At 41.3% G+C, this 244030-nt stretch overlaps 2 protein-coding genes and 2 long non-coding RNA genes across 35 annotated transcripts; 2 read left to right on the top strand and 2 right to left on the bottom strand.

The window, feature by feature from the left end:
* The first annotated feature begins 8559 nt into the window (after nucleotides 1-8559).
* On the top strand, nucleotides 8560-199504 carry Dlg1 (discs large MAGUK scaffold protein 1). 31 transcript variants are annotated; one of them, NM_012788.2, is made up of 27 exons: nucleotides 8560-8978; nucleotides 9433-9484; nucleotides 10166-10297; nucleotides 22767-22933; nucleotides 71470-71634; nucleotides 98947-99045; nucleotides 109246-109299; nucleotides 118786-118836; nucleotides 121224-121348; nucleotides 123066-123235; nucleotides 124962-125098; nucleotides 128190-128334; nucleotides 137024-137144; nucleotides 144360-144516; nucleotides 153132-153234; nucleotides 160877-160991; nucleotides 162722-162898; nucleotides 168471-168540; nucleotides 173456-173489; nucleotides 180375-180416; nucleotides 181216-181236; nucleotides 182678-182728; nucleotides 183594-183695; nucleotides 184020-184192; nucleotides 189935-190044; nucleotides 194631-194722; nucleotides 197868-199504. In NM_012788.2, exons 2-27 carry the CDS (start codon nucleotides 9466-9468, stop codon nucleotides 197972-197974), a joined length of 2739 nt encoding a protein of 912 aa, NP_036920.2. In that variant the 5' UTR covers nucleotides 8560-8978; nucleotides 9433-9465; the 3' UTR covers nucleotides 197975-199504. The 31 variants fall into 31 exon arrangements, 27 of the variants coding, with proteins under 27 accessions (NP_036920.2, NP_001380663.1, XP_038943945.1 ...); XM_039088017.2 differs by lacking the exon at nucleotides 173456-173489 and adding an exon at nucleotides 172686-172785 and having other exon boundaries at nucleotides 8841-8978; nucleotides 181201-181236; nucleotides 197868-199502; XM_063270299.1 differs by lacking the exons at nucleotides 98947-99045; nucleotides 173456-173489 and adding an exon at nucleotides 172686-172785 and having other exon boundaries at nucleotides 8841-8978; nucleotides 181201-181236; nucleotides 197868-199502.
* On the bottom strand, nucleotides 87854-172643 carry LOC134481091 (uncharacterized). Its single transcript, XR_010056311.1, has 3 exons — nucleotides 171295-172643; nucleotides 101656-101730; nucleotides 87854-90775 (listed from the first exon to the last, which is right to left on the bottom strand). It is a non-coding gene; the product is annotated as an uncharacterized LOC134481091 (long non-coding RNA).
* Nucleotides 199505-205086: 5582 nt separating the features above from the next.
* Nucleotides 205087-226937, top strand: Meltf (melanotransferrin). The gene is given in 16 exon segments (NM_001105872.2): nucleotides 205087-205253; nucleotides 206470-206624; nucleotides 208553-208652; nucleotides 210396-210578; nucleotides 211552-211708; nucleotides 212827-212894; nucleotides 215393-215580; nucleotides 216155-216335; nucleotides 216914-217065; nucleotides 218588-218684; nucleotides 219484-219678; nucleotides 220371-220527; nucleotides 220624-220691; nucleotides 222384-222571; nucleotides 224251-224449; nucleotides 224994-226937. Coding segments are annotated over 16 exon segments (2217 nt in total). The 5' UTR covers nucleotides 205087-205204; the 3' UTR covers nucleotides 225074-226937.
* On the bottom strand, nucleotides 214409-220374 carry LOC120095672 (uncharacterized). 2 transcript variants are annotated; one of them, XR_010056157.1, is made up of 4 exons: nucleotides 216928-220374; nucleotides 216142-216204; nucleotides 215386-215659; nucleotides 214409-214745 (listed from the first exon to the last, which is right to left on the bottom strand). It is a non-coding gene; the product is annotated as an uncharacterized LOC120095672 (long non-coding RNA). The 2 variants fall into 2 exon arrangements; XR_005491387.2 differs by having other exon boundaries at nucleotides 214409-215659.
* Nucleotides 226938-244030: the final 17093 nt, after the last annotated feature.

The raw sequence follows: 244030 nt of genomic DNA, 5'->3' as shown, positions 1-244030 counted from the left end.
TTTTTTTTTTTAATATTTATTTGATTTATTTCAGTACACTGTAGCTGTCTTCAGACACACCAGAAGAACACATCAGATTCCATTATAGATGGTTGTGAACCACCATGTGGTTGCTGGGAATTGAACTCAGGACCTCAGGAAGAGCAGTTGGTACTCTTAACCGCTGAGCCATCTCTCCAGCCCCCCCCCCCCAGGAAAGTCCTTTGTAATTGTGTGTGATGCTGGCTGGGAGCTCTCCCGGATTTATGTGGCCTGTCTGTCAAACAGAGCATGCTACCAGCTGCTCTCTGAGGGCTCCATCAAGTTGAACATCTCCTGTGTCTAGGGAACCTCTCAACAGGATGCCTGTCAGGGGAAAAGAAGAAGAAAGATGTTATAAAGGACGGGTTTCTTTTTACCTTTTTTTTTGGGTTCTTTTTTTCGGAGCTGGGGACCGAACCCAGGGCCTTGCGCTTCCTAGGTAAGCGCTCTACCACTGAGCTAAATCCCCAGCCCCTTCTTTTTACCTTTAAAACATGTGTAGAGGTTCTTTGGCTGTAAGTATGCCTGTTTACCATCTTGTGTCGGGTGCCCACAGAGCCCAGAAGAGATTGCTGGATCCCTGGAACTGGAGTTGCAATTGTGGAGTCCCCATGTGGACGCTGGGAATTGAACCTGGGCCCTCAGAAGAGCACTCAGTGCCCTTAGTGCATTGAACCATTTATCAAGACCAAAGATATTTTAATGATACACCTTTGCATTGGGGAAAAAAGCAACCAAACAATCAAACACCCAAGCCCTAACTCATTTCGTCATAGTCTATAACCTGGTTTATATCTTTGTTCCTATTTCCTGTTCCATTAAAATTGTCTCCATGGTTGAGATAGTTCATAAATGTTGAGATATATTATAAACATACAACAGGTTCGCCTGTTACCTGTTTTTGTTTTTTTGTTTTGTTGGGCTTTTTGTTTTTGTTTTTGAGAAGGGTCTCATCGTGTAGGCCAGATTGGCCTCAAACTCAGAAAGATCTGCTGCTTCTGCCTCTGTCTCTGCCTCTGCCTCTGCCTCTGCCCCTGCCCCTGCCCCTGCCTCTGCCTCTCTGCCCCTGCCTCTGCCCCTCTGCCCCTGCCTCTGCCTCTCTGCCCCTGCCTCTGCCTCTCTGTCTCTGCCTCTGCCCCTGCCCCTGCCTCTCTGCCTCGTGCTGTGTGTTTTATTTTACCTAAGTCTCTTAGCCTCTTTCTATTTTCTCTACCTCTTTTAGTTTCTGTCTTTCTATCCATCTCTGTTCCTCTTTAGATTTTGTATACTAGCTATACTATAGATAGGAGTATCTATAGATACACTTTTTGATTTTGCTTTTAACTTACAGAGAGGTCAAATAGAGGCGAGGAAATGTAGACTAACCGGCTAGCTATGCTGTCCTAGGGTAACCTTTCGTCCTTAGTGCTCTCCTCTGTAACGCGGGAGAGTACAACAGAAAGTTAAGTCTACTTCCTAACACAATATAGAGTGCTGTCCGGGTATAAGGGATACAGATTAATATAGAGTCCAAGGGCATACCATTGTATGTAGAAGCTTGGTGAGCCTCCATTTGAAAAGCTTGACTTCAGAGCCTGAGCACCCATTGAAGAGGGACAGTTGTCCACACTCTAAAGGGAATTTAAAATAGTTTCACTGTGTAGTTTTTATTCTGATAATTCTGTAGTTATTGATACAATCTAGGATCACCTCCGAAATGATTCTCAGCAAGGGATTGCGGTTATCAGGTAGCCCTGTGGTAACATCTGTGAGAGATTGTCTGTTGTTCATCGTTGTGGGAAGACCCAGCTCACCCTGGGTGGTACCTTGCCGGTCCGGGATCTCTGGTTTCTTAAGGGTAGAGAGGGGGCCGAGTGCTAACAAAAGTAATAAGCAGGTGCTCATTCTCTGCTCTTGACTGGATGCGACTAGATTCCTTCAAGCTCCTGCCTTGACTGGATGTGACTAGCTCTTTCAAGGTCCTGCCTTGACTTCTCTGAAATTGTAAACCCGGTAATTAGTCCTCATGGGATCTAAGTTTTTTTTTTTTCTTCTTCTTCTTTTTGTCAGGCTATTTTCTCACAGGGAAAAAAAAAGTGAAATCAGAACATTATTCATGAGAGTGACGCCAGAGTTGGCATCATCTGAACTGGGTAGACTGGATTTTTGAGGTAGAGAACATGGTTCTAATAGCATTTTGGTACTCAGCTGGGACTGAAGTTGCAATGGCTCAGAGCTGTAGCCGCAGACGGTCAGTCCTCTGTCCTGCCTGCAACTTTTTATCAAGGAAGCCCTGCTGAATGCATTCAGCATCTTGCTCATGAGAAAGTCCGTGGAATTTCGGAGCGTTAGACCAACCACATTAAGGAAGAACTTGCAGTATCAGTACAGCTCAGCCACTGTTTAAACTTCTGCTCCCCGGGCAGGGAGACTGAGCCTGCCGAAGGCTGAAGGCAAGCTCTGGATGCTCTTTCTTTCCCCAGTGAAATGGCCTTAGACCGAATAATTTTTTTTTCCTCCTGAAATAAGGTTTCACAGGTGCAACTGCTCTGGTTACACTCTTTTTCCTAGACCTTAGTTTTTAAAAATCACTCTAAATGTGTGCTGCCAAGATACGCCTCCCTGGCCTCAGACAGTCCTACTGTCTGCTGAGATGAGACTATGCTCTACCCTCGGTTGTTCTATATTGTATAAAACACTTTCTTTTTTTAAAGGCCATGCCATGAGTCACCCTACGAGACTCCATTTTTTGTTGTTTTTTAAAAAAAAAATTTTTTTAGGGCTGGAGAGATGGCTCAGTGGTTAAGAGCACTGACTGCTCTTCCAAAGGTCCTGAGTTCAATTCCCAGCAACCACATGGTGGCTCACAACCATCTGTAATGAGATCCGATGCCCTCTTCTGGTGTATAAAGGACAGTGTGGTCTTATACATTAAATAAATAAATCTTTAAAAAAAATTTTTTTTTTTTAAAGATTTATTATATATAAGCACGCTGTACTGTCTTCAGATACATCAGAAGAGGGCATCAGATCCCGTTACAGATGGTTGTGAGCCACCATGTGGTTGCTGGGATTTGAACTCAGGACCTCTGGAAGAGCAGTCAGTGCTCTTAACCACTGAGTCATCTCTCCAGCCCCCTTAAAACATTTTTATTTTTTTAGACAGGGTCTCGATGTTCAGCCCTCGCTGGTCTCGCACCTGCCTCTGCCTCTGCTTGATGGGCTGTGACAGTTGTGCACCGTTGTGCCCAGCTCCATTTTGAATAGAAGGATCACGGAAGCTCTTGTGTGGAACTGCACCATTTGTCACCACCACCCATCCATCACAAACTGTTAAGTGACTTCTTCCTTAGAGTAGAGAACCAGCCTATAAGTTTGATTGGGATAGTCTGAGACTGGAGGTTCCTATGGGCATATTAAAACTTTACCAGGGAAACCGGGCTCAAGAACTTATCAGACATGCCAGACCACGGAAAGGTTTGACTTCCCCACCTTCACCAATAAAGCCTAACCCTTTAATGGCATGGCTCCACAGTAACCTGATACCTGGTGTGTGTGTGTGTGTGTGTGTGTGTGTGTGTGTGTGTGTCAGGGGTGGGGGTGAAAAAGGAGGAAGGATGAGGAGCAAGGGCTCCTTGGCTTCTGGAGCTTTGGCTCAGTTCAGTTTTCTGCTGCCTGTGCAGACTCCTGGACTTCTTGCCAGTCCATCTGTTTGCCCTTTTGGACCTGAATTTTTGATTTCCTGCTCCTGACTTTTCCTAGTGATTGAACTCTTGCAGCACTGCTCCCAACCCTGATCCCCAAGGCTCCCTCCTGGAGCCCGTCAGTTCATTATCTTATCAATGCCGACTCTACCCCAGCCCACTTCTGATCTGAAACCTCCTAATCTCAGCTGTAGCCTCTTTGGCTTGTATCCATTCTGTAATCTCCATATATGCATACAGAGAGATTTACTGTGTGCCAGGAGATATGAAAGTATTAGTAACTACAACTGGAATAAAAGAAGCTACAACATCGCTTTAGCCAGCTGCTCTTAAATGACAACCGGCTGCCATTGAAACAGCAGGACTTTGTGAATTTATTATTATTCAATAAATTCTGACACTATGGAAAGACAAAGACACGTCCGCTTATGTTTCTGGCATAGTGTGCTCGAGACACTATCTGTGGCCACTTTCCCTGTCTCTCTTACAATGCAAGCTGACATAGCCTTTTTGACAGCATCACATCCTTCTCTTTTTGCGTTGTCTTGGCACAGCCAGTATACAGCTACTCTGCCGGCCTGAGAGCTAACACTGCCGTAGAGTCTGGCAGGATCTGTACAGCTTTGCTGAAGACAGGTTGGGGCTTGGGGGGGGGGCAGGAAGGAAAAGTTAGATGCAGAGCTGCAAAGGTAGCCTGGGCTGGGAAAGAAGGTTTGAACCTGAAAGTCAATGTTCCTTGAGATCAAATCTCTGACATATCAGTATCAGAATGGGAAGTTTGGTCTGTCTTTGTGGTCTTTTGACTCCTAAGGCTTTTAAACTATACAACAGAAAAGTTAACTTGAAAATTTTGTGGGCAGATTCAACCTCTGTTTTCTTCTTTTATTTAAGATTTGTGGGTATGCACATGTGCATGTATATTTTTAATGAGGAGGTTGGAGAAGTCATGAGGTTATATATGGGGCCATATGCATTTAAGTGCAAAATGTAGGGCAGAGTTTGTGAAAATAAAAGCTAATTGGAAAGTATGGACATCACTGCTTTGAATGCTCTGATATGAGTCAGCTCCTACCAGGTTCCTGATACCTTTCCCTCAGGTCATGCTCTTGAATACCTGCTTTTGGAAGGAGATATTAAGTCAGCCCTTATAAATGGGATTTCTGCCCTCATTAAAGAGGTCTTAGGGAGCCTGTTTGTCTCCCTTTCCATGAAGGTGCAGAAAAAAGGACACCATTTAGAGCAGCAATTCTCAACCTGTGGATCTCCTAAGACCATCAGGAAATGCAGATGTTTGCATTACAATTCATAACAGTGGCACAATTACAGTTATGAAGTAGCAATGAAAATGATTTTACGCTTAGGGTCACCACAACATGAGAAACTATATTAAAGGGTTGCAGCGTTAGGAAGGCTGAGAGCCACTGATGTGGAGGAATTGGTTGTCACTACTTGTAGACTCCCCCAGTGCTGTGATAAAACTCTTGTTCATAAATCGGCTAGTTTTAAGTAACCGGAATGCACCAAAACAATGTTTCTTCTGCAACTAGGACATGAGAAATACTGTGGTTCCTCCTAGCCCTCTTGGACCATTTGTCCCGGGGAAAGTCAGTCTCTGTGTCATGAAGATACTCAAGCAGTGAGTTAGAGAGGTTTCACTGTGAAAAACGGAGGCCTCCTGCCAACAGCCATGTGAATTACCCATGCTGAAAGAGCCTCACGACAGTGTATGGTGGTGTACACTTGTAATCCCAGTGCTTGGGAGGTGAAAACCCAAAGCATTTCAACAAGTTGGAAGCCAGCCTGACCTCCACAGAAAGTCCCAAGCCAGCCAGGGTTATGTCCTGAGAACCTTTCCTCAACCCTGACAGCTTCCCAGAACCTCCTTGGCCTCAATTAAAGCCTTCAAATGATTGCAATTTCTTAAAATCCTAAACCAGAGCCACCAACTAAGGGACCCCTAAATTCCTGTCCCACTTTTAAATTCCCAAGCATCAAGGAACTTGTTATATAGCACTAAGTAGCTAACATAGAGGGACAGAAATGAAGTAAAAGTCCCCTCACATTCTAGCTGGATCTGTCCTAGCCTTTCAAGGAAGAACAAGTGCTAGGTTCATTTATACACTGCTGAAAAACTGCAGGATTAGGATGACATTAGGAGGACCAACACACTTTTCGATTGTAATCTTCAAGGTCCCCTGGCAAGAGCTCCCTGAACCTCATCCATTTGCTATGGGGCTCCTCGAGAGCACAGTTTGGATCTTGCTACTATTTCTACCCCTATTCCCTTTCCTAGCAATTTAACAATATGAACAGAGTGGAAGCAAGGGAGAGGACAACCTTCCCTCCAACCCTGAGTTCCAAGAAACTTTATTCTTTTTTTTTTTTTTTTTTTATTAACTTGAGTATTTCTTATATACATTTCAAGTGTTATTCCCTTTCCCGGTTTCCGGGCAAACATCCCCCTCCACCCTCCCCTTCCTTATGGGTGTTCCCCTCCCAACCCTCCCCCCATTGCCGCCCTCCCCCCATAGTCTAGTTCACTGGGGGTTCAGTCTTAGCAGGACCCAGGGCTTCCCCTTCCACTGGTGCTCTTACTAGGATATTCATTGCTACCTATGGGGTCAGAGTCCAGGGTCAGTCCATGTATAGTATTTAGGTAGTGGCTTAGTCCCTGGAAGCTCTGGTTGCTTGACATTGTTGTACTAAGAAACTTTATTCTTAAAAGGGTTCCATGCAGACCAGAGAGACAGTGGTTAAGAATGCTTCCTTATTGGAGTCATTGCCTCGGCAGCGTGCCAGGGAAGTCTTGACAATGACACAACGCCAATAGACATTTTCACTGTTAAATAACCTCCACTTATCTAGTAAGATCCCTTTCTTTCAGGAGCCATCCCTGTTTGCTCTCCTCTATGCAGGGTGGCTGTTACCACTGATCAAGATCCCAGTATGCCTAATGCAACGACCCAAAAAGTGTGCTGCCAACATGCTTGTTCAGACTCAGGGAGGAACGAGCCCAGGATTAGAGCTAGGAGAGCTGCGCTGTGCGCTCTGGCCATGGATCCGCTTAGATGACTTAGGGAACCTTTTCTTTCCCTTTCTGGACCTGGTTCTCCACCTCAAATTGAAAGTAGGTATACGTGAGCTCTAAAGTCCTAAGGTTCTCGAAAGTCAGGATTCTAAGGTACAATCCAAAAGTGAAACCCAGTCATTAGCATACCTGAGTTATGTGGTTACCGTGCAAGGTTCCACCTCTGACTTTTCCATTGTCAAGGACACAGGAAAGGCCTGTCAGGTTTATTGCAAAACAAAACAAAACAACAACAAAAAAACCCCAAACAACTCCCCCATAGTTTACTGATTGATGGATTGATTTTAAATGTGTATAGTGCATGGCGGTGGGGGGGGGGTCCCTCTCGCCTTCGACCATGTGGATCCCAGGAATGGAATTCAGGGCATCCAGCTCGGAGGCAAGAACCAAGTGAACCATCTCCAAGCTGGATCCAAGCGGATCCAGCCTTAAGGTTTGACACATATGGGTCTCTGCCTTTCTGGTTCTGCCTCAGTAACTTCTGACGACTTTGGAAAAATTTTCCTGGGCTATGGAGCAGAGAAGTTCCTATTGCTTAAAAGCCGCTCAGTGAGCTGGGCAGTGACTCGGAGAACTGTCCCCTTCCTCAAGCTGCAGCCTCAACTCTAGAGCAAGGGTCCCTTGGGACTGTTTGCTCTGCTTTGAGGAGCTTGAAATTTAAACTAGCTGTGAGGGCTGGCAGTAGTTCAGTCTCTGAGGTAGCTACAGGTGAGAGGCTTTTTTTGTTTGTCTTTTACCTAAGACAGGGTTTCTTCTCTGTCTAGCCCTGGCTGTCCTGGAACTCACTGTAACCCAGGTTGGCCTGGAACTCAAAAAGATTAGGTTGCCTTAGCATCCTGGGATTAAAGTCCTGTGCTACCACCACCAGGTAGACAGGTGAGTTTCTTAAAGGGTCCTCCATAAGATGGGTAACTCTTGGGAGCATCACTGGGCAGGGACACATTCATGAACGCACAGATGAATGCAGGCATAAATGAATGAAAAATTTCATCATTAAACGGCTCATATTAGGAGTTAACCACTTACACCTAAAAGTCCCCTGAAACCCTCAAACGTTTACCAAACTAATCAGTCTCCGTTTTACATCCGGTCCTTAATGAAACTCCTCAAACCTTTTTGGACAAACGAATACTTTAAAAACCAGTCAAAAGTGGAAGACCCAGATTACCCCTTCCCCTCCGAAGTCCCTTCTTTCTCCGCCCCTTAACGTGGGTGACCGGCGCAGCCTGCACAAACTCCTTTTTCCCTGTTGGGGATCCACCCCGGGCGTGCCAGGTACTCTTCCAGCCTTGAAGTTGGCCAGCACGTGTTCAGTGAGGTTAAGGGGTGTCTGGAGCTTGTTTCTTGGATCTGGCGCAGGTGAGGTCACTTCTCTGTTTCAGTCTCCATCATCTCGAGTCCAGCGCGCTAGTTCAGAACTGCAGGCCACCCTGGGCTAGGGCGACGGGCAGGCTAGCTGTCCCAAAAACACTTCGGACCACCTGTAGAGCGCGTGCCAACTCCTTTGTCCTTAGAGCCACTTCGACTGGAGCGCCTCTCAGCAAGGCGCTTCCCTCTGGATGCTGAAGGGTCCCTCCTTCCACTACTCCAACCCCCTCCCAGCCCTCCTCCCTTTGCCAACCCCTAGGTAGCAGCGCCCGGAGCCCCGGGCTCCGAGCGAGCCGCCTCCTCACTTCTCATTGGCTGAGGGCGTCGGGAAAGCAGTCACGTGGGCGCGCGGCAGGCCAGCTCCAGGGCCGCCATCTTGGCGGAAAGTTTAGGGGGAGAGCGACTGGGGGCGCGGAAGGAGGCGAGGTTCCGGGGGTGGGGCGGCCCGGAGGCGAGCGGGCGAGCGGGGCCGCGAGCGGCGGCGAGAGGGCAGGCGGCGGCGGCCGAGGCGGAGAGAGCGGCGCGGGGGTGCGGCCGCCGAGAGGAGCTCCTCCCCCGTCCCCTCACCCCCTCAGCTGAGCTCGAGTCGGGGCGGGGCGGGGTACGTGGAGCGGGGCCGGGCGGGGAGCTGCTCCGAGTCTGGCCGGAGCGCACCCGGGGCGCCCGCGTTCGCCGCTCGCGGGAACTTTGCGGCGGAGCCGCAGGTGTGGAGGCCGCGGAGGGGTGCATGAGCGGCGCGAGGGCGGCGCACAGAGCGGCGGCTGTCCGGTCCGGCCCCTGCTGGAGTCGCCGCCGGGAGGAGGCGAGCGAGGAGCCAGGCAAGCGAGAGGAGGGGGCCGGAGCGGGCCGGGGGAGCAACCCGGCGCTTGGCTGGGCGCTGCGCGGCTGGACACGGGCCGGCGGGCGGCAGCAGGTGGGGAGCGTGGCAAGCACGCCGCGGCGGCGGCCCGGCTGCTCCTCTTCAGGTGCTCTTTGCGGAGGGGGAAGCTCTGGAGGAACATTCCGAAGCGGGCTTGGGTCCGATCTTAATCTGTAGGGGGCATAGCGACCCCCGAGAACCGGCTTTCTGCCTTGGCTGACACTGCTGGGGGGGTTGAGGCTCCTGCTTTTCACTTGGGAAAACTTTGAAAGGTGGGCAGTTCCTCCAAGGTTGGAGTTTTTCCTAGTTGAGAGTTTGGGACGGGGGTGGGGGGTTTGGGGGGGAACGAATGGATCCACGGTTCAGTTCTTTGCCTTAGTTCAAGTTTTTCTTCCTGTTTTGTGTTTGTAAAGGTGTGTGTGCCTTCTTCCTGCTTCTGGGAAAAAATGCCGGTCCGGAAGCAAGGTGAGAATTTATTTTGGAACTGTTTTGTGGCTGTCACTGGCTGTAACATACATCAGTGTTGTGGTTACTGTTTTTAAAAGGATTGTGTGACTTTGATGAATCAGCAGGCTCTCGCCTTTATTCCTTACGGTATCTAAGCTCCACATCATTTCAGAGGGTGGAAACACCTAGTTCGCTGCACACACCTTCTCCACATCTGTAGTGATTACTGAAGCAATCAATCAGCCCCCTGCCATGTCTTTTTAAAAACTTCGTTGCTTCAGTATTTCACTTTTCATTCATAGCACCACTATTTTGTGAACAACTGAGAGTAGCTAAGAACCGATGTTTAAAAACTTAAAATTTGGTTATAGGACCAAGTTGGAGATAACTTGTTCTTGTCTATTAGGCATTCTAAAACCAAGTTGTTACCAGTTTAATTAGATGGTCTTTAAGTATTGGAGGCTGTCAGTCCACAGCCACTACTTTCTCCTTCCTCTAGTGTGATATAAAGCCTTTAAAGTATTTTCGTCTTAGCAGGGAATGGAATATGGTTGTAGCGCTGACCCCACTTGACTTGGAGGCTCTGGGGAACTCTTTAGATGTCTTGTAGACGTAGCATGTAGCACTTTCTTGTAAGTATGCATGCAGACACAGACCCTAAATATATACATGAAATTTTCACCGTACTTGTCTTTTCAGATACCCAGAGAGCATTGCATCTGTTGGAAGAATATCGGTCGAAACTAAGCCAAACCGAAGACAGACAGCTCAGGAGTTCCATAGAGCGGGTTATTAGCATATTTCAGAGCAACCTCTTTCAGGCTTTAATAGGTGAGAATTAAAACTGTTTTACTTGTGACCACTGTACTAATGCATGGTGCTTCTCTGTCATGTGAAACTTAGAATGACAATGTGCTTGGCTCTCCGGGGACGGCCATTAACTTGGAACATCTCTACTGTGCTTATGTTTTGCAGTAGGCCACTGTTGCTTCTAAAGGTATTTAATTACCAGAAAAAACTTACTGGTATGGTTATTTCTGTGCCCTCTGAGAATACCGTTTCAAGTTTTAGAGTTACCTATTGAAAGATGGACAAGTTGTAGAAATGTTTTAGGAACATCAATGGTTCCTGAACTATTGTTGGTGTTTCTGTAGTTGACTTGTATTTCTCTGGAATCCTTGAAGATATTTGAAGGGTTCTGCTGTGTTCGAGAGCAGTCATCTCTTTGATATACACCTCTGTTAAATTTGACATTCCTATAGTATGAGTTTTAGACCTGGAGAATGATCTCAGAGGTGATGTCTAATAATTATCTTATTCTACAGATAGCATTGTAACAGTCTTATTCTTACCTACCTGTATCTTAAATATGAGATAGTTCGTTGTTTTAAAGAGTTGGACAAGTAGTCCAAAGTCCTGACTAGTTCCTGACACGGTTAGTGATTAAATATCAGAGAGCCCATTCATCCAGTTTAGGCTGGTTAGTAACTGTAGACTGTGGGCGAGTAAGTGAAGAGTGGGCTTTTAAGACTTTTAAAGACAGCAGGTTCTTTTAAAAATGAAATTTCTGTTTTTCTCACCTGACTACTGAACCAGGTGGTTTATTGCCTCCAGGTTCAATAGTAAGATTAAAAAAAATTAAGTAAGGACTGTCTAACACGTTCAAATAAGACCTATGCTTTCTCTCATTATGTCCATTTTCTCAGTAACTTCCCAGCGGATAGGCCTCACACACGTGTGTGCTGATAGATTGATTACTGGTGTGATTTGAACACTGTTGTCAATGTGTGCCTTGTCAGATAACTTATTGCTCTATTGATGCTCTTTAGCCTTGTACAGGCTTGGTAGACCTTATAACTTTTTAGAGTTTAGTGTTACTACAGACTTAAAGACATGCATTAAGGGTGGGGAGAGGGTGAACTGCCAGTGTCACCCACCCATCCTCAGAGATTATCAGCATTTTCACAATGTGAGAGGACACATTTGCACTTGTTTTCCAGGCCATGACCTTTAAGGTCCCAATAGGTCATCACCTTGGTTCCTTGGAGGAAAAACCCAGCCAATGAGGAAGAGAAAAACAATATTTTAGTTATGTAGTTTTCTAGATAACATTAAACCTAGAAATTTTTATTTAATAGAGACACATTAGGGAAAACCCTAGCATGACTTGTATGTCCTCATCTGCATACACATGTGCATATGGACTGCAGTCTGACTGTAAGGGAAAGCTGTAACCTGAGAAAACTAAATAGACTCGACCCTTACCATGTTATGGTTGGACTTGCTCTGCTTTGAGGCCGTTGTTGCATAGTCCTCTGGCCTGTTTTGAATATTTATTCATATGCATAGTTAAATTTTGATAATCTATTTAAGTTTGTACTAGAGAATTTTATCTGTCTTTATAATATTGTTAGTTACGGACTTTGTTATTTGGGCTTACTCGTTTAATATTAAAGTTAAGCGGTATCGGACTTAGTGGAGTAGAAGTCACTGGACGTTAAGCATGTCGGAATAGACAGGGTTGGTTTGGGCATTATTACTAAGTGGACACTGCTGCACTAATGCAGTCATTCTTGGTACGTATTATTATTTTAGCACATGAAGCTGAGGCAGGAGGATCACGAATTCCAGTCCAACATGGCTAAATAGTGGGCATAAGAGGAGTCTGAGCTACATTGACCTTGTCTCAAAATAAAACAGAGCAACACCACAAAATATTTCTCTAGTTTGCTTCTCATTCTGAAACTTTAAGATCTTGTTCTTTACACTTTAAATAGCTTTTCAGTGTGCTATTTAGCTGGTAAACCATCCTGTGTTAAAAACCAGTCCATTCTGTCCATGTTTATACTGAGAAATGGTGGACAGGGTGCTCTTCCTTCAGTGGTAGCATGTGAATGAACATCCAGATTTAAAGGAGACATTTGTCTCAATGACCAGAGCTGACAAAAAGCCATCTGGCAGTTATCGACAGTCGTTTGGAACTCAGTTTTCTTAGGTTTTAGTGAATTACCAGTTTGTAGGGTTTTTTTGTTTTGTTTTTGTTTTTTTGGGGGGTGGAGCAGGGAGGCATGTTATACACTGAGTGTAATTTCATTATTATTATTTGTTGATTTTGAAATAAGTTAGTATTGACTATTTTCATGAGATAAAAGTTTATATGAGTCTGTAGGGTTTGGTGTTATGGAAATGTTAAGTCTTTCCCCCCAGTTGGTATATGCATTGGCTTTTTGATACTTTGGGGTTATTTGAAAGGACAGGCTACATTGTATCTGTTCTGTAATACTGCTTAAAATTTTATTTTTATTATATTGAGAGAGAGAATGTGTATGTATGTGCACTTATGTGTATAAGCACACATGTGATGCTTGTGTTGACTAGAGAACAACTTTTAGGAGTTCATTTTCTCCTCCCATCACGGATGATCTGGGAATTGAACTCAGATCATCAGAGTTGGTGTCAAGTGCTTTTATGTCCTGAACTATCTCACTGGACCCTGTTTTAAAATTTTAAAAAGTGTCTGGATGTGGGCAGTATCTTACAAATGCTATCCCCATTCCCTGCCCCGCTTTCTCTTCTGTGTAGCCGGCAGCTAGGCTCCTGAGTGCTGCAGTTCAGATGTGAGCAATCACATCTGTTTATGTATGCTGTTGTGAATTGGTTGTTTGGTTGTGGGTTTAAAGTCTGTTTGTGTTATTATTATTATTTTATTATTATTATGATTATTATTATTATTTCTTCTGCTGGCACATGAAATAGTGATGCAGCTTATAATCGACAATATTTACAATTTAATAAGATGTAGAAAATGTTCTGGTACTTGAGTAGTAATATTGAATAATAATTCAAAACTTTGAAAATTCTTGAAAAGCAGTCAAATTTGAGTTTCAGCTAAGTTTTTACTTTCTTTTTTTCTTTTCTTTTCTTTTTCTTTTTCTTTTTTTTTTTTTTAAGACAAGGTCTCACTATGAAACTTTGACTGGCCTGGTACTCCAAAATATAGACCAGGCTGGCCACAAACTCTACCTGTCTCCTAGGTGGGATTAAAGGTATGTGCTAACATGCCTGGCTTCAGCTAAGTGTTTTCTTTAGAATAAATATTTAAAATTACATCAACAAAACACATTATTTGCACATTTGTTTAGAATTTAGTCTGAAACATATCTGGTGATGGTTTTTGTATAAATAGAAAGTAGTATTCTTTTGTCATTCATTCAGAACGTCTATGAAAATGTAACACGTTTTCTATTCCCATATCCAATATTACATTTGAAAGCTTGGGGATAGATAGACTCAACATAATTTGATTGTATCAGAACCCAGATACTCAGATTTTAGGGTGACTGGGATTCAGAGTGACCCTGGGAGTCTGGAGATTTCCTACCAAGTCTACCCCTGTAGCTGTTTCTTAGCACATGGCTTTCTTTGTAGTCAGGATTCTGATTTCAAGATCTGTCTTTAAGTCCGTGGGTAAATGTAGTCATGTGGTTTGCATGTTTCTGTTTTATTGGTATGCTTTTTTATTATCTGCAATAAATAGCAGGCTTTAATTTTATTTAAGGGAAGGCATTAAGAGATTAAACAATGCTGAATAAGCACTCTACCTTTGGGCTACAGTGCCATTTTTTTATTTTTTAATTATTTTTATTTTTAAAATATCTACAGTTTATACCCCCCACCCCACCCCTCAACTTCTCCTGGAGTATCCCAACTTCATGTTTTTTTTTTTTTTTTTTTTTTTTTTTGTTTTGTTTTTTAATTTCACTGAGTCTAATTAGTACTGCTTATATGTATGGGCAGCTTGCCATTGGCCACACACATGAAGAGAATGATTCTCCCCTAGCAGCCTTTTCAGCAGGTTGTGGGGTCTTGAACCCCTCAGCCATCCATACTGGGATTCGTACTGCTTGCTCTTGTGCAGGCAGTCTCAGGTGCTAAGGGTTCATGTGCACTGGCCAGTTCAAAGCCAGCGTCTCACATTGCTCACCCTCCTCCTTTCTACCCCGTCTCTGCCGAGTTCCTTGAGCCTTGGTGGGAGGACCTGCTTATAGTGATCTCTGAGCGTTCATACTTACCAGAGCACTTGGATCAGGGGACCTCTGCATTAACTACTGCCCACTGTAAAAAGAAACCTCAGGCCAAGGTTAGGAGCTACACAGATCGGGGCCAGGGTAACCATGTGGAGAGGCTATAGTGAACCTTATTTATAAGTTAGATTTTAATGTGTATATTTGAGATTTACAAAATGATGTCATGAGATATAGGGATCAATAGTAAAGTACGACATAGTGAAGCAGTTAACGTGTCATCTTGCATACGAAGGACATACTTTTCATTCTTCCTTAAGCATTCCACACCAAGGTGAAGCCAGGCAGTGTTTGTATGTGTCCAGCTTATTTTAGTTAGCACAGTGTCTCTAGGTCGTTCATGTTGTGATAGATGAAACTTAAAGAATGAATTTGTATGTGTGAATGTATATGTGTGTGCACACCCAGTACATCTTTAAAGCTTCTGGAACATTACAAAGATTTAAATTGTTTTCCTGTCTTATGAACTATGAGTATGCTGCCGTGGACATGGGCACATAGATATCTTTACAGGATGGTGATTTTTATCTCCTTTGGTTGTATCTGTTCCCAGGACATCCTGGGGCTCCTGGGTTGTCTGGTAGTTCTATTACTAATTTCTTCACAGATCTTGTTCCCACCAGTAGGGTAGCATGCTTTTCTCTTTATTCTTGTCACTGTTTGCTACCTCTTGTGTTTGTGATGGTGGACATCTGTGTAAGTGTGAGCTGTTATCTCACGATAGCTTTAGTGATTTTGACCTTCTTTCTTCCTTCCTCTTCATCATTTTTATGTCTATGGAGGAAAAAAGTATGTTTAGGTTCTCTGTTTCTTTTTTTTTTTTTTTTTTTTGGAGCTGAGGACCGAACCCAGGGCCTTGCGCTTGCTAGGCAAGCGCTCTACCACTGAGCTAAATTCCCAACCCCCTCTGTTTCTTTTTAATTGAAGCTTTGTTTGTTTTTTCCTAGCAAGGACTTCATATAACCCATGACAACTGTATTGCTGAGGGTCATGTAAAGTGATAATGGCTGCATTTCATTTAGTCCTCGGTCCTATGAGGTATATTTAACACTGAGATGGCCAAACCACTTTACAGATTAGAAGTTTGAGGCACTAAGAAATAACTAGTTTTACCCATGAACCTTCTGATACTAACTTGTGTAGTGTAAAATTGAATTCTAATTTGAATCCAGAACTTCTACTTCTTTAATTACAATATCCTTATCATTATATTACATTAAATGTAATAAGCATAATAGCAAGTTTAAGACATGCTGGCCTGTAGGGTTGGTGGTTTTTAATTTATTTTTAAGGTATTATTTTCAAGGAAAATGTTTATAGTAAATTGATTTTATAATCAGGATTTGAGAGCTTACACTCTGTAGGTAAGATGTTAAAATTGTGTTTTTTCTTACTGTAACAGAAGTTACATTTCAACCTGTTACTAACTTGTATTTTTAAGTGTGTCTGGAAGTTGAACAGGGAAACGTAAGAGATGGATTAGACTGGAATTCACAGAATTTCTCTTGACTTTGCATGTACTGGTTTTGATTCAATTGAGTTGTTTATTTGCTTACCCCAGTTGAGCTGTAAAAGTGTCTGACTATTTCTAAGCTATTTCTTCTCTGTAAGATGACCGTCTTTCCTCCGTGTAGGACGGAGATGGGAACTGGGCATTCCGTCATCGCATCTGTCTAGGGCCCTTCTCTCTTGACTTTATGATATCCGTCTCTCTCTCTCTGTGCTAAGTAAACAGTTTTACTTCTGAGCCATGGCACTTTTAAAACTTTATTTTTAAATTTTCTTTTATAAACAGTGTCTTGCTATGTTGCCCAGGATGGACCCTGAGCTTGCCTTGCAGCCCAGGCAGACCCTGAGCCTGAAGTCTTTCTGTGTCCCAAGAAGCTCCAACATTGACATTTTTTTAATAATGTTATCTCCTTTAAAAAAGATTATTTTTATTTTGTAAGTTAATAGTGTTTTGCCTGCATGTATGCATGTGTACTACATGTTTACAGTGCCCATGGAGACCAGAGGAAGGCATCAGATCCCCTTGAACTAGATTTACAGACACTTGGAGCTGCCATATTGGGTCCTCTGGAAGAGCAGCCAGTGCTCCTAACTGCTGGGCCGTCTCTCCAGCTCCTCTCTTATGCTGTTATATAATGTTTTTCATTTGGGGTTTCTCTGATGTTTGCAATTACATTCAGATTTTGTATTCTTGGGTTAGGATTCTGTATACCCAGAAGTATGCAGCATCATCTTCCCTTCCTTGGTAACATTAATTTTGATCACCTGATTATATGTTGTCTTATTTCTCTTCTTTCTAGTAGCTTTTCCTTTAAAAGCATATGTGAACCGTTTACATATGTTACTCTTGAGTAAAATCATAAATGATTCTTGTTTGAAGTAATTGTTACTGTGCTTGTTGAAAAGTGATAGTTACCTAATAGCAACTTCCTTGTGTTTCCCAGTTAACTCTTGGTATTTTATTATAGTCAGAAGCCCTCTCTGTTCATCTGCTGTGCACTTTGCAGAAGTCTTGTTTCTTTCAGTGGTTTTCATTTTTACCATCCTAATGCTTTTGATGTGTAGATGGTCTCAGGTTTAGCTCAGGGGTGCCCTTCTCAAGCTGACTCTGTGTCTTTATGATGTGTCTCATTTCTTTAGCACTTCAGGTCCACCTTATGAGTAACAGCCATATACCTTTAAAAGGAATATTCATGTTTGCCAAGTGATGTTTGAAGAATGGAGATAACTTATTTTTATGTACTACATCAACACCTACTGAGTTTCCAGTGTGCGAAATATAAATTGGTCGTAATCTTGAAATTATGTTAGGTATTTCTTTGGGCATCCAAGAGGCTTTTACGGTGTGCTCTGATTTAGAAGTGTGCTGAGTATCTTTACGGTGTGCTCTGAGTATCTCTGATTTAGAAGTATGCTGAGTGTCTCTGATTTAGAAGTATGCTGAGGGTCTCTGATTTAGAAGTATGCTGAGGGTCTCTGATTTAGAAGTGTGCTGAGTGTCTTTGGCTCTGTCAGATGAGCTGATAGATGATTTCCTTCTGCAATGGCAGCTTGTATTCCACTGCCGTCCTGCTCTCTAGATGTATTCCCTGTAGCCCTCCAAGATGGAGTCTGTCCTAAGGATAGTACATGTTCTACCTAAAACATTTAACGTTAGACAAGTATAGTTTTTGTAAAATACAAGTAAATGTTATTCTCTGTATTTGTAGAGATACTTTGATTTTTGTAAAGCATCTTAAACAGAACATTAAAGCTGCTTGCTGTGTGAGAACTGATTAAGGTTGGCACGTAAGGACAGGCTGGAGATATCAGGCGCTCAAGTACCTGTACCTCCGTCCTCAGGGGGGGTGGGTTTGCATTCATGGGTACACATTTACATTCTGATGCACACACTCAAACATGCACAGGCACGCACACACAGAAATAACCCAAGTAAATCTTGAAAAGATATAAATTTATTATATAAGGTGAAAAATGTATCTAGTTAATAAACCATGACTATACTTTTTTTTTCCTCTAGTGGCATAACGTTTCAGTTACTTTAGTTGAACACCAGATGAAGTAATTGACTTGTTTAGAACACTCTGCATAGTGAGGCACAGCAGGAAGTGGGTGTGTGTGTGTGCACACACACACATGTGCGGCACACACACACACACACACACACACACCAACCACACGCTAAACCACTAAACCTCGGGCTTTGTATGTGCTAGGTAAGCACTCTATCTCTGATGTTATACCCTACACTTAACCCTCACCCTTCAGTTTTCTCATTCTTTCAAAGACATTTTTGATGTTGGGTTTTAAAATATATCTATTGTTACTAATTTTTATTAGTTTTTACGTGTATGGGTGTTTGTCTTCATGTGTATACACCATAAGCATACCTGGTACCCACAGAGTCCACAGAGGGCATCAGAGCCCTTGGCGATGGAATTACAGATGGTTGTTTGGTTTAGCCCTGCGACCCTCCACCCTTAACCAGGGTGTGAACATGGTAGTTTACCAGTGACTATGTTGTTAAGATAGTCACTTCCCTTTCCCAGCACTTCTACGATCATTAGCTCCTTGAGGTGGACCATGAGTCCCTTCCTTTTCTGTGACTGTTTACTGGCTTGCTGTGTATAAGCCCTGTGTGTGCACCGGCAGCTACCTGTTAGGAGTTCACGTGTACCACAGCCATGCCATGCCCATAAGGTAGCATTTCAGAGCCTCCCTTCTTGTGATCAAGCTGTCAACATTCTTCATCCTAAAACTCTTCTGTTTTTATTTACTTATTGCTTTGTGGGAAAGTATACATAGTATAAAATTTAGCATCTTAATTTTTAATTATTTTCAACTCAAGCTGGAATTCCTTTTTTGAGCAGTAATTATGTCTCCATTAACAAGCAAACAAACAAAACCCCTCATAGCCAGCACCTCATGCCTGTTTTACAAGGCTCCTCACCTCTACTCCTAGTGAGCATTTCACTTTTTGCCTCTGAATTTGGTGTTTTGGATACTTCATACAGATGGAATGAATATCATATTTGTCCTTTTATGTCTGGCTTATTTCATTTAAAGATATTTTCAAGATTTATCCTTCCATATAAAATATATTAAGGCCTTATTCCCTTTAAAGGATAGATTATATTTCTTCGTACATACATATTGTACTTGATTTATTCACTCAGTCTTGAGGGATAGTGTATCTTCACCTTTCAGCCCTTACACCTTAGTCATCAGTAGTATACATGTCTGTCAGTCTGGTTCAGTCTTTTTTTTTTTTTTTTTTGTATGTATATGAGGGAGCGGGATTGCTGGACCACAGGGTAATCCTGGGTTTTAGTATTTTTAGAAGCGACCCTTCCATTTTCAGTAGCAGTTTCTACCATTTACATGTTTGTTCATGAGTAGTGAAGAAGGGGTCTACTTTCTTCATATCCTGTTAATACTTGCTTTTTATTTTTTGTTTTGTTTATAATAGACACTCTAAGTGGTTTTAACTCAGCTCATTTTGTATTAATCCTGATACAACTAAAACAGGATTGGTATTTTATTCTTCAGCTGTAGGAGTTTAAATAGAACAAATTAGGAAGAGCTGTTTGAGGGGCTAGGGCAGTGGCTCAGCGGTTGAGAGAAGTAGCCACTCTTTAGAGGACCCAGGCTCAATCTCCACCACCCACAACAGATGAGAACTCCAGACCCAGGAGGTCTGACCTCTCTTCTTGCCTCCAAGGGCACTGCATGCTTATGCACAGAGACTTGCAGGCAAATGCACCACACACAGAATTTTAAAGAAAAGACAGTCTTACTAACTAGTTAGTATATATTAAATATTCCACATGTTACTTCTATTACAGATATTCCTTAGTATGTTCTGGAAGGCAGTTCATATTTCCCTACCTTTTTGCATTGCTGCTTATATCTGCCTACCCCACCCTACATCACTAGTGATTCATCGGTAATTCACTAGTAATTCACTAGTGACTCACTGGTAATCCAGACTCGAGCTCTGCAGTTGGTTCTCTCCTCAGTTCTTTTGTACAAAATTCAGAGTAGTCTGTAAGTCATTTCTTCTCCTACTTGTGAGCTGGCTTTCTAAGAACATGAGGTGTCCAGTTTGGGTGTTGTTTAATGGTTTGCTTTAGGGTGTTTTTTGACTTTTATTTGCTGCTGTATTTCCTGTGAACTAGAATTAGTTCTGAAGACTTGATGGAGGTTGAAGCTAAGTAATTTTGGTGAGGATGCCTGATGGGAGAGACAGTGATTTTGAGTCTTGGCTTCATGATGGCTGTGTCAGCTTTGTGCAGTGATTTCGGGTCCATAACATTCTCTCATATCCAGTTTTCTTAGGTAATATTCTTTAAAAAACAGACAGTGTCTTCATTTTATGTGTAAGAATTTTTTATCAGCATCTGCGTATTTGCCCGAGGTCTGAAGAAGCCAGAAGGAGGGCAGTGGATGCTGGACCCCTGCGACTGAGCTTGAGGGTGGTCACAGGGCACCACGTGGGTACTGGGAACCAAACCCCAGTCCTCTGCAAGAGCCAGCCTAGCCATTGAGCCAGCTCTCCACCAGTGATAACTTTTTTTTTTTTTTTTTTTTTTTTGGTTCTATTTTTCGGAGCTGGGGACCGAACCCAGGGCCTTGCGCTTCCTAGGCAAGCGCTCTACCACTGAGCTAAATCCCCAACCCCCACCAGTGATAACTTTAACAGCTCCTCAGATGGGTGGATTTCATCGTCAGTGTATAAACATTAGTTTTTAATTAGTACTTTACTTGTTTTTTGTTTTTTGTTTTTTTTTAAGTTCTGCTGGTTAAAACTGCAAACAGAACTACTTTGTCCCTACTGTCTTGTGAATGTGGGGTTTCAAAAATATTTTATTACATTTCACTTATTATAATTGTGTATGGGTATGCAAGTGCCACAGTTTGAATGTGGAAACCTTAGGACAACTTGTAGGAGTCAGTTCTTTCCACTATGTGCGTCCTAGGGATTGGCCTCAGGTTTGGTGACAAGCACCGTTACCTGCTGAGCTCTCTCCTTGGCTCAATGAAGTACGGTTTTAAGGAGCATAAATGATACTTTTAAAATAGTAAGAAACAAGAAATAAAAGTTACTCGAAATGCTATTTATAGTTATTCGTGATTTATTCAGGATAATGCCCATATTGGCTGTTAAACAGTTCCCTCTCCCTAACAAATTCTAAATTATGCCGGTAGGGGCCTCCCAGTGTGAAGTCTAATCATGGGGTAATTGTCACTCAGTGTTACTGAGCTGTGTGACTAGCCACTGCTAATGCTGTTAGTACAGTAAAGTCCTGAACTCCAGCTGGGGGCAAAGTAATTTTATCTTTTAAATTATGCTGTGCTAGTCTGAATAAATGGTTTCTTTCATACTTTTTATCAACTTTTAAGTGATTGTTTCTCATTTCCTCTTAGATTTGCAGACTACAGAGTTGGAAATGTTCTAGTTCTTTGGTTTTAAAAATGTGTTTCACTTTGGTTAGGACAGTTAAAACTATATGAGGATTTAATTCTCAGTCTGAATAGAGATAACAAAGATGTAAAATATCGATAATGATTCATTTGAACAATTTATAATAATGATATTAACCACTATTTATTAAGAGTATATTAGGGGTTGGGGATTTAGCTCAGTGGTAGAGCGCTTGCCTAGGAAGCACAAGGCCCTGGGTTCGGTCCCCAGTTCCGAAAAAAAGAACCAAAAGAAGAGTATATTATATGCTGGCATGCTAGGTATTTTATTATGCTCAGTTCTTACACAGTTCACAATAAACATTATCAGAGAGTAATTTTTTGTAGTTAATTGATAAGAGGATTTTGACACAGCACTTTTTAAAAAATATTTGTTTGAAAATTTTACACATTTACACATTTATAGTGTATTTTGATCATATTTACCCTATGATTTCCCATTTAGTTCCCCTAGACTCTTCTCTCATATCTACTTTCCACCTTCATTTCAAGTACAGTTTTTAATGACCTTCTGAGTCTAATTAGGGCTACCCTTAAGTGCATGGGCATGGGCCATCTACTGGAGGGAACATGGGTAACCTACCAATCTAAGAAAAATGCCACTGTCCCTTCCACCATTTAACCCCTCCCCGGTCCATGGCACCTTAACTGTTTAGATATTTTTGAACATGTGCATTGTGTGTAGGCTTATGTGGAGGTGCCTTCAGAGACCACGAGAGGGCATTGGGTACCCTGGGGCTGAAGTTTCAGGCAGTGGTGCCCTCCCTTGCATGGATGCCGGGAACCCAACTGAAGTCCTTTGTAAGAGCACTGGGCAGTCTTAACTGAGCCATCTCTCAAAATAAGCAACTTTTGAAGTATAAAGTTTCTAAGACTTTATATGGTTCCTTGTAGGTTGTGATGCAGTTGTGGCATAATGAAGTGAGGAAAAACCTGTTAAAGTTAAAAGTACGCTGTTGAACCGTAGTTGGTGGCACACGCCTTTGATTCCAGCACTTGACAGGTATAGGCTGGCGCTTCTCTGTGAGTTTGAAACTAGCCTGGATTACACAGTGTTACAGGGCAGCCAGGGCTGTTACACAGAGAAACCCTGTCTTGAGGGGAAAAGAAGTGTGTGGTAGAACTGGACTTATTTTCCTAATAGTCAAAAGTGGCCTTCAAATTATGCTGTTTTAACATTGCATAGTTTTTCATGCTTTTGAAATTGTTTTCTTCATCTCTAGACATTCAAGAATTTTATGAAGTGACCTTACTTGATAATCCAAAATGTGTGGATCATTCAAAGCAGTGTGAACCGGTCCAACCCGGGAATCCTTGGGAGAGTGGCAGCCTTTCAAGTGCTGCTGTGACTTCAGAGAGCCTGCCCGGCGGCCTTAGCCCTCCAGTAGAGGTGAGAGAGTTCCCATAAAGTGACCACCTTCCTTTTTAAGATGGGTCTTACTTTGAAAATAATAATGAGGTAGAGGATAGAATTGAAATATTTTTAAAAAGTCAAGAATCTTGGTTCTGTCTTGAAATTTTTAACCTGTTGGAGGTCTGAAATACTTGTTTTAGGATATTGGTGTCTTGATAGTAGACCTAAAAAGCTCCATTTGTATAATTATTAACATGGCCACTGTAGTTTGAAAGATGACTTTGCTTGGTGTTCTTGACTAAAGAAAGACTATAATTGTGGCTCTGAGACCTTACTTACGTTAAGAATTCTCTGTTGATTGACTTGAAGAACCGGTTGCATTAGAACTCATTGACGACTAGCAGTCCTTCCAGCCAGCATTAGCTTTTACAGTTTTCTAGTTAAAACTGCTAACTTCTTTGAGTTTTAACGCTGTTTGGTAATGGGTGGTGTCTTTTTCGGCTGTGCTATATTGTTGCTAGTAGAGTTGGAGATGGTGTGTCATTTTGTAGTGAGGGTTTTGCCTGAGAAGCATTAGTCATTTAAAAGTGGTTGTCTCTGAATTTGATTCTAGCCCCTCTGTTAGCACTAGACTGTGCCTGGAAAATTGAATCAGCTTCTGTTTGATGAGTAATAGGAGAGAAGGGGGGAGCTGTGTAGCACATGGGAATGAAGAGTCCCAAGTTTTCACTTTCTTTTTTATTTAATATGTTGTTTCATAACTAGCATTTTAGAGTGGTATGATTGAGCACATATAATCCCTCTCCTACATTTTAAAGCTGAAAAATAAAAAAGAAAGAAATCTAAAAGAAAATGATTGACCCAGCTTAAGGCTAGCTAGTTTTCACAAGTCTATCTTTGGATATCAAACCTTTTAACATTGAATTTATAGTTCTCTTAGTAACCCTGATAGAATCTTATACAATTCTCTGTGTATGTATTCTTATTTCTTTTTTTCTCTCTCTTTTTAAAAATTACTTTTTTCTTGGATACTTTGTTTTACCATCCTCTTTAGTTGATACATTGTTTGCTATAATGAGAGTTCATCCTGTGGTCTATTTCAAAAGCAGTTTAAAAATGTCTGTAGTTACTGTTACTGCTTCCAAACTAAGTTGTCTGGCATGCGCCAGGCTCTGAATCAACCCTTACCCCAGAAGTGGAGAGGACTGGAGGGCTCGCTTGTCACAAGTGGTCCTTATAAAAGAAGCCTTATGGCAAAGTTTAGGTCTGCCCTCTACCTGTGAGAGTGAAGCAAGATGTCCCTTACCAGAGCTCATGCCTAGACTCTAGGCTTCCTAGACTCTAGAATGTGAGGCATATACTTCTCTTTTATATAAATTATTCTCATGATAAACCTAGACAGAGCTTTCTAGATTAATTATTTTATATGTATGTGCATTTGCCTTTATGTTTGTATGTGAGCCACATACATGCCTAGTTTAGTGTCTGAGCTGGTCAGATGAGAACATACAGTTCCCTGGGGGTTGAGATACAGACAGTAATAAGTCATCTTGTGGTTGCTGGGAATTGAACCCAGGTCCTCTGCAAGAGCAGTAAGTGCTCTTAATTACTGAGCCAATTCTCCAAACCCTAGTTACAGTTTGCCTATTTATTGTCTTAGACATAGATTAAAAGGTTTGTGTTTTGTTTTTGTTTTTTTTTTTTTCTTTTTCTTTTTTTTCTTTTTTTCGGAGCTGGGGACCGAACCCAGGGCCTTGCGCTTGCTAGGCAAGCACTTTACCACTGAGCTAAATCCCCAACCCCAAAAGGTTTGTGTTTTGAAAAAAAAAAGTCTCAAAGGTTAAAGAGCATTGAGTTCATGTTTCCTACTATTTTTTCTATTGTATGCTAATGAATCATTGTGTGTATCACACACATGCCTTGTGCCTGAGGAGGTCAGAAAGGTTTGGAACTGGAGTTACGGGTAGTTGTGAGTCACCATGTTGGTGCTGGGAACTGAGCTCCAGTCCTGTAAGAACAGTAAACACTCCTAATCACAAAGCCATCTCACCAGCCCCCCTTTATAGATTACTTTAAAATAGTGGATTCAGTACAATCAGTGGGAATGACTACTTATTAAGTTAAAAAAATGAACTTTTATCTCCATATAGATTGTCTCCATATAGATTTCTGTAAAGAAAGATCAACAGTGTTGTCTTTGTCAGGGTTGTTATTGCTATGATGAAACACCATGACCAAAAACCAAGTTGGGGAGGAAAGGGTTTATTTGGCTTACACTTCCATATTGTTTTATTACCAAAGGAAGTCAGGACAGGAACTCAAGCAGGGCAGGAACCTGGAGGGAGGTGCCATGGAGGGACACTGCTTACTGGCTTGCTTCCCATGGGCTTGCTCGGCCTGCTTTCTTATAGAAACCAGGACCACTAGCTTAGGGGTGGCACCATCCACAGTGGGCTGGGCCATCCCCCATCAATCACTGTTCAAGAAAATACTCTACAACTGGATGGTAGGGAGGCGTTTTCTCAGTTGAGGTTTGCTTCTTTCCGCTAACTCTGGTTTGTGTGTGGTTACTCCACACACAAACTAACCAGACTAACCAGACTAACCAGACTAACCAGAACAAATGTGCTGAGTTCCATCAACATGGAAGGGACAGTAGAAATTAGAGCTTAGTACTTAGTAATGAAGGTAACTTCATGGCATACACGAGGCCTCTTAGGTTTGATTACCAACATGGAGGGGGAAAGAATACATTTCTATTTTTACAAATAAGTGAAATACTGATATCTAGAATGCTATACAACCCTAGTTTCTTTGCCATTTCTTCACTGTCTAGACATGCTGACGGCTCAAGCGAACGAAGAGTGAGAACATTTAAATAAAAAAATGTCAGATGTGATCAGTTTGGAAAATGTATGAGAATAGGATCACGTGGTGTTCCCTGTGGCAAATGCTCAAGCAGTGTTTAAAATCCATGCTCATTCATGGTGGACTCTAAGGGAGCATCGGGGTACATCCATCAACTCCTAGATTATTTTTTAATGGGGAAAATGTATATGCCAGACATGTGACGTTGACTTTTAGGAACTACTGTTTCTGTAGCAAATAACTTGACAGATGTTAGTCTGAAGATGTACATGGTTTAAAACATACTGACAGACAATTATGAGCACTGGAAATGTTTGGAGATTTAATTATTTTGGGGAGTATTTCAGTAGAAAATGCATTCCCTTATTATCCATTCTTGCTGTGTTTGGATAGGACACTTGGCTAGGTGATGATTAACTTGATCTCTTGTTTCAGTCGTGTTTTTGTTTGAAAAGACTTTGGAGCACACTAACCCAATTTCAAACAAATGCAAAAAGACACTTCTGTTAAACTACAAATTGAGTGATAACCCGGAAATCATAAGGTTAGTTTGCTTTATACAAGACTTGACGTATTGTACTTGTACACCAACTCTTGGGTAGGCCATCTTTCTTTCTTTCTTTTTTTTTTTTTTTTTTTTGACAAAAATGTCATACAACATGGGCTTGCCTCCTTTACTTAATGTTTGTTTTTGCAAAAAGTATTTGACATTGATAAGTTTCTGCAAGTACTTGTCTGTTTTCTCTAAATCTTTGCAGTTTAAGGCATCTGTCCAGTTTTCTTTGTTATATTTATTTACAGTTGATAACAGATGTAAATCTTGCCGAATTCTTTTTCTTTAGCCTTCTGACTTTGTTACTTTTTTTTTCTAATGTAGTAAAATTAAATTCAATATAGTTTATTTTTTAAGTGATGTCTTATTTTCTTAGTGGCTTTTTTATGTCACCTTTTATTTTGAACACAGCCTAGTGGGATGTTTGCATAATCTTTATAAACTTTTGGAGGCAAGGCTCTCTCACCTTACCCCACCCCTGCCCACCCCAGTGTTAATGGTCAGTTGGGGTGGTTTGCCTGTGTGTTCTAGGCAGTTCTCTGTTGGCCTGCATTGCCCGCCTCCCCCCTTTCCTTTGTTGTATTTTTATTCAGTTTTTTTAAAGAGGCATTTTGTTTTAATAAAAGTAGTTCTGTTGAGTTACTTTGAGAAGAGTATATGATTGTAAAGAAAGGAAGGTGAAGTAGGAGACATTGCCTAATTTACTGAGCTATGATTACAGAAAGAATCTACTGTTCTGTTCTAGTGTCTCGTTTTAAGTGGCTGGAAGAACCAATGGCTGGTTGAAAATGAGACCATAAGAACAGACTTTTCTATGCCTTTAGGATAAAAGGAACCTTTTTTTCTGTTTTGAGTTTCAAGACAGGGTTTCTCTATGTAGCTCTGACTGTTTCTGTAGGCCAGGTTAGCCTCAAACTAAGAGATCTGTGTCTTCCTCTGGAGTGCTGGGGTTGAAGGCGGCATGAGACATTATCTCTGGCTAAAGGAAACCTTTTCTAAGGTTATGAAACAAAGAAGCAACCACAGTGGAGGTTCAGGCTCAGGATGATAAGTAAACTGGGGAACTTAAATTCTGTTAAAAAAATAAACTGAGGGCTGGAGAGATGGCTCAGTGGTTAAGAACACCCGACTGTTCTTCCAGAGGTCATGAGTTCAATTCCCAGCAACCACATGGTGGCTCATAACCATCTGTAAAGAGATCCGATGCCCTCTTCTGGTGTATCTGAAGACAGTTACAGTGTACTTATATATAATAAATAAAATAAATCTTTAAAAAAAAATAAACTGAGAAAGAAGTCGAGGGCTGGCTGAATAGCTAGCTCAGTGCTAGTGTATATGAGGCCTTGGGTTCCATCCTTAGTCTGACTTTAAAGTTGGGGGACGGTGCCTTAGTGGTTAGTACCTTTGTGGTAAGTATGAAGCCTGATGTCTGATCTCTAAAGATCAAGGATGGTGACTGTAGGATTTTTTTGTGGTCTTCACCTTTGGTTGGATTTTTATTATAGAACTTTCTTGTATCTTTGCTGAGTGTGGTGTACTTGCCTCTGATCCCAGTGTTCTGGACGTTAAGGCAGGAGTATTTTGTGTTTGAGGCCAACCTGGGCTATAGAGTGGGTGAGCCCACCTCCCAAAACAACAACAGCATCAGCACCAGCATCCAGCTAACCAACGAATCAATGAAAGAGAACAATTTTTTTTTCTTTTTTTCAGAGCTGGGGACTGAACTCAGGGCCTTGCGCTTGCTAGGCAAGCGCTCTACCACTGAGCTAAATCCCCAACCCCGAGAACAATTTTCACATAGCGCATAGGACTAGCTTTCTTTATTTGTAAGTATTTCAGCTCAAGAAACACAGAATACTGTCAGCAGTCAATATGGATGTGACCAAAGATGTGAGTGAACAGCTTGTAGGAAATACAGAGCGGTAAACCTGACATGAACTTTAGTGCAAACTAAACTGACAAGGAGTGGTTTCAAGTAACTAGTTCACTAAGGCCAGTGAGTAAACAGACACTTATGTGGTCGGCAGAGGAGAGTACACTTGCTCGATAATTTTGAGACAACAATATACAGTCCTGTGGCCAGTATGTGCTACAGATTTATTTTCTCATAAAATAATTAAAGAAGCGCTCATTGGAGTATTCTGTGTAATATTAATAAATACAAGAGAGGAGGCAGCCTGAATGCAAGGAGCTGGGTTAAAAGCATCCTGTGTGGGGCTGGGGATTTAGCTCAGTGGTAGAGTGCTTACCTAGGAAGCGCAAGGCCCTGGGTTCGGTCCCCAGCTCCGAAAAAAAGAACCAAAAAAAAAAAAAAAAGAAAAAAAAAGCATCCTGTGTCAGTGACACAGATAAAGGCGGCTTCTCAGAACTAACATGGTAGAGAGAGAGAGAACTGGCTTGCACAGTCATCCACTGATTGGACATGTGTGCTGCGGCATTGTGCTCAGGTTTGCATGCATATACATGCACACACAAGATAAAATAAAAAATTTAAAGTAAAACACTTTACTGTAGCTATTTTAAGCTAAAAATTTTTAAGCTAAAATATATTCAGCTAAAATAAACAAATATAAATTCTGTATGTCTACTATAGCTGTTTTTCAACTTGATTTTACTTACTGTATTTTGACTTTATGATGGTGTGAAAGTGGTAGAATTCAGTAGAAACCACATTTTGAATTTTGATCTTTTCCAGTACCCACACAATGGCTCATCACTATCAGGGACTCCATTTCCAGGGGCTCTGACACCACTGAGCTGTAGCTCTGCCCCCAAGACTTACCTCTGGATGCTAGGCAGTGGCAGCATACCACCCCTGCTGCTCAGCCATGTGGTCACTCACTGCATTTTCAGTGTTACTGTGTTTTCAGTTTACCAGACATTATTCCGTCGTCAGAGTGTCTCTGTTCAGAGAATGAGGCAGGTTTGATTCCATCAGGTGTGAAGACGACTGAGGTTTATTGTGTGAGAGAGTACATACTAGTCCTCTTCAGTACTGCTGCTCTGTGGTTCTGTTCCGTCTCCTCAGAGGTCGTCCTAGCAGTGTAATTACCTGACTGAGTGCTGTGGGAAGCTAATCTCTTCCATCTTACTTTTTTTAAACCAGCCTTTTTGGGGGCAGAACAGTCACAAACACATAGGAGAAAGCTGCTCCATGCATAGGGGGTGCAGAGATTGTGCTGATTGATTGACGTTAGCTTTCCTGTCATTAATGAGGTTAACAAGTGACAAGAACATTTACATGTCAGATCTTCTTTTTAAATCTCGGGTGTATGTATTTGTTTAGCCTGCATGCATGTATATGCACAACATTTATGCTTGATGCCCACAGAGGTCGGGAGGTACCAGACTCCTGGAAGTGAAGTTACTGATTGCTGGCAGTGAGCCACTATGTAGGTTACTGGGACTCGGAACTGGGTCCTCTGCAAGAGTGGCACATGCTCGAAACTGCTGAGATAACTCTTAAGCCCTAGTTGTTCATTTTGATTGACAAGATTTCTATCTGTGTCTAGTTCCCTTGTCAAATACATATATTGAAAATACTTTCTCAAATTCTTAGACTTGTCTGTTGTTGTGTTTTTTTTTTTTTTTTTTTTTTTTTTTGTTTTTTTTTTTTTGGAGACATTGCTGAGCTCTCTATGTAGACCAGGCTGCTCTTGAACTCACAAAGATTGTCTGTCTCTGCCTCTTGGCCCTGAGATTAAAGGTATATGTTACCATGCCCAGCACTTCTGTTTTTTAATGTTCAGGGTTTAATATAGCCCAATTTATGATTAATGCAAAGTGTTTTCTGGTTTCAAGATCACTCAAGAGTTTCTGCTGTATATATATTATATATATATAACATATATATAATATATATACATATATGTGTGTATATATATATACATACACACACACACACACACACACACACACACACACATATTGCTTTTCAAGACATAGTTTCTCTGTGTAGCCCTGGTTATCCTGGAACTCACTCTGTAGACCAGGCTAGTCTTATACTCACAGAGATCCTCCGCCTCCTGGGTTCCAGGATTAAAAGCTTACACAACCACCATCTGGCCTGTGCAGTTGTTGTTATTGTTGTTATCAGACACTTTTATTTTGGTTTTCATGCTTATATGATCCATATTGCAATTTTCAGAATGGTACAAAATTTTGTGCAATCCTTCAAATTATAGTTGCAACATATGTACCTTGATGGGTCAGTTCAAAACCTTTAATGTGAAATTTTGACCCATTTCTTGGTACAAACTAATGTCTGTGTGCCGATAGATAGCTCTTAGTACTGTTTTCTTCTTGAAAGGTAGAGTCAGCCAGATAACCAAGTTTGCTACTTGGTGACTTTTTTTTGGGTCCCATATTTTATAATTAATTTGGGCCCTTTTTATGTCTCTTTAAAATTTTGTTTTGGAAAAGCCTTAATAGCCACAGAAAAATTAGCTCATGCTCATGTGTGCATGCGTGCATGTGTGTACACACAAAGTGAATCCTATGTATATGTGTATGCACACTTAGGATTCATTGAGTTTGAGTAAGTAGGCTTATAGTTTTTACTCACATTGGAAATTTTCATCTGCTGACAGGGATCTAGTAACATAACTACTACATAATCCTAACTACTCTTGTCAGAGACAAGAATGTTACAAGCGCAGAGGCTGGAGACACGATGGCTCAGTGGTTAAGAACACTGACTGCTCTTCTTAGAGGACCTAGGTTCAATCCCCCAGCACACATGTGACAGCTGACAACTGTCTGTAACTCCAGTCTCAGGAATCTTAATTCTCTGACACACACACACAGGTGGGACACAGCTAAGAAACCAATACGAACCCATACACTAAGATAGATAGGGAGGGAGGGAGGGGGAGAGAGAGAGAGAGAGAGAGAGAGAGAGAGAGAGAGAGAGACACGAACCCATACACTAAGGTAGGTAAGTAGGTAGGTAGATCGATAGATCGATCAATCAATTGATAGATAAAGTGGACAGACAGACAGACAGACAGACAGATAGATAAAGTGTTAGGGCTTGACTGGTCTACAGAGTATTCAGAGCCACTATGGACAGTTTAGTGAGACCTGGTCTCAAAACCTAGAAATGAGGACTGGAGCGCGTGAGGGAGTGTGAGTGTGTGTGAGTGTGTGTGTGTGTGTGTGTGTGTGTGTGTGTGTGTGTGTACATATATCTATATCTACCTATCTACCTATCTACCTATCTACCTATCTCTCTCTCTCTCTCTCTCTCTCTCTCACACACACACACACACACACACGGGGAGAGGGATTCTAATTACATATAAATCAGTTTGAGTAGATTCATCTCCTCAGCTCTCCAGTGTTTTGATTCCTTACCCCCCCCCCCCCATCATTTTGGACAGTTTCTATGTCTTAAAGTTTATCAAATGTAATATCACTAATTCTGTTCAGAAAAGTTTTCAATTCAGATATTTTAATGATCTCTAGAAGTTCAATTTGGTTCTTTTTTTTTTTAATTTTATTTTCCACATCTTATAATATGGTCATTTTTTTTTGTTGTTGTTGTTGTTTTTGTTTTTTCTACATGAACATTTTGGAGCAGAACCATTAAATTGGTTCTTTTAAAATGCGTTTATATATTAGTTTTGTCATTTCTGACTCTTGTAAGACTCTTCTTTCCTTTTCCTGCTTTTTACCTTTGCCTGCTTATTTTAATAAGTTTGACAGACATTTGTGAATTTTAACCCTTTGTAAGTATAGATTATTTTACTCCTTGAAGTATTCTTGAGCTTTGCCTTGATACATAGTGAATTTACTGGGGAAAAAAATTAAATCTGTTATACTTTTAAGCTTCTTTTCCCTTGAATACTGGAGAACCTTTAGTGTAAGGCTAATTTTGTCCCCAGATTGTGGCCATTCTCTTAGTCCTGGCTGGTATTCTGCCTATTAGGAATTGTTCTATTCTTGGTACTGTGTGAATTCTGGGGACTTACACTCTACCTCCTGGCTCTTAGCCTCAAATTTATGTCTCTGCTGATCAAAATGATCAGAGCTAAGGACTTGAGGGGAGCCCTGCCCATCTTTGGAGCTCTTCGTGTGCGGTTCTGTTTCTTCTGCTTACTAATACCATGAATTTTGAACACCTTGGTCATACTGAGTTTTCGTTCAGGTCTCCTCACATATTACTGGTCTGAGTTTAGTTTTTCTCTTTCTTTGCTGTTGCCTCAAAACTTTGGCTGGACAATTACAGGGCTCATCTTGTTTTCCTCATAGTGGTTCATTGCTCTAAACTGCCTCTCTCAGTACTTGAAAATTATTCCTTTATATTTGTCCAGAGCTGTTGTGTTAGTTGTTCAAGGTGGGTCATTTTGTTCCCTATTATTGGTCATAGTTAAAAGCAGTTGCTTATATAGGATCCACTGGTACTTTGAAGGGGTGCTGAGAATCTCATATGTGTAAATGTTAGATGAGGTTATTATTATCCCCAGATGCTTATATTTAGGTCTTTTTTAAAGTTGTTCATATTACAGGGTAGCTTCTAAATCATTTCAAAGAGCAAATGACATAGAAAGGAACACATTGATTTAAAATGCCCCAGTCAGTGCCGTTTGGGTGTTGATAGGTGGAGTAAATACAGAATTTAATCATATTAAATGATCATTCCTGAGTTTGATATGCTACATTCACACTTTGTTGAAAGATAAATAAGTACATTAAAAAGTTAATACCGTTAACTGATTACATCATAGATACTGCAAATATTCAACTACTATCCAAATAGGGATAATAGGTGTACTTAAAATGGGTACTAGTAGGAAATTGGATAAATGGTCAGGTGACATTTTAATTAAAAAAAAAAAAGCAACATCTCATGAAACCTAGATTCTATAAAATTGCTGTTTAAAGTCAAGGTGTTTGTGTGTGTGTGTGTGTGTGTGTGTGTGTGTGTGTGTGTGTGTAGATGCATGTGTTGGAGGAATGTGTGCAGGAACACATGAACTTGTGTGTCGAGGCCAGAGAACAATCTTTGGTATAGTTACTCACTAGCTGTATACCTTTGTTTTTGAGACAGGGTCTTTCATTGGCCTGGAATGTGCTGATGTAGGCTAAGCTAGCTGGCCAGCCATCCAGCCCCAGAGATCTACCTTGTCTCTGCTTCCCCAGCCCTGGAGCTTCAAAGATGAGCTGCACACCTGGCAGCTCATAATTAAATGTGTGTTCCAAGCATTAAACTTAGGTCCTTATGCTTACAACGCAAGCACTTCATCAACTGAGCCATCTTTCCAGCCCAAATTTGATTATTCATGAGTGGTTTAGTTATATGGATGACTCTAATGTCTAAGATGAAAATAAAGATTCCAACTAAAATTATTTCCTAAAATGTGATTGTTGTTAAATATATATCAAGCTGACTCGAATTTAAGCTTGGCTTTTTGGCTATTCTATATCATATAAGTTTAGTTGGCAAAGGTATTTCAGAGGTTTTCTTGGGGAAATGAGCTCTCATTTTCAAAATCAATTCAGATTTTCAGTTTTGTAATTGTCTCCAATTAGAAAGGGTATTCAGGGTTGGGGATTTAGCTCAGTGGTAGAGCACTTGCCTAGCAAGCGCAAGGCCCTGGGTTCAGTCCCCAGCTCCGAAAAAAAGAAAAGAAAGAAGAAAGAAAGAGAGAGAGAGAGAGAGAGAGAGAGAGAGAGAGAGAGAGGAAGAAAGGGTATTCAGTCATCAACACATACTGAGGGTTGCTTAAACTGTGGGCACGATATCGAATCCATAGGTGATGAGGATGGAATAGTAGGTACAGGAACATTCTTGCATTTTTGCCCTGGTTGGAACTTAGAGTCTATTGAGTATAAAAATTATGGCAGAAGTAAGGGAAGGACTTTTTTTTTTTTTTTTTTTTTTTTTTTGGTTCTTTTTTCCGGAGCTGGGGACCGAACCCAGGGCCTTGCGCTTCCTGGGCAAGCGCTCTACCACTGAGCTAAATCCCCAACCCCAGGGAAGGACTCTTAGTACCACTGTGTGTTTTATAAAAAGGAAAACTGAGTTGCCCCCCAACCCCCACCTGGAAAGAAAAGGACTGGTTATATAGCTCATTAATGGGTTCAACCACATTTCTGATTGGCTATAGGGATTGTCTCACATCTGCTGTAAGGAGGTCTGCCACACTGAGGAAGATCTTCCCTTTCTGGGCAGGACTATTCCTGGTATCTTAAAGTTTCATGAGAGAAATTTCAGAACACTAAGAAAGAAACCAGTAAATTCTTCTCAAAATACAATGCCCTGTCAGTACTTGAATATTGCCTTCATTGTTTTAAAACAATCATTTTGCTTTAGAAAATGATAAATTTATTGAAGGGACCAAAATTGCAGACAGTGCTCTTCCTTGCTGTGTGCTCTCCTAGGGGAGTCAAATGCTTATGAAAGGGAAAAGCACATGGCTTCTCTGTGCCCTTCTCTTCTCTGTGAGCCTCTCCAGCTCTGTGCTTAATGATCTTGAGGGACAGACACCATTTAAAAAGTTAGGTGAATTCTAGGTTAAAAAAATGCTTACTGAGGAGTTTGAAATTACAGTTGTAACTGCCTCTCTGTAGTGCTCCCTCCCTCTACCTGAGGTACAAGGAATTGGGTGAAGTGGATTTAGTAATACAATAAAGTGACAATGTCTTCCCTGATAAAATGTTATTTATTTTGGTAAAGAGAGAAAGTGGAAGTTTTAATGATACTTTACATGATTGCTTTGTTCTTCCCGCTCCCCTTCTCAAAAATAACACTTGGAATATTCCATTCATTACTGCCGAGAAAGTCATCACTTCACGGCTGCAGCTGCTGAGACGGCTTGGTGGGAGAAATGTTTGCTTGCATTTTTCTAGAGATTCTTTATTAATTTTTGGCTGTTCTTTGAATATCCAAACTGTAGCAAACAAGGAGAAACAGATTTAAATTTGTGTGGGGGAAACCTTCTTGTGGGGCATTTTATCAGATGACTCCCTGGCAACGTACCCTGAAGAGAGGGATTAATGAGGTAGCGTCTGAAGCAGCAGTGGGCTCTCACGGAATCAACCCGCCAAGTTCCACAGTGTTCTGTTGGATAATTTCAAGTTCTTCAGACACAGATTACATAAAGAAGATTGTAGGGCACGTGATGCATTCTGGCTTCTTATATTTCAGATAGTAGAAAAATTGCTAGCTCTAAGAATGGATCCTGGTGAGATCTTGGCACAGTCATAACTTTTCATCTATGATTTTATCTAACAACTTTATTTAAAGTTTTGTTGTCGTTGTTGAAATAGGCATTTTGACTAGTTCTGCTTAGTGTATAAACTATTGTAATGGTAGAATAATGGATTGCCTGTGCATTGTAACCACAAAGGTAAGATATGGTATGATTTTCTGTGTTCATTTTTTAAGATAACCATTGTTAGATGTTTGAAAACAGATCTTGAATCTATGTAATGCATAGTTAGCAAAGGCAATACTTTGAAATGTATTTCAAGTAGATTAAAAATAGTGTGTTAAAGGGATTATTTTTTCCTCTGAGATTTACAGGCAGCTTCCCCCCAGCACAGATCTGGAAAGCCTTGATGTGCTCAGCTCTCAGGTCCTGAGCTCTCCTCTTCCACTTGGGCATGTCATGTTAGCTGCAAGGGGTAGTTCATTTTGCAAACAGTTTCTGAACTCTGTTTTAGACAGTCGGGTTCTTGATGTGTTGCTGGGTAGAGCTGGGTCTGGACTGCGGACCCTGACGTGCTCAGGCACTTCCTGAAGCTTTAAGGCTGCTCTGCTTCTGTCCCGGTGCAGCACATCTCACTCCGTGTCCAAGCAGGCTGCTTGGGTTATACATTCAGTGCTTACATTTAAACTTTAGGTTTGGGTTTTCGAGACAGGAAGTACCCATTTTGGTTTTTGTTTCTACATGTTAATGTCATATAGTGATTTTTAAATATAATTGTTGAGACTTTAAGATTATGATAAGTGATAAAAGAATAAGTATTTCTGAAAGCAAGATATTACTACTTCTGTGTAATGAATTAGTTCTCAGAAGAAAAGTGTTCGGAAATGATGGCATCTTGGTGTTTGTTTCTGTTTTTGTTGCATACAGAGCTTTGGTTCAGGTAACGCCCGCGGTCAGACGCCAGTGCGCCCATGAGACGGCCTGTCCTCCACTGCCGTGCAGGACTTTGATTTGTTTGTGTTTTCCTTTTTTTTTATATATCTGTGTTTGGCTTTCTCTTGTGAATTACCTTGTGTAGTTTCATTTAGTTTAATTTTTTGCTTCCAATATTATAGCAAAGTTATTTGATATCTCTCTTTAGTCTTAATTTGACAAAATTAGATTTATTTTTGCATTCAGCTTTTTTAAACAGAAGAGAACGGTTTTTATTGCTTAAAAACTGTTGGATATAATCATTCACCTTAAAATATTTATAAGTTATTATGTAACCATGAAAACAAAAATAGGAAAATATGTAGGTTGGAAAAACATTTGTAGTTTTGAAAATGCTAAATTAGAATTATTCTATGATTAGAAATAAACCCTTTGAACATTTTTAATCAGTTGCTATAGCAAGATGAGCAAAATTTTTTCCTCCTCCACTAAAGACTTTGTGCATGCTCCCTTCCCCTTTTTGTTTTCCTTTCTAGGGTCCTTTCAGATTTTTGGGGAGTGTTATGGTGTATAAAATCTGACAGTGTAGTTGCTATAATTCTATCGTGTTAATACTAAATACCTCAAGTAAAATTTTTTTCGTCACCCGCCTCTCCTTTCTCCCACTTGTGTAGGCACAGTGAACTAGGTAGGCATGTTGCATCATTGCTACCATGGATACCCTTAAGAACAGGCATGTGGGCTGAGCTAGAGCAATGATGAGCTTTTTATCCCCCCATAACTATAATAACTATATGCTCTTCACAATGAAGACTGTTATTTTAAATCCTTTCAAATGACTAGGTTGTGAGATGGGATGACTAAATGTTCACTTATTGAACTGCTAAGTCTTGGCCTCCATCTACAGCAGTATAATTGGCATTTACTAATTTAAGACAGTCATAAATAGCCCTACATTCCTCTTCTGATTAATACAGTCCTTAAAAGGAACTGAGCAGGGAATTAGACCCAGGACCATGAATATGTCAGGCAAGTGTTCACCTCTGAGCTACATACCCAACCCTGATTAATCCATTTGAAACAGAAATGTAGTAGGTTTGAAAGCATGCTTCTGCCTTGAATTAAAAAAAAAAAAGTCATTTTGGGTTTAAACACTTTTCAGGGGAAAAGAGCACTTATAGCGTTTCTGGTTATTTTTACTTACCATAATATAGATTATATGTTATTTAATCAGCATGGGTACAATATTTTCTTGTGTGTCTCTCATATTATGTCTTTGAAAACAGTTTAGTTTTCTCTTTTGAGAGTTTTTAGCTTCTTAACTAGTGATTTTATAAACATATCAGTGTGGAGGTAGTATTTGGGACTAGGCTGAGAGCTATAGTTTTACCAGGTTCATTATCACTGTAGGGAAGTTGTTACCGCACTAGTCTAAGGAGTACTTTGGAAATCTTGCTAAATAGCTTTTTTGTTTATAGTAGCAGTAAAATGCCGTGTGTAAACTGCGGCTCAAGGTGTCTGCCTTCTTTATTATGGAGGTTTTACCTGATCAGTAACTGGGAGGGAAGAAGAGAGGGGAGCTAACAGGTACAATGCAGTATGAGAATTCCTTGTAAGACCATATCTTTTTCCACCTTTGGTTACAGTAATTTTTGATCATGTAATTAGAAAAGCTCTTCTCTGTGTCTTCCTAGGATCATTTAATAGACGGGTAGATGGCAGAGAGTAGAAGTGGAAAAAAGAGAAACGTTGTATCTAAGTCTTTAACACTGGGAAGGAGAAACTCAGCTCTCCAGCTCAAGAGTTGTTCACACTCAGTGCCGTTGCATATATATGCGAGTGTGTGTGTGTGTGATGTGCACACACAGTGCCCAAGTAGGCCAAAAGAGGGTATGGGATACTGTAGAACTGGAATTACAGACACTTGTTAATAATGGAGGTGCTGGGAATCGAACCTAGATTCCCTGGAAGCTCAGTCAGTACTCTTAACTGCTGAACCATCTCCAGTCTCAGTTGTAGTCTCAGCTCTATCTAGTAGCTCATGTTAGGTGCTGTAAGGACAGTTTTGATGTTTGTTTGTTTGTTTGTTGGGTTGGTTGGTTTAATTCCCAATTAAAGAATAGGCAATACTTTTGCTTTAAGAACTACACTACATGTTTCCATTACTCTCTGTTAAAAGGGCTTTTTCCAGTTCTTCTAAGGTGTTTCTTTCATCTTTGGGGTATATGTCATAGCGGTTTCCAACTCGTGACCTCAGAGCTTACCCTTCCAATTCGTTTGTGGATGGCTGCATCAGACCTCTACTACTTAGTTCTGCTGCTACTGTAAGATTGTACCCCCTTCCTCTCGCACATAGTAGACCACATGTGCACTTATGTTCTTTAGTACTGTTGTGTTCAAAGTATCCTGAAAGCAATGTTTTGTTTTCCATGGTATATCTGCTTGCCCAGGTGTTCAATCTATAATAGGTACTCAGTAAATATTTGTTATGGGTGTAGCTTTGGTCCAGATTACCCAAACTTGAGGCCTAAAAGATCACTTTACTTTGTAATGCACTTACAGCTATTTCAGAAAACTGTCCTATATTTTATTGGGGCTGGCGAAGTAGCTTAGTGGTAAGAACTCTGGCTGTTCTTGCAAGGATCTGGCTTCAGTTCCCAGCACCCATATGGTGCTCACAGTGGAATATAACTGCGGTTCTGGGAGAGCCAATAACCTTTGTTGGCTTCAGTGGACACCGAGCACACAAGTAGGATATAGTCTTACTTGCAGGCAAAACCGTCACACATATAAGCTACACTATTAAAAATGAATTATCATTCTGTATCCTTTTTATAATAAATTCAGAAGGATCCAGAAAGTAGGTTTTCCTGTTGTTTCTACTTGTTTTTGTCTTTTTTTTTAAAAACATAATTTATTTTCATTTTATGTTCATTGATGTTTTGTCTGTATGTATGTCTGTATGAGGGTGTCTGATACCCTGAAAATGGAATTAGAGACAGGTGTAAGCTGCCATATGGGTGCTGGGAATTGAACCCGAGTCCTCTAGAAGAGCAGCCAGTGCTTTTAACTGCTGAGCCATCTCTTCAGCCCCATTCCTTGTTGACTGGCTGACTGACTGACTGACTGACTGATTGATTGATTGATTGATTGATTGATTGATACTCCAGCTGATGCCCCTCCCTCCTGGTCACCCTCACAGAGTCTCTTTTCCCATTCCCCTTCCGCTCTCCCCTGAGAGTGTGGGACTCCTTGGCTATCCCCTACTCTGGCTCGTCAAGACTCCGCAGTGTTAGGCACATCTTCTCTGCCTGAGGCCAGTCAGGTAGCCCCAGCTCCAGTTGTTGTGGGGTCCACATGGAGACTGAGCTGCACATCTGCTTTCTTACTGGGCTACTCCTTACTTAAATGCTGGAACAATCCATCGAATCTGTGGAGTTTGTATTTGTTTCTGGAATATACTAGAGTTGGGAAACAATCTTTTAGTGCTTTCTGTCTCTGAACTGCATGCAGAATGTCAGCAGCTTTACCATTGTCCAGTAGAATTTCATGCAGTGATGGAACCACTCTGAGAATGGCACTGTTGTTTCTACTAGCACTTGAAATGTAGTTGGTTTTTACAAAGAAACACAGTTTTTAATCTAATTAATATTGGCCTGTAACTCAGCTGATATTCTTTCACTTCTGCTCCTGTCCTTTTTTTAAACATAACTTTTGAGGAATAAGCTCAATCCAAGCAAGCAAACAACAACATGCTTGTAATCCCAGCTCCTGAGTGGTAGAGGCAGGAGAATTCCGAGTTCTAGGATAGGCTGGGCGGTTTGGCAAGACTTTGTCTATGTAAAAATACAGAATCAAAACTCACTAAGTAACTTCAATAACCAGCATGGCGCTTCTCTATTGGCCCAGCCTTCAGGAAGCAGAGGCAGGAGGAAGATCACTGCATTCAAGGTTACCCTACTTTATTAGCTGTAGGCCAGCCAGGACTGGAGTGAGACCCACCCACCTTGCTATCATCCTCATAGTGTATAGCGCTGTCTCATTTTTATTCCTTCTCTCTCTACTAGGGGAAACTGGCTCTTTAGTTGTTGTTTTTGTATGTATATGCGTGTATATGTGTACACATATGTTGAGGCCTAGATTTCACAGAACCTAATCCTCTTTTAGCCAAAACCCAAGGAGTATTCTTGTTTCTGCCTCCCAAGTGCTGGGGTTACAGGAGCACACTGCCTTGCCTGGCTTTTTCCTTTGGTGCTGGGGATCAGGCTCAGAAACTTTTTATTTGTTCTCTTTTTTCAGGACTCAATACAAGTAAAAAGAATGTTTTTATTTTTCTCTTATACAATTGAGAGTGTATTTTACATTTATGTGACTTTTCACCCTTTGCTGATTTTACTTAGAAACTTTTCCTTAATAACTAAAAAAAAAAAATAAATTTGACTGTGTGTATGTGACTATATTTAAGCAAAAATGGAATTTAGATCCATACCTATTTTGGGAAAAATTCTAGATCTTTAAAAGATTGAATGATAATGCCACCCTCCAAATTCAGGTAAAACTTTGTGCATGTAATGTGTAGATGTTGAGAAATGATTATGTCCTGAGTGTTTTGGCCTGAGAGATTGGTACCGCGGTGAAAAGGCTCGAGGTTGAAGAAGCCCAGTGAGCCAGAGAGGAATAGCTAGTGTTCTGAAGGGTGCCTTCTGCCCTGCCCCTAGATGCCTGTCTAGAAGGTGTTCTGGTGCTTACACTCCAACATCCATACACATAGGAAATGCATTTCAGTTCTTTACTAATTACCTAGGCTGTGGAATTACGGTCTAGCAACACAGATGAGCTGAAATAATTGCAAATAATATTCTCAGTGAACTGAATGATTCTTAGTTTCACTGTTAAACCAGGGCTTCAGTAAGCAACTCTGTTATTTTGTATTTATGAAGGCCTTGTCTGTATATGTGGCATTGCTAGTTGAGAGGAAAATGTAACTTAATTTTGGTACCTATTGTTAAGTAACTCCATAGGAACTGTGCCATTTTGCATCCTTATTAGCAGTGTATGAGAAAATATTTTTCTGCAAATTAGCAAAAGAATGAGTTTTCAGATTTTTACTTCTTTGCATTGTTACATAAGTTAAGTTTAAACAAGGTTTATTATACTGTATTATTTGCAGGAGTGGGTTTTTTTTTTCCTAGTTCGTAAGAACTTTCTCCTTTAATTAGAGAGTAACCTTTGTCCCATGTCAGCTGCCAGTCTCCACCCCTCACAATGTGTCGTGCATCTTTACTCACAGTCTTACTCTTTACCCTCCCCTTTCAGTAAAATATCTTTTTTTTTTTTCTTCTTTTCTTTTTTTCAGAGCTGGGGACTGAACCCAGGGCCTTGGGCTTGCTAGGCAAGCGCTCTACCACTGAGCTAAATCCCCAACCCCAAAATATCTTTTCTAAATTATTACCTATTTGTTCTTGTCATTTCTTTAAAAGTCCCAAATGAACTGAATTTGCACCTAGTAAATTCCCATGTTGGGTCTATTTCTAGGAGTCTGTCTGTTTCACTGGTCTGTTTATGAACCAGCTTGATAGTGTTTTACTGATTGAAGTTTTATATATGGTCTTATTGCTTCGGAGTGTTTTAGAGCCCTGCTTACTTAAATCTTACTTATTCTTTGTTTCAGAAAGGGTCTCGTATAGCATGGACTGACCTTGCATGCATATACCTCAAGTTCTGGGTGTCCATGTACTATTAGCCCTAGATTCATTTATTTTTCTGTCCAAAATTTGGACTCAACTTACTTATTAATTCATTAAGCATTTTGCTGTTGAAGGGCCCTCAAAAAAAATAGCCTGACGTCCTTGGGAATGTTCTTGCCTAATCAGAGAGGCAGGAGACCTAGGTAAATTCATCTCTTCTACATTTTTCCAAATACTAATATGAATTAGCTAGAAGATTCTATAGGGCCAGTGAGATGACTCAGCAGGTAAAAGTGCTTGTCATGCAAACCTGACCACCTGAATTTGATCTCCAGAACCCACAGTAGAAAGAGGGAACTAATTCTGAAAGTCATTCTTAATCTCCATGTGTATGCAGTGGTATGTGTATACACACACACACACACACACACACACACACACACACACACACACACACACACACACACACACACACACACACACACACGAAGTGAAACATTTTTAAAACAAAGCATTGTGGTTTTCCGGTTTTGAGAAGCTGGTGGTGATGATTGTAACTGGAGTCCTTGGGGGTCGCTTTTGTTAGAGGACACAGTATGTGAGAGGAGTAAGGACATATCTCACCTGTTTGCTCCCAAGTTGTTTTTACCCTGCATCATGATTTTACTAATTAACTAGGTCCAAATCTATTCTTTGACTAAAACAAATTTTTTAATTTAATTTAATTTGTTCGTTTGTTTTTGAGGCAGGTTCTCAGCCGTGTAGTTCTGGCTGGTCTGGAACTCACTGTACAAAACAGCTGGCCTCCACTAACTCACAGAGAACCCCCTGCCTCTGCCTCTGTACTATTGGGATTAGAAGTGTGTGCCAGTGCACCCAGCCTCACGTCCTTTCCTCCTGGTGCTTACTCTGCTGGTGTCAGATGAGTGCTGATCAGGGTGCTGTGCTGCTGAGCTGTGTCACACCCAGCAGTTGTATTGGGAATTCTGATAAGAGGTTGAAGGCAAGTGTTCTGTAAGCAGTTGGTATCTTTGTTGTGGCTGAGGGAATGGAGATGGGTGAGAATGGGATATTTGTGTTTAATGCACTTTGAAAATTCTTTTTTTTTTTTTTTTTTTGGAGCTGGGGACTGAACCCAGGGTCTTGCGCTTGCTAAGCAAGCGCTCTACCACTGAGCTAAATCCCCAACCCCCATTTTGAAAATTCTTAACATCATTGAATGTTTTACTGTAGCATTTAAAATGATTTTATTGTTTGGATGTTTTATAATTTATTTAATCAATATTTTTGTTTTTATTTTTCTTAAAATGATAAGCTTGTTGCTAAATGTGAGCATAATCAAGATCCTATCAGTGAGGAATTTCTAATGTAAATAATAACATTTTTATTGTGTTGGTAAATGCTACTATTATCCCAAAGTTAAATTACCTTTAGACTGTCTTTTCAATTGAACACCATAATGTATATTGAATGTGTTTCCACTAAATTGTTGATATTTGGAAGGACTCATTATTATTCCTTATTTGAAACACAGTGGTTAGGTTGTTTTGAACGTTCCAGTTTTTGTTATTTGGTTTTGGGTTTTAGTGACAGGGTCTCACTATTTAGCCCTGGCCTAGAACTTACTAAGTAGACCTGAATGGCTTACAGAGATCTGCCTGCCTCTATGTTAATCTGGGATTAAAGATGTGTACTACCAAGTCCAATGGTATATGGTATTTCTTATTTAACCTTTTTCTTAATTTTTAATGTCTGCTCGGATGGGTCCGTCTTTGGGATCTTCTGAATCTACATTCAAATACTGCCTTTATTGTCTGGTCAGCTTTTGTAATGAATCCCAAACGAATAAGCCAAGCTTCCTTTTTCTTATTCTGCCACTCTCACTTTTCAAATTCGTTTTAGCCTTTGAGTGTCTGTTTTTGCTTAAGTTACTAAACAGATACTGTGCCGATTAGGTGGACAAAGGTCCACCTACAAGGTCTAGGCGAGGAAAGCTCAGGCTCTGAGACTGTTGAAGTTCAGTCCAGAACCGATCGAGGGGCCAGTTGCTCAGTATTCCTTTTGGGTTTCAGTTTTTCTGCTTTACAACCTCTTCAAGATTATTGTGAACGATGATTGGCTCATGGTAATGCTACTTTTAAGAAATAGAAAATGTGCAGCCTCCTGGCTGGACAGAATAGTCTTTTCTGAATAATTCCTTTTATAATTTCTGTCCCTTGCTATTTAAATGGCTGGGGTGGTGGGTGATTTTTAATCACCATCAGAACAAGTTAGAACTCAGAATAATGACAGATAAAGGACATGAGACTCGAAGTTGCTTCCACTCATGCCTGTTGGTGCTCTCTCGGCTCTTTGTCACTTTGATTCTGTATCTTAGAGCCCCCTAAGCCTGGCTGTCTGTGGCAGTTCCAGATCTGCAACTGCTAAAGGGTTAGGGTTAGGACAGAGTCCTTCTTCCGGGGGTGAGCATGCAAGACTCCACTGTGGCTAGAAAAGATGTACCTTCATGCTGGGATGACTGGTCGTCGTCCCAGGGTGTACTCAGGGACTTATAAATTATACTATCATTTTTATTTTTGTTTTACCTGCTTGAAGATTATGAATACCCACTTTGATTTATATGGACAAAGTCTTCATATATACACTAGGGCATTTTACTTGTAATAGGTTGTATTAAAATTGCATTTCAGCCAGAAGCTTTGAAAGAGTTGTGAACTCGAGTTCAGATTGTTTTCAAAGTTAAAATGAATAGAAGTGCTGCCCTCTACTGTTAGCTAATACTTTACCTGCCACACAGAAATGTTCATGAGTTTTTTAGTATTTGTTATTAGATTGCATTTTGATGATATAAAATGTTGTGAGAATTTGATTATTTTATTACAGTTAAGTAATATTGGTTTCCATGAAGTGTTTGTTCTCATATTGGCCTTTGGAAAAGCTTTGGTCCTAAAGCAAGCTTTTGCTTAGTTATAGCTTTGCATTTCATGTGGTGACCTTTAACTAGTTCTTGCATTGATCTGCTTGTGTGTCTCAAAGCTTGCAACTGATAACTTATTAGTAACTCATACATGAAGATTTTTTAAAAATAGTTATTGTTTCAGTTTGTCTTCTGGCATTTAAAGTTTCAGAACTTTCATGTTTCAAAATTTCATATTTTGAATATTTAGTATTAAGTAAAGATGTAGATCTTTAAGATCTAATAGGAAAGAATTCTTTAAAAATTATGTTGAGTACAGTTTAACCTCTGATGAAAAGGTTAGGGGTAATTTTAAAGTTGCTTCTCGCTTTGTTTTATGGAGTGCCTTCTACATATAAATCTTTAAAATGTATAAAAAATAAACTATTAAGTCCTATACTATCTATAAAATAAATATGGGAGACAAAGACTGGCGAACTGAGCAGTAGGTCAGATCAGGCTACCCCAGCTGTTAGTGTCGAGGTCGTTGCCAAGAATTCTCCCAGGTTGACAGGCTGGGTGCTGAGGTTGACTGGCAGTCTTTGTCATGATCATGGAGCTGCTGAAGTGTGTCTTGACAGAAAAATGAGGCCGTATGCATTTAATCTATTTTGATTTGGATCTGGATTTAGTTTTTGTACACGAGTTCTTCATATATCCTAGATAATAATCCTTTATTAGATGTGTCATTTGCAAATACTTTGTCCTGTTCTTTTCATTTTAAAGATTTATTTATTTATTATATATGAGTACACTGTAGCTGTCTTCAGACACACCAGAAGAGGGCATCAGACTTCAGTACAGGTGGCTGTGAGCCACCATGTGGTTGCTGGCATTTGAACTCGGGACCTCTGGAAGAGCAGTTAGTTTCCCTTACCACTGAGCCATCTCTCCAGCCTTCTTCTGTTCTTTTTATTGTCTTGGAAGCAGGGTCGCTTCCGATGGTCTGTAACTCACTATGTAGGCCAAGGTGACCTAGAACTCAAAGAGATCAGCCTGCCTCTGCCTCCTTAGTGCTGGGAGTAAAGGTGTGTGCCTCTGTGCTCACCTTTCCCCTTCTGCCCCCCCAATATGCTTTTTGCAATGTTGACAGTATCTTGATGCATGAATTAACATTTTCCTGAGAACCAATTTGTCTGTTTTTCTTTTGTTGACTGTATTCTTGTTGTCACATCTAAGGAGCTTGACAGGTTCTCAGCATTTTATAGTTTAGGTTTATATCTGGCCCTTTGTTATTTGTGTGGTCAATTTTTTACATGGTATTAGGTAAAGGTCCAACTTCATTTTGTTACAGATGCAAGTATAGTTTTTCTGTTACTGCAAGTTGACTGCCTTTTCTAATGGGATGATTTTGACACATTTGTAAAACATTATTTGACTATCTCTTTAAGGTGTTAAGGTGGGCTTTTTATATTACACTTAGATACCTGTCTTTAGTATCCTGCTTTGAGTACTGTAAAGTTTTGAAACCAGGTAGTTATTCTCACTGTCTCTTTCTGACTCTCTCTCTTTGTTCCCCCACCCCGTGTGTGTGTGTGTGTGTGTGTGTGTGTGTGTGTGTGTGTGGGGTGTGTGTGTGTGTGTGTGTGTGTGTGTGTGTGTGTGTTTTTCTCTGTCTCCTTGTCTCTCTGTGTGTCTTTCTGTCTCTATCTGTATGTTTCTCTCTCTCTCTCTCTCTCTCTCTCTCTCTCTCTCTCTCTCTCTCTCTCTCTCTGTGTGTGTGTGTGTGTGTGTGATTCTCTGTCTCTGTGTGTATGTCGTAGATGTGTGTAGGTGCATGTTCATGTGTACGTACATGTGTGTGGAGGCCAGAGGCTGACATTAGGAGTCTTTATCATTTACTCTTCTCCTTATCTTTTGATTAGGGTCTCAATGAATCCAGATTCAAGAATTGGCTCACTGGCTGGCCAGTGAGCTCTGGGATCTGCCTGCCTCGCTAGCCCTTGCTGGGATTTAGATGCTAGTGGCCAGACCTCACTATTATGTGGGTGCCAGGGATCTGAGCTCATTCAGGTCCTCATGGATGTGAGGCAGACACTTTACTGACTCTCCATTTCCCTAGCTCCTTAGCTGTGATCATTTGAATTAAAAGGTCCCTTATTTTGGAGGTGTGGCCTCTGCCACTGAGGGTGGACTCCCCCTTGGTCAAGTTTGCTCTCTGCTTTCTGCTTGCATTTGAGGATGCTCCCGGTACCATGTCTGCTTCCTCCTGCTTTGCTCCCTACCATGCTGAACTCACCTTCTGGAACCTTAAGCTAAAACAAACTCTTCCTTAACTTGCTTTAATCATGGTGTTTATCAAAGAAACAAAAATAATGAAGAAAAATTTAAACTTTCCTTTTAATAATTGTTTAGGATCCCTTGAGATTTTATATGAATTTTAGGGTGGGTTTTAATATTATACTGAAAAAAGGCACTGACATTTTGATAGAGTTTGCTTTGTATATGTAGATTGGCTTAGAAAGTATTGACATCTGAGCAGTATTAAGTCTTTTCACAGAATGGGAGGTTTGTTAAGTTTTTGGTCATGCCATAGTTTCTGTAGATAAGTGTTGTTTTCACTGGGATTCAAAGCCACCTGTTACTCAGAAACACTTGAGGTAGGAAAACTGCATGTATTGAATTTGGATAGACTTTCTTCTTATTCCTCAAACAATACAGTATTACTTGAAGGTATTATTAATCATGGGAGATGTATATACTGTATCATTTTATAAAAGGAACTTTAGGACACTCATTTGAGGGGGCAAGGAAGCCTTGTAATCAGTTACTCCAGACTCCAAGGAAAAGAGTTTTTTAAGGGTTTTGACATCAATATTCATCAATGGTCTTTTGAATTACATCAGATTTTTGTTTTATTAATGGGTAATGCATATGGAAGTACTCTCCTTCCTAATATTTTGGAAATATTGGAGGTAGGTCACTGGGGTTTTTCATTGTTTGTTTTTACTGGTTTAATGGGGTTAAGTTTTTTTTTTTTCCCCCTTTATGGTTTAGACTTAAAAAAAAAAAAAACCTCCACACGTCTCTCTCCCTCCTTCCTCCTTCTCTTTTCCTTTCTCCCTCTCCCCCTCTTCCATCTCCTCCCCTGTCCTCCCCTCTCCCTCTTTGTCTCTTTCTCTCTCTAGGATCGACTGTGTATCCCTTGCAGGCTTGGAACTCACAGTGCAGACTAGGCTGGCCTATACTCACATCTGTCACACATCTGTCTGCCCCTGCCTCTTCCTCCTGAGTGCAGGGGAACTATTTCCTTCTTTACCTTCAGCCTGGTTGTTTCACTCACAGGGAGTATGACTTTCTAGCTATTATTGTAGAACTGTCTGTTTTGCAGTTCTACCAGTGTTTGATCCTTACAGTTTGATACTGTGTTCATAAATGTTTACAATTATATCTTCCTGTATTGAAACTGCATTAACATGGAATATCCCTTTGTCTCAAACCTTTTTAAAAATAGATTATTTAATCTTATTTTATGTGCATTGTTTTTTGTTTTTGTTTTTGTTTTTTTTTTTTCCTGTCTGTGTGAGGGTGTCTGATACTGTAGTTAGAGATAATTGTGAGCTGCCATGTAGGTGCCGGAGATTGAACCTGGGTCCCTAAATAATCCAGCGCTCTTAATCCAGCGCTCTTAATCCAGTACTCTTAATTGTTGAGCCATATTTTCAGCCCCTTGTCTCAAAATTTATTGATTTGAAGCCTTCTGTTTTCTTTCTTTGACTGACATTCTGCAGTGCATGGTGCCACATGCCTTTAATTCCAGGACAGCATTGGAAGGCCAGCTAAGGCTAAATAGAAGAGCCTTGTCTGAAGAAACAAAGGTGGCACACACCTTTGATCCCAGCACTCGGGGCAGGACAGGCAGATCTCTGATTTCTAGGACAGCCAGGGCTAGGAAAAGCAATATATCTATATCTATATCTATCTATATTTTCTATCTATCTATATCTAATCTATATATCTATATCTATCTATATATCTAATCTATATATCTATATCTATATATCTATATCTATATATCTATATCTAATCTCTATCTATCTATCTATCTATCTATCTATCTATCTATCTATCTATCTATCTATCAGAGAGACATCCCTGTTCTCTTTTTGGTACTATTTGTGTCTAATAGCAATTTTCATTCTTTACTTTCAGCATGTCTTTGTTTTGAAAGTTGGTCTGTTTTAGACAGATACTTAAAGAATGCTATGTTTTAAAAAATGTTCTTTAGTCACTATTTTTGTTGTTACTGTAGAATAAAAATTTATATTTATATTTACTAGTTCTGAAGGATCTTCTCCCACTTTGTGATTTATTTCTTGGGTATTTTATGGCTGTTTTCTTCATTTCCTGCACTTCTCTCTTCTGTGTTTGATTGATTTTTGTATAGAATATTTAAATTTTCTTCTTGGCCCCCTTTAATGTTTGTTCCATATCTATTTTCTTTTTGGTTGCCATGAGAATTAAAGTTTACTATTTAGAATTTAGACTGACTTAACCCTCAGTAGCACACAGCAGTTGCTTTTTGACAGCTTTTTCCCATCCCCTTTTGTTTCAGTATCCAGATAATAGCTTCATGGTTAATATGTCCCAAAGCATAAATTAACTAAACAGCTTCCTTAAATGTAATGGTCTTTAAATTTTTTAGGAGAAATTTATAAGGTCATAAACCAAAGTAAAAACCTGTAATACAGGGTAAACAGCTCTTATCCGAAGATCTGAATTTCTCTGTAATACAAAAACTTGGGGGGCTGGGGATTTAGCTCAGTGGTAGAGCGCTTGCCTAGGAAGCGCAAGGCCCTGGGTTCGGTCCCCAGCTCCGAAAAAAAGAACCAAAAAAAAAAACAAAAAAAAAAAAAACAAAAAACTTGGAGCCCCGAAATGACCCCGCCTGTAGGAAATTCCACACTTGACACTTATGTGATAGGTTACAGTCATAATGCTGGTGTATTAAACATGTAGACATTTCCCTTTAGGTCATGTGTATTTATTGAAACATAGATGAATTTTGTGTTGTGTGGATGCACATATACATACATCCTACTAATACCTCCAACTTTCAGCATAAAAAATACCCTTTCCCAACTTAAAACTTTGGATCCCCAGTTTAGTCTGTCCATTCTTCTCTGAAAACCATCATAGCTCTATTTCTTTAAAGATTTCTCTACACAGCTTGTCACCGCTTTCATGCCTCAGAATAACTCTTAAGTTCTCTTTAATCCATCCTTAACACTCCTTTTAAACTGTTCCATTAAATTGCTGACAGTTTCCCTCTTGTCAGAGCTAATGATCACTTCTCCTAGTCTCCAACCTTTTAGTAGTCGTTTCTAGAATCCATCTCACTGTCGTTCTTCAGTTCTTGGTGTCCGTTAATGTGCTGTTGTGATATTTAGCTTTGCCATTTCACCAGTTTTTCTGAATTTTCTTTTGCCTTGACTATAATTTGGTAATGACTTTGCTCTTGTTTTATTTTTTTTAATTACTAATAGCAGTTTTGACTATCCCTTTGATTTAACCATTGTCTGTATAATGAAGTGACCCCAGTCTGTATTTCTGAGGATCTTTTCTAGATATGATATACAGCATCTTAGTTTGGGATTCTTCCTCCTGGAGGTAAGTTCTTCCTCTGACAAATTCTCCCTCTTAGTTGCCCCCAGTGCTTCAGGAGATTCCTGGGAAATTCTAATTTCTTGGAGTCATTGTTTGAATAGTCTGATAACCAAAGACAGAGGCACACAAGTCTCTTTGCCATGTATTCATTTCTGCCGGCCACCCAGTCACAAGTTTAATTTGTGTTCTATGAGCAGTGAGTTCCAGTTTTTTTATCTTTCTCATGTTATATATTAGTCATTCTACTAGGCGGGTAGCAGCACCTCATTTCAGTGTTAAGAAGCCCTTACAGTGTACAGGGTTGAACAGCTTACTTTTCTCTTTTTCGCTTGTTTGATACATTTGTATTGTTTTTATATATACTTAATGAATTATAATAGTTCTTTGTACACTTTGATCATTAGTTTTTTATCAGATAATTTTCTAGTATTTGCTTCTAATTTGTTTTTTATTTTATTCTGTATTATTTTTTACAGAGAAGTATAATATTAATGAAATATATCTTAACAGTTTTTCATTCATGAATCATGTTTTAGTGGTATATCTAAAAAGAATTATTGTTGATATTAGGGTCACTTTGGTGTCATTTAAAAATTGCAGTGTTGTACAGTTATCTGTTAAAAGACATTTAAAAATCAAGAATAATAATTTTACTATTCACTCAAATATTGCCACTTGGGTGATCTTTTAGCCCTTATATTATAGATTATCTGAAATTTTCTTTTATTAAAGAGGCTTCCTCTCCCCAGGTTGGTTTTTTTTTTTCCCCCATCTTTATTAACTTGAGTATTTCTTATTTACATTTCGATTGTTATTCCCCTTCCCGGTTTCCAGGCCAACATCCCCCTAACCCCTCCCCCTCCCCTTCTCTATGGGTGTTCCCCTCCCCATCCTCTCCCCATTACCACCCTCCCCCCAACAAACACGTTCACTGGGGGTTCAGTCTTGGCAGGACCAAGGGCTTCCCCTTCCACTGGTGCCCTTACTAGGCTATTCATTGCTACCTATGAGGTTGGAGTCCAGGGTCAGTCCATGTAAAGTCTTTGGGTAGTGGCTTAGTCCCCGGAAGCTCTGGTTGGTTGGCATTGTTGTTCATATGGGGTCTCAAGCCCCTTCAAGCTCTTTCAGTCCTTTCTAAGATTCCTTCAATGGGGGTCCTGTTCTCAGTTCAGTGGTTTAATGATGGCATTCGCCTATGTATTTGCTGTATTCTGGGTGTGTCTCTCAGGAGAGATCTACATCTGGTTCCTGTCAGCCTGCACTTCTTTGCTTCATCCATCTTATCTAGTTTGGTGACTGTATATGTATGGGCCACATGTGGGGGCAGGCTCTGAATGGGTGTTCCTTCTGCCTCTGTTCTAAACTTTGCCTTCCTATTCCCTCCCAAGGGTATTCTTGTTCCCCTTTTAAAGAAGGAGTGAAGCATTTGCATTTTGGTCATCCTTCTTGAGTTTCATGTGTTCTGTGCATCTAGGGTAATTCAAGCATTTGGGCTAATAGTCACTTATCAATGAGTGCATACCATGTGTGTTTTTCTGTGATTGGGTTACCTCACTCAGGATGATATTTTCCAGTTCCAACCATTTGCCTACGAATTTCATAAAGTCGTTGTTTTTGATAGCTGAGTAATATTCCATTGTGTAGATGTGCCACATTTTCTGTATCCATTCCTCTGTTGAAGGGCATCTGGGTTCTTTCCAGCTTCTGGCTATTATAAATAAGGCTGCAATGAACATAGTGGAGCACGTGTCTTTTTTATATGTTGGGGCATCTTTTGGGTATATGCCCAAGAGAGGTATAGCTACGTCCCCCAGTTTGTTTTAATGGAACACTTTCACTATATAGATAAGACTGACTTCAGCATCCTGTGTGAGGAATGTCTGGCTTTTAATCACATGGAGTTTTACTGACTGTTTCAAAACCTTTGTTAACTATCACTTGGCAGTTTTGAATCTGTACCTATGGAGGACGAATTTACCCCCTGAAACTGGATCAGTTTTCTGCTCCTTTGCTTGTAGTTTTTCACTGACTATCATAGGAAAAAAGCCCTTTCCCATAGTTGTGGTGGATATGTTCAAGGATTCCATTTAAGGTCACAATTAAGAGATTGCCTTGAATCTTGGATAAGACTTGGACTTTGGACTTCCTTTAAAAGATTTATTTTCATGTGTACGTGTGAGTGCCTACATGCCTGGTTCTTGTGAAGGCCAGAAGAGAGGGTATGGATCCCCTGAGCTGGAATTACAGGCAGTTGTGCGCTTCCTCATGTGGGTACTGGGAATCAAACTCAGGTCCTCTGCAAGAGCAGTAAGTGTCTAACTATGGACACTCCCACTCCTGGCCCTTTGTGGAAGGGGTGTGGGAAAGTCTGGGGTTTAGATTTATTGCAGTTTGCATTGTGAGATGGCCATTAGCCGTGGACACAAGGGTGAAAGTGTTTTGGCTCAAAGGTGTTACATTTGGATGTCCAGCTGACAAAGGGTAGCGTTCTGATGGTTTATCTTGTCAATTTCAGATTTAGATCACCATGGTAACATGTCTCCAGACATGCTTATGGGGGACTATTTAGCTTGGGTTAATTGAGGTAGGAAACTTTATCCTAAACATGGTGGTACAATTTATTGCTTGTCCTGGGATTCCATACTGAGTTAACAGGAAACACTGGAAACCCATAAACTCTTAAGCTACTTTTGTCTAGCATTTCATCACAGTAACAGACAGGTAATAGTCTCTGTTGTTAATTCTTCGTGAAATTTAAAAGAAATGGCAGTGTTTCTCTAATTTCATTAACCATTTGAATCCCAGATGAGAATCTTTAGGAGTTTCTGCCCAGGATAATTCCTAATTGTTGAAGTTAGCAGTGGCTGTTCATTACTGTTGCATATTTGAGCTGTCACCATGGAAGTCACCAGTTCTGTTAGGATAGCTCTCACTTGTTGAAGTTAAGTTTACATCAATAAGATGGTTAAATAAATCATTATATATATATATATATATATATATATATATATATATATAGCAATTAGAAGAATAATGCTATATCATAGTAGGTATTTTAGTCTTGGATTTGGACAAATGTGAAAATTCAATTCATTTATTATTTTTTAAATGTTTACTTTTATTTCATGTATATATTTTGTCAGCATCGTGTGTGTGCGCGCGCGCATGCACACATGTGCAGTTCCTGCAGAGGCTAGAAGACAGTAGCAGGTTCCCTTGAACTGTAGTTGCAGATAGTTGTGAGCCACATAGGGGTTTGGGGAATAGAACTCAGCTCCTCTACAAGAACATCCGGTGCTGTCTTTCCAGGCCCAAATTAATTTATTCATTAACATTCAAGTTTCTGCTCTAAGTGTAGTGATTTAATCTAAATGTTGTGCTTTATACAAATTATATTTCTCTTAATTTTGTGACATAATACCGGGAAAACAACAATTTAAAATATAATCTTGGGGCTGGGGATTTAGCTCAGTGGTAGAGCGCTTACCTAGGAAGCGCAAGGCCCTGGGTTCGGTCCCCAGCTCCGAAAAAAAGAACCAAAAAAAAAAAAAAAAAATATATATATATATATATATATATATATATATATATATATATATATATATATATATAATCTTAAAAGGCTGCCTTATGCCCTCAAATTGTCATTCGGGCAACAAGAAAGGATAGTTAAATACTTTAGATTTCAAAATTGACTTAACTATCTAACCATTATTTGCATTTATTAGCCATTGAAAATGAAATCTAGAGTCAGACAGAACTCCCCTTTGTTGCAGGATATTTGATCACACTGTGAACCCCGAGATTGTGTTATTTACTGAAAAAAACTATTTCTAGTTGTGGTGTGGCTCAGCTCCTAGCATACCTTAATCCCAAACAATGACAGTAAAGTTTGTAGAAGGAAGTTCCCATGTTTGAAAGTAATGTCTAATTGAATGGCAAAGTGATGAAGCAGAGAAATACTGACAGAATAGGATGTGCCTAACTCTGGATGGGGGGGGGCAACACAAGAGGAAGCAGTACAGGGGGTGGGGGCGGAGACAGTTTTACTTGGAGAGATTTACAGAGACAGGTTGAAGAGAGAACAAGCCAAAGAATGAGAAGGAGCTGGAATAGTAGAACAGATTGGCAGAGTTAGTTTGAGGCCAAGTAGAACAGTTCATTCAGAGGCTGAGAGAAGCTAGATTGAACCAGTCAGCCTGGAGAGGGGTTTGGGCCAGAACAGCTGAGTTGAACCAGCCAGCCAGAGTTCAGAAAGAACCAGAAAGGGTGAGCTTACTCAGCAGCAAGTCTCAAGGGCTGAAATATTTCTGAGACTTATAAGAGCTTATATTTATAAGCTTTTGTGGAGGCTAGAAGCTTCCAGAAGTAGGCCTAAGGTAGCAGACAGAGGCAGTAAGCCTCTGAGATGACAGTTGCTACAGGAGAATAAAAGTTAATTTTACACCCCTTTTCTCTAATTATGATACTATGGATACATTAAATTTAATTAAATTAATTAAAATCTAGATATTGTGTGCCTTATTTATTAAATGAAAAACACGTAAAGGTTTTTAACCTGACCTTTGAGATATTTGGATTATATGAGCTAAATACAATGTTAAGTGAGGTTTTACAGGAAAATAAGCCATTGCACTTAGGCAAATATAAAATGAATATGGACCACAGATTACATTCCATTTATCTAGTAATGAGAGAACCAGCCTACAAAACCTTTGTTAACTTTGGTACTTTTAGTCATAAAATTGTTGAATTAGAAAAGAAATAAGTTAATGAGAAATGAGTCCAAGGTTATGGACTTTTAGTTATCATTCCATAGTGTCTGGGTTTGGTGTCTGTAGGTGGAATGGATCACTAGGTAGGGCAGTTTCTGATGGCCTTTCCTTCAGTCTCTGCTCTATTCAGTCCCTATATTTTCTTTAGACAAAAACAATTCTGGGTAAAATTTTTGAGATGGTTGGGTGGCCCCATGTATCTGTGCCTATCCACTGGATATGATCTCTACAGGTTCTATCTCCCCTGTGTTGGATTTTTTAGTTAATGTCATCCCCTTTGGGTCCTTGGAACCTCTTGCTTCCCTGGCATCCAGGACTTCCTAGTGGCTAACCCAGTTACCCATGCCTCACTGCTATACATTCAATTTCCCGATCCTCTGAATTTCTGTTTCATCCCACACCTGATCCTGCTCCCCTTTTATCCTACCCCTACTCTCACTCTCCCAGATCCCTCCTTCCCTCTACTTCCCTTAACTATTTCGTTCCTCCTTCTAAGTAGGATTGAAGCATCCACACTTTGGTCTTCCTTCTTCTTGAGCTTCATATGGTCTGTGAATTGTATCCTGGATAATCTGAGCTTTTGGGCTAATATCCACTTATCAGTGGATATTATGCTGCATACTATGCAGCATACTGTGTGTGTTCTTTTGTGACTGGGTTACCTCACTCAGGATGATATTTTCTAGTTCCATCCATTTGCCTAAGAATTTCATGAAGTCATTCTTTTTAATAGCTGAGTGGTACTCCATTGTATAAATGTACCACATTTTCTGTATCCATTTGTGTGTTGAGGGACATCTGGGTTCTTCCCAGTTTCTGGCTATTATAAATAAGGCTGCTATGAACATAGTGGAGCATGTTTCTTTGTTGTATGTTGGAGCATCTCTTGGGTATATGCCCAGGAGTGGTATAGCTTAGTCCTCAGGTAGTACTATGCCCAATTTTCTGAGGAACCTCCAGACTGATTTCCAGAGTGGTTGTACCAGCTTGCAATCCCACCATCAATGGAGGAGTGTTCCACTTTGTCCACATCCTTGCCAGCATCTGCTGTCATCTGAGTTTTGATCTTAGCCATTCTGGTGTTATGTTCAATTTGTGAGAACCTTAAGAGACCACCAGAAATCACAACACTGATGCAAACACACAAGAGCCTCTATTCGAGTCTGAACTTGGGACACAACTTTCCCTGCTCAGGTTTATATATGGGAAGTGCACAAGCTGGGACTTTCGAGCCTTGGCATTACCTTATTGGGTGAGGGGTTAAGGAATGCTGTCCTTCAAACTGATAACACTTGTTCAGACTGCAAGGAGGGACAATAAAGTGGAAAAGGACCTTTCTGGCCTGAGAAGAAATGACTCATTTTGTGCATTTTTGCGAGCTGATCACAGCTGCCTGGGAATGCTTGGTTGTCTCTTTCCCATACACAGCTCAAGAGTGTGTGTGGGGTGTGTGTGTGTGTGTGTGTGTGTGTGTGTGTGTGTGTGTGTGTGTGTTTGGGGAGGGGTGCTTTTCACTTGAAGGGCATTAATTTTCTGTTTCCTTCAAAGACAGGAGACATCTGCACTAGGGGGAGTGCTAGCTGTTTAACTCAGCGCTGGGACTATCATGGAAGAGAGTGTTATAGTTGGTGCCAGGGGCTAGTGCAAGGCTGTCTTTTGGTCTCTGCGCTGGCTGGCGTGCGGTGGAATCTCAGGATCGTTTTGATTTGCATTTCCCTGATGACTTTTAACATGAAGGGGTAGTGTAATTTGTCAAAGGCTTTTCAGCATCTAATGAGATGATCATGTGGCTTTTTTATTTTTGTTTGTTTATATAGTGGATTACGTTGATGGATTTCCATATATTGAACCATCCCTGAATCCCTAGGATAAAGCCTACTTCATCATAATGGATGACCGTTTTGATGTCTACTTGGATTCAGATTTCGAGAATTTTATTGAGTATTTTTGTATTGATATTCATAAGGGAAATTGGTCTGAAGTTCTCTTTCTTTGTTGGGTCTTTGTGTGGTTTAGGTATCGACGTAACTGTGGCTTCATAGAATGAGTTAGGTAGTGGTCCTTCTGCTTCTCTTTTGTGGAATAGATTGAATGAAACGTATTGCTATGAGGTTTTCTATGAAGGTCTGATGGAATTCCGCACTAAACCCATCTTTTGGTTGGGAGAATTAATGACTGCTTCTGTTTCTTTAGGGGTTATGAGACTGTTTAGATGGTTTATCTGATCAGGTTTATCTGATCCTGATTTAACTTTGGTACCAGCTATCTGTCTAGAAAATTGTCCATTTCACCCAGTTTTTCCAGTTTTGTTGAGTATAGGCTTTTGTAGTGAGATCTGATGATTTTTTGAATTTCCTCAGTTTCCCTTTTCATTTCTGATTTTGTTGGTTTGGGTACTATCTTTGTGCCCTCTGGTTAGTCTCGCTAAGGGTTTATCTGTCTTGTTGATTTTTCTCAAAGAACCAGCTCCTGGCTTTGTTGATTCTTTGTATTTGTGTTTGTAATTCTTTGTTGACTCTTCGTTTCTCTTTGGTTGATTTCAGCCCTGAGTTTGATAGTTTACTGCTCTCTACTCCTCTTGGGTGTATATGCTTCTTTTTGCTCTAGAGCTTTCAGACGAACTGTTAAGCTGCTAGTGTATGCTTTCTCCAATTTCTTTATGGAGGCACTTACAACTGTGACTTTTCCTCTTAGCATTGCTTTCATTGTGTCCCATAAGTTTGGGTATATTGTGCCTTCATTTTTGTTAAATTCTAAAAAGTCTTTAATTTCTTTCTTAATTACTTCCCTGACCAAGTTATCATTGAATAAAGCATTATTCAACTTCTATGTGTATGTGGGATTTCTGTTGTTTTGTTATTGAAGACCAGCCTTAGTCCATGGTGGTCTGATAGGGTGCATGGGATTATTTCAATCTTCTTGTATTGGTTGAGGCTTTTTTTGTGTCCAATTATATGTTCAATTTTGGAGAAGGTACCATGAGGTGCTGAGAAGAAAGCTTTTTTTTTTTTTTTTCTTTTTAGGGTGAAATGTTCTGTGTATTTCTAAATCCATTTGGTTCATAAGTTCTGTAGTTTTGCTGTGTCTCTGTTTATTTTCTGTTTCCATGATCTGTCCATTGGTTGGAGTGGGTGTTGAAGTCTCCCACTAATATTATGTGAGGTTCAATGTGTGCTTTGAGCTTTAGTGATGTTTCTTTTACAAATGTGGGTGCCCATGCATTTGGGGCATAGATACTCAGGATTGAAAGTTTATCTTGGAAGATTTTTTTTTCCTTTGATGTGTATGAAGTGTCCTTATCTTTTTTGATAACTTTTGGTTGAAAGTTAATTTTATTCGATATTAGAATGGCTATGCCAGCTTGTTTCTTGGGGCCATTTGCTTGGAAAGTTTTTTTCCAACCTTTTACTCCCAGGTAGTGTCTGTCTTTGTCACTGAGGTGTGTTCCCCGCATGAACAAAATACTGGGTCCTCTTTATGTGTTCAGTCTGTTAGTCTGTGTCTTTGTATTGGGGAATTGAGCCAACCCATTGTTCTTAAAAGATGTTAGGGACCAATGGCTGTTATTTTCGTTGTTAGAGGTGGAATTATGTCTGTGTGACTCCTTGGGTTTGTTGTGAGATTAATTTCTTGCTTTTTCTTGGGTGTAGTTTCCCTCCTTGTGGTGGAGTTTTTTCATGTATTATCCTTTGTAGGGCTGGATTTGTGGAAAGATATTCTTTAAATTTGGTTTTGTCATGGAATAATCTTGGTTTCTCTATCTATGGTAACTTTTGACCTTTTCCTTTCCCTTAGCAATTTAATATTCTATTTTTGTTCTGTGCACTTGGTATTTTGATTATTATTTGACGAGAGGAATTTCTTTTCTGGTCCCATCTATTTGGCTTTCTGTAGGATTCTTGTATGTTTATGGTCATCTCTTTCTTTAGGTTAGGGACATTTTCTTCTATAATTTTGTTGAAGTGTTTATTGGCCCTTTGAGTTGGGAATCTTCACTTTCTTTTATACCTATTATTCTCAGATTTGGTCTTTTCATTGTGTCCTGGATTTCCTGGATGTTTTGTGTTAGGAGATTTTTGCATTTTGTATTTTCTTTGACTGTTATGTTGATGTTTTCTATGGTATCTTCTACACCTGAGATTCTCTCTTCTATTTCTTGTATTCTGTTGGTCATGCTTGCATCTGTGATTCCTGATCTCTTTCCTAGGTTTTCCATCTCCAGGTTTGTCTCCCTTTGTGATTTCTGTATTGTTTCTATTTCCATTTTTAGATCCTAGACAGTTGTTCAGTTCCTTCACCTGTTTGATTGTGTTTTCCTGTATTAAGGGATTTATGTGTTTCCTCTTTAAGGGCTTCTACTCATTTACCTGTGTTGTCCCGTATTTCTTTAAGGGAGTTATTTTGACCTTTTTTTTTTTTTTTTTTTTCTGGAGCTGGGGACCGAACCCAGGGCCTTGTGTTTGCTAGGCAAGCGCTCTACCACTGAGCTAAATCCCCAGCCCCTGTTTTGACCTTCTTAAAGTCCTCTATCATCATCGTGAGATGGGATTTTAGATCTGAATCTTGCTTTTCAGTTGTGTTAGGGTATCCAGGGCATGCTATGGTGGGAGAGCAGGGTTCTGATGGTGCCAAGTAGCATTGGTTTCTGTTGCTTATGTTCTTGTGCTTGCCTTTTGCCATCTGGTATCTCTGGTGTTAGCAGTCTTTGCTGTCTCTGACTGGAGCCTGTTCCTACTGTGATACTGTGATCCTGATTCTGTCAAAACTCTTGGAGGACCTGCTGTCTCTGTGATCTTGGATGTGTTACAAGTCCTGGGGGATACACTGCCTCTGGGTATGGGTGGAGTGGGTGGAGATCCAGAGCCCAGGGCTGCTCCTGGTCTCCAATGCATGCTGAAAGGAATGTGTGCCTCTGGCTGGGCAGGAGTGCCTGTGTCCCCTGGGTCCTGGAGGGTTTCAGTTAGGCCAGGTATTGTGGGAGGGGTATTGGGGTCTCACCTGTGATCCTGGATTTGTTGTAAGTCCTGGAGAACAGGCTGCCTCTGGGTGTGGGTTGGTTGGGGAGGGTGGAGCATAGGCTGCTTCCCTGGCAGGCACATACTATGTGCCTCTGGCTGTGCAGGAGTGCCTGCATCCCCTGGGTCTGGGGTCGGGGGTGGGGGCTGGGGGAGAGGTGTCCCCAGTTAGACCAGGTATTGGGATGGAGTTAGGGTCTCACCTGTGATCCTAGATCTGTTGGAAGTCCTGGAGGACAGGCTGCCTCTGGGTGTCTTGGGTTGTTTTTAAGAAAAGAAAAAGACGGGGTTGGGGATTTAGCTCAGTGGTAGAGCGCTTACCTAGGAAGCGCAAGGCCCTGGGTTCGGTCCCCAGCTCCGAAAAAAAAGAACCAAAAAAAAAAAAAAAAGAAAAGAAAAAGACTATGAAGTCAGGAAGGAGGTGAAGGGTGGATGTGGGATGAGCTAGGGATAAGAGTTAGGAGTGTTACATGAAAGTAAATTGTATACATGTGTGAAATTCTCAAATACGTAATAAAATATTATGAACTTTAAAAAAAACAAGCTCAGAAGGACCTGAGTCCTGACATAAGATTGACCTCTGACTTTCACATATATTTGTACACACAAGAACATGCACACACACATACACATTTGATTATACATACTCCCAGCTGCAAAAATGCCCCGAAACCAGGAAGCTAGTTCTTTCATAATTTTAGAAAGTGATAGGCTAACTCAATTCCTTCTGTCAGTAATAATCATTAGAAGTGCTTTAGGATGGTTATTAGCCAAACATATTTTTGTATTAAATTAGAATTTATGTGCTATATTTATATAACGTTCCCTCTTCACCCATGTATCCCACTCCACAAATTCATGGTCCCTTTTTTAATTATTTTATTTGTGTGTGTGTGTGTGTGTGTGTGTGTGTGTGTGTGTGTGTGTGTGTGTGTGTGTTTGTGTTTGTGTTTGTGTTTGTGTTTATAAAACTGCTGGGCCCATTTAGTGTTGTTCATACTGTGTTTTTAGAGCTGACAACTTGCTATTGGATAGCCATTTAGGGTCTTATCCCTTGAAAAGACTAGTTCTCATTCTATCACAACTCATTAATTGCCAGTGGTTCTTCATCTAGGGCTGAGACCTTATGAAATTTCCCTCATCCATCCATGTTGGGATGTCAGCTGGTGTTGTGGGTATTCAGGTCTTTTTAGGCAGTCATGTTGAGATTTAAATGACTCCCATAGTCTGTCTCCCTCTCTTTTGAATGTTCCTGTGCTTTTAATGTCAGGATCAAGAACTTGTCATTTTGTTCTTTCTCTTTTCTCCACCTCCTCCTCCTTTTCCTCTTCTTCCTCCTCTTCTTCCTCCTCTTCCTCTCCTCCTCCTCCTCTTCCTCCTCCTCCTCTTCCTCCTTTTCCTCTTCCTCCTCCTCTTCCTCTTCCTCTTCTTCCTCCCCTTCCTCCTCACCTCCTCATCATTGTATGTGTACATGTTGCAAGTTGAATGAATGCCAAGGTCACAGACAAGTTTAGCAGTCAATTATTTTGCTACCATGAGATCCATGGATCTGGGGAAATTTTATTTCTCTATGGTATTTGTGTATAACAATCAGTTTAGTGACATTTGTCCTAATTACTGACTTTTCAGGACTAGGGATCAGGCCCAGGGCCTCATACATGCTAAGCAAGTGCTCCGTCCTTGAGCCACACTCCCAGCAGACCCTGAATTTGTGTTTGTGTATTCAAAATGTTTTATCTCATTGAACTTTTTTATTGTTCACCATTAAATTTATTATTCTGCTTAGTTATGCCATATAATTGATTTTTGTTGTTCTTGCTTGAATAATCTAGAGAGAAGAAAACAAGTGACTAAGGTATTTTCATTAAAGCTCTATTTTAAACCACACAAGCTGTTTAGTAGTATAATAAGAGAGTATTATATGCAAGAATCTTAGAGCTTATTTCTTACAAAATGTGCATTTTCTTGCAATATTTTGCTCTTGCCCTAAATTTGCAGCATGCATTTGAACACAGCAGCTCTTACTATTGCACCTCCCCTATGGAGGACTGTAGCGGGTGGAGCATGTGGTGGCTCCCATGCTTGATTAAACTTAATCTAAGGACCTTGCCAAAGACATGCTGCAATCTGGGAATTTGATTGTAATTTATTGAAGTAGCCTTTTTTACATTAACGAAAAGCCATCTTTTGGGATCTTAATCACAATGATAGCATGCAGATCTGATCTATGAGGTGGAGGTGGAAACAACTGAAGAATGTAACATGTAAAACAAATCTTTTGGAGAGATTGCTTTGGTTTATATGTTCAAGGCATGTTGGCAGCATTGGCCCAGAACTTGTTCTAGAATTTCAGTCTGAGTTGATTGAAGTGCTTAGCATCAGGCAGTGTAGAGTAACACACACTAGCAGTGCACTGCCCGTAATGTTTGCACAAACAGAAGGTGAGTTTGCACACTACTTTGTAAAGATAAATAATTATAATTCAGGTAAGATGACTAAGTGACTTTAATTTGTGTCAGGAAATTCTTTGCCACTTTGTGTGTTTGACGCTAGAGTTGTTCTGAGCACAGACAAGATATAAGAAAAGTCTGCTGTTTATTTTATTTAGATTAATTATTATATTGTGGGCTGGAGAGATGATTCTGTGGTTAAGAGACCTGCTCTTCCAGAGGTCCAAGGTCAATTCCCAGCACCCACATGACAGTTCACAAGCATCTCTATAACTCTAGTCCCAGGGGACACAGCATCATCTAATAGACTGTGGGCACCAAGCATATGGGGTGCACAGACATACATGCTGAGAGAACACTCATACTCACAAAACAAACAAACAAATAAATTAATATTAAAGAAAGATTAACTTTTATTTTTATTTATGTATATGCCATATGTGTAGCTGCCTTCAGAGGCCAAAAGACCGCATTAAGTCCCCTGGAGCTGAAGTTGCAGGTGCTTGTGAGTCTCCCTGTGTATTTGCTGGGAAATAAATGTGGCCGTACAGAGCAGCAAATATTTTCAACAGCCGAGCCAACTCTCTAGCCCCAAGCTCTCGTTTTCATGAGAGCTTTGTGTGACATGCCATTATTCTCTGTTGATACAGGATTATTCGCTTCATGTTTATGTTCTCCTCCTGTGGAAAATTAAATACATAGGAAACTCTTACTTATATATGGGTCTGGGAATATCTTCTGATAACATTTTGATACACTCAGTGGCTGTTGGTTTAGTATTTAAACTAATATTATAGGCTTTTTAAAGTTCAGAATCAAGTTAATCTTGTTACATAGAGGGAAAAAAGCTTGCATCTAAAACAACGAAGGCATGCTCCTTTTCCATCTGTAAATCAGTGTTATGTTACTTTAGTCATGGTTCAAACTTTGGCCATAAAAAAAAAATCTTTACATAGAACAACATTCTCAACCTGTAGGTCACAATCCCCCGAGGGTACAATGACCCTTTCACAAGGGTTCCCTAAGACCACTGGGAAAAAATGTAGATATTTACGTTATGACTCATAACTGCAAAATTACAGTTATGAAGTAGCAACGAAAATAATTCTGTGGTTGGGGGGGTCAGAAAAACATGAGGAACTGTATTAAAGGGTCACAGCATCAGGAAGGGTAAGAAACACTGAGATAGAGCATTATTAAACGGCATAAGGAAGTGATGTGTTGGGGTTGGGCAGACGGCTCAGCAGCTAAGAGCACTTGTTCTTGTAGAAAGCAACTGGGTTTGGTTCCAGTACCTACATGATGTCCTCCTCTGTAACTCCAGTTCCAAAGGATCTGACCCTCTCCTAACCTTCACACATGCTAGGGACAAAAGAGGCACAAATACAAACATGAGCTCAAAACACTTGTACTCATAAAAAAATTAAAGTGATGTATTTACATAAATCTGCAATTAAAAATGTTATGTGATTTAAAACCAGTTGAAAACAGGAAGAGCTTTCTAACATATTTCTGGATATAATATAAATACAAAGAGATAAATATAAAGAAATACTTAATTTCTTAACTTGTATATGTTGATCTAGTATATGTGTTAATCTACATGTCATGGTGAGAGGACAGTTTGCAGGAGTCAGTTCTCCTATTTTGTGAGTTTTAGGGTCTCAGGTCACCAGGTTCTGAGCAATCTTGCTTACCCCAGAAATAATTTTAAATAATTTTTCTTTAGTTTTTGAAGAACTGTGAAGCTTTCCAGTTTATGATATGAGTATATCTTAAATTGGTAGTAGAAATGGCTAATAAGGAAGCGTTTTATTAATGTGTTTGTTTTGGTTGGGCGTTTAATTGTGAGCCAGCAGAAAGTCCCTTTGTTGGCTTGGAGCACTCAGGCTACATTTATGTTTCTCTGGGTTTTAGGCTTTTCTTCAAGTGTTGTGTACAATGGGATGTTTGTAGGGGGGTTGTTAATTATTGAAAGTATTGTTTTTCAATGTAAAAAGTTAATCAGTAGAAATAGTTCCTTCTTAAAATTTAAGCTGATTATATGTTGTGGGTTGTATAAAGTGTCTCTACAAGGCTGTCCTCGTCAGATGGATCATTCTAAGCGGTTTAGAAGAGGAATTCCACAGTTAGTCCATTATTCTCTGTGAGTGCTGAATCCCTCTTCAAAACCTCATCACTTTTATCCATTCTGTGGTAGGCACAGAATGCCATTTAGGATTCTTGGTGGCCCTCTAGCGGGAAAGTGAAGAAAATATTGTATTAAAAATGTCTTATGGGCATGTATAATAAAGACACTTTGAAAGGGCATCTGAGTTATACTTGAATAATAAAAAATACTTCAATAATGTTGGAAGTGAAAAAGAATGTAGGTTGACTAGTATCATCACGTGAGAGGCTTAACTTTATCGTTAGCATTTTTAAAGACTGCTTTCCCAGAGTGTTGGAATAGTAAACTATATGTTGACAAGAGACTATATACAGACTACAAATACACGAATTACATTTTTCACTGATGTGTTCGTATAAGTTCAGAACTTATTATTTAAAGCTTTGTGGTAAAAGAAATTCAGGTAAAATGTTAAGTGTACAAGCACCCTACTTTTTAGAGGTGAATAGTCCTATAAATTTTGCTGACCAGAGACAGCCTGAAAGAATAATAGAAAGTAAATCTTTTCTCCCAGCATATAAGTATAATACTTAAACTGTAATGTACTTTTAAAATTCCACTTTATTTTTCCCAAATGGTTTTTCTTCTGCCCTTTCTTTGGAAGCTAGTTCCTTACATGGGCTTTGGTAGAGGCCGTGGCGCGCAGTGGCGGGAGCAGCAGCTCTAAATCACAGTGGGGTGTTTGGTTGTTCCAGGCTTCCTGAGATCAATTCCTGCCCACCCTGCTCGTACAGTAATGTAGTTTGACATAGAGCTTGGGAAGCACAGAACTGTCCAATCAGTTGTCCCTGACAGCATCAGCCTCCACTGTGTACAAAATGACCAGTTTCATCTTTGGTCATGTACCATGCACCGCTCATGCCTCTAATTGGCTTGAGTGCCTGCCCTGATTTCCCTCAGTGATGGACTGTGGTGTGGAGGTGTAACCAAATTCCTCCTACACCAAAGCTGGTTTAGGTCAGTTTTCTCATAGCAGCTAAAAGCAGACTAGGCAGACATCACAGCTTAAGATTCCCTTAGGAAGTTAGCTGTGTGAGTACTTCACAATCATACAGCAAGTTTTCTGGAGTATATTCTTAATAACAAAAATACTTTAAAAGGTATCTTTATATTTCAGCTGTAACCATGGTGCTTAGTTATGGTTATAAATGGATTAGTAGGTATTTTATACATATTAATAGTATAGCTTTGCAGTAAATATGTGATTTTCAAAAACCATTCATGGCACTGGAGAGATGGCTCAGTGGGTAAAGCACCTGCTGTGCAAGCAGAAGGACTGGAGTTCAGATCCCTGCGCTGAGGTGAAAAACTGGGCGCTGTCGTGTGCAGGTATCTGTGATCTCAGCGGCTGCAGAGGTGGAGACAAGAGTCGCTGGTCCTTGCTGGCTGCCAGCCTAGCTCTGGGTTCAGTTGGAGCCCTGTGGCAAGAGAGTAAGGTGGAGAGTGACAGAGTAGGAGATTGGATGCTCTCCCTTGGCCTTTGTGCGTGTGTGTGCGCGCGCGCGCGCGCACACACACACACACACACACACGCACACACACACACACACGAAGAGCTATTGTTCCTGTAGCTCAGTGACTCCTTCCTTGTCTTCTTCATAGCCTTAAATACTCCGATGGGGCTTTGGATGTTTGGTTTTTTTTTTTTTTTTTTCTCAATTAAAGGTCATTAGGTGGAGTAGGTCCCTATCTCATATAGTTGCCTGGACTACTCCTTCCTCCTTGGAAGGAAAACAAAAACCTCACAGTATAGATTCGAACAGTCTGGCTGATTGACTTTGTTAGCTCACTCAAGCTTAAGGCTGAGTTTACAAATAATTAAATACTAATATAACAGCAGCCTTTTCAAAGACAGTCACGTAAGAGTGTGTAATTCTTTGATATACACCTCCAATAACAACATGGACATTGCACAACTACTGACCAGAACATGAATAAATGCTCTATCATTAATTTGATTATATAATTTGAGACTTTCAAGTTTTCACATGTCAACACTAAATTTTACTCAAATTCAAAGAAAGGTGAGTGAATAATTAAGGACAAAAAAGAAATGCAGCATTTTCATCCATATAGTTATTAAGTAAGGATTGTATCATGGAGTATTTTGTGATATATAGTAGGCACATCCATCATAAGAGCACATGGCAGTATCTTCGTTTATACTGTCAGCTGCTGACTATTCAAAGGTAAATGAAAGGAAGTAGAGGCAACTATGAAAACTGTTGCTACGCCGTGTCACTAGGAAAGGGAAAGTGCCCTGCAGTCTAGACTGAGAGTCTCACCAGGTGGATTTACCCTTGTAGAGAATACATTCTGTGCACAGAAGGTCCTGTAACTTCTGTCATTTATTCTAGAATGTTTTCATTGTGCACAGAAAGGTTTCATAGACACTAGCAGTTGATTCCTGTCCCCTGTCCTGGGCAAATGTCTATTTTCTGGATATATGGGTTTGCCTATTGTGAACATTTCTTATAAATGCAGTTTTATAACATGTAGACTTACTCTTAATATAGGGGTTTTGTTTTTTGTTGTTGTTGTTGTTGTGTGTGTGTGTGTGTTTTTTGTTTTTGTTATCAGTTGACACAAGGTCATATGGGAAGAGAGAGTGTCAGTTGAGGAATTGGCTATCAGATTGGCCTGTAGGCAAGTCTGTGGTGACATTTTCTTGATTAATGATTGATATGGGTGAAGGGACTCTGGCCAGCTGGAGCATGGTGAGCATGGACTAAGGTCAGAAGAGGGTGTCAGATCCCATGGTGACAGAGTTTCAGATGTTTGTGAGAAGCTTTGCTTGTGATACTGATACTGGAGCTAAACTCTAGTCCACACGATTGTCCAGCAAGCACTCTTAACCACTAAACCATCTCTACAGCTCCAGTTCCTTTTCTGAGTCTCCAGCTCAGGCTCCTGGGATTACAGGTGTGCACCGACACTCTCAGTTTACACAGTGCTGGGGATTGAACCTTACTTCATGAAGGCAGGAGGCTAGGGAAGGATGTTACTAATTGACCTACATCCCCAACCCACTTTTTGTGAATATCTCTATATTGACATTTAGAATCAGGAGGTATGAGTTACTTTCCTTCATTCCGATGTTCAAAGATTTGTTTTGGCTATTCTTGGTCCCTTGCAATTTCATATGACATTAAGATCTGCTTGAAAATTTGGAAGTGGGGGTAGGGAGCAAGGTGAGATATTTATGGCTATATGGGTCATGTTTAGAGGGAGGTAAACAACTCGTATGTATTGAAATCTTCTCAGAGAAAGAAACATTTAGGCATTTCTCCTGTCACTCCTATGTGTATCATGCTAGCAAATAAGCAAATAATGATGAAGTGTAGGTTTTATATGTGTTGTGAAAAGATTAGCTCGTCATCACTTCTCAGACCTTTTTCAGGAGTGTTTTGTTTCAAGCATTAATAATCAAGAGGAACTAATATCACAGAAAGAAATAACTAGATATTTGTGTCTCGTGATAAAAGAATACACCATTAGGTGGCTTAGTGGTTAAGAGGACCTAGGTTGGGTTCCTAGCACCCACATGGCAGCTGACAGCAGTCCAGAGGATCCATTTCCTTCCTCTGGCCCTGAGGGAACTACAAACATGATAAATTCAGGCAACTCACACTTAATACATATAAATGAAAAATAAACAAATCTTAAAAATGAATAATTAAAAAACGATCAAGCGAAAAGATATACATTAAAATGTAGCTAGAAAACAGTATTTAAAGTGATTTATCTGCGCCCCACCCCCCCCAATCTGAGGACTGAACCCAGGGCCTTGCGCTTGCTAGGCAAGCGCTCTACCACTGAGCTAAATCCCCAACCTATCTGACCTTTCAGAATGAACTAATTTATTTGTTATTGTTAATTCCTTTAATCTACATTCATGGGCATGAATACACACATCTATATACTTATTCTATATTTTTTTTTGCTTTAAAATGTTCAAGCTGTGTATTTATTTATAGTTTTACTTATGTACCTATATGACTTTTTTTTTTTTCCCCAGAGCTGGGGACCGAACCCAGGGTCTTGCGCTTGCTAGGCAAGCGCTCTACTGCTGAGCTAAATCCCCAACCCTCCTATATGACTTTTTTATCTTCAGATTTCCTATTTTTTAACCTAATTTAAGTTATATAGAATTCCCTATGATGAGTTTACTTAATTCTTTTGGCAGGGGCAGGGAGAATCTATTAACAGGTACTTTCAAAAAAATGTTTTTTTAAAACTACCCTAAAATCAGGGTCCTTGTGGATATATCTCTCCTAAAAGTACAGTTATGGAGTGCCTTTAAAGTTGCAAATATGGCTTCTTCTTTGTATTGTATCAGTCATGAGTATTTAGATTTTACTTCCTCTCAACTGAGTTATGTATCTACATACATACTACAAAAGAACATTCTCTGATGAGTATGTGTATGCTAATAAGGACTTAACATTGTGGTTTATTGATAATAGTATTAGGTTCTTCCCTAGAGACTGTGGCCTGGACACCTGTATGAGGCATAGGTTCCATCTTGTAAAGCAAACTTTAAGTCCAGTGAGGAGCAGTTGGTTACTGTCGATGACAGCAGTCATACCTCTGTTGGACTGGGGGCATATCTTGCTAGGCCAGTATTTATGTTCTGTATTGACACTGTTTCTTTTTGTTGTTGCTCTGCTCTGTTTTTACACTGAAAATGATACTGGCTAACATAAAGACATTTTCATACAGGTATATCATGTTCTTGGAGTGCATTTCTCCTATACAGCAACATCCTTCCCTATACTTCCCCTCTCCACACTGTCACCTTTGTTTCCTACTTCCATACCATGTTTACATAGTATTTACATGAAGTCTGAAACCCACAAATGACATAAAACATGCACCGTTTATGCTTCTGAGGCTGACTCTATTCACCTAATGATTATCTCCAGGTGCATTCATTTTTCTGTAAACAGAACTTCCCTTTATAACACGAGTTCTCGGTGTGCGTGTGCGCATGCACTGCTTTTGGCCATTCCTCTGAGAATGGACATTTAAGTTGGAGATCTTTTTAAAGCTGTTGTAAAGTGCTTCTCTCTCTCTCTCTCTCTCTCTCTCTCTCTCTCTCTCTCTCTCTCTCTCCCTCCCTCCCTCCCTCCCTCCCTCCCTCTCTCTCTCTCTCTCTCTCTCTCTCTCTCTCTCTCTCTCTCTTTCTCTCTGTATGTCTAGGGTGAGAAATACAAATTTAGTTTCATTCTTCTGCAAGTGTATCCTTGATAGTGTTCCTCAGGCTGATGTCCAGAAGTGGAATTACTAGGCAGAGAAACATTTTCAGAGCTTTTGAATCATTGCCAGACTGCCGTCCAGAAAGGCTCATAGTATAACCTGATGAAGTTTTCATGCTGAGTCTCATGCTAACTCCTTTCTGCTTATTAAGCACGTACTTATTTGTGTTTGCTCCCTGTTCTTCTCAAATAGTTTTAAGAGTGACCAGTTTGAGAATTGTTCTTTTTCTTTTCCTGTTATAACTGATTTTTTTTCTTGTTATGTTTATTTTTGAGTAATCTGAGAGTCTTTTATTTTGTATTGACTTGTTGTAGAGAACAGACATAGCTTGGGTTGAAAAATGCACCATGTTTCTTTTCCAGTTTCTATTACTATAATTTATTTTTTTTATGGTGTGAAGTAAATTTGTTTTTGAAGGTTAGTCTTTTAAAAATACATTACATAGGGCTGGGTGTGACCAACACACCTTTAATACTAGCACTGGGGTCAGATGGATCTCTGTGTCTCTGTGAGTTGAAGGCCAGCTTGGTCTGTGTAGTGAGTTCTAGGACAGCCAGGGGTACAGAGTGAGACCCCCATCTCAAACAAATAAAGATTGCGTAGAAAAGAGGTGTGTTGTGTGTGTGTGTGTATGTGTGTTTGTGTGTACACATGAGTGCGCGTGTGCACATGCGCGCACACACGGGCATGTATGTGTCCAACCAGGTGCACACAAGTGATTAAGATTACTTTGTTTGGTAAAGGAAAATGTTATTTTCTGCTGGTCTAATGTTTAGTTCCAAATTGAAATGGCTGACTGGTTTATTTTCTTTTATATGCAAGTTAACTGGACAAGGAACCAGACCAATTTAGTTAAATAAGCAGATTTTCATGCTGACTTCATTCAAACAGCTTCCTTTTAGCACTGGATAAGAAAGAAACGGGCAAATTAATATTTAGGTTTCTATTGTAATTTTTCAAAAAACCTTTATCACAACTTTAAAATGGAATCTTGTTTTTCTCAAATGTTATGTATTAAGCGATACTAAATACTTTTACATTGTAATTACTTTTATATTTAATATTTGAATAGTTATAAAAACCATTTTTAAGTTACATTCCTTTAGTTTTGGGGTTTCTTCATATTTAATAGTTTTCTTCACAGAAATACCGGTATCAGGACGAAGAGGTGCTGCCTTCAGAGCGGATTTCCCCGCAAGTCCCAAATGAGGTGCTGGGTCCGGAGCTGGTTCACGTCTCGGAGAAGAGCCTGTCAGAGATTGAGAATGTCCACGGGTTTGTCTCTCACTCTCATATCTCACCCATAAAGGTAGGGTATAACCGTTTGTTATTTCTCTTACCGCTGTGGTTTTCATGCTGCTTTTGTTCAAGTTCACATCAATTCCCCACTCTGGTTGGTTTTAGTTTTTATAATTTCAAAGAATTTCATGCTGTTCATTGGTATTTCAAATTCATTTTTAAAAACTTGATTAACATCTGTGAACTCTCGCATGTGAATTTTCTTGGTTGTGTCTTTTCATAAACAGTCACAATCCTGTTTTGATGTTTACCTTTTCTCAAAGTTCTACATATTTAGACTTAAAATAAATGTTTTGTGTATTTTGAACATTAATTTGCACTTTTCTGCAACATATTTCTATAATTTATTACTTGATTTCACAATCTAGATTTTTTTGTTTTATAGGCATTCAGAATTTTTCTCTCCCTTAATTGGTATTGAATTATTTTCAGGTTATTGCTAGATAAAAGCAGAGACAACCTAAATACTTGCCCTCTTGATTAATGATGCCAAAATACTTTATAATATTTGTATAATCTTCACTTTCAAAAGCAAGATTCAAGACTTTAATTGGTCTGTATTCTCATAAATACATGGTGTTCTTAATTTTCTCTTGATTTTGAAATGGTATCTCATTGTGACTTGAATGTACATGTCCCATTTATCACTGGGCCGGGATAGACTTACTCATCAGCCAGGCGTCATGGTGTGTGACTTGCCTACATAGGGTTTTTGCTTGTTTTTTTTTTTTTTTTTCCCCTATGGATCATAATTTGGACCAGATAGGTTTTTGTTTGTTTATTTGTTTTTTGTTGTTGTTGTTTTCTGCTCCCTGACCCCCAATTCTGGTAGCAACCCTTTGTTTATTCCAAGTATTTGTTTAAAGACCATTTATTTTCTTTTTTCTGTAATACAAACTGACTTGGGATCTTGAGGAGTCCTATCTCAGCCCTCTGAGTGCTACTAGGGTTATAGGTCTCCTCCTTCCAGCTTGTGTATATGGTGTTCACACTGACTGGGTTTCCTGTTGAAGCATCCCTGCATCTCTAGGATGACAGCTATGGTAGTGGATGCATGTGTGTGCTCCCTTTTGGTTTTACTGGTGTGAGATTGGTTTCCTGTGTTCTCATGGGTATAACTAACCTCCTTGGGTCGGAGTTTCCTTCTACCTTCTGTAGGATTGGATTTGTAGATACATATTTAAATTTGACTTTATTAAAACTTTTTATTCATTCATTTTGAGTTTCACACCATGTGCCTCAGTCCTGCTCATCTCCCTGTCCCCTCATATCCGCTCTTTGCCCTTGCAACCTCCTCCCAAAATAAAACAAACAACAACAACAACAAAACCCAACTCATAGAAAACATCTCATTGTGGCAGCTGTAGTATGTATCACAGTGTGTCCCACAGTGCATACCTGTCCACAGATCTTCATTTACAAATGTTCATTGCAGTGAGTCATTGATCTCATTTGAGATCCCTGGCATCTGTGACACCATCAATATTGGATCCTCATTGAGACTCCCGGTTACCCTGTTGTTGCCCTGTGCCATGGAGATCCTGAAGCTTTGGAACAGTGGGACTGACCTTTTCATGTGTCCCAACCATTAATAGATGATAGAGATTTTGGGGAGGACCAATTCAGGCCCTAGATCTGGGCCTGGGCCATAGCTGCTGGTCAGCCTGACAACTCTCCCTTATCAGCATCACCAAGGAGAGCTCTCCAGCACTGCTCCAACTAGACCACCGAATGCCGAATGGCAGGAGGCAAGGTCAGATCTCCTGCTCCCAGGCCCTCAGGCCAGCTCACCCACACCTCCAGAGTCAGCTCTACTGTATTGCCTAGGCAGTTCCCCCTCTTCTGAGTGCTACAGCCAGTGAGAGGGCAGGGCAAACTTTCTCCCTCTCATGACTTCAGGGTTAGCTCTTCCAATTACTGCTGTTGTTGAAGAGAGGAAGGGACGATCACACCCCCCACCCCCCACCTATGCCACCTTACAGTGGAAAAGTGGTGGGGCCAGCTCTCCCAAGTCTCACCCTCAGAGCTGGCTCAGCTGTGCTCTGGCTCACCAGAGTCAACTCTGCTGTGCTGTACAGCCAGGATGCAGGGCCCAGCCTCCTGATTCCTGCAAGGTCCTCCTTAACTCATGGTCCTGTGGGCAACTTTTCTGATTGTTGGAGGTGTTAAGAGGTGGGAGCATCACTTCTGCGCGTGTGCCACCCCACAGAGGAGTGACAGGGTCAGCTCTCCCACACTCATGCCCTCATGTTCTCTATTGGTAATATGAGTCAGGGACATTAACACCGACCCCTGCATCTGTATGTAGCCATGGACTCAGTGGTGGCTTGGGCTAGGGCCTTACCATGGCCCAAAATGGCAGGGCTGGCCACTCATTACAGGCTACTCCTCTGCAGCTTTGGGGCTCCAGTTTCCTCTCTCCATAACGCTCCAGGCACTCCACTTCACTTTCTCTCTTGTCTGACCACCACATAGGTATGGCATTCCCCTGAGCTGACTGACCACTGTGCTGTGCACTAGAGGGCTGTTCTGGGTGGCATGTCGGTCCCAGTTCCCTGTCTTCCTCCTCCTGCATGATGCTGTCTAGATTTGATTTGATTTTTATGAGTCCTAGGCATAAGACAGCTTTGTCCACCAAGTCAGGCATCAAGCTAGGATGAACAGTGGACGGCACCTGCTCTGCCCCTGACTGATACCCATTGCCAAGGATGGAATATCTTTTTTCGTTTTCTCCATCTGTGGTGATTGAGAATTTTGCTCAGTATAGCAGTCTGGGCTGGCATATGTGATCTTTTAGAGTCTGTAGCACATCTGCCCAGGCCCTTCTGGCATTTAGAGTCTCCATTGAGAAGTCAGGAATAATTCTGATAGATGTGCCTTTATTTGTTACTTGCTCTTTTTCCCTTGCAGCTTTTAACATTATTTCTTTGCTCTGTATTTTAGTGTCTTGATTATTATGTGGCAGGGAACTTTATATTCTCCAATCTCTTAGGATCCTGTACATTTCTTAAACCTTTATAGGCATCTTCTTATTTACGTTAGGAAAATTTTCTTCTGTGATTTTTGTTGGAAATATATTCTGGGTCTTTGACCTGGAATTCTTGTATTCCTATTATTTTTAGGCTTGGTCTTTTCATAGTGTAAAAGATTTCCTGAATGTTTTGTGTCAGGAATTTTTTAGATTTAACATTTTCTTTGACTGATATATTTATTTCTTCTATTGTATCTTCGACGACTGAGATTCTCTCTTTTATCTATTCTGTAGTTCCTGTTCCCTCACCTAGATTTTTTTTTTTTTTTGATTTCCAGAATTCCCTCACTTTGTGTTCTCATTCTGTTTTCCATTTTCATCTTTAACAGTTCCATCATTCCCTTCAACTGTTTGTTTTATCCTGGCTTTCTTGCTCACCCTCCCCTTTAAAGAAGAATTTGTTCATTGCCTTTTTAAAACCCACATCATCTTCATAAAGTTGGTTTTAAAGTCTTTTTCTTGTCTTTTAGCTATATTGGAATATTTGTGACCTGACATGGTGGGATAACTGGGCCCTGGTGATGACATATTGTCTTGGCTGTTGTCAGTTGTTTTCTTAACACTGGTTTGAAGTGATTTTAGGTCTAGGAATCAATTTCTGAGTTTGTCTTTGCTGGGTAGATGTTTTGTTCCTTGGCTTCCATTCCTCTTTGGTCTCCTGGCTGGTGTGGCCTGATAGCTGGCAGGAAGTGTCTGCCCAAGTTGCATTCGGGGACACAATGAGGAAGGAGGAGGGGGCATTGGGGATAGCACCAAGGGAAGGGGCACCAAGAGAGTGGGGAAGTCCACAGCTGGGTACCCTATCTTCTGGTAGCCTCTGGTCAGGTAGGGGTTCTTTCTGCTTCCTTTTTTTTATTAGGGTGAATAATGATGTACTGAAAAATCTTTGTAAATAAAGATGTATGGGGCCATTTCTTTAAGGTAGATTCCCAGAGGTCAGATTAGTGAGTAAAAATTATAATAATATTTTAATAAGCTCTCGATATTTGACAGAGTGTGTTCTGATATAATTGCAACTTAAAAATAGTTTGGAGGATTTCTTCTGCTTTTCCTTTCTATATGGATTATTGTGGTGGTTATCTTATGAAGTACTTGTCTGAGGGATGAAATAGAGTAAAAGTAGATAAAAATATTAAGTAAAATTATTTGAGTTCCTTCAGCTTTTCATTAGAAAGTAAAAATTTATAAAACTTAAAATTGATAGTTTCTAAAGGGATAAATGTTATAAGGAACTTAGCAGTGAAGTATAACTTATATAAAATATCATGTTTAATTGAGATTAACAACCTCTTTAAAAGAAAGAAGCCAATGCAGGGACCTTTTCTATCTTTACAGTATTGTGGTTTGTAATGAACGAAAACATTTAAGGAATTTGTACCACCCAGAATGGGTTTATTATTTGACAGTATCACACAGCTATATATTGCATTTTGATTACTCCTAACCCCTAACCCTTGTTGGCACCTCTCTCCTCTTTAAGTCCCTTTCCCATGTTTGTATCTTTTTATTTTGTTTTTTTTTTTGACCTACCATGGGTTTAGAATTATTCAGTGGAACGAAGCAGGATTACTAGTGGGTACACAAGTGAAGACAGCGATTTCTGTCCTCCAATTTATCAGTAGCTAATTAATTAGTTCATCAGGTACGGACAGACCTCAATGATTCCCTCCCCCATCCTTGGTTGGTTATTGACAAGTCCACTCTTATCTGGGCCCAGTGCAGATAACCACAGCATCTGTGAGTTCCTGTTTGCAATAGCTGGGCCCTGTCTAAGAGACAGCATTTTTACAACCCTTTTCCCTATCTTCTGGCCTTTACTTTGTTTCCATGCCCTTTGCTTTAGTATTCCTTGAACTTTGGATGGGGGTTATAAGGGCCTTCTTTAGAGCCACCAAGATGACTCAGTGGGTAAAGGTGCTGTTGCCAAGCCTTGTGACCCAAATTTGATACCTGGAACCAATTTCTGTAAGTTTCCCTCTGAGCTCCACATATGCACCATGACACACATATACACAATAAAAATGCAATAATAAAAAAGAATGAAAAACAGACATCCTGTTGAGGGCTGACCACACAAGTATTCCTTGTTTTCAGCACTGTAAGCAGCCAAGAGTCTTGCATTCACCACTGTTCATTGCTAAGAGAAGCTTCTCTGATTGAAGGTAATAGCATTTATCTATGGTTATAAAAATGTATATAGAAGATAGTTTGACACTATGTCAGTGTAGGTAAACAAAAGACCTATGCCTTTGTAGCCAGGGGTTATTGTCCAGAATTACATTCTGAGTTATGAATTCCCTCTTTTGGAGCAGGTCTCATCCAATTACAGAATAGTTGGGTCACCCCACCCCAAACAGTCATCTGCTACTGGCTCAGTCGTGGGCAGATCTTACCCTGCAGGATGGTTTATTTAGTTCACACGTAAGTCCAGGGTTAGCTGGGTGGTAGTGGCAGATGACTTTAGTCCCAGCACTTAGGACTGAGAGGTGGGTACGAATTTAAAAACCTGGAGAGGATACTTTCTGGCTAGTAGTGTTGGGGAAAGTCTCAATAAAGAATTTAGTAATAGAATGCTGAGAAAACAATCCCGGTATGAATTAAAAGGACATAGTGGATAAATTCAGGGATTAACCATAGTATCAAAACTCTTTTTTTTTTTTTTTTTTTTTTTTTTTTTTTGCTTCTTTTTTTCTGGAGCTGGGGACCGAACCCAGGGCCTTGTGCTTCCTAGGTAAGCGCTCTACCACTGAGCTAAATCCCCAGCCCCAGTATCAAAACTCTTAAAACGGGGTTGGGGATTTAGCTCAGTGGTAGAGCGCTTGAGGCCCTGGGTTCGGTCCCCAGCTCTAGGGAAAAAACAAAACAACAACAACAACAAAATTCTTAAAACAATGAGTTAAGATCTAAGAAAAGTAGTCAGAAAGTAAAATAAACACAAATTCAGCCTTAAAATTGGTCCAATGTTAGGTGAAATGACAAAGGCGGGCACTTGCCATATACATGGGAAATTGTAATGACATGGGTAAACAAAATGATTCATATGATTTTCTTTAATGGTGGGGAAAGTGTCATTTAAACTTGTATGAGCAATGCAAGTATTCGTAGAAGAAACTTGAAGAGAAGATGAAGAAGGGTGACCCTAAACCAGTTCACTCCTACCTGCATACATCTTACACAGCAGTCGTGAGGATATTGCAAAGGAAGTCACAGTCACACACTTCCTTCTTTTACTGAATGCTATAGGAATATACTTTCTGTTTCAAATAAGTAATACACAATTTGAAATTGGCTCATTTTTATAACTATAGAACATAGACATTGGACTTTTCATTTTAAATGTATGTGTTCTTATGTCAGGTTATGCATGCACACACACAGGCACACACCACACACGCACACACACACACACACACACACACACACAGAGAGACAGAGACAGACTGACGCTTACGCACATGCTCACACACACACACAGCCAGGGATCTCCAGGAGCTGGAGTTATGGTAATGGTAAAATACCAGATGTGAGCACCAGGACTCTAATTTGGATTCTCTGAAAGAATAGAACATGCTCCTAAACTGAGCCATTCCTTCAGACCAAGAATTTTTCATATTTTCCACTTCTTGTTGGGGTGGCATTAAACTAAGACCATAGAATTTGTATACAGTTTGGCCACTAGATGGTGCCCACACAGAATGGATTTACATACATGAGAGTGGTGTGTGTGTGTGTGTGTGTGTGTGTGTGTGTGTGTGTCTGTGTCTGTCTGTCTGTCTGTCTGCTCACTTTTCTAAATAAATAGCATTCTTTGTTCACTAAAATTACTTAATATGTGGTATTGTAATTATACTTAAAAGGCTTCTGGGTTTATTTGTAAGTTTGGAAATATGTTTGCAAATAATCAAGGACTTATTATCTGTATAATTTTGAACTATCTTTACTTCTTGTTAAATGTTCTGTATTATAAAACGTCTATTACACTCCCAAGCTTATGATGTTCAAGTATTGCATAATGACCATTAAATATATACTTTGCTGGGTGTAGTGGTGCACACCTTTAATCCCAACACTTTAATTCTAGGGACAGAGGAAGGCAGCTCTTTATGAGTTCAAGGTCTTCCAGGAGTTCCAGTTCAGCTAGGGGTACATAGTGAAACATTGATTCAATATGTGTGTCTGTGCACATGCACATACATGTGCATACATGCATATTGTATTAGTCTAGTTTCTCTAGAGAAGCAGAACTGCTAGAATGAATAGATGTATTTATATGTTATATAACATATATCTTACATAGAAGTCTTACATTATATATCTATCTCAATAGACAGATATCTTACAAAGCTATGGTCCAGCTGTTCTAACAATAGCTGTTTCCTGACAAAAGTCCAAGAATCCAATAGTTGTTCAGTCCATATGGCTCACCATCTCAGCTTGTCTTGAGTGCATATCAGAATCCTGAAGAAGTAGGCCCTTCAGTGAAGGAATGAACTTGACAGTTAGAAGCGAGAGCAAGCAGACAGAGAGCAAAACCTTACTTCTTCCATGTCCTTTATATAGGCTGCTATCACAGAAGATGGGTCTTCCTACTTCAAATGACTTAGTCAAGAAGATTTTCTTGCACTTGTGCCCAGCAGTTTAGGCTTTCGTCAATCCCAGATATAGTTAAGTTGACTGCCAAGAGTAGCCATCACATGTATGTGTATGTGTACTTTGCTTCACTAAATTAAGCTTTCTCTAGTTGTTGAGTTTAGAATGCTAGTGTGGAATTCTAGTGGAGAGATTGCTCAGTAATTAGGAGCACTTGGTGCTTTTCCAGAGAAATTGTGTTTGGTTCCCAGTATCCACATTAGGTGATACAACCACCTGTAATTTCAGTTCTAGTGGACCCAAAGCCCTCTATTCTGGCCTCCATAGGCACCAGCACACATGTGACAGACTAGAGTCACAAAAACATATGAATAAATAATTTTAAAGGAAAAGTGAAACTGTGTAAAATGTTAATTTCTGTAAATCCTAAGAGGTTAAGAGCAGTTATTTTTGTGGGTTGTTTTAGATAGCATATTACTTTTACTCATGATTCCAAGCAAGCTTTCCAGATTTTTCTATAATGAACTTAATTTGTTGTAGTGGGGTTAATCTCTCAGCTTTGTTGTAGAGTGAGGCTCCTGTAAAGCAAATGCATCCCTCGACCCAGCTGTGGTCTGACAGTCACAGTGTTTGGTGTTGCACTGATCTGTGTGCATGCACCGTCCTGCAGTCAGTGACCCGTCCTGCAGTCAGTGACCCATCTAGAGCCTAGAATTCTGTTCTTTGGATAACAAGAAATTTGTTTTTGTAGAGCAGCTTTTTGAGAATTAGGAAGTTGTATAGTAAATAGATTGAATGGGGATTTTTTATATTATAACATATTTAGTTGGGCTTTGGAGAAACTTGGAATGGAGTGGTCTCTCCACTTTGAATTGTACCCAAGCTCTGTGACTTTCTAGGATGAGTCTGTGTACACTGAAGGATTATTCTTGTGTCTGTATTGATACTGTTTGCAATTTGAGGGAGGAGGCTTTGCATTTAGTATTTGTCTTCAGTGTCCTTGTCATAATCCATAATATCAAGGCCTGTATCGAAACTAGAGTGTTTTGTTTTGGAATCAAAACAAACACACACATTTTGGAATCAAACTAATGACTATAATCTCTATATGGACTGTATTAATGAGTTCGTTATTAACTTCCTGGACCATAATATCACTTTGTTTTTTAGGAGGTCTTATTTGTTTCTTCAAAGAAGATTCTTAGATCTATATCACCTATTAATGTTTTCATATATTCCTTTATTGAACATTAGTAGAATAATCTCTTTAGAACCACAGTTTGCAAGCTAGTTTCCTAGTCCTTGAAAATAAACACCGACCTTTGCTCTAATCTCCCTCTGGGATGGTGTCTTATCCCTGAGAATGGATTCCACATGGGTCTCTGCTCTTTAGGGAATGTCTTAGGTAAGGTTTCAATGAGATAGTATAGACATCTTTTCATCTTGAGTCAGATTTGCAGTGGACTCAAGGTGTGGCCTGTAATACCGTGTCTAGTAGGTTACCTTTCACTCCTGCCTGGAAGTACAGACATAAGAGATTTCTGTCCACATCTCAAAAATGCTGTGACTGGGCCTGGAGTGTATAATGTATTCATACAGGACGAAGAATTGTTTCCATTATTATCAAGTAGCACTTTTGTTCATGTATACGTTGTCAACGGACATATATTGTAACATATACTAATACAGCATAGCATGGCTTGTACCTCAGAATCTGCTTCTTAAACTTGAGGGTGTTAAGAGTTACTTAGGGGGCTTTTTAACCAGCACTCCATGGGGGCTAGAGAGGTGTCTCAGTGGTTAGGAGCATGTGCTATTCCTCCAGAGGATCTGAGCTGAGGAGTTCAGGCATCCATAACAGACAGTTTCCAAGCACCTGCAGCTACAGCTCCCAGGAACTGATACTCTGATGCCCTCTTCTGGCCTTCCTTGTCACTTGCGTACGTGTGGCTTATACACACACACACTGAAGCATTTAGAGATTTTATATTAAACATCAGGCAATCCTAAGATTAACTACTATGATAAAAAAAATACAGGAAAAATATTGATTTTTTTTTTTGAAAATGCTCATTAATTTAGAAATCAAGCAGCATTACTTCATGAGCAGAGTAGTATTTATACAGTGTTTTATGGGGAAAAAGGGAATCATTGGTGTTCTTTTGTATATTTTAAACTCATAATCTTGTAACTTTAATGATTATTATATACTAGAAGGACAGTGCTGATTACTTCTTAACAGTTCTTTTTAATATAAAAGTTACAGTGGCCATTTATGTACTTTTCCGATTAATCTGTTCTAGATTCAGTAATTAAAGCATTAGAAATTAATACATGATTAATTTAAATGATTAGATTAAAATGATTTTGCTATATTATAAACATATTAGATCCTCAGAATTCCACACATGGTATCTTAAAAACAATTTGAAAACCAGTGCTAAATAATGTAAGATTCATTCTTACATTTGTGAATTCTTACATTCTTACATTCTTACATTTACAAAATTTGTGAATAGCAGATATTCTTTTAATGAAATTACTTTAACAATCAGAGCTGTTAGCAAAAGAAACCTTTTATTTAAAATTCAGTTCATATTTATTATTTATGTAAGCAGTGAAGATGCCATTGGGTTTTACTCTATGCCGATTGAAACTTAGTAACCCGGGCTTTCTCCACCCAATGCGTTAAAGCAGTCATCCCCAAAGGGTCCTGGTAGCCCAGTGTTTATAACATCCTTCTTTACCTGCTAATCGACCTCACTTCCTGGATTTCAGTCCGGGTCTAGTTCTCAGCTAACAAAAGAACAGCTTTTGGTTCCTGCAGACGCTGGTGAAAAAATAATCACGAGAGAGAAATCCACCTTATGTCGTCTTTTTCTGTCTGCAAAAATAAACTCAGCCACTATACAGCTAACAGGTACAGAAGGAAGATACAGGCTCGGTCATAGGAAGAAACTGCAGAGAAAATGAGCATCATTTCTCAAGGTTTTTATTTCCCTGATCTACAAGTGATGCTGCTGTAATTCTAGCTGCAGTTCTCACCGATCATTCACCACTCAGCAGCTGGTAGAGAAGTCAGACTGCCTGGCAACCACCTGCAGGGCTGCAGAGATGAATTACATTTTCGGAAACAACACACTTCTGTACTCTCGCGCCAGTCGAGGAGGCAATGCTAGCTCTAGCCATGGCTCAGTAGGCCCTAAGCAGAAGCACTGGGCAAAGAAGGGCTCGTCAGACGAGCTGCAGGCTGAGCCAGAGCCTTCACGCTGGCAGCAGATAGTTGCATTCTTCACTCGAAGACACAGCTTTATTGACTGCATCTCGGTAGCCACCAGCTCCACCCAGGTAACATGACACTTGTTGAAATTATTTTCAGTATATTTATATTCATATTTGCTTTGCTACGATGTCCTAATGCAGATTTACTTTTAAAAATGAGTCTACTGTATTGTTATCTTGGCACTTAAATCTTACGTTTTAGTCCATCTATGCAGGTCTCTAGCACAGAAGGGAAATGGAAAACATTTTCCCTTACGTTATGTAATACTAAACAAAACAGTCTCCTATTCTACTAAATGGCTTCTCTAGAAATGTAAAGTCATTAACATGTGAGTTAAATCCAAGTTAATGCTCATCTTATTTTTAGATGGTGTTAAATGCTGTGAAGAATGATGTTTGACCAAAAGAAAATTACCTATTTAGCTTTTGTATGCTCGTAGATAATCTTAGGGAGGCATAGTAAGAAATAAAAGGTAGCTTAAATATTTTCATTTGTAATGTTTTGAGAAGATTAAATGTAATACAGTTAGCTAATATATATTTATCTTAGTTATATTAAATGTATTTATTCAAGAAATTAATGAGTCTATTTAACAAAAATATATTGCCTGAGAATAATCTGAAATTAGTAAACTTGTAGAATTGCATAGTCATGGAATATTTTTAACACATTCAAATTTTAAAGATGCTTGCAAAAATGAAAAGTCCCATAAAATCCCTGATTTAAGGGGAAATGAATATTGAATATAGGAGACAAAATAAACAGTTGAACAAAATGCTTGTGATTTGGTATAAAAGAAGACAAAAGGAAGTATTAATATTTTAAAATAATATTTTAGCAGCTAGTCAATCAACTAATGAAAATAAAAGGGTAAAAAATAATCTAAGAACAGATTGAGGATGGTTTTTCCTTTGGTATCAGTAATTCTTAATATGTGTACAGATGCATAGATGAGCTTTTGGGCCTATAAAAAATAAATTTTCTTTAAAGATTATTTCTTCCTTCATTAGAACCATCACAGTAAATATAAATATAGCCTCCAACCTGATTATTTGTTTTGGTTACTTGGTAGTAAAATATCAACTTCTAAATTCAGAAATTCTACCTATTTCTTATATGCTTAAGATGAAATTACATATGTAGGCACCAGGGCTCCTTCCAACCAGAACTTACTGAAAGGCAATTGACTCTTAAATTGAATACTGACTGCTATAAGCATTTTTTTTCCTGCTTCTGATCATAAAAGGATGAAAAGAGTAAAGGTTAGTGCTACTAGTTATTACAGATTACTATGGAATAATATTTTCATAACAGTAAAAAGATACCTTAATCTTTATGGTTTTATAAGTAAGCTACTGTATGCATACGTATATACATATTGATATATTTGATGTTTATTTTATGGACATCCACATGAAAAGACCAATAAATAGTTCATTCATACAACTATTGATAGCATAGAATTAGAACACAGGAACCTATCCACTAGAATTGTTGTTGTAACCCCTGTTACACCATTGACTATTGTTCCTCTCCCCCAGAGTTGACCCCTGTCGTGTCTACATGCTGGAGAAAGACATGGTTCCTCTGAACTGATGCTTCTCTTGGCCTTTTCATTACCTTAGTGTTTTGTCTCTGGAAGTAGAGAGTCCTATGTCAGAGGAAAAACTTATGTTTTTCCTGGAGTAATCACATTTCACTTTTCTTTTCATAAACTTTTCTAACTGATGAGTTGTATAATTTATATGTTCAAGTTGTTAATTAAAACTTATTGGAGTGGGCTTTATATGATAAAACATAGCGGTACTGAGAAAGAACTCAAGACATGATTGTGCCTTATTTAACACTGGAGTACATTTTTATAATAACTCAGGCGTGGCAGTTTTATTTTGTAGCACCAAAGGAATTTGCATGTTGCTGTAGGGAGCAAAGTAGATGAATGAACTTTCATAATTTGTCGAGCATATCCTATGTACTTATTATGAATATATTTTATAAATAACAGGATCTCCTGTTTTGATGTTATCTGAAATGAACTTTTTAAAGATTTCATAGGAAGATTTAACTTTTAGTCTAAATTTCCTTTATACTTTACCAAATTGGGGGTTGTTACTAAATTAAATTTTAATTACTATCTCAAATAACTACTCTGATTCCCAGACACATCCTGCTACAAGTGAAAAGGAATTCTACTTACAGATTCTTTTTAAGTGCTTGTCTTTTAGAAGATTACTATCTCAAATAACTACTCTGATTCCCAGACACATCCTGCTACAAGTGAAAAGGAATTCTACTTACAGATTCTTTTTAAGTGCTTGTCTTTTAGAAGATTTATGTTCAAAACTAAGATTGTGTGCCAAGTTCCATGGAATATCTGCAGCTTTTAGGAGGTCATCATAGTCTGAATGCGAAGGAAACCAAATTATTATGAAGATCTACAGGATACCAAGTACCTGGGCGCTCAGTAAATGTTTGTGGAATTAACGTCTGTTTTAGTTCCCTGGAAAGTTATTCTTAATATACCACAGTCTTCATGAAGAACTGTCTGTAGTCTTTCATAGTACCTCATTTCTTCGTCTTGCCTTTTCTTCTCCTGTCCTCCTGATTTCCTTACCTATTCACCCATTACCAATAGTGATAAGAATGTTAACATTCTATTTTGATTCATTTAGTTTTGCCTCAGAAGTTTACATTGTGAGTTGAGAAAGGGAACTTTTAAATTATTATTAAGATATATTTGTCATGAATTGGTTTACCTTGCTATAACTTTTTTCTTCAGAGACTTCATACTGCAACTAGTCTTTATTTTAAATAGATTATGTGTGTGTGTGTGTGTGTGCGCGCGCGCGCGCACACGCACGCACGCACTTTAAACTTTATAAGCAGTATCAAACATTCCTTTCCTTTGTTTCCTCACCGCATCATTCTTCCTGTCTCTGTAGGTAGTCACCATGGCACCAAGAGAACAGTTGATGTCATTACTAGTTTGTGGGTGACTATACTTCATTTTCCTTCTTTGTTCATGACCATAAAAACTGCTTTTGGGGCCAGGCCAGTGTTGGCTCACATCTTTAATCCCAGTTCTCATGAGGCTGAGGCAAACAGATCTCTTGAGTTCAAGGCCAGCCTAGTCTACAAAGAGTGAGTTCCAGATCAGCCAACGCTACACAGAGAAACCCTGTCTTGAAAAGCCAAACCAAAACAAGAAACCTGTGTATTGTAATCTCAATCATTCATCTTCTAAAAACATCCACCAGGAAGACCCAGGCATCATCAGTCAATATTTAATTTTTCTCCTTTTCTGGGCGTCTGCATCTGGGACTTGCAGAGTATTTGAGCACCGACTTGATGTCTTTGCTCTGCCCACTGTTTGTATAATCATTCTTAGTGACTTTCAGTATCTTATATATATAAGATAATCTACCTAAAATCTTGACTTTTCTGCCTTTGATACTTTACCCATAGGGATCTTGGGTTTTCTGTCACTTGAACAATCCACTCAAATAATTGTGTTCAAGACTTTTCGACACCACTCACCATATCACTTAGACCTCGGATGCAGGCGTTTCCCGTGACTGACACTTTTCTCCTCAGCTCACTCGTTCAGTACTTTCACTACAATGAGTTTTCATCCTAAGATCCCAGGGACCAATGATTTTCTACTGCCTGTTGCCACTCATAACATCTCTCATTGCCTTGCTCAAACTTTTCCATAATCCCAGCTCTCTTCCACTTCCCACCACTTGACCGGAAGCATCTGTGCTTTAACTGCAGCTTTGCCTTCTTCGCCAGCTCTGGAAGCTGCCCATTAAGCCCGCAGTATCCGCCTCCTGCGTCATTCTGAGTTGATAATCTTCCTCTGTGTTAAGCGAATGTCTGTTCCTAAAGCTCACCCTTGTCTCCTGTTCGATTATTCAAGGCCTCATCAGATACCTTTTTTTCTTCACTGTCATTTTCCTTTTCCTGTCTATTAGCTAATTTCCGTGAGCTGACACACCTCTCACTACGTAAACAACTGAAACCTCCCTGTGCATTATCACATCCACTGGCTGGCTGTTCTCTTCACATGACCTCCTAGGTGGATGATGTAACACAGCTGATGATGGCTTGAAGGTTTTCACCTCTGACCCCTGGATGCTCCCGACATTCTCCTGGCTTCATTTCCCTTGCAGCGCTTTCCTTTTTCTTCGTGCTGCCAGGTACAGTGTCGGATTCTTGTCCAGTCCAGCCTTGTGCCGTCATCAAGATTTCTGTCTTCAGCTCAGAGCTAATTCCTCTACACAAGGCTTTGTAACCATAGTTTCCTATTTATCCAGTATTTCCACTTACGTTAAGCATAAAAGATAATTTAATCATTTTTTCATCATCATTATTATTGACTTTGTTTTCATTTAAATTTTTCATTTGTTCATTTTCTTCTTTGTTATTATTGTTGTGGTCTTTGATGGAGAGAAAGTACACATTCTTGCCCGTACTAATAAGTGTGCTCTGTCACTGAGTTACATACACGGCAGCCCCATGAGAGGTTAACCTATTTCCTGTTGTTTTGTATGCTGAGAATCTAAAGACAACCTGTGGAATTGCCTGCTTTACTTTTGCTCCACTTCCAAGACAAGAGCGAATCCTGTTGGCTTTTGGTTTAGGTTAGGTTTCTCACTCTGCTCCCTTCCCTGCCACCTATCAGGGTAATACCTTTCCTGTAGACCTCAATCCCATTTTACTGTTAGAATTCTCTTCAGTCTTCACATACAGACTGATTTTTGTTGTTATAATTTTATTTACACTTAAGGCTTTAAATATTTATTTTTCAGTGTGTGTGTGTGTGTGTGTGTGTGTGTGTGTGTGTGTGTGTGTGTGTGTGTGCGCATGTGTATGTGTGCATCTGAATGAGTACAGGTGCAGTTCAGAGTGTGTTCTGTTACTAGCCTGGCAGTTCCCTGGAGGTAGGATTCTCTATTTACCGTCATGCTAATCCTCAGCTTCCATAACATTATTGGCAACGTAACAAATACAGTAACAAAAAAATTACTCAATGAGGGGAGAAACAGGCAAATCAACCTGTACTCAGAAGAGCTAGTGCAGATTTTTACCTGTCTTATTTCTGTCTTAATCTCTCCACTTAGTATTGATCTGATCCTCTGCCTGATAACTCCTTTCTTACTTGTCCCGCTAGAGAGGAAGAAATCCCCAGGGAGAAAATGTTTTGGTTTTCTCACAGTCGGGGTGTCTATGTAACTCTCATAGGCTTTAGATGGAGAGAGGGTACTATTAATAACTAAAGTGGGACAACCAGTATAAATACGCATTTCCTAGGCAAATGGGCATGTGCTTGCCTATTTATATCCAATTATCTTCTGACTTACATCTAGACCACTGGTGTCAGTGTTCCTACCAAGACATCTTCATCTTGGAGTATCCTAGAGTTCAACCTCGTTATCCATCCATTTTCATAAAGCTGGTCCAGATAAGAAGGAAGGAAGAGTCTTTATCTTTGGGGGGTAGTTTATATTTAGTAATGCAGTTCCTTCGCACCAAACTGGAATGTATATCAAATAAACAGGCAGCCTTTTAAAACTGTGGCAGCAGTGCCGAGTCTGATCAAGAGTAGGGCAGTTTCCAAGATAAAAGGGTAGAATTAGTCTGTTTACCTGGTTATAAAACACTACTGTGGGCAAGAATATTTATTTCTTAGTTCCTTATCCAAGGCCATGAGCTTTGTAAGATTAATATCGTGACTCATCTTTGAAAATGTTCACCCTTTCACAGGAGTGCTACTGAGGGACATATGTTCTACTTCTATTTGTCTTACTCTTTTTACAGCACACCTATCTGTGTTTAGTATTTAGGAACCAATTATTGGTGCAGCAGGAGACTTTGGAAATCACAGCTACTACACAAAAGTATGTGTTTACAGCATCGAAGTTTTTACAGAATACATCATTGACCGTATAACCCAGCAGTGATAATCATTAGAATCTCTTCAAATTAATTGCAAACATTGGTGCAGAGAAAACTGAAGATAGATGTTTGTAATTGCCTATCGTTGTCTAAACCTAGTAGCAAATAAGATGAACTTCAGTAGGTGAATAGAGCAATGGCATAGTATGCAGCAGTAAAAAAGATTAAGCCACGAAGCACATGGAAGAAATAGTAGTAAATGTTTATTACTAAGTGAAAAGAAAACAATCTGAAAAGGCTTTATACACATTATCCCAATCCTGTGACATTTGGGGAAGTCAAAAAGTAAAAAAATCTGTGGTTCCTAGGATTTTTTAAGAAGAGAGCAAAACTATTCTGTGTGGTTCTGTGATAGCGGATATATGCCATTGCATGCTTGGAAAAGGATTGAATGTCCAACAGCAAGAGTGAACTCAGCATAGATTAGACTCTGTGATGATGGTGGGTTGGTATAGGTTCATCTGCTGTAACAAATATACCACTCTGTGCAGGGGGTTGATCGTGGGTGGGCTGACACATATGTGGGCCGAGGGTATGCAAGAACTTGCTGTACTCAACATTCAGTTTTCTGTGAACCTAAATCTGGTTTGAAAATTAAATTCTATTAAAAAATACAAACTTGTTATCTTAAATTTAGATTGGCTTAGTCTGGAGAACTAAATGGGAAAATTTTTATGTAAGTTTTCATCTGTGCAGCTTCTATATAATGTCTTGATATAGTTGGCCCTTCTGTCAAGGACAAATAGGCTAAGAGAAATACATTTCACATTTATATATTTTAATATATTCGAGTAAATTTTAAAAGTTAACTTTTAAAGTCAGTTTTAAAGTAAACCTCTGAAAAAGGATGGAACCACATATCTACAGAGTTTTCAGGCTTTTTTAGCTTCCAGTTGGGCTCTTTTGTTTATTTTCCAGCAGTGTTACTCTTCTAAGAATTATACTGCATGTTTTTAACACAGTTTTGTTCATTGTCATCTGCTGAACTGTAAGCACATAGGGCTGGTCCTATAAAAGATGTACACTTTCTTTTATATTTCTAGAGCCTAGCATAGTGAATGTATTTATAAACATTATAAATAAAGGTGCTTATTTCCATTTAACATATAATGACTAAAAGGAAGAAAGGAGCTTTTAAATATGATTTGGTCATTATTATTTTCACAAACTTTATGTAGACCTATGGCTTAAAAATTGGCACATCTACACCAAAGATTTTGTAAGATAAAGTGTGTATATTGCCAAAGTAGTTAGAAACCCTCTAAGAAAAAAAAATGTGAGTAGGGGACCAACAGTCAAAAGCACTGGCTAGCTAGCAGTGGTGGTGCCCTTCCCAGCATTCACGGGGCAGAAGTAGGCAGATCTCTTGAGTTCGAGGCCAGCCTGGTCTATATAACAAGTTCCAAGACAGCTGGGCTACACAGAGAAATCCTGTCTCAAAAGACAAAAGCAAAAACATGAAAAGCACAGGCACCAGGCACATGTGTGTACTAACATGAACGAAAGCAGAACACTTTCACATATAAATCAAATTAAAAAAGGAAAAGTATGTAAGGTATTATACTTTACATGTGATGAACTTAAATCTTTATCATTTAAAACACTTGTTAAAAGATCTTTTGCTATATTATAATCCCCAACAATGTTATTATATAATTTTAGAATTTTTGAGAAAGGTAAAAATGATTGTAATTGTTCAGATCATGTAGAAAGCAGTAATCTATAATTACCACCTTGTTAAAGAAACTTTTAAGTATACCTCCTGATGTGATCATTTTACAGTTACATAGAAATTAGTGAACAAAGACAGTGGTTGTATCTTATGGAAGGTTGCATAATTGACCATCGTTTCTGACAACCAGGGATTTTTTTTAATATGTGTGTGTGTATACATGCCAGACGTGTTCAGGTCATTGTGAAGGCCTGCAGAGGATGTTGGATAACTGGAGCTGGAGTTACTTCACATTGTGAGCTTCATGATGTGGATGCTGGAAACTGGCCTCCAGGCTTGGAAGGAGCAGCCAGCGCTCTTCACCACCAAACCATCTCTCCAAACATAGAACTATAGAATTTTAAAAGGAGTCCTAACACTGTTAAAAGACATTGTCACTACATGCATCTTTAGCAGATATGGCTCAAAAGTTAGGAGCATGGCTGCTCTTTCAGAGGACCCACGTGGCAGCTCACAACCACCTGTAGTTTCAGTTGCCGGGAATCCAGCATACTCTTCCGGCCTCTTCGGTCACGAGGCTTCCAAGTGGTGTATAAACATATGCTCGGGTAAAACACCTGTAAGAATAAAATAAAAATAATTAAAAAAATTTTTTTTTAAAGTACCAGGTTGTTTCCATTTCTGAACAGGGTTTTGATTTGGGGTATCAGTATTTGTGAGATTGTCTATTAATTTAGCTATCAGGCTGAAAACATAATGATTATTATAGAGTACAAGTTTTTTAAGTGGTTTTCAGAAAATAACTAGAGATTATAATCTGGAATTTAAATTAAAATGGATCCTCTATCCTTTGTAAAACCGTCTACTATAATAAAAGATTTTAAATTTGAAATTGTTTTAAGAGTATTTTGGAAAGCAAATATGAGACATATCAGTGGAGTGTTATATATTACCTTCACTGTTAGTGAAAAATTCCTAGACTCGAGGCTGTAGCTTTCTAAGCAAGAGCATTCTGGGAAGAAAAGTAACTAGCAAGTGGAAAGGTATGGAGTAGCAAGTCAGTGTACTGAAGTGTAAGTGGAGGGAGAATGTGAGATCACGATGTTGGAAGGCTAGGAGAGCCTGACCCACTGGGCACTTAGGATTGTCGTGAGGAGAACAGAGCAGCTGCCATCACTAAGCATTCAGGACCTACTTCAGCTTGGTAAGTAAGGAAGCCTATGGAGGTGCGTGTTTATCCAGCCAGTTGTGAAATTACCAAAAATAAAGACATATGCAATTGATAGCCTCCCTATGTTAATTATGTAACCATATCTTTAAATTCAGTCTTTAAGGCTCCGCTTTTAAATTTGCAGTGATGACTGAATCATCCTTTTAAAGGTTGTTAGCGGAATGTTAATATAAAGTAACATCTTTTCTTAATGAAGAGATCAGAATCTTACCTTAATTTTATGAATTCTTGCAACTAGAAATAATAAATTCATGAGCTAACTTATCTTTGTAAATATAAAGTTTTGCATCCATGCTTCTACAATAGAATTAATTCTAGATCTATTTTCCTGTTTTTCATAGCTATTTTAAGTTTTAAAAAAAGTTTGTATTTTGATATCTTTTATGGTTTATTTAAAAATATGTCTGCTTTTATACACTTTTCTCAGACATGGTTGTCATACATGGTTGAAATACTTTTTTTTTAGCTAAACAAGTTTATATTAAAGATGTAATGTGTTTGCAGTGACAGTGGCAAAGGGCGTCTGAATCATAAGAAAAATATTAAACCATGAAAAACACCTTTTTGTCCTGCAGATATTGATCCTCTCTTGAATACAGTAATTCCCAAGTGGAGTTTGTATAAATCTACTTTGCTATATTTTATCCTCTGCAAACATTCAAAAGGCTTGCGGTTTTGTCCTGGTTCTTTTTTTTTTCTTTTAAGTAGCTGCTTTGACATTTAATCAGAAGCACGCCTCATTATGGCATAGTAGATCTTTAAACAAAGGGTCAAGGAACCCGGATTAAGAATTCTAACTGTGCCATGTACAAATTCAAGCTCCTTAGTCACTAGCAGTGGCCTGCTGTGGTTACTTTTGTTGTCTATACTGGTACCAAAGTTTTCTTGAAAATACAGTATATTTTTAGACCTTGATGTTTTTTGGTTAGTCTTAAGTTTATTTTACTGAGTATATGAAGCATGTTAATATAAAATATAAACATTAGCTTCTTGGTATTGTAGTTTTACCTTGACAGTTTTACATTCTGAAAATCATTTTTTTGTTATTTTATCTCTTGATTTTATGTTTTATCTTTTGATTACTGAAAACTTGCATTTTAAATGCAGGGCTTCATGCTTGTTAAGCAAGTATTAAACCACTGAGCAAATCTCTTTCAGTCCTGAAAGGCTTAATTATTAATAAGTAATTAGCAAGAAAAATAAATATCTGGATGGCACTACAGCTCTTTTATGTCCAAGTCTGATTATTATCTAGGAAATAAGTTTTAGTTGCAATTGTGGGAATTGTTTTGTTTTGTTGAGATCATTTTATGTAGACCATGGAACTCATAGAGAAAAGGTACTCCTGTCTCTGCCTCCCAAGTGCTAGGCCAGAGGCACACTCCACCATGTCTAGCTGTGGTAGTAGTTTTAAGTCCTCACATCCCATCGGTTCCCAGGGTACATTAACTCTACACTCACAGTTTTTAACTGACTGCTTGTGCCCATTCTCACCAATGCTGCCAGTCAGGTTATGCTAGGCCCACAATACGTATATGTAGTTGAATGCCTAAAAGAGATGGTCAGTACTGCATTGTCATAACGAGGGTGTGCACATATTTCAAGTTACATAAGAATCTACATCTTGGGTGCAGGTTTTCTAAATTAAAGACCGTAAATTAGTATTAAAAAATAAACCTATGTAGAAAATTAGTACAATTTTGTTAAATCAGTTTAAACATCTTTCAGGGAATTGCCAATGTGATATTTTTTCAAAAGTGCTTGACAACATATAACATATCCAATTATTTTATAGAAATGTACAATTTTCTGCAGTGTTCCTTCAGACAGTGTTAATATTATAACCTCTGTTGTCATGGAAACAAGTCTCCAAAGGCAGCCTTAGAGGCTAATGATTCTGTGGTGTTGCTATGGATAGAAACAACTGAGACTGTTGCTAGTCATGAGACCAAGATATTTAAAAACAATAACAGGTTTTGATTGAACTGATCTCACCGAGTGATACAAATGGAGCAGGACAAGAATGATACAAGGGTCATTGTTTCCTACATGTGGTTATAAAGAGTGTTAACTTTTAAAATGCTGTTATTCACTCTTCTGAAAATAACCTAAATTCATTGTTTAAGACATACAGGCTGATGCATTGTTGTCTTTGACATCTTCCAGTTTAGCGCTCACACAGCTCCTAAGCACTTCATCACATGCTCACAAGTACCCAGATCCTTATAGCCTTGCTCTATTTTGTAAAACCGAGTATTTGTCATTCCTCATCAACTTTTATTTGATTATTAGGTTTTTTAGGGCTGTGTTTTTGTTTCAGGTGACTTAAATGGATTTGTTACTGTTTATCATTTGTGCCTTGGATATTTTATTTGTTGATAGGTCATTTTTGGATAAGCGTTTGCATGCTGAAGAGGTAGGGGCACATGTTCTTCCACAGACTTCTTAACTCCAGGTGGCTTACAGACTGTGAGATAAGTTGTCATAGGTCGTTTTAAGGATTTTTAAAAGAAACAGTATTTAGATACTTCCTTTGATGATGGAATGTGGAAATGTAAGCTGAATAAATCCATTCCTCCCCAATTGCTTCTTGGTCATGATGTTTGTGCAGGAATAGAAACCCTGACTAAAACAGATCCTTTCCAAAGAAAATAGATTCTAGAACAGAACAGGCTCTGAAAAAGAAGGGTGCATGGAGTTTAAATGTAACATAAAAAGGGTAATGGTTTGTCATAAGGGATGTGGGGAACAACTGGTGTGTGCGTGCGCACGTGTGTGTGTGTGGGGGGGGTGTGGGTGTTGTGCTTGGCTTTAGAATTTGAGGAGACCGTATAGCTTTGACTAATTTCACATGAACTGTAACTCTTGCTTTGGTCCTACTAGATCATTACCAAGGGATTGATACAACTCAACTAGAACAGTAACAAAACACACCAGGACTCTGAGATGGTAGATACATCCACAGTCTTCGTTGTGCTCATAAGCTTCATGTGTTAGCACTTCAGATTGCATACATTAAATAAGTACTGTTGGGGCTAGAAGGATGGCTTTGTGGTTTGAGAGCATTGGCTGCTCTTCAAGAAGGTCCTGGTTCAATTCCCACACGGCAGTTCACGTCCATTCGTAACTCTAGTTCCAAGGGATCTGGCACCCTCTTTGTCCTCTTTCAGGTAGTGCATATATGTGGCGCACATACTTGCAGCCAAAATACTCATACACAATAAAAATTAAAATATATAGATTATATTAGCCATGCTACAATAAAGTTACTTATAAAGATTGTACAATAATTTTAAGATCATAATTATCACAATTTGATGAATATGGCCAGTTATTTTGTAGCATTATCTCTTAGTTTGGGTTTGTCTGATTAGATCCAGTTAATTGCGTTTGCGGGGAGAATGGAGATGGGATGGGAGGGTTGTAGAGAGGTAACTGAGAAGGGGGATATCATTTGAAATATAAACAAATAAAATGATTAATTAAAAAAAAAAGGAAGAATCAGCAGTGTGAGTGCTGCTGTTCACCTCTTGGATATACTTAGCTTCAGTCTGTGCTGTTACTGGTGATGTCAGCTCCGAGCAGGTGGTTAAGAGAGTTTATCCTGGTTAGGGTTTTGAGGAGTATTGTCTTTCGTGTGTGTATCCCATTCAGATGTTCATCGAGTATTGACTTTGCAACACCAAGAAGTAGTTTAGGCATCCACTACTGTGTCTGAAAGTAAACCTGATGGCTGCCAGGTGATGCTTTTGTGATTCCACCACTTCTTCTGTACTTTCTGTTAGCATTTTATTTCAAGGCAATGCATTGTGTTTATTAATTCTCGTGTTTATACAGTATGAGCTTTATGCCCCTGTTGCTCTTCAGTGACTGTTTGGGGAGATTGCGGAGTGCTCAGGTGGATACAGCCTTGCTGTAGGAAGGGTGTCACTAGCGGGGCTTTGAGGCTTTGTATCCTCATTCCACTTGAGGGTCTCTGAATGTCTGTGTGTGGATGAAAAATGAGATCGGCCAGCTTCCTGCTCCTGCCAGCCTGTCACTGCTTCCTGTCATTGTAGACTCCAGCTCTCAGAACCATAGAGGAAATAAATGTCTTTTTCCTTAAGTTTCTTTTGGTCATGGTATGTCACAGCAAAAGAACACTAACTAATGTAATACAACTATTATTGTGAGTCTCGGGTGTTTCCCCTTTAGGCTTCTCTTAGGCTCTTTGACGACTGTTTTCTACTGGGCACTCATGCTAAGGCAGGAAGTACTTACTTGGACTTACTGAATTCTAGCACTGGAGCCAGCCATTTCTCTAAGGACCTCTCTTTTGTTTTCTTATTCCAGTGTGGGTATTTAGAAATCAAGATCTGTGTAATTAATGTGTGTGTATGCGTGTGTATACAAGTATATGTATATATACTTGTATATGTATATAAATATATATGTGTATGTCTAGGCCTTTGAGGTTGTAAGTGTTCCTAGTTGTTCTCCATGAGGCCAATCTAGGAAATGCATTTATGCTTTTATTTCGGTATGTGTTGAAAACTGTGTTTATACCAGTACTTCCATGCTGATGTCTCTCCCTTCATAATCGACAACTTTACTTTTCTCTAACATGAGAGATCTTGATCCCATTGTCCTCTCTAGACCCCTGTAATCAGAGTGAAATCTCCCTTGGTGCAACCCTCCATCGCTGTCACCTTCCTTCCTGCTCAAGCACCTACAGATGCTTTTGTACTCCACTGGAGTCCTTGAGCTTCATGCTGTGCCCACACTGACCCCATGTTGATGTTGACTCCTTGGCTCATTCAAACTATGACACCCTATGTATGGCCCAGTTCCCCTCTTCTCATTCCTTGCACACAGCTCATAGCATCTCTTTACCCAACATTGGTTCCAACAATGTGTACTTCTCTGTTCAAGAAATTGCTTCCTCTGCAAAGGCAGTGATATCTTACCATATCACCTTCTATAACCTTTGTTTTGTTTACTTCTCTCAGTATGGTTGAAAATAGGAATCCGTTTTCATTTGATCGGACAGTGTGTACATCCAGGTGTTCTAACAACAGTTCCTTCAAAGCCATTTCATTCTTTCCCTGTGCTTTGTCATAGATCATTTGAAAAGGCATTTAAGTAAAGGGGATTTAAGTGCTTGCTTACCATTTAAGTTATTAATTCCAAGCTTCAAATATAAAATTCAGAAGTCTTTTCTGTAGTGAAAATGTAGAAATGATGGCTAAAGCCCCAAGTCAGTCAGGAACCCTCTTAATTCATGGCGTACTTTTGTCCATTGTGATAAAGTAACAGCGTAAAAACCTCTCTCTCTCTCTGCCCCCCCTCACTCACACACACACACACACACACACACACACACACACACACACACACGTGTGTGTGTGGGGTGTTCTGCCTAGATGTATGCCAATGTACCTGCTTCCTACAGCAAAAGATAATCAGCTTCCCTGGAACTGGAGTCACCTCTGTGGGTAAATGAGAATCGAACCCAGGTTCTCTGCAAGAATAGTATGTGCTTTTAATCCCTGAGCCATCTCTCCATCCCCTTATTTTAGCCTTTTAAGTATATAGTTTAATAACATTAAGTATATAATCACAATGCTGTGCAAATGTCATCCCTTCTCTACTTCTTTGGGGGAGGGGAGATTGTTTTTTCTTTCCATCATTAAATCTAATGGCTAAAAATGTGTTGGAAAAGAAAATAAGAAATTCAAATAGCAGAGTCTAGCAATTCTAGTTCATTTATCAGTGTTAATTTTTTTAAAAAATTTTTTTACCCTCCAGATTTTAACCCCCTCCCGGTTCTGACTGTTCCACATCCCATACCTCTCTCTCCGCTACTCCTCACCCCTGTCTTCACAAAGATGTCCCCACCAGACCTCCCCACTCCCTGGTGCCTCCTGTCTCTTGAGGGTTAGGTACATTTTCTCTCACTGTGCCAGGCCCAGGAGTCCCCTGCCGTTTATGTGTAGGGGCCTCATCTCAGCTGGTGTCTGCTGCCTGGTTGGTGATCTAGTGTTTGAGAGATCTCAGGTGTCCAGGCTAATTGAGACTTCTGGTCCTCCTACAGGGTCGCCCTCCTCCTCAGTTTCTTCCAGCTTTTCCCTAATTCAACCAGAGGGGTCAGCAGCTTCTGCTCATTGGTTGGGTACAAATATCTGCCTCTGACTCTTTCAGCTGCTTGATGGGTCTTTTGGAGGGCAGTCATGGTAGGCCTCTTTTTGTGAGCACTCCATAGCCTCAGTAATAGTGTCAGGCCTTGGGCCTGTCGCTGGACCTCCTTTTTCTCAGCCTCTTCTCCATTTTTGTTTCTGCAATTCTTTCAAACAGGAACAGTTACAAGTCAGAGTTTTTGCTTTGGGATGGCAACTCCATCCCCTCACTTGATGCCATTTTTCTGCTGAGGTGGGCTCTACAAGTTCCCTCTCATCACTGTAGGGCCTTTCATCTAAGGTCCCTCCCTCTGAGTCCTGAGACTCTCCTTACAATTAATATATTCTTACTGAGAGTCAAAGTCTCTTTAAAGCGTGTTCATTGTTTTTTGTCTTGCAAAAGATGTGCTGATGAGAGATGATTTATTTTGTGTTGGAATGCACAGATCCTCTCCCTCTCACCATGCGTTTATTGTTAACAGTTGCAGGAATCAAATTCAGAATCAAAGCAAGAGTGGGAACAACCTCAGTCCTGATCAGTTAATGTTTCAAACCTTTCTTCTGTTTTTCTTAAATTTTATTTATAAGCAGTATTGCATCTGATTATAAACAATTATAGATTATTTTAATTGCTTTAGAACATTTAATGTTAGTGGTTAATGTTACTTAAGATACCTTTGAATATTTAGGATAGTAGACAATTTCCCAGTTATAAGCACTGTTCTAGAGAATAACCTTAGAAGTTTTATGGTTTTTTTTTAAGTTGTTTCTTGAGAGTAAATTAAACTAAGTCAGAGCTCAGACATTTTTGTTTTAAAGACTATGGATGTTTAGTGTTAAATTACTTTTCCTAAACTTTCCCCTCCACTTTTGCCAGATTATTTCTGTCACATGAAGGCAACCAGTGTTAGTGGGTTAGTGACTTAACAGAAACATTAGGCAGACATTAGGAACATCATTGTTCTTGGTAGCAGAGTTTTAATAGATGGATTATTTTCTTTTTAATATTTTTCTCTGGATTTGTAAACTCATTATTTGTATAATAAACTAATAATTTTTTATTTTAATGTGAAAAGTGGAAATAGTCAAATAACTTCTGGATGCTAGAAAAGTACCCTGTCTACAAAACAAGCACATCATAAGTATCTGTGATTGTCTTTATTGATGCCTCTTACAGAACAGACAGACCTTCCTCATTGTAGACCCTGACATTATAAACTGATGCCATGATTGTTGCTGGGATAATTAGGACAGTCTCATTATTTAACTAACTAAAGTAATATCTTAATAAGGTAGTCACTTACTATTTGGGAGAACTATAATTTATCTTTATGGTACAACTTTCTGTTTGTTTTTCTTTTATTTGGTGTTTTTTCCTGATTTTTGTCATTGATGATTTTAGCCCACAGAAGCTGTTCCTCCCTCCTCTCCCATTGTCCCTGTGACCCCTGCCTTGCCAGTCCCTGCTGAGAGTCCTGTCGTCCTGCCCTCCACACCACAGGTTGTTACTGCTTTCTTTTTCTTTATAACAATTTAATTTGCTTTCAATGTTTTATTTGTATCTTTTAAAACTGTCGAAGTATTTTTTGTTAAGTATATTAATTTGCTTTGCCGTCAGTTGGTATTTACGATAGGTTCAACATTTGCCATTCTGTTTGGTAGTCTGTGAAGAGGAGTGCACTCTGAACGCAGAGCAGTGCGTCCTTGGAGATTTGCTAACATGCCTTTGTACGGGAAACTGTGTTTTTTAAAAGTTTTATAAATCAGTGTAATTTTAAATTTAACGGTCCTATTCCTTTGGCAAGTCCATTCTTTGATATGGCACTGTTTGTCAGTGTGTATTTGTCTCCTTGGGAAGTAGTCAGCCCTTTGTTACTTAGTTAACACTTGACATTTACTAGAGTAAGTTGTATCTCGATTATATGAAAGCTCCTGTTTTAGGGACAGGCCTCATGTAGTCTGTGTTAGCTTTGATCCTGGTGGTCCTGCTGCTGCCACTTCCTGAGTGCCCGTATAGATGTGTGCCATGGTGCTCTGTGTCTTTGGGAGCTATTTCCACGATCTTCATAACTTCTGTTAGTTCTGTGACAGAATAAAACCATAGCTAAATGTCAGTGAATTTGATAAGTTTTGATTTTTAGACTCTTACCGTTTACAGGAAGTGGTTTGTTGATACTTTATTGCCTTCACAGCACAGTTGTATTACACAGCACAAGCTAATAGTGGGTGTATTGTGTACCATTAATGACCTTCAGCTTGAGGGCTTGCAGTAACATTTTAATGTGTTCATAGATACTTTTGCTGAAATTGATGAGTGACACAAATCTAGGAGGGCAAACAATAGTGTGTAAGTGTAATCACAGCTTAACAGTCCCCACTGAGAGGGAACTGAGAACAGTTGTGGTCACTCACATTTTAGGGCTTCTCTCTGCCGAGAACAGAATAGCCATATTGAGCGAGATTCCAGGATAAATCATTAGTATTATAGTGACACTTCAGTATGTAATGACTGACTAATACTAATTCTATGACTTCTGTAGAGCCTTCACATTTTGTGGAAATCATTTAGAATTCACTCATTATGAAGCCATCATGAGTTGACTAGATAAATCTAGATATATATTATTTCCATATTGCAGAGAGTGAGCAATCAGCAATCTAAGTTGTTATAACATGATAAAGATAAGTGTGTTTGTAAATGTCTAGTGGTATGGCATGTTCCAAAAGGGATCTCAAAGGTTATTCTACTTGGCTTCTTTCACTTTTTATCTTAAAATAATTTGCTATAATCCCTTGAAGTTTTGTACAAGGCTCTGCACTGTTTGAATTAGGAAGCTGTCCTTTCTTTAGATTGCCTTCATTTACTTTGCTCAGTGTCACTGTGTCATCCTGCTATTATTGTAAGCTGTAACTACTCATAGTCTTAGAGTTAAAAATAAATAGGTTTATAGTCAGTCCAACCACTTACTGCCGTGTAACGTAATAGTTCACTTTGGAGTGAAGCATTCTGTTAGCAGATCTGTATTACTGGAATAGTAGTTCTGACTTGAGAGATTCTTCAGTGATTAATTAGGAGGTATGGCTTTGAGTCCTGACTTCATTTCCCAGCAAAAAAAAAGAAAAGGTGTACCTGCACATAATCCCCCATACTATCTACTTAACTTTTTTTGAAGAGAGAGAATAAATGAACAAATTTAAAAGTCAGTGAAGGGGGGTTGAGGATTTAGCTCAGTGGTAGAGCGCTTGCCTAGCAAGCACAAGGCCCTGGGTTTGGTCCTCCGCTTCCAAAAAAAAAAAGTCAGTGAGGGGCCAGTCATGGTGGCTTACGCGCCTTTAGTTCCCAGAGCTGGGGGAGGCAGAGGCAGAAGAATCTCTGAGTTCAAAGCTGTCAGGTTCTCTAGAGCAAGCTCTAGAACAGCCAGGACTACCTAGAGACTCTTGTCTCAAAACAAACAAGGTCAACGAGGCTCTGTATCAAGAACATGAATACCCTGTTTGTTTTCTAACCGCCGCTGATGGATGCCCTTAGATGATAGGGATGCAGGCTGTCATTTTCCAAGGTAAGGGTTGTCCTCCATAGTAAATGAACACATTTATTGTAAAACATTGGTAGAACACTAAGTGTTCCCAATAAGTTTGAAGCATATTCTTTTAAGGGATGTGTACTTTAGAGTAGAGGGCCGGCTCAATGATTAAAAGCAGATACTGCTTTTACAGAAGACCCAAGTTCAGTCCTGGGCACTGTGACTCCAGCTACAGGGGATTTGACACTCTCTTATGGCCTCTACAGGCACTTGATTCACAAATACACACAAAAGCACACACACTTAAAGAAAAATAAATTAAATCGTCATTGTTAACTCCTCCTCAGAGAAGTTTCTTCCTTCAGTAGATGGGGTTTAGCACAGACACACAACTGGACAGCGTGCAGAAATGAGAGACCAGGAAACACTTGGCCTGAAATGGCATGTCTTCCTCAAACCCTCCCCTTGAGGCTCAGAGATCAGTGTTGAAGAGGAGGCAGAAAATTGTAAAAGCCAGAGATAATGGATGATTCCAAGGAAACTGTCTTAGGTGCCCATATGAATCCAGAGACTGTGACATCACTCACATTACATTCAGGCTACACAAAATCCCAGCAGAGAGAAGTAGATATGAAGTCCCAGAAGCTATTTGCAGGTGACACCTGTTGAGAGATAGAAAATAAGTTTGCTCCAGTGTAGTGACAGTGGGTATATTAGCCACACTCCAGGGCAGGTCCAACACTCAGAAGCAGTTGACTAACAAAATGGATGCCATTGATTTCTGGTTTTGCTGTTGTTGGTGTTATGGTTTGGTGTTTTTTGTCTGGTATTTTGTTTTCTTGGGTTGTTGGGCTTTTTGTTTTGTTAAGTTTTGTTTATTTTGAGAGAGGGAGGGGAGACACATTAAGTTGAGGAGGTGGGGAGGATATGGGAAAACTTGGGGAGGGGACAGAAGGTGATCAAAATGTATCATGAAAGAATGTAAACACTTTAAAATGTGGTATAAAAAGATCTTTAAAAGAATGTATAACTTAAGTTTGTTCTTTTAGAGGCATCAGGATGTAATAGAATCTGTTTAGTATTGCTGTGATAAACCATGACCAAACAAGTTGGGGAAGAAAGGGTTTATTTGGCCTAAACTTCCACATTGTCAGAGACCTGCAGGCAGGAGCTGATGCAGAGGCCATGGAAAGGTGCTGCTTACTGGCTTGCTCCTCCTGGCTTGCTCAACCTGCTTTCTGGTAGAAGCCCATGGATGGCCCCGCCCACAGTGGGCTGGGCTCTCCCATCAATCACTAACTAAGGTAATGCCCTATAGGCTTGCCTGTAGCGCCATCTTATGCAAACATTTGCTCAATTGAGGCTCCCCCTCTCAGATGACTTTAGTTTGTGTCAAATTGACCTAAAACTGTTCAACACAGAAATAGAAGACAAAAGATTCAGAGTTTAGTTCTGTCTTTGTCACACAAGTAAGTTACACTTCAGAATGTTATGCTTCTCCCTTACCTGTAAGAGAGAAGTCAGTCACCATATTTCATAGTAACTGTGAGGGTCAGGTCATAACCCCAAAGAAAGAAAGAAGATAGATATATATGATTTTTTTTTTTTTTGGTTCTTTTTTTCGGAGCTGGGGACCGAACCCAGGGCCTTGCGCTTCCTAGGCAAGCGCTCTACCACTGAGCTAAATCCCCAACCCCGATTTTTTTTTAAAGATTTTATTGTCAGATGGGCAAAATGGTGCATTCTTTTAATACTAGCAATGGGAAGGCAAAGGCAGGAAGATACTTCAAAGTGAGTTCAAAGCCAGCCTGGTCTATATAGCAAGTTCCAGACAGGTCAGAAAACCACAAAAACCCAAAACACCTTTTTGTTGTTTTTCTTTCTTTGTGTGGAATGCTTTTATATTTTACAGAGTGCTTGTATGTTGATCCTATCATTTGAACTTTAAAAACAAATGGTACAGTGTAAGATACATTGAATGGCTACATAAAATTAATAAAACATCATGAACATAATAGTCTGAATTAAACCCACCTCAGGAAAACTTATTTCCAGATATGTGAGAGCGGAAGAAATTTCTCAAGTTTTTCAGAGCTCCAGTTTCCTACATGAACCAAAGCATATGATACATACATAGTTCTTTCTGCCAAAGATGGCAACCACTCATCACTTTCATTCTAGTCTTTTAATCCAGAGGCATATTTCTACGCCGGAACAGATGCTTTAAACTTGTTTATGTCAATTTGAAGCACTGTTCTGCAATTCAAGTTTAGGCAGAATTCTTCTGCTCTACTGTGCTCTTGGATGTATTCTCATTCCTTCTCTGCTCCCGCTCTCCCTCATTGTTAGGGTATAAATCTCAGCCCGTGCCCAGACAGAACACACCAAGCCAACATGGTTCCACATAGAAAGGTTTAATGAGAGAAGAAGAGGAGAGGAGAGGAAAGGCTAGCCATGAGCTTGTGGAGGGAAGGGAGGATGGGGAGAGAAGGTATAGGGAAGAGGGGAAGATCAGGGAAGAACAAAGAGCAAAGAGAGGGGGGGGGGGCAAGCAGCCCCTTATATAGTCAGGCACAGCTGGCTGTTGCTAGGCAACTGTGGGACAGAGCATATCTGGCTGCTGCCAGGTAGCTGTGGGGGTGGAGCTTAGACACAATACCAACACCTCATCCTGCTCCCCCTTTCCATTCTCCTTTTTCTTTCCCCCTTCTGTGCTTGCAATGCCTGTGTGTGTGTGTGTGTGTGTGTGTGTGTGTGTGTGTGGTCTCTTGGACACACACTTTACAATAACTTGGTTTCCTTCTTTCTTTTTCTTCTTCCTCCTCTTCTTCTTCCTCTCCCCCCTCCTCCCCTACCTCTTTTTCCTCTTCCTCCTGGTAATTATTCCAATCATTTGCATTAATACCTTTTTCTGCCTGAGATTTGGTTTTCTGAAGTTCATTTACAGTCAAATTTGAAAAATATTAAGTGGAAAATGCTAGGAGCCATTGAGCCAAATTTTACATAACCTCTATTTTACTATAGTGTTATACTTGTTCTATTTCTTACTAATTACTCTTATTCTCTTTCTGTGATTAATTTATAGATTAAACCTCATAGGTATGCTACACACACACACACTCTACAATATTACTACCTAGTTCTTTCAAGTACCTGTACAACATCCCAAAAGATACTCCTTGTGGATCATGGAGACTTAAGTATATACTAATACCATAATTGACTTCCTACAAGAGCAACTATATATGAGAAAAGTTAGCAGTTAATTTCATTGTGGCATGAAAGAAATTTCACCAGAGGTCTAGTCTACCGCAGAACATCTTACGACCTCTAGACCTTTCAAATTTTACAGTACCTAGGAGAATTGAGTCTTAAATTATTAGATCAGTGGTATTGTTTAACTCGATATATTTTCATTTTATGAGTAATCTTAAAATAGCATCTGTGATATTATCTGGATGAATTTCTTTGTAACTGTATATTGACACTTGGCTAAAGTTTTTATTATTTTCTTAGAAAACTTTTTAATTTTGTATTGGGCTTTATTTTCAAATTATTTCAGGCTTATAAAGTTGCAAAATAGTACAAAGATGTTTCATACTTTTACCTAGATATACTACTAGTTGGTAAAACTTATACTACGTCCACTTTATAACTTCTCTTACTGTGTATCATTTTTCATCATTATCAGCATTATTAGTTCTGTGAATTTTTGTAGTTTAATATAGCAGCAGTCACTACAAGATACTTTATTAATCATTCAATAGATCAGTAAAATTAATTGTCTTTAACTGTGAGGTCAGATTCTTTACGTCTGTCAGTCCTTTTTCTAGACTATCATTTGCCATAGGAAGGGTACCCCTTCCCTAGCCTCTAAGAGATTGATGGGGCTTCCTTGTCCATGTTGAAACATATACAGTGCTGTATTTGTTATTAAGTAGTGATAGATAACTGTGTACAGTTTTCTATGGTTTATGAGATGTTTTTATTTATATTACTTCTGAGACCCTTATGCAATCCTTTGGTAAAGAGTTTTAGTATTCATTATGGTTTAATATAATCAAATGTCGCTGAATAGCTATGAAGTTGAGATCCTAGACCAGGTCTTGGCATATAGTGTCTTTGGAAGTGCAAGGTAGGAAGTAGGTTTTTCTTATCTAAAAGGGGCTACTCTGGCCAACATGAGACCTTGACAACCTTAAGGTGAGAAGAGCTAACATGCAGTGAGCAACCTTACTTACGAGGAGCACTCAAGAGTCTGTGTGGACTTCGTCTTAAGTTTTTACTGCAGCTGTAAGACTAGTTTCCTTTCTGTGGTGCCCTTCGTGTCGTCTGTGAGAAGTGGCCTGGCCTTTATTTTTGCTGGCAGAGCAGCTTTAACTTTGACGCTCTGCTTCTCTGTCTGCATTATGGGTATATATCTTCCAGATCACTCAAATCGTGCTCCTTCATTCATTGCTGTTACTACAATACAATAGAATTGGAAAAACAGAACAGTACCATGTCTGTATCTTGTAGTACATAAAATTAGAAATATTTAGGTTGATAGGTAACATACATATCAATATAGAGGTTTTCATTTTCTTCTTACTGATATCATCTTATATTTTGCCATCTCTCTAGATGACTTATAGTCAGACCATTTCACCATTTGAGCTTCATGTTTGCAAGCTCTTATTCAAATGACCTTTTATGGCACTTTCTTTCTTTATAATTATATTTTTAAGTAATAAAATATAATATCAAATAAAAATTATACACGTTAAAACTTGACCAAACAGAGTCCAAGAGAAGGAATAAGAATCAGACCCACTTCTCTACATTCGCAGGAATCCCATATAAAATATGAAACCAGAAGCTGTAATATGCACCCAGGACACCTGATGCAGACTCTGGCAAGCCCTATGCACACTGCCTCAGTCTCTGAGAGTTCATAGAAGCTTTTGATTTAGCCCCCCCCCCCTTTTTTTTTTTGGTGGTGGTGCCCTCCATCTCCTCCGGCTCTTAGACTCTTTCTGTCTTCTCTTGTGTGGGATTCTCTGACCCCTAAGGGAAGGGATTGTATGGAGGCAGCCCTCTTAGGGCTGAGTATTCCAAAGTACCTTACTCTCTACTATGACATGTGCTTTCAAACTGCTAGTGTTTCTTCATTCACGATAGATAGGGATACCAGATGCTGATTAAATTTTTAGTTAATTCTTAATGTGAACTTTTATGGCTTTTTTCCCCTCTAGTTTCATGGTTTTTGAGGTTTTCCTTCAGGTATGGTCACTCTTTAAATTTTACATATATATTATATATGTGTAAATATATATATTTAGAGAGAGAGAGAACTTATTCTCCATTGTTTAATTTTTAAATAAATATGTGATTGAATTGTTTTATGTATGTATATCAATGTTACAAATTATTAGGACAAAATATACAATGATGACAAATTGTTAGCAGGTAGTTAACAATAATTATGGTTAGTATATTAATAACTTAGGGAAATTAAATTTCCCTAAATACCTACCTATTATGTGATTGATACAGATAAGCAGAAGGAACCAGATGGCTTTTTCCATAGTTGTTGAAGGATATAATTTCCTTTGTAACTTTAAGTAGCCATTTCTTTCTTCTCTAACATTGGTCAGGCAGATTACAGCAAAGCTGTATCATGAGTAAGGTAAAACTTGTCGGTGTGAATAGTCTCATTGTGCCACTGAAATGAGCCATTTTAACTGTATGTAAAGGTCTCAGATTCCTAAGTTTGCTTGATAATAGTTTATAGGTAGGATTTTCATTATGTCTGATATCACGGAATCATCAAAGCTAGCCTGTATGTATAGGGTTGGACATGTAGTAGTGCGTGTTTTCTTTGTAGATAAAATACTACTAAGTTATTTTAAACGGTTCCTTGTGTACTTGTAGCCCAAACTGAAACTGAGTTATGCTTATTTATCATGTGGTCATTCAGATAGGTCATTGGCTGACAGTAGTGTATCATTTGAATTTTGTGTGCAGCTCAGGCTGTTCTTGAACTTGAGATTCTCCACCTCAGCTGTGTGTGTGTGTTGGGGGGGGGGTGCAAGGAGGTGCCTCTGACCCACTGGCTCAAATACTTGCTTTTTAAAGTAACTTACAGAAAGTTGGACATGGTGGTTTATCCTTATAATTCTAGCATTTGGAAGACTGAGGTAGGAGAATTGCCATGAGTTTGAGGCCAGCCTGGAACTACATGAAGAATTCCAGATCTTCTTGGGCAATAGTGAGACTGCCTCAAAACAACAAAAACACAGTTACATATTTGGAAGAAAACTGTCTTTTGTTGCAATGTGTTTTCATACAACTGTGCTGTGTAGTTGGGTTTTTGTCGTTAGATTGTGTTTGTTTGTTTGTTTGTTTGTTTGTTTTCTTTTGTTTTTTTCCAGACAAGGTTTCTCTGTATAGCCCTGGCTGTCCTAGAACACAAAGATCTGTCTGCCTTCAGATTGCTGTGTATTTTTTATTTTAAGATTTTATTTATTTATTTTATATATATGAAGAGTACACTGTAGCTGTCTTCAGACACACCAGAAGAAAGCATCATAGAATCGCATTACAGATGGTTGTGAGCCACTATGTGGTTGCTGGGAATTGAACTCAGGACCACTGGAAGAGCAAGCAGTCAGTGCTCCTAACTGCTGAGCCATCATCTCTCCAGCCCGCTGTGTAATTCTTTACAGGATTAATATTAGCATTTAAGCATCTCTCTTTGGAAATTTACTTAAAAGATAATCTTCTTTATTATTCAGTTAAAATCTTTCATTTAGCACTCTTACAAAAAAATCTTTAAATATTCTGAAAAAATAATGTTGAGAAGAATTTATCATTTCTAGTTTGTTTTGATTTGATAGTTAATTTTATTCCTTAGTATCATCCAGTTAAAAAGTGAATTTTAATTTAACAGGAAACCAGTTTTTTTTATTTCAATCTTATATAGATGCTCATTGTTTTACTTGTTTTGTGTGCTATAAAAAATTATTATTATGTGAATAGTCTAAAATAACAGCAAAGAGCAGGAATTTCAGCCCAAAGAAATCTAGGGTCTTTACATGGAGAAATATTTCTATTTTCTCCAAATTTGTGACTGATTTCTCTGTGTGGCAGATAGTTTTATGTTTGTTTTGAGGAGATTCTTTTTTTTTCCTGATTTCTTATTTATTTTATGTATATAAGTACACTGTAGCTGTCTTCAGACACACCAGAAGTGGGCACCAGATCTCATTGCAGACGGTTGTGAGCCACCATGTGGTTGCTGGGATTTGAACTCTGGACCTCTGGGAGAGCAGTCAGTGCCATCTGTCCAGCCCTAATTTTTTTTCCTGGGTTGATAAAATGATTGGAAATTTTATAGGATCCTTTGAAATAAAATACCCGTGTTTCTATACAGCAAAGTAATTTTGTTTTGTTAAAGAATATTTATTAGCTTTAAGGAAGACTACGGTGGACTTTTTTTAAATTCATATTTGTATCTGTTTCGATAGAAATAGAATCAGAGGCAGAAGAGATGGCTTTGTGGTTAAAGGATGCCATGCAAGATTGTGGTCACCAAAGTTGAGCTCTCTAGAGCCATCAGAATCATGATGGTGTGGCATCCTGCCAGTAATTCTGGCCTTCTGGATTTAGGAGGCAGAAAGCGAGGGAACCACATCAGTGAGACTGGGATTTAATGAGAGAGCGCACTTCAAAAAATGTTAAGGATGACTAATCTAGGATCATTCCAGACATTAACTTCAGACCTCCACATGCATGTGTTCACATGTGTGTCACACAAATGTAAATTTGTACGCTTATATACATTTACATAACAAATTCTCAGAAACAAACCCAGTTATAACTAGTTATACCTTATTCCCTTCATTTGATTCTCTTGATTAATGTAGCTCACCTGAATGCATTGTTTAATATGCAGAAAGGTCATTAAAAGCGTAACTTTAGAAATGGCAAGCCAATGAAGTGCAGCCCCTGGGAGGCTGTGTTAGAAGGATCACAAGTTCAAGCCCAGACTGGGCTACAGCACAATGCTCTTGTCTCACAAAAACAGAATGAAAAATTAACAGCATGTCTTTGTTACGCTGTTAATATTTAGAACGTGGTAATGTAGCTCGTTAGTTTCCTTGCTACACTAACACTTTACAATTCTCTCTTCACAGGCAAATCCTCCTCCTGTGCTGGTCAACACAGACAGCTTGGAGACACCAACTTATGTAAGTTTTAGTTCACCACCAGACTTAAATAATTCTGCCCTTTTTGTTGTTAAGGGATGTAGTCACAAACACCACAGCATTGTTTTCCATTTTACTTTTTTACTACAAATTTTACTTAAGAATTTCTCCTTCATCATGATGGTGCACACTTGTAATTCTGCTGTGGAAACAGGCAGATTGATCAGCCTGGGCTACATGGTGAGTTTGAGGCAAGCCTGGGCGACATGAAACCTGGTCTCAAAAAATTTTTGTTTCTAACAGTGTATAACATATCCATAATTGGTAATAAATGAAATTATACTATCTTGTTGTTGGGTTGCTATTGTAAATTAAACAATAAGTTGTCTTAATTGTGAGTTTATGAATAACTTGCTTTTGCATACTCAATAATTTAGAGGATGGGTTTCATTTTTATTTCATATGTTTGAGTGGCTTGATGCATGTCTGTCCACCATGTCTGGAGAGGGTATGTAAGATCCCACCTGACCTGGAGTTACAAGTAGTTGCCGGCTGCCCTGTGGGTGCTGGCAATTGAACCCAGTCTTCAGGAAGAGCAGCCAGTGATCTCAGCTTCTGAGCCATCTTTCTACCCCAACTCATAATAATTTTTTTGTAGTTACTTATATAATGCTTGTATAATAGTTGTATAAGTCACAGTTATTTTAGAATTTTAATTGCACCATTAGGTTTTTTAGCAAGCTGGTTTGTGTATATTCATATGAAGAAATAATTAGCTATAATGCTGTTATTTAGCTCTAAAATTACTTTCTTAAAAAATACAGTTTTTCAAGATTACTAGCTAGGTTCCTCTGAAAGAGCCATGACTTTGGAGGCAAACAGCCTGGCGCCTGTACATCTAGTGGAAGGGGTGCTCTCTGTGCTTTCAGTTGGGCTCATTTTTAGTGGAGTATCATTTTTATAGTCTTAGGAAATCCTTTTACCCATTTTTTAAATCTATAGTTAATTTTCAAGCTATATAATAAGCATTTTATTTTGTATTTGTATAAATACTGATGTGTAGCATATTCGGGGAGGGGGGTTGAAAACACTTGGAAAACTTAATGCGGAGCTGAGGGAGAGAGCGATTCTTCACTCTTCAGAACTCTTCACCCATTCAGTGTTTCCCTTGCACTGATAACGAATACTTGGGAAGAACGTTGTACTTGAGAGACTGTGTCTGACATTTATCTATCTGATACAGAGGCAGGGGAGGGGAATTTTACATGGAAGCCAATAGACAATTTGCAGGATTGTGAGAGTCATTTTAACCCTTCTGCTCTAAGGGATTAGGCAGCTGAACACAGGCCCTTAGCCTTGGCAGCAAGTGTCTGTACCTGCTGAACCATCTCACTAGCCCAAGGTTTTGTGCTTTGTTAATATATTTTTGGCACGCTTGCTCTAGTTCTTTTTCTTGAAGTATGCTTTGTTTCGGAGTAGAATCAGTGATTGTATATTTTTAAACCCTTTTAGCTAATAGGTTATAAAAATCTAACAGAAAATTATAGTATCATTAAGGAAACAAATGCACATTTTAGAGGAAATACCAGCACACTGAACTTTAAAATATCAAGCAACAATCTTGCAGTTTCAACTTTTTATGGAATACTACTGAAAATATTTTTCATGCCAAGGAAGATATATTGAGGGTCTTCTATACAATCCCCGTGACTTGAGATGTGATAGAAAGATTCAAGACAAGATATAATTTATTCATTTTTAAGATATATTAGTAGCCAGCGGATCTAATAGTTTAGCCTACATCTGTAATTTTAGCACTCATGGCTGAGGTGGGGCGATTGTGAACTTGAGGCCAGCCTGAGCTACAATGAGACACTTTCAAAAACAAGGATTGGGAGATGGTTCAATCAAAAGAGTTCTTAAGACCCTGAATCTGTTGTGAAATAAAGCCAGGTGAGTTAGCATAGTGGGACACACTTAATTCTAGTACTGGAAAGGCCAGAAGCAGACAGATCTCTGTGATCTCATCTATGGTTTTATACCAACTAATTAACAACACACTGAGACACTGTCCCAAAACAGCATCATCCTGTGTTTGTAATCCCAGCACTGGAGCAGCAGAGATAGGAGGGTCCAAGGGGCTAACTTGGCAGTTCTGGGTCAGTAAAGACCTTAACCCAACAATCCAGGCAGGTAACATTTGAAGACCACCACCCAGGATTGTCCTCTGGCCTCTACAAAATCATGCCAGCATGAGTACCTGCATACATGTGAACATGCCCACACAAAGCGCCAATCCATCTGCCCTAATTATTTCTCTATATCTGTAAAGAGACACCATTCCCAAGGCAACTATGGAAGAAAGAATTTACTGGGGACTTGTTTATGGTTTCAAAAAGTTAATCTGTGACCTCCATGATTGAGAGCTTGATGGCAGTCAGGCACACAGCACTTGAGCAGTAACTTGAGAGCTTACATAGTAACAATCACAGGAACTGGGAGTGGCTTTTGAAACCTCCAAACACAATCCCAGTGACACACCTCTTCCAACAAGGCCACACCTTATAGTCCTTCCTAAAAGAGTTCCACCAACTGGTGTCCTAGCTTTCATATATGTGAGCCTTTGAAGACCATCACATCACCTTAACTAGGTACAGTTAGATTCTAAGGCTGTGATTTTGGTTCATGTTTAAACTTCTTTACATTTGTTTTCCCCATGAGGGAGTCACAGAGCACTCTTTTCCCCTTCAAGGGAAATGCAACAGCATGTATACAGTGTTCCTAGTTATGGAAGCTTAGGATGGCTGAGTGCCTAAGGTTTTGCTTTTATTGGCCATATTGACCATATAGACCATCTTTGTTTAAATCTCTAGTTTTCAAAAAGGAAAGCAGATTTATTTTTATGTAAAATGTATTGTCTTTAGACAGAGTAGGTAACAAACCTAGCAGTTATGCAATGGTAGTAAAGCTAGCCAAATATACCACCCCAGAAGCTAGCTAAGAACCCAGTCTTACTCTCATGTCCTTTTGTTGGAAATTTCAGCTTTGGACTAATGCGATAGCTTTTTCATCTTAAGGAAGTAAGTCAAATTCCAGTTCCCCAATCAAGATTTACCAGGGAATGAGTCACCCCTGCTCTTACAGAATAATGTATAAAATGTTAGGTAGTAGCTAGATGGAGTGGTGCACGCCTTTACTCCTAGCAGAGGAGGTAGAAGCAGGTGGACTCAGTTCAAGGATTGAGCCTAGCTGGATTTTCTGTATAGCAAATTCTAAGACAGCTAGAGTTATATGGTAGGATCTTGTCTCAACTCCTCTCTTGCTCCCAAATAAGTATTAAGTAGTAAATTTTTCTGCCCGGCTATGATCATTTTTATGTGAGTACACTGTAGTTGTCTTCAGACACACCAGAAGAGGGCATTGAATCCCATTACAGATGGTTGTGAGCCACCATGTGGTTGCTGGGAACTGAACTTAGGACCTCTGGAAGAGCACTCAGTGCTCTTAACCACTGAGCCATCTCTCCAGCCCTAAGTTAAACACTTTAAACTGTTAAAAGATTTAAGAGTTTAGTTTTGAGATTTTAGATATATTACAAGGTGTTTTTAAAACTCATTTATTATCACCTTGTTAATCCTGATCACTTAATATTAGCTAGAGAACTGAATTAAAAATAAGAAAAAAAATACGTGCAAGCCCCTATGTGCAGTTTCCAGAGCATGTGCATGAAGAAGAGAAGAGAAGGAAGAGACTGAGATTTTCTTGTTCAGAACACACTTCTAGTTACACTGACACCGCAAAATTCACCAAGGAAGGATACATGTGTATTGTAACCCATCTCCTCCTTCCATTCCTGTACTGCAACTCACTGTATTTTGCCTCGTGTTCTCAGCAGCCAGCACAAGGCTTAATAAACTCTCAGTCATCTTTAACAGGCTGTTTGAAATCCATTAACTTATTGTGGTTTGCACTCGTGTGGTTGCTACCCTTTCTCCTAATTGTTTGAATGTACTGATCTAGCATTAGTAGCATGTTGTCCTATAATCCCAGTGCTCATAGCCAGGCATAGGAGAGTAGCCTAGGATGTGGGGAAGGACCTGCCTTTCTATCTCTCTCTCCATGTAGCCACCAAATGACACACAGTCCACCCATGATTCTCTGAGTTTCATCTACTCCTACCATTGTGTGTCAGCACCACTGTCTGTAGAGCATTTTCATCATACTGAAAAGAAACCTTGTACCCACAGAAGGTCTCTTCCCACTCTTCCCTAATGCCTTGGCTCTTTAAGTCACTATGGGTTTTGTGTGTTCTGGAATTTTCATATAAATAACTGTGCCTCTTGTGTCTTTTGCGGGGTGGGGGTGGGGGTCTGGCTTCTTTCACTTAACACAGTGCTTTCAAAGTTTATCCTTGTTATAACAAGCATAAATTTTGTGGTTTCGTTTTTGTTACTTTTGTTCTGGACCTCCAATTCTCATCCCATCCCCAGTGCTGGGAATTAAACCCAGGCCCTTAAGCATATCGGGCTAACACTCTAAAATGAGCATACCCCACCTCTCCTAATACACCCATTTTAACTACTAAATAATGTGCTCTTACGTAGCCATTGCGTAGCTGCTCACCACAGAAACACTGGGTCGTGTCCATTTTGGCTGTTAAAGCTAGAACTGGTGCCGTTATTCTTGCAGGTTCTGTGGCCCTGGAGCTTCATTCCATGCCAACAGGGAGTTGCTGGGCCATATGATCAATGTATTGACATTTCAGAAACTGACAGGTTAATTTTTAAAGTAGCTATACCACTTTCTATTTCCCACCAGTAAGAAATGGTTTCCAGTTCTTCCACATCACCACTAATCTTATTCTTTAGCCAGGTTGTTGTTACAGTATTCGTAATACCATACCTTACAACAGCTGTGATTCACATTTCCTTAATGACTGGTGAGATTAAATGTCTTTCATGTATTTATTGGCATTTATCTTGGGAGAGATTTTTATTTAGATCCTGTGCCCATTTTTATTTGTTCTTTAATACCTTTTGAAGTGCTCTGTAGACAAGTCCTCTATGAATATAGGGTTTTTAATTTTTTCCTATTTTTTGATAGTATTTTAATTTCTTAATACTCTCCTTTGAAACACCAAAGTCCAAATTATGGTGGTGGTGGTGGTGGTGGTGGTGGTGGTGGTGGTGGTGGTGGTGGTGGTGGTGGTGGTGGTGGTGGTGTTAGCTTTGGTAGTTGGGAAATATTGCCTAATGCACAATCATGAGGATTTACATTTATGCTTTCTTCTACTATTTTTGAAGCTTTAGTTCTTAAATTTAGGTGTTACTCTAGTTTGATTTCATTTTTGTAGGGTGTGGGTAGGGAAAAGAACCTTTGTTCTTTCCCGATGAATATAATTTGCTGCTTACTGTTCTTGCTTTATTGAATGATTTTACCTCTCATTTAAAAAAAAAAAGAATTGTTATAAAATGTTTCTTTTGACTTCTTTTAATGATGTTTTATAATTTTTAGTATATAAGCTGTATACTTCCTTTTGGTGGTAAATAAAAATATAAGATTTTAGATAGTGATATTTTATCCTGTAGCTTTGCTGAGTTCATTATTAGTTGCAATAGTTGTGTGGATTCCTTTGAATTTTCTCTACTGCACATATCTGCTATTTCTTATGGGTGACTTATTGTCCTCATTTGAACTTTTACTACTGTATTTAGTAGAAGTACTAAAACCAAACATCCTTATTTATTCTTTTTTTTGGAAGTAACTTTCAGTTTTCCAATATGGTGTATTAAACTCAATTTTAAGTACAGATTGACACAGCCTCACTGGCACTGAACTTCATTCTTTCTCCATCCATTTTCTGCCCTTGAAAAGGGAAAATTATGCTGGCAAGGTGATTTGTGGATAAAGGTCTGTGTCTCTCAGCATAAAGACCTGAGTTTGATTCCCCAGTACTGTACTGCGGCTCCCCACAAGTTGTCCTCTGACCTGCATGGTACCTACACACACAGATAATAAATGCAAAATTTTAAAGATAAAACAGTAAAAATATTAATATAAGGCAAAAGTAAGGACCAAAAAATGTAGATTTCTTACAAGTTCCGTTAAAGGTAAAAGAGTGAATTTGTTGAAATCACTCTCATCTTTTCTGTCACAATTTTCTCTCAAAACAAATCCTAAAGGCTAAATGTAGAACAAAATTCATTCAGTTGAGATTTAATGAATTTCTTACATAATAGTCTTCAGTTTTTCCATATAGTATAGTTGATAGTTATGAGTATTTAAAATGAACTATTGGTTTAAAAAAATAAACAAATGTTGTATGCTTTTGTTTAAATCCCAGGTGTGGGGATATGGGTTGCTGACTATGATTTGCCTCATGCTCTAGGCAGAGAGATGATTTGCTAGCTTTAGAAAGTTTCTGCGATTGTGTGACATTTGGAATTCTGGGAACTTTTCAGAGGGTGTATAAATGCTTGGGCCCTGAGAGGCAGAGTCGTTCATGAAGGTTGGATGGAGTTTGTTAGAAGTTACGCTCAAGAAAGAAATAAAATAAATTAAATTCAAGGAACCCCCTCCCTCCCTCCCTCCCTTTCTTCCTCCTTCCTTTCCTCCCTCCCTTTTTCCCTCCTTTCCTCCTATTCTTCTCTCTCCTGTCCAGTGACAGAGAGTAAAACCAGGGGTCAGGAAGATGGGTAAAGGATAGGGGAAAAGAACTCACAAAGTAGCAAAGAACAGTTACAAACTTAGTCATTATTTAGGGAAAATTTTAAGCAAACTCTTCAGCATTGATTTTTATTTAGTTACATTAATTCTGCACGAGGAAGAACTTTTGCTTTTCTTTACATTTTAATTTTAGATTCTTGGCTTGTGATATAGACTTTGAAGTTTAGTTATTCAGATTATGCAATATGAACCATGAATTATGAATATTAATGTGTAAAATCTTGAATTCCAATATATTATTCTGTGGAAAAGGTATTACTAAATTGAACCTAAGCTATAGGATATTAATAACTTAAGCATCTTTGTTATCTTCCTTTGGCCAAGTCATATACTTTTAACATGCTAGGATTTGCCTAGATTGATTTTATTAGTACTTTCCTAATTAGAAAATTTAAGTCTGTGTCAGTGAAGGATTGAGTATATGTGCTAAGTTTTTTGTGTTTCTTTATGGCCTTTGTACCAGTATCCAAAAATATATAACTTTTTAATTTATCAATAATTTTATTATTCCAGGATGTAAACAGTAACCACTTGAAAGGATGGATCCATAAATTATAATGACAAAAGTATGAAATGCCTAGCAATCAGTCATCTAAAAAGAAAATACACAGAGTTTACAGAAGAAGACTCTGTCTGAGTCCAAAGCACCTAAAATACACCATTCACTGTAGTTACTGGGCTTTATCCTTAGGGTGTAAGGGAAATACAATAAAATCATATCAACAAATGTACCTGCCACAATAGCACTGAGTTTTAATCAATTTAAATTTGAATATAAACATGTGTTCTGAATATAAACGTGTTCGTTCAGTAGCCATTGAACATGCTAACTATAGCTGAGTCTTTTATTTCTAACTTCAGCCCTCCACAACATGTGCAACCAATTTTCTCCATTTCTTCTCTCCCTCTTTTTCCTTCTTCTCCCTTTCCTCAATGATATTATGTCAAATATATAGATGAGTCTGGAGAGTATGAATAGGTCCATGAAAATTCTACATACGATTGTGGAAGAGGAATGTAGTCTTTCTATTTTCCTCCTCCTCCTAACATCTCTTAAGTAGACATGGATTTCAAATGCCCTCAAAAGAAATCTCCTTTCTGGACAGACCTGGACTAAACTTACATATAGTGAAGAGAGCAAAGGAGCTTATGGGGTTTTGGCAGGGAGAGGTTGTGGGATCTTTGTTGTTCTGCTATCTGTCATTGTATAATAAACCACACTAAAAGCTGGTATCATTTTCTAAGACATAAGGCTTAAAGTTTTATGTATGTGAGTACACTGTCACTGTCTTCAGACACACCAGAAGAGGGCATCGAATCCCATTACAGATGGTTGTGAGCCACCATGTGGTTGTTGGAATTGAACTCAGGACCTCTGGAGGAACATCCAGTTCTCTTAACCGCTGAGCCATCTCTCCAGCTCCACTGGTATCATTTTTTAAAAACAGTTATTCATTGTTTCTCATAAATCTCACAGGTTAATAACTATCTGGGTCCCAATGACAAGAGTTTTGGATGGGTTACTGGTGAAGATTAGAAAGTCTAAGTTTACCTCACGAGCTTGAATGACAGTTGGTACTGGCTCTACTCAGTTAAAAATGAGTCTAAGACTAAGGGCTAAGTACCTTGGTTTTCCATCCTTTGGGTCTGGTCATCAGCAATTTGAGTTTCCTCAAACTGTATCTGCTAAGCTGTAAGGAATGCTAAGTTGCAAGGCAAAGCCATGTACTACAAGTACCTAAGACTCAGAAGCACTCAGTCTCACTGTTCTAGGGGAAGGGAAATAGACTTATCCCCTGTCAGCATAGAGTGAGTGGGATGGAAAATAGGAGTCATTTTCAGAAATAACTCTTCTGACGTACATTTTGTATATTGCCTAGCCCCCAGTTACTAGAGATTGTAATGCAGGAGTTTAAGCCTAGACTAATCTGATTCAAGGGCACTCAATATGAGAATGCCTCTAAAGAGACTAGAGAATAAACTGAACATGTTTGCTGTGTCTCAGATGGGAGCAAGCAGTAAGTGGGGTTAGTTCATACAGAACCTTGGTTTTAAAGCCACAGACTTTAAGTTTTAGGCAGGGAGAATTTCTGAAAGCTTTGAAAGAAATATGTTAACATCCTGGACTTTTAAAAGACTAGTCTGACTAAAATATAAAAGTGGATAACACTAATCTAGGTTTGATTGACTAGATGACATTCATTTGCAGTGTTCCAGAAGAAGTTTAGACAAGGCCTGAATCAAAGTAATAACAATGAGAATGAAGAAGTGATAGTTTTTCAGAAGTTAAAATGTTTAAATTAGAAAGAGCTGACAGCTGATTGGCTATGTGGATCAAGACAAGAAAGATGGGGGCTATAAGGGATTGGTTATCAGTCAAGAGCATACATAGGATCTAGGTTCAGTTCCCAGCACCCACTTGTCAGCTTACCATGACCGAGATCCAATGTACTCACTCTCTCCTCTGGCTTCCTGGGACAGTTGGGTGCACGTGGTTCATCTATACATAGACATCTATACACAGAAATCATTACCAACACTCAAACTAGTAAAAGCTAAGTGCACGCCTCCTGTCTTTGAAAGTCATGATATAATGCTATAGCATAGTCACATGATATAATACTATAGCATAGTCACATCTGTCCTCTTCCATGCCTTATAAATCTTGTCTAAAGTCACTAAACTAGAGCTGTGTTTTTGAATCATCATGTTTAACAGGTTTTCATTAATAAATCATGTAGAATTATCTTGACATTTCAGAATTGTCATTCTGAGTTTCTGAGCTATTTTTTTTCTTTCCAGGTTAATGGTACTGATGCAGATTATGAATATGAGGAAATCACACTTGAAAGGGTAAAATCTATTATCTTAATCTGTTGTTTGAACTTTTAAATATTTGTTCAATCATGGAATCCAAGGATGAAATGTCTTTTAAAACCAGAAAAATGAAATGTTTTCTTTTTTAAGTTCACAGGTCATAAAATTAGCCATGGCATTTTATTTCTTTTTTTTCTTCCATATCTTTTAAATTTTTGTAGATTTACAGAAGAAGCATAAGGTGATACAGAGAATTCCAGTTATGTTATTGTTACATCTGCCTTTGTTACCGTGTATTTGTTTACCTGAAGTCCGTGTTTCTTACTCCTTAGTTTTTAAGGTGTTTTCGTTTTTCCCTCCAGGAAACAGCATTTCATATAGTTATCTCTCTCTTTTTTTCTTTTTTTTTTTCTTTTTTCTTTTTTTCGGAGCTGAGGACCGAACCCAGGGCCTTGAGCTTACAAGGCAAGCGCTCTACCACTGAGCTAAATCCCCAACCCCCTCCATATAGTTATCTCTTTATGGTACTCTAAACTATTATAGTTTGTTGAAATTCTCTTTTTAATTTTTCTAAAAAAGTAGTATGCTATCTGGGTTGTGGCAGACTTGTAGTCCCAGTGCCTAAGAGGTGGCAGGGGGATCAGAAGTTCAGTGGTGAATTCAAGGCAGCTTGAACTCCATAAGATTGTCTCAAATTCACATACATACATACATACATACATACATACATACATACATACATACACGCACACACACACACACACACACACATTAGTATAGGTGAATGAAAGTGTGTGTGTGTCTGTCTGTCTGTCCATCTGTCTATTTTAGAAACATTGCCTTTGTCTGGCAAGCACTTCCAGGGAATTAAATGATTAAATGTTCTACAAAAGCAACTTTTCTAAGTACCAGAATATCTATATTTTAAGAACTAAAATCTTAGATAATTGTATTTTGTTGAGTTTGAAGCCAGAGCAGATGCCCAGTAAAGTGAGTAGGACTGAAGGGTCTTCCCACATGTAGTAAACTTCATCGTCAACTGCTAACTTCAGGTCACCCACTCAGGCTAGCAGGTTCCTCAGTGACATTCAAGCGTGCTCAGTGTCGGTCTGGCGTATGTTTTCATGGGCATCGTAAGACATCGCTGCTGATGGACTCACTCCCTTAATCCTCGCCCAGTGCCCTCTAGGTTTTTTTTTCTTTTTCTTTTTCTTTTTTTTCTTTTTTCGGAGCTGGGGACCGAACCCAGGGCCTTGCATTTGCTAGGCAATCGCTCTACCACTGAGCTAAATCCCCAACCCCGCCGTCTAAGTTTCTTACATTCAGTCTATGGACTGTTTATTTTCCACTGCTTGGAAAACTTGAATACTTAAATTTCTTGGCAGCTTTCCACAATCTTTTATTCATGTTGAAGTTCTACTAATTCTTTAAAGAATTTAACCTTTAAAAAAATTAATTATATTGGGATTTGGGACAAATTGTGGGAAATTGGATTTTTAAGTTACTGAGTATGAATAGTTAGTAATAAATCAGCTATACCTATTTATTTGAGTTGGTGGGAAGCTACATGCAGAAAATAAACATTCCTAAGTATCTTTTCTTAGCTCAAAGTAATATTTCTCTTTATAGACTTAAAAGCAGTAAAGCCTCTTTTGTGTGCAAATATTAGAAGTTCAGTCTTCCTGTTAATAAAATAAGCACAGAAGTAGGTGGCGGTTGTTAAAGCTCACTTGACACCAGCAGAGCCACTGACATAAATCGTCAGGTTGGCTTGTAGGACACACCATTTGGTGATCAGGTATATTAGTTAAACATCTCAGAGTTTGATGCTGCTGTTACTTGTCGGCTCCAGTTGGGTTGTTTTTAAGTCAGCACCTGGCTAAGTGGTCGGAAGAAAGCACTGCCCTCGCTCCTTTTTAAAGAAGTGAAAATGTTTGTCCTGTTCAGAAAGGAGGCATAATGGCACCTGTTTCCCAGGTTCAGGAGGCCAAGGCCAGGATTACTTCGGGGTTGAGGTGCTCTGGGCTACAGTTTCTCTAACACACTAGTTAATTAAGCAAAAGACCACACACTTTGTCTCTTGGGAGAGGTTTGCTCTATCAAACATGAATGAGATACATTTTAAAGGAAATTTGTAGTGTCACCTCTGTGGGTAGAGTAATTAACAAATTACACATAATTGTAAGAAGAGAACTAAGAACTAGGCCTCTGAAGAACTCAGTACATTTTTTTTTCAGCCTCACCCACTAAGCAATAATAAATACCTCTGAGGACATCTCTCCTTAGGAAGAGCATGTGTATTTGGTGTAGAATCTTTCTCTTACCTGTTCATTTCCTTTGTGTGGTGTGGTTCCTATCTCAGATAGGTTCTAGAGGCTAAATGCTTAGATCTTACATTCTGGAATTTTCCTCTCTATCCTTAGGGAAATTCAGGCCTTGGTTTCAGCATTGCAGGAGGTACAGACAACCCACACATTGGAGATGACTCAAGTATTTTCATCACCAAAATTATCACGGGAGGAGCAGCTGCCCAGGATGGAAGATTGCGGTATGTCTTAAATGTGTGACGTTGACAAAAGGCAGCACTGACACATAAAGGAGACAGGAGGTGGATGCTAGGCTACAGTGAAATGACCAACTCTCAGATAATTTTGCTCTTTGTATTGTTTCTGTCTTTAAGGAATTTAGTTTTATCTTAGGTATTATAATACTCTGAATAATGCATTCTGATAGCTTAAATGTCTGTAACAAGTTTTATAGATGTCATGTCTTTGGTGTTTACAAATAAAGTCACAAAACTTTTATTTTCTGTTTTGGGAAGCAAACTTACATAGGTTTTATATAGTGTTCTATTTTGAAAACTGTCTTTTACAAAACTGTTATTTCCTTGGACCATAAATTCTGGCATTTTTCTATCTCTTTGGTTGTCTACGTTTGTATTTATATGTAAGTACAGAATGACATGTTGGAACTAAGGATTTTATAATCTTATGAGCTATTAAATCAGCATTTTATGTGAAGGTTCTTAGTACTTTATGTGGCTCTTTAGATTTTAAACTGAACTTCTCACTGGTATGGCAGATAGTATACTAGTGAGATCTGCCGTAACAGTTAGGAATTAGACCATCCATGCCTTTTCTTCCTAGTCTTTCTTACGTTACTGCCTTTTTGTTTGTGCAACCTATGTGAAAATTAATATGGTTCCTGTTTAACTGAAGAACACATTCAAAGTACTTGTCATTCCTTTGGGTATGAGATACCGTTACGAAATTAACTAGATTAGACACTTGTCAGGACAAGTTTTAATATCTTAAATGTATTTTGTTCTCTTTCTGCTAATTTGAAATGACCACCATTCTTTTCTAATGGAGTACCAGACAGTCAGAGCCAAGACCAGAACTAAGCTGAAAATGTTAAGAATAGGAACAAAACATTTTTATTTTTACTTACCATGTCAATAATAATAATTCTGTTATTTACATAAAAGAACTCTGAATTAAATGATCTTTAAGTTCATGTACATTTCAAGAAGTAATTTTTTAGTTCTACACCTGAAGTTTGAACAAAACAAAAATTTCATCTTAATTAAATTAATTAAATTAATTAGTTTTGACACTATCTTCTTACCTAACTAGCTTAACTGACCTTAAGTGTTCTTGAGCTTCATTTTTCTTATTCTTTTTTTTTAAAGATTTATTTATTTTTAATATATGAGTACACTGTAGCTGTCTTCATGCACACCAGAAGAGAGCATCAGATCCCATTACAGATGGTTGTGAGCCACCATGTGGTTGCTGGGAATTGAACTCAGGTCCTCTGGAAGAGCAGTCAGTGCTCTTAACTGCTGAGCCATCTCTCCAGCTCCCATTTTTTTTATTCTTAAATAGAGTTCTGTCACTTATTTATAGCCTTGGGAGCACTGTATTAAAATTTATTATGTCTCATTTTCTCCATGTCTAAGATAATTTTTAAAAAAAAAAAAAAACTTGGTACAAGTTGTTTTAAGGATTAAAATACAAGGAAGTACCTAGCATGTGGTTAGTGTAAAATGTTTGCTAATGTTATCACATATCATTATCTGTACATAGGAAATATACTAATATTTTAAAATAATCTATTTTCATTTTTTTTCTTTTGCTGTTTTTTGAGAAACTTATATGTTGGAATTTAACATATACTTCTTCATTTATACTTTCTTGAATAAATAATTTTTATCAAAATGAAAAATTGGTACTTAATGTCTTAATATTTTCCATTTCTATCAGGGTAAATGACTGTATACTGAGAGTAAATGAAGCAGATGTTCGTGATGTAACCCACAGCAAAGCAGTTGAAGCATTGAAAGAAGCTGGATCGATAGTGCGATTATATGTGAAAAGGCGGAAGCCAGCCTCAGAAAAAATCATGGAAATAAAACTTATTAAAGGCCCTAAAGGTACATATTAAGAAATATGAGTGAGGGGTTGGGGATTTAGCTCAGTGGTAGAGCGCTTGCCTAGCAAGCACAAGGCTCTGGGTTCAGTCTCCAGCTCTGAAAAAAAGAAAAAGAAAAAAAAAGAAAGAAATATTAGTGAAACATTGCTCTACTCTAAGATTGTCCTGCCGTTGTCTTCTGGGTTGGTTCATAGCATGCTGTTCACACTGCTCTCGGTCTCCAGTACAGTTGCAGTGGCTGTACTCCTGCAGTCTGATAGGAATTCCCATTTTATAACCTGTTGTGTATATACATTGAAGAAGAATATGTTCTGTGTGGTGGTGTGTGTATGTAGTGTTTGTGTGCGTGCCGTATGCACACCCACGCATGCACTTGGGGAGTGTGTTCCTCAGTCACTTTTCATCTACCTTTGGAGACAGGCTCTCTTGGTGTTTGGGAACCTGTCCTTAATACTTTTAAACAATAGGGAACAGAATCTCTACTTACTTTAAAATTTTTTTAATCTTATTTATTTGGTGGGAAAGGAGTGCTTTGCCCTGGTGTGCATGTGGAAATCAGGACAGTTTGCAAGAGTCAGTTCTCTCTTTCCCCGTGAATTCCTAAGGACTCTTCATCTTAGGTTGTCAGGCTGGGTAGAAAAGCACCTTTGCAAGCGGATTGGGCCATCTTACCAGCCCTCTGTCAGGATACATTTGTTTGTAGCCATTTTAATGTCATTTTGTTAAGGACTCTTTTTTTTTTTTTTTTTTTTTTTTTTTTTTTTTTTTTGCTGCTAAGTTGGGTTTTTCTGTTGTTGTTGCTGTTGTTGTTAAGGACTTTTATTATTAAACACTTGTCTCTTGACATCATACGTAATGTTTATACCAACTTTTGATTATCTACAAAGTACTCTAATAGAGTGTAGGTCAGATTTTAAAAAGGATAGTATAGTGTGTGTCATGGCACTTACCTCTAGTGAGGACTGGGAAGTTGATTTCTGAATTTGAAAACACTGATGGGATAAGTAGAAATATTAATTCTAGTTAGTACTTGACTTCCTAGAGGAAGGAGGATTCCACCAAAAAAAAAAAAGCAGAGAATTTGGAAATGAAACAGGATTTCAGAACTGCAGAAATTGTTATTTTATTTTAAACTGTCACTTCAAGACTATTAGGGGAAAGTATCTACATTTTAAAGCCTGATGTTCTACCTAGGATAAACACAATTTTTATTCCTTTTCAGTCTTATGAAAATATTAAAGTTATTAGTAAATGATGGGAGTAGACATAAAGCATGATTTTATGTTTCTGCTGATTTTCAAATCCATTTACAGAAGACTTTAAGAAGAAATCCAAAGAAAAGGGAGTATCTGTAACTATAAAATAATGCATTTATATAAAAAAATCTAAGGTTTTAAAGATAATTTAGATTTTATGTGTATGAGTGTTTTGCTTGCTTAAATGTCTGTGTACCACATGAGTACCAGGCAAGAAGAATGTGTTCGATGCCCTGTAACTGGAGTCACAGATGGTTGAGCCGTCGTGTGGGTGCTGGGAACACCTCAGTGGCAATCTCAGTGCTCTTCACACTGGCCCCTCTCTGGTCTCTGTAAACTTAAGGTTTTAAAAGCAAAGACAAGTAAAATAATTTTCTGTGGGATGGAAGGATCACTTCTAATTGTTATTCTTTTCCCTCTGGGCTTTAATTTACCGTCGTGATGAGAATCTGAACAAATGTATTCCAACAGGTCTTGGGTTCAGCATTGCTGGAGGTGTTGGAAACCAGCACATTCCTGGGGATAACAGCATCTATGTAACCAAAATAATTGAAGGAGGTGCAGCACACAAGGACGGCAAACTTCAGATTGGAGACAAGCTTCTAGCAGTGAGTATAAGTCCTGTCCTGAAAGCCATTCTGATGTCTGCTGTCCATTCTGAAACCATTGAAGTCTGAGTGAGTGGATTCTAGCCAGCTCTCGTCAAACCGCAGTGATTCTTGGTCTTACTACCGTTTCCTCTAACAGCCCTACACTTATCTTGATTCTTCCTCTCCATCTTCCTCTGTCTCCTCTCCTAACTCCTTCCCTATCGCTCTTTCCTGGTTAAAGAAATGCACAGACTTGTTATTGTTAAATCACAGTCTAAGTTTACAGTGCAGTGTGTGGTCATGTGTGACCCTCTTTTGTTTTAACTGAGCTATCTATAACATAAGGAAAACCAGTGAAGTCATTGCTCAAAACAAGAACACCAAGACTTTTGTGGTATTTCTCTTTCTCTTTTCATCTCATGTTGTTTAAACAGGGTCTGGAGGGATGCTCAGTGGCTGAGAATGCTTATTGCTCCTTCTTACAGGACCCATACACACATGCACAGTATATATAAAATAATAATAAAAATGTTTAATCACATGCATAAGTATAAATATCTTATTTGGAAACTTTTTCTGAGGCTGCTGGACTGTAGTTTTTTGACAGATACTTTTTTTTTTTTTTTTGGTTCTTTTTTTCGGAGCTGGGGACCGAACCCAGGGCCTTGTGATTCTTAGGTAAGCACTCTACCACTGAGCTAAATCCCCAGCCCCGACAGATACTTTTTTCACTCAATATGGTGGTACTGTGATGGATCCATATTCCTAGGGTTGAAACCCTTCGTGAAAGATTTAAGTTGGTGCCTGTATCACCGTTTATTTAGTGTTCAAGTAAGTAGGCCTTACTTAGTCCTCATGCTCACTAGGAAAATAAAATCTGAGGAAAAGTTAAGGTGCTGGTGAAGGTCCTATGAAGGGAAGAGAAAGCTAGACATGTGTCTTAGGGTTTCTGTTGCTCAGTGAAACACCATGACCCAAAAGCAAGTTGGGGACCAAAGGGTTAATTCAGCTTAGGATTCTACATGCTGTTTATCACCAAAGGAACACAAGCAGGACAGGAACCAGGAGGCAGGAGTTGATGCAGAGGCCATAGAGGAGTGCTGCTTACTGACTTGTTCAGCCTGCTCTCTTATAGAACCCAGGACCACCAGCCCAGGGATGTCACCATCCACAATGGGCTGGACCCTCCCACATTGAACACTAATTGAGAAAATGCCTTACAGCTGAATCTTAGGGAGGTGTTTTTCTCAATTGATGCTCCCTGCTCTCTGTTGACTCTATCTAGCTTACGCCAACTTGACATAAAACTAGCTAATCCAACATGTCAGATATGTTAACACTTTCACAAATATGGACTCCATCATCTGTCCCCGTCCTAAACAGAATAGGCTAAGCACACTGGTAATGATAGGAGACAGAAAGACAGCAGTAATGGCCAGAGCACTGTGCTTGACCATCAAGGCCTAGTGACAAAGGCTCAGAGACATTTGTAAAGACATAAAATAGTGCAGTATAGTAAGTAGTAATTATGACATTTCCACTTGGGAAGTGTGCTATAAATAGTTATAGTACGAAGAATTGCTGTGTGCTCTGTTGTACAAAGGTTTTATTGACCACTTAAGCATTGGTCTTATGGGCTCATTGGGTATTCTGTTGGTAACATTACTAAGGCTACTACCCTATTGTTTTCTAGACACTTGTAAAACGTTTTTCTCCCAACATTAGCAACTTGGCAATGGGGAACAGTGTCTTTACTCTCGCCTCTTGTCTTATAGCATAATTGCCAGCCTTTCCCTAAGCTACAAGTGATAGTTTCACCAGAAATACCCACCAGCCAGCATAAACAGCCTTCCATTAGATTTCTCACTTTCCTATGTATTCTTTATTCTCTATGTGTGGGAGTGCAGGTACCTGTGTACCACTACTGTGTGGAGGGCTGAGGACAGCTTCCAAGGTTTGTCTTCACCTTCTTGAGGCAGGGTCTGTCTGAGTTTCTGCTGCTGTGCTGCGTGCACTCCAGGCTGGCTGGCAGGTGTTCCACTGAGTCTCCCATTTCGGCCGCCAGCTTTAGGAATGCTGGGATTGCAGATGTGTATCACCACATCAGAGTGGTTTCTTGTTTGTTTTTGAGTCTAGGGATCTAACTCAGGTTGTCGAGGTTGTATAACTAGTCTTTTACCCACAGAGTCATCAATTTTATTTTTTAATCTTACATATACAACGCTTTATTGTTTGTCCAGAACCAGCATCGTTAGCAGGAAACCAACAACCTGTGTTGATTTTTTTCAAAAGCAACAAGACTTTTAATCCTGTCTCAAAAAAAGTTAATAAAGCCTTTATTCTTACAACTATGCGAAATTGGCCAACTCGAAGCTTCATTTTACTGACTTTAACCTGGCACTTCACAGACCTCATCATTCCTCACTTTTCTCTTTGCCTTGGTGTTGGTCTTTGTGTCACTGTCACTAGTTCTCTCTCCTTTCTCATTACTCTCTCTAGCTTCTAGTCATGAAGGTGATTTAGATTGGCCTTGTGCATCCTGTTACGTTAGCACATACTCAAAAATTCCTTGTTTAAACTGCAAAAAAAGAAAGACTCTTTGATAAATGTCAGGTAATTTTTGCCCAAGCCTAAAACTCTGAGATCTTCTTTCCTTGTATATCTATCAGAGTAATTTGTCAGCTCTTACGTTACAGATCTAAGACTAAATAAGTTAACATAACCCACAAACCAATAGTCATGGCGTTTGTGCTGATTTCAACACACAGGATAGCGCTTGACAGAAGTAGTTTACTTTTAGTTTGTGTTTTAACACTGTTTCTCCTTAAAAGAATTAAATTCTGCAATAGCGCAGATGCGCTATTAATTAGAGAGAAAGTGGAGGCTGGGGAAGGAAGCTAGAATCAAAATTGTCTATTTCATGAGAATCTGTAAAAACAATTTCCATGTATCATAGACAGTAAAGATGTGTTATCTTATTTCCCACACGTCTTGGTTTTCCATGAATCACTCTCTCATATCCCATATCATTTGGGTAATTGTTTCCTTCTAAAAACCAAAAGGCATGTAAAAGCATCTTCAAATATTATCTCTTGTTATTTCCTTGTAGGTGAACAGTGTCTGTTTAGAAGAAGTTACTCATGAAGAAGCAGTGACTGCCTTAAAGAATACATCTGATTTTGTTTATTTGAAAGTGGCAAAACCAACAAGTATGTATATAAATGATGGCTATGCACCACCCGACATCACTAATTGTAAGTGTGTTGTTAGCTTAAGGTTGCTTACGTGTGTTTTATTTTCACAAATATGCTCTGTATAATGTTACCAGTATACAGTGTATTAAAAAAAGATTAAACATCATAAAAGTACTCTACACATATAGACCCAGGGTTGGGGAGGTGGAGACATGAGGACCAGCATTACAGACATAACTTCAGGCCAGTCTGGGGTACAGACTCTGCAAGGAGAGAGCTGGCTGAGAAGATGGCTCAGCAGTTGGAGAGCGCACTGCTCCTCCAGAGGCTCCAACTTTTGTGCCCAGCGCCCTCAGGTGGCTCACAGTCACCGGAACTCTAGCTGCAGTGATTCACTGCCCGCCTCTGTGTTCCTCAGGCCCTTGCATCCATGCACACAGCACACAGCACACAAATTCAAAATAAATTCTTTTTAAAACATAAATATTCTAAGAGAACCACAAATTTAATCTGAATTTTTTTATTCTGTTAAGTCATAATCATCATAAAAAAATCGTTTTCACCTTGATTCTCAAGCTTTTCTGTAAATAACAATTAACTAAAGGTATTTTTGAGATAGTGGAGGCTCATGCTATATGCTTGAGCACAAAAATAAACAAGTAGTTTATTCTGTGTGTGAAGGAACTAAGTCTGATGCTTCTGGTGGGCTTATTGACTAGGCTTTGACTTTATGCTTCTTTTTAACAAAGAAAACATGTCACTGCTTGAAATTCTTGCATGTCCTTGGTTTTGTGCATAAACTTTACATAAGGACTTCATATGTATTTACTTGAATTTAAAGAATCTAGCTTATCAATTCTAGCATCAGTCTCAATTTGAATACTGCCTCCTTAGGACAGCCATGTGCACATTTGGGACAGCTTTTCACAAATTGATAGTTGATGTCCTAATTTTTATGAGATATACATTACAAATATCCAGGTTATTACCTAGGAAAGCATTAAACAAAAAATATTTGTATGAAATTAATTCTTTTTTGATAATGGCCTGGCATCTTTTAAGTGGAAGCGCTAACCCTGAAGAGCAGTAAGTAATAACTGATGTCTGTTGTACAGGATTGATGGACGCTTCACTGTTTGTTCTTGGTTCTGTGAACTAATAGGACATGATAAGAAAATTGTAGTTCACCTTGGCTAGCTCAACTTTATATTTCATTACTATTCCCCATCTTAGGCAATTGCAATTATACATTTTGGATATACTTATAAATTTATTTAGTAGTGAAACACATGAATTCATTTTGTGGGTTTTTTTAAGCATTTGTATTTATTTTTCATAGTTTTTGCCGCCTCAAGCCCGTTCCAGACCTTGCATTCAACTGCTTCTTCCATGTATAAGTCTCCAGGTCTCCGTGCAGACCTGCTGGCTTTCTTCATGAATGCTGCACTACCTTCCTTGCCGCTTTGCTTCACATCGCTGTTCTTAGAGGTTAAGGAAAGCACTCTAGCTCATGTAAACCGTGGCTCTCTGCTGTCTTGATATCTTGCTTTCTCTCCTGCCCTCTCCTTCAGCTTGAGTACCTAAGCACTTCCCACACAGACCTTTTCAGTCATCGGCAAGCCCTTCAGTGGCCACAGCAGTTTTAAGTCATTCACAACCATTATTTCAGTCACTGCTTTTCTGTGCATTGAACCTCATTTGACCTTCAGGCCGACTTCATTTCTTTGCATCCTTATAGCTTGGTTTTCCTAATGGGTTTTTCATCTCAGGTCCTATGGTTTGTTAATGATACTTTTTGTACTTCCAGTTCTTTATCCTTCCTTCCCAATAGCTGCCTTCTTCATTCACGTTCCTTCAATGCAGAATGTAGCTGGAGATTTGAAAGTACAGTGATAAGGGAGTTCTCTTCTGGGAGATTAAGTAAACTAAGGCGAGGAAAGAATCCTCAGTAAGAGAATGAGTAGGAAAAAGTACCAGGCAAGCCTGAGGCTCCCTTGGCCAGGAGTGAAGAAATAGCATTAAATCTGCTTGTTCTTAGAGAGATCATGTCTATATGTAGTATTTGTTACTTTGTCATATGTAAATATTTTAGAACTGCTCCTTGTTCTTAAATGTCTGTGTCTAACTGTAGTCTGTTGCTGTTGCGTACTGTAAATGTGTGTGAGGTCCGTGTAGTTGTCAGTTTGGTGATTTGTTTTCTGTTGATGTAGTGCTCTGTAGTATTCTGTTACATGCGTGTACAGCGCATTTTCTCTCACAGCTGGGTCATTTGCAGTTGGGATGTGTAAGGAATATAGCTGCTGTGGATGCTTTTGCGCCTGCCTGTTCTCTTGTGGTTTTTGTCTTTGCCCTCATTTTATCCCATTTTCATTTTATTTGTTTCAGACAAAATTGTGCCATGTAGCCCAGGCTGACCTCAAATTCATGCTCCTCCTGCCTTGGCCTTCTCGGTTCTCATTATGTACCTGTGCCACCGTGCTCAGCTTATACATTTCTCTTGAATTTATGCACCCCATTTCTCTTAAGGTTGACATTTCTGTGTTACAGAGCTGGTGTGTGTGTGTGTGTGTGTGTGTGTGTGTGTGTGTGTGTGTGTGTGTGTGTGTGGTCTTGATAGTGCTAAACAGTTTACAAAGAATTTGATGAAATCAGGTGAGTTTAGGGTGGTATGGCCATAACCAGTTAGCAAAGGAAGGACTTGAAAAACTTTGTATTCTGGTTTTTTTGCATCTTCAACCCTTGAAATCACCACTCTTTAATTACGGATATTAATACCTATGGATTGCATTATTAAGTAATTATTTTCACCCTATTCTTTATTCATTATTTTTCCTGGTGATAAGAAAAGGCTAAAGATTTATATATTATCTAAGGAGAAACCAGAGAGTATTTTCTAGGTAATTAATTATGTTCAGTACCTTTTGTGATTATTGCTTTTATGCCACGAAATTAAGTTTTACATTTTTATGTTTGGGCGCCCACATATGTGCATGTAAGGTTTATGTGTGAGGCTAGAAGTCAATGACAGGTGTCTGTCACTCTTGCACCCTGCCTTTTGAAGGTTCTCATTGAGTCTGGAACTCAAGTTTGTCTAGGCTGGCAGGTCACTGAACTCCAGGGACTCATTGGTCACTCGCTCCAAAAAGCTTTGGTTGCAGACATGCACAATGCTTCCCTTATGTGTGGGGATCCAACTTCAGATCCTCAGGTCCTCAGACTTGTATGGCCAGCACTTTACTGACTGAGCCATCTCCTCAACCCTGCATTCTTCGGTTGGTATGGTTTTTTGTTTAGTAGTTTGAAGTCGGTAGTATGAATTCAATAAATTACAACTGTTTTCACTGAGTTTCTGTTTTATACTTTTCCTGTCAGTAGTTTTTATTGAATTAAATTTTAAATTTTAATTAATTGAACAATTATTTTTGAGCCTTCATTATTTTACTTAACAGAAGAGACAACTGAGTTATTTCTAGAGTTTATGGTATATTTGGTATAAAAATAAGGACTTGGTCAAAATGTCTACTGAAAATACAAAGTATAGGATCAAAAACACAGAAAAAATTATATTTTGATCAACCTAAACAACACTCGTGATGGCCTTCAGCTGTGCATAATGGGAACAACCAGATGCAGTAGCTACAAAGCCAGGGAGGCCAGGCTAAGTGCCGTACGTGATAATCTGTCACTGACCTCATTTTCCAGGATAACTGGTGGCTGCAAACAAAATTTCACTGATTTCACTTAAGTAAGTATTGCTCCATGAGAACAGGCTTAGTCTCTTGAGGGTAACTAGACAAAGTGAGATGCTAACTTATCTAATAATTGCCTGCAAGAGCACCAACTTTGCAGGTGTGCTTTAAGCGTAGGCCTGTTCTCACTGAAGAGACAGAGTAGTCTCTGGAGCCCAGACCATAAAGCCTATCGCTTCATTCTTTACATCCACAACTTAGCAGCATCCGGGGTGTTCAGTTCTTGTCCCAGGAAAATGAAGAGGAAATGACTTTTCTGCTTTTATTTCAAGCCTCAAACCCTGCATCTGAGCTCATCACTTAGACCTCTGATTTCATAGCTTTCTTTGGGATGGAATACCAAACTCATGAAATCTGGATGGCCCTTCAAAACCTTACATTCTTTTTTATCTTGAAGATCTCAATAGATAGACTGATTTTTCACACCAGCATCTGAAGTATAGAGTTTGATTACTGGAGGCAAGACATTAAGTTTTGGACCCCAAGCTGCGTCATTAAGTGTTCAGTGTTTTATGCTAAATTTCTTCAATTCTATTTTCCCTTCCTGGAACATTGCATGCTGATGACAATATACTAATGCCTCCATGCACGGCTAGAGTTCCTGTCTCCGTCCACCATGCTACGGGCCGCAGTACAGCAGTATTTGTATGGCATCTGTGCATCTTGCATATCAAACTCGAGCCCTCGTAAGCATCAAAAAGCCTTCTATTGGCTGTCATGAAAGGAAGGCAGGGAGGCAGCCTGAGCACAGCTCTCCTCGCCTGTGCCAGCTGCTGCTCACACCATCTCTAAAACATTTTATGTGACTAATTATTTCAAAACTCATTGAAATCCTACAGTCCTATGAAGGGACTTTAGAAACTTTACAGTTTTATCTGTAACCTCTAAGCCTTAAGTGTTTTGATCTAATTTTTATATGTAACTTTTTTTTCAAACATATATCCCAGTGACCCAACACCATTTCTTAAACAGATTATGATTTTTAGCACTGTATTATGTTGGTGAGTTTGTTTTTGTTTTCTGAGACAAAAGAATTCTCTGTGTAGCCTTAGTGGTCCTGAAACTCACTCTATAGACCAGGGTGACTTCAAACTCCCAGAGTATACCTGTGTCTGCCTCCCAAGTGCTGGGTATGTGTTACCACTACCACCCAGCCGTGTGTGTGTGTGTGTGTGTGTGTGTGATTTTATTATATACTAAGAGAATATATGTATGGTTCTAGTTCTAACTGTTGTCATATTTACCAATCTTTGTGGCAACAAGCACATTATCTATGTTGACATAACTTTATAATACATGTTGATTTCCGCTTGTATTCTGTTTCAACTTTGTTATTTTTCAAGATTATATTGAGTCTTCTTTGAAGTTCTTTGATGGTTTTTAGAATAAAAATAAGTCTTAGAGCTGTGGAGATGGCTCAGTGCAAAAGTGTTTGTTACAAAAGCATACGGTACTAAATCCAACTATGAGCGCCATGTCAGAGCCAGCTCAGCAGCAGTGTCTGCAGTCTCAGTGCTGGGGAAGCCAAAACAGGAGGGCTAGCCAGTCACCATGCTGGCTACCTCTAGGTTCAGTGAGGTGTGGTGAAGTGGAGGAAGACTCAGTATCAGTCTCCTAGCCTCTGTATGCACACACACTCACACAGTCATGCCCACGTGTGCAGGTTTAAAACATGTGCATGCACCACACAAAGATACAAAAAAGCTAAGCTTGATAATCTTGCTCCTATGATCTCAGCACTTAGGTTGATATAGGAAGATTTCTAATTCATAGCTAGCCTGGCTGTAGAGTAAGACTGTGGCTGGAACAACCAAGAATGAAGAGAATAGAAAGGTACTGTGCTGTTCTGCAACAGGTGAAAGTTGACTTTCACCCAGTCCATAAATGATAGCTTTGTCTTAATTACATAGATATTTTTAAAATTTATCTGCACAATATTTTGTAGTATAATAGAGATTTTATAATTGTTTTTGTTACATTTAGTCCAAAATACTTGATAACCAATACTTAAGACTATTATAAATGATACTGCTTTTTAAATGCTTCTAGTTTTCACTCACAAAAACATGATTAACTTCTTTATTTTGATTGTATAATCTGTATTGCTAAGCTCATTAAAAGTACCTTAGATTGTCTTGTAAAGGCCAGTTTATTCAACGATGTGATTTGTATATAAAATTCAGGGGTTTTTTCCTTCTTGTTGTTGTTTTTTTTTTTTTTTTTTTTTCCGGAGCTGAGGACCGAACCCAGGGCCTTGCGCTTGCTAGGCAAGCGCTCTACCACTGAGCTAAATCCCCAACCCCTTTTTCCTTGTTCTTAAAACAGTTGTTTCCTTTGTTGCTGACTGATAGAACTTCTGGGTCACTGTTAAAAAGAGATGTCAGGAACTAGACAGATGGCTCAGCAGTTAAGAGCACTGACTACTTCTTCAGGGGACCCAGGTGCAATTCCCAGCTCACACACAGCCGGCAGCCATCTGTGACTCCAATTCCAGAGGATATGACACCTTCTGGCCTCTAAGGGATCAGGCACATACACTGTGCCCACACATATATGCAGGCAAAGCACCCATACACATAATTAAATTTTAAAATGAAAAGATGATGCATATCACTGCCACAGTCTCAACTCTAGGAAAACAGCATATTACCAGGACTTTTGCATATTCACATTGTCAGATTAATACAGCTAATTTTTACTTCTGATTTATGGTTTGTTTTTAAGTTTTAAAATTGCATAAATATTTTATTTACAGACTGTTGTTTTTTTCTGTTAACATGATAAACTACATTGATACTGTAATTTATCAATGACTTCATCTGTATATATTTGGAATTTTTGTTGTTGTTGGGAAGATTTTAGTTTAGGATTCAGTTACATTTAGTAACGGCAAATATGAGAGCATCCATATAGTCATTTGTTACTTCTGCAGAAAAGCAAATTAGACCACATGTGATTTAAGAGGTGATTGTCAAAGATTAGGGGCGAAGGATTTTCTGGAAGAGGGAGTGTGTAAGTGAACAGATGTCAAAGTTAGGAGACAGTTGATTGCTACATAGAACAAAATTTTGACAAGAATATGGAAGGGAACAAGAAGTGATGGCTATGGAAGTGCACTAATTGAGGAGGCACAATCGATATTTCTACCTTAGATAAGGCAACCAGAATAGAGATGACTGAAACACAGTCTGCAGGAGTGAAGCTGTGCTTGTTGCTAACGAGCAGGCTCATCATCCTGTCTACAGTTCTGAAATGGCCGTGCGCTTCTGCCCTCTCCCTTCCAGTGCAGACTCTTTCTGTTATACTCAGGGGCCAGCCCTAGTGTCTTCTCACTCTCACTTCACGGTCTGCTTCTTCCTGTGCAAACCTGGCAGGTCTTAGGCCATTGGTTTTGATGTTTGATATTTTATAATAAATTGGGTTCCTTTGTTCAATCATTTCTCTGTGGGATCTTCTTAAACAAGATTTTCAGGTATAAGAGGTAGCAATGTTTTATACAATCAAACTTTGGCTTAATCGATAGGAACATAAATTTTTAGCCCTTGCTGTCAGAGAGACTGACGTAGGTTAAGGATCCTACTGCCCAACAGAGCAGTTTTCATCTGTCAGGGGAAAGTTACTTTTTTATAATTTTGGCATTTATTAGAATTTTATGTTCACTTGTTCTGTTGTTACTCTTAGTTTAGATTTTTGTTGTGTACAAACATGAAAAATAAAACCTTTAAGGGTCAAAAATCAATCAACATATATATCACCCAGGAAAGACTTTGGGCTTTAAAGCAGAGAACTGTTAGTAGCTAGTGTTTTGATACAAATATAAAAGATTTGCTTAGTTAGGAACTAGTTATGAATTATTGCTTGCCGGGGTCTGCGCACCACCAGCCCTAGATTGTACTGCCAGGAGACATCAAACACGCTTCCTTTTGTATGTTATAGAGACGCCGCTTCCTTTTTAGTAGAATATGCATTTTCTCCTTTTACTTTACAGGTTATTTTCAGTTGTCCTTTATCAGATCCCTTCATTTCTTCATTTAAAGTTGGCTTCACAGCCACCATAGTTGTTTGAACTAATGACCTCTGCACATGTCTGTGTATTTCCCATGGGCCTCCACCTAAAATGTTTCCTTCCTGGGTATTTGTAAAGTGTGGTCAGGAGCGCTGCAGTTACCTCTGAACTACAGGTTTTCAAGAGAACTGTGTGCATATGATACTGTTATAGGAGTGAAACATAATTTTTACTTTTTAGGTTATTTTCTTTTTACCAGATTTCTACTGTTTGTGGGAATATTAAAAATAGGCACAGATTAGGATGACAGTTATGAACTGATATAAGGCTTTTCTTAAATATTTTTAGACCTCTGGTCTCCATTCATGATAAATTATGAATCTGTGTACTCTCTTTTTCTTTTCTTTTCTTTTCTTTTCTTTTCTTTTCTTTTCTTTTCTTTTCTTTTCTTGTTTTAAGTCTCCAAATGACTTCCTAGCAAAATTGACTAGACTAGAGAGATGACTCAGTGGTTAACAGCACTGGCAGCTCAGAAACTGTCCCTCCAGTCCTGGAGGACCTGGCCCCTTCTCCTGACCTCCACAGTCAATAGGCCTGCACAAGGTGCACAAACATACATGCAGGCTAACAGCTATACACATTAAAGTAATAATTATTATTAAAATTTTTATTATTAGACATCGTATTTTAGTTCTTTCTATGACAATCTTTGACCTTTCCTGTATTTAATTTTGCAAATCAGCTTACATGAAATTCCTTTGTGGTTGTATTTTCTCGAAAGAGTACAAGTGAAATAAATTAGCTTCATTGATCTGAATGTTAAAACCAGTGTTTACCTGAAAACTGAGCTCGCACCATCGATCCTAGATGACAGAATTTATTAAATTCTATTATGCTAAGCAGCAAAAATAAATTTACCTTTGCTTTAAAGTTCACAGTGTGGTATTAAGTTATGTTGTTCACCTTTGATATTTTTTCTCAATTTATTTTGAAGCTTCTTCTCAGTCTGTTGACAACCATGTTAGCCCGTCTTCATACTTGGGCCAGACTCCAGCGTCACCAGCCAGATACTCACCCATTTCTAAAGCAGTGCTTGGAGATGATGAGATCACTAGGTAAGGAACTTCATCTTCATATAGAGAGCCAGGCCTTTTAGGGCTAATATTAAGTAATTTCTACTCTTTTCTAAAATACTGCTTTTTACCGTCTTGAGGTGAGGTAAGTCGTCATACCAAAATTAGTTTCAGTAGTTTGGTGTGCTAGCGTGCGCCTGTAGTCCCAGCCCTGACAAGGGTGAAGTGGGAAGGTGTGAGCTCAAGGCAAGTCCAGGTTACAGACAGAACCCTGCCAGGAAGAAAAAAGGGGGTGGGGGGAACTAGTTTACATAAAGCTAAACTAAAAATTACACTGGTCCATCCACTAAGCTAACTTTGTATACTGTTTCAATACATGGCGTAGAATATTCTAGCAAGCTTTTAGTTTGTGTTTAGAAATCCAGAAATCAGCAAGTGATTTTTTTTTTTTTGCTTGATATATATTGTTGAAACTCTGACACCAAAAGTTTGCTTTTATCTAACAATAGTAACCACACTAGAGTCTGTGTGTAAGGAGTGCCATAGGATTCTGATAAGGTAGAAATATTTTAGCTGTATTTTACATTATTGATGGTAGTAATGAGACACTGTATATAATTAGGTCTTTGTAATTTTTACAAGTATTTTATATTAACTGTAGCATTTAGTGTTACATGTGTCCTCAGTGATGTCTGTTACATTTTTATTACTTTCATTATTGTTTGACTTTGAACTTTTGTGTTTAACTGTGACTTTTCTTTTTTTTTTTCTTTTTTTTTTTTTCTTTCTTTCTTTTTTCTTTTTTCTTTTTTTCAGAGCTGGGGACCAAACCCAGGGCCTTTACCACTGAGCTAAATCCCCAACCCCAATTGTGACTTTTCTTATTAGGACTATAAACACCAGCCTTAGTTCCTAAGCTTTTTCTCTTCACAACCCCTTTCTCAGCAGAAATTTTATATGATTCCCAGATATATGCATCAAACATTTATTGATAAATATTTTTTTCCGTACGTACAATTTTTGCCATCTATTAAAGACCTGGGCAAGAGGTCTCAGTGGTTAAAAGCACTGTTTGCCCTTCTGGAAGAACTGGATTCAATTCCCAGCAAGCACATTACGGCTAACAAGTTCATTTAACTCCAGTTTAAGGGAATCCTCCTCCAGCACTCCATGCACATGGTGCACAGACATACATGTAGGCAAAGCACATATGAAGTGAAGATAAGTAACCCTTAAAAAAAAATTAAAGATCAGGACTCCATACTAATCAGATAGATGTATGTGCTTACAATGTAAAGAATTTAAGTCTTGGTGCCAGTACATTGACTTAGCAGGTGATGGAAACTGCCATCAAGCCTCACAACCTGAGTTCAGTTCCTGGAACCAGCATGGTAGAACGAGAGAGCCAGTTTTTCCTTGACTGCCTTTGTGTATAACTCCCCTCCCCCGCCAACACAGGCCATAATTAATGAATAAATGTAATTTTTAAAATTTAACTAAAAATAAATAAATAAATCTTGTTTAAATGTTTGATATTGCAGGCTATAGAGTATTCTCAATATTTTTCAGCATTGGTCAACATTTTGCTTGCTGAGAACACAACTGTCCGTGGAAATGCAGCACATGAGGGAATTGTGTTTAAGGACATCTCAGGAATGACTGGACATTCTGTCCTGAGCTCACGCCAGAATTTATTTAATGGCTTGTTGGTTTTTATGAAACTCAAGTTATCAATTCAAATACCAGTTTTTTAATCAAATAGTTAATACTATACAATCCAAAGATAACACTACTTTGATATTTATTAACTAAAGAAGAATGATTGCAAAATACTGAAATCTTTGTTTCTGTCAGAAAAGCACTGTGATTCTGTAAGAGCAGAACTCTAAGAGCACTGGGTTTCAAGTGCACAGCAGTCTCAAATCTTGGATGAGATTTTTTAAGCAGTATTTTTAGTAGTATGTATAGCATGTACAGTGCAGGATGCACATGCAGTATATTCAGAAGCAAGACTGCAGTGTTATCCCATGATGCAACGTGGGTCCCAGCTACCAGAAACATGGAAATTCATTACACATTTGATTTTGAATTAACTTTTTAGTTGTTGTGCATTCAAAAGTCTTTTACTTTTACTTTTGCCAAAGTTTTCCTCACCTCCAAGTCATCGCGCCCTCAATGTAGGATTGGGACCTATAGATGAAGAAACTGGGCTTAGAGATGGAGAGATGGCTCAGTGCTGAAAAGGAGTTGCTGCTTTTGTAGAGGATCTAGGCTCAGTTCTCAGTACCCATGCGGTGGTTCACAGTCTCCTTTAACTCCATCTAGTTCTAGAGGATCTGATGGCCTCTTCCGACCTCTGTGAGCTCCAAGCACACGTTGTATACTTAACGTGCATTAGGGCAAGCACTCATACATATAAAATGAAAATACGTCTTTAAAAGGGAAAGAAGCAGTGATGTCTCCGTACAGAAGCGTTTATCTCGTCACTGAGTCAGCAGGGTTGGAAACAAAGCCAATGCTCGTTAGTTGGGCTGGTAGTGTTTGCTGTTTGTGATCCTCCCTCCTCAGCTGCTCTCTAGCTTTACTTGCTAATGGTGCCTATTTCTAGAAGAGGGAAAATGATCTGTGTAGCTTTAATATCTTTACACATTTTATAAATTAAAGGTAAGTTGTAATTGAATTTCATTCCTGCCCCATCCAGGCTCTGTGCATGTCATATCGACAGTATCTGTTGAACATTGAACACAACAGACCTGCCTATTTCCATACTAATGTGAACCCAGTTGGTCCGTTACTAAATAGATTTTAAAATGGTGCCCATTGTATAATCCCATTTGATAAATATGGTCCTGTGCCCAGATTACAAACCACAGAAATCTTTGCCCAAACATTGTATGTCCTCCATAGTTTGAGCTAAACTCCTTGAGAGGTTGTGTGTCTCACAGTCTCAGCTCCCCTTCAGTACCACAGCATCCGGTTAACAGTTCTAAAATTCAGAAGCTGGGCATGAACGATGCAGGCCTTCAATCCCAGCACTTGGGAGGCAGAGGCAGGTGGATCTCTGTGAGTTAGGGGCCAGTCTAGTCTACAGAGTGAGATCTTGTGTCAAATACAAACAAACAAAACAACCACAACAATAAATAAAAAAATTTAAAGGTAGTTTTATTCAAATACTTACATACCATGGATTCTATACATATTAGTTTACAGATGGAGCTGGCAAATGACTCAGCTGACACACACACCCCCAAGCCCACATTTTAAAGTGTGTTCGTAGCACACTTGCAGTCCCAGCATGGGGGAATCAGAAACAGATGAACTGCTAAGGCTGTTAAGCCCAACAGCTTCACCCACTGAACTAGTTCAAGCCAGTGAGAAAATCCTGTATACAAGGTAGACAGCACCTGAGGAGTGACCTGAGACTTTGCTTAGACCTGCACATGTGACTACCCACTATACCACTGCAATAAGTCAGATGTGAGGCTTAATAATTATAATCTGTAGCATATGTTATTAGTTTTTATGTGATAAAATATGTATATATCCTAAAATTTAAATTTTAGTCATGTACTCAGTGTATATTTCAGGTACATTGTATTCCACATGTGCTATTAGTACTGGCTATTTCCAAAACCTTTTTCATAGTCACAGAACCCACTCTATTCCTGACTCCTGATAACTTGAGGCTATTTTCAGTCCCGTGATTTGCTTCATCTAGATAAGTTATGTAAGTAGAACCATTTGATAAGTCTTTTGTGACTGACATTTCACAGCACAGTGTTTTCAGGGTTCACTCATGAGTTAGCATATATAAAATCTTTGTTCATCTTTCTTAACTGAGTAGTAGTTCTGTGTGTATATCAGAGAGAGAGAGAGAGAGAGAGAGAGAGAGAGAGAGAGAGAGAGAGAATGTATGTTCATGCAGGCCCATTCACACACTTTCGAACCACATTTTATTTCTCACTATAAATAATTCTATGGTAAATACTGACTTTCATGTAATTTTATTCATGCTGTGAGCAAGTTACTTGGGAAATATCCTGGGTGGAGTTCCAAGACCATATGTAACTTCTCTGTGAGTTAGCTTTGTGCAGAACCATCAAACATACTTTACAGTCAGAGCCTGGCAATGGTGGCACATGCCTTTAATCTGAGTACTCAAGAGCAGAGGCAGGAGAATCTTTTAAATTCGAAGCCAGCCTCGTCTACAGAGAGTTCTAGGACAGCTAGTGCTACAGAGAAACCCTGACTTGGAAAAAAAATACAATCACTACATGTCACCTACATTTTGTTTAATTTCCCATTTTGATAAGAAAAATAATTCATAAATACTATAAATGAGTTAGCAAAATTGATTTACCATATTATACAATTACTAAAATTCATATTTAACTCTCAAGATTATAACCAATTGTTTCTTTTTTTTCTTTTATTGGATATTTTCTTTATTTACATTTCAAATGTTATCCCATTTGCCCTCTGGAGGATTGATTTACCATATTATACAATTACTAAAATTCATATTTAACTCTCAAGATTATAACCAATTGTTTCTTTTTTTTCTTTTATTGGATATTTTCTTTATTTACATTTCAAATGTTATCCCATTTGCCCTCTGGAGGCCCCCCCATCCCATCCCCCACCCCCTGTCTCCATGAAGGTACCCCCCCTCCCACCTACTCCCTCCCACCTCCCCACCCTGGCATTCCCCCACACTGGGGAAACAAGCCTCCACAGAACCAAGGCCCTCCCCTCTCACTGATGCCTGACAAGGCTCATCCTCTGCTACATATGCGGCTGAGCCATGGGTCGCTCCATGTGTACTCTTTGGTTGGTGGTTTAGGCCCTGGGAGCTCTGGTGGGGTCTGGTTGGTTGATATTGTTGTTCTTCCTATGGGATTGCACACCCCTTCCACTCCTTCAGTCCTTTCTCTCACTCTTCCATTGGGGTCCCCGTGCTCAGTCCAATGGTTAGTTGCAGGCATTCTCATCTGTATCTGAAAGGCTCTGCCAGAGCCTCTCAGGAGATAGCTATATCAGGCTCCTCTCAGCAAGCACTCGTTGGCATCAGCCATAGTGACTGGGTTTGGTGGCTGCATATGGATGGATCCCCAGATGGGGCAGTCTCTGGATGGCCTTTTCTTCAGTACCTGCTCCATTCTTTGTCCCTGTATTTTTTCCTGTGAGTATTTTTGTTCCCACTTCTAAGAAGGGCTGAAGCATTCACACTTTGGTCTTCCTTCTTCTTGAGCTTCATGTGGTCTCTAAACTATATCTTGGATATTCTGAGCTTTTGAGCTAATAATATCCACTTATCAGTGAGTGCATACTATATGTGTTCTTTTATCATTGGGTTACCTCACTCAGGATGTTAATTTCTAGTTCCATCCATTTCATTTGCCTGTGAATTTTATGAAGTCATTGTTTTTAATACCTTAGTAGTACTCCATTGTGTAGATGTACCACATTTTCTGTATCCATTCCTCTGGAAAGGACATCTGGGTTCTTTCCAACTTCTGGCTATTATAAATAAGGCTGCTATGAACATAGTGGAGCACGTGTCCTTGTTATATGTTGGAGCATCTTTTGGGTATATGCCCAGGAGAGGTATAGCTGGATCCCAATTGTTTCCTTTTATGTTTTAGAAAAAGTTTATATTAAAACTTTTAATTGCCTGCCAAATATGCTCTATTCTATTTAAGAGTAATGTCTGCCAAGTGATATTCTCCATTCCAACAAATTTAAAAGAATCTGCTCTGGCACATCCATTATCTTACCAGAAGATAGATGTGAGTGATTTTCACATACCTCTTCTATGCTGAGAGTTGTGAAAATTATCAACGGAGACAGACAAGCCAGAGAGTTTTGATGTATGGGAGAAAGGGAATGTGAAGTCATAAACTGGCGGGGTAATAGTGCTGGCCTTAACCACAAGTACCTCAAGGGCAGAGGCAAGCAGACAAGAACTCCACTGTGATGCCTTGTCTCAAAACACTTAGAAAACAGAAACTGTTTGGTTTGGGGCGGAAAGAGGATAGCTCAGTGGTTAAAAGCACTCTTTCAGAGGGCCTACATTCATTCAGTTCCCAGCACCCAACTCCATCTCACAACTACTCGGGTTCTAGGATCCAACACTCTAACACACATAGATGTAGAGGCCAGTGCAAGGAAAAAGTAAAATGAAAGATTCTTTTGTTATTGCTGCTCTTGTTTGGAAGTGCGTTGTCTATGATGCCCGAGTGTTATCAGATCCTGATCCTAAGTCATTCTCATGCTTTGACCTTTCAGGGAGCCAGGGCCACAGGTGCATGCAGTCACACCCAGATGTTAAAGCGCAGTTCTTTACCTAAAAAGTTTGCAGATGGGCAGATTCCAGGGTTGCATGGCGCCCATCATTTGACCTTCATAATTGCAGTATATCTAAGCCAGTAAGGAGATTCCATAATTGCAGTATATCTAAGCCAGTAAGGAGATTCCATTAAGGGGTTATGTATTTGATGAAGATGGGCGATATGAGAAAAGAGGGTGGGAATGTGTTCTTTTTCTGTGGAAAATGACAAAGCATTTTCATTTGTCAGAGGCCAGAAAGGGTCAAGCCCTCTGCTTAGCAAAAGGCAGTGGTTTCTGCTGACCAGTTGAATGGTGTCTTTGTAACTAAGAAGTAGTGGTGTTGCTGACTTCTCAGGCAGGAGTGCATACATGTCAGATTTTCTTGACAGAACCTTTAAATAAATGTTACTTTGTATTACCTTTAATACTGGTTTTTATTCTTTCAATATGCACAGAATGTGTTTTGATAAAATTTACTCCCTCCCTGCTCTCCCCGCGTCCATTTGTATTATTTCTTACTTTCATGTGGTGATGCTGTGGTTTTGCTTGCTTGCTTGCTTTTTTTTTAACCATTAATTTTTTTGCTTTTATATAAAATTGGATTTTTTCCTTTTATTTCTTTCCCTTGTCATCTTGATAAGGTTTTTATGTAACATTTAGGTTTTGTTTTGTCTTTTTTCATTTATCTTATGCGTATTGTTTGGTGATACATCAACTTGGTATAGTGATACAGGCTTCTCATCTCAGTACGTAGTTGACTGGATGGTGTTGTGGTGAATTTGAGACTAGATCATTGAATTGAAGCTCAGCGTGGCCCCACAGTAGGACTTCCTCCTGTCATAGGAGTCACCAGTAGGATGCTCTCCTAGTGAAGTTCAGGTCCTACATAAAGTTTATAAGATATTTAATTTTTTTCTTAATTTTTAGGGAACCTAGAAAAGTTGTTCTTCATCGTGGCTCAACGGGACTTGGTTTCAACATTGTGGGAGGCGAAGATGGAGAAGGGATTTTTATCTCTTTCATCCTTGCTGGGGGACCTGCTGACCTAAGCGGAGAGCTCAGAAAAGGAGATCGCATTATATCGGTAGGCCTAATACTTGGATGTTTTTATTATCTTTATTATGACCTGTTAATAACTAGGAATGAATTTTAAAATAACTTGAAAGTATATTTCTGATAAGCATTGTAGAGTTCAGACTTGTTATTGGGGTGTCTTTGGTTTTGTTTTTGTACCAAGCTGACCTGTCCTGCATGTCTTGATTGTTGTACAGTGGTTACTGTTGTTTGTGGTCCTCAGGCTGAAGCTAGGGCATAATATCTATAATATCTATAAGGTAAATGCTCTGCCGCCAGCTACATCCCCAGCTGGAGTACAGTGAGTAACCCTTGGAGATCTCAGTCACAGAGCTGTCTCCTGAAGACAGAGTGGAAAGAACTGACTTCTGAAGACTGTCTTTTGGCCACCACCCATGCATGCTCACCACCAGTCATACCCAGTAATGCACAACAAGCTTGCTTGACAAGTGCGCCTACCTGCTTTGCCCTCCCGCATCTCCTGGATGGGTCTTGGAAGGTCTTTGTCAGTATCTCTGTAGAAGACTCCACGAGTCTAACCGTCCCCAGACGATGATGTGTGGTCTATTTTGTCCTCACATTCGGTTTTCCCCTATCTGTAAGTTGCAGCTTGGAAACTTGTTTTGACTTAGGTTCAAATTTCCTATTTCTTTCTTCAGCTAATTTTACTATACTACTAAGTCTTTCAAATAAAATCTCTCATTTTTTTTCCTAGCAATTTCATGTGGGTTTTGGTTTGTTTTTTTTTTTGTTTGTTTGTTTGTTTTTTGGTTTGTTTTTTTTGGGGGGGTGGGGGAAGTTTTTATGCCAAACTCATATTCACATCGTCTCTACATCTGTCATGATTCCATCATAATAATCATTATTTTTAGTAGCAAGGTCTCTCAGATGTGGTCCAGCACGGCAAGCCACTCCTGAGTATCCTTTGGTCTCGGTTTCCTAAGTATCGAGGTTACTTCTTCGTGCGGTGACTGACAGGTTAGGTCTTCTTCCACCTCTGCATGTCTTACAGTCTTACCTCATGAGCTCCTCTGGATAGCGTCATAGATGATAGTGTCACAGATGGTAGCGTCACAGATGATAGCGTCACAGATGGTAGCGTCACAGATGGTAGCGTCACAGATGATAGCGTCATAGATGATAGCGTAATAGATGGAGTAGGACACATAGGATGATTCCCAGGGAAGGCACTGAGCCTGAGCTACTGTGTTACTCAGGAACAGAGTAACTGTGTCAGGGACTGTGCTAGGAATGGGGAATAGCTCATGCCCTAGGCTACAGGAGCCAAGCTCTGTGAACACCATCTGTATCTGAGCTGCATTTCGTTGCAGCCTCAGTTTACTGGTTTGTTTGTTTGTGGTTTTTGTTCCATGAACACAATAAAATATTGAGTAAAGCGATAGCTGGTTTCTTCCCACTGTCATTTGGTCCTCCTTCCCTCACCATTCTGCCAAGGACGGGCGTGTCCATGGGTGTCTTCCTGTGACATTCTAGATATTAGTTCGCTTAAGTCTCTTTAAAGTCCAGTACCCTCGCGGGTTTTTATAAACTCACTCTGAAGGTTTTTTTGATTACTGAGGTAGAAGCGGCGATTCTTTTTTTTTTTTTTTTTTTTTTTTTTTTTTGGTTCTTTTTTTCGGAGCTGGGGACCGAACCCAGGGCCTTGCGCTTCCTAGGCAAGCGCTCTACCACTGAGCTAAATCCCCAACCCCAGAAGCAGCGATTCTTGAGACGTCTCTGATTTAGTCCTATTCAGTAGGCCCTACTTTATCTTTAAGAATATATTGTAGTAATCTCCATTCTTACTTGATTAACCCTGCCTTTTGAGGCATTTGCCTTTAAACATAGAAAGGTAATTTCTTTTTAGCAATACTGCGTATGTTAATGTTTTAATATCTAAGGTTGTATATAATCCTTAATAAACTATTGCTTGCTACATATCAAATACCCAAATAGTCATATAGCTGGTTACTCTAATGTTCTAGAACAACTAAAACAAAATTTGATGGCTATTTCTTTTTGTAAGTGATCATCCATTCTATACTAGACTCTGCCCTTGAACTATATGAGACCTTCAAAGGATTATATGCAGGAATATATTGATAAATCTTTAGTATGTCAGGTGCTCAGTCAGATAGTAAGAAAGATAAGTCTGAAAACTACATAAAAAGAATATTACATTTCTGGTATGTTTCTTCTGTCATGTGCTAGCCACATTCATTTTTCACCTCAAAGAGATTTTCTGACTTTATTTATACTCAAAAAGGTCTCCATATTGATTCATGTTTTTAAATGACATAAAATCTCAATAATGTATAGCACTAGTGACCTAAGATAGATGAATCATATAGGGGTTGGGGATTTAGCTCAGTGGTAGAGCGCTTGCCTAGCAAGCACAAGGCTCTGGGTTAAGTCCTCAGCTCAAAAAAAAAAAATCATATATCTTAATCTAAATCATAAATCTATCTCAAACTCAGAATATGTCCAATAAGAGACTATCATAAAATGGCAAACCTGTGAGGAAGGCGTGGGAATTCTAATTTAAATACAACCACAACAAGATAGGCTGCTAGTCCACCATCATAAAATCAGCCTTTGAAAGACTTTTAGTAATATAACAAGCAAACAACAGGTTCAAGTACTAAATAGTATATAAATAAAGACAAAAGTAATAAACTTGTGACAGAGGTCAGAGACTACATTTGCATCTTAGGCACATTTCCAAAGAGACTGGACCTTTGTAAGAAAACAAAAGCAGATTTTATAACAGCGTATTCTCTGACAATGCCATAGTTCTGCAGCTAAACTGTGAAACAGAGAGGAGGGAACAAAGATGCTCCCATAGGAAGAAAATGTTTAACAAAAGACAGTGGATCAATTGGACAGAGAGTTAAAAGCATGAGCCACAATAAGTCTTACTCTGAAAGTTTAAAAAAAAAAAAAGTAATCCTAGGTAGATTTAGACTCAAATGTTAAAACCTAAAGCCAGATCTTTCTGGGGGAAAAATGTTGAAAAACTATCTGGGCAAGGCAGCAATTTCTTGGGCAAAGCATAGAAGACACTAATAGAAGGCTCCACTTGGAAACAAGTAGGCAAGCTGTGTGAGGTCTAAACATATCTTCAGTAATACCTCACAAAAGACTTGTACCCACAAATACACAAATATATAATCCACAATAAAGAGCTTAAATAACTGTGCTACCTGGTTTTATGTCAACTTGATACAAGCTAGAGTCATCTGAAAGGAGGGAACTTCTACTGAGAAAGTGCCTCCATAAGATCTGGCTAGCTAAAAGACATTTTCTTATTTAATGATAGATGGGGCATGCCCAGCCCATTGTAGGGGAGCCATCCCTTGGCTGGTGGTCCAGGGCTCTATGAGAAAGCAGGCTGAGCAAGCCAGGGGAAGCAAGCTAATAAGCAGCAACCTTCTGTGGCCTCTATCAGCTCCGTCTCCAGGTTCCTGCCTTGTTTGATTTCTCTCCTAACTTTCTTCAATGATGGATTATGATATGGAAGTGTAAGCCAAATAAACCCTTCCTTTCCTAACTTGCTATTGTTATGATGTTTCATAACAGCAACAGAAACCCTAACTAGAACACTAATCCTTTTTTTTTAACTCACAAAACAGACTTAGATATTTTACTAAAGGAGATTTAAGAGTTGACAGCACAAAGCTACAGAACCAGTAAACAAGGAATTTGGGGATATCTCAAATATATATCCCACTGAATTGGACGGCTAAAGGGTATTAATTTATTATTATTATTATTATTAAGGGCAATACTTAATGGAGAAGAGCAATGGGGAAACTGTAACTCATACAGTGATGTGAAAGCCATTGATTTAAACATGCAGGTAACTTATTATCTCTTTGCCCAAGAGCTGTGGAAACTTATCCACAGAAATGTTTGTGCCAGCTTAGTCATAGTGATTCACATCTGGAAATGATCTCTTTCTGTTAATAGGAAAGTAACTGAGTGAATAGTGAGATACTTATAGCATTTAATACTACACTTCAAGAAAATGCAACAAAATAACACGTCACTCTAAAAGAAAGTATCAGGTTGAGCAAAACACAGAGACCCCACACAAATGTGCAGTACCCCGTGTGGGTAATCATGAGCACTAATTTCTGGTAATAGAATTTGGAAGATGATTGTTATTGATTTGTACTGACTATAAAGTGCCTATTAGAACTCTTGGGGTGGATAATGGAAACAGTATATATGTTCTTTAACTCTAGATTCATGGGGATGGTATATGTTTGTTAGATCCTTCTATCTTAATTAGTCATAGGGCTTTTTCCCCTGCATTTTTCAAGATATGCCGTAGTTTAGTTTTTTTAAAAATAAGTTGTGGGGTTGGGGATTTAGCTCAGTGGTAGAGCGCTTGCCTAGGAAGCGCAAGGCCCTGGGTTCGGTCCCCAGCTCCGAAAAAAAGAACCAAAAAAAAAAAGTTGTAATGTGATAAGGATAAATTGGTGGTAAGTGTTGTCAGGCAAATTAGTAAGGAGAATAAAATTAGCTTGGGACCTTCTTCACTTCATACCTTCTGTCAAAGTACATTTTTAATTTGCTTAGATTTTGGTGTGAAAACTTCAGAGCAAAAATAGATGATTTTAAGTAGCCCATCTGAGACCAGCGTGTCACTGACACAATATTACCAAAATGTGTTAGACCAGCAGCACAGCCAAGTTCACTCAAGACTTCCCCAGTGTTGGCACTGAGAATTTGAGAGAGTGCAGGACAGTGTTGCTCAGCCTAAGGTGTGCTTGAAGACAGCACTGTTTGGCAGTATTCATCAGTAACATTGAAATGTAAGTGTTTAGTTGACTTCTCCGGGGAAATACTGTTAAAGCAAAAGAGAAAAATCTTTAGGTGCAAGAGGAAAAATATGAGGGGAAAAAAAAAAAACTTCAAAAATCAACAAATTCTAAAAACTCCAGGACAAATATTTAAGTACCTCATTGGATGAAATTCAAAAGCACAAATAAGAAAGTATACTTTAAAACAAAAGTTGTTACTAAAAAGAAAATGTATTTGCTTATATACTTAAAATAATAGCTGTCAATCACATACATCGTTGTCCATGTCCATGGAAGCATATAAACCAAGTGGCCTGCAGCTAGCAAGGCCACCAAGGCACTGACAATCAAAGGCTTGGGCTCTGACTGTGATAAAGCATTCATTAGAGTCATGAACTTGATCCTAATACCAATATAAATATATATCTTATGGCATATGGATTGTATATGTGGGATAAAAAAGAAATATCAAAAGCCTACTGTAGTAGAAAAGCCAAAAACCAGACAATTTCACTGACAAACTTAAAAAAGTTAAGAAACTCTTGCAAATCAGAAGAAATATAACATTTCCCAACTTGGTCTGTGAGACCATACTTAGAACAAGAAAGGTACATCATTTGTAAGATCCTCAACAAACTAATAGGCTAGATCTAGAAATAAAGTCATGTGCGTACCTAAGACAACTTAATCCAAGGAACGCATGGTTGATTCTGCAGAGAAAAAAGAGTTAGAAGCCATCCTAGTACAGTAAATGACACAGCCACATGATCAACCAGTAACAGGAGAAAGGATTGTAATAGGACCGCTCCGTTCCATGGTTAAAAACATTTAAGAAACTAGAAATGCAAAGGACATTCCTCACCTTGGTAGCTAAAAAAAAAAAAAAAAAAAAAAAAGAGCAGTGGCTTCTACTCACAATGAACAACTAAAAGTTTATCTCTTAAATGAAGAAAAAAAGGTGTTTCATCTTTTTCCCACTTGATTCAGCTTTGTTCTGAAGCACTTAGCCAAGACAAATAGCAAATCCTCTGTGTTAAAAGGAGGAGAGCCAATCAGCCAGCAGGAGTCAATGGGAGAGAGCTGCTCCACACCAGGAACTACACATGCAGGGTGAGCGTGGAGAGCTGAGCCGATGGGCAGAAACAGAAGGCTTGCTGGACACGCATGAGGCGACACCCTAGGTTTGATCCCTTCTGTCACTGTCAAAAACAGTGAGATGCTTAAGCGTAAAGTTAAGAGTAGAGTGGAAAATGGCTTAGTGATTAAGACTACTTGCTGTTCTTCCGGAGGACCTGAGTTCCCAGCACCCACCTATTCCAGAGGACACAAGACCCCTGTGTGGCCTCTGATGACCCATGTAGGCGAGGTGCTCAAACATGCCATAGGCATGAGCCTTCGGTTAGAAACACCAGGAAGAGAGAGCCAGAGAGTCTAGAAGCCCACTTACTTCAAATGTACAGGATTAGGATCTATGCCAAAGGGAGCTCAAAGTGACTTAGTGGGTTTTCTTAAAGCTAGAAGACCACTGACCACATTTGAATTTTGTTGTTTTGTTTGTCCCACAGACAGGCAGCTGCTTTTGGGGTAGCCCCCGCTTCAGTTTTTGATTTGTGTTTCTTTCTGGAGTGAAGGAAGTATTTTGGCCTTAGGTAGTTGTGATAGTTATATATCTCATCAGTGTTCAAAAAACACCCAACTGTGCACTTTTATGTTTTACGGTATTTGAAGTATTTCCCAGTGCTTAAAATGTTTGAATTTTTTTAGTTTATTTAAGGCTATTTACATATGTATATATGTCTTTCAGTACATAGGGTTTTTTTTTTTTTTTTAAACAAACAAGAAAAAAACATTGAGCAAGGTGTGGTGGCTCACACCTTTAATTCCAGCACTCTGGAGGCAGAGAAGCAGGTAGATCTCTGAGTTCTAGCCAGTTTGGTCTACATGGTGAACTCCAGGCTAGCCAAGACTACATAGTAAGACCCTGTCTCAAAAAACAAACAAAGAAAACCTTGATAAGACATCATACTTTCACTGAAGTATTAACTAATATTTGAGAAAGTGTAATTTTACTTTTGTCCAGCAGATTGTGTATTTTTGAGTCCACATGGAGTTCCAATCTTCTCCAAGCAAAAAAAGCTAAAACTTTTTTTTAAAAAAATAGTTTATTGAATATACTCAAAAAGTCAGAGAGATAGAATGTGTTTTCTGCCTGTAGTCAAAAACTGTGTGTGTGTGTGATGTGTGTGTGTGTGTGTGTGTGTGTGTGTGTGTGTGTGTGTGTGTGTGTGTGTGTGTGTAAGCAGCATGGCATGTGATCAGAACACAAGTCTTCGGGTCAGGCCTGGCCTTCCATGTAGGTGGTGGCAGGGTCTCTGCTGTTCTTAAGCTCACTGACCTGTGAGCTAGACATTCTCCCTTCTCCATTTCCCATTTCTGTTTGGCTCATGGGGACCATAAACATGAGTGCCACTGTACCTACTAGTGTTTATGTGAGCTCCGAGAGTCCAAACTGAGGTTATTGAGTTTGCGAGCAAGCACTTTTACCCAGTAGAACTTTTCCTCTCGAGTCAGGCTATAATCAGCACTAAGGAAACTGAGACTGAAGGATGGTCAGTTTTATCCAAACTGAGCTACAGAGTGAGTTCCAGGGCAGCCTGTACTGCAGAGTAAGACCTGCTCCCCTCCCTCCAAAGAGCTTTAATTCGTCTCCTACAATCTATAAAAGTTTATCTTTCTCTAGACTTTTTCTCTAGTTTATTCTGGCAATTGGAATTTGCAGAGTACGTTGTATTGTTATAAAGGGTAAGTTAACCCCTGCAGCTGGAGTTACTCTCTATTAGCCATACTCGGTTGCATTTAGCTTTACAAGGCTAAAATTAAATTTTAAAGGTTTGCTTTTATTTTGTAATATGGGTAGGCATGTATGTGTCTGCATGTGGCTATGTGCAGAGTACAAGTGCCTGCAGCAGCCGTAAGCATCAGATCCTCCCTAGAACTAGAACCGAGAGCCCACTGACACGGCTTCTGAGACTCCAACTTGGGTCCTCTGGAAGAGCAGCAAGTGTTCTTAACTGCTGAGCCGTCTCTCCAGCCTCCGATCAGTAATAGTTAGTGGAAGTCCTAAACACAGTTGTGGTCTCTTCATTGTTGTTGGTTCTTAGTTTTTAATATTAAGGCTTTATTGCCCTCAATAATATGTCTGTTCCAGTGTTCACATTTGTCTTAGAGGAAAGGGAGTGATCTCTGACGGTGTGACGCCTTGCTGCATAAACTGAGTTAGTAGTGGGGTTCAGAGGTAAGAATAAAATGGAATGTTCTTCAGGAATCAAATTGCACCCAATGCAAGTTCCTTTATTAAAAATTATTTCTGAGAGTATTTACATTTATTGTTGGTTAAATTGGTCCCTAAAATCTGAACTGTGCTTAGCAGTTGCTTTCCTGTTACAGAAGTCTTAGTCTGAGAGGAAGAAAGAAATGAAACGGAGTTGAACTGGAGAGCTAAATATAAATAGAAATCCACTTCCTTCCTATTGCTTGAGTTGCTAGCAAAATGAATTATGCAGAATAATAACACTTGTTATTACCTGGGTAGCCAGCCTTCTGACATCCTTCTGAGGAAATGCTTGACTTCTCTTACCATTAAACAAAGTGTTTTTGGTGAATCAGATTATTTGAAATAGTTACGTATTGTTTTACTGAGTGATCTAGTTAAGCAATTAAGGTACCGTAATTAATATGTGCCTGCTTCCATGATGGGCCACTGTGATGTCTAGTCAAAGATTATTATTCTCAAATTAATATCTAATTTTATTTACAGGTAAACAGTGTTGACCTCAGAGCTGCAAGTCATGAACAAGCAGCTGCCGCATTAAAAAACGCAGGCCAAGCTGTCACTATTGTCGCACAGTATCGGCCTGAAGGTAAGACATTTTGTTGCCTATTAATATTGCACATTTTAGTTATTTTTGACTTTTTTTTTTTTTTTCGGAGCTGGGTTCACCAGGGCCTTGCGCTTGCTAGGCAAGCGCTCTACCACTGAGCTAAATCCTCAACTTAGTTATTTTTTAAAATGATCTTAAATTCTTCCTTTTAAACTTTTTTTCCTCTACAACAAGCTTTCATGTAGCCTTTGTTGTCCTTGAGCTCAGTGTGCTCTAAGGATAATTTTGAACTGATCCCCCTGCCTCTACCTCCCAGATGCTGGAATTGTAGTTGAATGCCACCAAGCCTGTTTTCATACTGTACTGGAGATCAAGTCACAATTTTTTATTCATAACAGGCAAGCACTCTGCCGTGTGAGCTAAGCTCCTAGCTCTTAGTGATGTCTCATTTCTAATTTAATCTGTTTTATGTATTGTTTTATTTGTCAATTTAGTATTTGTCCAGTCTAAACCAATTCATTTTCGAGATCAGTAGTGTTTTTCATTAGGATTAGAACATTCATCTGCCAATTGTTGAGATTGTACCATTATTTGAATTAATTTCCAAGTTTCTTTTTAATCTGACTTCCAGTTTACCACATCTAAGTATTCCTTTTACTAACTCATTGATTCGAAAGAGGAATAAAAACTGTAAGTAAAAGTAGTAATGCTGCCCAAGGATATGAAGTTACTCAGACTCTTTTCTTTTAAATTATACTTATTAATACCAAATTCATACTTTCTAGTAGCCTTTATTGTTATTTAGAACAGAAGAATAAAGTTTGTGGTGTACTGTCTTTGTCGGCAGTGAAGCATCATGGCGTAACTGGACTAGATTCCTAGGGGAAGAAAGTGATCCTGGAAAATTGGAGGTAATCCCGTAGTGAGCATGTGTAAGCCTGCAGTAGGATCAACAATACCAGGTGGGCAGTAGAGCCTCAGTGAGATTGATGCCTTTGAGAACCCAGAAGAAAACATAGAAACATGTTCATAAACAACATGACGAGGGATAGAAACATGTTCATAAACAACATGACGAGGAAGGAGAAATGAGGTGGCTGAAGGCGCAAAGTGAAGTGCTTTATAATTTAGGCTTTAAATGAAATAGTCTGTAAGTTAGCATTGAAAAGAAACAATTCCAAGCTATTTTATTTACTCTAATTTATTGGTCCAGCAAAATTTGACTCAGAGTAACAAGTAATTTAAAAGTATCTAGCCTGCGTATTCATCTTATTCTTAGGAAGATAATTAATAAAGAGCACAGAGTAGCTTGGCAGCAGGGACATATGACATGAAGTTCAACCTCAGCTTCCTTAACAGTTCATGTGGACAGAAACCCACAAAGTAAAAGTGTAAGAGTGGAGTTAGACATTAATGTAAGCTGGCAAACCCAGACACAGACACTTCAGTGGGTACAATAGGAAAGTAAAGCAGAGAGAAAGGCTAAAATATTTAAATGGCAGTGTTTTGGGGTTTGTTTGTTTGTTTGTTTGTTTTGGCTTTTCAAGTCAGGGTCTCTGTGTAACAGAGCCCTGGCTGTCCTGGACTTGCTTTGTAGACCAGGCTGGCCTTGAACTCTCAGAGAACTGCCAAGAATGGCAATGTTTTCAAAGGAAAACAAATGTCTATGCAATATACACATAATTAGCAGATTGTATTACTATATTTGTGTGTTGTGTGTGAGGATAATAAAAGGAAGCCATCAATTACAGAAAGTAAAAGGAGGACATGGGAGGGGTTGGAGGAAAGGAAAGGAAGAGGAAATGGTGTAATCATATTCTAATTTAATTCTTTTACTTAAAAATCCTTTATAATATAAATACATGTTTGGAATTTCAATTTGATGCATTCCTAAAAACTTTCTGCTAACACAGAGAGGGTTGCTATGATGGAGTGCAGCATATACAAGTTGAGTCTTATGACCATTGACCTACCTAAGCCTAGCACACACGCCAGATGGAGCCGGCGCTCTGCCACTCAGCCTTTCTCTGTCGTCACCGAGTGCCCCCAGGAATTTCCCTTCTCCTCCTCCTTTGGTGCTGATTCTTAATCTTATTTTGGGTTTTATTCCTTTTTTTGTGATTTCTCAGCTTGATCCTTTTCTTTTGTTTGAGAGGGGCAGTCTGGTGAAATGCTAATCTGAAGACTGCTGAGAGACAGTACTATTCAGTCTCAATTTTAAAAGGAAGTTTTGAATAAAAGAGAATTCTTTGTGTTTGGTTATTCAAATACTATTTAGTATATGGTTTTTTATATGGGTTTGTCTTATATATGTTTAGTATTTTCCAAAATTTCCTGAATACCAAACTTGTGGGTCCTAACGTAAGAATGGAGATGGGGTGGCATTAAACATTATCTCTCCTCAATACTCATGCACATTCTATTTTAGTTGTTTCAAATAACTTTAATATTTTATATGAAATAAAATGGCTTAGTCCAGCAGTTTCAGAAATGCTGGCGAACATTTCCTGTGTGACACCTAGCCTCTTCTTTCCCAGTAGCAACTCTGCTGAGTTTGATGGATTTCTAACCGTGTGCACACAGCCTAAAAGGAGACAAAGTTCTCCCCAGAAAGTGTGAGGAAACATATACAGAGTGGTTAAAAGGTGGAAAGGGGATGACAGCTGTGAACTGATTGAAACTAAAGGAAAGAGAGTAATCTTCACAAGGTAAAGGAAATTGAAAATTAAAAAGTAACATTGAGGGCTGGAGAGATGGCTCAGCGGTTAAGAGCACTGACTGCTCTCCCAGAGGTCCTGAGTTCAATTCCCAGCAACCACATGGTGGCTCACAACCATCTGTAATGAGATCTGATGCCCCCTTCTGGTGTGTCTGAGGACAGAGACAGTGTTCCCACATATATGAAATAAACAAATCTTTTAAAAAAATAGAGGTAACATTGAGAAATGTGTGGGAAATGATCATAAAGAAAATATTACAAGGAATTCTTAGTAGTGAGGACCATAAACATAAAAATGACCCAAAAAAAATCACACTTTTAAGAACTTGTCAGTAATCACTCTAGCACCCTAATCGTAAATATTTGATAGTATCTGAGACTGTTACTACTTATCAGAAAAAGTGCTCTCCTGCCTCACTATAAAAATGTGCTTTTTTTGTTTGTTTAAAATTGCCCAAGGTTTCTCAGAGTCCCTCAAAGTGAGAACTAACAGTGTGCCTACATGAAATGTAGTGAACGTGTTTTTAAATATTGTGGAGCTCTTAGAGATGTAAGGCTTATCAAACCATGATGAAAAGATGGTAACCTGGAGCCAGTAAGTCACTCTGCTTCAAGAGCAGGGTGGGTCTATTTTAGGGGACTTTGCCAACTAATTGTTAAAGATAGTCTTCTGCTAAAAGTAAAATTGTGGCTGGGTTAGTTGTATATCCCTATAGTCCCAGTACTGGGAAGGTAGAGACACGAATCAGGAGCTCAAAGCTGTCCTCAATAGAGTGAGTGAGTGAGTGTGTGAGTGAGTGAGTGGGTGAGTGGGTGAGTGAGTGAGTGAGTGGGTGAGTGAGTGAGTGAGTGGGTGAGTGAGTGGGTGAGTGAGTGAGTGGGTGGGTGAGTGAGTGGGTGAGTGAGTGAGTGGGTGAGTGAGTGAGTGAGTGGGTGAGTGAGTGAGTGGGTGAGTGAGTGAGTGAGTGAGTGGGTGAGTGGGTGAGTGAGTGGGTGAGTGAGCGAGTGAGTGGGTGAGTGAGTGGGTGAGTGAGCGTGTGAGTGGGTGAGTGAGTGGGTGAGTGAGTGGGTGGGTGAGTGGGTGAGTGAGTGGGTGAGTGGGTGAGTGAGCGAGTGAGTGGGTGAATGGGTGAGTGAGCGAGTGGGTGAGTGAGTGGGTGAGTGCGTGAGTGGGTGAGTGAGTGGGTGAGTGCGTGAGTGGGTGGGTGAGTGAGTGAGTGGGTGAGTGAGTGGGTGAGTGAGTGAGTGGGTGGGTGAGTGAGTGGGTGAGTGAGTGAGTGGGTGTGTGGGTGCGTGAGTGAGTGGGTGTGTGAGTGGGTGAGTGTGTGAGTGGGTGAGTGGGTGTGTGAGTGGTTGAGCGGTGGGTGAGTGGGTGTGTGAGTGGTTGAGCGGTGGGTGAGTGAGTGCGTGAGTGAGTGGGTGAGTGGGTGAGTGAGTGAGTGGGTGTGTGAGTGGTTGAGCGGTGGGTGAGTGAGTGGGTGAGTGAGCGAGTGAGTGGGTGGGTGGGTGTGTGGGTGAGTGAGTGGGTGGGTGAGTGAGTCCGTGAGTGAGTGAGTGGGTGGGTGAGTGAGCGAGTGAGTGGGTGAGTAGGTGGGTGAGTGAGTAAATCCTATAAAAATACGCAATGCTAAAATATTTTTAAAACAGAGGTAATGTACATTGAAAAATCCCACTTTTTTTTTTTTCTTTTTTTTTTTTTTTTTTTTTGGCTAATTGCAAAAAACATAAAAGCACAGAACAGTTGGAGCTCAGGCTATAGCGCCTGCTTGGTTCTACTGCTTGGAACATTGGGGCAGGAAGATAGCAAGTTTGAGGTCAGCCTAGGCTACATATTGAGTCTCTATTCCAAAACCAGATAAGCAACACAGGGAAAAGCGAAGCCCAGGAGAGTGGCTCACTCACACCAAGCACTCATTGCGCAAGTTGCAGATTTAATCCAGAACCCACAGGTAAAGGAGAAGACCTTCACACACGTCATGGCACGTGTGTGCACTCACAATAGTTATATCAGAAGCATAGAATCAATGGTACTACTAGAATGTGCAAAATGAAATGGTAGATTTAATGCTGCGTGTTCCATAACTTCTCTGCACTTACAAAATTATTAGGACAAATGAAATTAAAATTTATTAACAGTCTACAACAAAACTAGGTGTAACTCTTCATAAGTCTCAAAATAACACTGATGTAAGCAAGCCATAAAGAGCTACCAACCCCTGTGATGGCACCCACAGAACAGGGCGAAGCAACAGGAGAGGCGCAGGGCGAGTAGGAGACCATGAAGTAGGGGTAAGGTAATCCCAGTGCAAGGTCTGTGCAGTCTGCATACTGAGTGCAATGCGTTCAGCAGCCAACTGAGCTCACTTTCTATTTAAAACCCCACGCTCGGAGAGGACTACTGGGAGAAAATCCCAATTGAATGGGATTGTTGGGGTGCTCTGACCAAAGGACATCAGAGGCCTGAAATAGTAGGACAAATGCATGATAACTAGGAGAATCTCAGCATTATTAGATCATATCTTTGAACACTTGGCAGAAATAACAAAAAAGGAAGCTCCAGTCTCGAAGGGTGAAGCCATAGAAAGGTGAAGCCATTAAAAACTTACTGGGGTTGGGGATTTAGCTCAGTGGTAGAGCGCTTGCCTAGCAAGCGCAAGGCCCTGGGTTCGGTCCCCAGCTCTGAAAAAAAGAAAAAAAAAAAAAACAAAACAAAACAAACAAAAAAAATAAATAAAAACTTACCCAAAATTTTAGGGAAAGCTGTGTGTGTGTGCGCGTGCACACGTGTGTCTGTCTGTCTGTCTCTCTGTCTCCCCCTCCCCTTTTTCCTCCTTCCATGGCAACTTGGGCTACAGGAAACCCTATCTTTTAAAAAAAATTTTTTCTAGAAACTTAAATTTTAGATAAAAATGAACAGCTCGAGACTGAATCACACAGAAAACTGGTTGAAAACTAAAAATAAGAATCAAAATAATTTCTTTACAAACAACAAGTGCATGCCAGAAAACACATGCTTGAAATAATTAACTGATGTTACACTAGTATTTACAGAACATATTTATGTTGTAGAATCAGAAACGTACTGAAAATGATAGACCACTATATTTAATCTGGACCAGTATTTCCTAAGAGAAGAAGGAAACTGGGGAAAGGTTTTTGAATTGAAGCTAGAGAGCTTTCTCTTCCATAGCTTGATCACTTAAGTCCCACAGCCATTAGAAAGAAGAGAGCAAGGCCCACTTCAGGGGTAGGGGGCCAAGGCGTGCTGTAGTGACCCACTGGACCTAGCCCATGAAAAGGGCTTCCTGTCAGGTTATGTCCTAGTTTGAGCACTAAGCACATTCAGAAAAGTGGTGAATACTGATGAGAACGGACGCTTGGTTGTGTTCAAAACATAGAGTGAATATGCATATAAGGCTGGCATTACCCATTATCTTTATGAGTTAAATACAAAGAGGAAAAAAGCTAAGTATGTATTCTGTGAGATTGGGTTAGTTTGAATATTTAGTATGAACTCAGTTTCAGAACATCTAACATCTTTATGTGCATATATAACTATCTGATACACCTTACCCCTGATACCATAGTCACACCCCAACAGTAATGAGCGTTCATAGTCCTTAGAACTTGCCCTCTGATCTAGGTGTATTCCTCTTTAAAAACCGAGGCTTTTTGAACAGATGGCTGGCTTCCAGATTCAGGCAGGGAAAATATTGTTATTTTCTCATACTCTGTGCCAAAAAGTAAAATACTCAAGCAATGATAGAAACATAACCAAAAAAAAAAAAAATCCAATATGGAACAAGACACACAAATAAACAGTTTCTGCTTCAAATTACTGAAATAGTACTAAGTATAGCATACTAAATAAAGTAGGAGTCCTTACTAATGTTAGTTAAATGACTAATTGAAAGCTTAATGGGCTAGTGAGTGATTGAGCAAGCCTGATGGTCTGAGATCAGTCCTAATCCACACAGTTGAGAGAGAGCCAGTCCTCAAGTTGTCTTGACAACTTGGGTCCACACAGGTCCATGGGATCTCTACACCTCCCTCAACACACAATAAATAAGTAGGCTTTTTCTGTTTTAAGAATTAAGAGATGTATACATATTTAACCCACCAGACACCCCTTGTCAAAGGCAGTAACATTAGACTTAGTGAGAAGACAAATGGAAGCCTAGGTCGGTTCTGTGGGGATTATAGCCTCAGTCTGTAGACACATCAGGAAGAAACAAATGAGAAGACACTTTACGTCATCAAAGAGAGGTACTGTTGTGAGTCACAGCTTCTGACCCGGCTTACAGTTCAGGGGATTTAGTAGTCTTTAACATAATGATATGGTTTAAAATAGCCATTGTCAAAAAAATTTTACTGCTTTTTTAAATTTTATTAATATACTTCTGATTGCTTTTTTGTCATTTCAGCAATTTAAAATTTAGAAAATAATTTTGTAATTTTCCTTCTATTGGCTGGTTTGGCTTTTTTTCCATGTTATTAACTCTACATAAGTTCTACGTTTAAGATTATCTGTTTTAAGAAAAATTTCATCCATCAAAGCATCTGACATTAATTACTGTAAATTTCATTTTTTAATTGAAAACTGGAATAATTCCTATTTTAAATTTTATATCCAAATGAAACGATAATATAAAATTGCTAGTTAGTTGATTCATAGAGTTGTCTTAAATGTGATTTGAACAAAGATCTCCTCGACCAACCAGTTCTAATTTCTTAGTAGCTTATTACTCTTTTAGACTTCTAGCCTACTTGGTCAGTTTTAAGACACTATGTAGAGTGTACATTTTATCTTTAAAAAGCTTGTTTTTGGGGGTTGGGGATTTAGCTCAGCGGTAGGGCACTTGCCTAGCGAGCGCAAGGTCCTGGGTTCGGTCCCCAGCTCCAGGGGAGAAAAAAAAAAGCTTGTTTTTAGTAGTATTTAGTTCATTTCTTTTCCCCCGTCAGAGTACAGTCGTTTTGAAGCTAAAATTCACGACTTGCGGGAGCAGATGATGAACAGCAGTGTCAGCTCAGGGTCAGGGTCTCTCCGAACCAGCCAAAAGCGGTCCCTCTATGTCAGGTAAGTGTCACTTGGAAAGGGGTATCACTTAATGGGCTGTGTAAGCAGATTCTGTTTGCTTGTCTGTTTGTTTACTGGGACTGACTTGGATTTACTATAGAACCAATAAGAACATTTTCATGAGTGATTTTCTGACATACTCTCAAGAGTTGGAATATTTTAATAACATAAATTACGTGACCTTTTGAATTAATAGTGGTATAAAAAAAGACAAATGTGGGCTACAAAAGAGAATTTAGGTTAATGTTTTAGTAGTGACTATATGAACTTGGTTAGATCATATTTCCCTGCATATACTCCTACACATAAAATAACAAAATAAAAAATAATACTATGAAAGTGTTGAGTAACATGGAAATATTTTAACCTTAATTTTCAATTTTCAGATTAAGATAAAAGAATAACTGTTAAGTATTCCAGTCTGACTGACACAGTTCTCCTTGGCTCTCCTCACTTGTTTGCTGAAAGTGCTTGGGGATCACAGTATTCCCTCTCCACCCCCACCCCACCCCACCCCACTCCCAGGGCTAAGAATCTCAAGGCCTTGTGCATGCAGGGCCAGTGCACTTCAGTCCAAGAACTTCTAAGAGAGTTTATTTGGACTTAATTAAGTTTAAATATTATGTTAATTAGCTAATTTCTTTTTAACAAATTTTGAGATACTTTATATTTTACTGCTGTAAATTAAATTAATACAATATCTTTTAAAAATAACTTGGCAATTTGTACTTAATTTTCACTGATAATGACTTTTAAACTGATGTTAATTCTACACTTGCAAACAAGTAGAAGTAGTAATTAGCTGGCAGAGTAATCATTGTATTAGTACCCAATTTATATACTTGCATATCTAGCTAGTTAATCTATGACTGAGAGGTTTTTTTCTAAATATCTAATCAAAGTAGATAATAATGTTTACATTTTAATTTTTAGAATAGCTATATAATTTCACATTTACAAATCTAATATAATTTGTTATATTTAATAAAATTTGGGGTGCCAATTTTTTGATTTTTTTATTCTGTATCATGAGATGGAGTGTCAATATATTAGCAAAGCTCACCAGAAGCACCAGATTCAAGCAGTCCTCTGTGGTGGCTGGAGTACACTTCTCCTACACTCTCTACTAAATCTGATGGAGTCCTCAGAACAACTCTACAGTGTTCATTGTTAGCCCCTTCTAATAGGAAAGACAAAGCCAAGGGAAGCCAAGGGCAGCTTATCCCAGGAAGTGCTGGGTCCAGTACTGAAACCACCGCTCTAAGGCCCTCTGTGTCACTGTCCAGTAGAAAGGGTGACTGAACCACGTATGTCAGTTTCATTTCCTAGATGACACAGTAAGAAAGCAGTAAGATAAAAAAGCCAGACATCCCAGCACTGAGGAGGCTGAGGCAAGAAGACTGAGTTTTGTGCCCGTAGCAATTCATATACATACTCTTATTCAATACAGCAGTTTCCAGTTATCAAATAAATAACCGAGCATGCAGTCTGTCCTAAACACTGAAAGCAGTAAATAATAGACTTAGACTGTTTCCATTTCAGAGTGATTGCTGTGACTTCTTTTGTTATTGTTGTTACTGCCTTATGTATAATGTAAAATCAGGCCTAACCTATTTATCCTATACTAATAATTTGTCTGTACAAATTATATATTTCTGGGGTCCCATAAATTTTTAAAATTGATTAATATGACAATAACAACTTCTTATGAACTTTTTTCTTGAGTCTAGAGCCCTTTTTGATTACGACAAGACTAAAGACAGTGGCCTTCCCAGTCAAGGGTTGAACTTCAAATTCGGAGATATTCTCCATGTTATCAATGCTTCTGATGACGAGTGGTGGCAGGCCAGACAGGTGACCCCAGATGGTGAGAGTGACGAAGTTGGAGTAATTCCTAGTAAACGCAGGTAAATGGTTTGTCTTACTACCTCAGAATATGGCGTTAATAATGAATTGTTTACTCGGCATTTCTTTTACCTTGCTGTGTAGAAACATGATGCTCAGCAGAGGTAGCCATACCCAGAAAACCAAATGCTGTATCTCACTATGTGAAATGTAAACTATTCTGGCAGTTACTAGAGTTACAAGAGGGAGGGAGAAGAGGAATGGGAGGATGTTGGCAGGAGATAAGGTAGTGTCCGTTATAAAAGAATAAATTCCAGAGTGCTTCTGTGGTGAGTCATAGGTGACAAGACTGAATGTGTACTTGAAATTTGCTAAGAAAATAGTGCCTAAGTTTTTCACCATCAAAAGAATGAGGTGAGAGGTTATTGAGGTTTGTTAAATTAATTAGCATGGTTTATAAATTGTTTTACCTGTACATATCAAAATATGTGTAACAAATTAAAATATAGAGGGGGTGAGTGTGTGCATGTGTGTATAGACACGCATGTGAATTGCACACATGTGCCGGTCCTTGTCTTCCACTTTGTCTGCAGCAGGGTCTCTTGTTTACCATTGCTTCTATCAGGCTAGCTAGTCCTGTGAGCTTTCAGACATCCTCCTGTCTCCACATCACCACAGGAGCACTGCAGGGATTGCAGTTCTGAGGATCCGAGTTATGCATTAAGCGCTTTGTTTACTCACCAAGCCATCTCCTCAGCTTTGTTTTCTGAGACATAGTGTTGTTGTGTATCACAGGCTGACATTGAATTCTCAATATGTCTTTCTGTCTGAGCCTTAAAGTTAAGAAAGCTGAATAAATTAATTAATACCTTTTCTTGAATAGTGACTCTATGCTCTGTCTTCCAGGGTGTGATTCATTACCATTTAATTCTGTCACATTTAAATGTAACCAATGGAAAGTCTGGTGAGGTAACATATACACTCTGTGAGTTCCAGGCCAGTCTAGGCTACATTCTGAGACTCTGTCTCAAACAAACAGAAAAGTAATCAAAGATCCAACTAGGAAATACCCTCACTGGATTGTCTTTGAGGGGCTAGAGAGGTGGCTCAGCAGTTAAAAGAGCAAGCACTGGCTGCTCTTCTAGAGGACTAGGTTTGATTACCCAGCATGCATGAAGCCTGGGTTCAATCCCTGGGGCTGCAAAGAAAGTAAAAATTAGGTTCTTTTTTTTTAAAGGGAGGAGGAGGAGAAAGGAGACTCCTGTAATATGCTCCCTGTCTTTCTTATCTCATTCACCTGACATGTCAAGGTAACCAGCAGATGTGATGCCCAGGCTCCTACAGCCGCTCACTTCATCCAGCATCAGGTTCATCCACGAGTTGGGTTTATACTTCTTCTAATCGAAATACTCCAAAATCACATCTGTCTCTCTTCTGTAGCACAGACATAGAAATACTTTATTCACATTATTAGGGATCAAGCTCCCAGGCGTTGTGCATGCTACACACCCATTCTATCCCTCAACTACTACTTAGGCCCAAGAACAATGTTAAAGTATCGCCAGGATCTATCATCTTTATAAGATTGAATTTAAAGTAATTTTCTTGTGCTTAGTTGTATTAGGATATCCAGGTTTCGCTGTAGTAGGCAGCTGGGCTCTGAAGGTGCCACATTGCCTTGGCTTTTGTTGATTGTGTTCTTATGCTGGCCATTAACCATCTGGTTGTCTCTGGATGATCCTGGTATAGCAGGCCTCTGATGGGCAGCCTTGGACTGGACAGTGGAACTCAGAGGTACAGACTGTAGCTCAGGGTAGCTGGGTATGCCCAGGAGGACTCAGATGGCAGGGGAGTTGGGGGTCTGGTAAGGGATCTAACCTATATGTTGCTGGTGCTGCAGGCATGTTGAAGGCAGGCACAGAGGTAACCAGACAGTCTAGAATGTATTTGATGCCCATGTTTGTGGAAAGATAAATAGTGGCTTACATAGTAAAACAATGTAGATTTAGATAAAGTATAAGTAAGATGTAACATGGAGACAAAACAGCACAAGGTAGATATATGTAACTTTTATTGAATTATGAAGCAAACACTGCTAGGACATAAACCTAAAATTACCAGTAGTTTTACTGTTGATTATTGAAAAATTTCCAATTATATTATTTTCTGAGATTATTCAGTGTGCGCAGTTGACTTCTGAAACTATTAGAAAATTAGGAATAGTTAGAAAATAACTTTAAAAAGGTTTGACAAACCTAGTGGAATAAACTTTTAAGACTATTATTTTGTGTGTATGTGTTATCAACTACCGTATACTATGTGCTTTCCCAACTCATGTTATTAAAGTCTAATATATCAACTTTAAAAAAAAAAAAAAAAGTATCGCCAGGATTTGTAATTACGATTGAAGGGGTATAGCTGTCGTTAGCTAGAGCTGTATACTTAGCAAGACCCATCTGTTGTATAAGCATATGTTTGATGGAAAATCTTATTTTAGGAGTGCAGCCTTTGGCATTCTTTCCTGTATTAGAATATCATATGCTTTAATTCAGAAACTCCTCTCTGCCTTCTTAATTCAGTAGGAACCCCACATCTTAAATATCAAAGTTGTAGCTTCTAAAATTTGTCCTTTGGGGCCTTACACCCTACAAAGTCTTTACATGTGCTCTCAACCAGTGAGAAACATGCTGAGTTGGGTGGAAAGAATGAACACAGGAGAATACATCTTGAAGTGTCTATCCGTCCTCCAGTTTATAAATAATACTACAGAATATTATGTTTCTACCATAAAATACAGAGGAAGACACAACACATTTGCATTTACATATTTATATGTAAGAGAGTAGTTTTTTGTTTATACACACATGAAGAAGCTTTCATTAAGCAGTCTTTCCTGTGGAAAACAGAGATAAAATGCAGCCTTCAGCTGCTCTGCTTAGGGCCTGGGTTTCCCCTTGACCAAAAGCTGTGGGTGTGTGATGGGGAGCCTCCCTCCCATTAACTCACTGCCACTTGATGTCACCCATACTCTTCATCATTTTGTGCCCACATACACACACGCAAAATCTTCAAAATCTTCATCTTTACACTGCACTCATTTGACCCCAGCCAGCACCAATTCCACGTGCACGTTCTCTCTGTTTCTCAAAAGCTTGGCCCTGAGAGGGCTCATCAAATGACCGTCTAGGCTAATGCCCAGCCTTTTCTGCACACTAAAGAAAGGCATGGCATCCTTCCATAGTGTCCTGGTCGGCTGTAGACACAGTTCATAACCACCAGCTTCGGGGAGATTCAGGCACCTTTATTTTTTTCTTGAATATTTTTAAAATTTATATTTTCTTAACTGTCTTTTATCCAGAAATCTAATACCATTAAAAATTACAATTCTCACACTTCTTGATTTTATTTCAGGTAGCATTTACAAATACTATTTATTTACTGAATAAGACAATGATTAAAAAAGTCCATTTTTGAATGGTAAATATTTATTTAATTAATTCTAATTTAGTGGTACCCTCAGTAAATACTAGAACAAGTTAACAAATTACTCATACTGTAGACCCCCAAGTATTCTTCTGGAATAGCAAAGAACATAGGGCTTTAATCTATGAGTATTAAGATTCTGTTGGGCTGGAGAGATGGCTCAGTGGTCAAGAGCACTGACTGCTCTTCCAGAGGTCCTGAGTTCAATTGCCAGCAGCCACATGGTGGCTCACAACCATCTGTAATGGGATCCAATGCCTTCTGGTGTGTCTGAAGACAACTACAGTGTACTTATATAATAAATAAATCTTTAAAAAAAAAGATTCTGTTGTATCCACAATAAAACATTCGCTATATAGTTTTAATAGGCTGTTCTGGTAGGTTTTTCTGGAGTATGCTGTCATACTTAAAAGCTGAAAATTAAAGATTTTTAAAAAATTTAATTTATATGAAACCAAATCTGCAGGATTCTGATTGATGTCACTGTGTCTATAGAGTTGGGGGGTTTTAATTTGCATGTTTGAATAGGTGACCCTTTATTGTTTATTGTTTCTTTGAGAAACAGGACTGTAGTCCAACCTAAGTAGAACTCACTCTGTCATACAGACTGACCTCAAGCTCACAATGATCTTCCTGCCTCGGCTTCTTGCATCTAGGGATTATGAGCATGGGCCTCCATGCTCAGTATGTAGATACAAGAAGATTCAGTCTTTCTGATACCTGTTAACTTGTTCCCAAAGTTACCTTTCACCCTCAAAGACATAAGGAAGGTTACCTGTGGTCTCCCTTCCAAAATACTTTTCAACTCTGACTTGTAGACTATTACATCTTTATACATATAGATTATTGACATTAACTTAATTTTTTTCCACATAGTTCTATGTTTCAGAGCTACAGAACGGTGCAGAATTTTTCAGGATAATACAATATACATCCTAGTTGTTGACTTTGCTACATTTACTTTCTTCCTCAAGCTTTATTTTCATCATTTGTGTTCTATGCTAAGGTAGTATTTAAAAACAAAAGAAAGGAAGGAAGGAGAAGAAAGAAAGAAAAGAGAAAGAAAGAACGAACCCTGGAAACTGACTAAAGTCAGAAATGATGTCTGTTTTTAGTATAATTATGAAACTGAGTGCATGTCAGTGTGTACTTGTATGCTGTGGTTTGGTACATCTTCAGAGGTTTCTTACTTCACAGTAAAGTGTCATATCATTTATCTGCAAGTTTAAGGAATTTTAGAATAAGTGGTGTCAAGCAAGGCTCTTAATTGTATTGGACTTTACTAAGGACTGGTGAGATGGTTTGGTCTGTAAAGTGTCACACAAGTGTCACGCCCACATAAAAATGTCAGGTTCGGGACAGTGCATACCAGGAATTCCAGCACTGGGGGAAGCAGAGACAGGAAGCTCTCTGGAGTGTGCTTGTCCAAACTGGAAACTGTAGATGCAGTGGAAAGCCCTGCCTCACAAACGTAGGACAGAGGCTGAAGAGATGGCTCAATAGTTAAGCATGTGTTGCCTCTTACAGAGGGTCAAGTTTGGGTCCCAACATCTACGTCATGTATGCTTGTGACTTTAGTTCCCAGAGGAGCCAACTTTTCTATCCTTCCTGGGTACCTACACACTTGTTCATTTTTACACACAGGCAGGGAGGCAGGCATGAATGCATACGTATACATACATACATACATACATACATACATACATACATACATACATACATACAATTAAATGTATTTTTCTAATGATAGGTAACAAATGAGGAAGACACCTAACATTGTCCTTTCTATACATGTACACACAAAAATCTTTAAGAGAAAAATATTTTAACTAGGAATAGTAATGTAGACCTATAAATTCCAGCCAGCTACTCCGAAGACTAAGGTAAGGTTTTGAATCAAAGTTTTCACATTAGTCTTAGACACATAGTAAAACTCCAAATTATAAACAAAAGAAAAAAAATTCTAGAAATCAGGACTCGATGCTAAAAAATATGTTTATATATATATTTATATATATGGCTTATATTATATTATATACATACATACTCACACACACACACACACACACACACACACATATATATATATATATATATGGCTTAGAGTTCAGTCTCCAGTAACAAAGACAATAACCTTCTGTACTTTGACAGAGTTGAGAAGAAAGAACGAGCCCGATTAAAAACAGTCAAATTCAATTCTAAAACAAGAGGAGATAAAGGGGTGAGTATACAAAATCTCTTACATTTCCATAATTTTTATTTTGGCTCTATTGTTAAAATGAGAAGACTTACATAATAATTAACTATAAACAGCTCTTGCCACAGATTAGAATAGTGTCATCACTAATTACAAAGTACCTATTCTGCAGACCTTTCAGATTATGTCATTTGATAGATTCTTAGTAACTTTGGGTCAATGTTATTTTTATAAATGATATGAATTTAGTTTTCAGTGGTGTAACTTAACTGTGTTTGTTGAGTTGATAATGTACACTTACAATCCCAAGCCACAGAGAAGCAGATAGGCAATGGAACAAGCCTGCTTGTAATTGCATGTATTATGGGGCAGCTAGTTTAATTAATTAACTATTATTACCTGCCTGGAGTGGTGGCACATGGCAGTTAGGAGACAGAGGCAGACAGATTTCTGTGAGCTTGAGGCCAGCCTGACTGCATAGTGAATCTCAGGGTATTGGGGTTCCATAGTAAGACCCTGTCATTAGAGAGGGTTGGTTGGATGTGTGGGGTTGGGGATGTTTTTTAATTTAAGTCATAGTGTAAGTTTACAAGTTGTTAAAGGTGAAGCCATGTAGAAAGGTCTTTGTTCTGTATCCCCTTTATAAATTTCTTACTAGAATCCAATTTTTGACATTAAGATCAACATGAAGCTATAAACAGGGAATAAAGAAAGTCAAAAGAAGTTGTATAGATAGTGGGGGAAATGTATCAAATTTCTTAAATATTTAGAGGTTTATTTTTTTTTCATTTAGTTTAAATCTGTTTGGATGTGTGAAAATACAACATGCTGATAGATCAGAAGGATAGTACAGGTTTCAGGTAGACGACTGTACAATTCCTCATTACCCATAGCCTCCTGCAGTGAAGTGTTCTTAAGTGAGCCTGAAGAAAGAACTTTTACACACGCTGTATTGAAATGGTTTTCATAATGTTTATATCTTTGGGGTTTTTTTTTTTTTTCTTTTTTTTTTTCAGAGCTGGGGACCGAACCCAGGGCCTTGCGCTTGCTAGACAAGTGCTCTACCGCTGAGCTAAATCCCCAACCCCTCTTTGGGGTTTTTTTTATCTAAAGCAGATTTTATAAGCTTTTCATTATACTTGAAGTAGACATTTATAGTCAGTTACTTCCTATATACTACCATCCCTGGACATCAGATGTCACCAAGCATCTAGTGCTTAAAGCTTTAGTACTCTAAAGAAATTAAGTCTGGATGAATTTAATATAATTCAATTTTTGAAAATGATAAATTTCTATAAAATTCAGAATCAAAATTACACCTTATAATCTGAAGTGATGTTTAAATTAGAAATTCTTATTGGAAGAAAAATCCAAAGTAAATACTCAGGATATTAAATAACAGTGTTTTCTGTACTTGTTTTATATGTGTATTTAAAAAGAAGTCAGTATAGTAAACTATCAGTGAATTGTAAAAAAAGGATGCATGTTTTAACTTTCCTTTCATTCTGTGAGAAGTTAACTTAATTAACGACATTTGAGTCTTAGTCTTTGTTTGTTGACTGTAACCGACTTTGTACACAGTCACTGTGTTCTAACACAGCACCAGAAGTCTGCATGGTACTGAGTGGGGTAAAAATACGCTTGCCATTGATACAGAACTGCATTTCTTTCCGTAATACTTTCCCTTCCTCCTTCCCTTTCCTTACATGACGATCTGCAGACTTTTTTTCAATACTGACCTTTAACATTTCAGCTCCTCATTAACATTTTTAGCACTCATTTGACTATTTTCGAAATGCTGCTTTCAGCATTTAATACACATAGAATTTGTGGCATTGTATCATTTCTTGTGTTTATTGCACTCTTACAACATGACATTAATGATACTAAAAAATTAAAGATAATAATTTTTATTGAAAATACAGAAAAACTAAAGGTTTTTCTAAAAAGCTCTTCAGTTTGTATTTTCCATACACTTTTTTTTTAACTGTTTGCTTATGCTACTTATATTTGCACTTTTACTAAGTTTTCCACCTGGGTGATATTAAATTAGTATAATTAATACATTTCTAAACTAACACACATCTTTCTATCCTGTATTAGTGTCCTTGAGATATCTCATTTTGGCTAACTGGGAAGATAACAGTAATCAAAGCATTTTAAACTTCATGTTCTTTGGTTGTGCTAGGAAGCTGACCCTGACCACTGTATGTCCAGTAAACAGGGTAGATAAATAACCTTTGTCAAAAATAAATAGAAATCAATTCTATCAAAAAATTGTAAGCTTAAGCCAGCGATTCTTATGCAAAAAAGAGAGATTACCTTTTTTCCCAGCTAAAACTTAAATTTTCTCCTTTCTAAAATTTAGACTCAGGCAAGTATTTTTTTTTTTCTTTCTTCTATTTTTCGGAGCTGGGGACCGAACCCAGGGCCTTGCGTTTGCTAGACAAGTGCTCTACCACTGAGCTAAATCCCCAACCTTCAGGCAGGTATTTTTAATCCCATGGTGCACTTGACAGCTTCTAAAGTAACTGCCGACCCAGGCTTTGTGCAGCCCTGCCCCTCTGCAGCACAGCCTTACCCCTTCTTCAGAGTTCTCTCTTCTGCTTCCTCCAGACCTTCATGTTCTGAGATAATCTGTTTGGTTTATGAATTTACTCATCAAACTTCACTTATAATAATTCCCTAAGTGTTCACACCGCATGGTTTATAAACAAGGACATACAGTACAGACTGGTGTTCGTGTGCTTCCAGTGACACACAGTAATGCCCACTTACCTGAGAAAAGTACATTTCAAGACTGTAGTGGGTTCCTGAAGCCATGGCTGGGACAAAACCCATATATGCTGCATTTCTCCTATAGATGCATGTCTGTGACAAATGTAATTTATAAATTAGCACATGCAATTAATAGTAACAGTGATTATAAGAATAGAATAGCCATTATTGCTACCCTTGTGCTTTGGGTTCATTAAATAAAATGATGTTTGCTTAAACATAAACGCATTGATACCAAGACAGTCAGTCTGATAACAAAGATGGCTACCCAGTCACTCCTGAGTCAGTAGGGTGTACAAAGTAGATGCACTGGGCAGAAAGACAATTCACATCCTGGGTAGGTTGGAGCCAGTGTAGCATAAGATTTCATCATGATACTCATATCAAGCTTTTAAAAATCATGCAGCTTAAAACTTGGGAATTGTTCGTTTCTGAGATAGTTCACTCTATTTCCAAGCCAGACTGACCAGCAGGAACTGAAGCCCTGAGAAGTAAATGGTGGATGGTAAAGGGCTGATGTAACATCTTCTGGCACAGAGCAACTTGGACAATCAAAGCACAGTTTCTGTCTTTGTGGCTAGTGACTTGGCTTAATGGTGAAGCGGGTGCCATCTCTAGCACTGCCTTCCATATATCCCCACTCCAGATTTTAAGGTCATTTCCGCTCAGAAAGCCCAGAACAAAAGAATTGCGCAGGGGCTCTTCCTCTGCAGTAAGTGTCATTGTCCTTTGTGCCTCACGAGCTCCAGTCAGTGACCACACAAATGTCTTTCCATGTGTATGTCACAGAGTTCAGCACTTACCTTTTTCTCTTGAAAAAAAAGAAACGCTTGTAATTAGGAACGTCCTCATAATTATTTAGGTTGGCTTTGTTAAGATTAGCTATTGTGTTAATTCATTGTAGCCACAAAGAAAGGCATAAAAGACAGTGTATAATTAGGACAAAGTAAAGTCAAGATTGCTGCTTGATATACGTAAAAGATAATGGAGCAGCAGTGTAACGTGAAAAATAGGGTGGTATCACCTATCTAGTACTCCACCTTGGAAATTTCCTAGAAAAATACAGTCATATAAATAAATATTAACTTGGTTTATACTATAATAGTAATCTGATTAACCCAACCCTTTTTAACATTTTTGTCAAGTAGCATTTATTCTTTAAGATAAAACTGAATGTGCTCTACAATTTTAATATTTACCATTTGCAAAATAATAGAATTATAAAACCTTATACAGAATTAGAAGTTAATTTTTCATGTGAGCAGTATAAAATTCATGCAAACTGCATGCAGTCTGTGGTCCCAGGAGTCAGCTTCCATAGCTGCTAGGCTGGGCCTTTGTGCACACAGAAGTAGACACCCCTTTGTTTTGCCCCTCCTTCTCTTCTTCAGCAGTCATTCAATGACAAGCGTAAAAAGAACCTCTTTTCCCGAAAATTTCCCTTCTACAAGAACAAGGACCAGAGTGAGCAGGAAACAAGTGATGCTGACCGTAAGTATGTGGATTCATTGGTCAACTGATAATAGAATGTAGAGGGACCTACTGCCCTGCAGTTGGCTGTTACCATGGAGACAGTTTCAAGAGCTGCAACAGGTTACTGATTCTCTTCACCAGGGAAATTTAATACACACAAATTAATTTGCATGCCAGTCTTAACTTTCTGGCACCTAGGATTTCTTGAACCACATATTTATCTGTTTATAACATAAAATAGATTCCTTGAAGTAAGGGTTCATAAAAGCACTTAACATTTACCCATTAAAGAATATGTCTGAGGAACATGAAGGTGCCTGGTTTGTAGGCATAGTACTGCCAGTTTCTGATACTATTAAGTCATCTGGAATCGCTCCATTTTATCTTTTTTCATCATTAAATATAGATAATGTAAAGTTTGCTTGTAAAATATCAAAATGGCCTGAAATTTTGCCTTCCTTTTCTAATTAACCCCTAAGCTCCAGTTTTCATCCTTTTTGTAGATACCATTTATAGTTGGTAGTTCATTCTCAACTTTGAAAAGTCTACAGCCATGCTTTGTAGGCTGTGTGTACCTGTAATGGTCTTGGAACTGTCTCTTGCTGTAGCACCAATTCTGTGCATCACTGACAACTATTTTCTTTGATTATCTTTTTATTGCTTGCTCTCTGGGGACTACTTTCTACAGGAGATCCCTGACGACATGGGATCAAAAGGCCTGAGTAAGTGATCAAAATACTCCCAAGTTATTTTTAGCCTCCTACCTATTCAGGGACATTTTGAGGTTCACAGCAGTGCCTTGCTGGCATGAGGAGGTGTGTGCTTTAGATGGCTTTCAGGCTTTCCATGTTAGAACAAGCTTGGGACTTTTACTTCTGTGACACCAGTTTGGTTTTCTCATGTTCCGCTTTTAGAATGCCACTTGAGAACCCAGTTATGTTTTGAATTTCATAATTTTTCTGGTAGTTACTTTTGCTAGACAATTTTTAAGTATAGACTTTCTAGGGCTGGAGAGATTAGCGGTTAAGAGCGCCTGACTGCTCTTCCAGAGGTCATGAGTTCAATTCCCAGCAACCACATGGTGGCTCACAACCACCTGTAAAGAGATCTGATGCCCTCTTCTGATGTATCTGAAGACAGCTACAGTGTACTTATATATAATAAATAAATAAATCTTTAAAAAAAAAAAGTATAGACTTTCTAGTATAAATTTCTTTTAAGTACAAATTTTTAAGTTTTTTTTAGTAATATCACCTGTCCATCTTAATATAATATAGATATGTACAGCTCTGGAGTTTTGTGTCTCCCTTTTAAAAACAAGTTTAAATCACTACAGTTAACTGATTAAGTGTCCCTCAGCCAAGAGGTTATTGATTTGGATTTGTTGTTCCTGTTTTTGCTGTTCTCAACTTTCAACTGATAGCGTCGTATAAAGATTTGTGGATTCTGATACATAGACAGACTCTTAATAACTGAGAAAGAGCTGAGCATGGCGGCAGGCGCCATGACCCCATCCCTGACAGGATGAGTACGAGGCCAGCCTGATTTGCTATGACATGCTGTTTTGAATTTGAATATTTTCTAATTGCTTAAGTTTGAAAAGTCATCAAAAATTACTAAGTTAATTTAGGTGATCTCTACTCGTAGAAATAAACATTCAGGCTAAATTTTTTTGTTAAATTGTTTATTTCATTTGACTTATTAAGCATTTTGAAAACTTTCTTGTAGTTTCATTGATAATTAGCTAGTTAACCTTCCAAGAATTATATCATTAAATAATAAACATTATATTACATTTTTTAGGTAGACACTTTTACTTTGATCTAAACACCATAGGCTGCAGTAAGCTGAAGAGAGTGGCCTTGGTGTAACATACCTCCACCGGGCAGGCTGTGCTCGCTCTGCTCTGGGCAGACTGTGCTCGTTCATGTTTGTGTTTTGTTAGTGGGGTGGGTAGGGAGATGGGAATGATCTGAGAGACCTTGAAGTAGGGGGAAAACATGATCAAAATATATTGTATGCAATTTTTTAATTAAAAATACAATTGGTAGTAACCACAGATTCCTATCACTAGCAGTACCTTCTTTTTAGTGTTTTACATTTTGGAAAAATTAATGAAAACCTTCAATAGCTAGAAAATATACCCCACAGATTACCAGGGCTCTGGGGTTTGTCTTGAGGTTGATATGTTTTAAAGGTTATATGAGTCAACTTGGAATCTTTGAATCTCATTGACACTGCTGTATGTAATTATGGATCCCATTTTTACAGGTATATATGACTATACCTTGCCCTGTGTCTCTAGTTGGAAATGAAAACTTCCTTAAGGAAAATTTATGAAAAATAACAGGTTATCAGGCAGTGTCACTTGGGTAAAGATTTAATTTTTTACACAGTATAACTCATTGAATTATGAGTACCTGCTTCATTTCACAGGACAGAAATTGAAAGAATTTATTAACTTGGCAACCTAAAGGTCAAGGTTTTATTCAGAAAATATTGAAGGAGCAGAAAAATACCAGTAGAATCCTAAAACTGGGTATGAAGGAGGTTATCACATAAGACAGATACATAAAGCATCGCGGGCTTCTTGTTATGATAGAGGGAATTCTGGAAGAAGGGTGCAGCAGGACATTACTGACACTTCCCTAGTGTCTAAGCTGACTCAAAGTCAGACCAAAGGCGATAGAACTCAGTAAGAGGTAGGCGGGTGCTCAGAAGGAAAGTGATAACACAGTTTGAAAACATTTGTTTTCTGTTTTTACAATTGTATAAAGTAACTCAAAAACTTCCTCCATATAGCCACAGAGGTTTCTTGTATCTGTTTACTTTCCTCTTATGTAAACAGAGTTGTGCAAAGCTCTCAAGTGCCAAAGCCACACTTGTACTTGTGTTACAAATAGTTGCTTGGGATTGGCAATGTAGGATTTGGGGGGAAAAAGAATAAATATGCATACCTACTCAGAAGGGAATGTTTGAGAAGATAGGTAAAATGTGGTTACATTTGAAATAATTGTGTTCACCAGGCATCTTAAAAATACAAGAGGTGGGAAAGAGAGGAGAAAGAGGAGGCGGCGATGGGAAAGAGAGAAGATTTAGAGAATACTTGTTCCTAGAGTAAGGGTCAATGTGGGGTCTTAAATTTGCATCAGGTACCTCACACAGAGCCCTAGACCTGGAAGAATATATCTTCATCAAGTACATGTTTCTTATGATCAGTAAGAAACCGACTGTCTACTAGATAACTGGACAAGGGATAATACAAGTATGCTGCCTTTCTGATACTGACAACAACAACAACAGAACCCTACGATAGTCAGCTTTAAAGACAAATGTTCATTTTTACTCCGCTTATAAGTTCCATCCGTGATCCCTTGGCCTGTTGTTTGGAAGACTTGTGGTGAGGCAGCATATCATTGTACAATGAGTAGTTCAATGAGATGTTCACCTATTAGTGCCAGAAAGTTCAGAAAAGGCCTGGAAAAGGCAAGGGTCCTACTGTACTCTTGAAGATCACACCTTCAGTGACCTAAAGCTGCCCCCTAGGCTGCACTTCTGATGTATCTACTAACTTCTGATTGCACCAAGCTGGAGCCAGGTCCTTAATTCTGAACCTTTAGGAGAAGACACAAGTGCAGCCCTAGCCATTCTCATAAGTAGATACAACAAGCATGTGTGTATACTCAAGAATACTGTTTCCACAGTAGTCAGCATATACAAAGTAATGTGTTTTACCTTTTTCTGGAGACACATTCGTGATGGAAGCATTCTGTAGAGTAACTTTTTAATGCGCTGTGAGTACAACGATAAATTAATGCATCTTTTCTCAAAAAAATCTCTCTCTTGACTCATTAAATCCACTTCAAGGAGATTATCCTCAGGATATAATTGGAGATGGAGATAAATTTTATCATTCTTTAGAAGCAAAAGCAAAAAAGGGGGAGATTGAAGCCATTCTGGAGTGTCTTAATTTGGAAATGGTTAGTGAAATATAATTTATCCGTATAGAATTATAGGGCATTTGCAAGTCATAATAAGAACCAGGCATGGTGGCCCATGCCTGTAACCTAGCCCTGGGAAGACAGAAGAAGCAAGAGCATCACAGGCCTGAGGAGATCAGCCTGGCCCACACACAAGGTATAGACAATGCTCACAGTACACACAGCAAATAAGGATGAATAACATTTCAGATATGCAAACAAAATGTGCTTGGCACTTTGAAATAATGTTTTGAATACTCTTGTGCCCGTCTTTTGATATTCAGATATATGCCTTTCTTTTGGGGAATGTATAGGAAGGGGAGAACTTTGTAGGTCGTGCATATGTATTTGTTGAGCTCTACAGAGTCGTCTCTCCATGTGCATGGTCTCCATATCTATGAGTTGAACCAACTGCAGATTGAAAATATTTAGGGAGAAACTTGAATTTGCAAAGCACTGCAGTAAATGAACAGACATGAAGTAATGGCATCTCCTGCAGTGTCTGCATTTCACAGATTCTCGGGCTTTCCAAGACACTTTATTTACCAATACTCACCTCACAACCTCCAGCGGCACACTGAGCTGGCTTTAATTCCCTTCTCATACTCTGAACAACACAGCATAACCATCATTTGCACTATATTGGGTATTATAGAAGCAGAAAATGATCAAAATATATGGGGGCTGCTTTGTGCCTACCTACAGCATTCAGGACCTTAGAGGCTCCATGAGATGGCGTTTAAGGACAGACTTGGCTGCCTGTTACAGGCCAGCCTGCACTCCGTGAGGCTCTATCTAGGAAGGAAAGAACTTGGAGAGCAGGAAATACATGCGAATCCTCCAAGTTCCATGAAGGGACAGTCACATCTCACACTTCAACACACCTCAGCGGAGTCCAGGAACCAGCCTTCCTTGGATATCTAGGGATCGTGGCTCTGGCAAATAATTTTCTAGAGTGTCTTTATCCACATGCCTAACCCCAGTAGATGGCTCTGGCTGCTTCGTATCCTTGCCTTCCCTTTGACATCCGGTTTAAACCCTTTTGAATCTATGTACCAGCTGTCTAGCTTCCTTTGATAATTGTATTCAAGGTTTTGTTTTGTTTTTATTCAGGCAGAGCTGGGGCTTGGACCCAGGCACTTAGTTAAGCAAGCACAGTACCACGGAGCTGTACCCCAGCCCCAGCCCCAAAGTAGAGGAGAGGTACTTTACCTTCCTTTCTTGTAAGCTCAAGCAGTACCAGTGCCTATCCTAGTCTGAGGCCCACCCTACCCTCTGAGTGTAGCAAGGCTTTATTATAGAGAAACCACATACAGAAAATGTGAAGAACACAGAAGTTTGTTACAGTGTACCTTTTGGCAGTTTTAAAGAGCTTGAGGTGAGTAAGTAAAATATAAAATAGAGAATAGTAACATTTTATTGTGCGGTGTGTCAGATGTGTTGAATGGTAGGACAGTAAACATAAACCCTGCAGTATTCATTCCTTACTTCACAGTCACCAGCTCAGCAGTAATCACTCCTGTCTCTCACTGCAAAACAGGATAGGTAAAAGGTGATATAAATGAGGACCTATAGAAGTAACGTTGTAAAAACAGTTAAAGCAAACTGAAATGTCTAAATAACAGGTGAATTGGAATTTATAAGTTAAACTGAATAGCATTTGGGAATTTCAAATGATTGTATTGTATTATACTAACATGACAAAAAATTGGGAGGGGGCTGAAGAGCTAGCTCAGTGGTTAAGCAGTTGCCCCCACAACTATAAGAAGCATGGTTCGAACCCCAGGACCCATGTAACTGTTGGGTGGGTATGGCAGCCTGCCTGTAATTCCAACCTCTAAAGGCAAAAACAGGGTCCCCAGGGCAAGCAAGAGGGACCAGCAGTGTCAGTGTGCTGTAGGTCTGATCTCACACTGAACAGGCAGAAGAGCATCCACTTGGGGCCTCCACATGCATACACAGCCACACACATGTAAAACATGCATATGCACACAGAAAAGTGGAAAAAGGAAAAGATTAATGTAAACTTTACCTGTTTTTACATGTGCTTGTCAATTCTATTTCTAATTTTTAGATATAATTATTTTGTTGAAGTTTCTTAAATTGTAAAAAAAAAAAAAAGTCATTACAAATTCCTCTTTTATTCCCTGGCAGTTTTTTACATATATACATTTTCACCCCATCATCTTCTCTGATCCCACTGAACCCTTTTTTCTTCCCACAAGTCTCTCTTTCATAGTCTTTTGTTCCCTTTTTACAACCCATTGACTTTATTAGGGTTCCTTGAACATGGGGGGAGAGGGGTCATTTGGTAGGTAACTTGCAATAACTTTCCCTCCCCTAATTCTGTTTTAAAAGTTGTAAGTGCTTTATTTAAAATGTAAACTGTGACTAAAGAGACATCTGCATTCTTAAGGCTGGGAAACAAAGTGTTTTTCTCACAAACATGGGGACCTGATGTTTAAGAGGAAACAAGGAAAAACAAAACAAAGAAGGCCTAATGAGATGAAGTAACCCTAGTCCTTAGGAGTAAAAGTGGGGAACTCATCAGACGTGGCTGGTCTTACCCAGTCAGTGAGCTCCAGGCTTAGTGGAAAACCATCTCAGAAATAAGATGGGGAGCTGGCGGAAGACACTTGCTGCTGACCACTGGCCTCGCACACGCATGAACATGCACAGTGGTTTTTAGAGAATCTCCGGTTTATTTCTCATTCTCATGAGGTCTGTTCTGCCTTCTAACAGAGGTGTCGATTTCCAGAACAGGCGCAACCAACCTTAGCCTCAACACCTTCCTCCCTGAAATGTTGTTGTTCTTCCCTTCTCCCTAACATTAGAAAATTGGGTTTCCCTCTGTCCTTGAAAGTTTTCCTTTTTCCTTTTTTTCTGAATGAAATTTTTTGCTCTTTTATTCAAGGAAGATAATTATTGAGAGATGAGTGAGTGCCTGTTTCTCATGATCAAGTTAGTGAAATGGGGCCACTTTTGACCAGGTTAGGCAGCTTTTTACTAATATGTATTGGGGGAGTTGCTTTGTTGTCAAAGGGTAGTTGCTAAGGAATTGTGACCTGTTAGAACGGAGCCTCACTCAGCATCTCCGGTTCCCTTGTCATGACTTTTTTGAGACAGTTTGTATCTACAGAGCTTTGGATGGCCTCTGAAACCTAGGCCTGAGAGGAAAGATGTTCTGGTAAGACCCGACCAGTTTGTAAATCACAAAAGCACCTTTTCCAGCAGGAAGCAAGCAAGCGCATTGAAGCCCTTGGGTACCAACTCTATTTCTCTTTGGAGATTTTATGTGTATGTTTGGAATGATACAAGATTACATTGTATCTGTGCCACACTCTACCTGGATTTTTGCTGAGAATTTTGTTCATAAGCTATATTGGAAACAAAAGGCATTTTCTTTTACTACAGGCATTTTCCCATGGCAATTCATGTTAATTTAGTTGAAAAATTAATTTTTTCATAGAAAATCTAAAATGTTTTGTAAAAATTCTGTGGGTATATTTGGTTTATATGTCAACATTTATAATACCATCTTGTTTAATTTTGATAATTTGCTTTTATCAGCTTTTAAGTTCATGACACTGTTTTCTTTATTTTCTTTTCATTTTCCTTCAATTTCAGAGCACGTAACTTCTAATGCCAGCGATAGCGAAAGTAGTTACCGTAAGTGTTTGATGCTACTTGTTCTTTTGTTAAGTATTACGGAGTAGCTTTTTCCTAAATGATACACTCTAAAAACTATTGACTCAGATTCCTAAAAGTGTTAAACCAGGATGAGGTAGGTAAGATTATAGACTTGAAAGGGGTAATCACCGAAGGCTGAGAATCTCTAACCCAAAGCCCAAACAAAGTTTAAGCCACAGTATGATGATGTAAAGGCTTCAGGTCTTGTAACATTTAATATTTCAAATTTTTCAGTTCAGCATTCTTCAGCCAGGGATGGCGGTGTAGATATTTTTAAATGCATAAAACTCTAAATCTGAAACATTTTTGCTGTAAGCATTTTGGCTAAAGGGTCCTCCAATTCCACATACGGAAAGGTTAATTTCAAGGTTTAAATTAAAACAAACCTACTTACCAACTTATTTTTGTATACTATATTTAGTATATGGATTCATGTGTACCTTATAAAAAGTAAATATTTGTTGGGGAATAAACTGTATTTTCCTATTTTCTTTAGTAATTTTGTTTTCTAATATAAACACTGAAAGGATATTTTTTTAGTAACACTAAATCATTATTAGTTTATTTTCTTTTTATTCTATGCAACCATTGCTCAAAAAGCAGTACAGTTTATTCCCTTGATGCTTAGCGTTATGTTCTTGATATTAATTAAACTGTACAGAACAGGGCATGGAAAGAGGGAAGAGCATGTGAATACCAATTGTAGCAACTTAAAAATTAAAACTGTTTTCTTAACTTTTTTTACTGCTGTCTAAAATGAAAGTAATCTTGATTACAGATGAATATGGCTGCTCAAAAGGTTAATAATCCTGTTACAAGTCCCAGATATTTCATGTTGGCAATATATACTTTTAATCCTCATTCATTTGTTGGATATTTTCTCTACATGATAGCTATGTGAGGAAGAGTGGGGGATAATTTCTTTCATTTCAGCATTTTATTTGCTTATAACCAGAATCCACTGTAGATAGTTGGGTGGCGGCCTAGAACACAAAGAGGTCATGAAAGTATATACTGTCTCCTCTCACCGTCTGCATGTTCCTCAGTTGTGGAGTCTCCAGCTGCATGTTTCTGTAGTTTGTAAACCACATTTCTATCAGTAGTTTTGTTTTGTTTTGTTTGTTTTGTGAGACACTAAGTGTGTAGCCCTGGCTGTCCTGGAGTTCTCCATTGAGCAGGCTGGACTCAAACTCAGAGATCCACCTGCCTCGACCTCCTTCCAAGTGCTAGGATTAAAGGCCTGAGCCACCATGATACATTAGTGATTTAAAAAACAAAAACAGACAGACAGGCAAAGCAGCCCATGAAGCAAAGACAGCTGTCTGTGCCACGGTTACAGACCCAGCACCAACAGCTGCTCGCTTAGGGATGTGCAGGAACCTTCCCAGCCCCACGGTAGTAGAGTTATTACACACGTGATAAAGAGAACCTTTTCTGTAGTACATGTTCAAAGCACAGTTTCAGATCTTTTCATGTTGATGGTTTGTTTTTTCATAATATTTCCAAAGTTCCTTTAACTTAAGACGCTTTAACTTCTGAAGTGCTTTTGTGATCAAAACAAAATTGTAAATAAATACAGCTTTAAATAAATATACTCAATTGGAACAGAAACAGTATCTTCAGCAACCTACTAGGTTTTTCTGATTTTTTTATTTTATTTTTTTTAAAGCAGAGTCTCACTACATGGTCCAGGCCAACCTCAAAATGCCAGTCCTCTTGCCTGAGACTCACGTGCTGGAATGTTAAGCAAGCAGCCCCACATCCAGCCATTTATAGTAAAGTTTTTTCGAGCCTAAATGAAGGGGGGGGGTTGTTGGTTTGGTTTTTTGCCATTGGGAGACAGATTTGTTGTTTGTTTTTTAAAGTACTAGGGATCAAACTCAGGCAGCTTGCTAGTAAGTTAAATCTCCAGCCAGAAGTGAAGATTTTAATGGATTTGGTGATGTATAAATAAGCACATAATAACATTAACTTATGGAAAAATAGTATATTTGTCTTATATTAAATTTACCTTTATGGTTTAATAGTTTCCCCTTGTGTTCTAAGTCTTGCCAGGGATATCTCTGACATAAGTACCTTCTGTGTACTATGTTTATTTCTCGGAAAGTCCTAATGTCTTACACATGAAGAATAGATGAGTCCTAATGTCTTACACATGAGGAATAGATGAGTTTGTGGAGCAGGTTGCATTGGCATTAGCTCTCTTTACAGATTTCTTCCTTGCTTTAACTTTCCAATAGGTGGTCAAGAAGAATATGTTTTATCGTATGAGCCGGTGAATCAGCAAGAAGGTTTGTGAAGTTTGTTGATATTTTATCACCTTATTAAAAGGTCTATTTCAGGGCCAGTGAGATGGCTCAGTGGATAAGAGTACTTACTGCCAAACCTGATGACCTCGGTTCTGACCCTAGAAATGACATTGTAAAAAGAGAGAACCAACTCCCACAAGTTATCCTCTGACCTACACACACACACACACACACCATGTCACACACAGGAAAGTTAATTATTATAAATAAATTAATGCAAAATAAAAATAAATATGCTTAGTTTGAAAAATTAGACTATTAAATGCAAAAATATTACATCAGAATTATGCTGTTTTTAACTATGTATGTAGAAAATTTCTATATAAATATTAAACCTGTAGAATATTAGAACCAAGTCATTTTATGTTGGCTGAGTTTTACTGGTATTGTGTCCCAAGATCCTGTGTCTACCTTTCCATCCCTCCCACCACAGCACTGGTCCGACTCTTCCCAGTGATCTCCCTCCTTCAGCATGACCCACTGCACTTGTGGGGCAGCTCATTCTAGATCACAGTGGCATCGATCACATCCCTTCCTGTGCCCAGTTGTTTTTGTCTCCTTTGCTCTGCTTGCTTGTTTTTAACTTCAGAAACCATCGATACAATATACTTTGTTTTCTAGTTATAATGAGGTATTAGCAATCTATTAAAATGTCTAAGATGCTAAGTATAACTTGACTTCCAAGATTTTAATAAGGATTTTTTTACAAAGTAGTACTTAGTTGAGAACATGATATAGAGAAAGAATAAAGAAGAGATTCTAAATAACAGTTCAGAATGGTTTTGTTCTCTGCTGAAATACACTGCTTGTAAAGTGTTTATTCTTCTTAATATGTTTACTTTTGTAGTTAATTATACCCGACCAGTCATCATATTAGGACCTATGAAAGACAGAGTAAATGATGACTTAATCTCAGAATTTCCTGACAAATTTGGATCCTGTGTCCCTCGTGAGTAACCCAAAACTATTTAACATTTTCTGTCACTGTGTTTGCTAGAAGTGAATGTAACTGCTTTAAAGATTACAGTTAATTGTTTTATTATTTCTCCTTCCTCAATATTCTCTTTCTTAGATTTAAAAGTATTATGTTAAACCTTTTCAAAGGAATTAAGTAGAAGATGTATTTATCCTGTTTTTAAATATTAAACACGGGGCTGGGGATTTAGCTCAGTGGTAGAGCGCTTACCTAGGAAGCGCAAGGCCCTGGGTTCGGTCCCCAGCTCCGAAAAAAAAAAAAATATTAAACACTTCCCCAAGTTCTTTTTTATTGAAGATACAACTAGACCAAAGCGTGACTATGAGGTGGATGGACGAGATTACCATTTTGTGACTTCAAGAGAACAGATGGAGAAAGATATCCAGGAGCATAAATTCATTGAAGCTGGCCAGTATAACAACCATCTATACGGAACGAGTGTCCAATCTGTGCGAGCAGTAGCAGAGAAGGTAAGCACCGGAGCCCCCCCAAGGTGGAGTTTCTAATAAAGGCTGCTTTTAACTTTATTTGTATTAAAAAGTATAATACAGCTGACATAGCCTTGATAGCTTATTAACACCACTGCTTTAGTTGAGTAAATATTAGGTTTTCGGTGGCTTATAAAGGTTCATCTAATAGCAGCTTGTCAAGTCTGAGAATGGGGTGATTATGGGCATTCATAAAGCAGGGGATGGTTTTCCTAAGGCCTTGTCCTGGCTAAGGTCACCGTGTCCCTGAGGAAAAGAGAGATCCCAGGAAGATCCTTGGAACTTAAACTTTACTTCACCACTACTCAAAATGGAAGTCTTGTTCCAAATAGATTCTTATATTGGTGCAGATGTCTCTGTTATAGAGAGGTCCGTCCCGGGGGCAGCTCATCAAGACAAGTACCATAAAAGCTCATATACAGGTGCAGGAAGGGCTGCTGGGTGGTTGGTTCAGGTCCGAGCTTCTTGTGGGTAACTGTACAAAACCGTTCTGCTGATTCCTGTCCTGACTGATTTCCAAGTCACAGAACATAACAGACTATGTAATCAATCTTGGCATTAGAAAGTTTCCTATAATGGCAGAAACATAGCAGAAAGTTTCCTTATAATGGCAGGCTAGCCAGGTAACTGTTACCCAGGCCTTAACATTTTACCAAGGTCCCAATAAATACGACTTAAATATCAGACATCCCTGAATTCCCAACAGACATTTTTTTAGAAATTTGTATCATAATTATAAATTCTATGTAAGGGGTTGGGGATTTAGCTCAGTGGTAGAGTGTTTGCCTAGCAAGTGCAAGGCCCTGGGTTCGGTCTCCAGCTCCAAAAAAAAGAAAAAAAAGAAAAAAGAAAAGAAAAAAAAATTCTATGTAAAAAATTCTAGAATAGTGTTCTGGTGTCATTTCTGTCACTGTGATAAAGTGCCCTGATCAAAGCATCTTAAGACTTTAATTAGCTTATACTTGCAATGATCCTTTAATCAATGGGGATTCAGTGGCAGGAAGTCAAAGCACCTAATGACAGCATGTCCGTGGTCGAGACCTTTGCTTCCTGCTGCCTTTCTTTCCTCTCCTAGAGTTTAGGGCCCAGTCCATAAGACTGTGCCACCCACATTCAAGTCGGTGCCTCCCATCTCATTTAACAGACGATCCCTCCATAGCCAGGCCACAGCCAACCTGATTTCCCCAGGTGAGGCTCCTCCTTCAGGTGATTCCACATTTGGCAATGATGTTTAAAACCATCACAAATAGCTAGACAATTTTGTAAAATAGCAAAGTTGGGGGACTCATACTACTTAATACAACAACAACAACAACAATAGTAGTAGTAGTAGTAGTAGTAGTAGTAGTAGTAGTAGTAGTAGTAGTAGTAACATCTCAGTATAAAGAGAGTCCTACAGACCAAAGGGGCTGCACACTGAAGTCCCTGAAACAAGCCTAACTGGGTGTACACATGCAATGTCAGCCATTCAGGGGTAAAACAAAAAGATGCTTGAACCCAGGAAGTAAGGCCAGTACTTTCAACATATCAAGACTCTGTCTCAGTCAAGAAAAAGAATGTAATCCTGTAATTTAGACCCCCACACAGTCATATGGAGAAAAGAACAGATTCTGTGAAGGGATAGATAGCATTTGAACATGTGATGCCAGAACAACTAAGTACCTTCAGTTCACACTATTTACAAATCTAACCAAAGAGTAAGTCATAGGTCTAAATTCTAAAACTATAAGCTTTCTGAGAAAAAGCATGAGGAGAGGCTGGCGCACTGGAGTCAGGAGTCCTGGCTGCTCCAGGTCCTGAGTTCAGTTCCAGCACATCTGACAGCTCACATCCACCTATAACTCCAGTTTCAGGGAATCTGGGGCCTTCTTTTGGTCCCCAAGGGCAGCAAGCACACATATGATACACATACATACATGCTACACACATATATGCAGGCACTTACACATAAAATAAAATAAAAATAAGTAATTTATCAAGAAAAATGGTGACCCTAAATTAGACACAGATGTTGAATGCACAGTCCACAGAAGAAAAGGGTGATTGGAGCTCATCAAGGTAAAACTCTGCGCCCGCAAAACACTGGTCAGAAAGAAACGTGGCAGCAGCTGGTAAATTCCCGCCCTCCACTGAGACATTCACCTCTGGGAGTTTCCCAAACACACACTCCAGTGATAGGAAATTCGTTGTCATTGTGGCCTTAATCAGTGTGAGGTAGTGTCAACTATTCAATGCCAAGATACAGTGGTTGAAAATCAGAAATACCCATGAATTGTTGTTCTTTACAGTTAATAAATGACAGTGGCGTATCTATGAATTGATGTGCAACATGCAGAGGATCTGTGACTTAGTATTTAAAAGGAGGAATAAGAAAACACATTTACTCAGTTGTGTATAAACTCAGGAAGGACTAATCAGAACCAGTGAGACTAGTTACTAACAGAGGACGAGGAAGGCGGGTCAAAGAGTGTAACATTTAATTGTCAGTAAGTTAATAACTGGTTAGAAAACACAGTGCTACATAAAAATTAAGTAGTCCATGAAGGCGTGAGCAAGGCCATGGATGACAAGATGGAGGAGAAGCCTTACTTAGTGTACTGTCTGCTGCTGATCAAGGCCAAGGAATGACAGAGTTGGGAAATCTTTCTTGAAAAAATCTCGTGATAATAATTATTTCAGGGAGCTGGAGAGATGGCTCAGCAGTTAAGAGCACCGACTGCTCTTCCAGAGGACCTGAGTTCAATTCCCAGCAACCACATGGTGGCTCACAACCATCTGTAATGGGATCTGATGCCCTCTTCTGGTGTATCTGAAGACAGCTACAGTGTACCCACATACTTGAAATAAATAAATAAATCTTTAAAAAAATAATAATTATTTCAGGCAAGAACATTAAGAGATCATGAAAATTATATCTTAAAATAACACAGTTAATAAATGAGATTTTGTGAGAAACAAGACTGTTTACAGTCCAGGAAAGCATCTACCCAGAAAATAGTTAAAAAGGCACTAACAGAAGTTTGCATGTAATCATGTCACTAGAAATGGGAAAAATAAATATCACATACCTTGTTGATAAAATGCTCTAACAACAGGATACCTGTGAGAGGTGTTCCAGACATGTGTAACTTGCCCTCTGATGGGCAAGAGGCAGGCTGAGCCAAATAAGGCATACTTTATGAATGAATGACCTCTACTCTTCAAAGTTGCCAAGGTCAGGACTAGAGAGAATTGGCTCACAGGATAAAGTGCAGTGCTTTTGGTTAGAATGGGGACCTGTGTTCCATCCCCAGTACTCTGGTGTAAAAGCCAGGCAGGCTGGGTTGAGCAGGGTGGACACAGGCGAGTCCATGTACAGTGATGAGGGGTCAGTGAGCAGGCTTATCCTAAAGTAAATGGGGTTGAGTGGGGTGGGGTAGGGGACATCCTAATCCCAGTACTTTAGGATCTCTTGTGAGTTGAAGGCCATTCTGGTCTACAGAGTTCCTGGACAGCCAAGGCTACACAGAGAAAGCCTGTGTCAAAAAACAAGTAAGGTAGGGAGCAAAAACACTGGGCTTTGGCCTCTGCCCTCTGCGTTCACGTGCTCAATATGCAAACACAACACAAAAAACAGTAAAATGCCAAGACCTAGAATGACAAGGACTGAGTTGCCCAGCTCCTGGCAACTTGGACATTGTCAGTAAATCAGATATATATTCTAGATCGCAACCTCAGCCAGCAACAGCTGGCTCAGTACGGAGCATAGGATGACCAGCTAGAATTATACTGATTATCTTTGGGAAATATAGACCAAAGGAATATTATCTCTGCCGTTTAACAGAACTGATCTGTGTGTGTGAAGAGTGGGGCCAGCATGTTAGTTTTCTGTCACTGTGAAGGAAAACAGGGAACCATTTGCCTTAGCTCCTGGTTTCAGTCCATAGTGGGGAAGCAAAGAGGAGGGAGGAGGGAATAGAAATGCACAGAAATCCCTTCAGTCACTTCCAGTGAGCCTATCTACTAAATCCGTCCTTAGCCTAACACAGCTAGAGAGATAGCTCAGTCCGTCAAGGTCTGGCCACATAAACATGAATACCTGACGTTGGGTCCCTAGCACTACATAAAGCGGAGCGTGTTGATGATGTGCACCTATAATCCCAGCCCTGGGAAGCAAAGACAGGAAGCTCCCCAGGAGTGACTGACAGCTAGTCTGTCCACTAGGCAACAAGACTCAGCTGCAGTGAGACCACATCTCAAGAAGTAAGGTGAGCTCAATTAAGGAAAATACCTAATGTCGGCCCCTCGCCTACATCCATGCACACACATACACATAAAAAAATAAAATTATCAACTTTTTTTAATACTGTGAGTACATTATTTTCTTTACTTTCTTTTGTATGTTTGGAGTCTTTTGCAATATTTTTATTGTAAACATGCCTATTAAATTGAGTATCATTTTTTAAAGATTTATTCATTTATTATAAGTACACTGTAGCTGTCTTCAGACACACCAGAAAAGTCCCATTACAGATGGTTGTGAGCCACCGTGTGATGGGATTTGAACTCAGAACCTCTGGAGGAGCAGTCAGTGCTCTTAACCACTGCGCCATCTCTCCAGCCCTTTTTTTTTTTTTTTTTTTTTTTTTTTTTTTTTTTTTTTTGAGTATCATTTCTTAACATAAACTCTAGTCTTTAAATTGCAAGGTATTTTATGAGACCAGGGACCTGATTTTAAATATTCTAATAAAACTTAATTTTCATTATATGCCTTTCTAAGTATCTTGGAAATACACAGCTCTAATAAAATGTAAATGATCTTTTGTGTCAGTGGATTTGTCAAAAAGGTTATGTAAATCCAGAATTGGGTTTTCCAAATTGAAGTTTATGGTATCTCCCATCCTCCAGTCCCCCACCCCCACTATAATGAGCCTTGGAAGCATGGCATAGTGGTACTGAGGGACTAGCAAGATGGCTCCGTGCTTTAGAGTGTATACTGCTCTCACCAAGGACCTACATCAGGTAGCCCACAACTGCCTCTTTCTTATACCTCCAGCTCCAGAGAGACAGTCCATTGTTCTCTTCTGGTCTCCTTGGACACTTACAGTCATGTACTTAAATAAAAATACGTTTTTAAAGAATAGTGGTAGTGAGGCCTTACAGGTTTACTGAGTAAAAGGCAGGCCACAATCCATGTATCTTTTCACCTTCTGCTGGGTGTGCCGTTTTATGGAATGAAGTTCATTAATGCCCTTTGATTTACTTGTATATTTTAACCTATATGTATGTATACATGGGGGTTGCGAGGCTCTGTACACATGAGTATGTAAAGGTGCCAATTGGGGTTAGAAGAGGGTGTTGGATCCCCTGAAGCCATAGTTTGACCAGTAGCAGGTGGCTACCCAACATGGGGGCTATGAACTAAACGCAAATCCTCTGAAAGAAGAGTGCACACTTTTAACTGCTGAGGCATCTCGCCACCCATTTAGAAGTTGTTGGTCTATAAAAATTAGGGATATGAGACCTGTATCTTAATTCTTTTTGGCTTTGAGAATGGAAAAATCCATAATCATTGTCTTCATTTCATTTCCCTTCTGAAATTTACTGGTAAATGACAATTTTGCTTGAAGTAAAATGGATCTAAATGAAGCACTTTTCAGATTGTGACCTATGGGAAACTCCTTTGGTATAATTGAAACGATGTGGCCCACTTATTAATTGTCTTCTTTATTGTCTCTATTGTAGGGCAAGCATTGTATCCTTGATGTGTCTGGAAATGCCATCAAGAGGTTGCAGATTGCACAGCTCTATCCAATATCTATTTTTATTAAACCCAAATCCATGGAAAATATCATGTAAGTGTAAATGTCTAGAATGTCCCCTTTAAATGCAGATCAACCAGCCTTGAGTTACCTAATTGTCCTCATTCTCTCCATCTATAAAATGAAGATAGTAGTGTTTATCCTAGAGGGCATCGTATGACATTAACCACCATCAACATCATCGTTATCACTCATTGAATTGGCAGTGCATCGATATGGTAACCATTAAAAAGAAAGGAGGATGGTAGCTCCCTGGCTGACAAGACGTGAGATGGCTCCATTAAGGCATTTGCCACCAAGCCTGAACACCTGAGTTCAATAGCCTGGATCCACACAGCAAAAGAAGAGGAGCCAGAGCAAGCCGCTCCGCCCACCATACACATACATTTGCATACATGAATATAGTTTAATTTTCTTAGTAGAATTAAGTAAAAAAGAAAAGAAAAATGCAGTTACAAACAAGTAGGACAGGTCTGCTGGAGTACAATTTTCACATGACTGAGAGCAGATGTCCTCTGACCATAGCCAAATTAAACTGGAAATTAATAATAAAAGTATGACTCAAATGCTTATATATTAGGAACTGAGCGTCATACTTCTGAATAGATTAAAAAAGAAATCACAGAAAAACTGATAAATGTCTTGAACTACATATAAAAGCTGACAAACTTAGTGTCATGTCTTTGGTGAAGGAGGTTACATAACCTATAAACATGACACTAAACATACGGTTGCCAAACCCTGATCTTAGGCCTGTGGAGCTCAGGCCTGCTGAGAATCCAAGACCAGCTGCAACTACAGAGAGAGAGACACTGCCTCAGAAAAGAATAAGCAAGGAGAGAAGTAGGAAGTCAACCATAAATTCAAAGAAACCAGAAGAGAAATCAATATAATGTCAAATCAGCATAGAACAGTAGTCAACGTGAAGATGTTCTTTGAAAATATAATAAGCATTAAGAAGGACCAAGAAACAAAAGCAAGCATTTGCATGGTGACACCAGGATGAAAAAGGAAGAGCAGTGTACGTCAGAGGTCACTATGGTCTGACACAGGTGACCTAGAAGACATTCAGCCGTGGACACTGTGTGGTACTGGCTTTCAATTGAAAGCCATGATGTCATAATGTTACTAACCCGTGCATCAGGAGGGTGAAAATGGAAAAAGAGGATATCTTTGACAGGAATACAGAGCATCTGAAACAACTCAGTCTTCAAGTGTCACTTAGTGACTCTACATTGATTATTTTCTAGTAGCTTCAAAAGCTTGACACATGCAGAATTTATGATTAGCCTAGTACTCTCCTTCCTAGATACATACAACAGAAATGCTTGCTTGTATTAAGTACTTCCTTGCCAGCAAAAGTGCTATTTAAATAGCCACCACCAGACAAATACGTCAATAACATTTTCACAATGAAACATTCTGCAAGAATAATTGCAAGCAGTTCCATCTATGCACAAACACAAAAGAGTCGTATACTTAAGTAAAAGATCTCAGAAGTATGCATGCTCTACAATTCCAAGTTTGATCGTCACTTTCAAAACCCAAATGCAATCTAGCCGTGAGGATGGCACACTGAGTCCCAGAGCACTGGTGCTCTGTTAGACCTGAGTGCTAGGTGCACAGATTTGTGACAGTGTCAACTATACGTGTAAGTTTCTACACTTCCATGTTTTTAAGGTTACACCTCAAAAACTTCAACTAGAAAAGGACAAAAGGAAAGAAAGTCTTACATTATAACCACAAGCAGAGTTTATTCCTAGATTATAAGGCTGATTTAATATTTAAAAATCTATCGGGGCTGGGGATTTAGCTCAGTGGTAGAGCGCTTACCTAGGAAGCACAAGGCCCTGGGTTCGGTCCCCAGCTCCGAAAAAAAACCAAAAAAAAAAAAAAAAAATCTATCAGGAGACTAAAGGTGCAGAGTAGGGCACTTGTCCAGCATAAACGAAGAGTGTAGGAATCACACAGGCTGGACTTACATCAGAGAGAATCCCTGAATAAGGAGCACACCAGTAGCCGCCCCACCTACACAATGGCTTCACCGGCAAGATCCATCTGCTCAACCTATTTTGGAACTTTGAAGTCTTTTGACGCCTTACAGCTTCCTAGGGTTGGTTTAAAAGGTTAATTTCAGCTCTCAGCATGATGTCAGCTCCCATTTTGTTAGCCCCATAGCAAGCAGCCATGCATGCCCCTCTTCAGCGGTCTGCGCTCTGTCTCTAAGATGCTGCAAAGGACACGATGAAGACCCTTCCAGCAGTGGCCATGCCGGCTGTTGCTGTTTGTGACTTGGAAGTATAGTAAGGTGAGAAGAAGCATAGTCTCAGAGAATCCCTGAGTAAGATCTTCAGCTTATATCAAGCTGCCTCAGCACAGAAATGCTCTAAAACAATAAGTAATTAAATCCAGTCTGTAGAGTTGCTGAACCATAAGAATCCAATAAGAAGTTTTAACAAAACAAAAAGTATACAAAGAAACAGCAAAAAATGGTTCATTCAAAGGAAAACTCAAATAAATTCCCTGAGACAGACCAGATGTCAAACTCAATACACACTGTAAAACCACTTTAGTATAATTTGTTGTTTTTAAGTAAGAAATAACAGGTTTCTATATAACATTCTCATGCATTTATATCATATGTAATCAATGTTCATATTCATCTGTGTTGCCCCTCTTCCACCCTGGTAGTATCCTTTCTGTCCTTATATAATATCTATAACACCTCAAAGATATGTAAAAGAACTAAAAGGCAAGGTCAAAGTTGAGAACTCAAGTGTATCTAAACAAGTTGAAATTATTGATAAAGAGAAACTAGAGTTCTGGGGGGCTAGCAATGGCTCACCCCTAAGAGCACAGACTACTTACTCTCAGAGAGGATCCAAGTCAGGTTCCTCTTAAGTGACCCATGCCCTCTTCTGGCCTTCACACACACTGCACACATACCAACACCATAACACAAAGACACACACGTAATTAAAATTTTCCTTTTCTTTTTTTAGTTCTGGATGTAAGGGGAAAAAAAAGTTACTGAAGTAAATTCAGTAGGGAGAGTCAGAGGCAAACTTGAACATGCAGAAGACTCATCAAGAGTTACAGATAGAACAATGGAAATTATCGAATCTGAGGAACATTGGGGAAAAGTTAACAGAGCTTCAAGGAACTGGGAGATGGCATTGAGTAGGTCAACATATGTTATGAATTTAAAAATGTGAGCCGGGACAGAGATTATTTGAAGAAACTTCCCAGGTTTTGTTTAAAAGTCATGAATATCCAAGATGTTGAGTAAAGTCGAAGCATAAGAGATGGCGGTGCCCTAACTGAGCCGAGTTACGGTCAGAATGTTGAAGACAGTGCTGTACACAGCATGAGAAATGACTCCTCACATAGAAGAGATCTTCCTGTAAGATCATCAACAGAATCCATTTCTGAAACATTGGAGGTCGAAGGCAGGATTGGTACATTAAAAGCCCAGAGGAAATAAAGCCTGCAAATGCAGAACCTGTCTATGTACCCAGTGAGGACGAGGGAAGGGAGCCCACGGCATACGCTGCTGATGTGCATTTGATCACTGGAGCCCATGTGAAGGAGGAGAGAGAGAACCAACTTCACAAAGTTGTCCTCTGCCCTCCACATGAACGCTGTGGTGTTTGCCCATTTACCATGCACATACAGAATAATATTAAAAAATTAAAAAGGAAATGAAAGTGTTCTCAGATTGACAAAAGCAATTCATTGCCACTAGATCTCCCTACAAGCAGTGCTCAGGGAACCCTGAGGGTTGAGAGGGCACTACGCCATAGCCATGCAGAGTGCCATGCTTACTGCTGAAGTAGTGAGAGCTTGCCAAGTCTCATAAGTCAGAGACGAGCTCTTCCCACCAACCCATCAGCTGCAGGAGGACTGAGCTTACGTTTGGCTTGCTTCTGTCCACACATACCCAGATTATTGGGAAGTAAATGTCACATGTATCATATATTATAAAAGTAGTTGCTAAATTAAAAGCATCCCCACTGAGGATATGGCATTTTGCCAGCAATATTTTAATGCCACATCAGATTTCCTTCCTTGTTTTTAACAGGTTTATTTCCTCTAGCCAAGTTCTAAGGTTTCCTCAGGAGAGAACGTTAAGCTTTTTTTTTTTTTTTAAAGATTTATTTATTTTATGCATATGAGTACACTGTAGCTGTCTTCAGACACACCAGAAGAGGGCATCAGATTAAGTCTTTCTCTTCATTCTTCTCATCCCACTCCACTTCACTGATAAGGAAACTAGGTGATTTCATTTTCCCCAAATTATGCTTTCTGATTGGTTGTTTAATGTGTCCATTTATGGTCTACAAATTGGTATATAGATCTGTGAATCACATCTTAACATGAAGTGCACAGGGAAACTGTCGGATGGATGCATTTGTTGCTCTAAGCTAGTGTAGAGGGGCACGGTCCTGTTGTCCCTAGAGGGTCAGGCAGCAGCCTAGTGACCGCATCTGTTCCCAGTGATAGCTATGGTTTTTGCACAGGCTTGAACTGCTCCTTATTTTATGCCTTATATGTCCCCTGACATCTTTTTTCAAAGAGTATTACAGTATACTAATCTATTTCTAAATTTATTTTCATAGGGAAATGAATAAACGCCTAACAGACGAACAGGCCAGAAAAACGTTTGAGAGAGCAGTGAGACTGGAGCAGGAGTTCACTGAGCATTTCACAGGTGGGAGGACTGGCTGTGTCCACAGCTACTGGCAATAACTAGCCCTGTAGTTTGCAAAACAAACATGTAAGATCTGTGGTTCTGTCCTATGGGGAGCTCAGAGGTCAGCCTGCTGGTAATGGGGAATCTTAGTGTACCTAGGGTTGTGCGTGGGAAGGATTCCTGATCAGAGAAAAATAGGTTGATTTCACTAGTTTGTTGAAGGCGCTCGCTTTCTCTCACCCTTTATAAATTCTTACCACTCTTCCCAGGCTTACCAAGATAGAACTGCCAGATTCCGTAGGCATTCAGGGTGCACAGCAGGATGCGTGTACCTCATGAGTTGATCACTGCAGTCATAGAAGTACATCTATGGCTACAGGTCCTGCCTGCTGTGGCTCTGTGTGCTTGTGCTTATGTGTGTGTGTATTGGTGAGGTCACTTGACATCTGCTTTTGTTAATGTCATTACCATCTGTACATTAGATACCCAGAAATTTGTTCTTTTAGGGTCTTGGGTTTTCCAGCACTGGGACCTTGCACATAGTAGGCTGCACTGAGCTGTGGCCACGCACATTTCCCCCTAGAAACAGAAATATCTGTCCTCTGACCACCATCATCTTATCCCATTCCACTCCCCGCCCCCAGTCTCTGGAGACCATCACTGTGCTCCCTGCCTCGGGGTGCACTTTAGGTCCCACAGGGAAGTGAAGCCATGTCGGAATTATTTTTATGTGTCTGGTTTAATGTAGCTTAAGGTCTTGTGTATTCATTTATGTTGTCAGAAATGACCAAATTCCTTCTTATGGCTGGATAATGTTCTCAGTATAGGAATTTAGATATTTTCTTTGTTGGCAAACATTTAGGTGGTTTCCGTTGCTTTGTCTCTTGCGAGTAATGAGGTTAAACAGAAAACTGCAGGTGTTCATTGACTCTGATTCCTCTCCATTTGGATCTATACCCAGAGAGGAGATGGTCGGCTTATACCTCTCGCTGTGCTTTCTGTAGACTGGGAATGAGCAAGAGTTGTTTAGATGACAGTGGGTAGGACTGGGAATCCCTAGATGAGAGGAATGACCTACAGAGGGTGACAAGCACACAGAGGGCTGGAGGGACTGAGTGACCAACAGCCTCGTTCTGTCAACAGCTAGCCTGCTGCTGTAATATCAGCTTAGGCACAACTAGAAAAGATAGGCTCTGACTGTGCCAAAGTGGCCCTGAACTCCTGGACTCAAGTGACCCTCTACATTTGCTCCCTGAGTAGCTGGGACCATATATGCACACTGTGCCTGACCTCATTGAAAATAATGACCACGTGAGCTCCAGGAAGTGCTCTGATACATGAGCCATGTGCTGAATGGGGGGGGGGCAGCTATCTTTTTATTTCACACTTAGAGAGAAACCATAAGAATATTAACGGAACAACAAAATGGCACAGGTCTTTAATCCCAGCACTCAGGAGGCAGAGGTAGACAGATCTCTGAATTCAAGGCCAGCCTAGTCTACAGAGTGAGTTTCTGACAGCCAGGACTACACAGAGAAACCTTGTGTGGGGCAGGGGGACATGGCTTTTACCCAAATTTCCCAAATGTTAACATTTGATCTCTAAAACATCTGAGAGTAGGTTACAAATAGATACCTTTTACTTCTAAATATTTCAGGATTTTAGCAATTCCTTTAAAGAGGAGATTTGAGTGTTTGCTAATTAAACTCAGGAAATTTAACATGGGTAATCTCACCCTTTCATACAGACTTTTCCAGGAGTGGCAGTTGTTAAAGTAAGATGGAAAAAAAAAAATATTCACAGGATCCAATCCAGGAATACATGTTGCACTGGACTGCCTCATCATTGGTCAAGCCCGTTCTTATCTACTAGTCAGTCGCTGGCAACCTTGACCTTAGGATGGGGGGCGGGGGGAGGGGTGTTCTCTGTGTGGCTGTGGCCATCCTAGAACTCTGTAGACCAGGCTGACCTCAAACTCACAGAAGAGTTCCACCTGCTTCTGCCTCCCAAGCACTGGGATTAAAGGTATGTGCCACCAAGCCAAGTTACGTCTCCTTGACATTCTTTAAGCAAGAAGGCCAGTTCTCTTGTGGACTCTCCTTAGATTTGGGTTAGTTTAAGGCAGGCATGTCAGAGAAGTACCATTGCATTCTCTGTGCCATGCAGTGTATATGACACCAGACTGGACCATTCATGTAGTGGTGTTGCTTGTAATGGCTAAGGTATCTTGGACTTGACCTCTGATCTTCCAACCCAGGAAGAAGCACAGTGTGGTAGTCAACAGTGTGTCTTTCCCACTGCAGCTGCTCTTCCCCAGAATAATTCAGTTTGCCACTGCGGCCTACCCTGTTAGCACTGTGACCCAGTCACCGAAACTGGCATTGGCCAAATGTCTGTCTTCGCAGATATTAAAGGATAGCTATATGTAGTTCAAAATGTGAGCTTTCACAGTGAACATTACTCGTAAACATTATAAAACTTAAAACGATTACCCAGACATTCTTAGCTACATAGAAGCTCTTTTTTTTATGTCCATAAATGTTCCTCCTGACGGTATCCATAACCTCACTCACCAACTTGGAAATTTTACTTAACATCTCCATTTGTCATTTACCCCAGATTCTCACCCTGCTCGCACTTGCTGCTTGTCTTCATTCTAGGATGTAGACCTTGTCAGCCTCGGGTTTACACATCTGCCTGGCTCCTGGGTGCTGGGCTGAGTTGCTCTAAGCACCTGCCCGGCTCCATACTGAGTTCTTTTTAGTTGTATTAACTAACCCTTTGAGCCTTACAGATCTAGAGATCCAGTCATCCAAATAGTTAGTTACCATTTTGTTGTTGTTGTTAGTGTGTTTTTTGAAAAAGGATCAATCTGTGTAGCCCAGGCTGACCTAGACTTTATAATCTTCCTGCATCTGCCTTCCAAATTGTAAAATGTGAAGTATGCATCACGACACATGCTATGGTTTTATTTACACATTATTTCAGGCAGGAAATAAACTTTGTAATGTTGTTTGAATAGTTTCCAATACTGAGATACAGATGGCGTGTCTTACTTGAGGTCAGTAGCTATAGACAGTACACTGCCTTCACCCACCTCACGGGAAATGTTGATGGAGAAGGAGGACGACTAATGGGCGCTTCTGACTTTCTGTCATTGCAGCTATTGTCCAGGGAGACACGCTGGAGGACATTTACAATCAAGTGAAGCAGATCATAGAAGAGCAGTCTGGTCCTTACATCTGGGTCCCAGCAAAAGAAAAATTATGAAGACAGATGTTGCTCTTTCTTTTTTCCATGGTCTCATCTCTCTGCCCTGCTCTGGAGTCTGTCTTCAGCGTTCCTTCCACACTGACGCAGACCCCTCCTCACGGTCGGCGGTTGTGCCGTCTCTGACATCTGTGTCCCTTCGTGTTGCGTCATCTGTACTACTCTGTGTTACTATTGGTTTCTGGCCACTTTTCAGAACTGAAGATGAATGGATGAATGGCCTGACCAGCTATCTAGGGTTTGGGGAGATGCAAAATTGTAAAATTCCTTAATGTTTAAGGGAAAGTTAACTTCTAAGAGATTTTCAGAAAAGCTTTGTATACATTCTTTTCCAATCTCAGTACCAACGAAAGAGAAGTGGTTTTAATCAGTGATTCAGTGGACCTTGAGCAACTGTGCACGCTTAACTCTAATAGCATGGTTTGGCCAGTGTATTAGCTCTCAAGTTCTTTCCTCAATTGACTTCTGCTCTTAAAGTAATTATTTCATTAAAAACATAAGAAAAATAGGGATTTATTTCAGAATTAATGTCTGAGTTAACTCATAATTTCAGGAGGGCTGTTCGTTACTCAGGACAGGCCTTTATCATGTGTGCCCTCCCCTGGGACACTTGCCAGGAATAACCATAGAATGTTTTCAGTCGGCCTCTGCACTCTGTGGAGAGTGACTCAGCGAGTTGTCCGTACACTTTGTGGTCACAGCTCTGTCAAGGCGCAGAGAGCCCACCTCACACACAGATCTGTAGACGGAAGGCGTTTTGGTGGGTGTGTAGCAGTCATGGCAGCAGAAAGGAGCCCAATTCATAGCCTAAAATGTTGATGTATGCTGAGGGGTCAGATTTTAATGACTATTTTACCCACAATAACTGCCTATTTTGTTATAATAAAATATATATAAATATATATATAAAACTTTCTTTAACTAAACTGTAACTATGGGAATTATTTTCTTTACATAGTTGCACACACAAACATATATATATTTAAAATATATTTTTCTTTTGCCACCTACTTCTAACTTTTTGTTTGGTTTTTAAATTAAATATTAATTGATGAGACTTACCGTCCTTAATCATGTGAACTGAAGCAAGTGTATGGTGGCGATGAGGAGGAGCCTCTAGGGAGATTGGATTGCGAGTCGACGCCAGGCCTGTTCTCCTCTTTCCTACAGAATTCCAGAGGTTCCTAGGTTTTCTGTCAGTGCTGTGTTCTTGTTGTGGAGTTTGATTTGGGTCCTCTGCCTTTCCTCCGAGTTCTCCTCATTTTATTACTAGACAGACAAACTCCATTTTTGAGATTCCCCAAACACTTCATCTTGCATAGCTGCACTGAACTAGAATGCCTCAGAAGTCAGTCCTCTACTCCATTATTAATATCATTTGGCTTCCCATTGCTCTTTGGAATTGTTATTCAATATGTGATTTTGGCAACTCCTTAAAATTTCTTAAATGAGTACTGGTTTGTAAAGAATTATCCATTCCATTTATGAGAAAGAGGAGAACAGTTAATAAACTTTATTGTAAAATCCATATATTAATGTGTCTGAATTTTGGAGATTTTTTTAAATAAGCTGGCATTTTTTGGGATGGTTCACCACATTACATGACAAGTTAGGTTTAAAGACATGGGCAGTATATGTAGCTCTTACACGAGATGCAGTAAACTGCTAAAAACAAACTCAGGGAGAAAAATGAGCCACCTACGATGTGAGGCCCAGCGAGGCCATTCTGCAGTGTGGCGGTGCTCCACACTGAACATGAGGGAATCGTGAAGATGTGTCACTCTCATACGCAAAGAAGTTGTGCTGGATTTCTTTCCAGATGTCTTTAAGAGATTTTTTAAGAAAATATATCCATAATGTTTTCTAGATTGTTGCATAAGTATTAATCATGCAGTTACTGTATTCACGTTAGGATTTTACAATTATTTTGAAGAAAGCCAAATGTCATTAGCCCCACCCTAAGGCTTAAAATGGAATTACCTGACGTGACGTGGCTGGAAAGTAGTGATGTGTGGAGTTCAGAGCGGCCTCTCTCCAAATAATGTGTTTTTCTGGTAATTCTGTGCTGCTTCATTGTTTAGCCCCTGTTCGGTACGGCACACTGGTACACATTGCAAACTGGTGTCTGTAGGAATCCCCACACCCAGAGTTAGCGATGAGAGCACGTGGCTGACAGGAACTCTGAATACACGTGGATCTCACGCTGTCACATGGTGGTGACACGAGTGTCTTCAGACACTCTGGAGACTTCACAAGTGTCTTCCTTTGCCTCGGAGTTTCATATATTCGTAAATATTCCATATTTGAATCTGTTTCATACTGTCCTTAGGTTGAGGGGCGATGATTTAAACTGTGATTGACTACCTGTCTGCTCCTTTCCTGGACTGCAGCTGCCTCAGGCTTCTGTGTAAATAGGAGACGCAGACCTCCAAGCCCTGCTCAATACTGGAATATTTAGCTCCAAGGATGGCAGTTTGGGGGATTTAATACTAAGCAAAATTTGTTTTCTGATTAGAGCCAACGACCTCCTTAGTAACGTTGTATGCCATGAAATAGAAGCCTAGAGGTCTTGTCACCCAGAGTTCTACAACTCAGCATAGCTGGGTTAGAGCCCCTTACCTGATGCCTCCTGCAATGGTTTTCTTACCATGCTGGTTCTTGTCCCATCCTCAGACGTGAATTACTGAAGTAAATGCCAAGTTTATTATACTCTGTTGAGAAAATATTCATAGCAGTCACTTTCCTGACTCAAACTAGGACTGTCCGATTGTGTGGTCCAGTGTAGGGGACACCACTTCTCCATCCAGAGCTCTCCAGTGCAGGGTGAAGGAGACCATGTGTGGGTGGCTGGGTTTGGATGGCAGCCATCACAGTATAAGCCTGCTGCTTTCTTTGCACTTCCTAAAATGGAGAAACTTTGGGATCAGTAAGCCCTGAGGTGCACTAGGTCAGAGTACACTTCGTTTCCTGAAACCTAGTATCACTCATGCTCTATGCAAGGACCTGACCAGTGGAGCCGAGATGGAGCCTAGACACCCTGCAGAGCTGTTCAAGGGCTCGGCAATGGGTCCACAGCATAGTCAGCTTCTTACACCGGACATGTGTTGGGTTCTTCACTCCTGTGTGCTCCTGCTTGGTAACCAGAGTGCCGCCTGCTGCCCGTCAGGTGTGGAGGACCTTTCTTAGATACGTTAGATTGTTTACAACTGTTACAAGTGTTGAGTCGGTCGTTTCCTCCTGTCTGAGAATACCTTTCTAGTCAGAGACGCTGTGGGTTATCCTCTAACTCAGCCTGTAATACAGAACTGGAAGAGATCTGGGTTTCATGCCTGCAGTTTCCTAACCATATTTCTAACGAATTCTCCAGAACTGTTGATGCTTGAACAAGTAAGGCCCAGACAGTAGAGTAGAATACACTGAAACTATCAAATTAGCCTTTCATACGTCAGTACTAGTCACTACCTCGTCGACTCCCTTGTGAGTTACACATCAGTTGATCACGGTTCTTCCTTTGAAAATCGTTACCTGAACGCTGTCAAAACATTGTCTGCTGAGCAGAGCTGGTCAGACAGCTTGATAATACTGAAACCCTGCAGGGCAGGTACCAGTATGGTGGAGTTTCACACTGGTTTTCCTAGTGTCTATAAACCAATAGAAGTGGTCAGCAGAGGACTGGGGAAAGACCAGAGGACGGTGAGGGCTGGAACAACATCCCTAGAACAAGTGGTTAGCTTTGGCTAAAGTGGCACTCTGCCTGGGTGCAGAGGGAGATTCCCAACATCCACCTCTGACCTCCATAGCGGCAGGAGCTTCCACACACGTTCAAACACACTTGTGCTCACAACACACACACATGAAAAAAATGTCAGTACATTGAAATAATTTCAGTGAAAAGCATGCATATGCCTTCAGAAGGCCACACCGTGGCTATCAGAAACATGGCTGTGAATGCCAATTGTTCCCTTTTCCTACTTCCTGCCTCAGTATCTGAGGAGAGGGTTCCTCCAAGATACAGGAGAATCTGTGGGTGCCCAAGTCCCAAGAAAGTGGTGCTGCATTTGCATATCGCTCAGTTTCCAAAGCACTCAGGTCACCTGGGTTACTGGAACGCCCAGCTCTGTTCCATTTCGGTACCCCACAGGGATCCAGGAGCTAATTCCCAAAGATGCCAGAAGGTGGCTGTGGTCAAAGTAACAAACAAACAACAAGGCATCCCACTAGGAAAACCATTCCCGAGAGACTGGTCTGTTTTGTTGGTTTTTTTTTTTTGTTTTGTTTTTTTTTTTTCAGTAAATTTGTTTTTGCAAACTTGTTGGAGTTCCAAAACTCCAATGGTTAAACCTTGTTTCCCATACATATTAGTTGCCTGATTTCTTTGGGTAGTAACCCTGTGGGTTTTAAATATTCTACTACATGATTTATAGCATTAGGACTCAACTGCCATGTATTTAAGGACCCTTTCATCAGCTGGCTCCCTGGCGAACAGTACAGTTTGCAGACACAGTCCTCAGCCACCTCTGTTTTGGTTTTTCAGTTTGGCTCTGGACTGACCCTTGGGAATCTTAGTATTTATCCAACACAGACATTTGCACTTACACTTAACCTCTGCCTCAAACAGTAAGTGGTCAGTAATAGGTTTTGTTTGAACAGTTTGTACTGTAAATTTTTTCTAAAGAACTATATGGAATATGAACAAAAACTCATAAATTATTACCTTGTGCAGGTAATGTAAATACGTGGAAGTCAGTTCCCAGACAATTGCCATGTGAAAGTTGCTAATGAGTGCACGGTGGAACTTTCTCTAGGGAAGATGAGTGATCTAATCTCTGAGCCGCTCTCTGGGCTGGCTGAAATTGGGCTGAATGGAGCAGCTACAGCAGTGTGCCTGATCGCTCCATATGCCCCACAGTGGGAGTCTCTACAAAAAGATTTTCTAAACCTTGTGAGTCGTTTAATTAAAAATATCTACTTCCCTAGTGGTATTTAAGACTGGAAGAGACAGTTTTCTGAGGATAGCTCCATTTCTCTGAACATTCATGCTTGGTTTGGGTCGGCTTTACCTGACACTAATTCAGCTTTTCTCTCCCTGGGACTAACCATGGCCCCATCCACAGATGCTCTTCCAGGGACCTCAACTTCAAACAGGTGCTTTCGACGTGTCCCAACTTTTCAGTCACCAAATGCTACTAACTATTCCCAAGCATCCTACGTTTCTTGCTGGCATCACTGTGATCCAGGCCCATACCCATCTTGGCTCCCAGGCAATGATTGCAACAGACCTTTAAACCACCAAGGGGGTCACAGTTTGTCCCTGGCTGATCCAGCTGCCACCAGATGAGGAAGGAGGGCAGGGAGGGTCAGAGCAAATCTACAGCTGGATGGGGCTTTGTAGGTGGACGGATCTTTCTCCGCCAACTGTCACTCTAACACATCCTTTGATATTTTAGCATAGGTAGCAGTAGGGACCAAGAGGGCATAGCACTCTGACATTCTGCGCTCAGCCTAGACCAGCAGAACAATAACAGACTTGGGCAGGTCGAATGGTGCCCTGCTGATTGAAGCGTTGGAGGTCGAGTCCAGTAAAACAGGACTGAGAGCTGTTGTGATGGTAACAGGGCTACTCATTCGTCACTTCCCAGCTCTGTAAATTCCCATTCCCAGAACCTCGGGGACCATGCTTCTGTGAGATTGCCTAGCCAAAATCTAGGCTACCTGGTCTTGAACCATGAGCAGAAGTGTGGGGGATGGTGCCATCCAGGGAACAAAACTGTGTGAAGAGAGAAGAGTGAACACTCAGTGCAAATCGACTTCACCAACCTGACTCAGACTTCAGGGCGTCTAATGCCAGGCGCCTCATTGTCAGCACATTTAAACACAGTACAACGTGGGAAAGGGTTTCCAGGCAACAAGTCCCATCCGTCCAATTCCATGTGTTCAAGATAGCTTAAGGTGTGACTACATAGAAACCGTTCTACAAAGTACATTTGAACACGAGGGTGGGTTCTATGGCTAAAAGGCCTAGAGAGCCAGACTGAAGCATAAAGGTCAGCAGGCCATAAAGTGCATGTGACATCTCCCCTAAGAATGGGTAACAGCCTAGGACATCCAGAAGAGTCTGGGATAGTCATTCTGGGGAATTCAGGTGTTCCATAGATAGCAGAACGGTCACCAGGTCATTAACAAAGTCCACTCTCAGCTTTCTGGATGGAATGCAGGTATTTGATTTTTATCTCTCCCATTAAGGAGACATCCCTGTGTGATTAACATGCCTGGGTCTCTTAGTGCTTTTCAGTGAGCACAAGGACCTCCGTGCTCTCAACTGCTGCCAAGCCTGATGACCTGAGTTTGATCCCCGGAATCCACATGGTGTAAGGGGAGAACTGACTCCCACAAGTTGTCCTCTGGCCTCCACAAACACAAAGACACAGAGAAAAGTAAATAAAATTATGAAAAATATCTAAAGGTGCACGCACGTACACACACACACACACACACACACACACACACACACACACACACACACACACGGAGGACTAGATCCCTGGTCAGGCCTTAGCCCTCACCACACTACTGCAGCTGCTCAGGAATGCCCCAGGGAGCAAGCAGCCTGGTCCCAGTCTACGCTGGTCTCATCACTTTCCCCTCAGCAGCTTGTTAACAGTTATAAAGTGTCACCACCCACACTGAGAAATTCTGTAATAGTGTTAACTGCCTATTTGACATGGTCTAGAGTCACCTAAGAGATGAGTCTCCGAGAATGTCTACAAAACCCTGGATCCATCCTCCAGTCTCCAGTCTCCAGATCCTGTGTGCATTGCGTGTGAAGGGAGGCGGCAGTGAATCAGATGACCAGCTTTCCCCAAGCTCAGACTCTGACCTTCCGACTTCTTTTCCTTCCAATTCTGAATTTGTCCCTGTCCAGCAGGGATGTGACATTGGGGTCCTCTAGCAGAGAAAAAGATGGTCTGGAAGGCAAATTGTTGAGGACGGAAAGCCAGGGAATAGCTAAGTCGGGTCAGCAACTCTTGTACCGGCCGGCAGGGGGCGGAGGAGGCAGGGGATGCCAGAGAGAAAGCCAAGGCCATGCTGGTCAGCCTAGGTGTTCAGTGCAGGGTGTGTTGAGGGGCGTGGACTCTTCCAGGACTGCGCTTAAATAGTGAAGGGCCAAAGAGACCAGGGAGGAGGAAGCCAGGACGGACCCGCCAGCACCCCAGCCAACCCAACGTTGCCATGAGGCTCCTGAGCGTGACTTTTTGGCTACTCCTGTCCCTGCGCACTGGTGAGAGTGTCCCTGAGGGAGGGTATGGGGCAAAGCAGTGGTGCTATGCTTGCAGTCCCCTCGCACCTACCAGGGCTCAGTGCAACTTCCCGAAGGCGGGCTTCTTAAAGGAGGCAGCCTTGAGCCAGGCCTCAAAAACTCATGCCAGATGTCAGGGAAGAAGTCCTGGAGGGGAGGGGAAATCTGGTATGGAAGGTGGGAGGGAGCTTAGGGGACAGGACACAGGCAACCCTGATGGTAGAGGAGGGAAAAGAGGAGGGGGGAGGAGGGGGAGGAGGAGGAGGAGGAGGAGGAGGAGGAGGAGGAGGAGGAGGAGGAGGAGGAGGAGGAGGAGGGGAGGAGCCTCGGGGGCAAGGACTGAATGCTCTGAGCCCCATTGCGGATTAAGGCAGTGGAATGTCCAAGTGGTCGCCAGACTGAGGCAGCTACAGTTTGACCCTTGATGGAGATGGAAGGCAGGCTGTTAGCAGAAAGGACCTGGCCCCGGATGAAAATACAGCCCCAAAGGCAAATTGCAGATGCATAGGCCTCCAGAAAGTCCTGACTGCAGTCACCAACCCCGAGGAGCTCTGGAACCCCTTTCTCTGGGCCCCTGCTGGGACACGCCCTAGGACTCTGACCTGGTCAGGTCAAGGGGAGCAAAAGGAAGCCTACACATAGGACCTGTGTGTCCAGCTCTGCATACGTTGTCTTCTAACTGAAGGTGGGGTCTGACCTGATAAGTCTCCTGACATCACCAGTTACAGGAGCAGAAACCTGAACCACCTACCCATCCCTCAGCCTCCCTTGCTTGCGCACAGGGGCCTCTGACTCTGCCCCAACGCAGATGTCAGGGCACCACAGTTATTCCCTCTGTATGAAGCCTAGTTCTTAGGTGGAGGGACAGGGACACAGCTGGGGTGGGATCTGGGACAGCACCATTGAGAAAGAGACAGGAATTTGCTGGCCATCACCCCCTGTTGAGACATGGGGACAGTGCTCACTCTTCGACAGGGACTTTCCACTGCCCTGTGGTGGGCTAGGGTATGAGCCACCCATCTGCAAAACTATGCACTGTGGTTGGAGCCCATAGCACAGATTTACCCTGCCTCTGTCTGATTGCCTTGCCTTGGGAGTGCAAGGCTGTGTGTCAGGGGACTGGCCATACAGGCTGGTGGGGTCACAGTGGCATGGCGGGTAGGCGGGCTACATGAGGAAACGCTGTCCTGCCCCGCAGTCCTCTGTGTGATGGAGATGCAGTGGTGTACCATCTCAGACCCGGAACAGCAGAAATGCAAGGACATGAGCAAGGCTTTCCAGGGAGCTGGAATTCAGCCCTCCCTCCTCTGCGTCCAGGGCACCTCCACTGACCACTGCGTCCAGCTCATCAAGGTGAGGCCTCTCCCTTCTGACTGTTCCCCACCCCTGGCCCAGACAAGAGGGCTCTGACTCAGGAGGAATGCACAACGGTCCTATTCACTGGGAAAGAGGCCACGTTCCTCTGCCAGGGTTGGCTGATACAATCTCCTCCCGAGTTTCCCTAGCAGCAAACGCCTGAACTTTTCCTGCCAAATGGGAGGTGAGGAGGGGCTGTAGTCCAGATGGGCACCAGGGGCGGAAGGAGGAAGTGGAGAAAACCCCTGGTGGGACTTCACTTGCACAATGGCCCTTCTAGGATGAGGACAGGGATGCTACCCCCTCGTGGGGGAGAGAGCAAGTCGTAGTGACAGTCCTTGCTTGCTGGCTTTTCCATTTATTTATTTATTTATTTATTTATTTATTTATTTATTCATTTTTTGTTTCAAGACAGGATTTTTTTCTTTGTAACCCCGTCTGTCTTGAAACGTACTCTGTGGACCAGGCTGGCCTTGAACTCAGAGATAGACCCCCCACCCTCACCTCTGTCTCCTCAGTGCTGGGATTAAAGGCATGTGCCACCACCTCCCAGGCCTAGCTTGGTTTTCTACTGCTGCGATAAACACCATGACCAAAAGCAACCTGGAAGCTTACAGCTTCCAGTCCATTATGAAAGGAAGACAGAGCAGCAGCTAAAGGCAGAAACCTCGTGTCAGGAACTAAAGCAGACGCCATGGAGGAATGCGGCTTACTAGCTTGCTCTTCTTGGCCTCGCTCAGTTTGCCTTCTTATACAACCTAGGACACCAGCCCAGGGATGGCCCCGCCCACACTGGGCTGGCCCTTCCATATCAACCACCAATCAGGAAAATGCTCCACAAGCCAATCTGATGGCAAAGTTTTCCTCTTCTCAGATGACTAGCTAGTGTCAAGTTAAAAAAACAAACAAACAAAAAAAAAAAAAAAACTAGCCAACACAGTGACGTCATGTCCCATAGTGGTCGCTCACTGCGTGGAACTTTCCAGAATGAGATTTGTAAGGTCCAGGAGAAGAGACCCTCATTCCGGAGCCCTGAGAAACTGAGATGGGTAGGCAAGTGTGGGTGATGGGAGACCTGTTAAGTTAGTATTAACCAAGGGGTTTGGGGATTTAGCTCAGTGGTAGAGCGTTTGCCTAGCAAGCACAAGGCCCTGGGTTTGGTCCTCAGGTCCCAGAAGAAAAAAAAATAGTACTAACCATTCTCAGCAGGACGGGATGGCGAACGGTAGGCACCACGGAACAGGTACTGAGGTCTCCATTGCAGTCTGGCCCCCGGGAGGCCTCTGCAAACTAATCATCTAGTGAGGCCAACCCTCTCTGAGGGCAGAAGGCAGCAATGAGTGACAGTTCCTCTCAGCTTTCTCCTTCATGAGCTATCTTGGCGGGAGACTGGCTAGGGACTGGGGCGAGAAGCTGAGAACATCACCGTGAAGAGACGACTTTTTGCTATAGCTTCATTTTGTACCTACTGGTTCCTCACTGGGCACATCAGTCATGAGCCTGTAACAACTGACTTGTTTTTTTTTTTATGTATTATTCTATGTATGTAAATACATATGTATGTAAATACAATGTCACTCTCAGAAGAGGGCATCAGATCCCATTACAGATGGTTGTGAGCCACCATGTGCTTGCTGGGAATTGAACTCAGGACCTCTGGAAGAACAGTCAGCGCTCTTAACCACTGAGCCATCTCTCCAGCCCACAGCTGACTTCTTAAAGAGCACAGGTTACCACAGCAGCGTGAGCTCTTGGCCTGATAAAGGAAGCCCTGGACCCTTAGAGTAGGGCCAAGGCCAGGCTCCTGGGCCAGATGAAGAGAGCCATGTAGCCCTCCCACGCTTCTTGAGGGGCTCTGGGCTGCCTAAGGGTGTCACGCACGGAGTGCTGGCTGAGTGGACTGACTTACCTTCATTCTCCATTAGGACCAAAAAGCGGATGCCATCACCCTGGATGGAGGAGCCATCTATCAGGCTGGCAAGGAGTATGGCCTGAAGCCAGTGGTGGGTGAAGTCTATGACCAAGGTAAGGGGTCAGGGGCAGGAAGAAGCAAAGTTCCCTCACAGAAGTCAGCCAGCCATGTGACCCTGAAGCCCTAGCTGGTCATTAGCTCCATAGAACACTTCTGGGGGTCCAGCCGGAAAACCCTTCTGAGAGCCCCCTCGTTCTCACTTGGAGCCTTTAGGTGGGGGAACCAGGGACTTGGAAGCTGAGTTTGTCTTCCCTGAGTGGCCCGACAATACCACCCCTGCTTTTGTCCTTACTAAGGGGCAGTACCCGGCCTGGGGCAGAGTTAGGTGGAATCCAATAGGCAGTTGCCTGGTGACCAAGGCTCCCAGATATACACTTACTTCAGTGCCCCTGTCAGAGGCAGCTTGTGGGGGCGGGGAGGGGGGAGGGGGAGGGCAGAACCCAGCAGGAACACCACAGCTGGAGCAGGCTCCTCACTCCAACCCATGTCTCACAGCAGATGTACCTTCCATGCTAGACCCTCTGTCTGGACCCGCTCTGTCTGTCTTCCTCAGCTCATCCAAGGCCCAGCCTCTGCGGTCAGCGATGCAGTCCTCTCCTGCGCTCCTGGGCCCCTCCCATCTTTGCAAAGGCCTCTGAACTGTCACTAAAGCTCTGATTCACCTCCATGAGCCTAAGGCCTCCTGATTTCTTTGCCTTACTGACCCCAAATGGAGCCTCTGCCCAGCCTCTTCACCCTCCGGCTGGTTGCTAATTGAATTTGTGACAGTCCCGTGGCACATAGTCCAGCACAGGGAGTCTTTCCTTGAAGGCCACCAACAGCCCTGGATCACTGGCCCCTAGCATAGGGGTTAGCTCGGCACCCCTTTGAGCACCTACTGTCCCCTGGTTAACCTGTTCCCCGGTTGGGAAGCCCTGATTCAAAGGCAAGAGTTAGAGACCCAACATGCACCCCAAAGCCCAGTTCCTCACAGGGCAAGGGCTATGAAGAACAAAAGCCAAAAGAAAGAGGTGCCAGGGAGCCTCCAGAGGAGGGCAGAGGGGAGCCTGATGGGGCAGAGCTTGGATGAGGCCTTGATGGCTCTAGAAACTAACAAGAGAGGCCGCCGCTTTATTTTCTCAAACCCAAGTGCGCTCTGATTGTCCCATGACCACACAGTGTGTAAGAGAGGAGGTAGGGAGGAGGAGAGTCTCTGGAGTTGTTATGCCTTTTCTGATTGGTCTTTCTCCACAGCGGCCCCGGGGTCTCGTGCAGCTGCAGAACCAACAGAGTGAGAGCTATTTGGGGTCTTGAGTGACTTAAGGTCACACCACACTCCCTGTGTCTCCCCACTGCTTAGCACCTTGACATAGTTTGTCCTACTGCGGGGAGCACCTTGGGCTTCTCCCTCAGCCATCCTCTCTCCAGAACCACGGTGCCCCTCCCTCCTTCAAACCTCCAAGTTCTCCTAAGTGCTTCTGGGAACCGAAGGCGCCCCTGACTTGAGCAAATGGAGACCCAGCTATGGCCAGATGGCTTGAGAAAGAAAACGGGAGCGGTCGAATGAATTACTTGTCTCTCTCCAAGTTCATGAGGCGGAGGAGGAGGAGGAGGGGCGTTGTAGGGGTGGATCTTGTGGTAAGATGAGATAGATCCTGCCTGTCAGCTGTGTGATGGAAAACCAAGCACACATGTGCGTGTTCATCTGTACATGCACAGACACGCATGCACACACATGCGCACGCAGACACACACTTCCACTGAAGACCGTCTCCCACAGCCCTTGCTGTCCTCACCCCTCACTTCTTGCCTCCTAGACATTGGGACTTCCTATTATGCGGTGGCTGTGGTCAGGAGGAATTCCAATGTGACCATCAACACCCTGAAGGGCGTCAAGTCCTGCCACACTGGCATTAACCGGACTGTGGGCTGGAATGTGCCTGTCGGCTACCTCGTAGAGACTGGCCATCTGTCAGTGATGGGCTGCGATGTGCTCAAAGGTGAGAACTTCAGGACCAGCTTGAAGCCAGCTCCTCTCTCTGTCTCTCTGTCTGTCTGTCTGTCTGACTGTCTCTGTCTCTCTGTCTCTCTCTCTCTGTCTCTATATCTCTGTCTCTGTCTCTCTCTGTCTCTCCCTCCCTCCCTCCATCCCTCACTTCCTCTCCCCCGCCCCCTCCCCGCCCCCTGGGAACCTGCAAAGCCCCACCTCCTTCAGGAGCCTCCTTGACTGCCACCAGCGAAGCCACGCCCTCTACTCTACTGATTGGCTACTACAGAGCAGGACTCAGGCTAGCTTATTCCCTTGTCCCAAGCAACACAGCCTGGTGCAAGACCCAATCACAGTTATAGGAACAGGACCAAGAAGAGATCGACCTGGTGTGGGCTGCTGAGGGTGGTTTCTGTCTAGACATGTATCCCGAGCTCTCGGGAGAGAACTACATTTTCAGGACCCAGACAAGCTGCTGAATTCACCCATAAAAGCCCCAAGTGACTGTGGGTTTAGCCATGGTGTAACTGACAACCCGGGATATCCTAAATCCGTAACCTCTCAGGGTGGCCAATTACCAGTCATGAGGGCAAGCATTTGTGGAAACGTGTTTCTGGAGCCTTATTAATGAAGGAAAGAGAAAACAAAGCAAACTCCACGAAAATTGCAGTTCAGAGGCTTAACTGCCCAGGCGGCTTCTCCAACCCCTCCCCGTCTTTTGGTAAGATTGCTGGCCCCTGGTTTCAAAATGAACTCTACAGTGAGAACAGAATCCAGTTCGCATTCAGTTGTCCTGTGAAGACATTTAGAGAAAACTCTTTTATTTCTCAGCCACAGCAACGGCCCCACCCAGGTCCCAGTCTGGGAACACTGATGTGACCCAGTCTCCCAGTTTCTTCACTTGACTCTGAAAGTTGGTGACTGGGCTCATGCCGTTCTTGACTCTCCAGGGTGGGGTCAGTGACCTCTCTTTGCTCCTTCCACAGCCGTTGGCGATTATTTTGGGGGCAGCTGTGTCCCTGGAGCGGGAGAAACCAGCCATTCCGAGTCCCTCTGTCGCCTCTGCCGTGGTGACTCTTCTGGGCACAATGTGTGTGACAAGAGTCCCCTAGAGAGATACTATGACTACAGCGGAGCCTTCCGGTGAGGGGGCCTGGGGGAGGCAGGGTGCAGCAAGAGAAGCTAAGGGGTGCAGGGAAGTGGTTGTGGGCTGCAGGGCATCAAAGAGCCCTTTGTGCAGAACTGTGCTCGTTTATAAACATGAGACAGGAAGGGTCCAGGCTGAATTTGCTCACAAAGTCAACAAGTTTGGTGTATTTAGTAAAGGGAAGTCTCTGACCAAGGAGAATGGAAAAAGCCATCTCAGGCTGCTCCTGGGGCCCCATTCTGATGTCTGAGCATCCGGGAGGGCAGTGAGATGTTACTGGACACCAGAGCTGGCCTTTCTCTATGCTGGTCCTGACAGGCACATTAGTTTCCATGACTGAAGAGTCTTAAGGGCTCGTGTCTAATCCCATGTCTCCAGGAGGGTTCCCAGTCCCTGTAGCAGTCAGTCAGTCCACACCCAGGGTGGGAGGCTTATTGGTGGCCAGGAAACACGGTTTTAACCACAGAAGTCCTTACTACTTCCCCATGTCCCTGGCTTCCCCATGTCCCTGCCCCTTCTACTTTGTGCCCTCCAAGGCCTCCATTCTGATATCAACCCCCACGCCAGTCCAGTCTGCTAATTTTCTGTCTGTGGGGACCCAAGAAGTACCATTAACCAGTAGTTCCCAACCTGCCTCCCATATTGGGAGAATATATGAAAGTCGCCGTTTTTTGTTTAACTTGGAATATTTGGGTACGGCATGAGAAGCCTTCTAGTCCAGTCCCCTGTATCAGAATCCTCTTCTAAATACCTTGGGTTGTCTGGACTTTGGATTGCCAAAGGAGGCCAAGGGAGGCAGCACGGAACCTGCACTGACTGTAAGAGACCCCAAATCCTCAGAGAAGCCCCACCCTGCCTGCCTTCCTGGCCCACAGGACACACGATGGCTAGGATGAGTCTACAACCTGGCAAAGCCACACAGCCAACCATCTGGGAGCAGGCCCCAGAACTGCAGAACTGTAAAATAGACCCCTTAGGGTCACCCCCTACAGCGCTACTCAAACCCCCAGGGTAGAAGTTAGGAGGGATTGAAGGGCCGGAGCAGGGTCAGGCGGGATGGAGCGGCAGTAGCAGGAGTCATGCCCCGCCCGGGCTCACGGCTTCTCCTACACAGGTGCCTGGCGGAAGGAGCCGGTGATGTGGCCTTCGTGAAGCACAGCACAGTGTTGGAGAACACTGATGGTGAGGAGGGTCGGGCTCAGCTGCCCAGGTTGGGGAACTCTGGACAAGTCCCACAGTCTACCAACAGAGCTAAGGCCGGTCTCACCGTCGGCAGTCCTGCTTGGTCCGGGCAAGCAAGGCTCTGCTCTAATTGTGTGGCATTGAGCAGGCTGTCCTGTCCCTTCCTGGCCTTTCCCCTGTGGCCTGTCCTTTCCCTGGACAGTCTTGCTTTAGATGGTTTGTTCTGATATGGTTTCTCTTATTTGTTTCATTTTTAACTTTGTAGTAGCTGACCTTTAGAACTCTCAGGCAGACAGTGCCATGTGACTATAATCCCAGCCCTTGGGTGGCCGAGGCAGGAGGATTGCAGGCAAGTGCTAGGATTACCTGCGTAGCTGGAACAGTCCCTCGGTGTGGAACCTGAAGATCAGTAGGCAGCTTTCCCTCCTAAACTCAAGTTGAGATTATGTGCGGCAAGATTTAGCTTTCTCCCACCAACTCTGCCTGGTTAGCATATGCGAGCCTTACCCTCTTTGCTTTTGGTTGCATTTCTTGTTTTTATGGTTGTCTGGGTTTCGGGAGTCGTTTTGTCTATTTCTAAAATGGGGGTCTTTTTTTAAATTTATTATATATGAGTACCTTGTAGCCGTCCTCAGACGCACCAGAAGAAGGCATCAGATTCCATTACAGATGGTCGTGAGCCACCATGTGGTTGCTGGGAATTGAACTCAGGACTCTGGAGGAGCAGTCAGTGGTTTTTTTTGTTTTTTTTTTTTTTTTTTTTTTTTGTTTTGTTTTGTTTTTTTTGGTTTTTTTTTTTTTTTTGGTTCTTTTTTTCGGAGCTGGGGACCGAACCCAGGACCTTGCGCTTCCTAGGCAAGCGCTCTACCACTGAGCTAAATCCCCAACCCTGCAGCTAGTGCTCTTAACCGCTGAAACAGTTATCAGCCTCTAGAGTTTTATTTTTATTTATTTTTATTTTTTTATTAAATTAGATGTACTTTAAGAACCAGGTCACATACAAGTATAACTGTTGAATTAGTTTCAGATTAGTAGAATGTTGTTTCTGTTAGAGTTAACTTTGGAGATCATATTAATACCTTACAAAGTTTTTGCTTGTTTTTTGTTTCTATTAACCATTTATCTCAAGTGTAATCCCATTCCTCATCATGGCTCACCAGTTAATGGAAATCGCTAATTTTTTTTTTCCTTTTTCTTTTTTTCGGAGCTGGGGACCGAGCCCAGGGCCTTGTGCTTCCTAGGCAAGCGCTCTACCACTGAGCTAAATCCCCAACCCCTCAGTCAGTGCTCTTAACCGCTGAGCCACCTCTCCAGCCCTAAAACGGGGGGTCTTAAAGCACAAAGAATTGTCAGCCCTACAAAAACAAAATATCCTGAATACAGACTCGGAGGTTAGTCATACAAAACGAACAGACAGACAAAGTGTAGTCTAGGTTATAAACCTCCCAGGGCAGGTCTCAAGTGCTAGGGTTGTAGGCATGTCCAGCTGCCACCATGGCCTGCTCTTCCTTCTCTTTGTGTTTTAAATAATTGGCCAAAGACATGCCAGGTTCAATTATGTAAACACTGTCCAACACTCAGCACTTCTGCATTCAAAAAAGAAAGAAGAAGGAAACCAAGCCAGACAGGCTGATGCAGGCCTTCAATCCATCACTCAGGAACTATAGCCCAGCTTGGTCTACATAGCAAGATCCAGACCAAGCGAGGCTACATAGTGAGTCTCAGGGACCGTAGAGATCACTGCTCTTCCAGAGAACCTGGGTTTAACTCCCAGCACCCACATGGTGCCTCGTGTTGATCTATAACTCTGCTTCCAGGGATCTGATGCCCTTTTCTGGCCTCCGTGGGTACCTGGTACACATGTGACACATAGACATACACACATGCTAAATACCCACACACATGATAGATGTAAAATTTATATTCTACCTTGTTTTTCAATCAACACTGTAGCATGAGTGGGTTAGAAAAATGACCATCAGGGAGAATAAACCAAAATAGTAACCTTTGGAGCTTTGGGCAAAGTTTGGGGGATTACCCTTCTCCCTTGGGGCCACAGCTCTGAGGAGAGTCTGTCAGAGGTGATTTGCTGTGCCTTCTGCACCCTGACCCTGTACCATGCACCCTCTCCTCTACACCTACACCTACCCCTTGCCCCTGCACCATGCACCCTCTCCCCCGAACCTGGATCCCTGCCCCTGGCCCCCTACCCCTACAACCTGCCTCTTTGCTACATTTAACTCTCTCATCCAAAGGAGCTCTAGTCTTACTCTTACCATCCTTAGGTAGCCATATTTGTGGGCTGTATTATGGCACACTCCCTCAAATCCACCTTAACATAAACTGGAGAAAGGGAGAACGTATACAGAAAAGGCGGGGTGTACAGCTCCCCGAATGAGTGCTAGGTCCCCACCACCAAAATACCCAGCCTCCTCCAGACCCCTTCCACCACCACCCCTATGAATGCAGGAGCTGACTCCCCAGTTCCTACCTTCCAGGGAAAACCCTGCCTTCCTGGGGCAAGGCCCTGATGTCACAGGACTTCCAGCTACTCTGCAGGGACGGCAGCCGGGCTGACATTACTGAGTGGAGACGATGCCACTTGGCCAAGGTGCCTGCTCATGCTGTGGTGGTCAGGGATGACATGGACGGAGGCCTCATATTCCGGCTGCTCAACGAAGGCCAGGTGAGGCGGAAAGTTGTGCTCTAAATAACCCTGGGGCATCGGGGTGAGGGCTCAGGACCAAGGTTCAAAAGGGCTCGGTCTGGAAGAGACCCAGATGAGGCCATCAGCCGAGGTCAGTGTGAGAGCGTGAGAGGTGGGTATTTTACAAGCTGGCAGGGCAGGGGGATAGCCAGAGCGTGGGCTTGCCTCAGTCTCAGCAGCCCTCAGTAGAAGCCCTTCCTACGTGTGCCTCCGAGAATCAAAACCACAGTTAATGAGCAAATAAGAGAGCAACTGTGCCATTGGCTGACTGTGGCGAACAGCGTTTTGTAGAGACCCTGCAATGCCAGCCACTGCCCAGCCATCACTGGGGCTTCCAACCGTCTACATCTGGACCACAAGCCCTGTGATCTAATGGTGGGGGCTGATGAGGTAGAGGTGGAGAGAGCACAGCAGCAGGGAAGGCCCTGTGGAGAAGCAGCAGAGCGGGCACCTGGCCTGAGGTCACAAGGAGGAGTTACAGGTGATAGACTCTGGAGGAAGGGACGTGGCCCGCAGCAGCCTCGCCACCCTGGTTTTTACCCTTGATGTGCAGCTTCTGTTCAGCCATGAAGACAGCAGCTTCCAGATGTTCAGCTCCAAAGCCTACGGCCAGAAGAACTTGCTGTTCAAAGACTCCACCCTAGAGCTCGTGCCCATTGCCACACAGAACTATGAGTCCTGGCTGGGCCAGGAATACCTGCATGCCATGAAGGGGCTGCTCTGTGATCCCAACCGTGAGTCTTCCTGTGCCTTCCCCTGCCGCTGCGTCTCTGCCTGGACCTAACATGGTGGGATTCTCTATGAGGCTTGCTAGGGCAGAACACCTATCCAGGCAGTCTGCTGTGTGCCCTGTGGCCCCTGGAGAACCTGTTACCTTGCTGCTTGGAGGTGTGGAGGGGAAGCAATCCTACAGTGAGGCCTGTGGAACCCTGCAAGGCTCTTCAGGTCTTTGGAGCCTGTTGTAGAACTATCGTGTGCTGTCGGCTCTCATTCCACAACCTCCTACTCCTCCTCCTTCACCTTATGGGCTTAGGGGTTATCTCGTCCCTGGATTATTACAGTAGCCTATAAGTGGGCTTCCTGCCTCCAGCCCTCATCCCTACATATCTCCCACCTACACCCAGGGAAATAGAATGTGAGACCGAGTTCAACACACAGCAGCCAGTCTGCCTCAAGTGTCTCAGCTTTCCATACAAGGAAATGGGTGAATAACATATCCTGGGCACATGGCTAAGAAGACCCAGAATTTCCCCGAGCCCTGATTTGAAAGGCTTCCTGTTGATGTACTAGCCCCCGTGTGCACCCTACACAGGGCTGCCCCACTACCTGCGCTGGTGTGTGTTGTCGGTGCCCGAGATCCAGAAGTGTGGCGATATGGCTGTGGCCTTCAGCCGCCAGAGTCTGAAGCCAGAGATCCAGTGTGTGTCAGCCGAGTCCCCTGAGCACTGCATGCAGCAGATCCAGGTACACTGCTGTGGGCTGGGGAGGGGGCACCTTGTATAATCCCCACCTCTCATGCCTCTGTGGTCAGGGCTGGAGAGGTTCCTATGGCAAACTCACAGAGGAAGGCAGGAGGAAAGACCATAGCTGGCTGAGAACAGACCTTCGGTCCAAGAAAGTCCCTTCTCCCTTCTGTACCTGTTTCCCCCATGCATGGTGCGAATGGGGGATCACCATTTGCTAGACGTTTCTCATGGCCACTCACACTTAGAAATAGATCTGTGTTTGAAGATCTACTGCACAAAATAGGAATTTAAGAGGAATCTAGGAAGACTATGAGTCCTACGTATGAAGGGATAGAAAGAATACTTTTCACTGCGTTTGATTTTGGTCTTTTCCCCGAGCACTTGCTAAGACACCCACTAACCCACGAGGAAAACTCTAGCCTTTGCTCCGTCCCATTCAGTTCTTTCTCCTGGCAAAGGGAGGCTGGGAGGAGAGGGTGTCTATTCCCTGATGCCCAGCAGACTGGTCTATCTCTGGGTAGCTCTTTCTGAATGCCACCTTGCACAGCCTTCACACGATCGACAGGAGGCACCCAGACCTGTGGAGAGAGGAGCAGAGCCTTCCCAGCCACCCTCAGAAACCCAGCAAGAGGCCCAGCAAGCCTCAGTTCCGGCATCCCAGGCTCTGCAGATGGTGTCCAGTAGGGCGCCCACTTCTCTCACTGAATTACACAGTGACTGGGACTGGGTCTACGGGTTTAGCCTCTGTGTCCTCACTGGTATCACAGAAGGTGTCAGAAAGCCTCTCTGAGTGAGGAGAAAGCCTTAGAGATGCACCCACTGGGACAAATGCCTCTACCTGTTGCCCACACCACAGCTACAGGGTGCCCTCAGGGCGCCTGGACCCCTCTTTCCCCAGTCTGGCCCCTTTCTTGTGGTTTGTCATACTTGTGGCTTTATTACCACACAACCCCCAGGCTAGGGTCAAACAGCTTTAGAATGAGCAAGTGGGGTGGGGTGTAGGTGACCTGGAGGGGGAGAGGTCCAGTGTGTTCTGAGAGAAGAGTTGCCTGCCACCTTTTCTTCGTACAGTCTGTTCCTGAGAATCCAGAGGCCCCAGGGCTGTCATCTTTTAATCTCTGGGCCAGTCCACCATTGCAGCTGTGTTTTGTCCCTGAAGTGTGCTACCCACAGAAGAGTGCTGATAGACCGCAGGCCTGGGGACTACACAGTAGGGCAAGAACGGTGCTGTGCAAAGGAGGGATGTAGGAAAATCTCAGCAGCCATGCTTGAAAAGCTGGAGAAGCTGCTGGGAGCTGGGTGCCCCCACCTGTATTGGCTGCCCTTAGCCTTTCAGCAACTGCTGTGCCTGGCATCTTCACAAATGCAGAAAGGGATAGGGTAGGGACAGAATGGAGTTCTCCCAACTGGAGTGATTCCCAAAGGAAGAGAGGCTGGGCTCACTTTTTTCCCCAATAAGGGCTGAGCCCTGCCACCTTCAGGAATTCCTGCCATATTGGGCCTCCCTCTGTTCCCTGCAGGCTGGGCACATCGATGCTGTGACTCTGAGGGGCGAAGACATTTACAGGGCAGGAAAGGCATATGGCCTGGTTCCGGCGGCTGGGGAGCTGTATGCTGGTGCGTATACCTGTCCCTGCCTGGTAGCTGATTCTTTTGTAACTCTAAAGCTGTCTAAGAACTTCCAACTGGGCTTCAGTGCCTGTCTGGAGCACTCTGCCAGCCTCCTGGTGAGAAGCCAGTCCCTCCCACCCCAGGCCTCTTCTGTTGAGAAGCCAGCCCCTCCCACCCCAGGCCTTAGTTACCCATCTGTGCAATTTGCATAACTCAAAACGTCTACAGACTTTCTGGACAGGGGCAAGGAATTGTTCTAGTCTTTGCAGAGCCCTGTCATAGTCTTCTAACTTTCAAACTCCTTAACAACTCTAAAAGCCCTTCTTACTAGCCAACCCAGGCTATACACAGAGACCACCCCACAGTTTGCAAGGGTGACCTTGCCCTCTCCCTGACATGATGTGTGGAGCCCTCTGCTTGTGAACTCATTCACACCTCAGTGGTTTGGGCTTGACTTTGTCCTATTACGGATAGACCTTAGGACATTTAGTCCCTTCTGCTTGGCTATGAGAAATCTCCGGGCTTTGAGAATGTGTCTGCAGGTCTCAGCTGTGCCTGCTTTCCTCTCACAGAAAAAAAAAAAAATAGCAACTGGGTGTGAGGAAGGCCATGGGTGAGGGCTCCTGGGGTGTTCCAGGTGAAGAGTGGAGACACCAGCTGACCCCTGGAGACCCCGGGACATCAGCCTGGGCTTACGCAGCCCCAAGATGAGACAGCACAGCTCTCAAACAAATAGGAGGGGACACTTGAGGCATGAATTGAGCTCTGATAAGGGGTCCCTTTTAAGATGTTCATCTCCCTGCAGAGGAGGACAGGAGTAATTCCTACTTTGTGGTGGCTGTGGTGAGGCGGGACAGCTCCTACTCCTTCACCCTGGATGAGCTTCGCAGCAAGCGTTCCTGCCACCCAGGCTTGGGCAGCCCTGCGGGCTGGGAGGTGCCCATAGGCTCCCTCATCCAGCGGGGCTTCATCCGGCCCAAGGACTGTGATGTGCTCACAGGTATCTCCCTCTGAGGGACACGGATCCTGAAGCTCTCTGGGATCAGATGGGGGAGGTGGTCAGCTCTGAGGGCTGGGGGCCTTGTGAAACAACCCTAACAGGTCACCTGTTCTTGACATGGTCCTAGGAGAAATCCCCACCCCCATAGCTTCATGATTTCCATTCCCTCAATCCAACTAGCATTTACACTGAACAACAAGAATGGGCCTGGGTTGTCCCCATGCCTAGCAGCCCCGGGGCATCTACAAACCTCATTGGAAAGTAGCTCGATATGCACTATTGTGCCCAAATATCTAAGTGCTAAGACAGGGATAGAATAAGAAAGGTTTGCTAGTTGTCCACCACACACGTCTCACGCAAAGCTCTCCCCGAGTTCTCACAGTCCAAAGCCAGTGAGGTCCTCGAGTTGACTGGCCACACACCTCTCCTGGCTGATAACTCAGAGAAAAATAAACAGTTTTTCTTATCTTGAAGCACACAGAAAGCACTAGAATTGGCCATTCTCTCTCCCGACAGCAGGCAGTTGCTCTAATAGGGAGACTACATCATAAGATTATGACTTCCCCATGCCTGAGGAAGTTCAGGCCAAGGCCTGTGGGAAGGTGGGGATGGCGACGCAGCCTGCCCATCTCCTTCTTCTCTCTGCCATCTTTCTACTGATCCCTCACCCCATCTTTTCCACCCTGCCCCAGCGGTGAGCGAGTTCTTCAATGCCAGCTGTGTGCCTGTAAACAACCCTAAGAACTACCCCTCCTCACTGTGCGCGCTCTGCGTGGGAGATGAGAAGGGCCGCAACAAGTGTGTGGGCAGCAGCCAGGAGAGATACTACGGCTACAGTGGGGCCTTCAGGTACTTGGTGGCAGCTGTGGCACAGAGGTGGTCTTCTAGCCTGGGCCTGCAGCAGGACTGTCCTTCTGACGGCTAGCCTACCCTCTTGTGTGACAGGTGCCTTGTGGAGAATGCAGGGGACGTTGCCTTCCTCAAGCACACAACTGTCTTTGAGAACACAAATGGTACACAAGGGAGCTTGGGTTGGAGCAAAAAGCAAGAGTGGGGGTGAGGGGTTGAGGCCTCCAGAGCAGTCCAGGCATGGGGTGTTGCTGGGTTTAGAGTCTGAGCAGCAGTCAAGAGAAACTGAGTCTGGAACCCTCTAACCCCATGAGCTCAGGGCCCCCCCAGGAGCCACAGTCTGTTCTTACAGATTTTGGGGACAGAATTCACATTCATGTCCTGCTGCAGTGTGACACCTGCGTCTCGGCGGGTCTGCAGGTATTTACGGGGCCCTGAGACCTGTGGGCTCTCTCCTCTGATCACTGGTCAGAAGCAGGTCAGCACCCTGGGCAGGGAACTCCACTCAAGTCTCCCCAAGGCAGGGCCCAACCAGGTTTATCACACAAACGATTGGGTTTCCTGCAGTCACCTTCCCAAGCCCAGACATTCAGGTCCCCCAAAACATACAGAACCTCTCGGCTTCCACCCCGCACCCACTCAAGTGGAGAAGCCACGTCTGTGTTAAAGCTGGAGTCTGTGCCCACAGCACCTTAGTGTTAGCGCTTCTGTCTGCCCTGCTGTGCCCTGGCTTTGACATTCCAAAAACCCACGCTCAGTTGTCTTTGCCCTTTCTTCATGCTGTCTTTCCAGAGATACCACAAAGGGCACAGCTGCAGCCCTGAGCAGGGAGGAATTAGACACTGAGGGGAAAACTCAGTAGTTAAAACTCAGATCTGATATGCAGTGCTCAGAGGTCACTGAGGTCACAGGACATGGTCCCAACAGAGCTAGAGACATAACCCGGCCTCCCTGCCCAACCTCCCACCCAGAACCATAGAGCCCACCCTCTAGAGAAGGGAGCTGGCCTGGTTCCCCAAGCCTGGTAGTGTGTTGGAGAAGGCAGTGGGAGATCACCTGCCATGACACTCGTGACTCCCAGGGCCCTTTAGTGTCTTTGGCTCTATGTGGGACCCACCTGGCATTCCCTCTGGAAAGGGAGACTGAGTGACAAAGATGATGTGACTGAGTCCCAGGAGTAGCTCTTTTTGGGAAGTGCTGAGAGCAGTCATCAGCGTCAACATCACCGCATGCTGCTTGAAAATGTATACTCAGTGGTAGAGCGCTTGCCTAGCAACTGCAAAGCCCTGGGTTCGGTCCCCAGCAAGAAAATGCATACTCCTGTCTCCATCTCCACCCAAGAGTTAGAGTGAGCTTCTTCACAGACAGTGCCCTTGGGACTGTGCCTTACACACATGGCTGATGTCACATCCTCTATCTTTTGAGAACTTAGCTTTCAGAGTCACCCCGTGCCTAGATTCAAGGGCATACATAAGCCACAGATAGGAATTCTTGCTCAGGGGGAGGGGAGGGAACCATAAAGAGATCAAGATCTGGCACTCTGCAGGCTGAGGCAGGAGGATCATAGTTCGAGGCCAGCTTAGGCCATATTGCAAGAGCCTGTCTCAAAAACGATTTTCTTAAGAGCCCTCCCTGGTTTTGTAACTCTAAAGTTTTGTAAAGTGGAGGTGACAGTCCCCCACCTCACCCCCACCCTGTGTCATAGGCAGGGGCTGCAACCCATGCCTGTCATACTGAGTCCTCAGTGTCACATTCAACCACAGAGCTTGGGATATGCCCAGACATCACCACCTTGTCCCAGTGAAGGCTCTCATGAATTTCTCTCCCCCTTCTTCCCACCCTATGCTGTCCCTCAGGTCACAATCCTGAGCCCTGGGCTTCTCACCTCAGGTGGCAAGACTATGAACTACTGTGCCCCAATGGGGCACGGGCTGAGGTAGACCAGTTCCAAGCTTGCAACCTGGCACAAATGCCATCCCATGCTGTCATGGTTCATCCAGACACCAACATCTTCACTGTGTACGGACTTCTGGACAAGGCCCAGGTGAGCCAAGCCACAGTGACTTCAGGGAGGGGCGGGTCCAAGCCCCAAGGTGGCTTCCGCCTACCTGGAGCAGAACTCACAAGAAACTGAGGAGGCTAGGGGGCATTGTTTGGTTTTCATTCCAGCCAGGACATTCTCCCAGCAATCATCCCTCTGTCTCCTACAACATTAACTTTCCTTCTCAGCTGGGCCATCATTCTCAGCAACATATAAACAGCTGCTTCACCAGCCACATGCGGCCAACTAACCCTCCTGGCCTGGCATCTCTGAGAGTTGCAACCCCACCCCTTGACACGGCTGTTATTGGTGGGTGGCCCAGGAGCTCAAACCCAGAGCCCCTCCCTGGAGTTTTTCCTCCACTCCCTTGGAAGGTAAAACTCCTTAAGCTGGCTCCATGCTTAGACCATCGGTTCTTCTCCCGGTCTCTTGGGGATAGCACCACTCCAGACAGTCCTTACTACATCCCTGAAAACGCTCTTGTCAAGGGCACCATGACCCACATTGCTGAATCCAAGGGTCACTTTCCAGGGCCTCACTGCACCTGACCTCACACCACAGCTCTCTTCTCCTGAGCCTCAAACCCCTTCTCTTTGAAACACCATCTCCTCTGTCTCTCAGATCCCCCATGTTGCTGGCTCCCCTTTCAACTCCATTGATTAGGCTGAATTCAACCTCCTTTGGCCACCAGGACTATAGACTAGCGGAGCCGCCGGACTGTTCCTAAACTGAAATTATACGTGCTCTGCTCATTCTCCCGACAGAGTCAGTCTCTTCTAGGAGCAACTCCTTCAACCCCATGGCTCCCCTGACTGGTCCCTCACGCTCTCTAGTTAAATGGGGAAGAATACTGTGTGGGTGTATATTTTTCTGAAAGAGTTGATGAGTTCAGGAGAACCTACAAGTCCCCTCCAAAAAGGATGAAGGCCATGGCCACGTCGTCCTTTCCCCTTGATCACTACCTAACGGTGGGCACACGCTATGCATATTTTCTAGACGACCTTTGTTCACAGCGTTATCTATATCCCAAGATATAGATATAGATATATCCTCCAACTCTCAATCCTTCTGCCTCAGCTTCCTGCACCCTGGGACTGTAGGAGCAGGCCGCCACGCCTGGCTTGGCGGTGTGGGGGTATTACGTTATGGAGATGTTCTGGTATTATGTCGCTCCTCCCTCTGGCTGTTTGGGGCTGTCCAAAGCACATTTGGTGGAAGGATTCCCATCAGGGAAGGAAGTGGCGTCACCCCTGTGACACTGAGGGGGCTTAGAGATGACACTGTCAACTCCCTGGTGACAGTACAAAAGCCTCTGAACTTGCTTTGGCTCTCTGGGAAGGACGCCCATAAAAATGGTGAGAAAGCATTGCCAAAAAGACTGAGACGGGCTGCGCAAGCCTAGCCAAGCCCTTAGTCCTTGCGTCCACACCGACTCCCATTTCCATGTCCTTCTTGCTATATATGTCTCCTGCTTCAGTTCTTTATTCAAGAACTGGTCCGGTGGGACATTTCTGGGTGTCTTTGGATGGCACCTCCATGCAAATCTTTTCCCAGACTCCTTATGACAGAGGCTAAGTGGGTGGCTTCCACTGAAAGACTCGGAGCCCTGAAGTGCTTGCTCTCTGGGACCCCACTGAGGTTCTGTAAGCCTAGACACAGCAGTTGCTTTTTGACGTTTCCAGGACCTATTTGGAGACGACCACAACAAGAACGGTTTCCAAATGTTTGACTCCTCCAAATACCACAGCCAAGATCTGCTTTTCAAAGATGCTACGGTCCGAGCAGTGCCCGTCCGGGAGAAAACCACGTATCTGGACTGGCTGGGTCCTGACTACGTGGTTGCTCTGGAGGGGATGCTATCTCAGCAGTGCTCGGGTGCAGGTAGGCCTGTGTCAGCGCTTGCCCTGGGACACCCCAGAATCGTTGGGATGAAGGGGTTTGGAATCAAAACTCTGAGGAAGTTGAAGGATATCTCAGGCCTGAGTGAAGCAGAGGAAGAGGTTCCTATTTCAAAAACTGTCGGGGTTGGGGATTTACCTCAGTGGGTTCGGTCCTCAGCTCCAGGAGGGAAGAAAAAAAAAAAAAAAAAAAAACCTGTCAAGGTGAAGTCTCCCAGGTCCAAACAGGGAGGCTTGCAGATAATTGAGGGAGGACCCGAATCGACTGGGATCATGAACATAAAAGTTGAAATGATAGTCTTTGGTGGATCTGAGGTAACGACATAAATATGCATGCAGTAGAATTTGGAAGGGAATACATATGTAAAGACCCAGGGAAAGGCAAGATTGTCGGGGTAGAAAGGAGTCTGGAGCTAGCAGAGTACACAGAAATAGCGCTGCCTGTGTGTGAGCACCAAGCCTGCCGCCCACAGGCCCGGTGCTTCCAGCCTTAACTACCTGTCATCCCCCCACCCCTCCACCCCCAGGGGCCGCGGTGCACCGAGTCCCCCCACCGGCCCTGCTCCTGCTGGCCCTGGCTGCAGGCCTCCTCCCGCGAGTTCTCTGAAGGTGGCTGCTTCAGGCCACGCCCTGCCCAGGAAAAGCTACAGAATCCAACCCAAGAAACCAGGAAATCAGCTAACCCTGCAGGAGAGCGCGAGATGCGATGCGAGAGGCAAGGTGAGAATTCACACGCACAACCCTCCGATGTGCGATTCTAACCCAAAGAGAAATTTCTAGAATCAGGATGATTGTTAACGCCAAGTCTTCCCACCTGCCGGAGCCCTCAGTACCTGAGGCGACTGGCGAGCAGCCCAGTCACTCCTCCCACACTGGTGGCGCCTGCAGCGAACCTGTGCCTCCCTCCCACCTGGAACCTCCCGGCTGGCTGGGGGATTGGGGGAGGGGAGAGAGAGAGAGAGAGAGAGAGAGAGAGAGAGAGAGAGAGAGAGAGAGAGAGAGAGAGAGAGAGAGAGAGAGAAGGCTGGTTGCCATGGCAACCGTGGAGCTGCTTCCAGCCTCTGAACTGGTCACGTGGTTGGGGGAGTGCCAAGGAAGGAGCGCAACACCAACCTCCTTGACCAGCCAGCAGCCCCTGCTCTTGCTGCCCCACCCCACGCACTCTCCTGTGGACACTTGCTCACCAAGGCTCGGGCCACGCCCTCGGAAGAGCAGGGTTGCCGAGCACATCAGCTTTTGTCATTGTCTTCTGTGACACTAACCAAGGACCCCAGCCCACTGGACAACAGATTTTGCCAGACTGGGATGGGAGGAAAGCCAGAGCTGTACTGAGGGGGTGAAGTCTCCAAAAATCCTCAGAGGACGGAAGTGCCCCTCCTAGTAAGAATGTTAATGGGTGAGGAACTTGATGCAGGGAGAGAACTATCCTGCTTAACAGCTCCTGCCTCAAACAGGACTTGCCCTGCCCTGCCTGGACCTCACTGCACAATGAAACTGTCGCCTAGAATCTACCGTTCGCTCTCCTGATCTCAATCTCAACATTACCTTTCTCTCTGCTTCATATACCCCTTCCCACAATCAACACACATGCACAGGCACATGCACGCGCGCACGCGCACATGCACGCACACATGCACGCACATGGACACACGTCCCTTATCTCTGTGTGAGCATATCTGCTTGTCTGAAGAAGCATGAGTTAACCCAAAATAAGAGCCTTTCATGAACTGGGCTTTAGGACACACCACGGAGCCAAGGGATTGGGAAGAACCCTGTCTTCCCCTGACCTTGCGTGTTGACCGGTTGTATCTTTGGAGAGGGTCCCTGGTTCCCAAGAGCTGTAAGAGCCAAGGCCTAGGGAAGAGCCTCTTCTCCACCATTTTGCCATTGTTCTCTCGAGAACCAGAAAAAGTTTTCCAAAGCTACCAACTCTTACTCCAAATCGTGTTCCTTTAAAACTAATAAATAAAACGGGGAGGAAATAGGATCAAGCAGCCCTCGTCAGCACACTGGAAGCAGCGTGGGCCTGGAGTTATTTTCGTCTTGGTCTGTGTGGGGGGCCTCAGGATGCTGATGACAGGCCAGGTTCCCAGTGGCTCGCCCCCACCTGTGGGTGCCGGGACAGATCCGTACATGGCTCACCAGTGTCCCAGCCAGAGTCACACAGTCCTGAGGAATCTCCGGTCACCATGCTGCTTCGGAGAGCAAGCCCCTCCTCTCAGTACACAGCCATCCATTCTTCCCTGAGCTGAGGGCTTTCACAGTGAGAAGTGTACTGTGTGTGGGCGACCGTGCTGCCCAAAGTGTGATGTCTGCACCGTGTGCTTTCCAGGTGTGATTTTTCCAGAGCGCTCTGTAAATGACGTCTGATTGCCATGGGCCACTGCCGTGTTAGTGCTAAAGAAAGACATTGGTTTCTTTTTAAATAAAGCCAAATATCCCTGCATACGCAGAGGCTTGGATCCTGGTAGAAACTGTCTGCCACCTGACTCAGCTTGTTTTCTTCCATGCTCAGAAACCTACCTGCTTCAGGCCCTGCTCTGCCTCACCCACGATGACGCATTTTCATTTAGAGCCCCGTTGGCTGAGATCGAGAGTCAGGGACCACTCTGCACTCCAGCCATCCCGGCCTCCATTCGGTTCCCCATCTGGACCGGTTCTCTGGCCCCCGCAATGCCTTAACTGTCCCCATCCCTGGCTCATGCCAGCTGCCACCACCCCCTCAGTCTCTTGGGTGTCCGCTTCTCTGGGGACTGGATGCAGAGGAGGATAAGAACATCCTGCTGCCCCTGCCCTGTGTCTCCGAAATAAATTCCCACACCGTTTGTTTGGCGAGCTCGCTGTTAACTTACTGGTGGGGAAGGAGGCCCATAGTCCTCACAGTGGGCACTTCTGGCCTGGGCTGAGCTGAAATACAGGTTGACCTCTGTGCCCCTCTCTCTCATGAATTATGGGCCCCTACTGCACTTCCCTCAGCAGGAGGCTGAGGCAGGATGAGCTAGAGTTTGCAGCCAGCCTAGGGTACATATATATCAATGTAGCTGGGTGTGGTGACATATATGTGTAGTCCCAATCCATATTTGGGCACGTGTAATACAGTCAGGAAAATGATTGAAGTTTGAGGCCAGCAAAGGGTATATTGCCAGACTGTCTCAAAACAAGCAACACCAGGAAAATTCAGTCTTCACAGCGTGGATGGCCTGAACTAAAGGACAGAGAATCAGGTAATCTCTTCTTCCCCGACAGCCTTCAGAACGGCTGCTCCAAATGCAGAAGCTGTTTCCCACCTGAAAGTTATTGCACTTCAGGGCATCCTACACTCTGGAGTCTGTCAGTAGCATAACCTGGAGGCCTTGTCAAAACAAGCTGCTGTGCCCTGCTTGTTCCACAGATCTGGGATAGGAACAGAATTTCTGGCAAACTTTTCACTCTGCAGAATGCAGTTAGAGGCAACATTCATTCATTCATTCATTCAGAGCTGTTTAGCAGGTTCCTGCCCTGGTAGGGCATAGGGTTTCTTTGGTCCGGAGGATGAGTAGTCAAAGACCCTTGTGTAAGAAGCTGAGTACAACCTGAAGAGAGAACTGTGACTTATGCAGTATCCCTGGGGAGTGTGTGTGTGTGTGTGTGTGTGTGTGTGTGTGTGTGTGTGTGTGTGTAGATGTACTGGAAGATGGCATCACTCAGCTGTGGATAGCAACAAGTCAGCTGCAAAGCAGGGCCCGCATAGACCTGTCCCGCTCCAGCCACTAACTCCAGCCCTCACAATTTGGTTATGTCTGGTATATGGCCATATACCCAGCTAAACTATCCACTTGGTCAGGCCTGCTGACACAGGCCAGTAAGTCCGTTTTACTCGCAAGACTGGGATAGAAAGTTTGAAAGTTCAAGACCTGCCTCTATTGTATATTAAGTTCAAGGCCAGTCTGTATAATTAAGAAAACCCTGGTTCAAAATGTAAAAGTAAAAGTAACCCTAGGGGCTTGTGTAACTCTTGGGTAGAACCCTCGCTTGGATCCTCAAGGCCTTAAGTTCATTCCCCGGTATAGAAAAAGAAGTGATGAGGGTTGGCTAGGGCTGAGAAGGAAATTCAATTGTAGGACACTCGCCTAGTATGCACAAGGTTCTAGTAAGCATTTCTCAACCTGTGGGCAGTGACCCCTTCAACAAATCCATCTCCAAAAACAATTGTGTTACACTTTGTAATGGTAGAAAAATTATGGTCACAAAGTAGCAATGGAAATAATTCTATGGTTGGGGAACTGTGTTAAAGGGTGGCAGCATTAGGAAGGTTGAGAACTACTGTTCTAGGTACTCAAAAGTTCCAGTCAAACACATACTAGGTCTGACCAGACAGCTAAGTTCAAGCCAAAGAAAACTGAGTGGAGATCACAGGCTATAAACTTTAGAAGAATTTTAGTTGTCATTTAATAATTTCGTTTCCTAAGAATATCAAATATGAGTGTTGTATCTATAACACTCCTGCCCTCCCTCATCCACCTCCAACTACACACACACACACAGAGTAAATAAACTTAAATAAATAAATAAATAAATAAATAAATAAATAAATAAATAAAAAAAAATAACCAGCCTGCTAAAATACACTTAAAACAGCAGCTTGGTTCGCGGCCATGACAGCAGTATACTGTTCACTATATAATTTTGGAACAAATTCTAAAAGCATCTAAATGCATCCCTGGCACTTCCCTTTGCCTCGGACGTCTACAGCCATTATGTAAAGGGTAGGGCTGCCTCCACTGAGGTGGGAAAATCCCTGCGACATACTGCTGAGTAAAAAGAGCAGGTTATGAAACAGTATGTGATTCCATTACCATAAGTCCCCACACTCACACACAATGCTGTCTGGAAGTCTGTTCACCAAACTGTTAACAGCGACACTCTCTAGTTGGTGGGATCGAAGGGAAACTTTCTTTAAACTTTATTTTTAGTTTCTCGAAACTCTTAAGTTTTGAATTGCAAAACGGTTAAAGTAAAATTGCTGAGGACCGGGGTTGGGGATTTAGCTCAGTGGTAGAGCGCTTGCCTAGGAAGCGCAAGTCCCTGGGTTCGGTCCCCAGCTCCGAAAAAAAGAACAAAAAAAAAAAAAATTGCTGAGGACCATAGCCCAGTGGCTGTACTGGCTTCCTAGGAGCCCAGCACGGCTGCAAACGAATGGACGAGTTCATTTGCTTTGGAATGGACAAATAAGCTCTAACAGAGATGACAACAGAGCCTCCACGGCCACAACCACAGGGGCCTTGACTCTGCTGAAGGCGCCCAGACCTGGAGCCACTCAGCCCAGATGTGCGAGCAGCTGTGCCACTGGACTCGCGTCCTTGAAGAAGTCACTACTCCTGGGAGTTGAGGATCTCAATTCTTTGGGGGTCAACCAACCCTTTTACAGGAGTCACATATCAGATAGTCTGCACGTCAGACATTTACACTACAATCCACAACAGTAGCAGAATTACCGTGGTTGGGGGTTACCACGTGAGTATTAAAGGGTCACAGCGATAGCGAAGTTGAGAACCCCGGCTTTAGGGCCTTCACTTCCTCCCTAATCATCTGCTAGTTGAAAGGAATCTTCCAGAGAGAAGGAGGGCCCTCGCCTGCCCAGACAATCACAAAGGCCCTGCAGATCAACAGAGCTATGTCCCAACCCTCACACACACACACACACACACACACACACACACACACACACACACACTCATACACACACACTCACGCACACACACACACACACACACACACACACACACACACACACACACACCCCAACTCCCCTGCAACTGCTGGTGGTCCTGAGCCCTCTGTCAACCTGCAGCGAGCTATGGGCCTTGGAGAGGCTGGGAAAAGCCAGCATCAGATTACACAGGAGGCAGGGACACTAGAAACCTCCAGAGCACCCAAGCCCACCCCTTACCTGACTTATTCACGTACAGCACCCCTCCTCCCCTACCTTCCTAGCTCACAGCTTTATGTGACACACTTTTATGAACCAGTGTGTCCTAATAGCTTGTCCTCTCCCCTCGCCTTGCAGGAAACCAAGGTTACAGCGAGCAGGGCCTTCTCCCGATGGCTTTTGTTTGGTTGGTTTGGTTTGTGGGGTTTTTGGTTTTTTCGTTTGTTTTTGTTGAGAGAGAGTCTAACTGTGTAGCCCACTCTGGTTTCTAACTCACTGTATAGATGAGGATCCTCCTGCCTTTGCTAACCCAGTGCTAAGGAGATGACTGGCTTGTTTGTTTTTCTGAAGCCAGGTCTTGCTATGTAGTTCAGGCTGTCCTCCAACTTGAGGTCCTCTTGCCTCAGCCTCCTAATGCTATGGTTACAGATGTGAGCCACCACACCAGCCGTGCCACACTCTGAAGAGTTTTTAACAGTGGTGCCACAGCTGCATGCCTGACATCCTCATTGCCAGATGACCAGTAGATGATCGAGCTTCAGAACCCACTTTATCCCATTTTCCCAGAATCCTCCCTGGTACCAGTTGTCATAGGTTGATTTGCCCAGAAAACTCCACCTTCAGCAAAAGCGCCTGGCTGTCCTGCCCCACATAACACCCCTCCATCAAATACAGGTTTGGGGTGGCATGACCTTCAGCAGAGGACAAGTCTCAAAGAAAAGCCCAGCAGGGCACCATCAATGGCCACCACCACTGCCAGCAGCCAGCTGGAAGAATGGGACTTCAGTCCCGGAAGAACACCGGGCTGTGCCCCACAGCGCCCCCTACAGGAAGGGAAGCAACCTGCAAGTTCATAATGCTGGAAACAGTGGTGGTGCCGAGCTGGCACACGCCTGGGTTAAATATAGGCCCGTCTAACACTTAAAGGCTTGCCTTTGGCATACTAGACACAACTGGTGAGTGCCAATTTAGCTCCCAAAACAATGTCACGAAAGAAGTATGAGGTGTGGATGTGATACATTGCCCACAGTCAGTTAACAAGTCAGGATTGAGACAGGCAGCTTGACCCTAGAGCCAGTGTAAGACCATACTGGCAGCTTTGTGAGGTAGCGTGGGCAGAGCCTGCATCTGCTTTCTCCAGCTCCAATGTCCTGTGGTACCAGGTGCTAGCTGTTAGAACCCAGGTCACCCATCCAGAGCTGGAAAGTAAACAGAGGTTGTGGCGTTTCCCAAGGAAAAGTACCACCAATTACCAGCTGCGTGACCTCCTCCCCGCTCCCCTCCCCCTCCCGCAGGGAGCTACGTTGTGTTCTCCTGCTCTCCGGAGTTTGAATGAGGCTGGAAGACAGGAGCTGGGATTTGAGCTGCTGGGAAATCAGCATCCTCGGCAGGGCTGCCTATGATAACTGCTGACGGCCCTCAGGACACTCTGGCCAAAGTCCGGGTGCAATCGCTCTTATCTGTTCTTTCTCCATCTCCGCAATCATCTGGGGGCCACTGAGGCAGGCGCCCCCACAGCAAAGAGGCCTCGAGAACATTTGCTGAAGCAGGAGGCTCTTCCCTGATAACAGAAGGGCTGGCCCTGCCCTTTCCAGATGGGCTGGGCACCAGCTGATCTCTTCAAGGACAGGATTCCACGGGACACTTTTCATAGCCTGAGCTGGCTGCCACGCTAGGCTGGCGGAGCCAGAGGTCCTCTTTCCCTCCTGCCCAGGGTTCCAGGAAGAGAGAGCCCTCTCCCTGCCTTCAGCCTCCTGGCTGAGGGAGCCTGCCATCTCACAGTCACCTCATAGCATAGCATGGGTATCTATGGGAACCAATGGCCTGCAGAACTGAAAAGGGCCACTTGCCCTAGCTACTGTGGCCTAGAGGTTGAGCTGGTTACTGCTTTCAGCAAAGCTCCCAGCTGCACTGTGGGGATACAGGGACGGGGACATGGGAGTGTGGCAGCCTTGAGACATCTGCACCTCCTTCCCCAGCCTTTCTTCCTGCAGCAACCCAGGGAAGTCCCAAGGCTCCTGTCTCGTGAAGGCTTCAGTGTCTTTTTCCTTTGCTAGCTCCATCAGAGGCTACGGACTTTAAGGCCAGCCTGCCTAATTTTCATTGCAGCCTGGGTTTCTCCTTAGACCTCACCAGGGACTGTCCTGCCACGCCCCTGCTCTGCGGAATCACTCTTCCTGGGCTACTTTCCTGATTTCTCCTAATTTAGATAACATCAAGTTTACAATTTGAGCCACTTAGTTTTGTGGCAGCGAGGCAAACGCCACTGCCAAGTATGGGCCAACACCATCCGTCTCTACAACTCCACCTGCAGCTGGAGCTCTAACAGGGTCGCTCAGCATGGCCCCCATCCCTCTCCAGGCCCCGGCAACCATCAGTCACTTCCTACTCCCATATCGTATAGGCGGAGTTGTTTGTCCTAGGTTGTTGCAACTGAAGTGTCTTCAAAGTTCACCCAAATCATAATGTCTTCTTAGATTTTCCTTCCTTCACAAGACTAAATACTCTTTTATTGCAAATAGAATTTTTTATTCACTATATCCTGATTATGGTCATTCCCCCCTCCCAGTTCCTCTCCACCTCCCTGCCCATCAGGATACATCTCATCTCTGTTGTGAATTCCACCAGCTGGAATAGGGCCACTACCCCATTCTTCAACCGATTTCGACTAAGCCCTAATTAAACACTGGCCTGGTTGATTATAGTCTAGTCAAGTTCATACCTAGGTTCCCAGGAAAATGACCCCAAGTCATGGTTTGCAGGGACTTAAAAGGGCAAAACCCACCATTCGCCACGGTTCCCGTCAGGTCCAATCAAGGGCAAGCACCCTTGCATTCCTCCCCTCCTGCATACTGGTGCAGTTCGGTCACACCAACTTGCTTAGGGAAGTGAAAACCCGTGGCTTGTTATCTCCCAAGCAGCCGCCTCCTCAATCTCAGGAAGTGTCTATCCTTGGGCAAGGGGCCTACGGATCTGACGCACTTCTGTCTGATGGATCTCTTAGGCACAGCAACTAAAACTTAAAACATGATTTGTCTCTTGCACTGCCTCTCATTAGAAAACAGACATCTGAGGAATAATAATAAAATCTAATAAGATAGAACACAAAACGAATATGTCAGAAGAGAGCAAAACCAACAGGAGGAAAAGAACCCAAGAAAAGGCACAAGAAACAGAGAAGCAGAGACCGCTAGTTCTCACACCCAGGAATCCCCCAAGAACACTGTAACTGGAACTCTGATGTCTACTCAAAGGACAATTGATGACAGTCATTGTTATGAAGTAGCAATGAAATAATTTTATTTTATGGTTGGGGGTCACCACAGCATGAGGAGCTGTATTAAAGGGTCACAGCGTTAGGAAGGTTGAGAACCACTGCCTTAACAGAACAGTAGTGTGTGGGTTTACCCTAGGTCCCTGGGGTGTCTAGTCTCAGGTTCTTGGTCACCAAAGCACCACTGGGTATGGCTTCCATCTTGTAAAGTGGACCCTAAGCCCAGCCAGACATGGGTTGGTTTCTCCACAAGCTTGTGACACCATGGCCCAGCATAGCTCGCAGGCAGGGCAGCACTGTAGACCAAAGGGTTTGTAGCCTGGTTTCTCCTTTGTCAGCCTGCACTGTGCATTTCTGATACCAGCAACGCAGTCCGGTAGGGGTGAAGGCTCCAGGCGGGCACCAACTTGACTCTGTGGTCAGTGAGTTGTGTAGGTGTTGTCTTCAGCAGAGGGCTTCCTGTCAGTTGGTGGAGAGCAACCTAGAGCCTTGGGAACAGCCTGGGTTGCTTGGGAGTTCCCATGGGACCCTGTGGCCAACAACTCAGTCAAATGTAACTCATTCTCGGTCCCGGAAGCTTCATTTGGCGGCAAAAGATGACCGGATGCCACTCTTTCTCCCCCACTAGTTGGCGATTTCATGTAGGTCGCCTTCATATATGTATGTATTTTGGGAAACTCCTACTGTATTAGGTTCCCACACTACCCCTCAAATGGCCCTTAATTTTAGCTGCCTTTTCCTGTACTCCCCCTTGTCCCCCTCGTCCCTCCACGAACATCTGTTCCAGTCCCTGTCTTTAAAACTTTGCTGCATACGCTCAGAAGTAGAATTGCCGGCTCCTACAGTATTCTATTTTGGTTCCTTGACAACTCACCAGACTGTTCTGCACAGCATCCGTGCGCTTCCTCGGTTCCTCGTCCCCAAGTACTGTCCAAGTCCCCAGTTTCTGCACATTGCAGCCAACGACTGTTTTTCTGCTTTGTTCGGTTTTGTGCAGTGCCGAGCCCGAAGGTAGCCCGGGGCGTGCGCATCCCAGGTGTTTGCTTCGCCACTGAGCCACACCCTCGGTCCCTGCTGTCTTCTGCAGGGGACCCTTCCTAACAGATGCACGGCAGCACCTTGCTGTGGCTTGGGGTTGCATTCTCCTGGTGGTTAGTAGGGCAATTCCCTTCTCTGTTGATGGACATTTGACAGTGTCCACAGCACGGACATCAGATGCTTCTGTCTCTCTCCGTTTTCGTTCTGTATAACCTGAGTATGGTTTCCTTGCTGCTTCCAGCTCCTCGGCGCCATTTATCCATCGTCTTTGAAGACATGGCTTCCTGGTCCCTGGGCGAATTTACATGCACGGTGGGAAGCATGGAACCCCTGGTGCCCTGGCCAGGTTTGGAATAATCTGGAAATCCTTGCTCATGGGATTCAAGCCTGTTTCTTTTGAAATTTAAGTTTTTATTTTATGCGGATGGGTGCTTTGCCTGCGTCTGTGTTTGTGCTTGCAGTACCCATGGGTGCCGCAAGAGGGCATCACATCCTCTGGAACGGAAGTTGCAGACAGCTGTGAGCCAGCGTGTTGGTGTTTGGAATCAAACCCAGGTCCTCAAAAGACCAGCCAGTGCCAGCTCTCCAGCCCCTCGGGCTTAAAAATCCCAGAAGCACAGGCTAAGCTGAACCAGCATCTGCATGGTGGCTTGTGTCTCTCCTAGACAGTGATTCCAACTTGGGGGACCTGGACGGGGCTGGGTGGACAGCTGACACCGTGAGAAAGGGGAGTGTGCAGCTGCTTCTCTTCTGGGCCCCCGGCTGCTTGCAGTTCCCAGGAAGACTTTGCTATCCACAGGCCACATGACAGGGTCACACATACAAACCTTTCTGCTGACAGCAAAGATTGCCGTGGCAATGGACTGGAAGGCAGGTGCTCAGGCAGGAGAAGCATCTGCCCCAGTTTATGAGCAGCCTACAGCCCTTCAGAGTCCTTCTCTTCCCGTCACCCCTAAGCCCATTTCTATTTCCTGTCCCTCCTGGGTCCCAACACAGGCATCCATTCTACTGTGGTTGGGGCAATCCCTACATCTTCATAACATGTGTTTCGATGTGTGCCTGTGTATGTGCGTGTGTGGGTGGTGTGTGTGTCTGTCTCTAAGTGTGTTGATATGTCAGTGTGTGTCTGTGTGTGTGTCTATGTCTTTGAGTGTGTAAGTAGTCTGTGTGTGCATCTGTGTCTCTGTGTGTCTATATCTGTGGGTCTCTGTGTATGCGAGTTTCTGTCTGTGTATGTGTGCTTCTGTGTGTCTAAGTGTATATTTCTGTGTCTGTGTGTATGTGTGTGTCTATGTGTGTCTGTGTATATGTGTGTCTGTGTATGTTCAGCTGATATACACTGTTATGTGGAGATTAATCTCATTCTCTCTCTTGTTTAGTCATAGATATCCCATGGCTATCTGAGATGTCAGTGTGAAATGAAACTATGCTGTAGCCTCTCCTCCCTTCACAATGTCCTCTCACAGATGCCTCCTCTGTGGAGACAACAGGCATGTCTTGGATCCATCTAGGACTCTCCCTGAACTGCTGAACTCCCAGCATGCAGCAGTCCCAAGAGCAGAGTGGGACAAAAAGACTGGCTTTCCAAATTATGCTGTTGCACCCCATGTAGCACCCTCGCTGATCTGTGAAACTCAAAGTCCCCTTGCTGCTACAGAGACGCCTCCCCTCTAACCTCAGAGACCCCCTCTCTAAAGTCTATGGGAGGAATTGTTATAGAAGGGCCATTGCTGATCTCCTACCCCAGTTTCCTCACTGCAGGGGCATTGCTGTTACTAAAGGATACTTCACCTGAAATCCACCCCAGCACAGCTCTCTACCCAACCTGGAAGGCATCTGCAGTGTATAAAACACGGTGATCTGGGGGTTGGGGATTTAGCTCAGTGGTAGAGCGCTTGCCTAGGAAGCTCAAGGCCCTGGGTTCGGTCCCCAGCTCCAAAAAAAAGGACCAAAAAAAAAAAAAAAAAAAAAAAACCACGGTGATCTGAGAGCCTAAGGTTATTTCCAAATAAAACTTAAGGTGCCCCTTATTGGTAGAGCATGCATTTAGCATTCAAAAGGCTCTAGGTCCAATCCTATACACAGTATACACACGCATGCACATGCATGCGCAAACACACGGGCACACACACATAGAACTTTAAATATACAGTACGTATTTATGAGAACCTGTTCTGGGATGTTTGTATTTGTAGGCAATGAGAGAACTTTAAAAATAAAGAGGAAAACAGGAAAATGAAAACATTTCTTTTAGGGCTGGAGAGACGGCTCAGCAGTTTAGAGAACTGGCTGCTCCTTCAGAGGACCCAGGTTTGGTTCTCAGCACCCGAATGGTGGCTCACCTGTCTATAACTCCAGTTCTGGGGATTTGATGCCATCTTCTGGCCTACGCAGGCCCTGCACACACTTGTGCATATACATGCAGGTATGCAGGACACCCATACTCAGACAATAAAAATAAAGTTAAAGAAAAACGTCACAGTGCCAGTCTGACGCAGATGAGGAGAGAAGTGGATGCATGAGAACTGGACTAGCAAAGGGGAAGCCCAAGGAAAGACCAGGGATGGGGACACGAGAGGAGTGCAAATGTGTGTGTGTGTGTGTGTGTGTGTGTGTGTGTGTGCGCACGCTCTCTCTCTCTCTCATCTGTGCGTGTGCGTGTGTGTGAGAGACAGAGATCACACACGGAAAAATTGCAGGTTAGAGAGACTCGAAACCTTTTAAGACTCCTATGAAGTGTCTATTGATAACAAACCGTTAAATTTTCTACAATTCATATAGATGGTAGTGTGTGTGTGTGTGTGTGTGTGTGTGTGTGTGTGTGTTTTGTAATTTGAGGCAGGGTTTCTCCGTGTACTCACTCTGTAGACCAGGCTGGCCTCAAACTCAGAGATCCCCCTGCCTCTGCCTCCTGAGTGCTGGAATTAAAGGGATGTGCCACCCCTGCCTGGCTTATTTTATTATTTTTGAGAGTCTCTCACTGGACCTGATGGTGATTTACTCAGATAGACCAACTGGCCAAGGTGCCTGTCTCCCCTTCGCCACCACTGCAGTGGTAGTCTCAGGCTTGTCTGCTGCCACAATGAGCTGCCAGAGCTGGCTTCCTCTGTGGCTGCCGAGGATCTGAACCCAAGTTCTCAGGCCTTTGAAGCAGACACTGCACTGTCTTCCAGCTCTGACCTTTTATTTGGTAATATGTATGATAAATTACACCGATCTGCTGGTAGTGATTGAAAGATAAAAGTTTTAAAGTTGCCCCCCTAGACACAAAGTTTAGAGCAGAAGAAAAAACCAGGTTAGGCCCCAGAATTGTATGTTCCAAAAAGCCTCTCCTAGGGCTATAGAATGGATAATTACATTGGCCAGCTCAACAGCTTTCTCCCAGAAACTAACTGACCATAAATCTTAGAGAACAATCTTGAGAAGCAGGAAACAACTTCTCCTAGGAACTATCGGACCATGAAGTTAAACAATCTGAGAAGTAGGAGACAGCTTCTCCTAGGAAACAATCTTGGGGGACAGAGAGTTCTTCCTTGTGATTTTTCACTGTTATTCTACACACTTTCCAATGACGCCATCCCTGCCCCCTCGAGTTGTGGTTTCTCCCTTTAAATACCTCTTCTCCCAACCTCTCGAGGTCAAACTCCACTGCCCCTGCGTGGGATACGAGTCTCGACCCCAGTGCACTGGTTGCTATCGATAAACCTCATGTGATTACAACAAGGACGGTCTTGTGTGAGTTCTTGGGGGGTTGCGTCATCCCGAGACTTGAGTGAGGGTCTCCCCACTCCGGGGGTCTTTCAGTGATATTTTTGTTTCATATTTGAGACAGCATTTCAATCTATAGTCCGAGCTGACCTGAAGTTCACTCTCTAGTCAGGGATAGCCTCAAATTTGTAATTCTTTGTTGCAGGATATTTGATCATGCTGTGAACCCCAAGGTTGTGTTTCTGAGCCCTTAGCACACACCTACAATCTCTCTGGCTGACATGCAGACACACCCTCAGCCTTTAATCCCAAACAATGAAGGTAAAGTTAGTTTGTAGAAGGAATCAGCCATGATTGAAAGTGGTGTCTAATTGAGTGGCAAAGTGACGAATCCAAGAAATCTTTGACAGAATAAGATATGCCCAAGAGAGAGGAAAGGGAAGCTACTTAAGGGAGAGTCCGGAGAGAGGAAGGGGCAGTTTTACCGGGACAGTGGTAGAGACCAGTTTGCTGAGAGAGAACAAGCCAGAGGATGAGAAGGAGTCAGAAGCTTAGAGCAAGTTGCCAGAGTTAGTATGAGGCCAAGCAGAGCAATTCAGGAGAAGCCAGGTTGAATCAGTCAGCTTGGAAAACTTGAGCTGGAACGACTGAGTTGAATCAGTCAGAAATCAGAAAGAACTAGGAGGGGTGAGCTTATTCAGCAGCAAGTCTCAAAGGCTGAGAACATTCTAGGCCTAGATAAGATCGAAAGGAGTCTGGAAGCTTCCGAGGACTAGGCCTAGGATAACAGACTGGGGCAGTAAGGTTTAGAGACAACAGTTTCAGGATAATAAAAGGTACTTTTACAATCCTTCTGCCTCCTGAGTCTGAGGTCACAGATTTATGCCGTTACACACAGCTGAACCATTTTATGTCTCCAAGGTGACTTTTGTCTCTATTTTATTGAGATATTATTTCTGAGATAGGGTCTCACTATGAGGCTCTGGAACTCTGTAAACCTGACTGACCTCCAACCCACAGAGACCCACATGCCTCTGCCTCCAGAGTGTTTGGATCAAAGGTGTGTGCCACCATACCTGGCTAAGGTTACTTTTTAAAAAGCTGTCTTTGAGAGCCTGGCAGGGTACCAGCTGCCTCCCCTTCTTGTTGTCCCTATAAGCACTTGTGAAGCGAGGCCTGCTGTCTCTCTATGCAGGAAGACCTCATGTCCTAAAGGAAACAAGGCAATTGCCTGAGCTTTTCTTTTCTTGGCTCCTAGATGAGCAGCCACAGAATCCCAACAGAGTCATCTACAAAACCTCAGGGAACACTGTGGAAGAGAGGCAGGAAAGATTGTAAGAACCAGAAGACCAGAGAGTTTGCTCTGAGATTCTATCTCCTGCCCCCATTGAGTCTCACCATCATGGCTGCTCAAACCAGAGCTGAGCAAGAACGGCATCTACAGGCATTCCAACGTGGATGGGGAAAGACCACCAGGCCTCAACCCTACACAGAGACCTGTAGGCAAGGAAGGAATCTGAGTGGGAGACCAACTGGTTATCCAATGCCAATGAGAAGATTCAAATGAGGAACATTATAGGGACTGAGCAGCTGTATCTATCTATATATTTAGCAATGTGTGTGTGTGTGTGTGTGTGTGTGTGTGTGTGTGTGTGTGTGTAATGAAAAAGGAGCCTGTTAATTTGAAAGAGAGAGTAGAGAGGGGTATATGGGAGGGTTTGGAGGGAGAAAGAAAGGGGGAAATGATGTAATTATATTATAATCTCAAAAAAAAGAAATTTTAAAAATATTTTAAATAGGAAAGGGGCCTTATGAACTGAAATGTAGTGGACCCTAGAAGGGTAAAGAATCCTCCTGCCAGCGAACAAGTGAACAGAGACCTCCCCACAGACAAACAAGGAGCAGCCAACTCTCTTATCTGAGCCTTCATATATGACAAGAGCCTTTGAAGGCAACCCCGGTGTGGCAGAGCTGTGTGTGCATAAAGTGCTCCGTGTTTTCAGCCACGCTGCAGGAAAGGGACAGGCGGTCCCCTAAAGGTAGCTGTCTCATCACAAGTGCACATTTAACCTTCGGGCCAAACCAGGGGCTCTTTATTGAGGACCATGTGCCCAGCCTTCTGGTGAGTCACCCCCACTCTTAGGGTTACCGGGCAATCCTGTTAATGATTTGAGATTTTCCTGACGTGTCTCGACTTCTTTCACAATGCTGGGACGCGAGGAAGCAGGGACTGAAAGTCAGGGTCTCCTGGGCACGGCTTGTCCTTGGAGTCTGATAAGAAATATCTGGAATCAGGGAAATCTGCTCCATTGAGAAATGGGAGACCTCTCGGGATGTGGATCAAACCCGATCAAACCTCAGCGATGGTCGGCTCTCCCTATAGGTTCTGTGGGTGCAGTCTTTTTAGCTCTCCCCTCCTAGCAAGGGTCCCCCCATGCCTCTGGCAGCACGATCTGCTGGCTACAGGTTGGGTAGGATTCCAGGCCAGAGCCCTCCATACCAAGAGTCTTTGGGTCACCCTGCAACCAGGGCTGCACAAGAAAGAATCCTACCGACTGGTGAATCCACAGAAAGGGGACAGGGTTTAATTGACATAAAGACAGGGAAAAGGTGCCTAGGGCAGGAGACCAGACACGCATTAGGAAAGACGTATGAAATGGCCTATAAAAACCAGCCATGGGAGCAGATTCAGCCAGACACCAGAACTGCCTTTGCGAAGGAAACGCTCACAGAAGCGGATCCATGCTGCCACCTTGTGGTCATAAGAAGAGAACAGCCCGCTTCATTGATGATGGCTAGCTGACCTGTGGCGCTCCCACTGGGAATCTGGTTTTCTGAGCTGATTGAACGGGGCATGGACTACGGGAACAGTCACAGCACTTATGTGATACAAGCTTCTTTCCTGAGATAAAGGGAAACACTACCGTTAATCTCATTTTAATGATGAGAAAAATCTAGTCCTCAGTGATGTGTGAGGACCAGCAAGGTCCTCCAGCCCAGCCAGGCAGAGCCAGTCGTGAGCTCAAGGCTCACCCACTATGAGACGGGCTTCCAACAAACACTAAATGTTGTGAGGTCCCATAAAGGGCACACGCACCTGAATGTCTCAGTTCTCCATCACATCAAGGTATGGATAGAACCATTAAGGTGGGCGTTATTGAGTGGCTTTAGAAGGGGCTGGAGAGTGGGCTGAGTAGTTCAGAGCACTGGCTGCTCTTCCGAGAGGACCCGGGTTCAATTCCCAGCACCTACGTGACACAACTGTTATAACTCAAGTTCTAGTGGCTCCTACTCCCTCTCCAGACACCAGGCACAACTGTAGTGCACAGATGTACATGCAGGCAAAATATCCACACATATTAAATAAATAAATATTTTTAATAGCTTTTAGAGTCTGTGAGATCATTTAGTTAGGTAAAGTGCTTCTGGCTAACCCTGACCATCCAATCCCCAAACCCACATGATAGAAGAAGAGAACACGGACATTCTAAATACATATATGCATACATATGTAATACATACATATGTGTTTTTTACATTTTAAAAATATGGTCCAGCAAGATGGCTTAGTTAACCAGTACTTGACGCTCTTGCAGAGGAACAGGGTTCGTTCTCAGCACCCATATGTTGGTATACAACCGTCTGTTCCTTCAGTTCTGGGGCATCTATGCCTTCTTCTGACTTCTGCATGCACATGCAGGAAAAAATAAATAAATCTTTCATTGAAAGATTAATCAATGCTTGGTGTCATTCAATTAATTTGAATGCTCTTAATTGAAATCTTTTGTTGATGATTAAAACAAGAAAACAGGCCCCCATCTTCCTTCGGGTCTTCAACTCCGCCTAGGACAGATCCGGCTCGCCCGCCCATCTCCCAGGAAGTCTGCTGTAACCATGGACACAGATATACAGGAAGGTTTGCTGCGGAGGAGACCGAAACACAGGCTTGCCCTGGTCTAAAGCACAAGAGTCTACAATTCTAGAAACAAAGGTCAAACTAGCCCAAGAAGGAAGAGATGCTTTGTCCCAGCTGGTTTACGAAAAAAAGAAATAAAACATCCCAGATTTCAAAAGAGAAAACCTTCTCTAACCCAATGTCCGGACATTTGGTCCTGTTTGCTGTGGCTGGCAGCCTGTGAACCAGGCAAACGAAAGAAGCTGTAGTTGGCCTAACTGAGGGCTGGCAAAGCTGTGCTCCAGGCAGGGAAACTCCCCTGTGGTTCAGTCAGAGCCGCGGGCCATTCTCTGCACAGATCCTGTGGGCTGAGTCGTCAGCACGCTGTCAGGGATCTGATGACCCACGAAGGCCAGGGTGAGTCGCGTGATCTGCCTCCAGGACACTGAGCTGTGGGACTTCTCTAAGTGACAATGTGTATGGCGGATGGGGAAACCAAAGAACTCAGAAAAAGACAGCTCACTTAGGGTCCCAGGTAGAGCTGGTGTAGCGCTAGGACATGACCCCGCCCCCAGTCTGACCCCTCCCAACTCCTCCCAGACCCCCTAAGAGGAGCCGGACCTGCGGCCATTATTTTAGCCAGATGAGGCAGGAAAACTGCAATGGACCTGAGCCTGAAGGTCAGCTGTTCCTGAGCCTGGCATGATTCCAGGCCTTTGCCCCTTCGTGTGCAACTGTAGGAGAGGAAGAAGGGGTGGGAGACGCCTGCCGCATGGCTCTGCAAGTCTTCTGCCTCAGGCCTCAGTCTTGGAGCTCAGCCACTGAGAAGGGAAGGGCAAAGGCAGGGGAGCCCACTGAGAAGGGAAGGGCAAAGGTAGGGGAGCGGGACTTCCAACAAGAAGGAGAAGGTCGGTTCCTTGACAGAAGACGACAGTGAGGCTGCCTGACCTAGAGAAACCCTCGGAGCTGGCTGCTCGCGTCTTCCCGTGGAGAAAGGCTCATTCCAGATCTTCAAACTAATGCGCTTGTGTATATCTAATGCTGCTGATTCTCATTTTAAGCCTCATATATCTAGCTAGAACTCTTAAATTGTGCATTTGTTTTACCATAGTAGCAAAGAAACTTACCAGCTCGGCATAATGACACACACCAGTAATCCCAGCACTCAGGAAACAGAGGAAAGAGGCCTGGAAACTAGAGGTCACTGCACAGTAAGACCATGTCCTAAACTAAAACCCATAGCTGAGCGGTGGTCGCCCACACCTTTGATCCCAGCACTCAGGAGGCCCAGGAAGGCAGATCTAGGAATCTTAAGCCAGCCAGTTCTACAAAGTGAGTTCCGTTCAGCCAGGGCTGCAGAGGGAAACCCTGTCTCAAAAGCAAAGAAAAGAAAGCAATTGTGTACATGGAGAGGGATGGAGGGAAGTATCCGACGCCAGCCTCTGGCTTCTATATGCACACATGCACATACCTGCACCAAGAGCCTGTGCACACAAAAGACATACACCATGTGAGCTCGCTCTCTCTCTCTCTCTCTCTCTGTCTCTCTGTCTCTCTCTCTCTCTGTCTCTTTGTCTCTCTGTCACTGTCTTTCTGTCTCTGTCTCTCTGTCTCTGTCTGTCTGTCTCTGTCTGTCTCTCTGCTCTGTCTGTCTCTCTGTCTCTCTGTCTCTGTCTCTCTCTCCCTCTCTCTCTCTCTCACACACACACACACACACACACCACTTTATTCTCTATATAGA

The sequence above is a fragment of the Rattus norvegicus genome, chromosome 11 (genome assembly GCF_036323735.1).
Source record: "Rattus norvegicus strain BN/NHsdMcwi chromosome 11, GRCr8, whole genome shotgun sequence".
Lineage (NCBI taxonomy): Eukaryota > Metazoa > Chordata > Mammalia > Rodentia > Muridae > Rattus > Rattus norvegicus.
This window is presented reverse-complemented; position numbering and strand designations above follow the sequence as displayed.

Bases quoted from the DNA above. Each gene is read 5' to 3' on its own strand.
- Dlg1 (XM_039088017.2), top strand. The intron at 153,235-160,876 runs GTAAGACATTTT...TTCCCCCGTCAG, and splicing joins CGCACAGTATCGGCCTGAAG to AGTACAGTCGTTTTGAAGCT. The intron at 180,417-181,200 runs GTAAGTGTTTGA...CTAAAATGAAAG, and splicing joins CGATAGCGAAAGTAGTTACC to TAATCTTGATTACAGATGAA.